At 35.1% G+C, this 251,432-nt stretch overlaps 10 protein-coding genes and 1 long non-coding RNA gene across 18 annotated transcripts; 6 read left to right on the top strand and 5 right to left on the bottom strand.

Moving 5' to 3' along the window:
- Positions 1 to 7,459: 7,459 nt before the first annotated feature.
- Positions 7,460 to 12,305, bottom strand: wus (TM2 and DnaJ domain-containing protein wurst). Of its 3 annotated transcripts, none has more exons than XM_085206075.1 (4): positions 12,285 to 12,305; positions 11,712 to 11,959; positions 9,343 to 9,490; positions 7,460 to 8,731 (listed from the first exon to the last, which is right to left on the bottom strand). In XM_085206075.1, the coding sequence occupies exons 2-4, from the start codon at positions 11,949 to 11,951 to the stop codon at positions 8,013 to 8,015; spliced, it is 1,107 nt and encodes a 368-aa protein (XP_085062201.1). In that variant the 5' UTR covers positions 11,952 to 11,959; positions 12,285 to 12,305; the 3' UTR covers positions 7,460 to 8,012. The 3 variants fall into 3 exon arrangements, with proteins under 3 accessions (XP_085062201.1, XP_085062200.1, XP_085062199.1); XM_085206074.1 differs by lacking the exon at positions 12,285 to 12,305 and adding an exon at positions 12,128 to 12,162; XM_085206073.1 differs by lacking the exon at positions 12,285 to 12,305 and adding an exon at positions 12,139 to 12,160.
- A 919-nt stretch (positions 12,306 to 13,224) lies between these two features.
- Positions 13,225 to 32,533, top strand: syd (JNK-interacting protein syd). 4 transcript variants are annotated; one of them, XM_085206065.1, is made up of 16 exons: positions 13,225 to 13,859; positions 14,524 to 14,679; positions 15,084 to 15,425; positions 16,488 to 16,656; positions 16,802 to 16,837; positions 17,144 to 17,161; positions 17,369 to 17,834; positions 19,702 to 19,936; positions 20,357 to 20,558; positions 20,858 to 20,949; positions 22,622 to 22,849; positions 23,610 to 23,720; positions 24,159 to 24,327; positions 25,247 to 26,308; positions 27,889 to 28,001; positions 28,340 to 32,533. In XM_085206065.1, exons 1-15 carry the CDS (start codon positions 13,530 to 13,532, stop codon positions 27,954 to 27,956), a joined length of 3,684 nt encoding a protein of 1,227 aa, XP_085062191.1. In that variant the 5' UTR covers positions 13,225 to 13,529; the 3' UTR covers positions 27,957 to 28,001; positions 28,340 to 32,533. The 4 variants fall into 4 exon arrangements, with proteins under 4 accessions (XP_085062191.1, XP_085062189.1, XP_085062190.1 ...); XM_085206063.1 differs by lacking the exon at positions 27,889 to 28,001 and having other exon boundaries at positions 13,226 to 13,859; XM_085206066.1 differs by lacking the exons at positions 13,225 to 13,859; positions 27,889 to 28,001 and adding an exon at positions 13,896 to 14,081.
- Positions 32,534 to 37,601: 5,068 nt separating this feature from the next.
- Positions 37,602 to 53,833, top strand: LOC146527383 (uncharacterized). The gene is made up of 9 exons (XM_085206072.1): positions 37,602 to 37,959; positions 38,172 to 38,810; positions 38,996 to 39,065; positions 40,304 to 40,422; positions 41,922 to 42,000; positions 42,813 to 42,942; positions 43,674 to 43,733; positions 45,645 to 45,724; positions 46,133 to 53,833. The coding sequence occupies exons 1-8, from the start codon at positions 37,941 to 37,943 to the stop codon at positions 45,714 to 45,716; spliced, it is 1,188 nt and encodes a 395-aa protein (XP_085062198.1). The 5' UTR covers positions 37,602 to 37,940; the 3' UTR covers positions 45,717 to 45,724; positions 46,133 to 53,833.
- Positions 53,834 to 57,204: 3,371 nt separating this feature from the next.
- On the top strand, positions 57,205 to 60,751 carry LOC146527382 (uncharacterized). The gene has a single exon (XM_085206071.1). The coding sequence runs from the start codon at positions 59,294 to 59,296 to the stop codon at positions 60,749 to 60,751; it is 1,458 nt and encodes a 485-aa protein (XP_085062197.1). The 5' UTR covers positions 57,205 to 59,293.
- A 13,643-nt stretch (positions 60,752 to 74,394) lies between these two features.
- Best2 (bestrophin 2) lies at positions 74,395 to 124,164 on the bottom strand. 2 transcript variants are annotated; one of them, XM_085206068.1, is made up of 12 exons: positions 123,915 to 124,164; positions 111,388 to 111,498; positions 99,812 to 99,983; positions 84,331 to 84,460; positions 83,182 to 83,420; positions 82,699 to 82,827; positions 82,274 to 82,381; positions 79,815 to 80,045; positions 78,765 to 79,023; positions 77,805 to 78,107; positions 76,609 to 76,821; positions 74,395 to 74,699 (listed from the first exon to the last, which is right to left on the bottom strand). In XM_085206068.1, the coding sequence occupies exons 1-11, from the start codon at positions 123,983 to 123,985 to the stop codon at positions 76,622 to 76,624; spliced, it is 1,953 nt and encodes a 650-aa protein (XP_085062194.1). In that variant the 5' UTR covers positions 123,986 to 124,164; the 3' UTR covers positions 74,395 to 74,699; positions 76,609 to 76,621. The 2 variants fall into 2 exon arrangements, with proteins under 2 accessions (XP_085062194.1, XP_085062195.1); XM_085206069.1 differs by lacking the exons at positions 99,812 to 99,983; positions 111,388 to 111,498; positions 123,915 to 124,164 and adding an exon at positions 96,411 to 96,525 and having other exon boundaries at positions 74,395 to 76,821.
- On the bottom strand, positions 74,395 to 151,347 carry LOC146527379 (uncharacterized). The gene is made up of 2 exons (XR_014879279.1): positions 151,314 to 151,347; positions 74,395 to 76,022 (listed from the first exon to the last, which is right to left on the bottom strand). It is a non-coding gene; the product is annotated as an uncharacterized LOC146527379 (long non-coding RNA).
- On the bottom strand, positions 127,230 to 134,033 carry Ubc4 (ubiquitin conjugating enzyme 4). Its single transcript, XM_085206077.1, has 3 exons — positions 133,849 to 134,033; positions 130,240 to 130,392; positions 127,230 to 129,840 (listed from the first exon to the last, which is right to left on the bottom strand). Exons 1-3 carry the CDS (start codon positions 133,909 to 133,911, stop codon positions 129,457 to 129,459), a joined length of 600 nt encoding a protein of 199 aa, XP_085062203.1. The 5' UTR covers positions 133,912 to 134,033; the 3' UTR covers positions 127,230 to 129,456.
- On the top strand, positions 136,509 to 218,824 carry LOC146527378 (discoidin domain-containing receptor 2-like). Its single transcript, XM_085206067.1, has 15 exons — positions 136,509 to 136,788; positions 153,396 to 153,502; positions 181,209 to 181,314; positions 200,441 to 200,672; positions 201,485 to 201,632; positions 204,817 to 205,112; positions 205,924 to 206,131; positions 209,242 to 209,673; positions 209,942 to 210,111; positions 210,487 to 210,609; positions 210,714 to 210,832; positions 211,672 to 211,790; positions 212,709 to 212,847; positions 213,297 to 213,543; positions 213,648 to 218,824. Exons 2-15 carry the CDS (start codon positions 153,436 to 153,438, stop codon positions 213,831 to 213,833), a joined length of 2,592 nt encoding a protein of 863 aa, XP_085062193.1. The 5' UTR covers positions 136,509 to 136,788; positions 153,396 to 153,435; the 3' UTR covers positions 213,834 to 218,824.
- Positions 218,825 to 218,971: 147 nt separating this feature from the next.
- LOC146527377 (uncharacterized) lies at positions 218,972 to 221,696 on the top strand. The gene is made up of 4 exons (XM_085206078.1): positions 218,972 to 219,928; positions 220,213 to 220,344; positions 220,869 to 221,024; positions 221,398 to 221,696. The coding sequence occupies exons 1-4, from the start codon at positions 219,545 to 219,547 to the stop codon at positions 221,680 to 221,682; spliced, it is 957 nt and encodes a 318-aa protein (XP_085062204.1). The 5' UTR covers positions 218,972 to 219,544; the 3' UTR covers positions 221,683 to 221,696.
- Positions 221,697 to 222,004: 308 nt separating this feature from the next.
- Positions 222,005 to 241,135, bottom strand: Rrp6 (exosome component Rrp6). Of its 2 annotated transcripts, XM_085206525.1 has the most exons (15): positions 240,954 to 241,135; positions 239,997 to 240,047; positions 239,076 to 239,254; positions 235,978 to 236,125; positions 234,812 to 234,984; positions 234,205 to 234,422; positions 233,702 to 233,820; positions 233,156 to 233,319; positions 226,963 to 227,137; positions 226,387 to 226,535; positions 225,493 to 225,631; positions 224,745 to 224,860; positions 223,616 to 223,709; positions 222,782 to 222,859; positions 222,005 to 222,517 (listed from the first exon to the last, which is right to left on the bottom strand). In XM_085206525.1, the coding sequence occupies exons 1-15, from the start codon at positions 241,014 to 241,016 to the stop codon at positions 222,104 to 222,106; spliced, it is 2,280 nt and encodes a 759-aa protein (XP_085062651.1). In that variant the 5' UTR covers positions 241,017 to 241,135; the 3' UTR covers positions 222,005 to 222,103. The 2 variants fall into 2 exon arrangements, with proteins under 2 accessions (XP_085062651.1, XP_085062652.1); XM_085206526.1 differs by lacking the exon at positions 239,997 to 240,047 and having other exon boundaries at positions 240,954 to 241,134.
- Positions 241,136 to 242,781: 1,646 nt separating this feature from the next.
- Positions 242,782 to 251,021, top strand: Syx6 (Syntaxin 6). Its single transcript, XM_085206524.1, has 6 exons — positions 242,782 to 243,004; positions 245,271 to 245,440; positions 245,756 to 245,850; positions 246,101 to 246,411; positions 246,568 to 246,662; positions 247,146 to 251,021. Exons 1-6 carry the CDS (start codon positions 242,970 to 242,972, stop codon positions 247,217 to 247,219), a joined length of 780 nt encoding a protein of 259 aa, XP_085062650.1. The 5' UTR covers positions 242,782 to 242,969; the 3' UTR covers positions 247,220 to 251,021.
- The last annotated feature ends 411 nt before the right edge of the window (positions 251,022 to 251,432 follow it).

The raw sequence follows: 251,432 nt of genomic DNA, 5'->3' as shown, positions 1-251,432 counted from the left end.
TTAATGAAATATAGCAAAATAGTGCCGCCTTACAAAAGTGGAGATAGATCTGAACCTGGAAATTACAGACCTGATTTCTGTTTTGCCATCCTTAAGTAAAATATTTGAAAAAATAATGTTCAACCAGCTCACAATTTTCTTAAATATTAACAATTGTTTCCATAGTGAGCAATATGGTTTCACCAAAGGTAGGTCCACTACGGATGCGGGTGCCGCACTCCTAAAGCACATTTATGACGCATGGGAGAGGTCACAAAATGCAATTGGAGTGTTTTGTGACTTATCCAAAGCCTTTGATTGCGTAGACCATGTAACTCTGTTGTTAAAACTAAAACATTATGGTATACAGGATACTGCCCTTGACCTTATTGCCTCATATCTAAACCAAAGAATCCAGACGGTTAGTATAAATAATGTAAAATCATCTGGATCTCCTCTAAAGATGGGCGTTCCACAAGGATCTATACTTGGTCCTCTTTTATTTCTTCTTTATATTAACGATCTGCCTTTTTATGTGATATTGTACTTTTCGCGGATGATACCTCTTTAATATTTAAGGTTGACAGAAATATAATAAACTATGACGAAGTGAATAGTGCATTATCGCATATTCTTCGTTGGTTTGATGTTAATAATCTAATGTTAAATGCTAAAAGAACGAAATGCATCGAGTTTGCCTTACCAAATGTTAAAAAACATAATTTTAATGTAATAATTAAAGGAGAACCTCTTAATGTGTCGGAATCAGCTATTTTCTTAGGTGTTACTATAGATTCCAAACTCCAGTGGAACGCTCATCTGGAAGCACTTGCAGATAAACTCAGCTCTGCCGCGTTCGCAATTAAGAAAGTAAGACAAATGACGGACGTTGACACTGCCCGAATAGTGTACTTTAGCTATTTCCATAGTATTTTAACTTATGGAATGCTGCTATGGGGCAGTGCTTCAGATATCAATTCAATATTTATTCTCCAAAAAAGAGCCGTAAGATATATTTATAATCTAAGAGCTCGAGATTCTCTGCGAGATGTTTTCAAAGATGCAGGTATTATTACAGTTGCTTCCCAATTTCTATACTATAATATTCTCTTTGTCCGACAAAATATACATTGTCATAGAAAAAATAGCGATAGTCATACGATAGAAACGAGAAATAAAGATAAGCTTGTTACACCAAGTTTTCGCCTCCAAAAAGTTAATAAATCCTTTATGGGTCTGAGTATACGTGTATATAATAAAATTCCGCAGTGTATTCTTAATTTGCCATTACCAAAATTTAAAATATCTGTAAAAAAAATTCTAACAAGTAAAGCTTATTACACTGTTCAAGAATATTTAGAGGATAAAAAAGTATGGAATTAATGTCTATTGAATGTCAGGCAGGATAGCTGCCAGCTAATGTAATAGTAAAATATACCATTGACTTTAAAAAGAGCAACTGTTGAGTTTCTTGCCGGCTCTTCTCAGCAGAACTGCCTTCCGAACCGGTGGTAGCTTTTTGTTGACATGTACATTCGACGATTCAAAAGTGCTTATAAAGTTTATTTGAATAAAGAATATTTTGAATTTGAATTTGAATTTGAATTAGATGTAATAATTACAACGGAACCTAATATTAATTATTCTATGTTATGTTTTTATAAAATAGCTGGATATCATATAAATATTTATGCTCGACAAGGACGTATGTCTCGCGTGTTATGTCCTCGGCGGAATGTGTTTCCATTACGCTCAACATTAATTATGAAAAAATTTATTTAATAGCAATGTATAGACCAACAAAATTTGGCAATCAAGATAGGATCAGGGACTTTTTTGTGGAACTACGTAATTTATTGGGTAGCTTACCTGCGCACTCAAAAGTTATTTTTTGTGGCGACATTAATATTGATTTGTTAAAGCACCGTGATAATCGTATTATATTATATGAAAATATAATGGCTGAAAATGGTTTAACCAAATGCATATGTGTTGTAACCCGAAGGGAAGTTGTTATGGGCAATGTGGTGGAATCGTGTTTGGACCATATTTATATTAGGGCACCATCGGCTTTAATTAATTCGGCTGTTTTGAAACATAAAGTATCAGGTCACTATTATGTTTCGGCGGCTATACAATGGAAACGCGCTCCGTCAGACCACTGCGTCGTCCAAGGTAGTAGCGAGGCGCTCCAACGGCCTGTTACTGTTACCCGATACGTTTTAGATAATCGATTAGTGAGAGAAAAATTGCTGTTTGTTAACTTTACTGATTTATTGAATATTCAGTGCCCTATTTAATTATATAAAAAATTCTGTAACATATTTACTAATATATACAACGAGTGTTATAAAATACAAATTGTTAAAAGTAATAGAAATAATAAAAACTGGATAGATGAGGACTTAAAAAAGATGATTTTAGAAAGGGATAGGTTGTTTAATATGTGGTGCAATGAGCCAAAAAATATGATAAAAAGATTAAATTATACTAGGTATAGAAATAAATGTACAAAGGCTGTAATTAAATGTAAGATTAAATATGATAAACAGTGTATTAAGGATTGTAATAAAAATATTAGAAAAATTTGGATTAAAATAAATAATGTGTTCGGTAACGATAAGCAATCGCTAGATAATTTAATACTTGCTAATATGGGAAGCTTAGGCAGTGTGAAAGAGATCTGTGACACATTTGCCGCGAACTTCTCGAGGGAAATTGACCTCATAACACATAAATGCTCGGAAAATTTTTTACACAGAAATAGTTATGTAAATAAATCGGATGTTAGCATGAGGTGAAAGCCAGTAAGTAGTAAAGATGTTAAATGTGTTATTAATTATATGAATAAAAATAAATCGATCTCGTGCGAATGTCGGATTTAAAGCTAGTCGCTGATAAAGTAAGCCCTGTTTTAGCAAACTTAATAAATTTGTCAGTTGGCCAACATAGATATCCTAATAAATTAAAGGAGGCCATTATTCGTCCAATCCATAAAAAGGTGACCGTAAAAGTTTCGCCAATTATAGACCTATCGCGATTTTGTCTGCTATTGATAAAGTTATTGAAAAATGCTTAGTAAACCAACTCGGAAAAAAACAATGTAATTAATAAATGTCAACATGGTTTTCGGAAAGGTAAAAGTACTAATACATTACTAACAAGGTTTACAGACGAAATTAACACCTTTTTAGAAGAGAAAAAGTTTGTCGTGGCTGTATTTTATGACTTCGAAAAAGGCCTTCGATACTTTGGAAACGGAAACCCTGTTAAATGAAATGGACGAATGTGGAGTGGGACGGCCGCTGAACCAGTGGTTCCGCGACTATCTCACAGCACGCTCTTTTCGTGTGAAGGTGGATGACGCGCTCAGTGAGACGACTGAAGTGGGGTGCGGTGTGCCGCAGGGGTCGGGGTGTGGACCAGTATGCTACTTGCTGCGTGTAAATAGCTTATGCTAAACGTAATTAAAAATTGTTCATCCTACATGTTTGCAGATGATTTATGTACTCTGCGCCCGGGCACCAACCTTGCTGAGACGTGTCACTTAGTCCAAAGTGATATGGACGCAGTTGTTAAGTGGTCGCATGACAACGGCATTATTCTAAATTCCGACAAAACTAATTTTCTTATAATTCGTTCACCTTATCTGTGTCCTACGGAGTCGGCACCGAATATGTATACACATTGTTTTGCACGCTTCCATAATAACCTTATTAATTGTCAATGTAAACCTATTGAAAAAGTAGATTGTGTAACATACCTGGGTGTTAAAGTCGACGAGAACCTCTCCTGGGTCTATCATATCGACTATCATTGTAATAAACTAAGATTGCTACTCAGCAAATTTTATAATTTAAGTTTTAAAGTTCCAGCTGATACACTAAAATGTTTGTATTTTGCATTAGTAGATTCAATATTGGCCTACGCTCTCGATTGCTATGGTCTTGCTTTTAAAACTCATATTATTAGGCTTGAAGCGTTACAGCTAAGATTTTTAAAACTTCTAGTAAATAAAAAAAACAAAACAAAATTGTAAAGGTAATTATTCTAAATTATTTAAAATTTGTGACATACTCCCCTTAACCTTAAAACATAAATATCTTTTGGCCATTAATAACCATAGCAATCGGGAGCTGGGCCTTAAATTAGTCCATAATGAGTATGGCACGCGGTCGATGTCCGCAGGCAAATTCGAGGTTCCTAGGGTACACAACTAGTATGGTGACAGAACCCTAAGAAAACGTGTACCCTATGTACTTAATGGTTTGCCTGAGGACATACCTACATGCCGCGTGCCAGACTAAAGGAGGTTTAAAATTAAACTTAGGGAGTATTTTTTGTCAACTGTTAATTGAACAGTTGACAGAAAATACTTCTTAGTTTGATTTTAAACCTCCTATCTAATATTAATGTAATTTTAATTTAAATCATATGTATAGAGACTCGAGATCCTACAGTCAAACTCACAAAGAGTTTTGCAGGACATAGTTTAACTTTTTTATGTATTGTAAAATGGTATTAATGAAATACAAAAAAAAATAAAATAAAAAAAATGAGAAAATTACAATCTATATATATATAAAAGGACTTGACCCCACTGTCTTCCCTCAGACAGTGGGGTCAAGTCCTTTTATACACAGCCGTAATCGCGGTGCGTAGAAACGTGAAATTTGGACAGATGTTTACTTTCGTTATCTGGACATCCACTAAGAAGAGATTTTGTAAATTTTTAACCCTAAAGGGGTGAAATAGGGATTGAAAGTTTGTATGGAAAAAAATTAAATCGGCACCGATTTTTATAAAATTTGAAATGAAGATTTTTGAAAGTATTTAATTGAACACGTGTTTCATCGTTTTCTAGAATTCGCCCCCTAATAGTGCAAATAAGGGGTTGAAAGTTTGTATAGTTTTTTTTAAATCGGCACCAATTTTTATAAAATTTGAAATTCAGACTTTTAAAAGTATTTAATTGAACACATGTTTCATGGTTTTCTAGAATTCTTCCCCTAAGGGTGCAAATAAGGGGTGGAAAGTTTGTATGGAAAAATCTTTAAAACGCTACCGATTATTATAAAATTGTTAATTTAGACTCTTAAAAATATTTAATTGAATATGTGTTTCATGGTTTTCTAGAATTCACCGCCGAAGGGTGCAAATAAGGGGTTGAAAGTTTGTATGGAAAAATCTTTAAATCGCCACCGATTTTTATAAAATTTGAAATATAGACTCTTAAAAATATTTCATTGAACACATGTTTCGTGGTTTATTAGAATTCACTGGGTTAGCACACTGACAGACGATAGCTCACGGCGATTACACAGTTTAACGTTCGTATTCTTCTTCGTTCGTTTGTTCTTCTTATTTTATACACAAATGACACTTAATTAGTTTATTTCACAAAAAATACAGTAAATTATATATTTTAGTACTATTAAATACACATTTTATAATTAGAATTGAGGAGCTATTCATTTGACATGTTGCCTAGGCCAGTGTTGCCCTAGTAAAGGATTGCTTTAACTTATTGTATAACTTGTAAAGGTATACTAAAATAGAATGCTTTAAAAGAGAACTTTGTCTTCAAACCAGGGCGAGAAAGTGAAAATTAATAATTCCATGTGGTAAGCGAACCCACAACCGTCGAGCCCACAGTGGGACGCTGTGCCACTCTGCTACGACGACCTCATCACTATGGTTTGATTTTCAAAGAATAATGATAATTATAAGCTATTCTTAACTTAACTTCGGGCTTTATCGCTAGCGGGGTAGTCAGAGAGAACGGAGCGCCAAACGCTACGGTCTCTGCATACCTCTTTCGCCTCGTCCACTGTCATCAACCTCTTCATACATGCCTTTCGCGAAAAAGCATAAAAAGCATAAGCTACAAGTATTCAATTTATAAATAAAAGCAACTATTGTATTTTGGCAAATTTCGGTTTATAAATAAAAAAAAGTGACTTATACGAATATAAAATATTTTGTGCGGTAAAATCGCTACAAAATAATTGTTTAATTTATTGGCTGACAATTTGGTTTTAAATATATGGATATTGTATCTAAAATTACACCGTTATTAGAACATGAAAGTCATTTAGATTAGTACACAAATAATTTTGTACTTCAAAAGGGGGGAAGCCGCGAGCTGGTCCCTATGTATAATATAGGGACCAGCTCGCGTATATAATATACACTTCGCTTAGCCCTTATGTAAGTATATCAAATGGAACTACTATTACTACTAATAGTGCTAGGTACATAAAAGCACTTAATTACATATAATACGTGCCCAAAGTCACCGACCACACATCGAAGCGATCAGCGTGATTTAATATCTAAGCCTATATCCTTCCAAACAACCTATTCGAAGCAGTAGTTCCTAAGATTAGCTCGGACAGACAACCTGTTTGTAAAGCTTGATGATATTAGTAAACATACTCATAGTATATATTCATAGTATTGACGTCTGGTACGACCATACGACTGTAAACGTGACAGTTGTGCGTTCGATTCCCACTGGGGAAATGAAATATTACTTATTTTTATTTCCTCGCACTTCTAACAGGGCAAAGCGTGGTGTTGACTTCCGCCACTCCACCCGCAGTAGCTGGAGAATCGGTGGAAAGTGAGGAGCCGAAGTGTTGTAATTCGAACGGAGAGTAACTAAGTTTCCAGGTTCCCTCTGCCTACCCTGGTATATGCTGGACACAGCGTAAAATAAAAAAAATATATTTTATAGCTACATATTTTATAGTTGGTTGTCATATAACTAATTATTATTTACCGTCGCATTGGCATTCAATTTTGGATACAAATTCATTCGCATATATCATATCGATAATATGTTAATTTCGCAAAAAATATTTATAGTAGATATAAAACAAAAGTTTGTAGGTTTATACAAAAACCGGTTTCGTACTTTTTCTATCATAGCGAGTAGGTTAGAAAGTAGGAATTTAGTGTTAAGACACTCCGTTTCCCACGCTCCGCCCAATATCCGAGACATTGCGTGTTGAGTGGCGGAACTCAAGTCGCCTTATCTACCAGGGCGGAAAAATTAAAATAATTTAAAACATACCATACCAGTGGAGATCGGACTTACAACCAATACGTTTAAAGTCAGGTGCTGTCCCACAGGGTCACGAGGGCCTCAATATTTTTAAATTTTAAAAAGTCTTCGTTGTTACAAAACTTAAAAAGAAAAACAATTTCTACTCTGAAATGTACTTCAACTTGATAACAAGGAAAAACGACGCGTTAAGTTATGCCAATCAACACGCCATGCGTCTAGAATTAGGACTACATTCCCAGGTTCCCTCTACCTACCCTGTTAACAGCTGGATACAGCTAAACTAAAAAAATCATGAAATATGAAAGTAGATACGGCCTAACGCGACGGCCGCTCTTTGTCATGAAATATATTTCTGGGACAATGATTAACTTAAGCATAGTTTTGAAATATACAATTAAAAAACATCAATAATTTATTTAATATAATTTAATGTCACAATTATACAGAAAATACAAATTTAAAATAGATTATAACTTAAAATACACTACCATAAAAAAACCTCGGACGGAAGGAGGACCGGACGAGTAGGCTCGCGTGACCCAAACTTATGTACTAACATTGTGTTATTTCGAACAAGGACGTTTCGGAGCTCCGTAAGGGTATCTGTAACCGTAATAAGATACGATATAAAAGTTTCGGATTATTTCGGATTTAATGTAAAATTTTGAATTTTATTCATACTCGCTGTTTGCAAGAATGTCTCATGACTTGTTATATCCCGTTTTTGTTATACCATTCTTGCAAACAGTCATATCAGTACCCTGTTGCATCCGTAACATCCCTGATTTCATAGTATTCGTTTCGCTGCTCATATTATAAATAATGATTCATATCAAATTGCAACATACAAATATGAGATTAAATATTTAAAAAATGCATAATTTCTATCTTCGACCACAATCTAACTTACATTTGGCATCATAAATGCATGTGGGTGCTATCTCTCGCCACTCTCAGCGCTCTACACGTGTATAGTGTCAGGAGTGTCTGCAGTGTCGGAATTGTCTCGTTTATTGCGGCGTGCGCGGCGGTGTTTACTGCTAGAGAGTACCTCATATGCGCGCTGAATTTCAACGAAACGGTCGTGCGCCAGACGGCGTTCAACTGCGTCTTTTGCACGCACTTTGTCCGGGTGGTAGTCACGCGATAAACGCCGCCAATGCGCGGTGATATCTGCTTGAGCCGCGCCCGCAGGCAGCCCTAACACACTCAAGGCGTGCCGTTCACCGCGAGGGTCTGACAGATCCACCATCTGCCTCCACACTTCATACCAGCCATGATGCTGCGCGTAACGCCACGTGTCCGCAACACACTGTTGAACATCCAACCACCAAGGACTAGTGAAGAAATGATGCAACGCCTCGTATATCGGCACCTCGTCGCCCTCGCTGTCCGTCACCGTGCCGTGGAAATACAAATAGCCGCACCATAACGCGGCGTAGACCGCTGCACACACAGCCAGTACTGCAACGCGGCGTATAACGCTGCGTCTGCGGGGAGGAGTGCGACGCCATTCCTTAGAGAAGGAGTCAAACGCGAGGGCTGACGCGAGTACGACAGCGGTGAGCCACAGGCTTTCGTCGTACAGGTAGTAGCGAGCGGGGTAGGCCACGTATGCGGCAGCTAGCGCCCAGCGTAACCCGCCACGCTCACGTCCTATGTTGCCCACCGTCCACACACCTGTACACAACACAATCTATTCAATTCTTTTTTTAACTTTTTAGTCAAAAAAGAATAAAGGTTAAAGGTTATTACACAATAGGGACAGAAAAGTTTTAAAAAAATAACGAAGCGGGATTCGAACCCGCGTTTTATGTGATGTGAACATATGGCTCAGTGGTCAGAGCGCTTGAACAGTTTCCAAGAGACATAGCTTTGATTTCTGCAACGTACCAAATCTTTAAAGATTTTCTAAAACATACAGCACACTTAATATTCACCTTATAGCGTTGATTGTCCTACTTTAACAAATATTTTAACACAAAAATCATTTCACAGCATTGGTGGTTTTATAATTGATAGAAATATTGTGATCATGAAATAGTATATTGGGATTTTTTTTAATATACGTTTTATAATCTGTTACTATTTTTTTTTCTTTTTTCTTTCACGCCTTGCAAACTTTGGGAAAAATATAACGTAGTTAAAAATCATAAAAGACCGTCGTGGCCCCGGAGCACAAGGGTGTGACAGTAACACGACGGTTGTTGGCTCGATCCCCCTTCTTTCTCTGTGTGAGGTACAGCGTGAAATTAATAAAAAAATTATGAATTTAACAAATGCATACTTACCAAGGGCGACAGCAAAAGGCACAAGGAGGTCTAAGTATCTAAAATTAATGCCCCAGAAGTCGTCAGGAGGAATGGCCAGCATCATCATCTGCCCCCAGGAGTAGGCAACCACCATCATGCCAGAGAAACGATTGATGGAGAATGGAGGCTGTGGAACAACACTAATATATCTTCGTTGCAATATAATAATAACAACTCTCTTGAAATTATAATAAAAATCAAACATTTTTTTTGATAAATTATTCATTACAATAAATAAGTATGTCATTATGAAATATCAACATGGTTCACTTTACTTGAGCAAGCCTCTGAAACCTCTCAAATGAATGGAACAGACAGTCACAATTCACACAAAGAAGCCATCTTACCACATATTATATCAAAACTAGAAATGTCTTAAGTGAAATTACTCTATTATTACAATAAGAGACAGTTGCCTACTTAGACATTGCATACACTCTGTTGAGCAAAGTAGCCTAATTGAATTACTATTCATTTACATTCATTTTTATATTTCAAATGAGAAGCTGTTTTTTTATATTTTAATAATATTAAGTGAAAATATACTAAAAATTTATGACAGAAAACTATTGAATATCAATTTTTTCTACCATTAACCAACAAAATGAGTGGAAATAAGTTACAATTTTACAAAGACTATCTTGAGAATACTATCAGCAATGATTCCATGTTTATATTTATATATTGGAAGAGCAAGCACCTTGGCCTCGACCAGGCTGATGTGGATCAGATATTAGTAGACAAGTTGCAACAGGTATATACAGTACAGCCCATGAGTCGTAGCATAAATTCAGTGCGGTTTCAACTTGCTGACTGTACTGTGCATTTAATTTGTTCACATATATTTTTTATTTAGTTCACTTTTATCACACATATTAGTGCTCAGTGCTATAAATCAACATAAATAGATAAGTCTGTTAATCAACATAAATAGATAGATAAATAGTAAGTAATGTTTCAAGGGAAATATAAATATGCCTATTCATTAGCAGCTTTGTAATTTGTACTTCTTTAAAACCAGTAGTATGTTAGTTTATAAAATTTTTATGATATTTATATGTTGGTTCCAAAACTGTAAAAATATAATAAATGTAGTGTAAATTTGCAATTTATTATTAGTATAAATTAAAATACAAAAACACACTTTATGTTCCTTTGTTAATAAGTTACATTTATAAATTATAATTTATTTGTCAGTCAGATTGGAACACAATGTTCTTGGGTTTGAGCACCAATTGGGAGAATAATTATATATAAATTATTCATTTGCCCACTCTGATAGACAATGGGTAGCATTGAGACCACTCAACAAGCTATATCGTGAAAGTTGAGAAGGCAAGTGGGGATCAGATGTCTTAACACTAGGTTCGCCCAAATCTTTTTTGTTGCTTACATAATATATATAATAATAATTACTATAAATAAAAAGCCAAACATTTCATTGCACATAAAACATGCTTTTTTTATTTACCTCAACCAACAACTTCCATCACCCCGATGTTGATCCTTCATAGAATAGAACAATAAAGCAATTAATACATAGACTAGTAACCCTTACTTAATAAAATAATTAAATTAATATTAATAAAAGTTTGCTAGAAAATCATAAATAAAAATAAACAAAATGTTGATAAAATAATGTATCTGTGAGTTTCTAGCATGCATATTATACCAGCATTAAAATTAAATCAAATCAAAAAAGTAATATTAATAAAGCTGATATAACAGCAATGCCTTCAGAATTTGGCAGAAAGTGGGGAACAGAGTGTCTTGACACTTGGTTCCCTCTGCCTACCCTGCTGTGTGCGGGGTATCCCATATGGTGTGAAGCTGATTTGATTTGATTTTAATAAAAGTTATAGAAGAATTAAGAAGTATGTTTAAGAAGATAAAATAAAATGTTTATTAAAGTATATCAGTGTTGTATGCTAATAAATAATAGTATATAAAAAAAATTAGAACCAGAAGTGCTTTTATTGGTGGTGGTTCAACCTTTGGAGTAGTAATGTTTGCAATTTGTTAAAGAGCATTTTAAAACATAAGCAATAGACTTAGTATTATCTATAGTGCTCCTCATATATTATGGAAAAGAAAAGATTTAGTATGTATTACAAAATTGTATAGAGATTAATAAAATTGTAGTCACTAGTAGTCACAATAAAAGAAGTTTTTTAAGTAAGCATGAAAATTTAAAAATAAGTTTACTTACTTTAGATTAAGTTAGTTTACTTTAGATTAAGTTAGTCTATCTAAACACCTAAAGAATTAAAAAGGGTCACATATCAAAAAATATATTAAACAAGCAAGTGCAAAATAAGACAAAATGTGCATTAAAATAATGTACCCACCTTCTTATTTTGTAGCATTCTTTTTACCAATTCTTGTATGTATTGAGGATCTTCGTTGGCATCTCTAACGTACCGAGGTATCCGCAACACTTCACCCAGCCACCCGATGCCGAAACCCCCAAGGGTTGTCCACCAGACGAAGGCATGTCTATCACGACGCAAGTAAAAATGATGTACGCCGAATAAACCACCGAATAACCACAGTATATAGGTCACAATTACAGATTTCTCGTTAGGCATGATGACGCCTGTAATATTAACCAAAATATCGTTCTATAATTGTATACTGTTTATACTAATGTAATAGGGATATACATATACATGGATTATATGAAGATTAGTAAGTTGTTGTAGTTATTTCATAATAAATTTATATCTAAAATGAATAGGCACTATAAATTTCTAATTTAGCATACAAATTACAAACTAATAACGATGCGTTGACAACAAGGAACGACTGACATAACGGCACGTCAGTGTGTTTACGTCAGCCAAATTTGTTGTTCGGATACTTATAGGTTGTACATAATCTTAATATCATAGTCTTAATAAAAATAAAATAAATTGCTTTACACTGTATCCTTTATATAACAGAATCGGCAAATAAAACCTTATGTTTGAGATTGATAAATTTACACCTTCACGACCCCCAATTTATGAGAATGTGGAACGGGAATAGTGGAACTCAATATCTTGCTTTGTCTACCAGAGCCGATATTCTCTATGTCATACCTTTAAGTTTAACAATGTAACTAAAATTTCAATTCCGAGATTCAAGGACGTTTTTCATACTTAACATTCTTTTTAAGTGTATAAATGTTCCACGGATTGTTTTAAACCGCGTCATTGTGTTATTTGTGTTTCTATGATTTTTTGATGTTTTTAAATTTCATTTTTAACAGTTAACTAACTGTCCTATCTATAATATTAACAACATATTGATTATGTTTTTTAATTATTTGTTCCTACAGTTAATAATTCCACGAAATAAACATAATTATTTTTAAATGAATGAATAATTAAGAAGCAATAAACGTTATCGTGTCACCACCAATATGAAATACATGATAGTACTTGTAATGTTAGTTTGTTTGATCTAAACTGTGGGTGTTTTCTTTACTCAAGAAGAACTTAAATTACCTGTTTGACTAAATTCATAAGCAGTCATAGTAATAATTGTTTATTTTAAACTTTCAAGCCCAATTTGACCCACTTCTTAGTGTTCGATTCAGTTGAATTTGGATTACGACTTCAGTTCTGATGACAATTAAATTACATATAATCAATATTGTCGTTAGTACAAAATGGTCGTTGCTGAAAAATTGCGGAATACAAATTTTTGCACTACATTTGTAAAATACTTAACAACATTCGTTATGAATTTATAAAAAAAGAATCAAGTTAGCTAAATATTTTGTGGTATTTTTATATAAAAAGTATAATATAATAACCTTGTCATAAACAGAAATAGTAAATCCGGATGGCGGATAGGACGGTTGTCTATGTCCGGAAACGGTTCCAACGTCAATCGTTATCGAACTTTTTTCTGTGCAGTACAGCAAATATACGTCAATCAAACAAATGGTGTGATTACCCTGTATTCTTTTTCTCTCTTACTCTACATATTTATATCTATTTAGGTGATGCTATTTAGACAAACAACGTTATGCACTACACAATAATTTATTAAAATAGCATACGATCACGTCATCGTACAATATTGTACACAATTTTACTAATCATGATTTCGCGTAAAATTTACTAGCTGTCGCGGCCGATGATAGTTGTAGCTCGATAGGTCTTTCCTTCCTTTCGATCATGAATTTCGACGATAGTGCGAGTAGTGGCTACGCCACGGCGGAGACCATCTACGGCACTCACGAAGACAGCCATGTAGTGATGTCGGAGAAGGTTCAGTCCCTCGCAGGTAGTATTTATCAAGAATTTGAAAAGATGATAGCGAGATACGACGAAGACGTAGTAAAGACGTTGATGCCTCTGCTGGTGAACGTACTGGAGTGCCTGGACTCTGCGTACCAGACTAACCAGGAGCACGAGGTAGAACTGGAGCTGCTGCGAGAGGACAACGAACAACTTGTTACACAATACGAGCGCGAGAAGTCCGCCAGGAAACATTCAGAGCAAAAGGTGACTTGTGAATGATGTTTTCACACTAAAACACTGTAGACCTTGGTTCAATTTCCTTTGTTTCGCTTACAAGGCTATTTAAAATGATTTCAGGCAGTCATTCACGAATGTTTGTTTCATATATTTCATTGTTCATTTATTGTGATCATGTTTTAATTATAGTAGACATTGTTAAATAATTGATGTATTATGTGTCACCCACTGTGCTATCTAAATCTCAAGGTAAACAACTACATTCTTTAATATCCTTGCTCAATATATTGCCTAATAATAACATTACACAAATATCTTCTTCATTTTTCTTCCCTTATTAGTATTCAAAATTAGTTTTAAGTTAATTACTTTTGATTAGTACATACTAAACAAAAGAAAAATATTTGCTTGTCATTTGAATAGCAGTTTTAATAAAAAATTGATGTGTTGTAATGGGATAGTGCATGACTATAGACTTGGGGGAAATATTTACATTTCATCAATCTGGGAGACAAGCACTGCATTAAGTTCTGCTGCTCAACACCCAAAGTATTATGGTTTCCTGTGCCTATCCTGCTATATGTGAGATATAATGTGAAGTTAAAAAAGATATAAATAAAATAGTTCAACATTATTGTTTAACAGAAACAATTATTATTAATTGAATAGTAATTAAGTCATTTTTAAACAGTTATTGGAGTCTGAAGATCATTATGAAGGTGAAAGAAAAGATCTGACAGGCCGGCTGGAGGCACTGGACAGTATAGTCCGCATGCTTGAACTAAAATACAAGAACTCCTTAGACCATGCCAGCCGATTGGAGGAGCGCGAAAATGAACTCAAAAAGGTAATTTATATAGTTTTCATAGTTTGTTATTAAAAATTAATTATGTCTTAATTGTTTTTGAATATACAAAATACCCTTTGCTTCCTACATTCAAATCCAAATGTGATAGTTCTATCAAAACAATTAATAAATAGCATGTAGAGTACATCCTTGATAAATGGACTATCCAACACAAAAAAATCTTTCAATTTTAGCCCTACTAGTTCTAATTCTGTCTGAGATCAGCATGCTTCAGTTTGGTTCTTAGTTATTGGTTTTCATAATGTGCCAGTTGACCATTAATCTCTTCGCCTTAGTATAGTATCGATTACTCACATTAGAACATCCTTCTGACCTGGTGGTTGCTTTGTACTTACAAAAGTTTATTTAAATATATCTAAATAAAAAATTGTGTGTATATTTAGGAATATGCAAAGCTGCACGAACGTTACACGGAGCTGTTCAAAACGCACATGGACTATATGGAGCGGACTAAACTACTCCTTAGTACTGCGGGAGAACGGGGTGAGGCGCGGGGGCGTTTAACGCTGGGCGGCGCGAGGTCTTCCGGGCCCGTGTCCTTCGGGTTCGCGTCGTTAGAAGCTGCAGAGCGTGATAGTTTGGGCGGCAGTGCGGGCAGCTTGTCGCCATCGCCACCTTCGCCGCCATCGCCGCCTTCGCGTTCTCCGGCGTTAGGCGCCGAACTTGCAGCCGCTAGGACTGTTGAACGCGCGCATCAGACCGACCCGATCACTCAACACAGTCAGGTTAGGTTACAATATTTAGGGCGATGACCTTTTTTTTTATTTTGCTGTTGTTGTTTTTTTATGTTTGTTGTGTTTAATAAAATGTGTAAGGATTTTAATGCGTTTTTGATGTTTTTTTTTAAATATTTGAAATGAGTCCGTGAAGTGTTATCAGAATGATTTTAATTTTTTAAATTTAAAGTAATCAATAATTCATTTTACTTTAAATGAAATTAAAGTGATCTCTTAATTTCTTAATACTATTACATTATTATAACTTGCACGATTTTATAATGCTTCATATATTTTTATAAGAAAAACTCAATATATGTAATATTGAGGCTATTGGAACGCAATGGGAAAATCTCTGACTATAAATGCGATCGTTTCCGCGCTCTGGTAGACGAGGCGTGGCGTTTAGGTCCGCCATTGGAAATAAGAAATGGAATGTCTTAACACTTAATTCATATAAATGCACAATTGGTCGCGAACCGATAAGAAGTTCCCACGTTGGCGGCGCGGCGACGAACACCCGCTAGGAATTGATGATTGAGGATGATTGCAAAATAAGTGCCACTCAGCTAAATGGTTACGTATACGTAACTTGTCGCCATTCTATCTATACATAAAATAAAAATGTAACTAAAAATATTGTAGGTATTTATCAGTGTAATAGTAAAAATACTAAAATATGATTCGTTTCAATTTTCATTTGTTTGTCTGTGCGTTTGTCCTTACCACCTTACCCCAAAAACAGTTCAATCGGTTCATAAATAAAAAAGATATACCTATCAATTTATCGCCGGGAGCGGGTCACTGGTGTATTAATATGTTAATATTATATATAGTATACTTATTTAGTATTGTTGTCTTATGTCAGATTGCAGAATGGTAATGAGGCGTACCGATACAAATATAACAGAACTGTCTCCAAAGATGCTTGTGGCTGTTAGGACTGACATTACTCACCTTTTTCTATGTGAATTGACAATTTGAAAGTTCCTATTCGATATCGAACGATATTTGATTAACGAGATCACGTTTCAATGTACAATGTTTTTTAAAATTTAATGTATTATGTAGGCGACATCGCCGGTGACACCCACAGCGGCCCCGGCCAGCGCTGGAGCGACAACCGGTCGTTCGCAGACCAAAAGCGAAAAGCGAAGCGGAAACACTCTGTACCAAGAGTTAGCCTTCCATGATACGGACGGGGGCATAGCAGATGGTGACGACGGCACTGATATCACCGGTCAGTCTCGACAGCGACTAGTCTGCTCAGCTTTAAAGCTTTCGCTACATACAATTTTAGTATAAAATGTTATGTCCATTTGTTTTGACAATGACAGACAGAGTTGTGAGTGTGTGATTGACAGACACGTTGTTTCTGGTTACAGGCAGCTGGGTGCACCCCGGCGAATATGCGTCCTCGGGTGAGTTGCTTACATTATATGTATATACAGTGCTGACGACGGGTCGATGACAGTGCACATTTGACTTTAAACATTTACTTTAAGGCGGCCACGACTCGTCGACCATACTGTAGTTACAATATTCATCTTTAATTTATTTGCCGTCATTTTGTTCTTCATCTTTTGTATCCTCATGTTATATGTTATTTTAAATATTAAATGTACTAGATTTCTAATTTACTTTCTTCGCTATATGATCCCGAGCTAACAACTAATGCAGTTTGTTCTATTTCCATGCGTTCTAACAATCGTTGCATCGGCATGCAGTTAACGATAACTATTTCGGTAAGTCGTTTTATTTAAATATATGCTCCCCTTTTTTTAGTCTGTATTGTATTAATTTTGTCATCATATCGTTCACAAGCTTTTGTATATACATTGTATTTATTTTTTCGCTTAATATTTATGTTTGGTACGGTAGATGGCTATGGTGGCTGTAGTATGTGTGTTTATCTGTGCCAGTGTTAATAATTGTTACTTTGTCAATTCCAGGCATGGGCAAAGAAGTTGAAAATCTTATATTAGAAAATAACGAGTTACTAGCGACCAAAAACGCGCTGAACGTAGTCAAAGATGATCTGATAGTTAAAGTTGATGAATTAACTGGTGAACAAGAGATATTGCGTGAAGAAGTGAGCGCACTAAGTGCGGCGCGCGAACGACTGAGGGCCCGAGTGGCCTCGCTTGAAGAGGAAGTGCGTGCTCTACGTGAAGCCGTGCGTGAACCGTCGCGGGATAATGACGACGAAGCCGACGTCCCGATGGCTCAGCGTAGGAAATTCACTCGAGTCGAAATGGCCCGAGTTTTAATGGAACGGAATCAGTATAAGGAGAGATTTATGGAACTTCAGGATGCAGTGCGGTGGACCGAGATGATGCGTGCAACACGCATGCAGGATACGTCGATAGATAAGAAGAGCAAGCAGAGCATTTGGAAGTTCTTTAGTAACCTATTCAGGTAATGTGAGACACTATGTTGCATGATTTGTACAAATTGTATCGGTTTATGGTTTCACGCTGTGTCCCGCAGTAAGCAGCGTAGTTGGAGGGGAAGTTGTAAATCTTCGAGATATTGTCACAGATCTGAATAGTTCGCTTTGGCTTTTTACCAGAATGAGGAAATGAAAATAATTCATTCCCCCAAGTAGGGGTTGAACCCACAAACGCCACGTTTACAATCACCTGCTATGCACACACACCGCATATCACATGTTTCAAGAGAAACTGAACGGAGACTAAAGAGAAAAGAAAATTAAGTAAAGAGGTAATTATAGCGACAAAAAAGCGATGTTCAATATACGGGTATACCTATTTATTGCGAAACGATTGCGAAGTATTTCAAATGCGAATATTGATTAAAAATATATTTTAATGAATTAAAAATATACTTTACTTGAATTTACATTATATTCCTGGTTTGGTTATTATAAATGCAGCAGCCTTACTCTGTACCTTTAAACTTAGTAAAATAGTAGTAGTTTTAAGACACTTCGTTCCCCGCTTTCTGTCGAATTCTGGAGGCGTACCGTGTTGCTTTTTCTTTTTACTAACACGAAAATAATTCACTCCCTCGAATAGACATCAAACCCACACCGCGTTGCTGTGCGACGGTGTCATTGAGGACACATACTCCCATATATACATATTTACATTTATATACATTCTTATATATGTATATCTATAATGTGTCCTTCATTAATTTTCTCAACAGGCGACTTTCGATTTTTATATCAGAAAAGTTCTGTGTTGATATTTTTGTAGACATTAGTAGAATGTACCATTTGTTTTACTTGTGTTAAAGTGTGAGTGTCAATGCGATTGTATTGATGAAAGTTATAGTATTGTAAAGCAATCGAATAAGTGATAATTGTTTTGTAGGTTTGTATTAAGTAGCAATTTGCATGTGTTTATAATATTTTATATGAAAAAATATATTTTGATTTTGATGCTTGGGGGGTCGTCGTAGTTCAGTGGGACGGACAGCATACAACAACTTAGGATACTTTAAGGATAGTTTTATGAGAGTTTGATTAGGTTCTAATTATTGGATCCGGTCGAAGTACTGTAATACTAATATATATAAAACTTTTCCAATAGTGAGTGATTGACAGAAAACTTAGAAGAAATTACTGAACATAAAAAGTTAACATTTTGCTTGTTGGCTAGTGAGTATAGGCAGGGCTGGATTTCAAAATGTGGACAACGATGGTGTGGGGGCCACATTTATTTTCAGCTTTATATTTAAAATATTTATTTTCCACATATAAAAGATATATTTCAAAACAATACTAGGAGGAGACATGTTTATATGAAGTGGATAAGACGAGAGAGGTATGCAGAGACTAGCGTATGCTAAGAATAAAACTTAAGGTTAAAAAACGTGGACATTTGTTAACAATGACAATATTGCCGTAGACCGAAAAAAAAAATGCGAGCTTTTCTGTTTGATATAAAATTTGATCGTTGCTGCGAAGTATCGCTAAATCAAAAAAATAAAAAGAATATATAACCAGACCAGTCGTGGCGCGGGGCCAGTCGACTGGGTATGGGTTCGATCCGCATTCGAGGAAATTAAATATTTTTTAATTTCAAATTTATATTTTAATTTCTTCGCTCTGGCTTCCAGGCAAAGCACGGTGTTGAGTTCCGCCACTCAAGACGCAATGCCTTCAGATTTCGGCGAAAAGTGGGGAACAGAGTGTCTTAACACTAGGTTCCCTATGCCTACCTTATATGTAATACTATATGCTTTTTGCGAATGGCAACACCCACCATAATCAATATACATACAAATATTTAACTATTACAAAATTTTTACATTCCAGTTCAGAGCGTCCACAGCGGCCTGTATCGACGCCACAATTACGAGCAGTAGCAGCTCCGCAGCCCGCGCTAAGACACTCACGCACACAAGCGGACTTCCTAGAGACACAGCTATCTGACCACTCACACACACACTCGCACGCGCACACTCACCGCCGTCACGAACATGTTCCGACACGTACGGACCAGTTCAGACAAGTTCGTGCCCACGTGAGGAAAGAGGACGGTAGAACGCAGGTGATTTAATTTTTTCTAATATTTGTATGTATATTTAAATATTATGTATAGTTATTATTATTTAGGCGTAAACTCATATTTACTTGATTTTTTTTCTTACATATTTATTTATATTATTTTCATTTTATATGGTAACACAGCGGTGATACAATTTAGGTAAAGATTTTGCCTAAATTGGCTATAATAGCAAAATAAAGTGAAACGAGCGAACTGCGAGTGGATTATAGCAATAACCAGTGAGCGAAAGTTATATTTTGAACATATTATATGTGCTTATAACTTCATCCTTCACACATTCGTACATGCCTTGAGTTGCCAGTCATTCATACATGCATTGACTAGTGAAACAGATAAACGCAATCTCAGGCGCACCACGTGATTATACTCTGACTTTATAATAAATATATTTATGTGACACAGGCGTATGGGTGGAGTTTGCCGTGTAAGGGCGGCGGGGTCGCCGGGTTCGGTGGCGTCGGTGGCGGGGTCGCCGCCCACAGGGGCGGGGTCCCCGTACCTGTGCCGGTGTTCTGCCGCCCCATAGCGGAGTCGGAGCCGCAGATGGCATTGTTGTGCGCCGCGCCCGTCGATTGTGGCGTGCGCCGTGATGATGTTTCGTTAGGTAAGTATTTTTTTAGCTCTACGCTATATCCTGTGTATAGAGGGGTAGTCAGAAGGAACCTAATGTTAGGACATCGGCTCCATTTTATATGCAATTTTGGTCATATTGCGTGTTGTGTGATGAAAGTCAACGCTGCGTTTTGCCTTGTTACTACAGCAAGGAAATTAAAATAATTCATTCTCTCAGGTGGAAATCCAACCCACGATCGTTGTTTGCATTTTTAGTCTGACGGTGTGCCGCTCCGCCATCGTTAGGATCCAAACGTCTTAACTCGTTATGTTTATCGATATAATTTTCAGCGTACGAAATGAGTGCGGCGCAAGGACGCGCTGATCGTCTCTCATCGCTAGTATGGATTTGTGCCAGTACCAAGAACAAAGGTGTTGTTATGGTAATCATTTTAAAAACTTTATTCTATATTCCGCCACTCTACATGCAGTTTCTTGAATTCCGGCGAAAAGCGGACACAGTCTGTTAAAATAATAGCAATAATTAAATAATTAAATATTATTTGACTTCTACTATCAAAGACTATACTATAAAACATATTAATTTTTATAAAAGTTTTTTTTGTAAACATGCCATTAAAATCACTGCTTTTTGTCCATTTCTAGTAACCTATGTAGAAAATAATTTTATAATTTCTTAGCAGATAACATGTTTTGAAAACTTAATAATATTATAAAAATCAATATCTCCTATTTTAAAAATTCATCAGTATGGAAAAGAACGTAATTAAAATATATGAAAATCTTAATTTTAATATAGTTCATTTAATTATATTAATTATTTATTTTATCTTTACTATGTTTTAATCTTATAAAAATAATCTACAATTAGAAACTTACTTTCCTTTATTTACGGAGCCGTGAGATAAAAGTAAAACAAAAAAAAGGTTATTTTATATTTATAGGTCACGATCAGAGAGGGTAGATCTGAGTATATACTCAGATCTCTGGCCTATCGGCGGATATGGGGTTAAAATTCAAACCTAACCTCCAAGTGTTCCTGAGATAAAGGGACTTGACAGACACAGACAGACTGACAAACAGAGAGACTGACAGACGGACAGCAGATAGATCTTATAAGGGGTCCTTTTTTCCTTAAAAAGTATGGAACCTTAAAAACGAGGCCAATGTATCGAAACTATAACGTGATCTAATAGTCTCCCATGATCAGCTTCAAGCTGTATCCCGCTCACCGCAGGGTAAGAAGAGGGAACCTAGTGTTAAGACACTACGTTCCCCTATTTTCCGCTAAATTGTTAAGGTATTGCGTGTTGAGTGGCGGAACTCAACGCCGCGCTTTGGCTCGACACTGGAGCGAAGAAGTGAAAATATAAATTTAAATATTTCATTTCCACGAGTGGGGATGAAACCTACAACCAGTCGTTGTTGTAAACTTAAGGAAGGCGTTCTGCATAAGCCAGGCCAAATCTAAAATTCCACACCTATATACATAATAATTATACAAAAGACTATAATAATTATACAAAAGACTCTAATAATTATAATTTTTATTCTAATAATTTCTCTAATAATTATAATATATTTTTAAAATTTAAAAAAAAAAAAAAAAAAAAAAAAAATTGTCGGTAGGGGTCTCATCCAACCCCTCTAGTATAAGCTCTAGATATAAGTACAGTTTAAATTGTCCCAAAATTAAGTACGCCACATTAAAAGAACTTTCTTAAAATAAAAAAAGGCACGGGCAACTATGAGCCCGTGGATGTAGTTTTTTAAAATAAAAAAAAAAAAAAAAAAAAAAAACCAGTCGTTGTTACAGTCCACACTTGTGCCCCTGCGCCACGACTGGCGTTACATTAAAAAGTCAGGGAGAATGTTTATTTGAATTGCTTATAATTATTTGTGGGACAATATGATAATATTGCAATTTGATAAATCTACCAAAATATAAGGTATTCATAAAATAGAAAATCACACACTTCTAAGTAAACTTTTTATTAAATAATTACCATTTTTACTGTTAAAACTATTACCTAAAAATTCGTATTTTTCACATAATATATTTATTCATGGACGTTTACACTTTTTTTAATCCAGATAATAGATGCTAACAACCCAGCAGAGGTAATCGAGTCGTTTCCAGTGACTGACAAGCATATATTATGCGTGGCGTCAGTGCCGGCCGCTACCGACGAGGACTACCGTGAACATGACGCCGCCCAAACCGCCCAAATCGTCCCCGATGCGGCTTCAACGACCGCCCAATCAGCCATCGCCGCTCAAACCGGCCTAGCTGAAACCGAAGATGGAAATAAACGACACTCTGTGAGTGTATAAGTATACAGATATACAGTGCCGTTGAGAAGTCGTGGTCGCTCTGGAGTTAGATTTTCTGAACGGTTGCGCATTGTTCCCTTTGAAAGAAAATAATCAAAAGTAAGAAAATATCCTAAAATCAATTCTGCGCATCTACAGCTAACTTCAGAGTGACCACGACTCGTCGACTGTACTGTAAATGATGCAATCATTTAATAATAGTTTTACATTTTTGGTTTAGGTTCACGCTGTATCCCGTATACAGCAGGGTAGGTAGAGAAAACTTGGGAGTTAAGCCACAAAACCAGAAATCCACCCACAACTGTCGCGTTTACAATCGTACGTATCCCACGGCCTTATATCTTTACATAATATGCAGTAAACATTTTTATTGAAAAAATAATAATAAATAACTATTATATATTCATTATTAAATTTACAAATAATTATTTATTATAAAGGCCGTCGTTGCGCAGAGGCACAGCTTAAGACACAGGAAGCGACGATTGTGGGTTCGATTTCTAATCTGGGACTAATTATTTTCATTTTTTCCTTCTGGTAATGAAACAAACCGCGACGTTAATTGCCAACACTGAACACACAATGTCTCATAAATTGGAGAGATACGTGTACAATTGGGTGTCGTAACATTAAATTACAGATACATCGTGAACAAAAGTAAAAACAAAAAAATACATTATTATAAATGTTAAATTAATATCATTTATATACGTACATTTCATTTTAAAAATATATTTTTATTAAATAGCAATCGTTGTTCTGCGTCGGCAAAAGCGAGTCGACTGAGAGTCAGAGCAACGGGCTGTCTAACAACGCGGTGGAGGAAGATGGCGGCGTCGTAGTCGGCACAACCAAATATGTAGGCAACAAAATATTATATACTTTCGAGATGTCTATAGCCTTAGGTATAGTCTATAGGCTTCGTGGATAAATGGACTATTCACAACATAAATCAATTTGACATTGTAGTTCACACACTGCTATCACTGTGTTAAACTAAAGAAACTTCATTTTTATTATGTTAGTGTAGATTTATTTATCCTAGTAGTTTAATATTTTCATTTGTTACCTCTGGTAACAATGCAAAGCGTGGCGTTGAGTTCCGCAACTCAACACGCAATGCTTCGAGAATGCGACGGAAAGTGGAAAACAGAAGTCTCTTAAAACAAGAGACTTAGACACAATGTGTCTATTAAATCATTTGAATCTTTACGAAAAAAGTATAAGAAGCGTTTCTTTTACCGTAATAGACCCCTATCACATTTTTATCATAAAAGATGTTTTGATTTGATAACAGGTGCAAGCCACTCTGCTAACTCCGCCTAGTACGCCCGTCAAGGAGACACCGCCCGTGCAGAGCGCCGTTCAGCGCGGTGAAGGCGGCGATGGCGCAACTAAAGGCGGCGAAGGCGACGCGGACTCTGCCCTAGCCGACAGCCCACCGCTTTCTTCCACGCCCGTCAACGGTAATTTAATAAAACTTTAAAAAAAATTAAATAATCTTTATTCAGAAGAACTACTAATAATCGCGCCAAGGTAATAAGTGCTTGCGATCGATGATGTGTAGAATTATTTATCAATGTATCCACACAACCTGAATTAGCTACATCGTTTTTATTTGAGTTTTCAATAGGCCGCAAATTATAATATTCATTATTAATTATATTATTGATTGACGTCTATAATATAATTAATATTTAATATTATAATTTACTAGAGAAGCAAATGTCACTTCGCCCACTTAATGTCAGTGTTATAGCTAAATTATATAAAATCTTTAGATAAATTGTAGCCTGTGTTATTCAAATGTATAAACTATATGGCTGTGAAGTTTTATCATAATTCAGTTCAGTAGTTTTTGCGTGAAAGTGGAACAAACATCCATCCTCACAAACTTTCACGTCATACTTATAATAAAATCGGTCATACTTATAATAAGTCGAAAAACTTGGGATTAAGAAAAAATGTTATCCGTGGCGTTTAATAACGGAGCCATGTTTTTTGTCTGTTTGTCTATTTATTTATTAGTTTGTTTGTGCTTTCCCTCACTCAGAATCGGTTTAACCGATTTAATTACAGTGTTCACTATTTTATTTTGACAAGCTTCCCTTAGTTTTATTTCAATCGATTTATAAATAAAAAAATTATACCATTTTAAAGAATGTTTTCGACAATTGCTATATCGAAAGACTGTTTTATCGAATTGGCTGAAACATTACTTTTAATTATAGGCTTAGATATTGTTTTTAAAACGATATTATTAGAAAATGAAAGTCATACAGATTAGTAAATTAATAGTTATGTAGTGCAAGTACGCCAAGTCGCTAGAGTGTCACTAGTATACAGTATTAGTAGGATTATAATTAAATTGTTTTAAATTTACAGTGATTATGGGCAGGAGTTCACCGGAGACGGGCATCGACGCGTTTGCGCAGGAACAGTCGGATGCGGCAACTAGTGGCGGTAGTGCCAGTGGTGGTGGTGCTGTCAAGGGGGACGAAGTTACTTCCAGAGATTCCCCCACAGTCATGACCACCATGTGGCTCGGAACCAAAAGCGGAAACCTATATGTGCACTCCGCTATAAACAACTACAGTCGGTGTTTGGCAAGAGTGAAGCTGAACGACGCTATTTTATCGATAGTGTGGTGCGCTTCGCGTGCCGTCGTCGCGTTGGCTGACGGTACCATAGCGTTGTTCTCCCGTTTGCCGGACGGTAGATGGGACTTCGCTAATTATTGGCTGGTGGTCCTCGGTGAGCCCAAGTGGTCAGTGCGGTGCCTGAGCGCCGTCGGCGGCGTCGTCTGGTGCGGTTATCGTAACCGCGTGGTCGTGGTTGAACCGCGTTCGCGGCGCGTGCTACACTCCTTGGAAGCCCACCCTCGACGCGAAAGCCAGGTGCGACAGCTGGCCGCTCATAGAGATGGTGTGTGGGTGTCCATCAAAATGGACTCCGCGCTAAGATTATATAGCGCGAGGACATATAGTCATTTGAAAGACGTGGATATTGAGCCCTATGTAAGCAAGATGCTCGGTACCGGTAAACTTGGGTTTTCGTTAGTTCGGATCACAGCATTGCTGGTCAGCTCCGGTCGTCTATGGATAGGTACAAGCAATGGTGTTGTAATATCCGTTCCGTTGTCCGACGGTGACGACGGTGCCGCCATTCCGTTGTGCTCTATGGCGCACGCACAGCTCAGCTTCCACGGGCATAGGGAGGCTGTTACGTTTTTCGTCGCTGTGTCTGGTGCTGAGTCGCCAGCTCAAGCGCAGGCAATGACGCCTTCGCCGCCGCCATCGCCTGAGAGGGCTGTGTTAGCTGCGCCGCCCTCTCCTGATCCTGATGCCGCCCCCGCCGCCCTAACCACCGTAGCTGCCCCATTGCCAGCTCCATCGCCGCCCACCCTCGTGATATCCGGTGGTGAAGGATACATCGACTTTAGAATAGGTAATTATTACTTACATATACATAGATAGTAGATTAAAATTATAATTATTTTTAGTAATATGGTGGACACATTATTATTCATTTGTGTATCTGCCCGCGCGCACATACATGCACACATAATATGCGTCTTAGACTGACAATCACGCATATCTCTACTCGCGTACACATATACACACACTAGTATCGTCCACTTGTATGCTCACAGTGTTACGTCATCACGTACATTTATCCCAGCGACGTCGTCATATCGCTTTGCTTGCTTCATTTTGTCATTCGGTACTGAGAATGTGTTGTATGTATAGGTAAGTTGTGGCCTCCCAACAGGTAGATGAATATTATATATATTATTATATTTCATTTTAAGATCTTTTATTGCTTTTTAATTGTTTTCTTCCCGAGTAATCAATGCGCAAAAGTTCAGATCGCCAACGCCAACGTCAACGACTTGTCCACCATACTTTCTGACCATCCATAAGTAAAGTCAGTCAAGTCAGTCGACCAAGTGTGACATTGTCTTACAAGGCTACCTACATTACGTAACATTGCATTTCAAAATATAATATGTAAACATATTTTTGGAACCACTATTTTAATTTGATAATTTCTCGATGTAATAGGAAGCTAATTAGGGGAAGTGCGAAATATGTGACCAGATGTGACACGGACGGATCAAAAAATTATAAAAATCATGTGACTTAATTTATGGATGGTCCCTTATCATAATATTTAATTATTTTATGAACATTTTTGTTAATACATTCTATTGCTGGTTAAATATTTTCAAAGTAGGTAAGCAGAGCTTTTATGAACATCACAAAATTATTAGTAGTTTTATAGCTTACTATAACAGACATCCCGGTGCTCTATCCAGCTTAACTAATTTAATATCCGTCATTCTATACGTATATATATACGTATGTACGTATTTATAAACATTTGCATTTTATACAGGCGGTAGCTTCCACTAAGACTGACATAATTTACTTAATATTATATTCAATCCGGATGGAGCCCCAATAGGACTATTTACTTAGTTATACATAAAATGTTGTAGTTGCCTATTCATTTTTTTGTTTCTACCCAGCAAATTTTTCACTAACATGTAACAAGATGACGGCTTACATATTAGTGGAAATTAGATGCAAGTACAGTACAATCTTACTAATCCCGGCACTTGGATAAATCGATACGTTTAAAAATGTTATATCTGATGAAAATAATCATTATAAATATATTAGACAAGATTTTTAAGCAAAGATTGCATTGAAATATAGCGCATATTTCAATTGAGAATTATTTTTATACTATACTACGTAACTAGTTAATAGATAGATATTACGTAACAGTTATAGAAATATCTCCCGATCATCAATAAAAATATGATTTAAATTTTATGTAATGCTATAAAGCATACTAATAAATAATTCTAAATCTGAAAATGATTGATTACAAAAAACAAGTCGTATCGAGTTCTCATGCGATACGATAGCTTCTAGTGTTATATAGTGCCGGAATTAGTGAGATGTGCTGTCTTTATGTAATGTGTGTTATATATCGGTCGCATTTATATTTCTGCCTAGAGGAGCATGCCGATGACGTCAGAGACACAGCCTCCCACATCATTGTATGGCAGATCGTTGACCCCTGAACGTACCTGATAAAATATAAGCAAATATAACCGTTCTAGTCACCGGTACGTTCTTACTTTGTCATTGATAATCATCAATCATGGGATCACGTCGCTTGGGATTTGGGGCCTCGCACTAACAGACGATACGTAATGCTTTGCTATTTACTGTTGTATATGTATATGTTGTTTATAAACATTACTAATATTCAAAGTTACTAACTTGTGTACTATTTATTATCTGTATTATTGTTACCACTTACACGACTCGGGAGGATTAGTTATTTTCATTTTCCTGTACCGCTCTGGTAAGATAAGCTGCGGTATTAAGTTCCGCCATTCAAAACTATCTTTGCCTTCCGTCCTATATAGTTTAAAGAACAAAGAAATATATTGTGTTACAGCGGACTCGGAGCTAGAAGATAGTGCCACGGCGGAGGACAACACGTCGAGCGGTCACAACACGCTCGAGCGCGCCGCCCGCAGCCACCTCATAGTGTGGCAGGTGGCGCCCGCCTAGCGCCGCGCCCCGCCGCCGCCCGCCACGCGCCGCCCGCGCCCCCGCCCCCCCTCCGACGGGGATTACGTGTACGTGTGCACGAGCGATAAGCCCGCGGAGACTCTTGTGTGTTAACGTGTTGAGCACGCTGTGCTTGCGGGTTGATGCGGTAGCGTGTTGTTAGGGGGGCGTGGTGGATATGTACGAGCGTGGTGGCGTGTTAGCGTATTTGTGAGTTAAAGTGATAGCTTGATAGCGTGGTAGCGTCATCGTGCGACGGCGGTCATGTCACTACGTATGCACGATTGGCAAGCATGAGAACAAGAACTGCCTCGCCCGCCATTATAGACGACTTCGTCACTTATTAGCGTGTTAGTATTTACGTGTTAGCGCCGCCCTAGGACAAAAACCCATTCCCGCCCCCGCCCTTGTAGCGTCTTAGCGTATTTAGCGTGTTGCATCACAAGTTTACTGTTTAAGTATTGAGACTAATGCTTGGTCTCGTTCAACCCAAAATGTTTATGGTGCAAATTATATTATTAATACTTTAATCGTAGTGTACTTAGTGTTTTATTTTTGGTGTGTAATTTTTTTGTAAAATTTATAAATAACGATTAATTTTTATTGTAAGTTTAGCATATTTAGCCCACTAGCACGCTTTATACGCTGTATTGTGATTTTTAGTTTTTATCATTATTTTTGATTACATAAATAAAGCCATAAGATTTTTTTTTGATTTGTGACCTTCCCGGTCACATGTTGCAACTTCACACTAGAAATTGTTAAATTATAACAGCAGTTCTGGAACTACGTTTGTCTTACTAATATTAGAAATGTGATATTTTGTGTAACGGATGGTTGTTTGTTGCACTTTCGCGTAAAAACTACTGAACGAATTTTGATGATACTTTATAGTAAAATAGCTTATAAATCGGAATAACATATGGGCTAAAATTTATGTAAACTTTTTGTGTAATTTGGCTATCATTAATATAACAATAAGATTAAGCTGGCAAAACCACGAGTCGCTAATATATTATATATTTAAAATGTGATATCACAGAATATAGGCACCCTTGTCACACTTTGACCTCTTTGACGTGTGAGGTCATTTATACATATACCACTTTTATTGATTTATATATATTTTAGACGTGTTTGTAAGTAATTTGCTATTTATTACTATTAAGATTTTTTTTAAAATGTTACTCCAGAAGGGTAGAACAATATTTTTGAAAAACATATATAGTTTGAACATGGTGGGGATACTAATTGTAAGGCAAACTACGTCGAAATACAAGAACGTGTGACTTCGTGTTCAAAGCGCTTGGAGAATTTCCAAGAGGTGCGGGTTCGATTCTGCTTCTTTAAATTTTATATATGTTTTCTAAAAATATTTTGCGCTATTTATTTATAGTTAATATATGATATATCGGTGATTCTCTAGTCAGGCGGAATAACTAGAGCCCGAGTGATATCTGCCTTAATATAATATAATAATGTAATGTACTGCGCAACGTTTACAAAATAAGCTTATTTTTCGAATGTTTCACAAATGGAAATTGTTTTTCATTTGTTTTTTTTACTGACTGTACGTTTTTTTGACTTATTTGTTTTATTTCTGACTGTGTTTTTGGAAAGTTAAGAGATAATCAATGAACCCCATGTAAATATGTGTTTGGCAACTTTTTTTGTGTTTTTTTTATCACTTTTTTTTTGTAGTTTGTATAATAAATATGAAAATGGCGATGAACGTCTCTAGAAGTGGTTATTAAACATTACATTGCTAATAATATTCTGTAATATTCTATAATATTCTAGAATATTTGACATTAGGTTTTGTGCAATAATTTCCAATTGTGTATAAGTCAGGGAGTCTAGTTTTTAGTACACTGGTGTATTTTTTTCAGTTTGAGCTATTTACTATAATTTTATAATTCATATTTTTTTATATTTCATATGGAATATGTATTTTATTTTAAATATAACACAACATTTCATATTTCTCGAACATATTATCCGTCATAATAAATTGGAGCTGTAACTTTTATTATTTTATTATAATTTTATAAACAACGACTTGTGTAATAAACACATTATAATCTCATTAAACCCGGTACTATTTTTTTATATATTGAAATAGGTTTCAATCAAGCATCAAGCTTGATTATAATTAGTCATTCACTATGTTTTTCTAGACGTGGGAGTGTTGTCTATAGTATGTCATAGGATATACAGGCAATTAGTTCTATTTTTTCGCTGTGCGGATAAAAATACAGTCTTAATGCGTTTCGTTCCTACGTTAGCAATTTCCACCATGATTGCGACCCTGTATTAGTATACTATTCTTTAATAGTTTAAAGAATAGACTATATTATTGGAACGGTTGCTTCCACTTGTTGGTTTGTTCATAAAAATAAAGATATATTTTTAATGATTCATAGATTTTTTTTATATCTGTAACATATCTCGATTTCAACTGACAACATAGTTTTGAAATATTCCTTAATTGTGATATATTGTTGTGCAAGTTGAAGCGATAGCATGAAGCTCAATAAATATTCTTGTCAGATGGACAGATGGAGATCGAAGTAATTCAATAACGATTTTGATTTTATTTTATTTTGAGATACGAAACCCTAAAACACACACAGAACAGTTACTTTACTTGACAACATAAGATTAAAATTAAATAATATCATGCGGCCACGACTCTTTGCTCTTACTGTAATATACATTACTTGCTCCAAATAAACAAGTGACCGTGTTAATGAGATTGTACTGTTAATATAATAATAAAATAATAATTTATATAAAAAGTAAGGAGTGAGCAATCTCTGGCAAGTACGAAGTGTACACTGACACTTGGTGCCATTTTAAAAGTGAGGTTTGTAACTACCGATCCATCTGTGGTGCGTACGGGGTAACATAGATAGTACTAAATACACCGGTATTTCTAGGTAATTAACTATATTTATTGACAGAACTCGTAGGTTCGGCTATAGTTTTGGTTTCTAAGTAAATACTTTGTTAGGCTTCACTCTGCTGTCGTAATTATTGTTGTGTTCCATGAATTATAAGTATCAGCGAATATTGCGTGGAAACGTTTTCATAATTGAGTGTCTACGTCCCAAAAATACTTTCAATTTGATTTGCTTGTTTATTTCAAAATCAAAATTATTTTTTTATAGGATATGGATAAGAGCGTGGTTAATTCTTGTTTTTTTTTTAATAAAAGTTACTTCAGTTATTAATTTGAGAGCCCATTTATTTGATACGCTACGCGATATAAATTCAATACTTATGTTATTAAGTGTTTTTTTAAGCTAAGCAAAAAGTTTAAAAAAGACGTTTGACAATTAAAAATATTTGAGCGTAGCTAAACTCGAACTGCAACAATGCGTCAATTGCAAACCGTCTAAACGCTTTCAGCAATAAACTAAGAACGTATTCTTATCAAGATTTCTAATTCTACAACATTCAAATTTTAATTATACGATTTCAAAAATAGATGGAACAAGCAAGAATTTTATTAAATTGAGGTCCACTATGTTATATCTTAAAATCGATAGTGGAAATATCACTTATTTGGAATCGAATGAAAAAGGAAAAAACATTTTTAAAATATATAGTCTAAACTTTTCTAGGTAAAATTGAGAGAAATAATATTGTGGAACCATCTCTATCGACTGTTTCAGTTAGTCTTTAATTTTACTGTAGGTATATTAAAAAGATTCGGTTTAGGCTGAAAACCTTGTTTCGGTCGGACATGAATTATAATACAATACTTTTTTGTAAGTTGAGGGTGGAATAACACTTCTCAAATGATAAAAAATATTTATAATACCCGATTCTCAGAGTTACCTGAAAGCACGTTTGTTTGTTTTTTTTAATTTATTTTTATATATCATTACAAAGAAATGCGCTAAGTGCTTTTTTGAAAAAAATATAACTTAATTACATATTATAATATATACAAAATTATTACTATGATAAGAAACGCTTAGTGTAGATAAACAGTTTTGCATAATATAATTGTAACTAGTGTTTAAACTTTGTCGTTTGTATAATGCAATCAATAAAAAATGCTGCATATGTACATTTTATTTTATGTCTCCGGATTAAAACCAAACCCTCCAAGTAAAACGGCGCCGGCCAGCCTTACTATAAAATAACTAGCCCTGTAAAATAACTTTGTATTGACATCCGATGTTATAAGTTTGAACTGTATATGAATATGTATACATGTTCTGTGTTTACAGCAAGTGATTTGTAACATTAAAATAGTAGTAGTTTAGTATAAACCTCTGAAAAATTCTAGTATTCAAGCCCTGGCCTTATTATCCTATCGAAGCTCAGTCCAGTGGCAATATCTACCACACAAGAGAAGGCAGTCGTCGGTCATGCAGCGAGGACATTCGTCTCTGAAAGTAAAGGTATATATCGCTCAGCATAAATCATCAACAATTTTACAATCAACTTTCTAGAAAACGTAAATGAAAATTTGAACTCGTGCCTCTTGATAACCGTCCAAGCGCTCTGACCGCTAAGCCATATGTTCTCATCAAGCTACGTCGAAATTCTTATAAGCTTGTCACACCTTATTTATGTTGTTACCATATCTGTAGGGAGTTTTTTACAAATTGCCGCTACTCAAAGATAATTACTAAGAATTATCGTTGGACAAGAGAATTCTATTTATTAAATATTTTTGATAATTTGCAAGTGTTAACTCACACTTAGAAAAACAGTTCCTTAAGTGTGGAATAACACTTTAAAATAAGTAGTCAAAAATAACATTGTCCATTTGGATGAAGAGGAGAGTAAATTAACAGGTGTAGAGTAGAAACAGTAGTTGAAACAGTTTAGCTTTTAATTGTATATAAACCAAGTGACGATTATGTTGAGTGAAAATCAAATGTGAAGTTTTGACTACAATATGGCTGTATAGTTCTCGGGTTACTATATTTATAAATATTTGAAATTAAAATAAACATATACATTAGTCAGTTGAGACCAGGCCTCTTCTTAAATAGGCCGAAATATATATTAGTACATTGAATTAAGTGTTTAGATAATTCTCACTCCTGAGACAACGACACGCTTTGTACCCAATACCTTCGTCGTCTTTGCCTGATAAGAAGGAACAGTAGCTTATACCATGCTTGTCTGCCGCTTTCCGTAACGAATCCCGCGCTTAGGGATAAGTACCCGATGTTAGAAAATCATCAATGTTGACACCGATGTCAACATGGAAGCTAAAGCATCGATGTTCGATAAAAATCGAAAGAAAAACATCGATGTTAGCCAACGTGTCCCACCGCATCCACAAATCGAGACGCGCGAATCCACAATCCCCCAATATCCCCCGATGTTAAAATCTCGATGTTTTAATTGTTAACATCGATGTTCATCGAAAATCGATCATCATCGGGCATCCCTATCCCAGTTTATACTTCCTCATATGCATTACTATAGCTCGACAAGTCAATTTCTTCCCTGGAAATTTCTTCACTCGAACTCTCTGTATAGACAAAATATAAACATGAACACACACATTTGTGTATCAACCGTACCTGCAACAAATGTTTCAACCGTCCCCAACCCTACTTTTAGTAAAATATACAACGAGAGTAATAATAATACAATAAAAATAGTCATTAAGTATCCCTTATTGTTCAAACATCATAGTAATCACACACACGATACATTAGCTTAAAAAAATAGATAGTATAAGCATTAAGCATTAATGTGAGAGGTACTTAATTAAGTACTTTTAGGTAATAAATAACAAAATGAGGTCCACATTTAATAATCATAGAGAAAATGACTTGCACATTTACATTCGAACCTGTTGTCCGCATATACTTGCACCCCTCATTCTCTGCGTAAAGGTTTACGAGATATTGGTTCTGATTCAACAGTCCTTTATTTTAACCGTATCCAGTCCCAGCCAGTCACCAGCCATAAATAAAGCGTATGGCGAAATTTTGAAGACGTTCTAATTTGTTAAGTAGCTCCTCAGTCGCGTCCAAATAGAAGGAAGGAGAAGTAATGACTCTGGAAATATTGTTAATAAAGACAGAGAAGAGAAGAGGAAAAAGAACGCCGCCTTGGGGTACGCCAGCAGTGAGATCAAGCCATGTTGATGTGATATCGTTAGCTTTAACTTTAGTCGAGGTCCACAGAGCTGAAAGCACTGCTGAAATCTAACAACACCAAAACGGTGAGCTTGGTGTTGTCCATAGCACACCGAATGTCCTCCGTTATATTCAACAGTGCACCAACTGTGCTGTGAAGAGGACGGAAACCGGACTGGACACAGTAGATTATTGGCGGATAGAAAGGAGTAAAATTGGTTATTGGCTAAAGATTCAGGGACTTTAGATAGAATAGGGAGGATGGAAATGGGGCGGTAATCAGCAACATTGGATGGATTGGATATTTTGGGTAATGGAATGACATAGGCACTCTTCCATAGTGAAGGAAAGACATTACTTGACATTCCAACACCGGAAGAATCATCTCAAGGCTGAGGTTGTCAGTTCCAAAGGCTTTGGTGGAAATGGAGTGGACATACTTCTTGACATCGTCCTCCGACACAGCTTTAAAAGTAAAAGGAATGGAGTCTGGTAGGACGAGACGTGACAACAGTGATAATGTTTCCGACTTTATTAAGGGACTTATATTAATTGGTGGGGTTGTAAAAAAGGAATTGAGAGTGTGAAGGTCCACTGAGACTTGACGAGTTTCAGTGGTTTTGCCTACACCAAACGACTCCAAGAATCTCCAAACTTGTGCTTAACTAAGATTCTGAATAGTATCATGGAAATAGCGACGTTTGGCATCCCTACACATTCTGTTGCAGATGTTTCGCTGTTTTTTTGTAGGCGGTGAGATTATTTGGCGATTATTTTTGTTTTTTAACTTGGCTCTATCTCGTTTAGCCATTGTATTCTTGATGGTTAACCAGGGGGCAGGCGCGTGCTTCATACGAACTGGTCTCACAGGAGCATGGGTGTTATAAATGTTAATCAGTTCAGTACAAAGATTGTACCATAGTGTCAATATTATTTGATGACATAATGGAAGACCAGTCGATGTTCCTCACATTCTCCCTTAGGCGTTCAAGGTCCATTTGCCTAAAATTGCGCTGAAAAAGGATTTTGCCTCTAACCTTAGGAGGACGTAATTTATAAGATAGAAAAATAAGATCGTGAAAGGAGAACGGAGCAAGAAGAGAAGGTCTACAATTAGGAAAGTAATGAGTGGGGGAAGACATAGGTAAAAGATGTAAATTATAGGACTCGTTTAACGCCTTTAGTAGATGAGTTCTACGATCATTTAAAAGGCACGTGTTTAAATCACCCATGCAAATTATGTGATCGTACAGAGGTCGAAGGTTCTCGAGAACACCTTCCAGAGTACTAAAATAATCGACCTGATCATTGGGGGAGTACAGAACTCCGACCAGTGTTTTAGTAAGACGCAAGGTCAACTCTAGAAAAAGGTATTCAAGAGATCCATCGGGTTGAGAGGAAGAGCAAAAAACAATACTAGCGGGGATGTGATCGCGGAGATAAATACCGACGCCACCGCCTCCCCGACCAGTCCGGTCATTGCGAAATAGCTGATAGCCTGAAAGAGAATAGCAAGCAGAAGAAAGCGATGGTTTTAACCAGGTTTCAGATATAAGTATACCGTCAACTGCGCCGGAGCTAAAGGATGCGAGAAGGTCAGAATAGTGAGCTGGAATACTCTGCGCGTTGATATGCACCAGGGAGAGGTTTGAAGAACAATTATTGTTCAAAAAAATTGACAGCTTGTCATAGAGTGGTTCTGAATCAAAAGTGTCATCACTATCTGCACTATCGTAAATGCTAGAAGAACAAGAAAAGTATTCATTTTCAATTAACATAATATAAACATAAAAATAAATAAATATATTAAACTATGTATATTTATAATATAATAAAATAAATATATAAAGGCAAATTAAATAAATATATAACTAAACTATATAAAATTTACAAAACCAATTTACCCATACAAGTCAACTTAAATACAAATTTTACACAACACTTAAATTAAAAAAAAAAGAATTAATAGTTATATAAAAAAAAGAGAAGAGAAAAGGCTTAACATGAAACGGCACAGTTAAACTTCAGTTCAGTTAAAGTTAAAAATATGTTTTTAAACTTGCCTAAACGAGAATAATTATCTGAGTCTACCCTACAATGGAATTTATTAATAAAAAAATTATTGAAGTGATACAAACAAAGATCCGTCCGATCCGAAAACATTAGTTGCGGGCCGTGAGTTTCGTTCGTTCGTACGCGACAGAACTTTGTTCTATCAGTTCAGTTTCAGTTCGCGTTGAGTGGAAATCTTGATTTTTGATTTATTTGGCATCAAAACAACAATCATGCCTTCCGATGACCAGCATTTCTTAATACCAAAATGCTTACGGGCTGCAGTAAAGACATCTTGGCGAGGTTTTGTCAGGGACTCCGTCATGGTTATTTTAGTGCCTTTTAGCTTAGTTTTCACACTCCATGTTCTGGAACGAACCTGGCAACTAGTGAATCTGAGAAGTACACGACGAGCGGAGTATTTTTAACACCTAGCCTGTGGCAAGCCTCGACTGCAGTAGAATTAATGTCGGACATCTTCAAGTGGTTGGATAATACAAGAAGCATCTTCTGCAGAACATCTTCATTGCTGTCCTCTTCTAAGCCATGGAAAATAAGAACTTTTCTTCTGGATTGTGTTTCTAGGCGGTCCAGACCACCTGCCACAAGTTCAATCTGAGACTTTAACAAGCCAAGGGTTTTCCACACAAAGGATTTGAATGTGTTAAATTTAGCAGCTAAAGTCTTTACTGTGGGGGTGGAAGCAACAGAACCGGACTGGACTAGGTTTTTCTCGAACTCGCCCATTCTGGATGAGAACATAGAGGAGAGTTCTTCCATACTTTGCATAAGTTGCTCCACAGGTGTAGTCATTGTTGAAATTGTGTAGAAAATAGTGAGTGAGTTTAGTTATTATTGACTTAAACACAGGTATTTACACTTTTACCACATATATGTACTTTTTAAAAAGTTTTTTTAAAAATATATAATATATTTTTATTATATGTCAATATTCCGATTTTACTTACAACGCTGTACTTATTTGATAAAGTATAAATAAATAGAATATACAAACTCGATTATTCGATTCTAAATCAGCTGTCACATTTATGAAGTCATCGCCGCCATCTTGTTATTAGTGTCCCATCCGTGCTGTCGAGTGAATCGCGCATCGCTTCACGCGTGTTATTTAATTGAAAGTTGTTTACTTTATTGTACTCAATCTTGTGACAAATTTACAAGTGTTATTATTTAAAGTGCGGCCAATTCACAAGTTAGCATCCATGCTGACTTCTTAGGCGCCATCTGGCTATGGTTAATAACATAGCTGCGTTATATCGAGAAGGTGTTGGTGCTCGAAAATATCGCGAGTAAATGCAGGTTACTCAGGCAGGTCAGTGTATACGATATCGTTACGAATTCAAATATTTAAAATTATCCCCATCAATCATTTATCATTTACGAAACAAGGTCAATCATAATTACCCATAACAACAACAGTATCATTTATTAAACAAAGCGACGTTACGTACTAGTACTTTCTGTGCTCCTGGCATACCCAGTTTGTAGTAGTGTCCCTGCTAACTATAATATCCCATATTTCAGATGAAAACAGCTGCAAAAGAGTCGGAGTGGAGGAACATTTAATAAAATTTAGATCGTCGCCAAATTTTATAAAAATGAAAAAGTATATACGGTCCAAAATAGGTAACGAGGTAGTGTACGCTGCGACGTCGAAAGCCGCGCCCGATCCACCTCCGCCACCCAATATAGGCGTGCGATCGCCGGCGAGGGTCGGCATCCAGCCGCCACTGCCACTGGAGCCGCCTCCCCACGACGCGTTCTACGATTGTTCAAAAGTACAAATAAAACAAGAAATTAGTGAGAGTAAATCACCTGACTCTGGATCCCAAGATACACCAGAGAGCAGTGAGAGCCAAGATAGCGCAGACCGGCCCAAGGTGCCCATATGTCGCGACTTCGTACGTGGCACGTGCAAGCGAGAGGGCGCCTGTAGGTTCGCGCACAAGTACGATATCTCACAACTGGTGGGAGTGTACACATTCTGCCACAAATACCAGAACTCCGTGTGCACTTATGCCAACTGTAAATATGTGCATGCCTCAGTGTTTGAAGAGAGGAACTTCTACAGGACAGGGATATTGCCGCCACATTCTCTGGCACATCATAAGAAGGTGAACGTGCTGCAGCCTCCACCGCCGCCGCCTCCACCGCCACCTGAGGGTAATCTTTTAAAATTTTAGTTTTACTAACCCTATCCATAACCTATATATAGCAGTAAATAGACAAATATAACCTTGTGTCAAGATACTTTGTGCCAGACTTTCTGCTTAATTTTTTTTTCGTAAATGCAAGTAGAACAATTTTTGAAACAATGTATTAAAAATTATTTTTTTATTTTATTCCAGAGCATTCTAAGGAGTATATTGTACCAACTATCTCATTTTCCAATCCTCCACCACCATTATTACCTAATGAGTAAGTAACATTTGATCAAATATATATATATTTCTTTTCATTAAATTACAACACTATATACTGTGTTCCATCCCTTAATACCCTGAATAACATATTCAGGGTTAATACCCTGGGGAGGAATGGAATTTAGGGTATAAAATATTACTAGTATAAAGGTAGTCACTCTACCTACTTACTAACTCCCTACCTTAGAATTATCACAGCATACAAAGAGTAACATTTAAATAGACAATTTGCACAATGACTAAGCTATGTTGAGTTCAAACATTAATGCCTAAAGGATATGATGCCTTTGTGCACAAAATTAATTAATAATAAATTTGTTTGCCTATTAAATACATGTTTTGATCTTAAACATTTTACATATATAATCAAATGAACATAAGACTACAACAATACTGTACAATATCTATAATGTAAAGTGAATTTTAGTAATTAAAGTTTATATAAATACTAGCGGACCCGGACGCGGCTACGCCTGCTTGAAATATAGGAATATAATTTCTATAGAAATATAATTTCAATCTAGATGAAATGCTAAAAGTGACTATTATATTTATTTTCATAAGGATGAATATCAAAATGACGCGGTAACGAACGCGGTCGCGTAGCAACGACGGTTGTTATTAACATGGCAGAATAAATTGCATGTCAAATTAGAAAGTATTTTAATTTATTAGTATATATGTGTAATGTAATGTTATATAGCCTATAGCACTTCTGAAGAATGCAGCTTTCATACAAAACAAAAACAAAGTAAATCGATCCAGTAGATCCAGAGATCTTAGCGTTCAAACAAACAAAGAAACAAACTCTTCCGCTTTATTATATTAGTATAGATTTGTTGTATAGTGAATATCAGGTCAAATTTTGTATTTTATGATTGAGGCAATTGTAGTAACTGTCTAGGCCTCGACAGCCTGCAGCCTACTATATGTTGCATATACTATGAAGCTTTGAACTCAAACTAACTACTAACTAAAAACACATGCACTCAAAATAAAATATTAATACAATAAGTGTTAAGGACATAATATATAGTATGGTCAATGAGTGGTGACTACCCTGAAGTTGGCTGTGCAGATTTGGTTAAAAGACTTTTTTTTACTTTATATTATTTTTCTCTCAGAGTGAGAGTGAACAATGTCCAAAAATTCAGAAAACCTAACCTTGAGGGTCTTTGTCGACCATACTGTAGCTAGATGAAAAATGGGTTACTATTTTTTATTAATTTCCAGCATAAATAAATCGATACAAAATTGTCTTCCAATGAGTGCCTTGGATCAGAGGAACTTCGAACTGCCCTTACCCAGAAGCTCAATGTCTCTGAAGCGGCCATGGACAGCTATAGAAGACTGTAAGTTTATTTTTCTTTCTGAGCTTTACACTGTATATACCCATAAATGGCAGGATAGGCAGAGATAACCTAGTGCTGACATACATATGCTTCCTTTTGTGCTATTTCTATTCAGTTTGAGGTATTGGCAACTATGAAACTAATGAATACTGTTCTCTTATAGGATTCAACTAAACAAATATTATGAATTGAGTTAATCTCAAAAACAATTACTTTTAATTAAATCAACAAAGTAACTAATTAAAAAAAAATTAATCGGCTTCACGCTGTATCCCGCATACAGCAGGGTAGGCAGAGGGAACATAGTGTTACATACTCCATTCCCCACTTTCCGCCAAATTCTGGAGGCATTGCGTGTTGAGTGGTGGAAAAAAAAATCAGTAAATATTTCGTTTCCTCTAGTGGGGATCGGACCCACAATCATTGCGTTACAGTCACACCCTTGTGCCCCTACGCCACCACGGGATCGATTAAAATAATTAAATGAATTATAAAATATATTCCCTGTAATCTCGGAAACAATTAGAAAACAGAAAGAAACACTGAACAATAATTAGGAGAATTTACGTCTTTAAATTCAAATAGCTGTTTGGACTGGAACAGTTTAAAACTCAAAATTTTACATGTTGGAATTAGTGTGTAATGAGCATTTCATATATTTTTAAAACATGAATATTATATTGTTACACTATATACTATTTTAAAATTTCCTTAAAATTAAATATTAATATTTAAAATTATAAAAATATTTCATAGAATCGATCGCACGCAGCGTATTTGAATTGTTAACCTGTTACTGTTAGCTACGTTTAAAGAGTCGGTTACAATCGCTTACGATGTTTACTTGCTTGTATATCTATTACTTTTGGTATTTTGTTAAATTTCTTTGTTTCCATCGTTAAGTGTAAAATTATTCTCTCTTTGTGTTGAATAAATTTGGACAGTTATTCCGTAAAATTTGCGTAGTTATACGTAATTAAATACATGTAAAATATTATTAAATAACATTAAATAGCCATTAATCTTACAAACACTTATTACACTGTACACTGTATAATATTCTATTTGGAAGATGAACATGTATGGAATTAATGTCTATTGAATGTCAGGCAGGATAGTTGCCAGCTAATGTAATAGTAAAATATACCATTGACTTTGAAAAGAGCCACTGTTGAGTTTCTTGCCGGCTCTTCTCAGCAGAACTGCCTTCCGAACCGGTGGTAGCTTTGGTGACATGTACATTCGACGATTCAAAAGTGCTTGTAATAGTTTATTTGAATAAAGAATATTTTGAATTTGTTCCGCTATAAGTGGAGTGCAACAGAACCTGCATTGCAGCCTGTGTTGCATAGGGTCGTGGGTTCACTTACCACCAAGCGATCTGTGTGCTTGTCTGCCTTGTTCTTTCCATAAAAAAATGCTGTTATTTTCATTGTATTAAATAATATTAAATTGTATTTGATGATATTTTATAATATTGGTTACATCGCCTGTTACAGTGAGACCTTGCGACATCGATGTCGCATACCACCAACACGAGGCTAAGAAGTGTAAGAATTGCGATCTGACGGAGTTCAAGTAATTATATAATTCCTTTTTTTATCTTAATAGATTACATTGTCATTTTTAAGTTAAATAAACTTTCACTCTCATTAATACCGCGAAATTAATAAATCAGCTTCACGCTGTATCTCGCACACTGTAGAGGCAGGCAGGGTAGGCAGAGGAAACCTAGTGTTAAGACACTGCGTTCCCCACACGCAATGCCCCCAATTTTGGAGGCATTGCGTGTTGAGTGGTGGAATTCAACGCTGCGCTTTGCCTCGACGCCAAGAAATGGAATTATAATTTTAAATAAATATTTTTTATATCCTCAAGTAGGGATCGAACCTACAACCATCGCGTTTACAGTCACACTTTGTGCCCCTGCCCCTGTGCCACGTTGTACAGTCATATTTTGTTTTATCTCGATTTTGTTGAATAAATTATCGAGATATTTTTTTTTACATTTTATTTATTTCAAAAATGTACCTACCATATTTAAATTAGAAATCACTGGCAAAGAAGTGCGATATTTTATAAAATATACTATATAAGTATACTTTAAATTTAATTTTGGTAATACTTACTTAAAAATACTACTAATACTAAAGAAAAATATTTTTAAGAAAATGTATATTTATTTAATCTAGCGGGATTTTAACCTTATATTTATTCTCAGCCACGTCCAAGCGCTCTGACCACTATTCAGTTATATATACGACTACGTATAGATTGACAGTGGTCAAGTGTTTGGACGGTTACCAAAAGGCACGGGTTCAGTTTAACACTTAAAAATGTAATAAAAAAAATATACACAATTTCTAAATAAGTACCTGTACGATAAACAGATTGCAGTACAACGAGGACAAAGTCGAAAAAATGCTGCATTCTAGACAAGAGCTAGAGAAGAACAAGATCGTGTTGGAAAAGAAGAGTGAGAAGTTGTATTCCATTATCATGACGTTACTTAAACCAACGGTTAGTACCTATAAAGATATATATTTGTTATACGTCACGTCAACATGTAACATGAATAATATGCGGTAAAATCTGAATACTTCTGAGTCGATAACTCGATAAACTCGATAAAATAAACTTTAACGTTGTTAAAATCCATAAAATCATATTGAAAATAATTGACAAGAAGCAGCCACCCCATGGTTTAGGAGCTCGACCTTTTTCCACGTAACGTATTTTGTACAGCACTGCGATGATTTTGTCTATAAAGATATAATTAGTTTAGTTAGATCTTTTTCAGCTTCACGCTGCCGGCATAAATCAAGAGGCAGCTCGCCGAGGGAAACTAATGCTAATTCATTCCGTTTTTATTTTGGCCCCAATTTGAGGCAAGTTTGAAGGCGAAACTCAACGCCGCGCGTATTTCTTTCGGGATTGAACCAACAACCCTCGTTTACAATTAAAATCTTTTCACTTCTTTTCTATATAACAATATAGGCTATAAAGTAATGTTATGGCACTCCGTAATCCATTTTAGGTCACATTTGCGCACATTATTATTATAAGTAGCTTTTGCCTGCGGCTTGTCCCGCTACTAAGAGTCATGTATGACGTATACCACCTTTTTAGTCATATATTCTATAGGATTTTTTAGCATCCAGCATATTCCTAACACAAAAATAATATCTCTAGCTTTATAATGTTAATGATTAATGTTTCCTCCTTCTAGCCAGTGTTTTTCATTGTTGCAGTATCCCAAGCCTCAAACCCACACCAACGGCCTAGGCAGTATGAACGGGGACAAAGACAAGGTAAAATAACTTTCACATTGAGTTTAAAGACGAGACGAGAGAAAGAAAACTTTATTAGTGGCATACTCTAATGATTTAACTTAATGTCTGTCTTAATGATGCCTCATCGTGTTTAATCTCTATATATACTAAAACAGTAAAAATATTTTGTCTGTACATTTAGTATTTTTGACTGAAATGGATAGAGGGGCACTTAAAAAGAATAATAGAAAGCAAAAATATTTTATTTGAATTTCTTGTCTGTCTGTCTGTATGTTCACGCTAATCTCTGAAAGTACTGAACCGATTTACTTCAAACTTTCACCAATTGTTTGTTTTAACTCAACTTAACATCTAAAGTTTGTTTCATCAAAATCGGTTCATTAAATAAAAAGTTATCGGCATTTCAATGAACTCAAAGCATAATTTGCCTGCAAATATAAAGCAATTCATATCTATACTTATAATATATCTGTATTTGTTTGTGATAAATCTATATTTTTAACCAACTTTCTAAACAAGGAGGAGGTTCTCAATTAAATATTTTCGATTCGATATTCGATTCATTTAATCGATTAATTATTTTGAATTCGATTTCGATATTCGATTATTTGATTCAATTTGGGTATTTTTTCTAATATGCAATAAATTACAGTTATTTTATAATTAATATTATAAATCCGTACCCAAGTCAATAATTTAACACTTAAGGCTGTTTCTGAACGAATAAATTAAATTATTCATTGACATTTGACACATTTAACTGTCAGTCAACTCTGCTTATTAAATGAATAATCGTGAAGTTCAAGCGGGCGAAGCCGCGAGGGGGCGCTAGTTTATATAATAAATTTATAATTGATACTCTAAATTATCTGTACATGGAAGATATACGAGAAAGTCTATTATTGGAATTTATCAACGTAATATAATCCATAATTTTGAATGGTATTGTTCGGCTTCGCCCGCTTATGACACATTCAGCGTGTACAGCTACATAGAATCAATTAATTTGATCTACCTAATATAACTTGTACACTTTTGAATAGTTTCTGAGGTTAGCACACTCAACCAAACAAACTATTCAGATTTATAATATTAATATACTCGTATATCATTATCTCATCGTAAATATATGTTTAGTAATGAAACTTATGGGAACAGCATATAGGGTAAAATATTTCAAACCCATACCTAAAGAAATTATTCAAGATACCTCAAGAGTTTAGACGTAGGATTTTTTTATTTATGAACCCATTGTAATACATCTGTAATAAACCCCAGATGTTTTCTGAAGGTTGCCGAAATCCATGTAAGAACTGCATCTAAATCGGTTAAGACATTTCTGAGTAACGCATAGACAAACATACAAAAATTTATGGATCATTGTTTTGGGACCTATTACGTTTATAAAGGTTCCCAATAACATTTTTTTAAATATCTTCCAAGTGCAGACATCGACCCTCTTACGATTTTATTATAAGTATAGATATTGTTTGGAAAAAAAATCTTTTTCATTTTTGGGATTTAAAAAAAAATTATATTAGGCTTTTATAGAGTTAAACCTGTGGTGTCATTTAAAGTGGCGCTGTATACATAAATATCGTGGTTCATTCTCCATTTCATCATTTTCTTTCCGGGCCAGTCTTAAATTATTTTAGTCACTCGATGAATTATTATTTAATTATGTTCTGCGCATACGTGTTCTGCGCGAGTTTACGTGAGTACCTCCGATTATCAATAAGGATTAGGACGGACTATAAATAATACTTTCTTTTTCTATTTTGCAATGATCGAAATTATTAATTTTCATAAAAAGGTTTTGTACAAATGTATTCGTTATGTAAAGGTATATTTTGTATTAGCTCTTATCGACATTAATGTTATATATACTAAGTTTGTTTATTGTGAAATAATATTATATATAATTTGTAGACACTGCTGGATCAACTAAACACCATATTGAGTGTCAACAACAGACTCTCTGCGCTTGGACAAAACAAATAATATTTAAGGTAACAAGTAATTGTAATATAGGTGAGGTAGGGTAGTATTTAAGATAATAAAATAAGACCATTATCGAGCGGCGGCCATTGTATAACTGTAAACGCGACAGTTGTGGGTTCGGTTTTCACCCGGGGGCATAAATTGGGGTCGTCATATTTAAAATGACAGATGTAATAACAACTCTGTAATTACCTATTATATAGAAGTTGATTTTATTGATATAGTGCTGTGATCTCTTAAACTCAGCTCTTAGATTGCCAAAACTGACAGAATTTTCAAGGAGGCAATGATGTCCAATATTGTATGCAATAGTTTCAATCTCCTTTAACACAAAATTGGTACTATTTAGCCAATAAGTATAACATAGTCACAACTTTCGCCCAATATACTAAAATAATTTTCGTTTCTGTTTCCAGGATACAGAGGCGGGAAAGCGTGGTATTGGAAATAGGATGATAAGGACTTCCCACACACATCATCACCGGCGGCCCCCTAGCCGAGGAGACCTGTCGGTGGCGGTGCTGTGTGACCCAACAGTGCACCGAACCCGCACTGACCCGCGATACGGACGATGACTCGACAGTGTGATATCCAATACTCGCGACACCTTAGTAAATTAGTTTTAAGTAAACCAGTTACTAGCATGCCAGTCGCTGGCGTGCTAGTATACACCAGCATGCTAGACGCTTTAACACTAGAAGTGCCGAAGATTGATACCCTCCTTGAACCGCCGTCGTGACCAATTTGTCCCATTCTACTTATTATGTTGATTGTTGGTATAATACAAAAAAATATTATTAAAATAATTCGTAAAATATGTAGACCATATTTAATAATCAATTCTTATTCTTTAACAAACATAAAAGTACTAAAAAATAAAACACAAAGAAAGAATCAAATATTTCTAATACGTTCTAAGGTCGTGACAACTAACTGAATAACTCTTACAAAATTATAAGTTATTGAAATTAGTTAATATTATTAGTAGGCCAAGTAATGCATTAGTATATTCTTTATCAGTGATACATCACAGATGATTTATAACATTGCGTGGTAATGCCTCCAGAATTGGGCGGAAAATGCCAGCGGAGTGCATAGCACTAGGTTCCCAGGTTCCCTCTACCTACCCTACAATTGCCCACATTTGGTATCAAGTGTTTTTCTGAAATTCAAGCCTAGCTTAGTCATCCTTTCATCTGATACCTCACTTGGACTAGCGGCAAAATTTAGTATTGACACCAATTTTACCCTACTTTTCAGGCTATTATTTTTTAAGATTTATACATAAATGTATAGTTTTCAGATTTTTTCCTGTACTAGTACTACATGTAGATGCTAGCTGCCAAATTTCATAATTCTAAGTTAACTAAAAGTACCTTATTAATTTGATTCCCTTTATAGTGTCGATATACATGTTTTTTACTACGAGGGGCATTCAAAAAGTAAGTTTCCCTATTTTTTAAATGATGTTAAAAACAATTTTTAGGTTAAAAAACACACATTTATTTGTTATTTGAAACATAAACTATTTTTCTACATAGTCGCCTTCGACTTGGATACATTTTTTATGTCTGTGTTGAAGTTTAAGCAAACCTTCCTTAAAAAAGACGTGACCTGTTTTGCACACACTTTGCGGTGACCCAATTTATCTTTGAAGATTGTAAAGATTGAAGTTCGGCAAATCTCATACCGGAAGGAATCAATTCAAGAATATCATCAATAGTCAGTCGTCTTTCATCTCGAATGATTTTTTCAACAGCATCGATAGCTTTGTCCGTAGTGGCTTTTTTTGGCCGCCCTGCTCGCTGTTCTTCGTACGCCATCGTCGCACATTTGCACACTCATACAGTTGTCATCGTAAACTTGCACTAATTTACTGTGAATATCGTTTCCATTTAGTTCTTTAGCAGTAAAAATCTAATAACTGCACGCAATTCAATATTGGACACGTTTTCCAATGATACCTCCATTGTTGTCAAGGATAGACTGCTAAAAAAACTATTTTTGGTCATCAATATCGATGTCGATCCTACCAGCAGACCCAGAACTGACACTATGTTCAGTGTGAGCCCGCTACATGGTGCTCATTAAAAATGCCAGATCAACGAAACTTACTTTTTGAATGCCCCTCGTATATAAATAGTCATATCTTTTTTTAAGGGCGCTTTTTCAGGAAATCAAGGGACTGTAGATCGTCATATAGTTCATATTCATATACTCATATGAATATCAACTCGATTTCTCCAAGCATTCCTGAGATAAAGGCACAGACAGACGGATGGACAAAAAAAGGATCTTATAAGGATTTTTTTTTCCTTAAAAGCTACAGAACCCTAAAAACTTAGGCATTGACTGCTAAACCTACTATTCAATTTTTTTCCGCCCCCGCATTGCCCTTTCCCCTCCACCTCGTCCCCGAGGCATGAAAATATGTCAAATTATACCCTCAAATAATAAAATAATAATGGCGGGACAAAAATGACCCAGCGGCAGTTCTAGGTAAATCTCATTTTTTTTCAAAAAGTATGACTGCTATAAAATTATTTATATTTTTAATTAAATAAAGGTGTAAAATTGGCAATAGTAAAAAAAATTCATCGACATAAATTGACAAATAAAAAAATTATATACAATCAACCTTGCGTTTGGGTCAAAAATGGGACGGCGGCGCTTCTAGTGTTAATATAAATTTAATTTCGTGACTTGCTAATTTGTATACTCGTGCGATGAACTAGCTCGCGAGCTTTTTTCGTGCCAGTAATTGGCCATTACTATACACGGAGTACCTAGCGCGCCAGTTGTTGGCGTTGCCGTGAATGGTGCCGTGACGAACTGATATAATAATTTACGTGTACAATTACTCATGCGAATGACTAGCACGCCAGTAACACGCTAGTTACCGCCATATTAGTGGTGGGGGGGCGGTCCGCGCCGAGCCTCGGGTCCTGGGGGTCTCCAAAATAAGTACAAGGATTAGTGCAGCCTGTACCGGTAGTTTACATTATATTAATCAAAATTACTTTTATCTTTCTAATGTCCATTTAGTTTGCATGTGGTTCCAGTTTCGTAGTTTTTTACTTCAAGTTCCTAGGGCCTCCAGACCGACGTCATTTTATAAAAGTTTGCGTACTTACTAGCCTGAAAGTGAGGCCCTTCCAGAAGTAGCGCAAAATATAGGTACATCTCTGTCTGGGAGGATGATTGAGCCATCAGATCTGTTTGGGTGCTTATAAGGGGTCTTAAAATAGGCCGTAAATAATATATGTAAAATAATATATGTTTTAAAGTAAAGTAATCATATTTGTTTTAAAGTGGTTTTGGAAGTCAAATGGCAGTTGCTTCATTTAAAAACCGTCATCCGCCGTTAATATAGAACGCAACAACATGTCAAGTACGAACACTGCTTAAAACGCTAGTAGTGGAATATTGGCTCTCTAACCGGACGATGCAGAGAACTCGCAGATGTACTTATAAGACTTCGGGTCTATTGTGCTTTCCTACAGGAAGCTTGCTGGAAGGGCAATAAGTCCCGCAATAACGGACAGGGTTACCGGCTTATATACACCGGTAAAAAGGGTGTGGAAGGAGTTCTTTCTGAAAAGCTTCAGAACTGGCTTCTTGAAGCTGATACTGGTTGCTGCAATAGCTTGATGCGTGTAATGGTGCTGATGAAGGCGTAACTACAAACTAAATCAGTGCCTATGCGCCACAGGCCGGTTGTACCGTGTCCGAAAAAGAGTCATTCTAGGAGCAATATGATAAATACGCTCTGTAGTACTAGATAATCTGGTAGAAATTTACAATGAAACTGAGAATGATCAGGTGTTACACCCAGAGCAGATGATCTGCCTCCACTTGTACCTATCTATCAAATGGTAGTAATAGGGAATACCAGTGCTCGTACCATTCTTATTTTGGTTTTGATACAAATTCCTCTTTTGTTCCATACGCTATTTAGACGGATCATAGCTTCTTTTGTTATCCCAATTGGTCTTTTTATCTCGAGCACACGAAGATTTTTTTTGCTAAATTCTACTACATGTACCTAACTACTTTTGATATTTAGTATTTTATTTTTCTATGTTTATGCAAGTCTAACTCAGGAGTAAATACAAGTCATTACAAGATGTAAACTAAATAAGCATACACACAAATTTTTACATGAAAAAAATTATGATATATAAAAATCTTTTTACACTGGGGGACTCATTCAACTACACCGCCCCGGGCCTCTGACAGGGTTAGTACGCCCCTGATTACATTCATTTTATTCTTATTGTACGACATTTTGTATTTACGGTATATCGTATTGTGTTTTTAATTGTAATGATTTATCTGTATTTTTCGTTAGTATGCTGGCATGATTTTTTTTATGTTGACATTATTGATTATTGTTTCCTTTTTTTCTTCTATAATAATAATAATTGTTAGTACAATTTTTACACATGTAATTGTTCACCATTGTGTATTATGATTTTTTATTATTAATTGATGTTTTCGTGTAAAAAAATTTTGTGTGTCTTATAATAGTTGTATTAAGGTGCCCTACGGCAAATTACTATTAGTTTTAAGTGACATTTTATTATTGTCTCATTTTGGTACTATGATTTTATATTATAAGTGACATCGCGAATGTTCTACAATTATTATAATCAATGGCGAAATGTTTAATCAACACACACACACAATAGAAAGTATATTCCCATTAAATAATAAGCATATGCTTATTATTTAATGGGAATATTCTTTGTCAATTGTAACTTAGATTTATATTTTTTCTAATAAATTGGTCGTATTTTCTTGCAATCAAAATATAATACACATTTAATGACATATGAATAGGAATCGCAGCACATTGACAGCGTCTAACTGTAAACGCGACGGTTGTGAGTGCGATTGTCACTCGTGGGAGTAAGTTATTATTATTTGTTCGGTAACAAGACAAACTGCAGCATTGATCTCCGCTCCGCACTAGTGTAATCCGCCACTGCTTGTTAAAGCGGGCTATGCGTGGGGGACGGAATGTCACTCTGTCTATCCTGCTATATGCGTGATAGTAGGTGGGATGTGTAACTAAAAGAAATAAGTACAGGTAGGTACAATGATAATTGTTGTTAATATAATAAAGAAGCGGGGTTCCTTTGATGGCTGTATGCGAATTGAATCATTAAATTAATTATTAATAATTTACAGAATGGTTAATTGTCTAAATGATAGGATATAAAAGAAGGCTATAAGCTATAGCCCATATATAGAGGAACGCCAAAACTAATAATAGGAAAATACTTGTCTTGACTGATCGTCATATCATGGCGGCCATTTTGCTTAAACATGCAGATGAAAAGTTTGAAAACTTATGAATTTTAGTCTATGGACTAGACGGACGGACTCTTGACTTTCTCGTTTTGATGATTTCACTTCGAAAATTGTTTTTAATTTCTAACTGCTTCCAATAATGACTGACTCACACTATGACGATGACTCCGAATTATTTTCTAGTTCTCAGAACGAAAGTATTACGTTACAATGTAATACTAACATTTACCAGTGACTTCGCCTCCGCGGTCAAATGGATATAACTGTACTGACCGATCGAGAGAATCGATTCAAACCAGTAGTTCCTGAGATTATAGTATTCAGTCAAAGTAACTGTTCCACTTTATACATATTATGTATATGTTTATTTTTACTTCTGTTACCCTTACTAGGCTTAGAACTAAGACCATTTCTAAATAAGCATCACCGAAGAGATTTCAGATAATTAAGTTACATTTTTCTAAATATCCTTTTTTTTTGTCGACAGTACTAAAATTTTGTTTATATTCGTCGTGTTCATAGGCGTATTTTGATAACTATTCATTTCGCGGGATCGTTTCTCCGAAATGCATGTTACTCATATGACAGTTAAGACAAGTTTAATTTCAATATTGTTTTTCGTTTTAAGTGTGGGTCTATATTCACATATTTGTCCTATTTTTTTATTACGTTCACGTCTACATATAGCAGGTATCTGGCATATGCAGGGTGGGCAGATGGAAACTAGTATTAAGACCTGTTGAGTGGCGAAACTCACGCAGACTGCGCAAATTAATTTATTTCCCCGATTGAAATTCAAACCCACAAACGTCGCGTTTATAGTCAGACGCTGTTATATTTTGTTGTGTAGATATATGTTTTGATTTTTATATAAACATCAAAGAATATTCTTCCCTTCATTAGAATTAAGCACAAGACCTGGTTGCTATGTTCTGTACTTAGTCGGCCCTTATCCACTAGGGTAGCAAGACCAGTAACATTCTAAGGCAGTTAAGAGAGACCAGCTGCCATTTCAATAATAATAAACTAAAACATATTATATAACTGTCGAGCACAAGCTTAAAAAGATATGTAAAAAAAACTACTGAAGTTGGCGTTATTATTTTTTAGTTATTATTTAAGTTTTATTTATTATTTAAGTAATGTAGTTAGTTCTGAAGTCGTTTTATTATATGATGTAGGATAATATAATTGATTAACTAACTCACTTACTTGATGACTTCTCTTCTGATTGCTTTCTCTCTCTCTCTCTTCACTCTGTTCATTGTTAATCACTAACAAAATTAAAAACTTTATACTAACTTGGCTTACGTAGTAACTTTATACTGAGCGCACTAATCTCGGGAACTATTAGTTCGATTTTCTTTTTGTATTAAATTATACTATACTATCGGCCCGCCCGCGGCTTCCTCCGCGTGAACTACATTATTATTAATTTCTGTCTCTATGAGTACCTACGTCTTATAAGTGACGTCCATGAAAAATTTGAGACTCCTAGCATTTGTAGGAACGAAGTTTCATACAAACTTTCAACCCCAAAAACAACTCCTTAAGAGTCAAATATTACAAATTCCCGTCTTAGCGTGCACCTACGGCCTATAAATAACTTCTATGCAAAATTTGAGATTCCTAGGACATGTAGTTTCTGAGATTTCGTGACGAGTGGGTTCGACCTTTCGATTTTGTATATATAGATAGTTAATGTTAATGTAGGTAAAGGTAACTCATTTCCACCCATATATTAAAAGCGCGCGGTGAATGCTTTAAAAACACACCATTTATCTATCGTATCGTTGTTATCTATCGCTTATTTGATGCAATAATTACGTATTTTCACTTTTTGAAATATTGCAAGGGACGCATTCGAAGTTTGTAAATAGTTTAAGCATGTATTGATATATTTAACTTTTAAAAAAATGCTATTGCGTCATTTTTGCACCAAATTAGCGTTACACTGTTCATAAATAGAATAAATATAGCTTCGATCAATTATACCCTAGATGAATGACGTCAAAAGAAATACAAGCACGAAAAATTATGTGTTCTTATTTATACAAAAATTATGTGTTCTTACTTATATGATTTTAGTATGGCTATGGTCCAACCTCGGGCAACGTGCGGACGTATGCAATCCTTTATCTAGTTGTAGTGTATAATTGATCGAAGATATATAGAATGAAGTATAATGTTATTGCTTACAATAAGCACACGCGACGATCGACGATCGTATGCGAATAAAATCTTATAAGCTATAAATATAAACTATAATACTATAAAAATATTAAATGATAATATATTTACAAAATGCTGAATTGTATTTTAGTGCCGTTCAAAACATGCGAGAGTTACAATACGCTAACTATAGTTATATTTAAGAAAATATTATATTATGATATTTTTAAATGAGCAAATGTAGCGATAAGTCTTTTGTATAATAAATATGTTTCACTAATTCATCGATTCAAATATTTGATTAATAATTACAATAATGATACACCAATTATTAATATAGCAATAAAAGTATCATGTTTAAATATGTAATAATTATTACTATTTACTATATAAATGCTTGAGTCACTACCATCAGTGACATCAGCTAGTGACTTAGTGGTAGTGACTCTATTTTGGACTCTACTAATGTGCCGTCATTTTTATCTGTTTTATTGCGCATGCACTTTACAATGTATGTAGTTTTAGTAATTATAATAAGAAATAGATATGTTATACAATAGAAGCTAGATTATGCGAATAATTATTGTATTACTTAATATAATATTTTTGATTATACGTTTTGGATGTAATTTGTTTTATTTCATTCATTCATTCATTCATTCACTCAATTTTTGTAAAAGTAAATTTAATCCGTGCTGAGCGCTACTTTAAATGTTTGTTTTTTTTATTCTATAGAAATATCTTGTTAATATGTTGTATGATAATAATATTTGTGCGATATATAATTCAAATTAAAAAAAATATTTAACGCAAAGCTTTATTTAATAAATAAAAAATTCACAAAAAAATGAACTTTTTAAATATGGCTGGCTATATCAGCATAATATTATATACTCGTATGTATTTTTTCCTAATTTAATTTGTGATATATATTTATTATTGATAATACTTTTGGAGAAGTAGAAAAATTAATACAGCAGGTTTTTAATCATGTACTTGTTCAATCAAAAACATAAGAGCCCGTCGTTGTGGCAAAGAATGGTCCCTCACTTAACACGTGAATCCTCCAATTAGAGCGGAAAGCGTAGAGCGAAGTGTCTTGACACTAGGTTCTCTTTGCTATCCTGCTGTGCGGCAAAGTGCGTGAAGATGTAAAATATGCATGCATATAAAATTGTTTATATAATTATAATCTATTATATTTTAGAATTATGGTGATTTTTGGCAGTAATTGAATCTACCAATTTGGTACTATATAATTTTTTTATGATATTTATTCATATTATGTTATAAGATTAGTTATAATATTTTCTTATCCTACTAAATATTTGTAAATATGCTTTTGCATTTGGTAACCACCCTGTAGTTTCATAAGTGATTGTTTTGATTATTATATACATATTTTTATGTTCCTCTATAAATAATCTATATATATAAAAGGACATCACTGACTGAGGTAAGACGCACGCACAACCGTAACTTCTGATGGTAGAAACGTGAAATTTGGACAAATGTTTACTTTCGTAATCTGGACATCCACTAAGAAGGGATTTTGAAAAATTTTAACCCTAAAGGGGAGAAAGGGGGGTTGAAAGTTTGTATGGATTTTTTTTAAATCGCCACCGATTTTTATAAAATTTGAAATTTAGATTTTCAAAAGTATTTAATTGAACACATGGTTCATGGTTTTCTAGAATTCTCCCTCTAAGGGTGCAAATAAGGGGTTGAAAGTTTGTATGGGAAAATCTTAAAATCGCCACCGATTTTTATAAAATTTTGAAATTGAGACTTTTAAAAATATATCATTAATCATTTGTTTCGTGGTTTATTATAATTTACCCCCTAAGGGTGAAAATAAGGGGTTGAAAGTTTGTATGGAAAAACTCTAAGTCGTCACCGATTTTTATAAAATTAAAAATTTTGACAAAATTATTTCATTGAACACGTGTTTCATGGTTTATTAGAATTCACCTCTAAGAGTCTAAATAAGCAGGCGTAGCTGCGCGCGCCCACTAGTTATCTATATAATATTAAATTTTGTATGATATAACTGTTACTTTTGATAAATGAATGCAAGTTGATAAATTTATAATAGTTATAAACATTTACTATAAGTGCATATTTGCTGTATTTTTAACAATAATTTCTAATTTTACCACGTAATTTGTATATTTTTGCTTGATTTCCGCAATGCATATGCCATATACCTACCTACTTTAAAACGTAAAAACGTAAACGTAATACCTATATGAATAAATAAATAGTAATAACATGTTATTTAATTATTATTCATATAGGTATTACGTTTTTTAAATAAAGGATTTTCTTGTAGTTATACAGGGTGGAAGAGGCAGCGCTCCTTTTACTGAAACTGCATATAGCGTAAAATATTTCAAATCCAGAAAGAACTAAAGAAATGAAGTCAAAGTCAAAGTCAAAATATCTTTTTTTTTTTTTTTTTTGTTTTAATGGCCTGATTTTGCGATGACAGGCGCAAAATAATCTGCCAGTGTCACGTATAGTAGAAAACACACGAATGATATGGTTCAGTAAATTTTGAGAGGAAATATGAACTGATATATATATATATATATATATATATATATATATATATATATGGTAATGGATGAACTGGAACAATAACCTAAAACAAACAAACATTACATTACACATATGTACAGTCAAAAATAAACACTAAGAAAAAAAATACACACAGAGAACACCTATAACTTAATATCATTATTTACAATAAACTTAACTAACAATCTAATAAATGGACTAAAAACTAAGTGTAATATACATTTTACATTAATAGGACGTTGAACATTAGGAGGAAGGATATCATATAAAGAATACAGAAGCTTTGGACAATTAATTAGAATGTGGTCCGTAGAACCCTCCTCCAAGCCACACTCACAAATAGAACTATCTTTAATCCTTAATTTAGCTAAATGTAGAGGCGTACAGGTATGGCCTAGGCGAAGTCTACAAATAGTAGATGTCACCGATCTACTAGCGCGCCTATAACGATAGAACCACGGAAAGGTTGGAACTTCCGGTTGGATAGAAGCGAAATATTTACCTTTTATTAATATTGATTTACTCCAAAAAGAATTCCATGAAGACTTTAAATCAAATTTTGACAATGACAATAAGTCATGGGAATATATAAAATTATGAGTTACGGGCCCAGAGGACACTGCAGATTTGGCAAGGGAATCGACTATGTCATTATCTGTGATACCAGAGTGGCTCGGGATCCATGCCAGCGATAAGAGTACCCCTTGTAAGTGGCAACGATACAAAGCTTCTCTAATTTTGAATACAAGGTGAAAATTAGATTTGCTACGGAAAGGATTTTGCAACAAAGATTGTAGGGCACTCAAGCAATCTGTAAAAATTATTACTTTTTTTAAATTGTGCGATTCTGCGAATAAGATGCCTTCAAGCAAAGCTATACATTCACCAGAAAAGGTAGAAGTTTCAGGGGGGCATTTAAAACTTAATATAATTTTGTATTTAGGAATCCAACAAGCAGCCCCAACATTGGAACTATGAGGGGACTTAGATGCATCTGTAAATATGCCTATGAAATCTGGCCAGTTTTTAGCAAAACAAATTTGAAATTTTATATTAGCACCTGGATCATTTTTCACAATACCCAGGCTCGTTAATACAGAAGGATTATACGTAAGCGCACTAAACGAAATAGAATATAAAGAGCGAATAGGTGAAGAGAAAATACCAGTTGAAAGGGATGAAAATTTACGGAAGCTTTTTAAGATACAAGGAAAGTGCCGTGGGGACTTAATGACACGAGACATACGATGAAGACACCTAATCAAAGGATGAGATGAAGACTGTAGGACTTTAGAGATAAAACGATCAGAAAGGTATTGGCGACGAAGGTGAAGTGGAGGATCAACACACTCCACTTGCATGGCGTTTGTTGGGGATGACTTCATAGCACCTAAGATGATTCTTAGGGCCTTATAATGAATTTTATCTAATTTGGATAAAGCAGACCTGTAGCATGGATCTAACAAGAAAATAGCATAATCAAAATGGCTACGAATAATGGCGTTATATAACAGTTTTAACGTAAAATTATGGGAACCCCACCAAACCCCGGATACTGCACGTAAAATTTGAAGATTTTTTTCACACTTATTGGACACATATTCCATATGTGGAGAACCAGACAGTTTAGAATCTAAAAGCACACCCAAGAATTTGACGCAGTTAAGAACCGGAATACTTTGATTGTTATAGACAATATTGACCACAGGAATATACCTTTTACGTGTAAAAACAACCACACTACTTTTAGGGACTGATAAAGATAACCCATGCATAGAAAGCGAAACACCTAAATAATACAAAGCACTGTTAATTCTACTTACAATTTGGACAATGTTTTTGGAACTAAAATATAAGACAATATCGTCTGCGTATTGCAAAATATTACAAAAGCTATCAACTGATTTATCAAGGTCTTGGGTATAAAAGCTATATAAAAGAGGGCTCAGCACGGAGCCCTGAGGGAGGCCATTCCAAAGGGTTCTAGGAGGAAGAAGGTTGCCTTGATGCCTGATACGAATAGATCTGCCGGAAAAGAGATTAAAAATGAAATGGGATAATTTAGGAGGGAGACCAAGACTAAGCATTTTAAATTTAAGTTTAGAAAGAATGACGCTATCGTAGGCGGAGCTTATATCAAGAAAAACACCTAAAAGATATTCACCCTTAGCAAAACTTAGGCGAATTTCTGAAGTGAGGACACTAAGGCTATCGATTGTGCCAATACCTTTTCTAAATCCGAATTGAGAGTTAGAGAGTAATCCCCTACTCTCCATTACCCAGTCTAGTCTATTTTTTATTAAACGCTCCATAACTTTGCATACCGTGGAAGACAAGGCAATGGGACGGTACGAAGAAGACTCCTTGGGATCTTTCCCAGGTTTAAGAATTGGGATTATAACTTGAGTTTTCCAGGATGAAGGAACAAAACAGGATTCTAAAAAAAAATTAACAATAGAAAGATATACTTTTTTGGCAGGAATGCTAATATTTGTAAGAAACGAATAGGGAATACCATCAACACCAGGGGAAGAGTCAGCTAAGCCATTTAAAGCACATTGGAGCTCATTAATAGAAAAGGGGATATCCATAACATCAACCTGCGATGGTAGGGGAGAGTTAAAGCAATCAAAGTTAGGAACAAAGGGGGGAGCAAGACTACACATAAAATTTTTTAGCCAAGAAGATTCATTGGACGATATGTTACACAGAAAATCATTAATGGAGGACCGGAAAATTTTGATATATTTCCAAACTCTAGCGGATGGAGTGCGAGGGTGCAGTGACTGGCAAAACCGAAGCCAACCCTTTTTCTTTTTGTTTTTAAATAGTCTTTTTGTTTGGGCTGCTATTTTCTTGTAAACTATAAAATTTGAGGGAGTCATACACTGGATATATTTCCGTTCAGCAGCTTTGCGATTTTTAATAGCAGCAGTGCAATCTTCGTCCCACCAAGGAGGAGATGATAATATTTTACAACCAATCCGTTTACGTGGAATATTAGAATCAGCTGCAGAGTATAAAATGTTAATAAAATGTTCATAGCAAGCCAAAGAGTTATCTGAATTAATATTGGGAAAACTGCAGAGTTGGGAATCCACAAATAACGAAAACTCCAACCAATTAGCTCTATTCAACCGGTAAGGCAACAGAGGGGTTGGGGCGGAAGGAGGAGATGATCTATTACGCAATGAAACAATGATGGGAAAATGATCGCTGCCGAAGGATGATGAGAGAACTTCCCAATTAAGGCAAGGAGCCAAACAAGGAGAACAAAGGGTCAAATCAACTGCACTCTTAGGATTCTGATGCGGGTAAACTCTGCGGGTTGGCGAACCGTCGTTAACAAAACAGACATTTTCATCATCAAAAATGTCCAATAACTGTAATGCAAAACTGTCACAATAATGGCAGCCCCACGCCGTGTGGTGGGAGTTAAAGTCACCGAGGACGATGAGTGGCCGGGAGAGACTTGATAAAATAAGCTGAATATCTGCACCTAGAGAAGAATGAGGATGGGGAATGTAAAACGAAACAAAAGTTATATCAAAAGCTTTAACTGCCACAACATTAAAAAGGAAAAAAGCGAAATAAATAGAGTTGAAAGTCGAATGGTTGAAAAAAGGCAAAGAAGTGACAGTAGTGCAATTAGAAGTGAAGAAGATTTTACCTTAGTGCAAAGAAAGTCCAAGTGTATTCTTAGAAATACATCTAACCAGGACGAAACTTTCGATGTTAGCCTATCGTCTAAGCAGGTATTACCTAAACAAATAGGCATGGCTAAGCTGATGAGGGCGGAGAATATTAACAATATTTTGAGAGTTAAGTATAAGGGACCATATAAGGTTATTATTTCATTTACGAACAAAATTGATGCGGACAAATTGATGAACAATAAAAAGATTACAGAACTGGAATATAAATGTCAACCTACTACTGAAGTTCGAGTCTCTTACGGTGTTGTTAAAGATATAGATTTAGATATCGATGAAGAAGAGATTATTGAGATGTTTAAATGTGATGTGGAAATTATGGCGGTGAGGCGGCTTAAAAGATTGAATGGAAATGGTGAATGGGTACCGTGCTTTACAATACGGGTGGTCTTTAAAAGTTCAACCTTACCCCCGTATATTTTCGGATACGGGTGCAGGTTTAAGGTTGTTCCCTACACCTTTCCAGTGACTCAGTGCTCTGGATGTTGGAAGTTTGGCCATTTGAGTAGGGCGTGTCCATCCAAGAAAATCATATGTCCTAAATGTGGGCAAAACCATCAAAATTGTGAATCTGTACAATTTATTTGTGTGAACTGCAAAGGCCCGCACATGGCCCTAGACAAAACATGTCCTATTTTTATTAAGGAAAAGAAGATTAGATCGATCATGTCTCAAAATAACTTAACATACAAAAGTGCCCTTGATACATATCGGCTACAGAAAGGAATGTGTAGAGAATCTGGACAGAAAAGAGAAACGCTAAATGTTGAAATTTTTCCAGTACTGAATAAAGCTTCTGACCAAGCCACCCATGACCGTGAAAATCTATCTTACAGGGATGTCCTAGCAGCGGAGGGCGAAAGTCACCCTAGGTCGAAACCACTTACGGATGTAGCGCAAGACTTAGAGGAAAGTGACTCTAATTCCATATCGCGAAATATAGAAGGTCAATATATTACTAAGAGAAAGAGTTTCTCGAAGAAGGCATATTCTATAAATAAACCAAATCGAGGCAAGCCACATAAAACTATTATAGAGAATAGCGGCAAGAGTAGCGATGAGACCAATTATAAAAGTATAAGATGTGGGAGACTCATAGAAAAAATTAAAGAAATAATTTTATCTAAAAAAGAAATTAAGGAGAAGTTTTTTGATGTGGTCTGGTTAATTGTAGGAGAAATAAGTGACTGGTTATCAATATATGTTAAAAATAGTGTGATGCTCAATAAAATTTTATCTTTTATCAATGGCTAGCAAAAATTATAATAAATGTGACTTAAATATTATTCAGTGGAACGCTCATAGTCTTAGGCCAAAGTTATCAGATTTCAAATTGCTTTTGAATACAGAAAAAGTTCATATTGCCATTATAAGTGAATCATGGTTACAAGCGGGGTCCGATCTAAATATAAGTCAATATCACGTTTACAGGAAGGATAGAATTGACTCATATGGAGGCGTGGCTATTATTACTCATAAATCACTTAGAACTATGTTGGGACCAATTAATTTAGCGAATTCTGACGTAGAGGTGGTGCATGTTAAAATTCTAAATAATTCAGTTCTGAAAAATGTTATCTCAGTTTATTGTCCTAGTAACATTAATACAAGTCAAGCTCATTGGGATTATCTATTTTCTTTGGTATCAAAAAATACGATAATTGCAGGAGATTTCAACGGGCATCATACATGTTGGTCTGATAAGATAGATACTAGAGGAAGTCAACTATTCGATAGTTCTCTGGAGTATGGCTTTATTTCAATAAATAATGGCAGTCCTACCAGAATTCAATTGGTTAATGGGCTCTTACAAGAGTCTTCACCGGATATCACCTTTTGTTCCTCTGACATAGCTGCCAACGTACATTGGAGGGTTACTAATGAAAGTCTTGGTAGCGACCACTTGATTATTAAAGCTGCCATAAATTATGAGGAGACTATACACTTTACTGAAAAACGTAATTATTGTAAGGCTAACTGGAAAGAATACAAAATCCATTTAACACATAGTTTTGCCAATACTACTTTTGAATCAAATAATTTGCAAGAAAGATATAATTGGTTTGTTGAGCAATTAAATACTGCTGTAGAAAAAAACGTTCCTTTAATTAGATACTGCAATAATATTCTACGAAAATTTGTACCCAAGTCTTATTGGAGTCAAAGTTTGTCGAAGATCGTAGCTGAAAGAAGGTTAGCGCTTAAAAATCTTAGACGTAATCCAATACCTGACAACTTAACTAGTTTAGAGGGAAAAATTTCTGAAGCTAGAAAATTAATTTCGGCAGCTGAGCGTAATAGTTGGCAGTCATATTGGAACTCCGTTGATGAAAATACTAGCGCAGTGGATATGTGGCAAAAAATGCAATGGATTAAGGGTTTGAGAAGGGCTAGACCAGGTACTTCCGATGAGAAAAAGCAAGAATTATTATGTAGCTTGTCGCCAGATTATGTATCGGTAAACAAACCTGCATTTCATTCAAAGAATGATTTCCTACAGCAAGATTTTACTTTGTGTGAATTGGAGAATGTTTTAAAAAAAAAAAATAGTTCACCTGGTCATGATGGAATTTCTTATTTGATGCTATTTAATCTACCTGATAATGCAAAATTTTATTTATTGGATATATTTAACTTAATACTCAAAACAGGTAATATTCCACATCAGTGGAGATTAGTTGAGGTTATTGCCTTTCCAAAGCCAAGCGAAGATAAATTAAGACCAATTTCTTTAATGTCTTGTGTTTGCAAAACTTTTCATAATATGATTAAGGAGAGATTAGAATGGTTTTTGGAAAGGAATCATGTTTTTTCTCCACATACTACGGGCTTTAGAAAGGGTCAGTCATGTTTAGATAATTTGACTCGGTTGATTACTAAAATTCAAAGTGGTTTCACGAACAATGTACAAACGGTTGCTTGTTTTATAGATATAAAAGGGGCTTATAACAATATATTGCCCGAAACTATAGTTACTAGGTTAGATAGCTTAAAAGCTGGCTCATTAATTTGTGAATATATCTGGTCCTTTTTGAATGAAAGACATCTTAAAATTAAAAGTGATATAAATAATTTGTTTTTCGAGAGATGGACAAGCAAAGGTCTTGCCCAAGGAGATCCCCTCTCACCTTTACTATTTAACGTGGTAACTATAGAAATTTGTCAAGTTATTCAAAATATTTGTATTAGTCAATATGCTGATGATTTTGTGCTGTATTCAAGTCAAAACAATATTCAAGAAAGCGTGTTATATATACAGGTGGCTGTTGACATGTTTGTGAATCTACTAAATGACTTAGGCCTTGAAATTTCAACTTCAAAGTCGAAGTTATGTATTTTTAGTACAGGCTTTAGACACCAGAATGTAAATGTTTTAATTAATGGTTCTAGTTTAGAAGTTGTAGACAATATTAAATATTTAGGACTATGGCTTGATAGATCGCTTCGATGGGGCAAACATATTGATGTCACCTGTGCAAAAGTTGTTAATTTGATTAAAATACTTAAGGTGTTAGCGGGTCCAGGTTGGGGAGTGCACCCTCTGCATCTTCGTAGATTATATCTAGCATTAGTAAGAAGTAGAATAGACTATGGGTCTTTTTTATATGATAATAGCGCCAATACACATTTAATTAAATTAGATAGAATACAGAATATAGCTATGAGGGTTATTGGTGGATATATAAGATCTACACCAATACATGTCATGGAAAGTGACCTTTGCATTCCTCCCCTCTTTGTGAGGAGACGTTATTTAGGTATAAAATATAGTTTAAAGTGTGAATCATTGAGTAGGAATGAAACTATAAAATGTATTTCTCAGTTAAATCTACTGTTCAATAAAAGATATTGGACTAGGAAAAAGAAACCGCTATTATCATGCCTATACCAAAATATAAAAGTAGAAAATATTAGCTCCTCATCCCTATTGGATATGTTTAGCTTAGATACTTGGATGTCTAATATAGATAGTAAAAATATAATTAAAACGGATTTAAGTTGTATAAAGACTTCAAAAAAAAAATTGGACCTTAATATGGCAAAATATGAAATTATTCACGAAATTAATCAAGATTATGCAGGTTGGTATTCCATTTTCACTGATGGCTCTAAAGTTAATTCTAATGTGGGATGTTCCTTTTTTGATGCAAATGGTGTAGTTGGCAGGATGTTTAAAATTGAAAATAATATCACTATAATGTCAGTTGAACTTACTGCTATATTTATGGCACTTACTCATGTTTCTAGTTTTAATTGTAATAAGGTTGTTGTCTTCTCTGATAGTAAAAGTGCACTGTTTCATCTAGATAAATGTATTAAAGGCAATAGAGGCGTACCAGTTGCATATAAGTTGTTAAACGAGGTAATCAAGTTACTCCACAAAGGTATTGTTGTAAAACTCCAGTGGGTTCCTTCCCACCTTGGAATAAAGGGAAATGAGGAAGCTGACAAATTAGCACGTAAGGCTTTAGTCGAAGGAGAAAATTTAAATATTTTACCAGATTTTTCTGAAATTTTAATCAAGTACAAAAATAATTTGAGAGAAATTTGGACAGAGTATTTTGATGAAAGGTCGAAAAGTAAAGGAATATGGTATAAAGTTATTCAGAACAAGCTTCCTCATATCCCGTGGTTTGCGGAAAAAAAAATGACGCGCCAACAAATTGTTATGGGTCTTAGGCTTCGTTCTGGTCATATGCCACTAAGAAAATTTGGTTTTCTCATGAAAAAAGTAACGTCTCCAAAATGTGAATTGTGTGGAATAGATGAAGATGTACACCATTTCTTGGTGGAATGTGTTCTCAATGCCGAGGCTCGTAGAAAATTATGTTGTCGTTTCAACATAAATACATTGGATTTGGGTATTTTTCAATGTCTGCTGTCTAAACCAAATTCTGTTGTAGCTAGATGGTTGTATAAGTTTAAGGTTAAATAGTGTATTTAATAAATAAGTTTAAAATTTACTTTAGCAAGTAAGTATTTTGTAAATTAGTTACGTTTTAAGGGAACGATGGGACTGACATTTTTGTATCCTTTCTACTTAAAAAGTCCCTAAATAAAAACAGATTAAAAAAAAAATAAAAAAAAAAAAAAAAACATTAAAATTGGGGCTATGGGAAGGAAGGGACACGCGAGAAAAAGGGAACGAGCGATTAATCAAAAAAGCACTACCTGCATATCCATCACACCTGTCATCCCTCAAACAAGAGAAACCAGGCACACGAAACCGTACACCAGGCCTCAACCAGGTTTCAGAGATGGCAAGAATAACAGGCTTATGTTCTTGAATCAAGTTAATTAGTTCAGGCTTCCTCTGAGAGAGACTTTTACAGTTCCACTGAATTATTTTTATTGAGTCCATGGGCAAGAGTAATGGAGGATGAAGGAGCATTAAGGGTGATAGGAGCTGCGTTGTTCGGTTGGTTATTAATACCATGAATGGGAGACAAATGATTAGTCAAAATGAGTAGAAGAGTATGCAAGAGTTGTTCAGTAGATGGAGAATGGGATGAGGGAGTATTAATGGCACAACCATTACCAAGAGCGGATGAATCTAAAGAGATGATATTACGATGAGCTACTATGTCATAGCCAGGTGGACTTGGAGAATGAGGACGAGCAGATTGAATGACTGTTTTTTTTATATGAGGAAGTGGTATGAGAATGATTGTTGGAGGAAGATGTACTTTCAATAGAGGGCTGAGAATGAGGAGGAGCAGTGTGAGAGGCAAGATGTTTTGCCACCTCAGCATAAGGCTTGCGTGAATGAGGAAACTGAGCAGAGGCCTGGGAAAAGGAAATATTTTCTTGCGACATTGCTTTTTTAATCAAACGCTGTCTCGCATGCTCTGGGCAGATTTGATCTATTGCAGAATGGTTGCCTGAGCACAAAATATCTTTATTTCATAAAAATGCTTGACATTTACTTGGACATGTCATAAAGTAGAAAAAAAATACAAAACAAAATAACCAAAAAAAATTTGCAATTTTGACTTGAAAAAAGCCCGTTCAAATGGTTGAGCTCATGAGAAGATACAGGCAAAGAAACTCATGGCCACTCTTTTTAAATGCCAACATTTGTTACAAATTACAATTAACAATTTTAACTTAGAAATAGAGCAACTCATTTCCAAACATCTTTATCGCGAACATAATCTTTAACAGAGTAATATGCTTTTTGGCAGAGCCTGTGCTTTACCATTTTTTTAAATTTGTTCAGTGATAAATTAACCACGTCGTTTGGAAGTTTATTATAAAAGTGTATACTTTGACCTACGAATGAGTGAGACACTATGGAGCCTAGAGAATGGCACAGCAAGCTTATTTTTATTTCTTAAATTATGTTGATGGAGGTCACTGTTTTTATTAAATTTATTAATATTTTTATGCACATATACTAAGTTGTCGTAAATATATTGGGAGTGTAGTGTGAGGGTGTTAGTCTTTGAATTTATTCCTTAGTGACTCCCGTGGACCCATTTTATAGACTGCTCGGACAGCCCGTTTTTGGAGCACAAAAATGGTATCTATGTCAGCGGCACTACACCAAAGTAATAGGCCGTAAGACATAATGCTATGAAAATAGTTGAAGTATACTAAACGCGCGGTGTCAACATCGGTCAGTTGACGAATCTTACGGACAGCATACGCTGCCGAACTAAGTCTACCAGATAAAGTTTCTATATGCGGACCCCATTGTAACTTAGCATCTAATGTTATACCTAAGAAATTTTCACAGTTTCATTAACTACTTTAAGTTCCTCATTGTTCATCAAAACCCTGGTTTCTGCTTGTTGCACATTCTTAGTAAAGAACCTGATACATTTAGTTTTACTACTATTTAAAAGCAAGTTATTGGCACTAAACCAGTGTTATATCCTAGAAAGAGCATTGTTTACATTGTCAATTTCCAATTGCCGTCTATTAACCTCAAAAACTAAAGATGTATCATCTGCAAACAACACTATTTCACAGATATCTCTCATAAGGTGAGGTAAGTCATTAATGTACAAAAGGAACAAAAACGGACCCAGAGTAGAGCCTTGTTGCACCCCCAATGCTACAGGTGACCCGTGTGATAGTTTCCCGTTGACATTTACCTTTGAATCCTATCACTTAAATAAGAAGTGAGAAGATCCAAAGCAGTGCCTCTTATACCATAGTGGTGTAGCTTCCTGATAAGAGTTTTATGCTGCACACAATCAAATGCTTTGGACAAGTCACATAACACCCCAAAGGCATCACGTGACTCCTCCCAAGCCGCGAATACACTCTCTAATAATTTGACCCCAGCATCAGATGTTGACCTTCCACGAGTGAAACCAAATTGACCTGTGTGCAGTAATTTATTTTTATTAAAATAAGTAAGAAGCTGACTGAGTATCAGCTTTTCAAAAACTTTACTAAACGTAGGTAGTACTGAAATCGGTCTGAAATTTGTAGGGTCTTGCGTACTACCTGATTTAAACAATGGAGTTATTTTACTATATTTCATCAAATCAGGAAACACTCCACAATCAATACATCTATTAAAAATTGTAACTAAATCAGGAATTAAAATATCAATTAAAGAATTTATGATATTAACTGAGACACTCCACAAGTCGGCTGTCTTTTTCATACTAATTGATTTGAAAGCTACACTAATGTCTGAATAATTTACATGACGGAAAACGAAACCATTATAAAATTCGGGAACATTGTCTTTAATTAACGATTCTGCAATAGTGGTAGAAGAACCTAAATCGTTTGTTAGACTGACTGGGAAAGTAGAGAAAAACTTTTCAAATGCAATGGCCACTTCCAAATCGGAATCAACAATGTGACCGTCAATACTAAGTTTAAAATTAGAATCTTTCACCCTAGTTCTCCCAGTCTCGGCATTAACAACCTTCCAAGTGGCTTCAATTTTATTATTACTATTTCTAATTTTTGTTTTAATAATAATAAAGATGTTGCAATTTTGCAAACACTTTTGAAAATTTTAGAGTAAGATTTTAAGTACTCTTTAAACTCTTCACCACTATTAAACTGTTTTTCATAATATAACATATACAGCGTCTCCCTACTCTTATAAATACCTGCTGTGGCCCAGTCACCAAAGATAGGACTATTGGTAATTGTAATCTCTTTGGGAGTAAATATTGAATGAAATTTATTAATAAAAGAGTAAAAAAAAGAATTGTACAAAGAATTGGGAGGTAAAGTTATATCTAAAACTAGTAAATTAGTTAGTAAACTAACTCTCATACGTTCCAAACGACTAGCTGTGACACGTACAAAAGCAATTTTTCTCTTAGCCACCTGTTTTTTCTTACTAGAGAATTCTACTAGCTGACCAGAGTGGTCAGAATCCAATTTATTAATAATACTTTTGTAGCATGGAATAATGTCAGTAAATATGTTATCTATACAAGTACTAGTCGTAGGAGTTATTCTGGTTGGCTCCATAAATAAATTAAGTAAATTGTGACTTAAAAAGACTTAATAAATTTATGGTGGGACTTAAACTTTCCAAAATATTAACATTAAAGTCCCCACACACTAACAAAGGCTTACCCGACTTGGTAAGTTTGCTTAAGGCCTCATCCATTACTTCTAAAAATAATTCTAAATTGGCGGAGGGAGGTCTGTATACACATATAACAATGAATTGCTCTAATTGAACACACGCTAATTCGATAGAACATTCTACAGAAAGGGACACAATATCTTTCCGTTCCTTGAACTTAAGGTTCTTGTTTAATATAATAAGCGACCCCCCGTGTATTGTGTTGATTCTGCAGAATGAGCTTCCTCCCCGGTGGTTTCTGAAATTAAACATGAGCTGGTTCACCTTTAACCAATGTTCAGTATGAATCAAGGTACCTCAACAGTTTGCACGTGGGATTTTTTTCATTTCACGATTTTTATCCATACCTGTATTTCGTGTGACGCACACATAAATGTGCGACGTTGCCGCGCCGACAGGTAAGTGTGTGCGTGCCTATGTTATACTTTACAAATGGCGTTTTATTTTAAAACGATAATTTTATTATTTACTAGTGGGCCCGGACGCGGCTACGCCCGCGAAAATATAAGCCTAAATAATTAAAATAAGTTAAAAAATAATAATAACTGGAGATTTATTATTAGAAAAAATATCTGAGTAACCGAAATGAACAAACCAAAAAAGTAAAAGTAAAGTAAAGTAAAAGTAACTAAAGAAAATTCTTAATATTAGAAAAAGTACCCAAAGTTTGGCGTGCGCGCGTACTACACATTTTTCTATATTAAATAATTAATAATTTGAGCGAACAATATTAAATAAAATCTCAAATGATTAAAATTACGATATTTTAAGTATATAACATCGGTATAGATAACCGAACTGAGATAAATTAATTATAAGCAGCAAATAATTACATAAAAATTTACAGTTCGCGTCGGTCATACTCATACTATACCACTCGTAGGCTAAGTCATTTGGAATCGGTGACATCTCCTTAATTATTTTTTAGAATGTTATACAGTAAACTATAATTTCCATCTACATGAAATGCTAAAAGTGACTATTATATTTATTTTCATAAGGTCATGTATAAAATTATAGAAATCATCTAATTTTTGTTAATGTATACAAATCTATGTCGGCGCGCGCCATGTATGCATTAAGCAAACTCACTTTGGGTGACGTTTTCTTAAAATAACAAACTTTGCAAATCGTTGCTTAGCAACGGCGGTTGTTATAAACATGGCGGAATAAATTGCATGTCAAATTAATAAATATTTTAATATATTGATATATATCGAAAATATTACAAATATGAGAAAAAAAAATATCCTATGTTCATCCCGAGACCCTCAAGTATCTCTATATGAGTATTTTATCACAATTAAATTAGCGGTTTGGCCCTGATTGCGTAAAAGACAGACAGACAGACAGTTACTTTCGAATGTATAATATAGGTATGGATTTTGTTTGAAAAATAACCTTTTTATTTTTGGGATTTTTTTTTTCTGAATTATATTAGGCTTTTATAGAGTAGTTAAAACTGTTCATTTAAAGTGGTGCTGAAAATTCCATCCTGTATACGAAAAGGCAAAAGCGTTCGTCGTGCTCCTTTCTAGCCGTAAGTTTTTTTTAAATTATCTCTACCTCTTTATACAATATAAGGGTATAAAAGTCAATTCTGTACATGAACGATATAAAAAGTAAAAATTGGGGCGGTTATCATATCGATTATAGCAGCTAAAAACTACTCAGCAGAATTCTTGTCTGTGTGGTTGTTTGTTCTCTAATCACGCAAAAACTACCGGACAGAAATGGATGAAGCTGAGGGTCTAGAGGCGTAATCTTTGATGGATTGCATTAAGTTCACAAATCTCTCGTTTGGCAGTATCTCAACGTCGTCATCTGAATTCCCTAGAAGGTGACTTGCGCGTGTACAGTGACAGGCAGACAATGAAATGAGCCTATAAGGGTTTTCTCTTTTGGGGTATGGAACCTTAAACATTCCACTGACTATTTGCTAAAACGCAATATTACTTTATGATGATGCTGTCTATACGAATAAAGTAAAGCGGTACAGTTTGTTTGTTTAAACGCTAACATCTCTGGAGTTATTTATTTATTGTTTTGTATTTGTTTTATTCTTCAGGGTTGCAGTAGGCAGGCAGGCAGGACAGTACGCATGCGCAAAATCTTAATTCATTAAAATATTTCATGACTACTTATATCGGCCTGTAGCGTAAGTGGTAACGCACCGACTGACAAAGCCGGGAGACCCAGGTTCGAGTCCTGGCGGGGCCTGGCCACCGCCATTTTGTTACGATAAACTAAGGTTTTTAGTATTTTATTAATATTTTAGCGTTATTAACTTCGACATATAGTGCAGGTGATTTCAGATTTATTTATTTTTTAAAACTATATGTGAATGACATTTTAAAGACTTTAAAATAATAATATAATTATGTATCTTTCTATAAATATAAAAATGTGGACTTATTTGTTGCACTTTTTCTTTTGCTTTTTCTTTTTGAGCACTTGTTCTGCTAAAGTAAGTGTGTAATTAAATTCTTTTTACTTGTGCCTTTCTAGTTCCTGTGCGAAGGGAATGCTTTTATGCTTGTAGATATTGACGAATGTAGGTTTGGATGTGTGTGTGTGAAATGTAATACGGACGTATAAGTATGTAAGGCTAGTCAACTCAGTTTGTCGAGATACGGTCCCGTTGACCTACAATCAAAATATCGGTAAGGCCTCGGCGAGTTTCGCACGAGCCTCAAACTGTTTTATAGGGCCGGCCGGCTTTTAGAACACAGAGTTTAATACACTATGCGTGTACTCATAGACGTAAACAGTTAAAGTAGCAGCGCATTCTAGTGTCTAGGTCACGTGTGAACTAGATTCCAGATCATTAATAGTTCTAGGGGATTCAGGCAGCGGCGTTGTGATACTTCAGAACATCCCTCATGTTGACTAGATGATGCTCATTGCGAATAAAATAATTTCAAAAGCAGGGTAAGGAGAAAGAAGCTAGTGTTAAGACACTCCGTCCTACGCGTAAGATATTTTAATCTATATAATATACTAGATGAATCTATATAATTGAGTGACTGACAGACAACGCACAAGCGACACTAGTGTACTAAGAATAAAAGGGAAGAATTTTGGATAGGTAGATTAGGATGAAACACAACAACAACAACAAATCAACGCAAGCAAAGTCGAGGGCGACGACTAGTGGTTATATAAGTGTTGCAACGTAAAATCAATTAGTGTAGTTAATACAAAATATGGAAAATCATAGTTCGTTTTAACAAAAAGGTGGCATTGGTGTGGCCAGACCCTGCCAGGACTCGAACCTGGATCCTGAATTAGTCAATCGGTGCGTTACCAATTACGCAACAGGGCCGATGTGAATCATTGCGAAAGATTCGTATACAATCAGATTTTGCGCATGCGTAGTGCAGAATGCACTTTATTGACTACTAGCCACCCACTCGCGGCTTCGCCCGCTTCCTCTACACAATTATTTATTTTCTCCGACAATATCCGTACATTGATAGCCAAAACTTCAGCTAATTCAATAAAATATTGATTTTGTAGTAATATGCAATACTTTATATTGACATATTTTTTTATTTCTGCTCTGCTTGAAATAAACAAACACTAGTTTAGCCATTTCTAAAACTATTACGAACAACCGTTAAACTGGGAAAAAAAAAACTACTAAGGGTAAAAGTTAAACAACTTTGGACTTTAAGGCCAATACCTACGACTTGATTTCGAAATGAAGTGTGTGCGGCGGCGTTCCTGCGGATAGGTTTATGTGTGCGTGCGTCGTAAAGTAAAGTAAAAGTAAAGTAAAGTAAAATATTCTTTATTGCACACCAAATAATTAATTACAAATGTGTTTATAATGATACAAAAAACAGCACAATAGGCGGCCTTATTGCTAAGCCAGCAATCTCTCCCAGGCAACCTTTGGATAGAGGAGAGCATTAATTAAATTAGGAGGGGTGCACTAAATAAATCTAAGTACTAAATAAAATATATAAATGGGCAAATATATACACATATACATACATACATTTATATATACACAAACATACATACATAAATACATACATACAAACACACCTACATACACATATACATATATAATAAGATTTTGTGGGAACAGTAAACGTATTAATTAAATTAAATACGTACTTAACAAATGGCGTTTTATTTTACAATGATAATTTTATTATTTATTTTATTTGTATTAGGCTTTTATAGAGTAGTTAAAACTGTGGTTTTATTTAAAGTGGTGCTGACACTCTAATCGAATACTATATCCATTACTATTAATAACTATTAAAGATTACGACAAGTGGAGAATCATTCATTCTCAACTTTTCGTTGCTTTTAATATTTAAATTTTGTTACTTCGTATACATTTGAAACTTTGAAAGCTCATGCGTAATCAAACGTGATCTAAATAAGAAAAGATATACAAATTGTTCTATCGGACCTGGTGCACAACGGATAACGCGTCTGACTACGGGTCAGAAGATTCCAGGTTCATCCTCCACTCCTGGCAGGGTCGTTTATTCACTTTCTGTATAATGTTTTTATTTCTTTAGGTATTTTCATGTATTTGAAAGTTAACATTTTTAAAAATCAAGTGAAAATGAATGAAATGAAAAATTGAAAAATCAAGTGAAAATTTTATTAAGAATTGAATTCTTAGTATATCTTATCTCTTTCTATTATACTTATTTTTTGCATTCTTTTGCGTTATTTTGCGTAATGTATACGAAGTAGGTAATAACGCGAAAATCGTGGGTTAAATGTCAACTGGAGGGAACGAATTTAATACACACTATCTCGAAAAATAGGGCGGCGCGGTGTCTGGGGTACAGAGTGTCCATCTCCTTATTCTGTACGCATAAAAAAACGATGTCTGTGATCGGACAGGACACACGCCTCGAAACGATGTTGACTACAGACTCGTGTCTATCCGATTATTTGTAGGTAGCTCAATTTCATAGTACGAAAGGAGAAGGACAAAAGATGAACAAATTTTGATTAAATTTCCCTTACTTTTTTCATTCGTGCTTTTAGCTTAATTCCTTGTAGCTTTAAGAATTTTTTAGGCAGAGAGAACCTGGATAACGATATAAGTAAAATCAGCTTCACGCTGTATCCTGTACACACCAGACACTCCGTTCCCCACTCTTGTGGAGCGGCGTTGAGTGGCCGAACTCAACGCCGCGCTTTGCCTCGACACTAACAAAGAATTAGAAATATACATTTAAATAAATATTTATTTTATTTTCTGAATGCAAGTACAACAAACGTTCTGGTATCTGAAACAAATGAACAAAGGACGGAATGCTAGATCAGCATAAATGCTAAGATTATATTAGAACAAATTAATGAAATGGTACGTATATCTGGGAAGTATGGTTTGTTCAGATGGAAGATACGCAATGGATGTAGACCTTTCTACATTACGTATTGCTGCCGGTAACAGAGTTAACAACGATGCCTTAGCTGCGTTAATGAGACAGCGAATCAGCGATCAGCTTTTCTATCATTTGATTATAATAAAAAAAAAGAAAGTCACATCACATGTAGATATAAGCATGCCATGTGCGAGATACAGCGTAACGCTAAGAAATAATATTCTATGCTTTTTCTTTTCAATTTATGATAGCAATGAATGGTGTCAAGATAAAAAAAAGGAGTTTCGTAGCAATTCAGAAATAAACATTGTTTTGTAATAATTAACGAAAATATCAGTTGAGAAAGACGCATCGAGTACAATATTACTGCTATAAAATGTTATGTTGCAGTTTTCTGGAGCTGATGATCGCAGCGAGTGCCCGGCCTTGCAGGATGGCCGAATGTTACAAAGCACTAGCAACACTGTATAGTTATTCTATTTCCTGTTGCATTACTTTTATTTTGGGACCTACGCACGGACGTTGTACGCGGGTCGAGGCTCTACCACGGCTCGGAGCACTACTCGTGCTCCACCGCTGGTTAACCTCGACTTAATTATAGATGTGGTTCGATCTTAATTATAAATGTGGTTAAACTTATTTATAATTATCTACTTGTAGTTGAACTGGAGCTCCGGGCTGGGGCAGTGAAAAGCGAGTGTTGTTATAAGGGAAAGGGATCCCTTAAGCCTACAAATGTGGTCACTAGTCCACGGCACTGCTCCAAGCTTCACATCATTTTTCTTTTTTCAAGTTTTATTATTCCCATATTCAAACAACTACTGAACATATATTTAAACGACAAACAAGAAAACAAACAATGTTTTTTCAACCTTTTTTTATTTAACTTTTTTTTATTTAAATTTATTTGGAAAAATCTTAGAAGCCAACAATTCTAGGTATAATATAAATAACAACACATTCAGTTTCATTAAAATTTTATTAAAAATAAGAATATAATCTTTTTTATATGATTATGGCAACACTCAAACCTGTAAACTGTGTCGAAAAACAATCATAGATAAGGGTAGAAATTAATTTTATATTTTAAAATTTATATTTCACAAGTAACAAAGTAAAAGTAGTAAATAAAAAATAGAACTACACATTAAGAATTCATAATATTTTTATAGCCCTAATAGGGGTAAATTCAAATTTGTTTACGCACAAGTTAACGCAGTGATCGTAGAATAATCTGGAAATATTGGAAAACATCTGGAAAATCCTGGAAATAAATGGATCTTATTTTAATTTAACAAAACACAAATCTTAGAGCCTGATGTTTTTTATAGTTCCAAGTTCTACAATCAGTATACCGATAATAAAAAAGACAAAACTAAAATATTATAACTTAATAAAAAAAATACCTCTTCGTCAGTCATACCGTTATTATAAATCACGCTAGCACCACTTTGGACGGAAATAATTCACAAATGGTGACGCTTAATATCTATTAATATTTATAAATTCGTCTAAAATATACAATATTTACTTATTTTATATAAATTATGGTAAATTCCAGTTGACAGCTGGAGTTATATGGACAGTATTTTTACAATTGTATGAGGTTTTTGTAAAAGTATAAAAAATGTTTGTTTATAATTACAATTTTTTATTTAGCTTCATACCTACAGGGGTAGCCAGAGAGGACAGAGCGCTTTTTTGAATTTTTGACTTCTATATTTATAAAGGGGGAAAAAATTTGCAAATTTGAGATCTAAAATAACAAAAAATCTAGTTTTAGATGTTTTCAGGCCTTTCTATTAAAGATGAATGTCAGAACTTGATAAAATAAGAACTTGCTTCAAGGTCAGAGGTAGTCATTTCGAAGACATAGGTATAATATTCCAAAGACTTGTTGCAATTATTTCTATATATAATAAATCACTGCCTATTTTCCATCATATTTGGCAATATAAAATAAAATAAGTATATAATAATATTAATAAAAATATATCACTCAAGCGATCTTTACAGAAAGGGATAAAATAGAGAAATAAGTTTAACTATTTTTGTTATTTCCGATACAATACAAAGGTAACTTAATGAAATAGTACAAAACATGCAGAGATTCAGTTTGAGTATCGAACCTACACCTGCACTCGCTAGCGAGTGCGTGACGTTTGTGGTTCTATATGAAACAAACAGATATTCACAGTAAAATAATGTTGTCTTTAATTTAATATTTTGATATGAATAAAGAAATTAATATGACTCAAAAATTTTTGTGCGTCTTTATCATTAAAAAGGTAACTTAACGTTACCGAGTAAGTAACGTTACTTGCATTATCTATATATATAAAAGGACTTGTCCTCACTGACTGAGGTAAGACGCGCGCACAGCCGTAACCGCTGTGCGCCATAGAAATATGAAATTTGGACATGTTTATTTTTTTCGTAATCTGAACATCCACTAAGAAGGGTATTGAAAAATTTTAACCCTAAAGGTGAAATAGGGGTTGAAAGATTGTAAGGAAAAAAATTAAACCGGCACCGATTATTACAAAATTTGAAAATTTGTGTTTCATCGTTTTCTAGAATTCTCCCCCTAAGGGTGCAAAGTTGAAAGTTTGTATAGTTTTTTTTTAAATAGGCACCAATTTTTATAAAATTTGAAATTCAGACTCTTAAAAGTAATTAATTGAATACATGTTACATGGTTTTCTAGAATTCACCCCCTAAGGGTGCAAATAAAGGTTTGAAAGTTTGTATGGAAAAATCTTTAAATCGCTACCGATTTTTTATACAATTTGTAATTTAGAATTAAAAATATTTCATTGAACACGTGTTTTATGGTTTATTATAATTCACCTCATAAGGGTACAAATAAGCAGGCAAAGCTGCGCGCGTCCGCTAGTATTTATATAAAAAATTCTTTGGACTGAAAAGAGAAAATGCTTGGTCCGTTCCGTCACCAAAATGACCGCAAAATGTGAAAAAACTGTAGAGAAAGTCACTTGGTCAGTCAACATAAAATATATGTTAGGCAGCCCGATACTCCAAATGAAGTGATTCATTAAACAGCCAGAGACGTCAATCAGTATTAATAACAAGTCCCATATCCCTATGATAAACGTGGTAGTGGTAACTAAGGTCGATACTCGATAAGTATTCAAGTAGGATAGTAGAGTTACCTAGATTTAGCAATTAGACGTACACTTCGCCGCGTTTGGAATTTTTTCTTGTGAATTCTGGTGGTGTCCCTGTTTCAGTATCGGATGGTATTTCAGTGACTGTTGCCTTCCTGTCGACAGGCGTGGTAGGCGTGGTAGGAGCGGAGAGAGTGAGTTGAGACACTATAGGTGACAGCGTCACCGGGGTCACTACCGGCGTTGTGGCTAACATACCTAAGGAAAAATGTTATAGAAAAAGAAAATTGACATATTTTTTTGCAGTTTTACGTTCTTCCTTAAAGCGCTACCTATTTTCCACCTATCCACCTGTCTGCCTTCTTTGTAATTTGTATTAATTTAATGTCAGTTAAATAATAATGGGTCTCCCTGAGTGCAATTGCTAGTAGAGCAAGTCTAGCGTCGTAACAGGCAATTTTCTTATATACTTTACTGTATAATTTCATTGTATTGTTCAAATAGTGTAATATTCTCTTTCATAGATACTACGCTACTTGAAATATTTCGAAAAAACATCTAAATTAAAAGTCAAAAACTAAAAAGAATTAAATGCTTATAAAATATGGCAATATAAAAGGGTGGTAAAATTTGAATGTTTTTATAAAATATTTTTCAAACGACCCTGGAATCTTCTGATCCGTAGTCAGACGCGTTATCCGTTGCGCCACAGGGCCGATGTCAATTTGAGTAAAACATAGTATATAATTAATATATGATACATAATAATATATAACAAACAATAAACTCAAAAACAGGTACAAAAAATATATTCAAGCACAGCACAGCACGGCACAGCGTACGACTGTGAACGCGATGGTGGTAGATTCGACCCCACTTCTCTTCATGTATCATGTATCCGTTTTTTTTTTAATTTCACGCTCTTACCCGCCGAGATAAAAAATGTTAAAACGCTCTGTACCCCACTTTTCACTGTATTTTTGAGTGCGTATTTAAAAGCCCGCGTTCAATAATGGCGGAAATCAACAGTGCCTCGTTACCAGAGCGAGGAAATGATATTTCACTCCCCCGAGTGGGAATCGAACCCATCGAATTTACAGTCGCACGCAGTGGTACCACTGCGCCAAGAAGTTTATACTTATATAAAATTATTTTGACTTCCCGCTCAAAGGTGAAAAAATAAATTGAGATAAAACTTTCAATTCCAGTACTTTTTCTTAAAAAAAACAAAAATTACCAACCTTGCCCTAACCCTGGACTTAAGACAGCTTGAGCCAGCGCCGTAGTACCCGGCTGCCCCGCGTGTAACGTATTATTCACAGAACCACTATCCAACTCTTGGATCGGAGACAGGACCAAGGCACCGAGGACCGGGACTTCGTTCTGGTAGGCCTGGTGCATGATCACACCCATATCCTGGGGTCCCCAAGTCCTCATGGCTATGCGATTCTCCCTATCCATAACCTCTTTAGTGACGTCCGGTGTGGGTATGCGTGGGCGGTTCCGTAACGTTGTTGGTATGGAACCGTTAGTTTTTTGGTTACCTGTTATTTTTAAGTGTTATTAGTTATATTTAAGTATTTTCTTAGACATTAAGAGAAACACAAAATCATTCGTAATACAGGTCTCGTAGTACGGAACAGTGGCATCCACTATCATTGTACGAAATATATAGTTAAGTTTTAAGTTACCATGTGTTTTAGAAAATGTAAATGGTGATAAATAAAGTTATATTAAGTATATTATTATTAGTGGTACAATAAAAAATTAAGTATCGGTTGTTTTTGAGGAAAACATAAAATCTATATTTAAAATTATATAAGTTACACATCTATTAAAAATACAAATTTCTCTCAAATAAAGATCAACCCTTGTAGATACCATTTAATCAAAAATAATTTTATTGCTGACGCGCGCAGCTTCGCCTGCTTATTTGCACCCTTAGGGGTTGAAACACGTGTTCAATGAAATATTTTTAAGAGTCAAATTTGTGCGCATTTTTTTTTCAACACCACTCACTTATAACAGGATAAGCAGAAATAACGTAGTGTTAAGACTCTTCGCTTTCCACACGAAGTCTGGACATTGCATGTAGAGTGGACGAACTTAACGCCGCACAGATCGAACCCACTATATGAATATAGGCTGTGATATATGCAAGATTAAAATAAAACTTAATAACTATATAACTGTACACTAACCATGTTTAGAATTCTGTCTATGTTGTCCTCTCCCCGACTTTCTTCCCACAAGTCTATCATACAAGGACATTTTATACGGTGGCGATGTGACCGGCTGTCCCGCCTCGGGACTTGAGTACACTACCGAGTTGTGACGGTTCCTCCCGAAGAAGCCCCCCGAGGAGTACGCGGTGGAGGCAGATCTGACCGACCCCATACGCGAGATTTGCCTTTGAAACCAATTCTTGCGTCTCTCCACTAGCGGTGTGTCCACACTTTCCTGTAATCGATGTAAGTTACTTTTTTTTTTCTATAAACTATATTAGTATTAACTTTAGATTTAATTGTTACTTAAATACTAGCTTTGGATTAGATCATATGGATTCAGTTCAGGAAAACAGTTTAACAAACAAAATGTTCATAACTTAACGCTGTTTTTACCAAAGTACGACGAAAGAACTATTGTATAAGATGTTGTGAAACTAAAGTTTTTCGAAAATCTAAATAAGTCAGCTTCACTATGTATGTCGCATATAGCAGGGTAGGCCGAGAAAACCTAATGTTAAAACACTCCGTTCCAAACTTTCCGCCAAATTTTTGAGGCATTGCGTATTGAGTGGCGGAACTCAACGCCGCGTTTTGGCTTGTTACCAGAGCGAAGAAATGAAAATATTAATTCCTCCGAGTGGTAATCGAACCTACAAACGTCGCGTATAGCCACTTGCTTGTGACCCTGCCGTAAAATGTAGTTATTACTAATTATTGTTTATTTATACTAATAATACTATAAGGTTTAAGTTTTTGTTTGTTTGTTGGAAAGACTATCATGGTTATATTACAACATGATAAAAGTTTCGACGTAACCCTTTGTAGAGGTTAGAGTTATTTTCCGCACCTGACAATATGTCATAACTCTTAGCTATTTCAATTTGATCACACAGGCGAACAAGGTGAACAGGTAGATAGAAAATCAAATAAGGTTCCGGTTACTTCATCTAGCATCCAAAGTTACCAACACTTACCTACCCTAAAGTACACAAGAGTACTCAAAAACAATGAAAAAAAACTCACGTAATCTGCATAAGTTTCATCATGACTCTTCCTCGGAGTTTGGACATTAGCGTAAACCGCGTCCTCAGCTTTCACTTTGTACTGGTCGGCGGAACACGGCGGCTCGTGCCTCCTATAGTGCTCGGAAGCGACGGTGTATGGAAGGTCCTTTGGTACCACTTCCTCCCAATACTGGTCTTTGAGCAGCTCTGGATGTTCTTCGTGCATCTCGTCAACTATCATGTAAGCTGCCTAAGAATAAAATTGTTTATAGATAATAAAATAAATAAAAAAATAAAAAAATAAAAAAGCCTTTATTGTTTCTTGCATACATAATAAGTACATTAATGTGCAGGTGTTATATTTCTATTCTATGATATTTAATATTTATTTTTAATTATTATGACATAGTGTTAATGGTTCTAGTGTTACATTTAATATTAATTAATATGAGATAAATATCTACACGCATATATGTGTTTATTTGTAAATTAAGATACTATTAATCTGCAAGAACCCCTCTTTGGGTGAAGGCCTCCTCCAAAAGAGACCATGACTGTCTGTCCTGAGCAACTTGAATCCAGTTTGAGCCAGCTATTCCAATTATATCGTCCTGCCATTTCGCGTGAGGTCTCCCTATCCGTCTTTTACCTCTTGGACCTCTCCATGTGGTTATTCTTTTAGTCCATCTATCGTCTTGTACTCGTGCTACATGCCCCGCCCACCTCCACTTTAGTGTTCGTGCGTGGACTAGTGCATCTGTGGACTTTAGGATGTTTTTGATTTTTGTGTGCCGAACTTTTTGACGTCTGCGGATATTTAACATACTGCGCTCAAGACCACGCTGGCAGGTAATGATTTTGTTTTTGATTTTATTGGTATACTTCCAAGTCTGACATGCGTATGTAAGGCACGGTAGAAGACTAGAAGACATCGTTTTCGTTTTTATCATAACTGGCAGCTTGCTTTTAAAAATTTCTTTCATACTCCAGTATTTGTTCCAGGTGCTTTGTGTGCGTCTTTCTATTTCCCACTCCTTGTTCCTTCTGTCAAAACCAATTTGTTTGCCTAGATAAATGTACTTATCTGTGTATTGGAGTTCCTCGTTGTCCACATGTATGGTTACCTCTGTACTATTGGTCATGAGCATTGTTTTGGATAAGTTAATTTCCAGTCCAACTTCTTTACTTGCTGTGTTTAATAATAGTATCATTTGGCGTAGTTGTGTGCCCGATTCCGACAGGAGTACCAAATCATCTGCAAAACGAAGATGGCTTAAGTAATTACCGTTAATGTTTAGTCCTTTTGTTTGCCAATTTAATTTTCTCATTATTGACTCCAAAACAGCAATAAATATTGTCGGTGATAGAGGGTCTCCCTGTCTGACGCCTCTTTTTATAGGGAAAGATGGTCCAGTTGTTCCTAGTTTCACTCTGCCTCTATTGATGTTGTATATATTTTTGATTATTTGAATGTATTGATTTTCTACTCCTTGTTCTTCTAGTGCTTTCCATATGCTTGAATGTGAAACGGTGTCGAATGCTTTCTTGTAATCTATGTAAGCAATGTAAAGAGGTCTTTGTCGTTCGTAATATATATAATATTATAGATAATAGCGACTCAAAACTTAAAGTTATTTTTATATTATAAGAAATCTTTATACAAATTAAACCCTCTGTATTGATATTAATATTGACACAAAACCTAGCAGGTAAAGAGAGACTAGTGATAAGACACTGATTCGCCATCGCGCATTGCCCCATTTTCGAGAAGTTGCGCGTTGCCTTACCTTACCACTCAACAGAGGAAAAGAAAACAAAAGACAATTGTAGATAAAGATGAAATGTGCAGAAGGGGGCCTGCTGGAGGACTCTAATCGGTAAGGCAAGTACGGGGTGTACTTGCCTTACATAAATATGTATGTATATTACACATAGTACATACTCACATAGACACATACTAAGTACCTTATATTATATATATAAATAAATAAATAAATAAATAGAAAGTATAAAACAAAATACCTATTTACCAAATACCAAAATAATATGTAATCTGCCATTTTATTGCATTTATTACTATATACTACTATATTTATTACTATACTATACTATTTATATATTTATTTACGGGCTTAAGACCGCGAAGAATAATTAATTTTAATGTACTTTGTTATAAATAAATAAATAAATAAAATAAATTGGCCTTATTTGACTTCAAAGTTACAGATTGTCCATTACTGAATATTCTGCATATAGCAGGGTACGCAAAGGGATAAGGACCTAATATAAGGACATCCTGTAACCCACGCACCGCCCAATATCCGAGACGCTGCGTGTTGAATGGCGGAGTTCAACACCGCGCTTTGTCTTCCTACCAGACCGTAGAAAACGAATTAAATTTATTCCTTCGGTGGATTGTGCGTTTGCCACAATCGTCACGTCACAAGCTTAAGAATCTAATAGCATATTCAGAATTACCTTTATATGTCTGTCAATAAGCCAATTCAGTTCTATATCATCATCGTCCTCGCCAAAGGGATTGATGAGTACCTCCGCCACTTTCAACCACCCCACGTAGAAGCAAAACTTAAACAACAATTATAACCATGCTTTATAAATACCTATATAGGAGTTACTCGCACTCAGAATGCTTCCTCCAATAAATATACTATATAATATAATTAATTAATTATATTTTTACAAACTCATTAGCTTTTTAATATAAGTTTACATATAATCGTAGGTTAATACAGAGTTATACAAAGTCATTCACTCGAGTGGGAATCGAACCCACAACCGTCGCGTTTACAGTCAGAGGCTGTATCTAATTAATAACATATTCAAACAAAAAACAATTCAATGAACTTAAAAAAATTAAGATAAAGAAACAGAAGTTATCCTACCTGTAAAGCGGTGAACAAAGGGAAGTACACATCTGGTTCGTACTTGGACGTGCTGCCCGGTGCGGGGGGCACCAGCTGCCTGCCCATCAGCGCGGCCACGAAATAGGTGTACAGAGCTAGTGTTACTACCTGGGGAAAGGGAAAGGGGGTTTTATAAAGAATTAAAATTACACTTATGTGGAGTGGTGCCCTTTGCTGGGTAGAGCGGAAGAACCCAGCGTTCTTTACTTTCCGCACAATTTTCGAGAGAGACCAGAGCGAGGAAATAATTAAAATATTTTAAAAATTATATACATTTTCCCTTGAGCGGTCATTGCACAATTCTATCCATCATTCAATTCAATTTTTATAATCCCACGCATTTTAGATATAGAAGCCGTAGTGGCGCAACTCGGTATTAACTTGGCTGACGTGACTTGACACTGGTCTAATATGGCCAATAACAAATATATCCTATAAAAGTAACGCAGAATTGTAACTAACCTGAGTATAAACAAGTGGCACGCACACGGTATCGTACCCTATAAGAGCTCCCAACCTCCGCCTTATATCCGATAGCTCGACCAGCAACGTCTGGACTATATGGTCGCTAGTGATGAGCCCTTCTTTTCGAGCCCTATTTATAATATTCGTAGCCCACACCAGGGGCATCCAGTATTTCGACATTGGACTTTTCCCGTCCATTTTCTCGAACACCTTCCTCTCACTCTCTAACATTAAACCTGGAACATTGTGGTATTATTGTTTTAGCGGGATTTGATTCGGGAAATCTTCCTTTAAAAATGTGACTAATATGGAATTAAAAAAAAAATAATACATTATGGAAAAATATAACATTTTTTATTAGATTTCCATGGAAGTAGAATGGATCTACCATGTGATTATACTGTTATTTTTGTAGAGTTAGAGTAGAGTTCAGTGTCGGGAAAGTCAACTTTACAATATTTTTTATTTAAATAAACTTTTGTTAACGCTTTTGTTCGTAGAATGAACCTGTCGTTACCACCGGCTCTAAAGGTAGTTCAGCAGACAAGAGCCGACAAGAAACTTAAAAGTTGTTCTTTTCAAAATAAAATCAACAAATAATAATATTTTAATTCTACACATTTTTTTCATCTTCACGGAAGGTTCAACTTTTCATACAGAACTCAACTGCCAGATTAGTCTTTATACCAGAGCGAGGAAATGAAAATAATTGTATCCTCCGAGGGTGAATCGATCAGTACCGCTGTACAGCTCCACGAAGCCCACGAAGAACAACACATTTCTAGCTTTAATCCCTGAACCTTTATTAATCAACTTTATTTTTTTTATTAATTAACATTGTTTTGACAATTTTTTTAAAACTTATTGAGGAGTTTTAATATCATCGTAGATATTCATGTAACTACTATTACCTATAAAATATTTATTTATAGGTCACATGTTTCAGGTGAAGTCAATTCAAATTCGACTAGGGGATAAACGCATTTAAAATAGCTGTATTACTTTGTAATGAGACTAAGAATGTATGCCGTACATTCTGTTGCTCCAAAAGTAAGAAATTACAATTTTTTTATTTTTTCTGCATATAGCAGAAGGAGAATAGTGTTAAGTAGTAATAAGAAATTAGTAATAAGTGTTCCTTCTCACCAGAGTCAACAACATGCTGCCATGTTGGGAACCTCCTCTTCACCCGCAATGACACCCTCTGCAACGTGATGACGTAGGCTAATATCGCGTACCTCACTATGTTGCGCCTCATGAGTCTCCCCGTCTCGTCCTGGAACCAAAGAACAGTGGAAGTTGTAATACAAGTTTGTATTCGTATAGTGAATCGCTAGCAAGTTGATGAAATGTCTTAATAGTATAAGAAGAAGAACGCAAGCTGTTTACGCAAGAGAATGTTTTATAAGATACTAGCGACCCGCGCGCGGCTTCGCCTGTGTGAACTACTATATTATTAATTTCTGTCTCCATGAGTACCTACGTCCTATAAATGACGACCATGCAAAATTTGAGACCCCTAGCATTTGTAGTAACGAAGTTTCATACAAACTTTCAACCCCAAAAACAACCCCTTAGAAGTCGAATATTGCAAGTTTCCGTCTTAGCGAGCACCTACGTCCTATAAGTAACTCCTATGCAAAATTTGAGATTCTTAGCACATGTAGTTTCGGAAATTTTGTGATGAGTGAGTGACCTTTCGATTTTATATAAGAAGAAGATAGATAACGGGTTCAGTAAATTAAATTATTACGTATATTGTATAGATATAGAAAAATAAAAGCTGGTAAGAGTAAGAGTATCAATTTCAGGATTGTAGGTCAACGGGAAGTACGACTTATAAAAGTTGACAAGTTAAGTTAAGTTGCGGGCATATATCCTCATTTTCTTTGAAATTAAGTGCCAAATTTCATAACTGTAGGTTCACGGGAAGTCTCCTACAGGTTTTGATCACGCAGCAAATTTCATACGAAATGCAGGAATATCGATGCATATTAATTAACCTCCACGCGATCTCGAGATAAATAGTCTTGACAGATGGACAGGGTGAATGATTCAAAGGTTCCATATTGTCCTTTTCAGGCACGGCACCCTGAAAATGGACAGGTGCAAGTCGATCTCACTCACCAAGGGTTCCGTACCGATTAATAAGCACTAACAACTTTGCACACATACTAGTAAGAGCAGAGAGACATTAGTGAAGTGTTAAGCACTTATTGAAATGTAAATATTTCATCAAAACACTCCCAGCACCGCCTAATTTTCGAGCGCTTTCTTTCTTGATGAGATAATCTACATTTAATTATAGTCACACCGCGTTCGCGCTCCTATGAGCGCTCCGACCCTATCCCATATAAAGTAAATAGGTACTTGACTATGGCATACTCTGTTTACTGCAAAGTAATATCGTAAGCAAAAATGGAGATGTTAATAATGTATAAATATTGTCACATTACGCCATACGAATAGATTATTACTATTTATATTGACGCTACTAAAATTTATTAATTATGTGTATTTGCATGATTTTTAAAATATTTCACAGTTTCAAACGATGTCAGCATTAGTTTATGGTTATTTACCCTGCTCTGGTAGGTAAAGCGTGGCGTTGAGTTACGCCACTCAATACGCCATGTCTCGAGAAAATAACGGTGCGTGGGTTTTGGGCGTATCTAGGAGATCAATGTCTCGAAAGGGCGGAAAGTAGTGAAAGGGATAATGCGTGAAGTTTATTAAATATAAATAAATAAAAATATTTTTTTTGTCATTGTAAAGATATTAGATGCCAGGCCAGGCCAATCGGGGCGCAGGGGCACATACGTGCGACTGTAACACGACAGGTTGTGGATTCGATTCCTACTCGAGAAAATGAAATATTTAATATATTCTTTTCCTCACCCTGGTAACGAGGCAAACCACGGCGTTGAAATCCATCACTCATCCCGGAATTAGGCGGTAAGTGGAAGTGTCTTAATGGAAAGGAAGTGTCCCAAAACTAGGTTCCCAGTTCCCCCCTGCGTACTCTGCTCCGTGCGGGATGCAACGTGACGGTAAAATAAATTTAAAAAAAGATTTCTCTTAACACAATTTCATATATTCTAAATTCTAAATACATATTTATTTTTTAAAACACGATATTCGTTTCAGTATTTAACATTTCATAGTCAAACCCACTTGTGTTTTGGTACTTTAGCCACTGTATTGCTATTACAAATATTTTTTATAGATTGTGAAATTCAACTTTAAAAGATAGAAAAGCCGGTACAGTGTGAGTTGGATTCGCACATTGGGGGTCCTGTACCAATCTTATGTCAACGGGACTTAAGACAAACATAAATTTGCGGGTGAATGTACTCATTTTGTATGAAATAAACTGCAAATATATTTTTGTAATAAGTTGTTTTTAGATTAGTTTGATTTATAAGTAGTTTAAGTATGCGGCGTATTTGTTTGTACTTTTGTTGTGTCGATTTAGAAACATTTATTTGCTTTGCTTTAAGACATTGTATTGAATATTTGATATTAAGTTCGGTGCGCTATGTCCAATGCGTCCTTGAGAAAAAGACAGACAACAAAATAATCTTATAAGAGTTCTGTACCCAAAGGGTAAAACGGGACTGTTGCTAAGACTAATTCGTCCATCTGTCACCAGGCACTATGAACAGACAAACAAACATTAAGAAACGTGTAAAAGTACAGTAAACCAAAAGTGATCTTTTTGCTAGTTTTTAATAGATAACTGTACGGAACAGTCCGCGCGGGAGTCCCACTCGCTCTCCGCCGTTATTTTTAAGGCAAAAGAATAATATATATATACACTAGTATATTCCACTATTCTATAACAATAAAACGAACACTCCCCATCATTGTTGACTGCGTTACTATATTACCGCGCATATGGCGTTTCATCAAATAGATACCTATTGGTACTTGGTGGAGCCAACTTGTTACACAACGAATACACAACGAGGATAAATCACATAAAATTAATGATTTCTCCATTATAATACATATTTATTACTTACCGTATATAAACAATATGTTATATAAATTTGAAGAAATATCATTATATTATACGTATTTATTATTTTTATTGCCTTTGATTGTGAATGCGATGGTTGTCAGTTCGATAGTCTTGGTTTATTTTTAATAACTTTGAAACTAATACCGTCAAATCCATAACCATCGCAATTCCAATCAGACGTCGTCCCGCCGCCCTACAACCTCAATCGTCAGTTACTGACGATGGGATGGGACTTGCAACATATTATTAAATATGTTGAACTAGGTAAGGTAGGTCTAACGTTTAATAGAACCACCTACCTACTTCTACGTAATGATACATAAAAAACGATATTTTCGCGTTTTTAAAAAGATATTTTCTTAAAAACGTAAAGTTTTAAAGAGAAGTTAGTGGTAAGACACTCCGTTCCATATTTTCCGCTGACTTCTGGAAGCATAGCGTGTCAAGTGGCGCAACTCAACGCTGCGCTTTGCCACAACCTGTCGCTTACAGTCACACGCCATGTGCCCACGTGTCTTACTTAACACTAAGTTCCTTCTGCCTGCCGTACTGCGTGAAAGATATACCGTTAATTTAAAAAAAGTAATATGTTTCAAATATTTTTATTAGTCTTTCCCATATTAGGAGGCTATTAAAAAGGTTGAATGCGATAATATTCATAATTTAATCTGCCATTTTATTGCGGCCGCCATATTGGATTTACAAGGACATTGGACTATTAACTAGATAGTAGGGGGCTTTGCATGTTCGGGTTCAAACGCGGTGTTGTGTTTGCCATTCAACACGCAATGCTGCGGAACGGAAGTGTCTTAATCGGAACGTAGTGTCTCAATACTGGGTAACCTACCCTCTGCCTAAAGAGAAGAAGAAATAAATATAGTTGTAATTCAAGAAAGCGTGACGGTAGTCGGTTCAAATGTACGTACAAAATGTTTATATTGTTGTATTTAAATGACGATTTACCGTGTCAGTTATTAGCTTGTAGGTAATCTGTAATATAATAATAGTAGCTTCGCAGCATTAGGTTACGCTAAGTCATTGAAAGTAATATTAGTTTCCACGGCACTCGGCTTCCTATAGCAGTCGTAGCGCAGGGGCACAAATGTATGACTGTAAACCCGGCTCGACCCGTTCTGGGTTCGATTCCCACTCGATAAAATGAAATATTTAATTAATATTTTCATTTCTTCGTTCTGCTGTTGGAGAAAAGCCACGCCAAAGCCATTCACCACGAAATGCCTCCAGAATTGCTCGAAAAGTGGGGAATGGAAAATGGAAGAACCCAATCTGATTAAGATTTTGATAATTGAAAGGTGACATTTGAATCCAAAAATATATGTTGCGCTTTCTCGAGGTGCACGTGGCAGATGGATCGTTTCAGCTCTCGTAAGGGCTGGCAGGGGTCGCCGCGAACAAGCCTTCCATCTTGGACCCCCAAGTGTCACGGTCAGAATGAAGAAGAACGTGCTCAGCTGGTTTGGGCACGTCCAACGAATAAGTGATGAAAGAATGCCAAAAAATAATTTTGATGGAAAAGTGAGCGGTAAGAGTTGTAGGGTGAGACCTCCGTTGACCTTCGAAAATACAGTATTAAAGATACTGGAGGAAGGTCACCTAAGAATCATGAGTAGCAAGAGGTTGATGACAGTGGACGAGGCGAAAGAGGTATGTAGAGACCGTAGCGTTTGGCGACCGTAGCTCCGTTCTCTTTGTTCTCCTCTGTCTGAGTAGCTATGTAGCTATAAGTACCCTTTAGCCGCCTCATGTGTTAATAAGTATATATTTATTTTTAGCTTCACGCTGGATCCCACACATAGCAGATTGGGCAGAGGGAACCTAGTGAATTAATAGTTCAGTAGAGTAGCGGAAGTCAACTCGTTATCAGAGTGAGGAATTAAACCCACAACCGCCGCTTTTACACACACTGTGTTGCTGCGCTACGACGGTCTCTATATCTGACATATTATATAATTATTTTTTATGTGTTATATATAGTGAGGTTCGGAGTGTATTAACACTGGGTTCTCTGTATATTCTCTGGGTACCCTGCTACATGTAGGATACAGCGTAAAACTAAAAAAGAAATAATATGAAGATTAATATAAATACTACCTGCGAGTATGCAACGAAACTCAATTTAACTCAGTGACTAAGTATATGAAAACTAAAATACGTAACGTATATCTGTAATCTTTAAAAGATTTTGTACGTATAATAGATATAGAATCTAAACAGAGAAGGTGTTCACACCGCGTAAATGAAATTTGAACTCACTACCTAACATCACTCAACATGGCGACGTAGTGAGAGAGCGAAACTGTACACTCAGTGGTTGCGAGTTCGATTTCAAATCGAGGCAATGATTATATTTAAATTATTCTTATTTCCCGGTAGTCAAACACGTCGAGTTTTGCCACCCATCAAGCAACGTCTTGAAAATTTTGCTATACAGGAAAACCTTGAAACTAAAAATAACCCAATAAATACATAAAATACTTTAATATTATTTATTATACTATACGTCAGTTATAAATAAGTTAACTATAATGTTTCCTTTTGGCACCAAGAAGGGACCAAGAACAATAATAGGCACTTATATAACATTGGAAACATACTTTGTTATAATGAATAAGAGGAAAACTTTGAAATCAGCCACGCCGTGAGATCACTCGGCGTGGAGAATCACAGTCGAGGTGTTTATAAACCGAAATATTTTTACTAACTATGTAAGTACGAGTAACTTAGTGAGGTATGATTTTTTTAAAGCGCGGCGTTGAGTTTCGCCACGTAATATCTCGAAAATTTTAAGCGATATAGACAGTTGACAGTAGAATGTCATAATACTAGATTTCTTCTGCCTATATCGCTTTATGCGGGATACACCGTGAAGCTTAAGCAGCTATGTACCTTTGAATGCAAACACTTAAAAAACAAATAATTAAGCGTGTATGTAGTAGTTTCTAATTAATATGTATCGATGAGAATAAGTGCTGAATCAATAAAATTTTCCACTTATTGCTTAGCGCTGAAAAATAATTTAAAATTGTCGCCTCGAAATTACAGTTGGGAATCGAACTTACAACAATCGCACACACAGACACTATCTACATACTCGCGTGTACGCGTGTAGGTACGTACGTACAGTTCAAATATTTATGAGATTACGTCTCAGTTACGTACACTTTCGTTTTCAATGAAAAATTTTAAGAAATATGAACCTGGGAGCGTTTAAAAGAGAAAGGAAATAATTACAAGTAACGTCATCAAAATGCTAAAATAGAGCCCACGCCTTTTATTGCATGTTTTTTTCAGAGTTCACCGGTCTCCGCGTCATTTTGAAGACATTGCGTGTTGAGTGAGTGACGGAACTCAACACCGCGATTTATCTTCGATATCTCGATTCTGATTTTGGAAGTATATACGACTTGATTATATCATATTATTTTCAGTTTTATACATCATAAGAAAAAAATGGTATTTACAGACAGATGGACACACAGACAACGAGCCGATCAATCTTTAAAAGTACGGAACCCTAACAATTTCCCCTCAAATAGGAATTGAACTAGCAACCATCACGTCGAAACACGCCACTATAACTTATCGAGTTACAAAGTGTAATTTAAATGGTTGATAGCAGTTCTCCGAACAGATAATAAACGCTTCCCAGGAATGCATTTGAAGTTCACTGAAAATTGCATGGCTAATGAATTTTTTTTGGAAAATGTTATACTAGGATTTCTCTATTATTATTATGTTTCATTATTAAACCTAATAATAGATTTCTAGCTTGGTCTTTTTCGTTTGATTGTAAACGCGACGGTTGAGGCTCGATTTCCTACTCGAGGGTATGAGCAATGCGAATTTGATATTTTCATTTACTCCCTCTACTAACGGGATAAAGTGGGACGTTTAGGTCCGCCGCTCAACACGCAATTCCTCAAGAATTCCGCAGAAAGTGGGGAGCAAGTGCGTTTATGATCAACGGATTATCTTAATACTAGGAACTCAGGTTCCCTCTGCCAACCTTTAAATACCTACTAGAAATGTATTGATTGAAGACTGTTCTAATAAAACCTATTCAAACTCTTTGGAATGCTAAATGTCTACTTTGGCCGGCCTCCCGCCAGAGGCAAGATAGCGTCACAACTCTCCGTTGTCAACTTTCCGCCAATGTTGCGTGTTGATAAGCGGAATTTAAATCCGCGTTTTGTCTTATTATTTCATTCCTCGAGTGGAATTGAAACTACAAACGTATACAGTCTAACGTATATAAATATGTTCTTCTGTATTTTCAATACAAACATTATTATTTCTTATTAAATTATTCATCAAATTTATTTCCATATACGTATGCTATATCTTAATATATATAAAAATATATGATTAAATCGTTTTTATACTGCAATCGAGTTAATTGACTAAATAACAATCCAGTATTGTTCATCATTTTGTAATAGTTTCTGCGATGAAACAAAAACTCGCAACCAACATCTGGTTTAAAAATCACTCAAACTTCTACTTTATAGCCTAAAAAATAAGATTCTTTTCCAGTTAACGTGAGGTAACCGTGTCGAATCCTTTTCACAGTACCTTATCGTATGACGTAGAGCCATTTGGCTTAGTAAAAGTGTGTTTATATCAAATTATTTAGAATTGTGATCCTGTTTCATTTTATTTTTTCATTGTTACTCATGTTATATATTTATATATATAGATTTTTTTGCTTGTTGATTGGCGGAACTCAACGCCGTGATTTGTATTTTTCATATTAGGATAATGGATATAACTTAAATATACCTAATTGTTAATCTTAATTATTAATTGTTGAGTAGGGATCAGCAGGCAAAAGTAACATAGTGCTAAGAAACTCCGTCTCCCGTTTCCACTAAATGTTCGACACATTGCGTGCATATAGTGTACAGGGATATGAAAATGATTGAAGCGGTCGTGGCGTAGGGCAGCTAGCGTATCATTCGAAAGTGAGGAACGGAGAACGGTGTATCCTACACAAGGTTCCCAAGTACCCTCTGCTGTATGCGTGGTAAAGCATGAAGCATGGCCTCGGTATAGATATTCATATGTATGGTAGCGCAGTTATTGTACATATGATTCTAATTAAAATTTTAGACCTTCATTTGATTAATTAAGATTTTTAACTCTAACCTTAATTAATGTGAATTTCCGTAATATAATCTTTGATAGTACTAATTATATACGTAATTATATTATTATGTGCGCACAATACATTTTTGAGGCTGTCGTGGCGCGGGGCACAAGCGTGCAATTGTAAGCACACACAACACAACACACACAGGCATAACGCGGCGTTGACAACCAAAGGAAATGTGTCAAATGGGCTGGGAAGCAGTCGAATGATTACAGTTTGGAATGTGGAGTGAGGCAGGGGGAATTGTCCTCATCCAAGCTTTTTAACTTTTATGTTAACAAGCTGATCGAGGGGCTCAGCAGCACCTACATAGGATGTCATGTAGGAGGGACGTGCATCAACAACATCAGCTATGCAGACGATAGGTGCTGCTGAGCCCGTCGATCGGTGCTTTGACTAAGTTGCTTCACCACATGTGCTTAGATATAATGCATCTAAAAGTGAGGTCATGGTTTTTTAGGTGAAAGACCTAAGGAGTCAATGGACAGTAACTAGTGTTCATCTAGGGGGCTCTCAGTTAAACCTGTCAAATATTCTACACGTGCGGTCTGTGCGGTCTGTGTGGTCTGTGCGGTCTGTGCGGACATACGGTGCAATGCGCGTCCAATATAATAACGCTTTCAGGGTGTTGTTCGATCTGCCGCGCGTCGTTGATGTTTGGAGCATCGAACACCATCCTGAGCACGTTGGCTGACCGATGGGACTCCTCATTGCTTAGTAGCTGGGTAAATCTTAATGCTCCTGCTACTAGCTATAGTCAATGGTGTAGGAGTCTCAACGGAAGTCAGTTGTATGTGTATGTTTTTTTTTTTACAATAAATGTGTATTAACATAGGGTAAGTTTTAACTATTACTAACAAGTGGACTAATGTCTTAATTAAAAAAATATATTATTATTATTTATTGTTCTTTAGTTTAAATCCTCATAGACTAAGCGCTTTATAATCAAAGAAAAATCTGAAGTCAGCAAAGTCTTCATTATCGTGATCATCCTCGTTCATTTTCATATATAAAAGGTAAGTTTTATAGCTAAGTATAATAAATGATATTTTATATATTTTTTTAACTTTACCCTGTATCTCGCATATAGTAGATAGCAGGGTATGCAGAAAAAAATCTAGTGCTAAGACACTCTATTCTAGGTTTTTTTTAATTCCGCAACGTAGTGATTGAACCTACAACCGTCGGACTTGTACTCAGATGCTTGTCAATTTTACTGAAATTTTTAACGAAAAATATGAAAACCATATATGTAATTCTTGGGATTCCTAAACTGTGCAAACTACTTAATTTCAATTTTATATATACCAAATGCTGTTTAACAGGATCGATGGAAGGTGTCAAGGCACTCCTTTCTTCATATCTCGCCCATCTTGTATCGAGTGGGAATCGAATCCACAATGTTAATACTCGGTCGCAATCTTATTGGGTCACGACGTCCATTCACCGATATTATGAGCTGGGTGGTAAGCCCCAATTATGGAATTTGTCAAACTAAATCGGTAAATTACCTACACGAGTACATATGAACCGCCGACGTCTCTATCTATCTATTCTATCTATGAGCCTTCTATCTACAAATATATGTTCAAATAGTATCAATATTATTTGAAAAATTGAAGAAACAAGTCTTTTTTTAACAATAAGCTTTATTATTTAAAAAAAAAATAATTAACTCTAATAAGAAATGTAACACTTAATAAATAACAAAAGCGTGTTACATTTCGATGGTATAATTGAGACCATTCAGCATCTTCTTTTCCTCTGTGTGTCTGTATGACTGTAACGAGACTGGTTGTGGGTTCGATCCCCACTTGAGGAATCGATGCGGTTTTACTATTGGATTATGGAAAGCTTCCGAAAACATATAGGGTTTATTTTATTACAATCGGTTCATAAATAAAAAAGTTATGTCAATTTAAAGTATTTAGTTCGACAATTTTGCTAATTGTCGTAACAGTGATTTTATATATTGACCGAATCTTTAGTTTTCAATTTCTTTATTAATATTTTTATTTCAAGCGGGCGTAGCCCCGCACGGGCCCACTAGTATAAAAATAAATTTGAGCAAACGATGCTGCGTTTGAGTCTCTAGTAATATTATGATACTTATTAAAATAGCAATGTTAATGCGTTTCTGCATTTCGAGATTCTGCATTTACCCTTGAATATATATATAATCAGAAATTAAATCTTAGTTAAGATTGTCTTTATTAAATGCACAGTACACAGTACACTGCACAGTAAGTAGGTACAATGTTCACAAGGAAAAAGGTAATCGTATTGTTGTATAAACTAAATTAGTTTTAAAATAGTTTAAACGCAAAAAATATTTAAAAATATATACGATTAATATAATTCTAAGAATTACATTCTAATATACGATGCTGTGGGTATTAGGCCGTCGTAGTGTAGTGCGACTGAGGCTTATTATAAGCGTCACGGGTTCGATTCTCTTTCGGGGGGAACAATACTAATCACATATACAATTGTAGGTCACACATAAATAAATTCTTTATAATGTTCAGTTTCCACAGGGAGCGAAGCGGGCCCATTAAGGACTATGTTGAACTCGCAAGCGTATATTGCATACCAACTTGTATTTCCACCAAGAATTAGTCGAAGGGGGAGGGGGGGGGGGAGTCCTAATGTCCTAAAAGAGTACTCAGTTTTAGGAAGGGGAGTATGGGAAGTAATAAAAAGAAACAAAACGGTTATGGGAGGGTACAATATTATTATAATAATAAGCGGAATTGTTTTTAGCTTGACTCCCAATCTCGCACACAGCAGGGTAGGCAGAGTATCTGGGAACCTAGTGTAAAGGCACTCGGTCCCATAGGACACTTCCATCGGATTCTCGAAGCATTGCCCATTGAGTGGCGGAGGGCGCACGCCGCGCTCTGCCTCCTTACCAGAGCGAGAATATGAAAATATTAAATATTTAATTCCCCCGAATGGGAACACCATTCACATCATCAAACGCTGTAAATTTGGCATCAAACTTACACCTTGCAGTGCTTACAACGAACACTACGTACTATTAAAATGTTCACAAGTTATTGTTTATTGTCCCACTTTGAGAGTGATGGGAAAATGTGGTTTGCTGACATTTCGCAGTTATTTGAAAATTACTTTTATACGCTTGAGAATCTGTTGCGGTACTCGTGGCGAGGGAAATTAGTGTACAGACACTACATTCTCGACGCACCGCACTATCGTCGAGACATTGCATTGCATGCCTGTTACCAAAGTGTACCAAAGTGAGGTTATGAGTTACCATAGCCATCGCGTTCATAGTTGAAAGTGCGGCAGCGTGTTGTGAATTTGACATGTATATTTGTTTAACGTATTAAATTAGTTAATCAATTTTACATTCTTAAATATAACGTATATAACGTATTATTATTAGAATTTTACATCAATTTAGACTTCCTGAATGTGTATTTTTTGTATACTTGCAATTGCATGCCTTTCTACAAATCTCTTTGGAATTAAAAGTCGTTTCAGGCGTTTTTTAATTCACGCTGTAGGTATACAACATGCCGCACTCTGTTCCAGTATTTAATAATTAATTCCCCCAATTAGGAATCGAACCCGCAGCCGTCACGTTAATACTGTCACGCTGTGCGACTACGCCGCGACGGCGTCGATATTAGTTGATAAGCAAAATGCAATGTAACTTCGTTTTTTGTATTCCGGTCAAGGTTAGGCTGAGAAATTATATAGCGACACGGACCGAAGGCACGTAATAAAACAAAACATTCGTGCCTTAAGTCTCTGCTCAGATTAATTAAATACATTGACATAATTGATTCTTAAAGGCAGAGAGAGTTGTTAGTTTTGATCACTAGAAGTGTTTACAACACGCAAGGCTCGCCAATATTTGCCACGTTCGGCATTCTATACATACAAGTACTGTTAGCATACGAGTATATAATGTAACACGCTATGTGTTAGATCGGCACTCGGTGCTCTGTCAGCTATGGAGCCTATACTTATATTATAATTAAAGCCTATTTATCTATATATTACCTTGTCGATGCTTCCCGGTCACGGTCCGGAGGCGTACAGACAGACACCACCTAAAATCGGCTTCTTCATGAAATTACATAACACTATTTAAAATTCGCTTTGCGTTCTTCCGCTACTTATGCCTATGTGCGAGTTTGTTACACATATAAATACAATACGATACTAAGACTTTCTCTGTTATAACACCTGCCGGCTATCAGCAGCACCTGTACCCTAATTGTGGGCAGGGGGGACACTCCGTGGCGGAACTCAACGCTGCGCTCGTACTTATTAGCAGAGCGAGTGAAAATCGAACCTGCATCCCTTGCGGTTTCAAAGTTACTTGTTATTACATTGTTAAACGATACATTCAACGTAATATAATGAACCTTGATGATATTGGATACTATAAAAACGTATTAGATGTATTATTTACTAAAAGAATTGCTCTTACTTAAAGTTGATTTCGTTAGTCTAAGACTAAATGGACTTATAAAAGTTTTAACCTTCTATTTAGTTTGTTATAGCATTGTAATATATTGTAATGTAACTTGTGAGTTGTGACAGCTTAATCAAATTATACAAAATATATAAAAGTTGTAGCCCGGGATGGATTTAGATAGTGATGTACTCGTATGTTCGTATGTTATACGAGTTTTACGAGTTACTAAGTGGGATCCCAGAACCATTGCGATTACAGTCAGATGCTGTTCTCCACCAATACTACTACCTCAGATATTACCTAACTATACTTAAACGTCAGTTTTTCATAATGTTTGAAGGTCGCGCGTGTACTGCTAAACTTATTAATAAATCATTTTAAAGCGTTACAAAAAGACATGGAAAGAATTCTTCTTACCTACAATTCAATGAACACATATTTATGTACTATACGTATTTGATATAGTACAGTCCCAGTTTTGTCGCCTACACCGTGTCTAAGAAAAAGGTATCCTATATAAACTGTTACAGCACCTAGTTATTGTTTAATTGAATTTCATAATGTTATCAGAACATGAAGTTTATTAAGATTAGTAAATAAGTAATTGTGGATTACTAGCGGGCCGCCGCGCCGGGACGGGTCGCTAGTCTAGTCTAATGTAAACGTTTTTAGTGGCTACCTACTGCCTATCAACGTAAATCTTTGCATATTCGAACACCCGCCTTTTACAGACAATGTGTAGGTTGTTATAATATTCTATTGGCTACGAATTGTTGTACCGGCATCATTTTAAATTTGCATCTAATTTTAAAAAAAAACTATTTCACATTATCATTACCGTTTTCACGTGAGTGATATTAGATACCAAAACGCGCGGACTTAATAAGCCTTGCCGTATCCCTCGTTTCGTGCAATAAAGACAAATTCTGGATTAGGTTCCTTCTGCCTACCCTGCTCGATGACGGGAAAGATCTGAAAACTATACATTTGTGGTTAAATCTTAAAAAACAATAGCCGCTAGTTGCAAGTAAGGTATCAGATGAAAGGGCTTTGGCTAGGCTAAGTTTAAATTTCAGAATAAGCTACAGACCTCCAATTTTTGTACGGAACCACCGGTAGGTGAAGTCGACTCGCGCTTGTCCGGTATATATGTACTAACACTTCCGCAGGTATACGGATATTTAAGTGCAGGTTCGGTTAGGTTACTCTTGACAATGTAGGATTACCAATTATCGATAGATTACAATTTCGCGTTTAGCAAATCCTACGGTAACATATACATGCAATATATACATGCAATATATACATGCAATATATTAGATAGATGCAAAGTTGTGACTTGTAGCGCAGAGGAACAGCATCTACCTGCAAGCGCGACGGTTTTGGGTTCGAATCCCATTCAAACGAATATTGAGTAATGATAGTTAACTATTTCACTCGCTCTAATATTACGAGAAAGAACGATGTTGAGCTCCTCTACTCAACACGCCATGTCCCTAAGTCCTCTTTGACTGGCCATTTGCGGGATACAGCGTGAACACCCTATTCATCGCGTTGCAGCTCAGAGATTCGTCTCATGCCTGGTACTTGGAAATTGGAACTGATGCTACCAAAATCCTCTTTTAAATGCGTTCTAGAAATTATGTGATAGTTCTATAACTATTTTCATAACCTGGCTATGGTATAGTACGGAAAATAGGAACATGAACGTCGCGACAGCATACTGATAAAATTTCGCTTCACCCAATGTAATGTACATATGTATGTATGTATGTATGTATTACCCAACGTAAGCTATAAATATTATAAAATAACAATGAGCAAGATTCGCAAGGCTGGTTAATAGCTGTTTAGTTAATAATATATAGCAATTGAATGGATCTATTTATCATATATATATATATATATATATATATATATACAGAGTGTTTTAAACTAACATTTCTACATAAACATAATTAAAAAGAACGCGTTTTCGATTATTGATGCAGGTATAAAATATATGTATTAAGAAAAAAAGTCGAAGGTCAAAATTTATAATAGCAAGGTCATCACGTCTCGTCGTGGCGTTCGTGGGGTTCTCCACTTGACGCTCAATGGGAATGCGTATTAAGTGGCGGAAATGAACGCCGCATTTATCTTCATAACGTGGTTAAGTTAAGAAAATAATTAATTCCCCCGTGTAAGGGATTGAACCCACCACAATATATCGATAACAAACAAACGCAACGAAACGACGGTATTACCTACTTAAATTTTAATATGATAGGGCTATCATGGCGCAAGAGCACAAAAGTGCGACTATAAACGCGACAGCTGTGGTCTGACAACGAGGCAGAGTGCGGCGTTGAGTTCCGCCACTCAACATGCAGTGTCTCAAGAATCCGCGGAAAATGGGAGATAAAAGTGTCTGAATCTGGAACGGAGTATCTTGACACCAGGTTCCCAAGTTTCGTCTGCCTACCCTGCTATGCAGAATATAGCAGTATTTTATCTAGTAACAATGTATCACGCCACAATCATGGACAGTAGGTGCGAGTACGTCTCGTACTCCTTACGCAATGACTTATTAAAGAAATATTAACATAAAAAGTGAAGTTTACGAGAAACTGTTAAATTATAGCCTGTACCGGTCTTACCTACATATGACTGAATAATTATTTTATGGTTACGAAATGAAAAGTTAAAAGGCAAGGTGAATTATTTTGTTTTATTCTTGAAGCATGTTGACGGATTACTTTGAAAGGAATGAAGATTTACATAATTTATTGGGACACTGCCTCCTGTACGTTTAAACATTCGCAAATTATAACTCTGTCTCGAGTATTGTAAACAGCACGATTGTGGGTGCGAGGAATTATGATGATTTGCGGCGTTGATTTCCGCCAGCTTCACTTTCCACTCGAATATGAGACACTGCGTGTTGATGTTATCAGTTCAATATAATATTTGTATTGCTCTTTTACTATACTTTACTAACCGCTCCTGGTATCCCTGCAGAGATGAACAGAGCCAATGTGTCCGGCCACGGCAGCAACTTGTACTGCTCCCACCACCTCTTCACCACCAGGCTCACGTAGAATCCCAGCACGAACGACATTGGTATAGACTCGCTTTGTGCCCCGAAATATTGGCGTACTCTTTCGAATATTCTGAAAAGAAATATTTAAGATTAGTAAAAAGTACGCATAAATCTCACTAAATATAAATACTAAATATTAACTAATAGGCGGAAGAGTTTGTTTGCTTGTCAGGAAGTGATGGCCCGAATTAAAAAAATGATTCAGATTGTTCATATATCGGAAATGCTATAGGTTACATTAGATCCCTTTTAATATTTTTGTATTCTTATATTACGCAATTCTTGGTTATTTGGCTATTTCAGCAAGGAAGCAAAGCAGCAGTTGAAGTGTATAGGTCATAAAAATTATGTGAATATAGTAAGAAATAAAAGGGGAAATGAAATATTTAGTATTGTCATTTCTTCGCTCTGGTATCAAGGCAAAGCGCGGCGTTGAGCTCTACCATTCAACACTGCCTCTAGAATTCAGCTTAAAGTTGGGAGCGGGGCGTCTTTAAGCTAACTCTCTCCGCGTAGCCGGAACATGCGGGAAGCTGAAATGATACTCTTGAGGATAGAGAAAGCTGTGATAATTTCAAAAGCTCAATAGTTAAGAAACAAAATAACTACAAAAAAAGATTTAAAATCTTTATAACAAAATAAAAATAAACAAACAAAACTGTAGAATAATAAAAAATAATTAACTATAATATAGTTATTAAAAACTAAGTTCGTATTTGATTCCCCATAGAGCCCCATAGAGCTGTCAACCCCCACCTTTACATGTACTTACTTAATTCGCGCGAGTTATGGCTGTATTATATAGTTTTTTTATACGATCACGTATTTTTCACGTTTAGGAAGTAAAATTTTAATGATCAATCCGAACTCTAATAAAATCAATTTATTGTCCTTCTGTCTATCTTTTCCTTAGTTTCTTAAGTAGTTTTTCTTTTAGTTTTTCTCAGGAACAGAACTCAATAATGATTTTTTTTGTATGAAGCGTGGCAATCGTAGCTCTCCTTTATAAAAATCTATTCATAATGCTGAACTCATTAAGAGAAGACGAGACTCAACGCGGGCACTACGTACTCAAAAAATAAACAATGAAAAGATAATAAATATGAATTAAAATTGACTGTGGCAAATCATTTTATTTCTCAAAGACCTATCAATACGGGTACTTGTTTAGCGGAGTATTGGCTTCTTCAATTATGCAATCAATTAACGTAAAAATGTATTAATATTTTGATTTCTTCGGAGTAGTAACAAGACAAAGCGCGGTATTCAGCTCCGCCACTAACGCAATGTCGGAGTGGCTAAGCACTAGCACTACTGGCTCTCTCTGCCTACCCTACTATTTGTATTTCACACTATTCTACATATCGGAAGCTAAAATCACTGAACAACTATAATAGAATTAAAACTAGAGCTGGCCCTTAATAGGCACTGAATCAATATCACTAGTGACTCGTGACGCAGTTGTACGTTTGGTCGAATGATGGTTGTAGGTTCCATTTTCATGAGGAAGGAATATATTTAAAGTTCACCTCACTTCACTACATATTATTATTATACACATGTATTTTCTTGGTGAACTCAGACAAACAACGGTGATGGGTTCCGTCACAATGCTAAGTTGAGAAATATAGCAGATAAGGGTAAGTTGAGGGAACTTGGTTAGTGTTAAGACACTCCGTAAGTCTTTTATCGCCAAATTTTTTTTTTTAATTTTTTTTTTTTCAGACGATGTTTACTGCACCTCAACACTGAATAGCCTCACAATTTCTATATAAAATAACGGAAATATGTGTATAATCTTTATCACGCACGCATCACTCGCGTATCCTTTCTTCACGCTCTGCCGCATACAGCAGGGTAGTCAAGTGAACAAGTGAATCTAGTGTTAAGACACTCAGTTCCCCAAGTTTCGTCCAATCTTACGGAAATTAACGCCGCGCTTTGTCTTGTTACTATATTACGTATCTAAAAGGTACAATAAATTCTAAACTAATATCAGTTTTATGGCAATCAATCCATAATCGTTAGTAACACGTCGCGGGTATAATATAAACAAGAGCGATGCATTTTGCAGCACTAAATAATTATTTTACATGGGTTTTTAAACTCCATGTGGATCGCGATGGTTATAACTTCATTTTGTTATATGTGGGAATGTTTTCAATTCAACAACTGAAGAAAGGAGAAGCAGAACGCTAAGTCTTGATTTACTTTAAAAAAATCGGTCAAGTACGAATCGAATTCCTCACCTTACACCAGATCTGTGTGTGCGTATCAGATTATCTTGTACTACCCGCTGATACGAAAGTTGCCGGACTCGTACGTGGGCGGACGGTATTTTTTTTATTTTAGGTCAACGGGTACCCAATAAGTTTTAATTATACGGCGAATTTCATAAACTAATATATGACAAAAACGAAGGCTAGACGCTTGTATCTTTAGATTTGAAGTATTTGTTTTCTGTGCTCCAAGAGACTATAGACCTGGACATTTAATATTAATTTCAGCTTGATAGGTAAACGATCTTGACAGACGGATCGACAGACAGGTGAACAATTTACTGACAATACGTTCATTAATTGAAATACATAATATTTTATACATTTACGCATTATATTACGAAGATAATTCATTAAATATATATTAACAAAAACACAACAGCATCTCCATTACTATTTTACGTGCATTTTTTTAGCTCTACGCTGTACTCGTATAGCAGTGCAGACTTAGGGAGCCTAGTGTTAAGGCACTCTGTTACCCATTTTTCAACCAATTTTCAAGACACGTGTTGAGTGGCAGAACTTAATGTTTATAGAAAAAGTATCAAAAAGGAAATGAAAATAATTAATTCCCCTACAGAGATTCGAATCACGAACCCTGCCGTAAGACGGTGTGCCGCTACTGCCACTAAGACTCTCCGTTCCTATTATGACTTTTGGGTTCCCCACTTTCCATCGACTTCTGGAGGCATTGCTTGTTGAGTGGCGCAACTCTACGTTGCACTTTGAATCGTTGGAAAATCGAGGTAATGAAAATATTAAATATTTCATTTCCTCGAGTGAGAATCCAACCCTGCGCCAAAACTGGCCTCAGAGATTTTTAATATCTTTTAATTCTACCAAAACACCTAGCGTCGCGTCCTTCCTTCGAAGACCAAAAATAGAAAAGTGTTAAAGAATTAACGCGTTTCTTCGAATCCAAATATAGCTAATAAATATTTTTTATATTTTTAACACGAAATTCAATTTGGTCGTGTGAAGTGTACCTATAAAAAATATGTTTTTATTTTTGTTTGTGAAATTTACTCCTACAAACAGACGGACGCAACGATGCATGTGACGTTATCTATTACCTATTATGAAAAAATACAAAAATTAAGTTAAATCAAATCATAATTTATGAAAAAATATGATTTCTTTTTAGGGATACGGAGCTGGTTGAAAATTGAGAAAAATGGAACCTTTATAGAATTACTTTGTTGTTTATTTTATAATAATAATAATAATAATAATCTTTATTTAAACACTTATTAGATACAATAATTGGTTAAGGTACTGTCCTCTTACATAGGTTACAAGGTAACCCGTAGAAAAGAGTAACAGTGCCGTGTCCCACGGGGGGTACTAAATGAAGTGTTCCTTTATACGAATTACAAGTCTTAAAGTACATATTATATTTTAACCTAATTATCTCTTTAATATTATAAATATTTTGGTGAGTATATAAGATGTGTGTGCGTGTGTGTGTGTATGTGTCTGTGTGTGTTTATGTGTATTTGTGTTATATGTAAGATATGTATATGAATATGTATGTATTATGCATGTAGTATAAGATTTTTATAATATAGTTTATAATAAAGTTTGTAGCAATAATTCTGTTTCTTCATATGTTTTCTCTTGTAAGAATGAACGGACAGTTGCTTTACATTTATGGATAGATAAATTATACATGGAAGTACTTGTATTAATTTTATTGTATAAGAAAGGGCCCAGATAGAAGAAAAATTTTTTAGAAAAAGAGTAACGTATAACAGGGAGAGGACAAACATTATCTTTACGTCGCTTAGTTATTTTAACGTAGGGGGTGATTTTGTGTTGACGTACGATTGTATCCAACACAAATAATTGCCTGACGCTAAGAACATTGCAATCCTTATAAAGTTGCGTAGTCGAATAAAGGATCGGTCGAAAGGTGGCTACTTTCAGGATGGCTCTGTGTGCAACTTCGAGTGGGATCATCACTGTTTTAGAGGCCCCTCCCCAACAAGATATGCAATAAGACACTACAGATCGACCGAGTGCATAATAGACATTGCGTATAATAAATTGATTCGCAACGTATCGAAGTGTCCTAAAAATAAAAATTAATTTTCGTATTCTGCCAGTTAGGGCTTCCACGTGAGCTTTAAAATTTAATGTCTTGTCCAAAATAATACCCAAGTACTTTATATTGTTTACTGAAGCTATTTGTGAGCACTGGCAATTATGTCCAAATTGTGTGATGCATGAGTGGGCTATTAGGGTAATAGGATTTTTGGGTTGGGAGGTTAGTTTGGAAGAAAAAGTGATAAATTTAGTTTTGTCAGTATTCAGGGTAAGTGTGTGAGAGCGTAGCCAATTAAGGACGAGTGTTATACCAGTTTGAGCCACTGTTTGGATTTCCGACCAGGAATCTTCATAAAAAGTTATTGCAGTGTCGTCTGCATACGTAACGATTTTTGAATTTGGTATACTAAGATTGCAAAGGTCATTTATGAAAATTAGAAACAAGGTTGGCCCAAGAATACTCCCTTGGGGCACCCCATATTGTATACGAAGTTCATCACTTACGTGGTTACCTATTTTGACCATTTGCGTCCGATCTGTCAAATAGCTTTGAAAAAATTTAAGTTGTTGGCCTCTGACACCTATACTTTCAAGTATAGGTGTCAGAGGCCAACAAAAATTTTATATATGTCATCTCTAAAGTCTCGGTCCTCACTTCAACAACACACAACACTTTTGTTCAGACTTATAATTTTCTCTTCATACAGTAGGGTTGGAAGATGGACCCCAGAATTAAGGTTCATAACAATCCGTGGCGTAGCGTGGTAAAATGGCGTGCTGCGAGGCGGAACTAAACGCCGCTCCAACTCTAGAAATCAAATTAATTTTTTAACATCAATGTAACAGTGACACGAGATAAGGCGAAGTTGAAGCCACAAAGGCGTCGCGTCACACAACTCGAGCAAGTGGACCGGTTCCGAGAACAAAAGATTACTTGAAAGAGAACATTTCCAAACACTATGCGGAAATTCATTTTATTTATATATATTACCTATATACAGGATATACAGGCTGTTCCGTATGTGATATGATCGCATAAACTTTCCTTTATCTTAGGCAACATAGGAATTTAATTTATTTATATAATTGTAAATATTGTAAATAACTATATTAAATTATAAAAACACTGAAGAAACTGAATTCGACGCTCTTCACCATGAAACTTAGCTTAGAACTAAGCTTGTCTTGTAACCAGATCCCCCCCTAGTAAAAATGAAGCTTACAACCGTCGCGTCCACAGCCAGATGCTGTGAAGCTGCGCCATGATGACGGCACCTGTCCGTCCTTCTCTCTGTCTAACTCTATGTCCGACTGTCACTAGCAGCCTAGTGTATCTCACGTCCGCACAACTAACGTACACTCACCCTGTATACGCGTTTTAAATAAAAGTAAACCTTATTTTTCAATCATTTGCCCTTGATCGTTGAAAATTGTTAAAGTTCAAGTTTAAAATAGAACTCATATTTATCTGTCTTAGTTATATACTTTTTTAAGAATATTTTTCCTGAATTGTGACGCAGTTGCACAGTGTCACTTCAATTGTGGGTTCGGTTATCGTCTGGACAAAAATTGCTTAAAGCATATGACTATTTCGATTAGCAATCCCCACTTGGGATCATTATAATTATTTTCGTTTTGTCGCTTTGATCACTGTACAGTCAGCACACAATGTCTCGAAAGCTCGTCGGAAAGGAGCGGAAGGAGCGTTTTGACACTAAGTTCCCCTTGCTAGTACTAAGTACTGCAGGAAAATTATATTTTTTTGATTTTATGTTCTTGCGGTATAATATAAAACTACGTAAAACTTTAATCGTGACAGTTCGATACAATAAAATAATATCGAAGAAATCGAATTTGATGTACAATTCGTGTCACGCTGTAACCCGCACATTGCAGAGTAGGCAAAAGGATCACAGTGTTAATATACAGAAAATTGTGCAGTGACAACTGCACTGCATTTTCGAGACATTGTGTAATGGGGGGCTCAAATCGCTTTGTTCGAGTCCTCGAGTGGAAATCGAACCCACAACCATCGCGTACACACACACACACGCTACAGTTACATGCTGTGCCGCTGCGCCACGACGTTCTTAATACGTTTGTAATCATTATCACCTTTATGCGAAGACTTTAAAATATTATTAAATAAAACAAGAATCAGCTAATTCAATAAAATATATATAATTTTCATTGTCTCAATATAGCCACAACACCTCGTCCTTGCAATAACTGTGAGAAAAGTTTTTATTATTTATGACATGAAATTTATGATTTTTTTTAGCTTCAAAGTGTATCCCGCAGGGTGGGCAGAGGGAAACTAGAAAGATAGTGTTAAAACACGCTGTTTCCATAAAGACACATCCATTCCCCACTATCTGCTGAATTCTGGAGGCGCATTACCTCGTGACCGGAGCGCGGAAATAGCAATACCTATACTCAATTTCCTCGAGTAGGAATTGAACCCACAACTTGTTGCGTGCCACAACGCGCTACGACTGGCCACATCTATACATACGAGTATACTCGTATATATACATCTACACCGTTACTAACGTGGATCGAGTGTTCAACTTGATCCAGTGGTTTCTGAGATTAGCGCCTTCTACCAAACAAACAATTTATACTCCTAATATTAGATAGATAGATAATATTAGTTATGGATTTGGTTTTTAATACATGAAAGTGTAAATGATTCCATTCTCCATTCTCTTGCGCCCATATGCGATATAATTGGGTGGCATAACTCAACGCCGATGTTAAGAAAATCGAGACATGTTTAAATGGTTTTATCGGCTCTGATAAAACAAAGTGCGGTGCTAGGTTGCGCTACTTAATCCATGTCTTCCAATACAGATTATTGTAAAGTAGCAGTTACATTACAAACATTTTTACGCGCTGTACCTCGCATAATAACAGGGTATGCAGAAGTATATTTTTTTTATATAACTGTATATAAAGCAATTTCACGATTTTTTTCCAGTATAGTCAGATAGTCAAAAGCAAGCTAGTATTAAGATACTCCGTCCCCACTTTCCGCAAAATTTTCTAGATGTAGCCTATTTAGTGGTGGAACTCAACGCCGCAGGTCTTCTACCAGAGAAATGAAATTTATTAAATACTAGCGGCCCGATCGCGGTTTCACCCGCGTCAACTATGTTATTATTAATTTCTGTCTCCATGGCTACGTCCTAGTGACTAACGTCTATGCAAAATTTGAGACTCCTAGCATTTGTAGTAACGAAGTTTCATACAAACTTTCAACCCCAAAAACACCCCCTTAGAAGTCGAATATTGCAAATTCCCATCTTAGCGAGCACCTAGGTCCTATTAGTAACTTCTATGCAAAATTTGGGATTCCTAGCACTTGTAGTTTCTGAGATTTCGTGATGAGTGAGTGACCTTTCGATTTTATATATATAGATAGATAATAAGTTCTCCGATTGGAATCGGACCCACGACCGTCGCGTTATAAAGTCTTTAACTGTATATAAGCATGAAAATTTATTTAGCGTTCAATAATAATCAACGAATTTTACTTAGAGGATCCGTCCGTTACTAAGATGATCCTAAGCTGAATTGAACCCAAAACTATCGTGTACTTACAAATATCTCGAGTATTGGGCAAAATTGGAAGACGGAGTGCTTTAACTAGGTTTCCTTTTGAAGTTTTTTTTTTTTTTTCATTTTGACATAATGGCGTCTGGTAGTGCCTGTGGTGCATTTTTATTATTGTCATTGTCTCGGGTAACTGCAAAGTTAAAACCAATCAATTGGCGTAAGAACCATCAAAATCGGTTAATTACTTTGTTCTCTACATAGGAACGTTGACTGATTACATTAACGTCCTTTACGTCGCGCAATCGGATAAAAAAGCATTAATTAAAACCACCACTCTCGTGTACTTACAATTTCGGCATTATAATATATTTTTTTCAACAAAAAATACACAGAATAGAAAGGACGACCTCCGGCCAGTGAGTGAGTGACCAGTGATCGCATTAATGAATCAATTCAATTACCGTCGAAAGGCCACATTGTGTTAAGCAAAGTTTGTTCCTATAAAACAAGGACGAATTGAAATCTCACGTTTTTATAGCGTCACGCTTTATCCCGCATAGCATGGTATGGCAGGGTAAAAAAGTGTTAAAACACTGCGTGTTCTAGCGTAATTGAGCACAGCCCTTTGCCTCATCGGAGCGGGGAAATGAAAATAGTTCATTCGAACCCACAGTTTATACAAACATACCCTCAAGTGCCACAGCGGCGTTTGTGAGTTCAATTCCATTCCGTTTCAGAGAACGAATTATTTTCAATATCTCGCTAGATTCGGCCACTCTACCTACAATGTCTCGAAAGTTGTACAGCACACTAGGTTCCCATTGCTTACCGTGAAATGTTTTTTATATTTAGAAAATATAAATCAGTACTTAGTTATACGCTACGTTACGAATTTGACAACGAATCGCTAATTACTTGAGTGTCCTAGAAAAAGGATAATGATCTACGCTGTTTGGTGCCTCGATATGTTTGTAGGTGCTAAAGTAAAATGTTGTAAGCAAGGTTTAAAGTGATTGTTGAGGCTTGTGGGTTTGATTCCCATTGGGGGTAACGAAATATTTAACATTTCAAATCCAGGCAGAGATGTACCTTTATTAGGCGCAAGCTCTGAAAGATCACCGCTTTCAAGTTAGTGAGTACGCATACTGTCGAACTACATATTATACTACATATCTTTAAAATTTCAGCCTTGCTAAAATGCCGTAGGTCTGACAGCCCCGGGATCTCCGTGCCCTTATTATAGTCTGTATTTACACATACCCTTATTAGGTCATCTGTCCGTTTGTGTCTCGTATTGTATCTTCTTTATATTAACGATCTGCCTTTTTATGTGAAGCACCTATTGATATTGTACTTTTCGCGGATGATACCTCTTTAATATTTAAGGTTGACCGAGACAAAATAAACTATGATGATGTGAATAGTGCATTATCGCATATTATTCGTTGGTTTGATGTTAAATACTAAAAAAACTAAATGCATTGAGTTTGTTTTACCAAATGTTATAAAACATAATTTTAGTCTAATAATTAAAGGAGAAACCTCTTAATGTGTCAAAATTTTGTTCTTAGGTGTTGCTATAACTCAGCTCTGCCGCGTTCGCAATTAAAAAAGTAAGATTTTCATAGTATTTTATCGTATGGAATGCTGCTATGGGGCAGTAAATTCTATTTTTATTCTCCAAATAAATTAAAAGCAAAAAATCATTTTTAGAAAAAGCTTTTATTTCAACGCTCTAAAAAGGAGAAAATAAAATTTGTCTTTGAAATTTTAACTATCAACTCATAACCTCATTGTACACAATTTATATGATCATAAAAGCTTGTAGCGCGATTTACTTGTGTAACTAAACTAGTACTAATTTAATTATGTAAAATCTGCTAAGTTTAAATTTTTAAAGTGTCAATTTAATTAAATATTGATTAACGCTCAAAATAGACCTCAAAGATTTCACCCAAACACACATACATACATTTCAAGTTAAATAAAAGCTTTTAAGCAAGCGATAAGCTTACGATAGGAACGAGAAATAAAGATAAGCTTGTTACACCAAGTTTTCGCCTCCAAAAAGTTAATAAATCCTTTATGGGTCTGAGTATACGTGTATATAATAATTCCGCAGTGTATTCTTAGTTTGCCACTTCCAAAATTTAAAGTATTTGTAAAAAAAATTCTAACAAGTAAAGCTTATTACTCTGTACAAGAATATTTGGAGGATGAACCTGTATGGAATTAATGTCTATTGAATGTAGTGCAGGATAGCTGCCAGCTAATGTTATAGTAAAATATACCATTGACTTTGAAAAGAGCAACTGTTGAGTTTCTTGCCGGCTCTTCTCAGCAGAACTGCTTTCCGAACCGGTGGTAGTTTTTTGTTCATATGTTCATTCGATGATTCAAAAGTGCTTATAATAATAGTTTATTTGAATAAAGAATATTTTGAATTTGAATTTGTAAATCTGTTACGTAAGTATTTTTCTCGAAATCAAGTTGAGGTATCTATCAAGTGGAACTGAATTTCAAATGTCAACATCTACAGTTCTCTTTACGCTTTTTTATATAAAACCATTGCGATCTATTCACGAACGCGATAGTTACATCTTTCAAATCTAATTTAGAGAAATATTTAATTCGTTTTATATGTATACCATTTTATATTACAATTAAAACATATTTAAAAAAATATGTGATGGTGCATAATACTGGGTACTAAAACACGTAAACGAGTGTTAAACGAGTGTACCATACGTAATGAATAATAATTAAATAGTAATAATATACCCGCACTAATTACGTCGCCGTGTAAGCAGCGAGGCAATCATCCCTGCAGCCTGAACTTCACTGATCAAAGGTGGAATCGAAAGTAGTGTTTCCATTAATAACGTGTATTCGTGTGAGGTTGCGGGTTCGATTCCTCTTCATGTATTTTCATTTTCTCGCGCTGCTGACAAGACAAATCCACTTAACACACTAGTTATACCCTCTGCCAGTCAGTGATAATCAGTAGGAACCGAGGGCCAACCACTATGATCTCTGCATTCCTCTTTTGCCTCTCCCACTGTCTTCAACCTCTTCATGCATACTTTCTAAGGGGCCTTATGCTTTCTACGTGACCTTCCTTCAATATCTTTGATACTATGTTTTCGAAGGTCCACCGAGGTTTCCCTCTACCTCTCTTACCGCTCTCTTTACCATTATAAATCTTTTTTGCCATTATTTTATCACTACATCGTTCGACGGTCCCACTCCACCTGAGCATATTCTTCATAGCTAAGCTGACTCCGCATATCCTATGAAGAGATCGCCCAGTATTCACCTTTCTTTCACTCTTCTTCTGTTCGCTGTTCCCACGTATCGCTGTCGTATAACAGCGTCGGTACCAACGCTGCATTATGTACGACCGAACGTGCAGCTGTGGTGACGCGTCATCGATGCAGCTAAGCCACCGTAAACTTTGTTATCTTCTCAGTCTTTGATATTATATTTCAAAATAAGAAATTATTTTCCTTTCTGTTAGACGATACATCGTTTAGTTCCGCCAACACAAAACTTCTAAATATATGAAAACAAAAAATACGGCACTTTATTTACCTTTGTTGTTGCTCTGTGAGGGCAAATCTGTACAATAAGTTGATTGTGTAATAGAGGGTGAGGTAGGCGAGGAGCTCGCGCCATACCAACTTGTACACACTGCCTCGCCACCTGAAGTAAAATAAGAAAAATTATCATTTTGTTCAATAATAATATAATAGAGACCGTCGTTGCGTAGTTGCCACTACGCAAGGGCGTGACAATACTTGCGGCGGTGGTGGGCTCGAGTCACATTCGCGGTAATCAATTATTATTGATAATATTTACATTTGTTCGCTCTGGTAACAAGGCAAAAAGCACGGCGTTGTGCTCCGCCACTCAACACGCAAAGCTTCGAAATCATTCAGCGGAAAGTAGGGTACGGATTGTCTTAATACTACGTTCCCTTATATGATCAAAAAATAATATATTAAAGCTCTGTTACCGTTCCCTGCTCTGGAATACAAATATTCATAAACAAAGCGCGGCGTTCAGTTACGCCACTCCACAAGCAATACGCTAATAATGGGCGGTGCGTGGAGAATCATGTGCCTTATACTGTGCGAGAAAAATTATCTATGCAGCTAAAGTTATAGTGGCACAGTGGAGTGATTTACATCTTCTCTGCTGCTACAAACATATTATACTTCATTTAGTTAATAGCTAACTAATGTTACTTAATAATTAATCAATGACTCCGAGTGATTCCGTAAATATTTTAATTGCGATTACATAAAAACCTGTTTTATAATTTGGAAATAGCATATTTTGGTCAAGGTGTGATGTGATTTAAATGAATTAGAACTTCTATCTTGTATTGGGTTTGTCTTGTACATATGTTTTTACTGAGCAGTTGGCCTCTAAATTAATATTTGTATACATATTCTACACTAATATAATAGCCTCAGGTATTAGACCATTTTATAGAAACAATTAGAAGAAAGCAAATATTTGTGGGTTCGGTTCCCACTCGAGGAAATAAAATATTTAATATTTATACTTCCACCAATCAACACGCAATGCCTTCAGAACTCTTCTAATAGGTTCTGATGTTCCTATCGCGCTATGCGAGAAGCTTAGAAAATATTAAAATGAATATTTTGAAGTGTTTGATTGCAAGTGTACAGAATGGTTGAAAAATATTTTCGTTTCCACGCTCTGATAACACAAAACACTATTGGATTACTATACTCGTTGCTGTAGGTACTTACTTAATAAAGTATGACAAAGTTTTTTATTTTCAATTCAAGTCCTAAGGAAAGTAGGTATATTATAGTAAATGTATATATGGACTCACAACCCACCCTCCCAGCAGAACAGTGTACTCCAAAAGATACGAGTGTTTATGCACATTTTTGTCGCTTATTGTATGAAATTCATTGCACAAGCAAAACCTATGGGACTTCTTTTAATTCCAGTCGATCTGAAACTCTGAAATTTAAACAAGAAGGAATTTATAGGTGTATCGCGAAAACCTTAAAGTTATCACTTAATACATTCATATTTTTCATTCAAAAATTCAACTTTTATACAAAGTTTTTTAAAAATATAAGCATATATTTGTATAAAGAATTTTATTACAATCGTAAAAGTTTCTTGAATTATTTATTTCAAAGAAGTAACTCGACGCTTGCTTTTTTTTTACATTGAGTGGAGCCGTTTTATATTTAACGAAAGTACAAATTTACAAAATTATAGCAGCTATCCGAAGAGTGATCCAAAAGTAAATGAATGTAAATATAATCGATTATTTTTAATGTACACAAAAATAAAAACAAAATGTCTAGTCTAGACTAGTTCAGGAAAAAAATCACGTTTTTCGGAAGCTACATTAATTTAAGTACAAACTGTAAGGGATTGACATCTAAATGGAAAAAAAACTAAGTCAGAGCTGTCGTCAAATACCTCTGCTTGAAAATGAAAAATGTGTATATAAGACACACACAGCAGCTTCGTGGAGACATTGGGGATTCCCCTACAAGTTCCATAGTCACACATTGGTCCAGAGAGTTTAAGCTGGGAAGAATATTGACAGAAGAAGCACATCGTGGTCTTCTATGGAAGTATTCAAAGAATCCTTGCGAACAAATCGCACATGAGGACTCCGCGACTTCGATGCCGATAATGTTAATCGAAATGAAAAGAAGAAACGTGTCGACATTTCATGACATCTGGATCCACCACTTTGATCCCAAGACTAATCCACAATGGATGTCAAGGAAACTCTGTCTACTTCTTTGAATACTTTAAGAATGATTTTCCAGCGCAAGTGAAGAGGGCCCATTATAGCGTAAGCTGCATACTTGTATTTCCACGAATAAAGAGTCGGGCAAAGATGTCCGAGCAAGCAGTTCTAGGGACCGGAGCGAAGTAATTACACAATAGTTTTTTACAAAACGTAGGTGTGGGTGTGTTACTAGCATTGAATTGTTATTAAAGTCGTTGTTGAAATATATACCTACCAACATAAGCATTTTTATTGTTTTATTTAAGTACCCTATGATAATCATTGGAATAGTCTAACGTAATGTTTTTTTTTAAATATAAACACTACACACACTATAATTAAAAAAAAAATTTTTCAGCTTCACGCTGTGTGCTGCACACAGCATGCGCCTACGCAGAACCTTGAGTTAAAACACTCCGTTCCCCACTTTCTGCTGAATTTTGGAGGCATTGCGTGTTGAGTCGCGGAACTTAACGCCGCGCTTTGCCTCGACACCAGAGCGAAGAAATGAAAATATAAATTTAAATAAATATTAATAAATACTAAAAAATATTTTCCAAACCAAGATCTAAAAGCTCTGAGGACAGCCTGTACAGCGGTAGCGGTCGCTACTTGTTACTCAAGTTGTTAGTTGTGATTGCCGCACAAGAAATGATCAGTTGTTAATTTAACTGTACATTTCAATAAAAAATGTTTAGGTAGATTTATAGCAGAGTAAACATATGGAAACATAGGGATGATGTAGAGCCGATAGTGAGATAAACCTTTCAAACTTACAAATTATACGATGACGTATGTGTACACATATATATATGTATAACTAATATATGACAATTAGCATGACAGTTTGTTGGTCCACAGCAAATAAGACGACTTGGATTCTATACACAGATGACTCGTGTTTGGAAGGACAAGGATGTTTGACATAATTTTTATAAGAGTATAAGACTAGCATTAAACCTGCGGCTTCGTACCCGTTTCGTACGGAGCAAGGTAGGCAGGTGAGGTGAGTAAGCTTGTAACTTCTTATTTTGAATAAAATAATTTGAGTTTGAGTTTGAACCCAGTGTTAAGACACTACGTTCTCCATTTTCCTCAACTTGTCACGTTTACGGTCACACGCTTGTGCACCTGCGCCACGACTGGCCTCAATTTCCCCTCGGTCCCGTTGTCAAATATAAATAACTAATAGTGGTGTATGACACATGACACATTCTTAAAGTCTGGTAACTTTCACTACAAATATAATTATTATGTAATAAAGTCTAGTCTTCCTTGATACATAATTTACAGATTTGAACTACTTATTGGCCTTCACAGTCAGACGCTGCACCACCGCGCCATGACGACTGTACATATGATACCAGGAAAAAATAAATTAATAACAAATATAAAGATTATAACTCTTATAGCAGGAAAAAATATTTTTAAAAGGTCCGATAGTATCCTGCCAACCGATGGTTCCTTACCAATTGAATTTGAATTTGAAACATATCATATTTTTTAGTTTTTTTTTAGTTTACACTTGCTTAGAGCAGGACAGGGAGAACCTGAAAACCTATTGTTAAGACACTTCCGCCCCCCACTGTTCAATTTGCAAGATTCGACTTCTAAGGGGTTGTTTTTGGGGTTGAAAGTTTGTATGAAACTTCGTTACTACAAATGCTAGGAGTCTCAAATTTTGCATGGACGTTACTTATAGGACGTAGGTGCTCATGGAGACAGAAATTAATAATAACGTAATTCACGCATGCGAAGCCGCGGGCGGGCCGCTAGTAAGGTAAAATTAATAAGGAACGGATGATCTAAAATTATGAAATTTGGCATCTACAATCGACAAATGGCAATCTACAGGTAATACTAAATAAAAAATAAAAAAGCCTTTTATTGACCGTTGCCTTAATTCTAATTTATAATAAATATTTACTTAGTTCTAATTTATAATAAATATTTACTTAATTCTAATATATAATAAATATTTACAAGAATTTATTTAATCTAATGTTCTTATCTCTTCTAAATATAGTATTAGGCAAGGTCCCCAGGCTGGGTATAGGCCTCCTCCAAATATGTCCACTTTTCCCTATCCTGTGCTATTTGCTTCCAATTGGAGCCAGCGGTTTTTATTATGTCGTCTTCCCACCGTGTACATGGTCTTCCTCTGCCCCTTTTTCCTGTTGGGCCTCTCCATATGGTCGTTTTGTGAGCCCATCTATCATCTCTAAGCCTGGCTACGTGGCCTGCCCATTTCCATTTTAGCCTTTTAGAGTAGCTTAAAGCGTCAGTAGCCTTTGTTATAGCTCTTATTTTTCTGCACTGAATTTTGTCAAGTTTTTTTAGTTTGAGGTGATTTTTCGTTTCACACTTGCCATGAATTTCCACGTTTGGCATCCGTATGTCAAACACGGTAGTAGGCTGGAGTTCATGACTTTAGTTTTGAGCTTCGTAGGCATATTACTCTTGAAGATTTTCTTCAAACTCCAGAATTTATTCCATGTCTTTTGTATTCTTCTATCAATTTCCATTTCATTGTTTTCTTTTTCGAAGCTGATTGTTTTTCCTAAGTAGATATAATTATTGGCATACTCTAGTGGGTTCCCATCTATGTTTATTTGTTTTTTAAAGCTGTTTGTCATTAACCTTGTCTTAGTGGGATTGATTTCAAGTCCTATATTGGCGCTAGCTACTTGCAAAGTTTCAATCATGTGTTGCAGTTGTGAACTTGTCTCTGATAATATTACTATGTCATCTGCGAATCGTAAATGACTTAAGATCTTTCCTTGTATATTTATGCCAAAATTTGTCCAGTTTAGCTTGTTAAAGATAGCTTCTAATATGGCTATAAATATTGTTGGGGATAAAGGATCGCCCTGTCTTACCCCCCTCATTATGGAGAACCCTGGGCCCAGTCTATCTAGTTTTATCCTACCGATGTAATTACAGTATAAATTTTTGATAACATTTATATATACTTCGCAGGTAATACTAGTTCAGGAAAAATCTATTAATTTGTGGGTAAATCTTAAAAAATTATAGCCTTAAAAGGGAGGCAAATATCAAATTAAATGGCTCAAATGTTGACAAAGCCACAACTATGAATTTCAGAAAAATGTCGAGATATCCAATTTTTGCACGATGCCCTAAGTGGGCGATCCCGACTCGCGGTTGTCCGATTTTTTTGTATTTTATAATTTGACAATTATAGCACCATAGGTTTATTTACGCGGCGTATTCCAAACAAAACGCGGCATAAACGGTGCATAAAGACTCGTACCTATAACGTGTATTTGTAACGCTATAACACAATTGCGTTGACATTTATGTACAAGCTTAATTTTTCTATACTCCAACGAAAGATAGATTTGAATAATTGATATTAATTTTAGCTTGACACCACCATGCGATCTTGAGAAAGACGGACAGACATACAAACAGACGTATAACAAAGTGATCCTATAAAGGTTTTGTTTTTTTTTTTGACACGGAACCCTAAAAAAAGTATCCAAATCTATGCATTATTTGATAAATGTTAAAAAAATGAGTTCACCCGGATATAGAAACTTGTTTCATTTAACAAACGGGTTTTTAAGTTATAGCGCGGATTTGTGATGTTCTTATTAAATTTAAGGTTATTGTAGGTTCGATTTTTACTCGAAAGAATGAATGATTTCCATATTTTGACTCTGATAGACAAAATGTAGCGTTAAGTTTCGCTACTCAACCTACAGTGTCTAATTCGAATTGTACGAGGAGAACGAAGTGTTTTAACATTATGTACGAGTGCCTGCCATGCTACATGAGGATAATGCGAGAATCTGCATAGTACCTACTTAAATATTAATTACGTATGGTATGCGGGTACTAATCCCTTCGAAGGGAATGTTTAAATAACAAAATGATATATAATGTTCTAGTTTATCTCGGGAAGAAGAAATTATATTTAACTAAGTCCGAATTAACTTAGCCATGTGTTGTGAATAAAATGCAAAATAGTAATTGACTCTACCGCTTCACTTGACTTCGTTGGAAAAATTGTAATTTATCTTCACGCTTATAGCAGGAAAGGCGCAGGGAACCTAATGTTAATGAACCTCTCATTTTCAAGATATTGCGTGTTGGGTGGCGGAATTTAACACCCTGCTTTATCTTTTTTGCTAATGAAAGATATGAAAATAATTCATTACCCCGTGTGGTGATCGACCTACAACTGTCACGTTAACAGTCGGACGACGTGCCGCCGTGTCACGGTGGCCTCAATTTATCTAATCTTATTCTTATATTCAAAACAATTAGTATTGTGTCATTGTTAGCAACGCCGCTTGTGAAGTGGGCGTTAATAGCAGCGATACAGTTTTAGACTAATGCGGTCTGACTCTGCCTACCTTCTCCTACAAAATTGCCTTTAAATAAAAACCGATCAAATGTGAATTAGATTCGCCCGCTGAGGGTTCCGTACCAATTTCTTGTTCAACAGGAACCAACAGGAACGGCACTTTTACTCTTTGACAACTTAACTATGAAATATACTAGATTAATATGTTAGTTGTGTTTTTCTTCTATGCGTTCTTATAAATTTTAACTTTTCGGTTATTTTTTATATAAGTTCTCACTTCTTGCTTCTTTTCATAATTCTAGGTCTCCGAGAGGTATCCCATAGGTTTTGATTACGAAAGGAATGTCATACAAAACCGACGCATAAGTACTCCCTTTAATGGCTTTGACTTGGAAGCTTAATTTTTTCTAAGCTGAATAGGACTTGGATATTTGATAAAAATTGTCTTGACAGGCGGACAGGTATACAAAGACATAGACAAACAGACAACTAAACAAGTTATCCTATAAGGATTCCGTCTTTTCTTTTGAGTTGAGGAATCTTAAAGATAAATAAATGTATCTTATGCATGGGCTGTGCCGGGCTATATTAAGGATTTGTACCTATGCTATACTTATTATTAGAATTGTTTGCGCATTAATTTCTAAGAAATAAAGGTCATATAAAAATATTTTTTGTTTTACTTGATAAATTGTCTAAGTTCTATCAAAAGCAGCTCAGTAGTTTTTAATATATGATTATCCACGCATACCTGAACTGAAGGGAACCCATATCTATAATATAATTATGTGAATACTTAAAAACCTAGGTAATTGACAGGTATTGGAAGTAAGTTTAACACTTTAAAATGATTTTTTTTAAGTTACAAATAAGTGGCGCACAGTTCAGTTGTAACCAGTTTGCTTTGTGTAGTTTGTACATCGATGCGTGTCCAAATGCGAAGAGGTTTTTAATTGAAATTTTACATTTGTCGCCCTCAGGCCCAGGTGGATAGTGACTGTATATAATATGACGTCGTTGTTGTGTTCTGGGTTCGATGGACGCACGGAGGAATGGTTCCACGTCTCGTAGACAAAAAAGTGGGAAATGGAATACCTTAACAATAGGGTTTTCCTGTCTACCCTGCAGGTGCTAAAAGTGAGGTGAGTCCCACAAACATATGTAGGTATGTCTCTCGGTGCTTGACAAAGGGACAGAGAATGGAGAACGTTATTATTACGCACCTGACTACGCCTCTCTTTTTCCCACAAGAAAACGCAGAAAACGCTCTAAAACAAGAAAAATCCAAACAAAACAACCTTATTCTAGAGAAACGGCATAAAAGTAGAGTAATTTCCCAATGCCGCATTCTCACCTTAAACTTCACGCGTCGATACGTTTACTATTAAAATATTCCTTATTTAGTCAAACTACGTCCAGTTTCCATACATCCGCCATTGACACGGGGCCCTAATAGTACTATAGTTGCTACTGCAGCAGTACTACTACTAGCATACGGGTACTCGAACTCGAATGTGTACGAGTATATGAGATCTGCATTTGTTTTTAGTGTTGTCTGTGTCGCTCGCTCACGCGATCTCGTACAGATGTCAATCTGAAATTAATTTTATTATATCCATACCAGGTCTACAGTCCCTTGGAGTATAGAAAATATGTTTTTAAAATATGAAATATATGCTTTTTGTGCTGCTGTTCCTTTATTTTCTAGGTGAAAAAAAAACTACGTCAAAACTAACCAAGTTCACAATGATAACATCAATAGAACTGTTATAAATTTTATTACATATTTCTGGAATTTAAGAATTAATATCCAGTTCGTAGCCTATATTAAGTAGAAAATAGAAATGAAAATACCATTATAGTTAAAAATATTGAAATAATTGGATGAAGGTACGCGCCTCGTGTCTGTGCCAGTGTTTGCTTAACAAATATATCCTATCCTATCCTATATCTTATAAAACAAAGTCGCTTTTCGTGTCTGTCTGAACTTTCTAACTCTTCTTCTTCTAAACCACCCAACGGATTTTTATGCGGTTTTTACCATTAGGTCGAGTATTTCTCAGGGAAGGTTTATATATAGTTTATTATTTGTACATTCTTATGTAAATTAACATAAATACGATAAATGTGTCTAAAGTCCTACCCGTTGAGACACTTTCGCGCATGCGCTGCTCTGATAGTAAGTACTACATGTAAATAATGTACTGGAGTATTGTTCCTCTTAATAAGATCTACAAAAAAGTCCGCGAGAGCATATTTTTAACTTTTAAGGATAACGTGTAGTGATCATATTTCTGTCTAAAAATAGTAATTTCTATATATTTTTTATTGTGAGGGATATTTTTCCATAATGGTATTAATCCTTATCCTTTAAAATACTTTATTAAATTTCTACGTTAAACGAAGATAAAATTTGCTTTTTAAACTATTTCGAAATTGCGAATAGTTTTAGAGAAAAACGCATTTAATTATTGACACATCACGCCGTTCACACATCAGCTGTATCGAGTCAAGTTTCACTTATCCCTTACTCTCAGCATATAAATAAGTATATTAGTTACGTTGGCTATTTAATGTAGATCAAAACTGTCTTTTACTGTTTTTCATTTTAATAAGTACTCTAGAAGTTATTACAATATCAAAACGTCTTTGCTGCGAAACGCGCCCCGCGACGTTTTGCTTATACAAGCGCGTCATGAGGAGTCATCGGTGGTTCAGTGGTAGAATGCTCGCCTGCCACGCGAGCGGCCCGGGTTCGATTCCTGGCCGATGCATTCTCTTTAATTTTCCTCACAGGCAGCCACGTAGTGCTTGCTTTTCATCAGGGACAGAATACCCTCTTCAGCATTAACCACAAGCTCGAAAAAAAAACCCGCCCGCTATAGAGGCATAGCAACAAGATTTAGATGCGTTTGCACGTATTGGATAATTGGAGTTGAATGTATTATTTCAGCGCGATATATTTGGTTTCACATTTTTTGTAGTAGTTATTAGTAGGTAGGCTTTTGTTTATAATTTCTTCCGTTTAAAAATAGTCATTTAAATATATTTTAATAAGTACCTGAAAAGATTAGTAGCACAGATTTTAAATTACGGTACCTACTAAAAAATCCTTGCTGTGTAAAACAATTGGAAAATCCTTATTAAAACTACGAAAATGCGGGTTGCATTAGGGTTAAATTAATTTTCACATTATGCTTTGCAAACATACATTATATGAATAATCCAGTAGTAAAAGCGGGCGAAGCCGCAAGGGGGTCGCTAGTTAAGAAATATTACACAGCTAATTAGTTATGTAGTTTCAGGTGGACCTAATAAAAGTGTAAATCAATATAATAATAATTCTTAGAAGACTTATAGGATAATTTTATATTAAGGAAAATAAATATTTGATGACTAAGGCAATACCTTAAGTAACATTAAGCTATTTTTTTCAACTTCACACTGTTAAGAATGTACGCGTACGTACGCACTGCAGAATTATCGACATATTGCGTATTGATTGGCAAAGCACAACGCCGCACTTTTTCTTGTTACCAAAGCAAGGAAATAGAAATAATTAAGGCCCTGAGTGGGAATCGAACCCATACAAGTACATCTCATAATAAATAAATTAAATATATTACAAAGTTGAAAAAATGATAATTATACATTCGTGCTATACGCACAAGTAATGGCATAAAAAGTGTTTACCTAATAAGACTTCAATATAGCACAATGCTAGTTGTTACTTAACACAAGTGTATCCTGCATATAGCGAGGCGGGCAGAGGGCGGGCAGAGGGCGGGCGGGTGTGTAACGGAATTGTACTGCACAATCGAGAATGTTTATTCTTTATTTTCATTTTGGACTTCAAACTTAAATACACACAAAAAAAGAAAGCTTGCGACACTTTTGTGCTTATAATAAAAAAATACTTTCTCTTATCGACGCTGTGATCTACATAAATAGTTGATGCAAAACTTATTTGCAATTATACATTTTTTTTGAAGCCTTAGAATAATTTTGATTTTGTTAAAAATAAATATTGGAGAAAAAATAAAGAACCTCCTTTTTCATTATGGTGATGCACCTTCTATACAATGCGGAGGTTATCCAACTCAAACCATTCGCTCAATTTTCGAGATTGCTCGTTTAGTCTACCCGACGTGGACCGGAAAATAAAAATAACTAATAACAATGTTTTCGTTCCCCTGAGTGGGAATTGAAGCCGCAATCGTCGCGTTTCAAGTCAGACAGTGCCACAGACCCACTGCGCCACGCCGGCGTCAATATATATAATTTTTATGGATTAATTACAAACTGGCCTTAGACAGGTTCTCATTACGTACTCGTATTGATATAGGACTGCTGTTTACCGTTCAGTTCAGTTAGTCATTGAAAATTAGTAAATACCTACTCGCGTGTGGACTAGCGGTATACGAGTATACCTACAGTCTACCTACTCGCATAGTGTCTAAAAACATAACTGTACCTGCAAATTGTTTTTTCAGGACTTTCACATATTTTATTATATTATTATTTTGTTAGCTGCACGCTATAGCCCGAAAACAACAGGGCTAGGATCGACAACCCTGTGTTAAAAAGTTGAATGGTGGAACTTCACGCCGCGTTTTTATGACGAAGTGGATGGCGAGAGTTCCCCAGTGGGATGGAAGTAAAACAAGCGTTATGCAACTTTGTTTATATTCCAGGTTTGGGAGGTTAAAAATTTGTGAACATCGTACAATGGAAACACGCTATTTTATACTCTTTTTAAAATACAATTACTCACTTTTACAATTTATATTTGAACACGTTCCATTTCTTGATATCAATTAATTATACTTAAAAATAACAAAAGTACTATACTTTATATGCTAAAACAATTATTATTAATAATTATATTTTATTAAATAATCATTATGTATATAATAATTATAATTATAAATTAATATTGTTAATTAAATCATATTATATTGAAGTACAAGACAAGACAATATAAGTATTATACTAAATAGCGGGTGGTGTAATGCGAGGTATCATATTATCTGTTGCACTTTGTTTTGTTACCAGAGCAAGGAGATGAAAATATTAAATATTTCATTTCCGCGACTGGGAATCGAACCTACACATTTACAGTCACACGTTGTGCCACTGTGCCACATGATATTAATTAAAAGTGATAAGTGATAAAATAAGGGTTATGTATGACACATGTCATTAGTTCCTGAAATTGGTTGGTATAGATATTAACTATTGATTTTGATGTAAGTATTTAAAATTATATATTTTTGAATGCAAAATATTAAATATTTTGTTTCGTTCAGTTGGAATCGAATCCACTACCGGCCCGTTTACAGTCCCACGCTTTTGCTTCTGTATGACACTGGCCTCTAATTATTAAAATGACATAAAAATATAAAATTGTAACACGCTGCATTCCGCGTATAGCAGGCTAGTCAAGGAAACTTCTCGTTAAAACAATTCGTTCTCCACGAAGCGCACAATTTCCGAGACATTGCACGTCGACACTTCCGAGACATTGAAAGACGAAAATCAACGCCGCCCTCTATCTTATAAACAGTGCGACGAAATTAAAATAATTCATTCCCCAATTGAGAATCGAAATAACGACCATCGCGTTTACAGACTACCTTACCATTTATATATTATAATTAAATGACATTTAATTAAAGTATTTAACGTGAGCGATACGTATCGATACGTAAGCGCCATGAGCCAACTTTCGCCACATTTCGCCGTTGTCGCGGCCAGAGAGAGACATTGAAATAATATTACAAATTGCATTCATCACAACCAAGGCCATCTTACACTAGGACTAGCAGCCCGTTCTTCAACATCGAATATAAACATTCAAGAACAAACACAAGCGTCATAATGCATATATTAAATAAAGATATATTAAATGTATAAAACAGCTGTTTTACAGGCGTGACGCGAGCGGGGTCAGCTACGAGTATAACACTACTACACTACAGTACTCACTTGCACAGTATTCGCCAGAAGCAGCCGAAGCTGCTGCCGTTGGGCACCTCGCCCGCGTACGAGATAGTCATCTTTGATCACACACACACTAATTTATTAATCTTTAGCGCCACTTCTACGAACATTACATGTTTAATAAGTATTTTTTTTGAGCGTTTTTTTTTTCTTTGTTTTGTTAATAAGTAGTATAATGGGTACGGTCGCAGTCGGCGTCGCGGCAGGCACTGGCCCCGCGCCCGCGCACTGTTTACTGATGCCGTGATGCGTGAACAGTAAAGGAGGCTCTATTCTTAATAGTACCAAAGTATGGGGCTAGATGGCGTTGGCCGCTAAAAGCCTTTTAAATAGCTGATTTCACGATTTTTTGAGATTTTTTACCAGCTGGCCCGTGTGGCTACGCCTGCTTGAAATATACAAATGTTTATTTAAGAAAAAACCGACCAAGCTCAAGTCAGACTCGCTCACAGAGGGTTCTGTACCAATTTCAGGATTGTACTTGGAAAATACCTGAGATTTTGATGATGCGACGAATAAAATTAACAAACAAGTTTGAGTACATATACCTACACTTATTCAGTAGAAAATGAACTAATAAATGACTTATACATTTATACTTTTCATAGTTTTTTCTTTATTTGTATTATAAGAACTTCATCATAACTTTCATAACTCATGATCTCATGCTCATATCTTTTGACTGCGTTGTACGAGAAGCTCAAAGGACCTTAAACCTGAATATCTAATGTTAATTTCAGATTACAAGAAAGTGATCCTATAAAAGTTCCTTCTTTTCTTTTCAGATATACAAAACTTTAAGGCTGGATTAATTATTTTAGTTTGGTTATGCATCAAATATAACTTAACATAAATCATAACTTAAGCGTTTTGAAAATTGATTTAATTTTCGTATTTAATAGAGAAATCTTTATTTATATCACATCTATCTAGGTAAATCACTTCCTGTGATGGGGATCGAACCCACAACCAGTCGCGTGTGTCGCGTGTAGTCATACTTAGTGCCCCCTGCGCCACGACTGGCTGGCTGACGAATGTTCATAAATTATAATACATTTCCCCAAGTGGGAACTGAATCCACAACGATCGTATTTGAAGTCACTCGCTGATGCCAGCGTCAGCTAAGCTAAAGTCAGGTGGCCTTGAAAATATCTCTAGGTACGCTAATGCCAATATTCATTCCAATGACCCGTCTGGGATCCTTCACCTGAGGATGGAACATAGAGCGGTCACATATGCATACTTTTTTTATAGCGTAATCATCTGTCTTTCTAAGATTTCTTTAGATCTTCTATTCCTGATCAAATCCGCAATAATTTACTAGTGTCGCTTCCGAACTACGTTCTAGAAATAAATTGATCATATAGGACTACTAGCGACCCCCTTGCGGCTTCGCCCGCTTTTACTACTGGATTATTCATATAATGTATGTTTGCAAAGCATAATGTGAAAATTAATTTAACCCTAATGCAACCCGCATTTTCGTAGTTTTAATAAGGATTTTCCAATTGTTTTACACAGCAAGGATTTTTTAGTAGGTACCGTAATTTAAAATCTGTGCTACTAATCTTTTCAAGTACTTATTAAAATATATTTAAATGACTATTTTTAAACGGAAGAAATTATAAACAAAAGCCTACCTACTAATAACTACTACAAAAAATGTGAAACCAAATATATCGCGCTGAAATAATACATTCAACTCCAATTATCCAATACGTGCAAACGCATCTAAATCTTGTTGCTATGCCTCTATAGCGGGCGGGTTTTTTTTTCGAGCTTGTGGTTAATGCTGAAGAGGGTATTCTGTCCCTGATGAAAAGCAAGCACTACGTGGCTGCCTGTGAGGAAAATTAAAGAGAATGCATCGGCCAGGAATCGAACCCGGGCCGCTCGCGTGGCAGGCGAGCATTCTACCACTGAACCACCGATGACTCCTCATGACGCGCTTGTATAAGCAAAACGTCGCGGGGCGCGTTTCGCAGCAAAGACGTTTTGATATTGTAATAACTTCTAGAGTACTTATTAAAATGAAAAACAGTAAAAGACAGTTTTGATCTACATTAAATAGCCAACGTAACTAATATACTTATTTATATGCTGAGAGTAAGGGATAAGTGAAACTTGACTCGATACAGCTGATGTGTGAACGGCGTGATGTGTCAATAATTAAATGCGTTTTTCTCTAAAACTATTCGCAATTTCGAAATAGTTTAAAAAGCAAATTTTATCTTCGTTTAACGTAGAAATTTAATAAAGTATTTTAAAGGATAAGGATTAATACCATTATGGAAAAATATCCCTCACAATAAAAAATATATAGAAATTACTATTTTTAGACAGAAATATGATCACTACACGTTATCCTTAAGTTAAAAATATGCTCTCGCGGACTTTTTTGTAGATCTTATTAAGAGGAACAATACTCCAGTACATTATTTACATGTAGTACTTACTATCAGAGCAGCGCATGCGCGAAAGTGTCTCAACGGGTAGGACTTTAGACACATTTATCGTATTTATGTTAATTTACATAAGAATGTACAAATAATAAACTATATATAAACCTTCCCTGAGAAATACTCGACCTAATGGTAAAAACCGCATAAAAATCCGTTGGGTGGTTTAGAAGAAGAAGAGTTAGAAAGTTCAGACAGACACGAAAAGCGACTTTGTTTTATAAGATATAGGATGAGTCCTATATAGGAAGATAGGCCCAGATCTTTTAGCACACTGTAGTAGTATAATTTACTATCCTATCCTATTCCTATCCTCCAGCTAGATGGGGTGATGACATTCGTAAAGTGGCGGGCAGCGGCTGGGTGCGAAGAGCTGAAGATCGAGATCAGTGGCGTGCCGTTGGAGAGGCCTATTTCCAGCAGTGTGTGCAGTGCAGACAGGCGGATGATGATGATGAGTTATATGTCTCGCTTCTACTTCTACCGCGTACAAATTTACTCGAAATAAATTAATAGGCATGTGAAATTTACAAATGTAGGTTTATTTTTTTTTAAAGACATAATAGTAGGTACAGTTCGCGAGGTCTAAGCTACCTAATTTAATAAGAAAGGATAGGTAATTAAAGTAGACAATTATATTATGAGTTTTGGAGTACTACAAGGTACTTAAAGGAATAAATAGATCATCATCATCAACTCTACTTTAGTGTTAAACATCTTCGACAACAAAAAAAAGTGTTTACGTGAATATTTTTTTATGAGTATAATGTGATTTCATTCTATTTATTACCTACTCACTATTTTTATTTTTATTATTTTGAAAAATGGGACAAAATAAACATTTGTTCAATAATTATTCATTTAATTCATTACTATTTAAAACACAAATTATTTAAATTTAAATACAATACATTTTTTTCTGCGCACATATAACACAGTAACATTCAATTAAAAGTTCAGGTGGTATGCAGTTTCCAAGTAACGCATTAACAAGCGTTGCCCAAAACTAACATGCTATATAAAACTGATCAACTATATAATCATAACAATTGTTGTGTTAAAATGGAGTTCATTTTAATGTATATTATAATAACATATAACGAATTACAAACAAAATTTAGTTTCACTATTTCAGTGGCGGACTAACCCCGTCGGAGGCTCGGGGCGGTGTCGTTGAATGAGGCCTCTAACATGCAGCGGAGTTTCTGTCTGGGTACTAGCGTTTTAAGCGGTGTTCGTACTTGACACATGATATGAGTTGCTCTATTTCTACGTCAAAATTGTTAATTGTTATTTGTAACAAATACTGGCAACTAAAAAGAGTGGCTATGAGTTTCCTTGCCTGGATGTTCTCATGAGCTCAACTCTTTAAACGGGCTTTTTTCAAGTCAAAATTGCACATGTTTTTTGGTTATTTTGTTTTTAATTTTTTTCCACTTTATGATATGTCCAAGTAAATGTTAAGCATTTTTATGGAATAAAGATATTTTGACTTGACTTTGACACGTTGTTGCGTTCCATATTATCGGCGGATGGCGGTTTTTAAATGGAGCAACTGCCATTGGACTTCCAAAACCACTTTGAAAAATTACGCTATAATTTTACATATATTATTTATGGACTATTTTAAGAGCCCTTATAAGCACCCAAACCGATCTGATGGCTCAATCATCCTCCCAGATAGAGATGTGCCTTTATTTTGCGATACTTCTGGAAGGGCCCCACTTTCAGGTTAGTGAGTAACTTTAATAAAATGACGTCGGTCTGGAGGCCCTAGGAACTTGAAGTAAAAAACTACGAAACTGGAACCACATGCAACCTAAATGGACATTAGAAAGATAAAAGTAATTTTAATTAATATAATGTAAACTACCGGTACTGTACTTATTTGTTTATTGGAGGCCCCCTCCAACCTCAAACTTCCTCTTAAGTAGATACGATGCGTTTTTTCAAGGGCTTATTTAGGATTTGATTAAGGGAATTTGCACCATTTGGAGGCCCCACTGGACCCGAGGCCCGGGGCGGACCGCCCCCGCCGCCCCCCCCTTTGTCCGCCACTGCACTATTTATTTCGCATTTCAAAACACTCCGTTCCCAGGCTTGGTTCGAAATATTACTTGTTGAGTTGCAGAACTCAACGCCGCAATCATCTCGTTTAACCATATAAAAGATTATGTACAACCTCCTAATTTAGTGACGGGTTCAAAATTAAAAATAAAAATTATAAAATTGTATTTTGTCTAAAATAATAATAATATAAATATATAATATACATCCAGACAACGCGTCAAATACTTTATATACATATAACTTAAACCATCCTTAATACCATCTAAGAAAAGCACTTTACCGTTATCGCTATCGATAAAGAATACTTAAATAATTATACAGTTATGTTTACGTAACATTACACGGGACAAACTTCGTCCAAAAAGAGGATTTGCATAGATTATTCTTTAATTAAATATTTAATCTAGTACTAGTTTAAAATCATTTCAGCTGTAAAATATGAACATAATAACAATCATAAGATATATTGCATATACAGTATTAAAATTAATGGGAGTTAAATATAAAGAAATGTATTAGTGATTCAACACATGACAATCGTCCAAAACCTCCACCCCAGGCTGATAGATATACATAAATTTTCCAAATAATTACTCTAGTACTAGCTTAAAACCATTTCCACTGTGAAATATCAATCTTATTTTAACTTTACCAATCACAAGATTCATTGCAAGTACAGATTTAACTGAGCTTGTAAACGTCAAACATAAAAAAATATACAATTGAATCTAAATTAAATAAAAAACATTAAAATATAATTATTATAGGTCCACACAACCAACCAACGAACACACCAGCTAGTGCAGAGTCCCTAAGAATATCCCAAAATTAATAAAAAAACAGGAAATTAGGAAAATGTAACTCTTATTGAAAGTAAAATTGCTGTGTTACGAAAATTGTACTGTACTATTGATAAAATCACAGAGTTTGGGATAAAAAAGAATAAAAAGCTTGAGAAATCTGTAGGACACTACACATTACAGAAGAATGGACAAAGTTTAACTAAACAACTGTTCGGTTGCCATTTCGATCTCCCAGTCATACGTGGATAAAGCTACCCTGGACTCGTGCTCATCGATACCCATGTCGCGTAAACGTTGGACTTTTTCATTAAACTCCCACACGGGAGAAGGCCCGCCTGCGTACACGTTTGTCCAGTGTCGCGCCGTCATGGCGAATAAGGCAGGGTTTCCTCTATATTGTTTCGCAACGACCGCGTCCTGGGGGTCGTTTGGTTCGGCAGCGGAGAGCAAAGCCTGTATGGAAAGGAGAACAGTGCGCAAAGTGAGGGCAGCCGCCCACTGGTCTTTCAAGATATCCAAACATATAGCTCCCGTCACGGACGAAACATTTGGATGCCAGATTTTGGTCATGAAGCGTACCTGTTTGTAAAATATTTTTGTTAGCAGACATTAGTAAATGAGCGATTTCACGCGGTAACCTGCATGTAACAGAGTAAGCAGAGGGAACCTAGTATTAAGACATTGTTCCTCTTCTTCTGAACTGAAATCATCCAATTTAGAAAACATTGCGTGTTGAGAGTTGAATCTCAACGTAATTATCACATTATCAGTCTATTTCCAGTACTAATAAACTAATAATATAATGTTTATAATACCCACCAAGCGGGCGCAGTGACGTCGCAGACAAGTGAATGCTAAGAAATCTCTTCCAACCAACTAATGGAAGTGAATGACTGTCAAACGATGGGAAGAGATATACAATAATATATAAATAAACTACAAATATATTCTATACATATATATCTATATTTTTTATACCTTAGGTGGATTGAATGGGTAAGTCTCGGGGACTTTTATCTCCAAAAGGAAGGTGCCACCCTCGTACGGAGTGTCTGGAGGTCCGGCGATCTCGCCTTTCAGTTCTGTCCAGCACTCGTTCACCAGCTCCAGTTTGATTGCACCGCCCGCCACCTGTAAGTCGTTTACACGTATATGAACATCATGTATGAACATTATTTATTTGTCGATCCACTAACATTTGTTTACATCGAACAAATAAAATATACAGGATACACGTGTACAGGTCATGGCGAAAATAAAATCCTAGGCGTAGGCACTAGGCACAAAATAAGTAAAGAAAACCGGACAAACGCAAGTCGGGCCCGCCCTTCGAGGGTTCTGTACAATAATTAAATATCACGATTTCACGCAAACTTTGGTAATGTGGGGGCATATTTTTATTTTTTTTAAATTTTTCCTCAACTAGTACTGTCTGTAGATGCTAACTGCAAAATTCTCACATCAACCAATCGGCAGGCAACCAGAAGTGTCCTATTAATTTTGATTCCCTTTACAGTGTCGAAATATTTGTTTTTTTCGATACAACCGGCCATATCAACAAAATAAATTCACTTTTAGAATGATTGGGAGTTGGGTGTTCAATATTAATCGAAGCAGCATTAACCTCACATAGTATATAGTATATTATATATTTAAGCAATAATAGGATAACTTCAACAATTTCTCAACGAATTTTAGGTAATTGCAAAAGAATAAAATCAAAAGTCTTTTTTTATACTGAATTATTGGTATATTGGACATGCTGATAGTGACGATGGAGGAGCTCGTTACTGACTATTATATAGTATGCCTTAGAATTTTATCGTTTCCGAGATATTGGCAAAATTATAAAATGTTTGTAAAATTATTATTTACTTTTTAGTTCGTTGTTTGAAGTCGGTTTTTCTTTTTGTTAAAATTTATTTATTTTACCATTTTAAGTGATGGGTAGGATGACAGGACAGAGGGAACCATGGAACCTAGTTTAAGACACACCGTTCCGAAACTCAACGCCGCGTTAAGAAGCAAATGATTTTAATAATTAAACTCAACCAATAATATTTATCATTATCGGCGTTTATACATTGTACCACAAATGCGGAGTAATACCATTTCATTTGATTCAAGTCTCAATTAGGGGTCAACTGTTTCAATATATCTATATATGTATCTGCAAACCTGCAATTTGAATTTCAGTGTAATCAATTATGTATATTATACGCTATCTATCGGTATCTATTAAACCTTGGTAATTGAAATTATTTATCAGAAAATATAAGGGTAGAATATTAAATTATAATCTTTGATGTTATCAAGGTCGGTCACGGTCGGTTGTGACTAAGTTTTAATGTAAGCTGCTAGGAAGGCAGCAGTAGTGAAAAAACACTACATTTTAGACTGTAATTATAGATGCAACTCAAATCAAAATATGCTACGACACTACATCTGGTTTTTCAGATTTGCCGAGAACTGGCCACTTATTCCAGCTCTTAACTTTTTATGAACTCTGCTATGGTAAGAATAGCAAAATGTAATAGTAAAATATACCATTGACTTTAAAAAGAGCAACTGTTGAGTTTCTTGCCGGCTCTTCTCAGCAGAACTGCCTTCCGAACCGGTGGTAGCTTTTTGTTGACATGTACATTCGACGATTCAAAAGTGCTTATAGTTTATTTGAATAAAGAATATTTTGAATTTGAAAAAAGAACCTTGTGTTAAGAGCAGGTAAATTAAGAGGGAATCGAACTCATAACCACCACGGGTAGTAAGATATTGCCTCACTAAGACATGATGGTCTCTACGTACTTTTGGCTACCACATTCTATTATAGTGTATGATTTTGCATAAAATGCTATTGCAAGGCTACACAGGTTGATCTTTGTATCTCTATTACTGTGCAATATAAATTTCTTTCTGATCTTCAAAGACATTAAACTACCTATAAAAGATACTGGAGAGCGTGTAGAAAGCATGAGGGCTCCCAGAGGGCATGTATCAAGAAGTTGATGACAGTGGATTATTGTATATTATTTTTTTATAACAATTTATATTGACCCTTTATGTTATAATAACAAGAATATACAAGATAAATAGTAAATAATAATGAAATATGTATGTATATATGTCTTTAGTTCTGTATTAAAAAGCTACTAAATTTAAGTTACTAAATTAACTTAAATACCATGAAATCTATTGAACTTCGTGTATGTTGTTAGCCTAAACATCATTTCACCGTTTTATCGGCTCAAAGTCATATTTTTGTGTTTATACAAAAACATAAAAGTGTTTTTGTAAATTCATTGTATGGTAACATAATTCTGGAGCAACGCCAGACTTCGGGAGATAGTGACTTGGATTTTTAAATGCATCACAGATTAAAATAACTATGAACAAAGGAATTGAGTGTTTTGCTCTTATTAAGAAGAAAATTTTATTTCTTGATATGTAAGTAATTATTTATATGAAGATGCATATTTATTTACATTATTATATTACTGTATATATGTTTTTTTGCTTTGTGCTGTATCCCACCTATAGCATGGTACGCAGAGGGCAGAAGGACCCTAGTGTAGAGACATTCCATTCCACACATCAGCTAATATTCAAGACATTGCATGTTGAGTGGCAGAACTCAATGCCGCAATTTGTTCTACATATTAATTACAGTACAATTACAATAACATTGTCTAGAACAACTTGGACTTTGATTAAGAATGCATCTTTCTTTTGTGTCATGTTTCTATTAACTGATAGTTGGGTGTTGATTGCTGTGACGGTCAGTTTATCTTCTACTACAAACATTACATACTAGACTATAATTTTCAATATATAATTTTTTCTAGAATTAATATTATGAAAAAATTATTATGTATTCAAAACAGATATTTAAGCAGAATTTTTTATCTACACCAAATTAGATAATAACACCATTTAATTTTATATCATTGGTTATATTAACGAGAATAATTCGTCATAAGAGAAATATTTTATATTATATTTTCTTTTAATATTTTATAAGCAGAACTATCAAATAAAAGTGTAAATTATATATTTAGTCTTACACAAAAAATATTTAGTACACATTAAATACTTTTACAATTGCATTCACTTAGCAAAAATACAACATTCGCCACCAATAAGTAATACGTAAATACATTAAACAGGCTATCACACAAAGTAAAGCATTCTGTTTAATTTAATTAACATGGGAATATATAATTTAATTCATCTGAGCTTACATGAAGAAATCTTATCCTGTCCGAGCGACAATAAAATAAAGGTTACACTATTACGGCTTTATTTACGTTACATATATAATAGTATATTAACAAGAAAGTTATCAAGATTAGTATAGAATACTAAGCACGTTACGTGTTAAAACATGTGTTAACCAATATACACATTCAAACTCATATAAATAATACAATGGGTAAATAAAAATAAACTATTAAATATATTAAAAGTTAATCGCAATTCAGCTAAAACGTAGTCAGTTCAAAACTCTGACATTGGCCATTCAAAAGTGCAAGTAACAACAAGAAGTTGCATGGACGTCAGAAATTGAATCAAAATGATAAACAATCTTACCTCTTCACTTTTCATAACTTCTTTAAATTCACGTTTAATACGTTTAGCTGCGATGTTGGCCATTTTATTTTTGTATATAATATAATAAGTTTCAGGGGTTTTTGAAGAAATGCGGAATAGTGCTTGTCTTGTCCTGCTAAATAGTGCTGCGAACTGAACTACATTTGTGACTTAACTGAATGTCTGAACGGGTCAAACGTGAAACGTCGTATTTGTCCAAGATTATTATTTTTTATATGGCAATCAGTCATTAATTTAGCAGTAATTAAGTTGTAAACTCTAATTTAATTTATTTTACCTGAAGTGTATTGTGAGGTTTTATAATAATGCTTGAATATTATACATTTTATGTTTTTAATTTATTATGGCAACATATATATACATCTATAGATTACAGGCATGTAGGTTTTTATAATGTCTACTTATTTCCTTTTATTTTACGTGAGTTATATTAGAAAAGAAAATTAAAATTAAAGATTTTTTACAAATTTCAGTTAAATGTGACAATCTTTCTTAATAGACTAAATAAACAATGCATTTCTTCTGAGCAAAATTTCTGTTCAGTTTTTGAAGAAAATATTTATAATTATTTAATTATCACGAAACAAATGACGCGGGCGACTGATCAAATGGGCGATCAGATGCCGAAAAGTACGAAAGAGATTTAATTATTTTCAGTTTTATATTAGTAAAGAAGGTAAATAAGCAATAAACATATATAAATAAAATAAATATCTTAACACTTATACCACATATAGCAGGATAGGCATATGCACCTAGTGTTAAGACACTCCGTTCCACACTATCCGCCAAATTTCGGAGACATTGCGTGTTGGTGGAACTCTACGTCATGCTTTGTCTTGTTATCAGACTAAAGAAATAAAAATTTGTGGCACCCTCGAAGCGCCATAAATGAAGAACTGAAGTGAACTGAAATTAAATGAATTCATTCCCCTGAGTAAGAATCGGACCCACAATCGTTGCGTTTACAGTCACACGCTTATACATCTATCCGACAGCCTCGACTATAACTAAACTAAACTGACATGTAAGATGTATAATGGCTTTGAGTTTTTATTTTTTCGAAATTAACTTTGCTTAGCTTTTTTACTATTCTTTTCTCTATACTTTCGGTTATTTAATATTTTGTATAATATACAAATATTTTGGAATAGCGGACGCGCGCAGCTTCGCTTGCGTATTTAGGGGTGAATTCCAAAAAAACACCAAACATTTTTCCATACAAACTTTCCACCCCTTATTTGCACCCTGAGGGGGTGAATTCTAGAAAACCATGATACACATGTTCAAATTAATATTTTTAAGAGTCTAAATTTAAATTTTTATAATAATCGGTGGCATTTTAAAGATTTTTCTATACAAACTTTTAACCTCTTATTTGCACCCTTAGGGGAAGAATTCAAGAAAACATGAAACATGTGTTCAATTAAATACTTTTAAGAGTCTGAATTCCAAATTTTATAAAAATTGGTGCCGATATAAAAAAATTCTATACAAACTTTCAACCCCTTATTTGTACCCTTAGGGGGAGAATTCTAGAAAACGATGAAACACGTGTTCAATTAAATACTTTTAAAAATCTAAATTTCAAGTTTTATAAAAATCGGGACCGATTTAATTTTTTTTCCATACAAACTTCCAAACCCTATTTCACCCCTTTAGGGTTAAAATTTTTCAAAATCCCTTCTTAGTGGATGTCCAGATTACAAAAGTAAACATCTGTCCAAATTTCACGTTTCTACGCACAGCGGTTACGGCTGTGCGTGCGTCTTACCTCAGTCAGTGAGGACAAGGCCTCTTATATATATAGATAATATATAAAAGTACAACTCTATTGTAGAATTATAATATTTTTGCTAAGTGATTTCTTTTGTGAGTTTGAGCCTGAATTCTTAAAGTTTTATGATTAATAGCTAAATATGATGTTAATTTTATTCACAGGGTATGTATGAATAGGTTAATGACAGTGGACGAGGCGAAAGAGGTATGTAGAGACCGTAGCGTTTGGTGCTCCGCTCTCTCTGACTACCCCGCTAGGGATGAAGCGTGAAGCTATGTAAGTCTGTAGTTTTATTCATAATACACAAATATTTACACAATCATCAAATAAATTGATTTAATATTATTGAGATGAGCAAAACGAAGCTCTTACTGGTCAAAAGTGTGTTTAGTTGTAATGCTGCTCCTCCTAGACCGTTAAACCTAAAGCTCTGAAATTTTGCAAGAATGTTGTGGACGACACGGTGATCCCAGCGATCATTGTAATTGTAGTTTTTGAGTAAATGGTCAAAATGTGTCCCATAGAGTTAAATTGTGAAACGTTTTCATATTCAACACACAATTTGAACTTTGACTAACTTAACTCATCACGTGCTGATTTTCGCAAAAATTTCGAAAATTTTTCGCAACATAGCTGGCCGTGCACAGCATGTGGCGGACCCCCTAGTATTGATACACATTTTTACTCTGTTTCCATAGGTAGCATATCGCTGTCCCATTTCAATCGTACAAAATCTTCCATTTTTATTTATTCTGTGCAAAATTTTTGTCATTCACTCGACCATTCGTTCCATTCATTCAATACTGAAGAGCAATAGACAAAGTAAGTTTAGATACAACACTACTTGGCCTTGCGATATGCTTATATAGTTGCTTACTTCAGGCCGCACCGTACGTGCTGGAACTTTGTATTATGCTCGCATAAATTGAGATACAAAATTATATTATTTTGAGGCCATTTAACTTATAATTGTAACTAAACATTAGTTTAAAATGTCGATATTTAGACGGTAGCAAGTGATTCATAACGTTAAGTGTTAACATTTTACAGTTATGGCTGGTGATTTTAGAAGTGTAAGGACATTATGCTAATTTATTTCCCATGTTACCGGGGTTCACCTATCTACCTGGCTTCAATAGGTGAGTTATATTTTTATATTGTATATTTGTAATAGTAATATATTATTTCTTGAGTGATTGTCAATTATATTTAAAATTTTGGGCGCTATGTTTCTTTGTTTCGGCCAAACATAAATAAATTAAAGTAAGGCATCAACGACGGCCCCTTCGTTTCTCCCTTCGATGACGGATATAATGCGTTTATTTACATTCCCGATCCGTTAGTGAAATTAACTAGTTTTAAACGTTTTTTCTTTTTATTTGATTTATAATTATGTAGAGTTCTCGTAAATAGTTTGATTAGAGTATATTTCACTTATATAATTATATATACGTTGAGAAATTCTAATCAAAAAGTTTAGATTTTAATAAATATTATCCACATTTAAAATCTTACATATAATTTGTTGGAATAGTATTTATTTATTTATTTTCTTACATATACATACTTTTTAAAAGATTTACTTTACAACATTTTTTAGTATAACACATGTAAAATAATATTTTAAGGCATTTTATAGTATATTTCAATATATATACAATAATGTGCAAAATTTGGTTTGTTAATGTTTGTAATAAATTATCCTTTCTCTGTAGATAAACTTCTTAGTATTATATTACTATTTTTGTGAGTATAAAAGAGTATTTTTATTCATCAAAAGTATGAAATTTCATAACTGGGACACACACTTTATTTTCAAATGTAAATTAAAAAATAACATTTAGTAAAACAATTGCAAGATTGCCCAGGCTTTTCGTTTCTAGGGCTCCAGGATTCATTTATTGTATCTTGTATATATCAGGTTAGGCAAAGCGAAAAGGCTATATACCACCTATTTTCCAAGACATTGGTTGGTTTGTTTTAAGTGGCAGAAGATAATCTCTATTGTCATTTCACTGTCTCTCAAATATATATAATCAATCCCATGAGTGGAGATAAAACCAGTGACCACCTCATTACAATCGAACATTGTCCCTATGCCCCACAATCATAAACTGATTATTATTATTAATAAAGTATAGTAAAAGTGTATGTAGGTATTTTTTAATATAATTTTTAAGTTATTGTTTAAAAACTTTTGTAAAAACTATATTTACAAAAAAGGTCCAGGATCGATTACAAATTTCTATATAAAAATTATGTGAACAAAATAAAATCAAAAAATAGTTACAATTATTGAAAAACAAACTTTTTTTATATATTTATATAATGTATACAATAATTATACATATTATGAATATGTAACAAAGAGCTTATTTTTGAAGCATATAATTATTAAAAGTACTTATAGTGTGATTTTTTTGATAGTGACATAAAAAATTACACAATATTTAAGATATTTTAAACTGCTTACAAGATATTCCACATGTAATTAATAATTTGATATTTTTTACATTACAATACAAACACTTATTCGTATAAATCATATTATGTTAATTGCTAGCTTTTTCCAGTGACTTCATCCCCATGCTCCAATGAATCTACTTTTATGTGACTATAACTTGTGAATGAAAGTAACCTGTAGTTCCTGAGATTAGCTTGTTCTATCCATGCTATAAAGAAACTGTCTAATTAAAAAAAAAATTGTCTGTAACAATAGATGGCAGAGGCATCCTCCCATTTAAATGGTCTCTTTTTCCATCTCCTCACTTCCATACACAGGGACCATTGAGTTTAATGATATTAATAATGTAAAGCATGAAGAATTTTGGTACAAGATTGTTTCTGTGTCAAGTGTACACAGTACACTACTTAGAAGAAAGAAGAGGGCCTACACTTGCTTGCCTGCGGAGCTCCTCACTTTGCAACACAATTGACAACAAGCAACGCTAACATACGAGTATGTTAGCTGAATAGTGTGTTAGTTGAATGTGTTAATTTAAGGAACATTTTAGCATAGACTTAATAGTGGGATAATTGAATAAAATATATTTTGATTTGATTTAAATTATTTGTTTAAAGTGAAAAACTATTTTTGTGTTGGACAATCCATTTATTGATGAAGGCTACAAGCTATAGGTATTACATCACTTTCACCGCCGCTCTAAGCCTGTGTCATGTGTCATATGCACTAAGTAGTTATTTCTATTTAATCACAGTGGTGAAGCTACAGGTAAAAGCCAATAAACTTTTGTTTTAGCTTTATGCTGAATTTCTCTCTCTCTTGAGATAACCTAGGAGCCTAGTGTTAAGATACCCACATTCCGCCAAATACTGGGGGCATTGCGTTTTAAGTGACGGAACTCGACACGCAACGCCTCCAGTAGTATATATTAGCAGAAAGTGGTCCCTGCTGTGTGCGGGTATACTAATGACGTACAACTGTGATGCAACTTTAGCCCGTTAAATACGTTATCAACTATTAAATTGTGTGAATTGAGGACAGTTTAAATCAATTATATATTGATATGTAATAGGTTAAATGAATTGATCTTAAACTAGTGTTGATTCGATTTATTAACTTAGTAGGTACTCCAATGTGTTGTTACTCAGGTGGCGCAGAGGCACAAGCCGAGCACTGCCTGTGCATATCTGTGCATGTCTGTATATGCGGGTCCGCCGTACCAGAGTATTTATATTATTAGTATACTCGTAAAGTTGTATACTTTTGCCGCGTAATTGACTATTGAACCTGCGCTATTTCCACTTGGTACTAAACAGGTCGCCGCTAAATCTTATAGCGGGTTCGTTGGAAAGAAAATGATAGCACTCGACGAAAGTGGATATAGTTACTGAGATGCCAATTTAGTTAAACTAGGTACCAAATATAACAGAAATAGCTGCATTTTATTTTTTTTGTTGTTTGAGGCTAGCTAGGAACGAAAAGCAGCGTATAATACGTTAATATAATATATATTTTTTCTTTTTCCTGCCTTTTTTGCGGACATACAATGGTACTGGAGGGAACCTGGGGACCTTGTGTTAAGAGACTCATAAATATACTTCCTATCCAGGCATACTGGCATTGCACATTGTTAAGTGGCAGAACTCAAAGCCGAGCTTTGCCTCATTAGTAGAGCGAGGAAATGCAAATATAAAATATTTTATTTCCTCGAGTACGAATCGAACCCACACCGATTGCACTTACAGTCGCACGCTTGTGCCTCTGCGCCACGATTGTCATGCATCATATAATATTTCTGAAAAATTAATACTACCTGTAGATTCGCCACCATCCAATGCGACGAAACGGAAAAACAATGTTTGTGAGTCAGAAGGTCCATATTGTGAGTGTCTTCACCAACACTGAGTTCTTTCAGTCTATCCTGCTAAGCGGGAAACAATGTGAAGCTACGAAGAACATATTATTTGAAGTACATATTATTTAGTGACTTTTTTTTAAAATCGTAATAGCATCCGTTATCCTCACGCTCTCGACGAAGTTTCGATTGTACGATTTAAAACTTTTGCATATACTTACTATTATAAAGAAATAAAATTCCCCAGTTAGGTATTTCGACGACTTCTTAACTGACTCCGACTGCCTCTAACAATTCTTGAGTTGGTCTACTTTTGCTAGTTTACTATTAAGTTGAGAATCAATAGTAGAGATGAGGATTTTGAGTAGGGACATCAAAAGGTCACTGTTGCAGCGTATTTGAGCTATGGGCTTGGTTGGCATATGCAGAGGAAACGGAACGTCACACGATACTATTTATGTATTTTTTTTTATTGTAAAAGGACAAGGCAAACGAGCGTTAGGGTCACCTGATGGTGATCACCGCCGCCCACGACCCCGTGCAGCACCAGAGGAGCTACAGGTGCGTTGCCGGCCTATATGTTATGTTTATAAGATAAAATAATGTATTGAAAAGAATCGCGTACTTTTGACTTATAAAAATAATTTGACTGGCTTTTTAAAGGTGCAGGAAGTGACTAATGAAGTAATTGTATTATTTTGAGTATATTCTATACTTGGTGTAAAATCCTGTTTTTCCTGTTTCCCTACAAATTTTGAAAAACTAGTGCTTCCTTACTCTCCTTAACCCTACCTACATTCCAGTCTATGGCACATCCAGTTTTGTCTATTCTCTCAGTAACGACCGAAGGTATTTGAGGATGCAAGAACATGTTGAATTGTTCTAGATTTAATAAAGTCAGTCGTATTTCATAGTAGGACAATCCATTGTCACCGCCGCGCTGCACTCAAATACCTGTTGACCTGAAATTATAATCTTACTACAAGATTACGCCGGCGACTGCGGTCTTAGCGGAGTCGACCGTTTTACTCTGTATTAGCTCAAGATTTCATTTTAGTTTCGTTATTATTATGATTCTATGCTATTAAATAATTTTTTTCTTCTTCAGCGTCACGCTGTATCCTGCATAGCGGAGTCGACCGTTTTACTCTGTATTAGCTCAAGATTTCATTTTAGTTTCGTTATTATTATGATTCTATGCTATTAAATAATTTTTTTCTTCTTCAGCGTCACGCTGTATCCTGCATAGCGGGATAGACCGAAAAAACATGTTAAGAGAGTTGAGTAGCGGAAAGCAGAGCTAGTATTCTAGTTTGTCAGCTAGAGCGTAAAATTAGATAATAATCTAATACAATCATTCCCACGAGTGAGAATCGAACCCATAACCTTCGCTCTTATTCTTCTAATGCGCCACGAGGATTTGTTATGCTCTTAGGATTAAGTTTCTGTCTTTGTTCCTTTTTTAACCCCAGCGTTATTTTAAATGGCCAATAAAGCAAAAACTTACTATATTAAATACTCGTTTAGTATAAAAATATAAATTTACTCTTCTTGTTAAGTTATTTTTCCTGAAAATATCTTGATTACTTACTAATGAAACCTTTTAGAGCTTTAGAGCTCAAGACATATTATGTCACTTAGCATCGCAAGCCGTAGCATATGTGAAAAATGTTCAAAGCAAGCCTGCCTTGTCTTTCTCGGAGACATGTTAGTCGTTATTATACCTACAGTATGAACTTTTGCCTGCGGTTTGGCCCGCGTACATAGAATTTGAATATAACCTTTCTCGATAAATGGATTATCCAATACAATTCGCCCCGTACTTCCCTAAAATTAGAGCGTTTCAATTAAACAAACACTATTGCTTCGTAATATTAGTATAGATAACTTTTGCCGTTCTTTTTGTTTCAAAGAATTCAAAACAACTTCGATTTCTTTAACATTATAATTATATTGTTGAGTTTTGTGCAGCTTAAAAATCTAAAATAATCACACAATATAATGCACAAAGACAAAATACACAAAGATTACATTTTTTTTTGCTAAACTTTAAGAATAAGAAACATAGCCATAGGCTAAACTAGTTTTGTTTAAAAAAAAACAAAAATAAAAAAAACAAAAGAATACGTTGCATACGTTCACCATTGTGAGCTTCCGAGTAGACCTTGAGAAGACGGGGGTTGTTAAAATTCTATTGTCCCTCTACACTTGTCTTTGTTGCTACAAGACAAACGCTAGTGATGTATCTAAATAGTATGTTTACTTTTGCCTTTTATAATATGTCAAATGTAACTTATAGGTACAGCCTGTATATTATTTACTATATCTTTTGTTGTTGTTTCTGAGATAAGTGTGTTCGACCAAACAAACTCTTCAGCTTAGGATTTCCTTTTCATTTCGCTCTGGTGTCGAGGCAAAAAGCACGGCCCTCAACACGCAATGCCTCCAGAATTAGTCTGGCTAGATTTAGCTAGAGAAGTAGTCCAAGTTGCCTATTCGACTACATTAGTCAGTCACTCAGTAACGGAAAAGTTTTATAAATATAAGTACCTATATATTTATATACATGGATTCACTATGATAAGGGACAGCGGTGTCGACTGCTTTGGGAAAAGTTATTTGTTTAAGTAACTTACGATTTACGAAAGAAATTCAATTTAAGCTTTCGCGTACTAAAGTTATGATAAATATAATTGTGTTCCTCTTTGTCTGTTTATTTTGAGGCTAACTGTAAGCGAGATGGTAGTGGCGTTGTGTTCCGCCAGTAAACACGCAGTGTAGTAGTTGCGTATTCGTTTATGGTTCAGACTAGTGTATTCCTATACTATAGTATAGTATAGCCTCATCGAGTACTTAATGAAAATATGTACAAGTCCCTAAAAAAAGGGAACAAGAGCTGTTCTGTCAACATGTTATGGGTTCGATTCCACTCGAGAAGAACGATTTTATAATTTTTAATATTTCTCCGCGCTGATAGAACAGAGACTCGAAAATTTGATGGCATTCCTTCCGTTACATGCGGGATACAGCGTGAAACTGAAAAAAATATAATATATAAAGATAACGTTAGATTTTATTTGTTTTGTCAAATTTATTACATATGAGTTGGAAATATTTTATGCACTACATTCTGTATAGAAACGTGTGAGCACAAAGTTTCCTCGCTTATGATACAAATGTTAAATATTTGAACAAATTCATAATATGAACGGCAATGGACAATTGTATGAGAGTTTGATACAATTATTGTTATCATTGTGTTTCTATATATTTTAAAGTTAACTTTATTGTAGGGGAAAATCTCGTCGTCCCTCTTTGATAGATGATAATAAAGGAAAATCACGTAAAAAGCATGAGGATCCTCCGAAGGACCGGTATGAAGAGGTTGATTACATATTTTGAAGCGAGATAGGTAAGAGAGTCACGTTTGACGTCGTTTTTTCGTTGTGTAGGTACACAAAACGCAGCATTCAACACGCCACGTCTCGAAACTTGGACAGTGCGTAAGGAACGAAGATTTTGCCTGCAAAAAATAGTCATCCACAAACAATAACTTTTTTGTATCTAAACTGATTATATATAAACAAATATATTTCATATTTCGTCTTTAATAACTAATATACTATTTTTTACTGACATTCTTCAATTAACTAACAAACGAATACATTGAGGCACGTTTTATCGAATATGGTAACCGACATCGAAAGTGATTTACTAATATAATACACTAGCGGCCCGCTCGCGGTTTCACCCGCGTGAACTATGTCATTATTAATTTTTGTCTCCATGATTACGTCCTAGTGACGTCTATGCAAAATTTGAGACTCCTAGCATTTGTAGTAATGAAGTTTCATACAAACTTTCGACCCCAAAACAACCCCTTAAAAGTCGAATATTGCAAATTCCCGTCTCGTAGCGAGCACCTACGTCCTATAAGTAACTCCTATGCAAAATTTGAGATTCCTAGGACATGTAGTTTCTGAGATTTCGTGATGAGTGAGTGGCCTTTCGATTTTATATATATAGATTATCTTATTTAGTTATAGATTATTAAGCTTATCTTTCTCTCGGACAGTGCGTGGCGGAACTCAACGCTGCGCTTTGTCTACCAGAGCAGGGATATTTTTATATAATTTTACCCTCAAGTGTTAGTAATTGACAACGGTTTCCTTTTAGAATTCGGTTGAAAATAAACACAATATATAGAAAATTTCTGTCATAGGTTCTAATAAAAAATAGGCGCATTTCAAGTCGCGTTACTCTTTAAACTTCTGATCGAGGTGTTCTCTCTCGTTTTGAAGATGACAGGCGTAGGTACAGGCGGAAGGTAGATGACGGTGTATAAATCACATGGCCATATCTACCCCACGATCGAGGTTCGCAGATTTAAATTATTGACAAAAATGATATACAAAGTATTGTTGAGGACTATGCCTATTTTTTTTTCTTCACGCTGTATTCCTAGCTGAGTAGATAGGGGAAACCTTGTCTTTAGACACTCCGTTCTAAGTTCCCCACTCACCAATCAATCTTAGGGCGGTTGAGTTTTGAGTGGTGGAACTAAACACCGGGCTCTCTCTTGCTACTAAAGCTAAAAAATAAAAAAAATAAACTATTAATTATATTTAGACTCTTTGCTAGAAGATAAATACTTAAGGTGTCGTTTTTTCCTGATACATAGCTATTAAGAACTTGGAGACAAAAAAAAACGAAAAACCTAAATTTCTTTATAAATCACCGAAGGCCATCGTGGCCTAGTAGCGCCTTGTTATAAATGCGATATACATGGGTTCAACTTCGAATCGAGGAGTTACTTTAATTTGCACGTTTTAGCAAGCCATCGGAGACAACATTGTCTTGATACTAGGCTCTACGCTGCTCATTCTGCTATGGGCGATTAAAGCGAAGCGAGAAGCTACAAAAACGCCTGTATTTTAATTGTTACCGCAAGAATGCTTTAGGAATGGCAGAATCGTTTCTGTCAAAGACAAGCAACTACAGTAACCGAATGTATTTTAATTAACGTGTTTTTATTTTATTTTAATCTATTGTAGAACTTTAGAGACTCCTGGTTCGCAGTAAAGACGGCAACTGTGAGACCAGTAGTGGCGCAGGGGTTAGTTTGTTTCCCCCACAACAATACTGTACTATTAAGTTCCGTTCGTTGACGCAGCGTCACGTCGCTGGGAGATGTGAACTAATGTAGGGGAAAGTAAAGGGAAAAAAAGCTACTTTTAATATTTACTTTAGAACGCATCCGCCTACGTAGGTACTCTGTGTACATGTATGTTTGTGTGAACGGAACTACAAATGTAGGTACGTGTGTAAACATTGTGGGACCTGCATATTACAAGTGCAAAAGCAGATTAGATATTCTTTTTTTTATATATTTCAAACATGTGAGGCTTTAAACTCATCGTACTGAGTAAAAATGTGTTTTTTAAATCATTGTTTTATTTATATACATTTATTTGAATAGGTTAGAAGAGTGAAATACTCGTATATGACTTAATATTATCATTTGAGTATAATGTTCAACTTAGTAAGTTCAAGGTTTTTTAAGATGTTATATTTTAAATGACTAATCTGTTGTGGAGTAGTCAGTAAGAATATAGTGATGGGTCACTCTATTTATAAAAAAACAACTTAACATATCTCTTTTCCCTCTTTTCCCGCGTTCCCCACTCTCCACCTAATTATTGAGACATTGCGTTTAGAGTGGTGAAATTCAACGTCGCCTCGGTCTTTGTCTGCCAGAGCAGTATAATAAAAATTATTGAAACATAATCATGACTCCGAGTGAAGACTGATCTCATGGAAACAAGTTATTTTTATTTCCTCGCCCTGGTAAAGAAGTCAAAGCGCGGGGTTTAGTTCCTCCAGAATTCACGGAGGACTTGGGGAACGGAAGTGCACGTAACCAGGTTGTATACTGCCTATACTACTTTATTCTGAATGGCAAAAAAAGAACAAAAACAATATTATTTTATTGACAAGTTAGCTGAGATACGTTGAATTAGATGAATTTGTATTACATTACATTTTTCTGTTTATCAAGATGCCAGCTCCCGCTGCCTCTCCCTCTCGGGGAGAGCAATGTGATAGTGGAAACCTATTATTGTTCGCCTCCGCCTGAATATCTTATTTTGCGTTTTATCATTGCACTTTTCTTCTACCTGGCTGCCTCTCCAGATAAAGTCGGAAGAAACCATTCAAAGCCCGCTCTGCGGTGTTATTTGTAGGAATCATTTCAATTGAAATGATTCCTAGTTATTATTTGTTCTTTCTTATACGTATATAACTTAGGACTTAAGTTTAAACTTATGCTGTCTGTGATATCGTATATTCTTGGCTTCATGTCTGACGTTTCTGGACTTATTTCTAATTAAAGTAGTTGTTTAAGATTTATTTAAATCTTTATTTCCAGAATGATAATTTCAATAGCAATTGGCAATTAACATTTTCTTATATAATGTCATTTTTGGAGGAGGCCGTCGTGGCGCAGCGGCACAAGGGTGTGACTGTAATGCGACGGTTGTGAGTTCGATTCCCACTCGAGGAACTGAAATATTTATTTACGTTTATATTTCTATTTCTTCGTTCTGGTGTCGAGGCAATGCGCGGCGTTGAGTTCTGCCACTCAACACGAAATGCCTCCAGAATTCGGCAGAAAGTGGGGAACGGAATGTCGTAACACTAGGTTCCCTCTGCCTACCCTGCTGAGGGTGGGATACAGCGTGAAGCTGATTTTATGTAATTTTTGAAATCTATCTATATCTTCTTATATATATATAAAATCGAAAGTTCACTCACTCATCACGAAATCTCAGAAACTACATGTGCAAGGAATCTCAAATTTTGCATAGGAGTTATTTATAGGACGTAGGTGCTCGCTAAGACGGGAATTTGCAATATTCGACTTCTAAGGGGTTGTTTTTGGGGTTGAAAGTTTGTATCAAACTTAGTTACTACAAATGCTAGGAGTTTCGAATTTTGCGTGGACGTCACTTATAAGACGTAGGTACTCATGGAGACAGAAATTAATAATAACATAGATTTCGCAGGCGAACCCGTGGGCGGGCCGCTAGTTATTAATAAATGCAACATCTTGAAAATTGATTGGTAAGTAGGGAATGAACTATCTTAACCTTTGGTTTCCCTTTGCATATTTTCGAGATACAGACCCATACAGATAGATTCTCACTGAGCAATTAGGGAAGGCAGCCAGTATCCACATACATACATATATATCTTAAAGAAGGTACATACATATTTTATTTAGCTTTAGGAAACCTGGGTAGTGATAAAAGATTAAAACATTTTCGTTCCCCACTTTCCGGCGAATTCTAGAACTATTGCGTGTTTAGTGACCGAACTCAAAGTCGCGCTTTGCCTCGATACTTCGATTTTATTTGTTCAAATTGGAATCGAACCCACAACCCGTGTCGCGTATACAGTCGCACGTCGTGCCCCCGGCCCGGGGCGACACACCCGGCCCCAACGTACATATTTCATACAGTATATCCGCTTACCGTCGCACCGCGCAGTTTCGCAAACTTATAATTGGCTTTTGCATTTAACACGACAGTAGCTGACCGTCCGTGTTGCCCGTACTACTACTACTACTACTACTACTAATACCGTATAGGCGATGTACTTGCATATTGAATAATCTATGCCCCTCCAGCCGTTCGGCAGTCGTGGGGGTAATGTGGGACAAATTGGTTAATTTGATATGAGTTTGAAAGTATGTTGTTTAATTATTACTTATTATTTAGGTTCTTTATAAGGGTTAGTACCTACGACGAGATGTGTCAGAAAGTGGGCGGATAGTGTGGAACGGAGTGTCTTGATGCTCATGCTGCGAAGATGTCTTTGCTTTTTGAAAAGGTTGTATGAACAGTAACAGGGGTTCCGTTACCGTTCCTCGTGTTCTATGCTTTTGTTTGATACTGACTGTGGTACCAGAGATGATGGTCGTATTCCCTTATTGGTTGATACAATTTGGTAGTGGAGTGGTTTAGTATTTTTACTACCTTAACTATACTTAACTAAGATTGAATGATAGTAATGTCATGACCTAATGACTTATATAGAAAACATATAAAATATGAACGTCAACCAAGAGGTACGGTACGGTGTCAAAGAGGCGCGGGTTCTTTCCTTAGTGTGGAATAACACTATTTTTTTTTAAATATTATGACCCATTCCTATATATGCAGGATGAAGCATAAAATTAAAAAAATATTTCCTTCATTTCATTCGTTTCATCTACATCAAGCGAAAACAGCACCTGCTCTTACCTCAACACTAACCACAACCTCGTGTGGATTACCACACAAGCAACGGTCCTCACCTACTCATATTTATCAAAGTTATAGTTTTGTAACTCCTAAACGCTGGTTGGCCTCCTCTATCCCGACTGCCCATCTGATAAGGTCGCGAATTCAGATGAATAATCTATGAGAGATTTGGTGTCATTGCTCCATCGTTTCGAGAGTTGGGAGTTGGAGTTACTTTGCCTAAGGTTGGTGATAGATGTTAAATAATATTCTGTGCATAGGTATATATAGTATGTACGATGCGTGCCATAGCACGGAAGGCCATGTGTGTTATATTTGTCTTATTCCTGAATGCTAAAAGAGGCTATGTAGTATTTCTTTAACCATAATCTCCAGAACCTCCAGAGCTTGCGTAATATGGATATCAAATTCAAGTGCTCAATATAGGGATTTCAAAAAGGTATGTCATGATTACGATATATGGTGTAATACTAATAAAAATAAACAATGACAAACTTGAACAATATAGACTGTTAATCCTAATAAACAATTTTCTTTTTAGTTTTATGCAATCGGGCTTTTTGTTTTTTAAAATATTTTTTATTAGTTAATTGTATCTTTCGTGTATTATTATAAAAAATACTCTGCGCTCGTTCTCTTTATAAACTGTAACTGTGCCAAATTTCATAGTCCTCCATCCGCACAATGTTCGTCAGAAGGGGTAGAAACTTTTTTTTTAACGTATTAATACATACCTAGATATTTTATAATTTTTTTTTAATAACGTACGCGAAAACGCGACGGTTGTGGCTTCAATTCCCACTCGGGGTAATAAATCATTAACCTCACATTTTATTCTGCATTTGCAGGATTGACGGAGAAAATCTACTGTCAAACTCTCCGTTATCCACCGCCCGGAATTAAGGCAATGTGAAAAACAGAATAAATCATTCCCCCAAGTGTGGATCGAACCCATAATCATCATCGAAGTGGTCACAGTTTTTTCTTGTCATTGCCGTCGAGAGGAAGAGACACGAAAGAGATTCGCCGGTTAAGACGTTATTAAATTAAGTTATTACTTAATATTTATTTCCTCAGCCGCTGGATTTAGACTTGTGACTGTTGGGATGATTTGATTGTTTTTCCTTTTGCTTTGGGCTTACATTTTTAGACTATGGAATTGCTATGGTTGTGGGTTCGATTTCATTAGTGGAAAATTAATTATTTTCAACTTCCTACTCTGGTATAAGTCGTTGAGCTGGGTGCAGCGTTAAGTTCTGCCACTCAATACACAATGCCTCGATTTTGTGTGAAAAGTGGACGGAGGTTTTTAACACTTACCTAGTCGTTTCTGCGTACTCTGGGATTTGCGATGTACACCGTGAAACTAAAAAAATAATAATTACTATTAATATTTGGCTGGAAAGCTAGCTAAATCTATAATAAATCAACATATTTCGAACTACGTACATTATATTTAATGTAGGTTTTCCTAGGTTATATACTCTCATCACTCTCATCAACTTCTTTATACATGTTCTCCAGGAGCATGAGGTGCTTCCTCGTGCTATTTACGTGATCATCCTCGGTGATCGAGTCTCTCCTTCGTAACCGATTCCAACATTAAATACCTCTAAATGGACCAGAAGTTCAAAATATACACAATACACTGTCAGTATTTTAGCAGTTGTCAGATTACCGCTCCGTATCCATCATACTCAATCAAATATCAAAGGCTGACTTTAAATGCGCCAGATATAAATTCAAATATATCTAACAAGTTCTACTTTAACTTTTTTAAACTTCACGCCGTATCACGTACATAGCAGAAGGTACCTACATGGGGTTAAGTAGTAGTAGTAGTAGTAGTTAGTTAATTCTCAATGATATATTAAGTATTTTGGGAATCGAATCCTCAACCACCGCATTTATACACACGCACACGCTTGTGCACCGCACCTGCCCTGCAATTAATTTGCATAATTATCACAAAAATAATAGTTAAAATAATTGTTTCATACGTATCGAACCGGCAGCCACTTCAATTTAATTAACAATGGAGGAAAAGCTCAATGTTCACTTTATTATATATATTTTTTGTCTTTATTTATGTATGTATGTATATTTTGAGGACATGTACCTGTTGTTGCGCGACTGTAAACCCTAAATTTGTGAATTCGATCTTCCGTCGGAAGGCTTCCCCGCTTCATTAGACAACAGAAAGGCAATGGAGAGTGTGGAACGGAGTGTCTAGACACTAGGTTTGCCCTGGTTACGTTTAGTGCGAGTCGCCCACCGAGCCTTCTTTATAAATGTCAGGTCAACGGGAAATACACTGTAGACCTTATAAACGTTGACAAAAATAAAAATGCAGGTATATGCACTCATTTTGTATGACATAAACTACAAATATAAGTTTGTTGTGATTTTTTTCTATGAAATACCTATAAATTTTCACTTTTCGCAATTTTTTCTTTATCTGTACTTTAAGACGTTGCTTTATACGGGTTTTGATTCCCTCGCGAGATTCAAAAATTTGCGGCATACACAACCGTTTCTTTTGATTCCGGTGACTTAGTTTGACAGTAGATTCTATATCTTAGTATTATATCTGAGTATTTGATATCATTCAGTTTGATACCTCCACGCGTTCCCGAGAAAAAAGGCTTGATAGACGGACAGATGGAAAACTAAGTGATTTTATCCGGGTTCCGTTTTTTTCTTTCGAGAAACGGAACCCTAAATTCAGGTGTGCAACACGATATTAATTATTAATATCTATATATATAAAAGGACTTGTCCTCACTGACTGAGGTAAGACGCACGCACAGCCGTAACCGCTGTGCGTAGAAACGTGAAAATTAGACAGATGCTTACTTTCGTAATCTGGACATCCACTAAGAAGGGATTTTGAAAAATTTTAACTCTAAAGGGGTAAAATAGGGGTTCAAAGTTTGTATGGAAAAATTTTTAAATCGGCACCGATTTTTATAAAATTTGAAATTTAGATTTTTAAAAGTATTTAATTGAATACGTGTTTCATCGTTTTCTAGAATTCTCCGCCTAAGGGTGCAAATAAGGGGTTGAAAGTTTGTATGGAAAACTTCTTAAATCGCCACCGATTTTTATAAAATTTGATATTTAGACTCCTAAAAATATTTCATCGAACACATGTTTCATGGGTTATTAGACTTCACCCCTAAATACGCAAGCGAAGCTGCGAGCGTCCGCTAGTATATATATAAAAGGACTTGTAATCACTGACTGAGGTAAGACGTACGCACAACCGTAACCGCTGTGCGTAGAAACGTGAAATTTGGACAGATGTTTACTTTCGTAATCTGGACATCCACTAAGAAGGGATTTTGAAAAATGCTAATCTAAAGGGGTGAAATAGGGGTTGAAAGTTTGTATGGAAAAAAAATTAAATCGGCACCGATTCTTATAAAATTTGAAATTTAGATTTTTAAAAGTATTTAATTGAACACGTGTTTCATCGTTTTCTAGAATTCTCCCCCTAAGGGTGCAAATAAGAGGTTGAAAGTTTGTATGGAAAAATTCTTAAATCGCCACCGAATTTTATAAAATTTGATATTTAGACTCTTAAAAATATTTCATTAAATATGTGTTTCATGGTTTTCTAGAATGCACCCCCTATGGGTGCAAATAAGGGGTTAATGTTAGTATGGAAAAATCTTTAAATGGCCACCGATTTTTATAAAATTTGAAATTTAGACTCTTAAAAATATTTCATTGAACACATGTTTCATGGGTTATTAGAATTCACTCCTAAATACGCAAGCGAAGCTGCGCGCGTCCGCTAGTTTATATATAAAAGGACATGTTCCCACTGACTGAGGCGCGCACAGCCGTAACTGCTGTGCGTAGAAATGTGAAATTTGGTAAAATGTTTATTTTCCTAATCTGGACATCCACTAAGAAGGGATTTTAAAAAATTTTAACCCTAAAGGGATGAAACAGGGCTTGAATGTTTGTATGAAAAAATCTTTAAATCGGCACCGATTTTTATAAAATTTGCGCGCTTCCGCTAGTAATGTAGTAATTATAATTTATTGATTAAATATAAAGCTATAGTGTGAATCCATTAAGATTGACCTCTGGTTTTAATTAAACTTTACACAATGAATAGTTCAAGCTTTTTGATAGCAGCAATATATATAATATATTTTTTTAGCTTCACGCATGTGTCCCGCACACAGCATGGTAGACAAAGGGAACCGAGTGTTAAGAAACTTCGTTACGTCCTTTTTCCGCCGAATTCTGGAGGCATTGCGTGATGAGACCGGAACTCACACCAGCGCGAAAATACTGAAAATATTAAATATTTCACGTCCTCGAGAGAGAATCGAAACCATGACTTGTTGCTTTCACAGTCACACGCTTGTGATGATACAAATGTGTGCCTCAAGAATTCAGCAGAAAGTTGGGAACTTTTGTGTTTTAATTGAAAACGGAGTGTCCTAATATTAGTTTCCCAGTTTCCCTCTGCTTATCCGGCCATGGACAGGATACAGCTTGAAGCTAAAAACATGAATTTGATCAATATTATTGAAATATCATTTACAGTCACTAGGGCTGATTGTCATAATTAACTATGTAGACGTGACGATGATTTTGCCTTTAGCTGCTGCAGGCTTGCAGGGCAACCCTTACATTAAATAGTTTTTCTTTATTTTCATTTTGTGATACATATTTTCTTCTCACAGGAAAAAATGATTTATAATATATTATTTGTAAAATCCTTCGAAGTGGAATTTAACATTATTTAATAAGCATAGCCTTCCGCACTCTGCGTCAGTACAACGCGGTAGCTTTGCTTGGCAACATCGAGATTGACGGACGTTCTATTTTAACTAACTAATAACGTTTGTTGTGTATGTTTATTATGTGAAATATAAATTATTAATTTTCATTAATATTTAAATTTAATATCATATTTGGATATTTAATCGTTAATTTTTTTTTGTTTTGATAATTTTGTTATGAAATTTATGTTGCTCCTGTTTTGAATTCGGTCGGTTATAAGTGCGGGTTAAGATATTTTGTTATTTTTTAAATTCCTAAATGGTTTTTGTTTTTATATTTATAAATGAGCATTGTTTTAAATTATGGTGTGTTTCGTAGATTCGGTGTTAGAGGAGCGATGGTGAAGTGAGGCGGCGCGATGGTGCCTTGTGTGGTAGCTCTGCTGCTACTTGCCAGAGCGCTGCGGACGAATGCCTTGGATATATGTAAGTATTTTAACTTTTAATAAATATTTTCCGCCCCATCCGCGCCGCCGTTTGCTGTGCTCGTATTATGTGACCAGGCTTCGCCAACGCGCCTTCGTACGCGACACGGATAGGATTAAAAGTATCCTATGCGCTAATCCAGGATGTAGCCTGCCTGTAAACTGAATGTTATTCAAATCCATACCTTTGTTTAGTACTAGGTATACAAATAATTCCCGAGACTCATCTCGGATCCCAAATTTCATCGTCACTCCCAGACTCCAGGCTGTCTTTTTCAATGGCTTTTCTTCGTTACGACCTAGTTTTCCGTCATCTTTTCATAATGGATCGGAAATAACGTATTCATAAAGAGCTTTATGATTTTTTTTTTGGAACAGAAGTAGAAATATTTTTTAAATGTACCAAAGTTCTCGATATTATCTCGGGCTATTGTTGTCACTTGTACCTACTGCTGAGATGTGACGAGTGCCGCGTTCCTCTCCGTTCCGTTTGCTCGTTGACATATCCAATCCGTCCAATATGGGGCTGAAGCTCACATACGTACGTTGCATGCCGAGCTCGAACTTTTGCGTGTTTCCAGCTGTTCTGTTTTTTTTTGTGTGTAAGTAATTTGTTTTTAAAAATTAGTTGAACTATTCAAAAGTCTAATAATATCTTATTAGAACTATTCGAGTTTAATATATAAAAAAAATTACCTATACCTCTGTACTTAGTATTGTAAAACCGAAGAGTTTGTTTGTTTGAACGCTTTAATATCATGGATTACAGGTTCGATTTGGAAAAATGTTTTGAGTTCATAGTTTATTTATTAAGAAAGGCGATATGTGATAGAAGCTGTATTGTATGACATTTATAGTTATGATGTAACCTGTTGTACATGCGGCAAGCGTGTAACTGTAAAAGCGACAGGATCTGGGATCGATTCCCACTCGAGGAAGTAAAATATCTAATATTTCATTTTTTTACTATGGTGTCGAGACAGTTTCTAATAGGAAATAGCATTTTAACTTGGTGAAATTCAATTGAAAATTGATTTCTTTTACGTTTTGTTTTTTTATTGGTAAACGTTTTCTATTTATTAAAACTATCTGCGGGTATCACTATAATATATGAGATTCCCATTGAAACAGGAGCGGAGACTGGTTGATTGATTGTGCATGAAACATGAAAAAACAAAAAAACACACTGTATAAAAACTAAAAATAAACAAACATAAAAGTTTATTATATAAATTGAAAAATGTAACCACATATAAATGGCAGAAAATGGGAAAATAAAAAATGATGAAAGGAAAGGCCTTAAAATCAGTTTTGATTACCTATTCAACGATACTCCACTTGACATAGTTCGTCGGAGTGTCGTTGTGGTGAGTTCTGATTTTTGTCATGTAATTAGTGACAATCGAGAGATTTGGAGCTGGCAACACACCTGTAGCTCCTCTGGTGACCCGTATACTCGTTTGCCTTGTATTTGCTGCGCGACTTTCGAACAATCATACATACATACTAATAAACGCATTACCCTCTTCAGCGTCGCGCAGCCGGATGAAATACAAATTTAAGGCATTGTATCAACAAAATTTGATATATTTCATCGCTCGTCGTATCCTTCGCGTGGCAGTAGACGACGGGGCCTGCCTTTTGTCTACATAATAAGCTATACTATTTAATAACTAAAATGTAAATTCGATTATGATTAGATAAATACCTATTCTTCTATTCTAATTATATGAAATTGAAGTTTGTTTGGTTGAACGCACTAATATAAGGAACTCTTCGTTCGAATTGAAGTATTCTTTTAGTGTTGGATATTAACGTAACGTAATATAGGCTATAGGTATAGGCTGACGATAGTAGTTTCAATTTGTCTCTGTTTCAAACGATTAACGTTTCGACCGGACCCGCGGTCATAGGTAGCTACCTCGGCCGTGTAGAACCTGACCATGTGTCATCCACTATAGGGGCATAGCCGTGGGTTAAAGTTAGTTACTAATAATTAGATAGTTCTTAACAAGAGATTCCTTGTTTGAGGCCAATCAGTGGCGCACGGGCACAAGTTTTCCTCCAGAATTCGGCGGAAGGCACAAAAGTTTCGTAATATAAATGGAGTGTGATATCATTAGGTTCTCAGGTCTCAAACGTGTTCAGTCGCTAAAGTGGTACTGGGATGCGGCTAATATGAAAAATCAAAAAATAAGCAGAAAGGAGAGAACGGGGTGTCTCAACACTATGTTCTCACTGCAGAAAATATTTTAAAATAAAAAGAACTTATCGTTGATTCTACAATAATAAGCATAACGTCAATATACATAAATATTGTATTACGTACTTTCATAAATAATTACTTAAGTAATAAGCTTAATGATATACTTAAACACGAATGTAGGATCACGTGTTCGAAATTCCCACAGACACGAATTAAATCGCTACAGAAAACTTTCCAAATGACATTGTTTTACTTTATATCTATATACTAGTGGACCCGGACGCGGCTACGCCTGCTTGAACAATAAAAATATTTATTAAATATTATATAATATATTTATTTTTATAAGGATGAATATAAAAATATAAGTTCATTTTGGGTGACATTTTCTTATAACAACAAAGAAACTTTGCAAACTGATGCTTAGCAACGACGGTTGTTATTAACATGGCAAAATAAATTGCATGTCAAATAAGAAAGTATTTTAATATATTAGTATATATGTGTTATATAATGTTCTATAGCCTATAGCACTTCTGAAGAATGCAGCTCTCAAATCGGACCAGTAGATCCAGAGATCTTAGCGTTCAAACAAACAAACAAACAAACAAACAAACAAACTCTTCCCCTTTATTATATTAGTATAGATATAAAAGGACATGTTCCCGCTGACTGAGGTAAGACGCACGTAACCGCTGTGCGTAGAAACGTGAAATTTGGACAGATGCTTACTTTCGTAATCTGGTCATCCACTAAGGAGGGGTTTTAAAAAATTTTTACCCTAAAGGGATGAAATAGGGGTTGAAAGTTTCAATGGAAAAAAAAATTGAATCAACCCACTAGTACTTTCTAATATTGTTAACGTCCTAAAATATTATTTAAAATATTCTATATTCTTCAAAATTTGTTTTCAGTTTTAAGTAAAATTTGATGCTTATTAGTATAATATGTTAAATAATAAATTGAGTAAAACTGGAATGTTTTGTATATTTTTTATTAAAAGCTTTTATTTATTAATATTTCACCATCTACCGGGGGACATGTTAAACTCTGAATTTATTTTCTTTTTATGTCATCAGAAATTCAAAAAAATATTAAATTAAAACATAAAATAAATGATTATTTTATGTTAAATTAATTAAATGTTATTTGATGCTTGTCGTGGCGTATTGGTACAAGCATGTCATTGTAAACGCGACAAGTTTTGGGTTCGATTTCCTCTTTACCTTTTAAGTTCCGCCACTCAACACGCAATGCCTCCAGATTTATGAGACAAGTGGGGAACGGAGTGCTTTTGACTAGAGCTGCCTAGGTTGGCTAGTAATACATATATATAATTGACAGGTTTTGTGTATATTGTGGTCGTTCTGTTGAGTTCTACTACACGTAATATGTCCATGATGGAAGTGGACAAATATGCTAACGTTAGGTTTTTCATTGTCTGATGCGTAACTTGGGTGGGGCTACTATCTAGATGTAAATTAAATATAACAAGGTAGGCAGAGAGCTTAGTGTCAAGATACTCCGTTCTACGCCGCCGTGGTAAGGACGCCGTACCACTGCCACAGTAGGGTAAATAATATACGGCCACTTACTGCCACGGTTTCCATATTGGCTACGATGGTTTCTTTCTGTTTTCGCCAGAGGACAACAACAGGCCGGCAACGCACCTGTAGCTCAACAAGGCTGAGTTTACAAAGTGTCGTGAGCGGACCATGAAGTGACACGTACGCTTGTTTGCCTCGTCTATTTTCACGAACGAAGAAAAGGAACCGGTCCAGATCTTTAAAACAGCTTCAGCCCTTCAGAGGGAACCTATAGAGGACGACCTCTACATTCTGCCCTAGTTGCAATACATTACTTGTCGATTGGATGTCAATATTTGAAGAAGAACATTTTTAAAATTAAATAAAGCAAATCGGTTATCATTTGGTTCTTTGTTACGTAAACATCAGAAAACAATAAATTTGACAATGTACTCTGTGAAACCACACGTCACGTCTGAGCCAGCGTTTACAATGCTTAGGTATTCCCGATACCAACGTCCCGACGGGCGACGTAGGTATCTTGTTAACATCTAAGCCCTGTTTACTGTAGACGCTGTAGTTGACTACAGTTTCGTGAGTTTTACTGTTAGTTTAGGGTTTTGGAGTGATGTTTTAGGTATTATTAAAATGTGATATGTTTTGGTTGATTGGATTGGCGTCTGGTTATAAATGTGATGGTTGCGGGTTCGATTCCCGTGAGGGGAAACGATATTATCATTTCCTCCGCTCTTCCGTCCTCATCCGCTGTGGTAAGAAGACGAGAGAAACACTTTGTTCTCTATTTTCCACTTGGACTCGAGACATTACGTATCGAGTGGAAAAATTATATTCCACGCTTTGTCTCGATTAAAAAGAAAGTTATTGATTCCTCCAAGTGGGGGGAATCGAACCCACAATTATCGCGATTACAGTCTTACACTGTGTCAGTATATGCCATTTCTTCTATCATAAGTATTAACAAAATGCTAACAGTTCTAGTAATATGATATTATTTATATAAAATAGAACATGTTGAATGCTATCTCGCTGTTGACACCTATCTTAAATACCAGCTCAACCTTTATGAGGTACTTTACCTTTCTAACGTAGTTTAAACATGTTGGATAAAATATATTTCTATGCTTATTATTGAATTAGAAATATATAAAACGATTCGCTCCTCGATAGTCGCACCTATTATGTTCCCTTACTCTTCTCAAGGAACTTGATGCCAAATTCTTATGCTTTATGCTTTATTATGCTACTCTAAGTAATCAAAAGGAAAAAAATGTTGAGTTCTGATACGCGCCACTGATTATCTCTGTCTATACCTCCTGCTAGACCCGGGGCCGACTCTATATATTATTTATATATGGAAAGCTACTTTCGAAGAAGTTGTTTTATATGTCGTCTTCTGTAGAATACCTGCGAGGTTAATACCTACTACCTCGCGGGTATTTTATTGAAGATAACTCTAAGTATGTATCTACGTCTACTAGAGTTCCTGGAGGCGTTCTGATGCAGCGGCAGTGTCTGCCTGTATACACGACAAGTGTGGGTTAGATCTCCACATGTAGTGATTTTATTTATTGTACATTCATTTATTCGTTCTCATATACAAAGTGCGGCGTTAAGTTCCATGTGTTGTTACTGTTACTTACTTAACTATCTGTTATTTCCATTTGGCCACCATTTCTTAGTTAGTTAGCCATTTGTTAGTCTGTATCGTTATAAGAATTGAAAGTGTGGATTTAGAGAATTTAAAATATTAAAGACATCGATAGGTATGTAGGTATAGGTAGGTAGCTTTTTTCGTAGGAAAAATACTATAAATAATATAAATTTTTTGCTCTAAATATTACTATTTTAAAGTTCAACCTAGAATTGACACAAATATAAAATATAGCCTCACACAGCATTCATAGCTTGTGTTAATCATGATAGCGTGGCAAAGGGTAACTGACAAACTCGTATGTGAAAAAAAAACGTAGAAGGTTTATTTTAAAAGTGACAGTACTTCTATTTATATTTGCATTCAACGCCATTGTGCGCAGTGCTCTGACTGTGGCTCTGTAACATAAGTGTGATGACTGTGGATTCGATCTCTAATCAGGGAATCACTTATATCGACGCGGCGTTGAGTGCCACCACTCAACCCAAAATGTTTCGCATTTGAAATTTTAATACCTAGCAGCTAGTTTACCTCGTTGCCACTTAACTTGAAACCAATGATAACCAAGCGTGCTGTTCTGTAGGAGAGTGTGTCACAACTCCCATGGGGCCGCGAAGTAAATTAATGAGCCCGCTACATTTAAGTCCACACACGATTCCATCATTAGAGAGCACACTTAGTATTCACGAAGTTATTTTAAAAAAAAAGTACTAAAAATGAAACATCACAAAGTACCAGATAAAACTTTTCTTGCCTCATCGTACAGCAATGAACTTTTATTTGCATTTTTTTCTTTTTATCTCGACATCGTGAACCGTGATCACGATCGCCCACCAATGACTTGTCGCCGTTTTCTTTGTTTACTCTGTCATTAGTAGGCTGGTGTGGCGGATTTTAATATTTTATTATTTATACTAATAGAAACGCGGTGTTGAGTCCCGCCACTCAACACACTCTGCCTAATCAGTTTCAGCCATAATGCGGGCTGAAGCTAAAAAAATCTTATATCTATTAATAATATAAAGCTGAAGAGTTTGTTTAGTTGAACGCGCTAATCTCAGGACATATGTCATTCATGACTCTTAGTTACTTCCATGAATCCGTATACCACCTGTAAATATATATACCTTAATACCAGATTTCGCTCGAAAGTAAAATATGTCAAAGTACATTTATATGTCCTCAGAAAAATAAAAATACTAGTTACTTCCTGTAATTATAATTTTATTTTTTGGGTGGCAACTCTAGGTATCGAATAATTTTCATTTTCTCGAAAGGTAACAAGACAAGGAGTGGCGTTGAATTCCACCATTCGACCCGCAATGTTTCAACTCTAGATTCTCTCTACCATGCGAGAAAAAGGGTGAAGTTCATTACTTATAATATCCAGCCACTGTGTTTTACTACATTTAGATCGGCTGTATAAAACACAGGTATGAAAAAAATTATGTTTTTTGTATATTGTAATATCTTGTGTTTAATATATAGCAGCTCCCAGTCGGTACCACTGGGGCATAATTAGGGCTGCATAAGAGACCCAGCCTCTGATGAGCCTGAGCACATCCAAGTAATGATTGATTTGTGATGTACACCTTGATACTTGAGAGTACGTGCTTACTGTGTGTGTAGCATACATGGGCGTCTTTCGGAACGACTATTGTAGCCCGTGTAAATAAAATCGGTATCGGATTATTTCCCCGCTCTGGTTGACTAACCGTGCGAGGTCCGGCACTGATCTGAACTCCAGCGGAAACGAAGTGTCTCAAGGCAAGATGCTTTTTAAATATTTTTTGTATTAACTACGAGAAAGATGAGTTTGTTCGGCTAGCCCTGACGGAATCTCAGGAACTAATTAAAAAAAATGTGCTGTGTAATCCATTTATCAAAGAAGGCTTTAGCTATATTAAGCTATATTATTACATCACGATAATGATTTCAAATTACCTACTCTTATACCGGGCATTTAGTGTTTGTCAAATACATGCACTTTGGTTATTAATAATTAACATATAACTAAAGAAATGATTAGACAATCATTAACTAAAGAAATGATTCACAATATCCATTTATCGAGATTGTTATAAGTTATAATTATCTGATTTAGATTTTAAAAGTTATTTCTATTTTGCGACTTTATCATCGTGTACGTGCCCTGTCATCCTCAATTTCGTTTCTGCGATCCACAGGAAGAATATTAAAGTTGTCTGCGTTGATAATACAAAACTTACTACTGCCCTGAGTAAGAATACGAGATTCGCAAAACAATTGTTTATCTTTTGGACCTATCTGGCTATCGGTACGTGGTTGTAGGTTCACGTTTAATTTTGAATGTACTTTACCACCTACCCCCAGATTTGATTCGAGAAAGTGTAGCGTCGGCCTCTCCTGCTCTTGTCCCTTAAATAATTACGGAGTGGAGTGATATATCAAAGCTTCTTTTCGTTTTCTCTGTATAAACTTATTTAAAAAATGTGTTTTTTAACATTTAAAGTGTTATTTCGAAGTAGAACAGCATCTAAACTCTTAATATTAAATTCTCTCTGCCTCACTAATAACCCACAATCGTGTTCGCGGTTCTTGTTTTTATTTGGCATTATTTAATAATCTTATATACGAGTATGCACCCTTTGTATTCTCTTTTATTTGAGCTACTTTTTTTTCTTCTATTGTCAATAAAAATTGTTATCAAGCAAAGGAATAAATAAATTTCTTCTATTCTTACTTTTAGTATAATTAGTAAATATAAGTGACACGGCTATAAATTTTATCATAGAATCTTATTATGAGCTGACGGTCGATAGTGAGTTCAAATCTAGTTATTTTATATACAGGTTTTCTGAGGGTATTTATTGTCTCTATTCTGTAGTTTCAGCCTACTTTCGAGCCATTGTGTTTTGACTGGCGGAACTAAACGCTGCGTTTTGTCTAATATATTATATATGTACAACCAAGCTAATAAAAATTGTTGGTATTGAATAATAAGATAAGATAGAAGATAAAAATTGTGTATGCTTAAATCACTTGTAGTCTTCCCATTAGTGTTAAACGCTAGTGGGTAGAACATTTTATAATGGCGTTCCTTTTATATGTGCTAGCTGAGACGATATTAGGGGGCCACACTTTGCCAGCATCTCGAGCCGTCTCTAACGATCCTGCTTTTTTATGTTCTAATATCTCTCGTAGTTAAGTTTCGGTAGTGTGATAGGGAGAGAGTAGTGATAAGACACAATTTTTTTATTCTTCGTCTATTTTGGCAACAGTATGTATTGGAGGGAATATATGTACGAGTATATGTTAGTAGTCATCATCCGCAACTTTGTTTGCGTGGACTTTGGGACGCAAATTGGAAAATTCAGTTTTTTCTATTCTTGCAGTATTTTGACTTACCTAGGTATGCTAAACTTCAACTTTTCAAATCCAGTACTTTCGTAGAGTAGAATAAAAACAAACAAGAATAATCATTTCCCCGATTGGGAATTAACCCCACAAACATCGCTTATAGCCCGCTACTGCCACATATAGGCAGACCAGACCTTTAAGCAATACGGTGTTTTCCAAAGATTATCAAATTAAAGTTTAACAAGGCATTTTCAGGGTAAATAGATTTTACTTCCAATTATTTTACCGTTAGTTTTTTTATGCACTGAAGCATTATCGGTTATTGAGGGTATTTAACTTTTCGTTTTGGGTATTATTTTTTTAAATCTAAGAAAAAAAACAGCGTCTCATAAGCGAGTATGCATAAAAAATAAGACAGAGGGAAACGAGTGTTAATAACTACGTTCTGCTCTGGTCTGCCCCCTTTCCGTCCATTTTAGGAGACGTTTTGTGTAGTGTGGCGGAACTCAACGCCGGGCTTTGCCTACGAACGGGGAAATTAAAATAATTAAGTATAATTCCTAAAAAAAATAAAAAAACTCGTAGGGAGAGTCATAGCCAAGGTAGCATCTGTAATGTCTAGCTTGTTTTATTCTGAGTAATGTTTATTTATTTTTTTCGAGTATTCTGTATCTGTATTTGCTTTGGGAGAACGGAGGTTCAATGTTATTGTATTTTTTTCTACATATATCTCGTATGAACTTTAGGTTATTTTAATTGCAATATTGTTATTCCAAAGGAAACTCTTCTACTGCCACTCACACGCAAGTTACACTTTCGAGGGAAAAATGTGTTTTTAAAAATATCAATTTCATTAATGACAGTTTTTAACAAAGGAACGTCGTGCGACAAGGTGAATATTTTGCTTTGTTAAATTACATTCAAAGCAGTTTCACACACGATGTCAATGATATAAATTCTAGAGGCATCGCGGTTGAATGGTGGAACTTAACGACGCGCTTTACCTCGACACCAGAGCGAAGACATGAAAATAGAAATTTAAATAAATATTTATTTTTCTCGAGTTGGGATCGAATCCACGACCAGTCGATTTGCTCCGACAGGCCGGAGTGCGGGAGGGCGGCGACCGGCGGTAACTGCGGTCCTGCAAATTAATGTTATTGGTTGACTATTAGTTATTTATTTATTGTGAATATCTCACGGCTTATCTCGCAAATAGAATGTTTTCGAGACACTGCCGAGCAATGGATGCGAGCGGGACTCGAAGTCCCAATCGGCACGTTTACAGCCCGGCCACATCTATAGGGGAGAGCGGGGCTAAAAGTTACCGAGGTAAGTTGTTCCGATGGAAATAATTTCGCGGGGAAAAGTGATAGGAATATTTAGTAAACATATAGTGAAATGCAATGTGATAGCGCACCCATGGCCAGCATATTGAACAATCCAGTGGCACCCGAAACCAATGGAATAGCACACGGGTGTCGTGGGTGCACGATTGTAAATATTTTCGCATTTGATATTTTTGGTCTGTCTCACAAATTTTAACGATTAGCCTCGAGTATGTTAGTGTTTTTTTTACATATATTATCTACTATTTCGGAACACTATTTGTAAATTACTTATGTTTCCTAATCTTATTAATATTTAATTTTTTTTCAACACGTGTTTTTAGGGCTAGATGTTCCCTTTTTTTGGGGCATGTAGTGACCTCGGAAAAATTTTCGCTAATCCATTTGTACCAATAATGGGATGTAAATATTGTAATTTTTCATACTAAAAAATATTGTAATTTAGTAACATGCAGACTTATGCTCGAAAATCAACTCGAGGTTATGTGTCATATGAGTTGATGCAAAAAGCAGCGGATGTAGTTTTCAAAGATTGCAGGAATAAGATAAAAACTATTACCAAAGAATTACATATACATATTGAGCGCGAAAAGCTAAAGCTATAAAATCTTTGTTTATTATTTTGGTTTAACAAAATCAAAATAAGTTTTATTTTATGTAAAATTATCTTTTACTTTTTAGTTCGTTGTTTTTCGGTTCCGATTTTTTTTTGTTCAAAATTCTTTTTACGATTTTCAGTGATAAGTAGCCTTAAAAGGATACTTCTTAAACGAGTGTTTGTACATATCATAACGACTGTTATGATATGTAAAACTTGACTCAATTAGGTATTATTTTTGTGGAAACTAACATTTTGGTATATTGACAAATAAATACATATAAAATATTCGGGCGAATTGGAAACCTCTCCCTTTTTTAAGACGGTTGAAAATAAAAACATCTTTTTTGAGGTTGGTTGAAAAGAAATGCAACGATGCGGATCTTACTTCTGACAATAAGGTTATCAAAGTTTTCCCTTGTAACTATTGTAGTATAATTAAAATTTGCCAAAATAAAAACAAATTTTCTCAATTTTGACCGGATCTTATAATCGGAACCTAACCAAACTTTCATCAAACTATCCTTGAAGTGTACCCTTTCAAACAAAAAAAGAATCATTGGAATCGGTTGGCGTGATATTGAGTTATTCGTCCATTTGTCGCACACATACCAATACAAATTTAATACTTATGTGATTTTCTCGTAGATACAATTGTCAAAAATGGACCAAAAAAAAATTGGTTCCCACATGGGAAGCACTACCTTTCAAATAAAAAAATCATCAAAATTGGTTCACCTAATCAAAAGTTATGAAGTAACATACATAAAAAAAAACAGTCAAATTGATAATCTCCTTTTCTTACAGAAGTCGGTTAAAAAAGATTTGCTTTTGCGCCTAGTGATTATTATGATACTGTTGATTATTCCTTAAATAAACAGGCTTTGTTCGATTATTTATTGTTCTTTTATTTTGCAAATAATAGCCTTAAAAAATATGGCAACAATTTACCCCGGCCTGTTAACAACTTGCCCCAAATCGGAGTAAGTTGTTACTTTCCGACTTCAGTCATAAAAAAAATCATAATAAAAAAGTCTTACAAAGAATACCCCAAATTACTGTTTTAATTGCAAGTCTAGATATGTAAGTTGAATTTGATCATATTGTATAAATACTGAAACCAAGTATTCATAGCAATATTTGAGGTTAAAAAAAAATCGGAACTTTTGGCCCCGCTCTCCCCTACTAATATAATAAAGCGGAAGAGTTTGTTTGTTTGTTTGTTTGTTTGAACGCTAAGATATCTGGATCTACTGGATCGGTTTACTTTGTTTTTGTTTTGTATGAAAGCTGCATTCTTCAGAAGTGCTATAGGCTATATAATATTACATTACACATATATACTAATATATTAAGATAATTTCTAATTTGATATGCAATTTATTCTGCTATGTTAATAATAATCGTCGTCGCTACGCGACCGCGTTTGTTACCGCTTCATTTTGATATTCATCCTTATGAAAATAAATATAATAGTAACTTTTAGCATTTCATCTAGATTGAAATTATATTTCTATAGAAATTATATTCTTATATTTCAAGCAGGCGTAGGCGCGTCTTGGTCCGCTAGTTCTGTATATACGGCGGACTCTTCGGAGGAATAATGAAAGGTTACTTAGCGTATTCCCTCTTTAAAAGGAAACTTTGAATCTCAAAGCATAAGGATATCATTTAATATTTTATTGTTTTTCTTCTGGTTTCTGTTTGTATTTATCTTCAGCATGGTTTTAGATCGACGTTGAACCGAACTGGCTATCGTCGAGGCACACAATCGTCTGCTGTACAACACGCTTGTTTGCTCGCAGCTCCAACTGAAGAGAACATCTCTCAGGACCAACCCTGAAGGGATGTTACGTTCAACGAATTGTTCTCAGGAGGCCGACGGGTCTTTTGTCTTTGCGAATGAACGAATGTAGTGTACATTGCATGTACCTATGTATGTTTGTGTACAACCGTTGCGATCATGGCCTATAAGCGTCGTCTAGCTAGTGAAGTAGTTATTACCATCATACGTGTTTATAGGTTATGTTAGTATGCTAGACATCTGTATGCTATAGTTGTTGTATAATCATTTAAAGTCAAATTAGTTTTTCTGTGTTTTGTCTGTCAGTCACTCAGTATCGGAAGAGTTTAACATGTATAGATATGATCATTTATTACATTAAACAAAAATAATTCTTTGTTTTATATCGCTTCGCGCTTATAGTCGCACTCTTGTGTACCCGCGCCACTAGCTTGGCTCTCTTAAATAAATGTGAAAATATATAAAAAGTATTAATTCATTAAGTTATTTATAGTAAGCGGCATATAATAATTATTTGAACAAAAAGTAATGATGTGACAATGTTCCAAGACTGGCACTTCGTTACTGATTATTTACCGCGATAGCGCGTCTTACGTCTCATGCATACTGATTATAATAAAATAAAATGGCCATTTACCTTCTATTTTAGTTTTCTCTAAAGAAGTTTGGTTTCGTATCTTTCTTGTGTGCATGTAAGATAATATATATTTAAATATAAATGAGAATTGTTTGATTGGCGCAGTGGCCCAGTGTGTAAACGTAATGGTCGGCCTTTGCAAATTATGAATCGAGTCGACTTAGCTTAATGAGGGAGAAACGGTGGGGCTCTCATTCTTCGATTCAGTTCATAAGTTTCTTTCGTTAAGTTTTTATCTGAAAGAATTCGCTTTGAGTCGATGGATGTTTAGATTTTTATCTTTTCACTCGATTTTAGTTTTATGTCATGTTCAAATTCTATGCAAATGTACCGACAGCAACTGGTCGACACGAACGCCGGCTTTAGACAACGTTAGCCTTTACAAGGGGAACGAAATAAGACCAGGAATAAAAATATAGTATGAATTCAGTTTTCGGTAGTACGAGATAGATAGGCATCCAGAGATGCTTGTTGCAGAGACCATGTGTGCCGCTTTCCTTTCAATTTCCAGAACGAGCTAATGAAAATAATCAATTTCTGCGAGTGGGAATCGAACGCACAACCGTCACGTTTACAATCAAACCCTGTGCCGCCGCGCCACGACCGCCTCTTCGTTAAAATGTTTTAGAAAATCTCAACGGCAAATATAGAAACGGCGTTGAAAACCTGGATTGTTGATGCCGCAGCTACTTTCAATGCAAATTGAGCGAGCGGAACCTGTATTAAATTGTTGCCGTACACGTTTGGGCGATCGGCGCCCGCGGACCAGTAGACGCCAATATATATCCACTCAAAAATATTGGTGGCTGCTTATCAGCACCTTTGAATCTCGTCGTGTTCACGGCGGCTTTTATAAAATTACTTTAACATTTAGCCTTTTCTCCGGACATATGGAAATAACCAAAGATCTCGTATAACATATGATACATTCAAAGTAGCCAAAGTAACTTGACCACAGCTACAGTGGGTGGCATCTATGGTAACAAAAATAAATCCTGTCCCTGAGATAAGCGCGTTCATCCAAACAAACTCTTCAGTTTTGTAACATTAGTATAGTCTCAAAAGGCAACAATACTTTTAATGTATGGCGGCCAGCTCTATAATCATGGTATATTCAATCTGTCACTAACCACTGCCGAACTAGTCTCGTCGGCTCGGACCGACTTTAATGCAAGACACGAAAGTTTCCGCACCATGATTTCCTCAGTCGCATAGTGTGAAATGAATTGCAAATACAAATTAACAGAATAAAAAAGGTCGACACGCTCGGGAGCATCACTGGTAAAGGAAGGAAGTAGCCGCCATTTTGTCTCCATCTTAACGAGATATTACAATTGAATTATTAATGGACAATTTCAATATTGTACGACACTTGGGTTCCCCCAAGTGGTTGTATGGTATAAATGAGTGTCTTATCATCTCTACGTGAAGCTGGTGACTACTGCCAGTAATTCATAAAGAATTTGAATAGCAAGCTTCGAAGCTTTTGGCCATATTGGTTGATTATGTAAATTTAATAGAATTACCGGTTATGATGTTACGTCCTTGCTCCCTACTCTGCGCCTGTACTACAGGTAGGTAGAGCGTGGTGTCGACTGCGCGAAGGGAGAAATGATACGATCTTATAAGGAAATTGAAAAAGTATCAAACCTCAATCGAGACAAGAAAATATTATAAGGAGGAAGATTGTATATTTAATTAGGGGTATACAATACTTAATGTATACTCCAACAAATCCAAAACTTCTATGCTATTTAATAAATCTTGATTTCGCACTGTGTCTCGCGTATAGCGAAGTAGGCAGAGAAAACGTAATGTTAAGACACCGTTTCCCACGCACGTTGAAGTACGTCAGTGCAACTCAACGCCGCAAGCTATATAAGCTATGAACACAAAGAGCAAAATAAAAGCTCTATAAATACGGTGCCCGCCACGTTGAATTGTAAAAGGCACGTGGATATTTGATATTCATTGGTCCATAAATACTTCAATGAGGTTGTTCTTTAGTATTTCCCTTTTCGCTGTAACGAGTGGTAAGTGTGAACTTTTCACAGAAAGGCCAATGTGTATAATTAACAAAATGCATTTTGAGTTCACACCAGTTTGAATCGAGAATATATCCAATAGCCGTCGTGGCGCAGCGTCTGATTGGAAACGAGTCAGTTGCAGGTTCGGTTCCCACCAGGGGGATTGAACCCTTTGGTAACAACACATAATGTATCCGTTTGTCGTGTGATTACATACATATGTATGCATATAACGTCAATGTCGGCTGTGATCGGCTCTCCTGCTAATATTATTGGCTTTTAGTTTTTATGTAACTACTACTTCTGTACACATTTTACTGTTTCACCATTTTACTAGAATTAAATTGATTGATCGCTTAATTTAATGTGTGAATATGAACTCTCTCTTACTCGTCTGTTTAGTGAAAGTGGGTTCCGTCACGGTATACGTAATGTTTCTTAAGTCGGTAGAAAATGAAGAATGGAGTATTAGTATTAGATTATTTTAATACAAAAAACACAAAAATAAAAGAGAAATAGTAGAAAAAAAATGCAAGCAACTCTTACTTTAGTGTACGGTCAGTCCAACTCTGCACGGACGCCCTTAATATTTAATTAGAAACTTGTACGCTCTGGACGTCGTCGTCCCTCACTTTGTTCAAGTGTTCTCACTTGATTTTGTTACATTTCAATGAAAACTGAGAATACATCTCCTGTGAGTTCCCATAGTTGGTGGTTTCCTGGTACTGAAGGTCAGGTACGACGGCTGAGGTTCAGTAGTTCACATCCAGTCCACGTAGCGCGGCGACAATGCAGTGACGCGTCACCGATCATGATTTTAAAGAATGAAAACGGAAGTGACCGCCCCTGAGCTCCCGCCCGGACGATTGCCTCATATAAATAAGCTCAAGGCGAGGCTCGTTGCTAAATTTCGCGAATTCTCAGCTGCACGTATGAGGTATAAGAGCTTCGTGGAAGCCGCTATATTACGCCGCGACGTTTTATTATTCTTCTCGTATCAATTTCGAGAATAAGTAAAAAAGTGTCCTCCGGTCGTTAAAATGTGGGCGATCGGAATCGCCTAAAGCACGATTTTCGGGCGTCCATTACTCGGCCGGCTCCCGTATCGATCTTCGGGGCGTGTAATTATAAGCATATTTACAATTATACCTAGCGGTGTGTGGTACCGAAGCACCTGAGTATTGAATAGTTTCGAAAGTCATTACCGAGACAGCGTAGGGACGGCGCGCTAATCGATAAGAGGCGCCATTTAACTGACTCTGTGACTGTGATCCTGTTCATTTTAAAAGAAATACAAAATGTAAACGACCTCTTCCAGCGTACAATGCAACCAATTAAAATAATAGTCGGGGCGACATCACGCAAAGTGTTTTCAGTCGTAAAACGTTTTTCGTGGACGTGTTCCGTGTGTTCGTGCACAGGAGAGCGCTCTGTGCTGTTTGCGCGTCTCCAGGTGACGGGGGATGCCGGGCGCCCTGGAACCCCCCGGGCACGGCTCCGGGTTGACATCCATCGTTTTATGTTAAAAATATGATTGCCCATTGTGTATCGTAGATGTACACGCCGAGTCGCCGGCGCTGTTTATTATTCATTAGACGGCTACGCGTCACGCAACAGCGTAGGCACGCACCGGCCCGCCGCCTCTCAAACTTTACTCGCTCTATAAATTTATTATTACCTTATTTATACGGTTGAGCCAACTTTTTTAATTACTCGTTCGATTTCACTCTGACACGGGTGCGGGCAGCGCTGATGAGGAGCGCTGTTCCTTTTGTTTTATTTGTTCCGTTCGAACTTTGGGAACGTGTGGAGCTGAATGTTTTGTAAAGTGGGATTATTTATACACGCCTATGAATATTCAAAAGTGACTATATGACGTTTGCAATTCGTCGTCGAGTGCAGGCGGTGAGGAAAGGCGGCGAGAGGCGGAGAGGGCCGACGAGAGGTGACCGCTACTTGGACGATCGACGCCGCTTAAACACCGAGACACACAAAAGTAAACACAATGGGTATCGTTGCGTGGTATCCATGTGGGATACACCTATATATTGACGATTTAGGCATTTATGTTTAGATTTTTTATCATCTATTTTAGATTTTGTATCAAATTATTGATTTGTACAGCTTTATTTATTTACCGTGGAATTTACGTAGTTACGACGTTTTGTTTTTTAGTTCTACGATGTATCCCGCTTATAATGATTAGGTAGAGGGAACCTATTGATAAGACAAATTGTAAATAATTAATTCCCCTGAATGGGAATTGAACCTTTTACAGTTAGGTGCTGTTCCGCTGCACCATGAAGAGGCCAATGAGTACTTTAGTTGTGGATTGTTGTCTAACTACATAGCAACTGTAAACTGCGTGTTTTTAATACAAGACAATTGACGTACATCTAGCAAATGCATGTTTTTAAAATATAACAATAATAAAATTCCAACCACGTCAAAATGAACGCGTCATAAGAATGCCATTCGAAAGCTTATCTCTGCTATTGTTTTCCCCACGTGTGTTTTACATAAGCACCGGCACCACTGATCGATACTAATCTGTCTTCGGCGCCTTATACTGTCCTATATGGGTTCTGGGGTCTACTTGTACGATTGTGATACCGGAAGACAGTGCGAATAGTGACAGGCTGTGTGCGCCTGCGCATGCACAAGCGGCAAGAGTTATGGCCGACTCGTATGGTGCGACAATGGTTGCGTTTTGTTGAATCTAAGTTTGTAGACAATATTCTGGAAAATTGATATATTTTCAAATTCTTTAAAAAGTTAAATTTAGTTTTTATATATATGCCAAAATTCCTCACTCTGGCCCAGGACATATAGGGGAGCAGTAGTAGGAGATTTCTCAAAATTCGTACGGGAAAGGTTACGGGCAACCACTAGTTATCATATTAATTGTAAAATTATATCGAAAGTTAATTAGATTGGCTTAAAGTACTTATAATATGAAACATAAATCTAATAATAAATAATTTAAACAGACTCAATAATAGAGTAGTTGTCGTGGTGGTGCAGGGGTGCAAGCGTGCGAAATGAAATATTTTATATTTTTATTTCCTTGTTATGGAGAGCGAAACCCGCAAACCGCGGGGTTTTGTTCTCCCACTCAACACACCGGAATTAAACGTGGAACAGGGCAGAGGTTCCCAGATCCGTCAGCCGACTCTGCTATGTTTGCGGGATAGCAAGCTAAAAAATTGTAACTAACCACAATTTTTATTCTTTCTATTAACTTGTAGACATTTTTTGTCACTCATTGCACTCTTAAGCATCAATTCGAAGCCGCTGCTGCAATGCATAATACATATAGGTTACTGAAACTAACTTCACTTCGCCCGTTCGCGATGTGTATGTGAGTGACATTTCTTAAATGTCATCCGTTGCTTGAAGTCGCACTTAAGCCTCTTGAATAAAATATCGGCAGTGGTGAGCTGGGTGTTGTTAATGCAAGTTTAGGAGTAACGATTGAGAATATGTCTAAATCAAATTGTTTTTAATAGTTTTTAGTAGTAATGTCTCGAAAAATCTTGGAAAGATGGGGAAAGATATGCCTTAATACTATTTTGCCACCCTGCTACATGAGGGATACAGCGTGAAAGTAAAAAAAAATGTACTAAAAAATTTAAATGTGCAATATTGAGTACTTTGAATTTTTAAAAAACAATAGAGTGAAAATTGAAAAAAAAAACATTTTAAAAATAAATATAGGGAAATCATCATATTATATTTCTTTCACAAAATGCTTGCTACTTTGGATGAAAATGAAAGGCAATTTAACTTTTACATACAAAGTTCAATTCACATGCAGTTCTTAAATAATGACATTGTAAAACAAACTCGGAAGCTCATTGTATTGCGAGCAATTTGACGACACTACACAGTAACAAAAATAATATATATTAATATTTTGTCTCTTTGAAGGCTTTAAAGGGAAAATTTCAAAGCTTTGCTTGGTTGCAACTCGAAAAAAGCGCATGTTCTAAATTATAAAGCCATACTTCAATCAACTCATAATTTCAATTTTGTAATCCTGTAATGTTGAATGTATGTGCAGCAATAGTCGTTTAGCTTTATCTCACGCTTTATTATGGCACACAGAAAGAACTTCACCTCTACAAGTCATTCCATTAATTCATCAAGCGTTAAGTGACGCTCTAATATATTCAACAAGTTGGTTACAATCTAGGTAGGTAAGTGCATGTCGTGAAGACAGTTCAGCTGAACACATCACACAACACAGAGAAGTTTGATAGTTGTTCTTTTCCCTTACATTGTATCGATGGAGGCTGCAGGGCGCATGCATGCTTTATACACAAATGTATAAAAAAATGAGGTGATGTGAAAAAAGTGAGATAGATTTAGGTTGCTTAGGTTCTTCGTAAATATAATAACTCAATCAATAACGCATCTGTCATAGCTTCCTTTGTCTCGGTCCCTTTCAAAAGTATTTTAGCTGCACGAATGCAGCAAGACACTCTGTTCACTATTTTTTGCACAATTTTTCGAGGCATTGCGTGTTAATTGGCGGATCTCAAGGTATTTTCTTGTTATCACGTCTTTTCTTGTTATCAGAGCAGGGAATGAAAATAATTTATTCTCCTGACTGAAATCCAACCCACAACCAGACGCTGCGACGACGCGCCACGACGGCCTTAAAAGTTTAATTTATCGTGATCAAAAGCTTAAAACTGTTCCTAAGCTTTATTTTAGTACGTTCCCATGTTCCTAAACTAAAGCACGTCCAAATAATTTAGCTTTTAGAGTTCTAGGTGAATATGGGGACGGCTTATTTACCTTTAGCTAGGAAGTCCACACAATCGTCGAGGCTGAGGCGAATGTATGGATAAGTTTTAATTACTATTAAATGAGCCGAGAGATAGTTTTGGTCTAAATGTTAAGCTTTGTAAATCCGATGTATTCGTTATTTTGTGTATATGCTTGTGCTTCAAAATAGGTTTTTTTTTTTTCAAATGTATCCTTTTGACCGTGTATAGCGGGGTAACACAGAGTTAGTAGACAAAGAAAGTTCCCAATTCGTTCCCACTATCCGCCCGATTTTTATTTATTATTGCATGTTGAATCGTCAATTAAATTAAAATGTTATTAAACATTATCCATTATAACTATATCTCGACACCTGCACTAAAACTGACGGCCAGTGGAATTCTAAGAAAGATTAGCAAGCTGCCGTCGACCCCTACTTCCCTCCAATCAAAGTATGTATGTACGTATGTATGTACGTACCGCCGTCGTCGGGCTATCAACGTCCGACCAATTATGTTGGTTAATGGTTTTTAATGAAATTTAAGTAGCGCTTTCGGGCCGAGAGTGATATAAGTATAACTATTTTTATTTTCTTTGCTTTTAAATACATTTACTATGTAGTGATGTATCACTCTGTTTAGTTTAGTAGGTATTACTATGTATTCCGCATAATGCAGGATAGGCAGAGGGTATCTAGCGAGACAACACTCTATTTTACCCTTTCTTTTCATTAGGTGTATACAACGTCGCGCATTGTTGTATTACCAGAGCACCCAAATGAAATGAATTCTTTCCCCTGGGTCTGAATCGAACCCAAAACATATGGAGTCAAACGTTGTGACCCCGCGACGGCTTTTTACTAGCTAATACAAAGCTAATACAAAATTTGGTGAACAGCCACTATATACTCGGAACCTTTTCCATAAACATAAAAGTAATATTAAATAACATAATTTCCTCTACTGAAAGCTAAAACCTTTTTGAGCGGTGCGTTTGATAGCAAGTAGTTAGTATCGATGTCGAAACGATACATTTCTACATAGGAAGACGCAGACCGACCCGCCTCTGTTTCATCACACCATCTAAATACAAACAAACTTGCATCGAACGTCTGTATCTGATACATACTGGCTTCTGGTGGTGGTGGTGGTGGTGGTGGTGGTGGTGGTGGTGGTGGTGGTGGTGGTGGATATATGACATGTAGAAAAAAGAAGGAGCCTAGTATCAAGACACTCCGTTTCCCACACATCGCCCCATTTTTTGAGTAGCTCGTTGAGTTGAATATTCTCTAAGAGATGAGTAATAAAAATACCTACCTTATGCTACTTGTTTGTATGCAAGCTCTCGGTGACTGACTAATGGGCATCGATATTGTATAATGTTTCCTATTTCGATACATTGACAAATGACTGACCTCTTTCGAGCAAAATAATTATATTATTCGTTTTTTTTATTATGAGGTACGCGGCCAATGAGAACATCGCATGACGATTTATGAAAATTTCTCAATTTTTTTGTTTCGTTTTTTGTTGAAACGTGATAAGCTTCATACAAATTCATACTGGTTTTGATTTTCGATAAAAACGCTTTTTAAATAGCGTGTTTTTATGTACATAATATTTCTTTACACGGAAATAACGGATATGATAATATAATTTAAACCTGTTTAATACTAGCTTTTATCTGCGGCTTCGCCTGCGTGCCTCCTTCATACAAACAACAATAGGTATAGATTGGGCTACAGCCTTCCTAGATAAATGGACCATGAAACAATCAAGTCAATGGTTTCCGAGATTACCCCGTTCAAACAAACCAACTCTTTAGGTTTATAATATTGGTATAGATGGTATAGAAGTGTCGATATATACTTTTTTTGTGTATATTTGTATATGAAACATACGTGCCATTATAAATCTTAAGCTTATTGAACTTAAGTATCATTATTGTTCTCGTTGTTGGTTCCTTTTATAATTTCGTTTGTTAAACTACATTATATTTTACATCACACTAGACGTGTATTTCATAGTACGTAATGATAATGTCCTAGACAAAGGGAGCCTAGTGTTAAGACATTCTGTTCCCCATTTTGGCCCAAACTCCGAGACATTCGAGATTCCACTTGAGTGACGCAACTGAACGCCGTGGGCGAATGGAAAACAAAGTGTCTTAATACTAAATTGTCTCTGCTTATCCTGGTATGCCAGAAATGTGTGAAAATCTCTGTTTTTTTAAATAATAAAAAAAACAGTAATCACGTTAGTTATGAATTTCCTCAATTTAGTTGAAGACATTTTAGTTAGCATCTCAAGGTAATCGGATTCCTGGCGGTTTGTGCGTTGCGTGCCTCCTCGGTAGGTAGGTACAGACGACTCGTCTAAAATATTTAATTTTAAATGTATAACGTGGCACCGAGCTAAAGGAAAGGAAAACATTGCACGGAAATACGTATTTATTATATTAAACTCATGGCTTTTATGAAATTCTTTTACATTTTTCTCCAGGGGGTGATGTGATGATCGATGCTATATTTGTATTTTATCCACCTCATTTTTGTTGAGGAGTGTTTTGGTTTGACCGGAGAGTGATAAAGGTAGTGTCTCAAAATTAGGTGTATTAATTTTATCATTAATTTGTATATAGAGATCGTGGTGGCGCAGTGCGGTGTTGAGTATCGTCATTTACACAATGTTTTAAATTGAGCAGTGGGAAACAAAATGTTTTAACACTAGGTTTTCCTATTCATAACCTGCTATAGCTGTTTTACTTATTTATTTATACAATTAACATTAGTATATGTGTATTTAAATATTTGTAATAATGCTATGCGAATGTATGTATGTCTGTTACTTTAAAATTAGCTTAATGCGAATGTTTATATTGTTGTTATATTGTATTAAGAGAAGATCCCGAGTTCGATTTCTGTGTAAAGTAATGTAGTAATTATAGTTTACTTTGTAATTCCTAAAACGTGTACCTACCTGGATTCGCAACCCAATAAATAGGATTCTTTATAACAACTACATACATATAATTTCTTGGACTTGCTACACAATATTTGGAGAGCAATCAAAGAAAAATAAAGTAAAGGAGTGTATTGACTTATTATATTGATTTGTAAACTAGCTATTAACTGCAGCATTGCTAGCGTAGGTGACCGCAGTCCTCGATAAACGGAATATCCGGATAATAATATGTGCACAAACATATGTAACCTATCCAATATGACACTTTGAGTGTAGTGAGGCGAGCATTTCTCAGTAACTGCTTAATTGGTCTCGACCGTTTGATTGGCATAAATAGTGAGCATTTCGTACTTACGTATGTACGAGTAGGTGTATCTACATTCTCGCGGTGGGACAGCGATTACTTGCAAACGCAACGGAGGCGCGGGTTCAAATCCCGCTACGTTCCTGTGTGAAACAACACTTCAAAATGTAAACAAATATTTAATTATTTTTGTTTTGTTGCTTTCGCAAGATCTGTCTTAGATATGGGCGGAAAGTTGAGAAGGGTGTGCTTTGACAATTGTTTCTCTTTGCTTATCCTGCAATACCCGCATATTGCAGTGCATAATGTGTGAAGCTCCAAAAGAGTGGAAGGTGAAGACACTATTGAATTTTCACCAGCTTGGAAATATTTTTTAAACATCTAAATATATACATATCTATTCTTAGTTTTTTTTATGCTTAATGCGAATGCTTTTTACACTATATATATGTTTTATACTTTCAAATATAAGTCGTAGCTGAGCGTAATAACAGAATATGAGTCCGGCAGGAAATACGTACTTATAATACTTGATTTTATCTGGCTCCTAATAAAAAAAAATTCGCACGCTTAAAATTTGAAAAAAAAAAAACTTTGCCCCTAAGGGAATTTGAACTCGTGCTTCCTAGTAATTTAGTTTTTGATAAAACTTTTAGCAACTTAATAAGAATTTTTATGTGGCACTATAAGAACCTTGGTGGATGTAGTTCTATTAGTCAGAGCAGTGCCGTCAGTATAAATATAAATATAATACACCTAAGACTCGAATTCGAGACCTTCGATTATTATATGCAGAGCCGAATTTATATGTAATTTGTTACCTATTATTATTATTATTTTATTTGTTCCTTTTTTATCTTGTTAATTAGTTCTTATTTGTGTTTCGTTTGCTCGTTATTTATGTTTCTTTTATTTATATATTTGTTTCTTTTTTTTTATGTGCCCTTGAATGTTTACGCTAAAGGTTACCTTTAAGAGATCACTATTAATGGTAAGGTCGCCTTTGCACATACCTATATGCGTGGAATGTACTTTAAGTTTACTTACTTTTTCATTTATTCCTTGTAAAATTTATTTAGTTTTATCTATGTATCGATTAAGTCTGAAGATATACTTCAATTTCGAAGAGAGCCGCTCTATCTAGAGCGAAGAGGGCGAGCGGAAGGATTTATTTAATTTTTTAAATATTATGTCCTTGCTCTGGCAACTAAGCAAAGCGTGGCGTTGAGTTCCGTCAGTCAACACGTAATGCTTCGAAAATTCGACAGAGAATGGGGATAAGGGGACTGGAGTGTCTTAACACTAGGTTCTCTCCGCCTACCCTATAACATTACATTCCAGATAGAACGTGAAGCTAAAAAGAATAAGAAACATATCTGTCGATGATATCTAAAAATATTCTCCAATTCGCTCGCGAAATTGATTGATCATACAACAGCGCAGTGTGGCAGAGCCTATCACTGTCAATATAGCGAGTACCCACCCTGGTACCCGGTATAGCGGCGGTCTACCCGTGCCCGGCGTGTTCGGAATATAGCGTACAGCGCTGTTTCGGTTGATGGACATAGGCCTCCCCCAATGCTCGCCACTCCGCCCGGTCCTGCGCCCTTTGAATCCAGCGGTATCAATTTTTACTTACTGGATTAATAATAATAATTTGGAAAAATATTTCTAAAATGATTGCGACTCGAACTCACAACTATCGCGTCTCAAATTCAGCTTCACGATTTATCTCGTATAGCTGGCAGCAAGCAGTGGGGAGGGAAGTGGGTGTTGAGACACTCCGTCACCTACTTACAACACAATTTTTGGGATATTGCGCGTTTTTGTTTTTGTGTGAGCGGAAGTGGCGACACATAACGCCGCATTTTGACTTGCTACTGAATCAAAGAAATAAAAATAATTTATTCCTCCGAATGGGAATCGAAACCGCAAACATAGCGTTCTCCGTCCCACTGCGCCGCAACGACGTCGCTCCAAATTCATGAAGCCCATATCGAAATAGACATAATTGTGCCATTGAAATATTAAAAGCAACCGCTCGAAAGTGCAGTAGTCCTTGGAAAGCCATCGCCGACGTTCGACCGAGCCTGATCATGGCAATTTGTGGTTAATCTGTTAATACACAGCTAAAGGGGATACCCCCGATCGATATTTAGAATGGAAACTTACCTCAAAATTTATAGTTTTAATTTTTACTTGCGATATTTTGAAGTTTATATATTTTTTGTGTTTTATATAACATTGTTTGTAATTTTTGGGAGTAGGTTAGGGATAAATCACTTCGACCTAACATCGCCCCTAGTACCTACAATGGGTTACATTGAGATGATTAATGTGATGTAATGTAGCTTTCCTCAATAAATTAACTATCCAACGCAAAGGAAATTGTTAACGCAAACTCACACCGATAGTTCCTGAGATTAGAGCGTCCAACCAAACAAACTTCTAAGTCTTATCGCCTAAGCTGGGTCTCTCGCGGGTAACCGCGAGTCTCACCTGGCTGGGCTGACCGCCTAGGAGGCATATGCTTAGTCGCACATCCACCCACGAAGCGAGCACTTTGGCGAGCGGGTATACCACTCTGGGTAAACTACGCCACAACAGTGATCAACCGAAAGGAGAGTGCAGTAGCAGTCTTCCTTGACGTAGCACGCGTATTGCCGCGTCTGGCACCCGGGTTTACCTCATAAAGTGCTTAGAGCCGGCACCACCTGGCACATCGTGCATGTCTTTGCCTCTCTGCTTTGTAAGTGACAGGACATTTTGCGAGAGAGTTGAGAGTGCGAGGTCTAGCAGTGACCTGATCGCTGCCGTTGTCCCAGTCAGAATTTTGTCACCTGTTCTATACGCACTATACACTGATCATGACATGACATCACAATGCCCTAGTGAGTATTACTCAACGAGAATCTTGCAAGTAGTACAGAACCTCACCTTCTGGCGAGTGAGGCAGGCACCATACTACGTGAACACCAGGCGCCATTCACCGCAATCTAAAAATAGAAACCCTAGAGGCACACTTTGGTCGTTTCGCGTCCAACGCATTCCGTTGCGCCGATGTATCGGGTCACCTGCACCTAAGGAGCAGCACTCCGCTTACCCGGCCGCCCGAGGTCAGACGTCTTCTTCCGAGGGACTTTCTATCCTTCTCCAAATCCGACTCATGAGCAGTCACATGTTACATGTTACGTCGGCATGGTCGTTTAATCTGGGGCTCCCTTTAGGAAACCGGGGGTCCAATTCCAATCCCCTCCCGTATTCCCCTCCATGTGTCTGCTCTAAAGAAGGTTTTCGCCGGAGACCACGGTCAGAGATCCAACTCTCCGAACGACGGAGCTACGTACGACGTAAATTTAGAAGTGATTGCACGTATTTTGGAGTTATCTAATAATTATAATGTATTTCTACGCGGCATAGTTGGTTACATCTTTCTTTTAAGTATATTTGGGTAAGAAAATAGTAGGTAGTCTGTTGTTTATAATTTCAAGGCGCGGGCGGGTCGCTAGTAATATTATAAGTATAGATTAAAAACATTTGTTAAATTTGGATTTAAACCCACAACCGTTAGATGCCATGCCACCTTTAACCCATAAATAATAAAAATTATTTATTGTTCAGTACCAACTTGTATTGGAGTAATACACTTTACGTTCAATTCCCCTGTTTTTAATTAAGTAGTAACTATACGAGTATACTGCGCGGCCTTTTTAATTATTGCTTAGTCCACAATATGATAGTATCGGTTAATTATGCCGGCCACACAAGTCAAATGTCACCGGACTTACTGGACTTGTATTATTTTATGAATACTTAATTGTTTCTATTTTCACATATCGCTGGCATATTATGGCTTGAGCATAAGGAACCTAGTTTAAAGACACTCCGTTCACCGACATTGCGTATTTAGTAGGGGCATTTATCGCCGCATTTGTTCTGTTACCGGTGTGAGAAAATAAATATTATTCAACCCATCTAATGGAAATCAAACCCACAACTGTTGCAACGCCACGATAACCTAAGTAATAATATAATCAGGTTGGACATTTGGGAGGTATTTTATAGGTAATATTTATACATAATATGTGAAATACGTAAAACAAATCCTTGTTTAGGGAAACATTATAACAAGTGCAAATAATATCGATCAGAATGTTATACTTTTATTTCTTTAATATGTTGCTACCACATGCAAGTGAATGATAACATTTGTTTAAAATTATTAATATATGTCATATATTATGTTGGTGGGGGTGAGTGAGTGTTAAGACACTACGTTCTACTCTTTCTATTTATTTTAGTTATTCCATGTTCGAGTCGGACCTGCCCACCTTGACGATATCTTAAGCTTTTAAAAAAATGGTCTTAACAGACGGACAGATTGGTGGACAACAAACTATATATAATTCCGTGACTTATCACTGAAATACAAGATTATATTTTTTTATTTGCCTATTTTATGATGATATATTAAGTGTATAAAAATAATCGTTTTGCCATTTATTCCAGCTCAATGCATAGCGCCGCTGGGCATGGAGAGCGGTTTGATACCCGACAAGGACCTCTCCGCCAGCTCGTCCTTCAACGACGGCAACGTCGGACCTCAGAATGCTCGGTTAGTCATGTAAAATATATACCTAGTTTGTATTTATTTTTTTTGTATGTAGCAAGATAGCCAGAGAGACAGTAGTGTTAGGACACTATATTCCACTTTTTGTGATTAACTGCAGCGATGATTTGATAATAACTTTAAATAGGTACAATAATTATGCCAAATAGGGATCGTATCTGCAATCATAAATCGTGTTCAAAGACAATTATTTTCAGATTTCTTCACCAGCTATGAAGGATAAATTATACTTATAAAGTTAAGTTTAATTTTAATTATCTCATGATTACGTTGTATTTACTAATGATACGTCGGTCATCACTCAATCTGAAGGAATGACTTAAGACTACGTTCCTTCTGCATATTCTGTTACATCTAGAATATGGCGTGAAGCTTGTTTATATTCATCATTCATCGTATGCAACGTCCGTTTCGCCTCAAAAGCCGCGATTAAAATGCATCTTGCCGTTCGTGTGACAATTTTATACTGAGACCAGAGTCTCAGTGCAAGTACAGTGGGTTTTATCAATATGAATAACCTGAGGTATCTATAATATAACTTTTTCAATTCGAACCAGTTGTTTCTCAGATAATCGCGTTTAACCAAACATAATTTAAAGAGTTAAGAGAGCTTAATTGACCACGGACTTCTGTAAAGAGTATATTTCGTTGAAAACTAATATTCTTAAATACTAATATTTATTTGATTATTTAAAATTCTTTATCATTAGCTAGTTAAGCAGTGAGCAGAGAAAACAGGGAGCTAAATGCTATTTCCCTGCAATACCTCTTGCGTCTCGTCCACTGTCATCAACCTATTCACACACACCTTCCAGAGTGACCACGTTCTAGTGTCACCGACATTGTTGTCTAATACAGTAGGCAAATGTTTACGCATACCTCATGCTGCATCACCTTGCTATATACGGAAAGCAGAGGGTCACCACAGTGTTTACGTGTATCATACTTGAAACTTTTTAAGCAACTGAGGTCACTCTGTTCACAGGTACAGCGGACTTGCCAACACATAAAATATGTAATTAATTTAAACCACTCCGTAGTAGTTCCCGCGATAAGCGTGTCAAACCAAACAAACTCCTCCAGCTTTATAATATTATTATAGATTGAAAAGGGATAATGCACGCTATTTACATACGCTACGCTACGTCAGCGCATACCTGTGCTACCTGTGCTACGACTTCGAGGCAAACAAGTTGAATCGAAACCAAACAACGAATGTATTACGTCGGCCGTCACGCGATTTTTCAGCGGCCGTTGAAGGTTTTTTCCCCCTTTTTTACGAGGATTTCTCATATTTTTATAAAGTCAAGCCGGCTTTAATATTTGACGTTTTTACGTTTCGATACCAGAGTCCAGAGGTGGTCGGATCGATCGCAAGATTGGATTTGGATTTAGGTTTATAGGTGTATGTTTTGTTTATTGTATTTGTGCTTATAAGAGTAGAATGGAAATTAATTATCCAGAAAAATGGCACTGCCTGACTGTAATCGCGATGGTTGTCAGTTCGATTCGTAATCGCAGGGATGCCTTATTTTAATTTCTTCGCTTTTGTTGATAAAGCTTGGCGTTAAGTTCTACTAACCTCCACACAATATCTCGAAAATCAAGCGGAAAGTTGGGAACACGGGCACGCCGTCCTAACAGTAGGTTCCATTTCCTACTATTATTTATTTAATAAGTAATTCCTACTATTTTCCTATTGTTTCGTAGACACGTATTCCCTATATAACGTTGTAGTGTCTCGTATTCTTAAGTTCTTTCTCTCTAGAGACTTGTTCGTTGGCGCCACTCAACGCTGTACTATGTCTTGCTACTAAAGTAATACACATTATTTCAACAGCACCACTGATTATCAAAATTTTGCTCGAAGCTTCGACGAAGCTCTGATAGTCCAGTATCGAGATATAAATCATAGTCAGAGCTGAAATTGGAAATATTTAATATAACTGACTTATTAGAGGCGGCTGAGCCCCGTTGTGTATAGCCCAGGCCGATATGAATTTCCGTGACTGATTAACCATTACGTTTTCTAGCATGAATAGACTTCGATATTAATTTGACCTAGTGCAGTTGAAATGAAACTTTTATAAGCTCCTATAGCATATAAAAGCCTTTGTTCGTTCGCATTGAGTGGGAGTTTGTCGCTAAGTTGGCTTTGAATCAATGTGAGAACGGCGTTTGATGATATCCTGCACATGTCAAATTGTGGTAGTTATAGGGGCATTAAGCTTATGAGTCATACCATGAAGCTCTTCGAGCGCATGATCGATCAACCAGGATCGGGCACCATGGACGCCATTTTCGCCCTCAGAACTTTGATGAAGGCATACAGGGGAAAAAGGAGAGCTCTGCATGTGCCCATTTTAGATCTACAGAAGACCTTTGACTGTGTGCCTCGTCAGTGTATCTGGTGGGCATTGCGATCTAAAGGGATCCCTAAGGCCTATATTGAGATTATTAGAGACATGCACAACGATTCCGCTTCTAGGGATTACAGTGGGGGGTTCACCAAGGCTCGGCTCTTACCCCGTTCTTATTCAATATAGTGCTCGATACTGTCTCGGCTCACATCCAGGACGAGCCTCCAAGCCTGATGATGTATGCCGACGACATAGCACTCATTGACAAGAACAGACTGACGCTGGAGCGTAAAGTGAACCTCTAGAAGGGTACGCTTGGGAACGGCAGTCTTAAACTAAATGTGTCGAAGACCAAGTACATGGCCGGCGAGAACCCGAACTCGAGTACTATTCTTATAGGCCCTGAGCCAGCCGTTTAGTCGAAAAGTTCAGGTGCCTTGGATCCGTTATGCACGTGCCTCTGCCCACTATGTCTTAATGATATTTAATATTACAAAAAGTTTAAAGTGTGTTTCTGCACAGTGGTTGGTTGTTTCTAAAACAATCAATAGTAAATTATTTGAAATAAAAAATCATTACCATGTAGAAACAATATGTACTGTTTTTTTTATTTCACACAACTCTCGCATATAGGAGGATAGGCCGAGGACACCTAGTTCTTAAGAATTCGATTCTCTACTTCCTGCCCTCTTGTGGGATGTTGCGTGTTGAGTCCTAGGAAACAACGACGAAAAAGTGAATATATCTCCCTAAGTGGTCATCGAATTCACGACCGTTTTAATTTAGACACTAGCACACTGCGTCAAAATGGTCTCATTTATTCAAGTGAAGTGGCAAGTAGAATAGCGTCCACCACTTCACTCGTTCGTGAGGAGCTTTTGCTAAGATGTGTTTTAGTTCTCAGATGTGCCCTTGATTTGTTGTATTGAAAATTAATACACAGTAATACAGTTAATGAAATGAAAATGAATATAGAATAATACAGTTTCACGCATTTTTTTCGGATAGCAAGGTAAACACACGGACTAGCAACACAAGCTAGTGTTTAGACACTCCGCTCTCCACATACTTCCCAGTTTTAGAGACGCTTTGCCATTGGATCTCGATGACCTTAAACGTTGTCTAAAATAACTTTAAATAAATGAATTACTTTAAATTGCTCCATACATACATACATACAAGCAATTACAAAGTTAAGATTTACAAAACAGTGTAATCTTTGAGCTTATTTCATTTAGAGCCATTAGATATCTGTCTCAGTTGTTTTTCCACATAACCACCAGTCACGACGGGTTGAGGTTCAATATCGTTTGAGCCACACATAATGAGTGTACGGATCACATCTATTACGAAGCCGCTCCTTAACGCATCATTGACGTGTTCTGTGACCATGCTTGCCAGGAATGGCGGGTATTCTTTTTAAGGCCATGCCATGGATTATTTTTATTTTTGTTTGAGTATTTGTGTTTTTCCCGAGTTCCGCCACTCGACAAGTGTGTAAGTCTCGAAAATTACCCGATACGTAGGGACAGAAGTATCTTAACATTAAATTCTATCTGTCTAACCTGCTATATGAGGGGTAGAGCAAGCAATAAAAAAAGTATTGCTTATTTTGATGACAAAAATGTCATTGTACTGTTTTCAAGTATTAACACTAAGTGAGCTTTAAACTGATTTAGTCAGTATCAATACTTTAAAGATGATGTTACACGGGGTATTTATTTTTTTATCTATTAATTGCTAATCAACGTTTCTGAGAGCGACTTTAACGAAATCTAACAAACATACAATTTTAAATTGTACTTAAATCATAATTATTAGTCAGACATATTTAGGCGCTAACTTTCATGAACCGGTAGTAAATTATTTGAAGTTCCAATAAATTAAACACGTATCTCCTTATTTTGAATACCGTTATTTGTCTTGGACCGTCGACTCTCTGAACTCATGCGCACCCTAACGCCGTTCATAAAGTGCAATACGCATCAATAAGCCGTAATGAGTGAAGCGAGTCGGTTTGATTGGCCGGCATCATGACACATGATGAGTGAATGTGCATACTTCGGAATCACTTCGCTCCTGACTCCCTGATAATGGATTACTTAAATACTTGATTGAATTGCTTTAGTCTTTATCAGAATTTTTGGGTAGCTAGGAGGTTGGAAGGAGGGTAGGCAGGGGGTACCTAGTATGTTATTAGTTTTGTGTGTTGAGTGGCGGAACTCAAGTTCGCGATAACATTATTTTGTACTGGTTTGATTCTTGCCAAATAATCCACATATTGTATTAGCATACCTACAAGTGTAAATCGAAATAATTCCTGATCTCACCACAATGCCGACAACTTTTTTTAAATATTTACCTTTCCACCCAATTTATACGCGCATTGAACGTTATAAAGCACGTTGAATTTTATTAATAAATTCTTGATACCCACGTACCAGCAAAGGCAAATATGAAGGATTCTATTTTAATTGAATTTGAAGAATTTATTGGTCTCGTGTCAGATAGGTAGGTAGGTAGAGGCAGGTAGCGGTAGGTAGGGGTAGGTAGGTTTGGGTGCAATGAGTCCGGCGGCCGCAATGGATAGTGGATATTCTTACTCTTACCGCCTGTCAGTTGTCAACTCGGCGTCACGGCAAGTGCAGTCTTAATTAACTCTGTTTTAATGGAGAATATGTGGATTTTATGTTGGAAATTGATTATTTTTTTGTGTTTATATAGAGTAATTGTGTCGTAGTTGTTATATGGTTTGTTTTGGGTGAGTGGATGGAGATATTGGAGGAATTTGTTCATAGTCTTTGTGTGTAGCGAAAGAGAGTGAAGTGTATTCGCGAGTATAAGAACTCCGACGTTTGCAGCTCGATAAGAACGTGCAGCACAGTAGAGGTCGGAGCTGTTGGGGCCGTTTCCTTGTACGTTTTCTCAAATATATTTTTATGTTGTATGTTTTTTCCTCGTATATTTAAGTTTACGGTTACACACTAGCTTATCTCCTTCTTCTCTGTTATGCTGGAAAAACGTAAATATGTTTTTTTATACTTATGTAGTTACTATTTTATTTGACACGATTTGTGAAATAAAATATTTATCGTTCTAGAGACATTAGCGAGCGAATGTACCTACTGTCTAATACTTGTCGGTCTTCGTTTTTGTCAACTCTTTCGTAAATTGTAAACTCCGAACACTGAAAGTAGAAGGCTTTCAAAATAACTTATGCGGCTTCTAAGCTGGTGAATTTTTTTCCCATGTAAAACACATTTTTTTTACACACTTTTTTTTGTTTTTAATTCTGTGTTTTGACTAACGGCTGGTCGGTCTATTATAGATTTTTCTTAGAATTAAGTAGGCATACTTAATTCTAAAAAAATCTTAATAAAATTAAATGTAACGTAAAAATTATTTAATTAATTAATTCATATTTTTCTATTCGTGCATCTCACTCATTTAGCGGCGCAAGGAGAAAATATATTCTTTCTGCCTACTCTGCAGTAGGTTGAAAAGTGCGAAATTTGTTTTAAAATATAACTAGACCATGGTGCAGGGGCACAAACGTGGACTGTAAACACGACGGTTGTTAGTTCGATTCCTACTTGGGGAAATGAAATATTTAATAATTTACATTTCTTCGCTTTGGTAACGAAACAAAGCGCTGCAGTGAGTTCCACTACTCAAAAGACAATGCCTGGAAAATTGAGGAGAAAGTTGAGAATGGAAGTGTCTTAATGGGAGCGGAGCGTACTAGGTTACAGTACTTACAAGTTAGACACCACCTACTTGCCAAGATGGCGTCGATGTGTTCGTACAAGTATTATTAAGTATCGTGGCATAATGAAAATCTTTTCTTTGATACTACAGTGTCTAATTCGGAATAAAAGAAACGCCTGGTACCGTATAAGGTTCTTTGTAAAGGAGATTTTTACTGTATAATTGATATACTGTATGTTTATTAATGACTTAGTATATACTTATGGTTCATAATGATTAACTATTATATTACTACTAGTGGACCCGGACGCGGCTACGCCTGCTTGAACTATAAGAATATTTTCACCTCGGTCATACTCACACTATGCCGCCGAATAATTTGCATGTCAAATTAGAAAGTACTTTAAAATATATTAGTTTATATGTATAATGTAATGTTATATATGCCTATAGCACTTCTGAAGAATGCAGCTTTCATACAAAACAAAAACAATGTAAATCGGATCAGTAGATCCAGAGATCCTAGCGTTCAAACAAACAAACAAACAAACAAACAAACAAACAAACAAACAAACAAACTCTTCCGCTTTATTATATTAGTATTACTATACACAGCGCCGAATTCAGCCCACGCAGTGACTCGAAAATTATATGATGCGTGTTGAAAGGAGGTAGGTCTTACCACAAGATCATCTCCGCCTACCCTGCTATGCGGGAAAAAGCGAGAAGCTTCAAAGGTACAAAATAGTTGTGAACGTAAAAGAACAACAAGAACCAAGAACAATTAGGTTTGAGCTCATAGAAAAGTTTTCAAATCCAACAATTATTTTATATACAGAAGTAAAGTCATCTATCTACAAGTAAGGATTCGTTAGACTATTACCGTTTGATTTAGAAGAAAATATAGAGTTCTCCACAGCCCGCGACATAGCCTCGTTATCATCATTTTCAGATAAGCCCTGTAAGCTCAGCTACCCAGTAAAGCAGATAGTTCCATTGCCTTTTAGACAGTCTTGCCTGTTTGTTTCACACCTACAGATAATAGATATTAAGTATTATTTTTATATTAGGTACTTCTTGTGTATAAGACAAGTTTTTATGGTAAACGTGATGGTTGAGTGTTCGATCCTCAGTCGAGGGAAAAAATAGTTTTCGCTCTGGTAAATCAAAGTGAGGCGGTAACTTTCGGCTAATCGACAAGTATATCAAATTTGGACGGCAAGCGGAGAATGGAGTGTCTATACATAAGGTTTTGTCTACCCTGTAATTTTTTTAGCATCCCGCCTAACCTACGATAGGTTAAGAAAAGAGAATACAGAATTCTAAAACTATCTATAATATAAGTTAGTGACATATTTTATCTACATACATAGACTTAATAATATGAAAATAGTTAAAAATAATTTAAAAGACCTCTATGTGTGTCACCTTTTGAAATGAAAACGAGAAAAACTCAATTAAGTTAGCAAACTTAATTAGGGACCGGAGGAACTATCTTTTTAACATGAAAATCTTGTGTGCCCGTTCCTCTTATTATAAGGGACCAGCGACTCGCGCACGCCTTCGCCCGCTTGAAAGTACGCCAATATTTATTTTATAAACCAAATTGTATTCATGTTTCTATATTTATGTATATATTTGTAGCTTACTTACAGGAATCTTTGGTATGAAAGTTGCTACTCTACTTCTATTGATCATAGCCTAGTGTAATATACCCTATAGCCCAGCCTATAAGATAATATATATAATATTTATTTATTTTATTTTATTGTACATGAAAACGTGTTTCTTAAACAATAAAATAAAATAAATAAATAAAAAATAAAAAAGCCTTTATTGTTTCTTGCATACATAATAAATACACTTATGTACAGGTGTTATATTTCTATTCTATGATATCTAATTTTTATTTTTAAATCTTATGACATAATGTTAATGGTTCTAGTGTTACATTTAATGTTAATTAATATGCGATAAGTATCTACATGCATATATGTGTTTATTTATATATTAGGAGACTATTAATCTGCAAGAACCCCTCTTTGGGTGAAGGCCTCCTCCAAAAGAGACCAAGACTGTCTGTCCTGAGCAACTTGAATCCAGTTTGAGCCAGCTATTCTTATTATATCGTCCTGCTATTTCGCGTGAGGTCTCCCTATCCGTCTTTTACCTCTTGGACCTCTCCATGTGGTTATTCTTTTAGTCCATCTATCGTCTTGTACTCGTGCTACATGCCCAGCGCACCTCCATTTTAGTGTTCGTGCGTAGACTAAAGCATCTGTTGGGGTTAGTTGGGGTAACAGTTGGGGGGTAAGGGGAGAACGGAACCAAGATCTTATCCGACCCAAGCGCCAACCTCACCTGCACGCGCCGGGGATTCTTTCCGGAAACCGGCGGCGACGAACTCAGCATCGTCGTGGTGCCCCCTGCTATATAACGAACGAGGCAATGGCGACCGAATAATAATAGGCGGTATAACCTAAACGCCCAGTGGTATAACCATGTGGAAGAGGCTTCAACGGCCTTGGATGCAAAATACTTCCTAAAACGCTTGGTGCAGAAGGCAACGGGAAACCACTGCACTATTTTCCCTAGTAACCAACTTCACATGAATAAAGTCAATAAAATAATGGCCCCGAGTACCCGGCGTCCCTTTAATGGGACAGGGGTGCAAAGAATCCCCGGGTGGAAACCATTGAGAATAGCCACATGGAATGTGCGAAGTCTAAAGAGTCCAGACAAAATTTACAATATAAAGAACGAGAAGACAAGATTAAACATCGATATTTTAGGAATTAGTGATGTAAGATGGAGGGGTTGCGGGAAACATGACATAGACGAAGATCTTGTATTATATTACTCTGGCTCAGAAGAATCTTCGAATAAACACGGCGTCGGTATCATCTGCAATAGACAATTTAGTACATCTATAAACTTCGTTCCAAAGTCAAATCGTACCATGATGCTCCAAATTCAAGCTAAACCAAGAAACCTGAACATTATTCAAGTTTATGCACCTACTCAGGATGGCACAGACCAGGAAATGGAAATTTTCTATGAAGAAGTGGACCAGCTAATGAGAATCACTAAAAAACATGAAATCAATATGGTATTAGGTGACCTGAATGCCAAAGTGGGAGAGGGAGAAGTTCAGGGAGTTGTGGGAAAATTTGGCCTGGGAAAACGCAATGACAGAGGTGACAGGTTTATTCAGTTTTGCCAAGAAAAGGACCTCGTCATTACAAATACTTTTTTCCAACTTCCACCAAGACGGCAATATACATGGACATCACCAGGACACACGCCTGATCGTATAGTCAGAAATCAGATTGATTTCATTACAATCAATAGCAGATTTAAGAACTGTATTAAAAGTGTAAAAACATATCCTGGGGCTGATATTAGATCGGACCACAATCCTGTTATCGCTGACATGTTATGCATACTCAAGAAAATACGAAAAAGGCAGAAGACCAGACCTAATATTGGAGCTATCAAAGATAAAGATGTAAGATATAGGGTAGAACATGATATTAACAGATGGGCTATGGATGAGGAGAGACAGATACCAAAAACTGTGGATGATATGTGGAAAGAATTAAAATCAAAATGTTGTGAAATCAATGAAAATTATTTTCGGCCTAAGAATTGGGTAAGCAAGCATATTTGGATGACAGACAAAATTTATAATCTTATGGAAGAAAGGAGACAATATAAAAACACTAATCTTGAGAAATATAACATCATAGATAAACAAATACGGAGAGAAGTGCGCTTCGCAAGAAACTCCTGCTACGAGAACAGATGTGAATATATAGAATATCTTAATAAAAAACACGACTCATTCAATTTGCATAAAGAAATTAAAGAAATGGTAGGACAGAAAACCAATAACCATCACCAGCTTTTGGATGATAACAATATACCAATTATTGAAATGGCCAAAAAGAAGGCTCTATGGGAACAATATATTCAAAGCTTATTTGCGGACAGCTCGAGGAAGCTTACAGTACATACATTAGAACATCTATGTAACCCTGACTACCCATTCTTAAAGGATGAAGTCATAAAAATGCTTCGACGAGCTAAAAATGGAAAAGCCGTGGGGCCCGATAACGTTTTCATTGACGTTTTAAAACTTATTGATGAAGAACACCTCACAGTTTTGGTGAAAATCTTTAACCAAATTTACGACACCGTATATCATATACCAGAGGATTGGCTGAAATCAACTTTTGTCGCGTTTCCCAAAAGTAAAACCGCACGAAAGTGTGGAGACTTTAGGCTGATCAGTGTCATGAGCCATGTCTTAAAACTTTTCTTATCACTTATTCATGAAAGAATAAGAATAAAATGTGATCAACAGCTTGGCGATACTCAATTCGGATTCAGAACTGGACTTGGCACGAGGGAAGCCTTATTTGCGTTGCAGGTTTTGGTGCAGAAGTGCAGAGATATGCAACAAGATGTTTTTCTTTGTTTTATAGATTACGAGAAAGCTTTCGATCGAGTAAAACACAGCCGCCTACTAGAAATTTTAAATAATATTGGACTGGACAAAAAAGACATCCGCATTATACAAAATCTGTACTTTAATCAAATCGCAACAGTCAGAGTAGAAGGAGAAGAAACTCATGAAATCAGCATCGAAAGAGGAGTTCGACAGGGATGTATTTTATCGCCTACTCTTTTTAACATCTACTCGGAAAGGATTATGACCGAAGCTCTCGAAGATTTATCATATGGTGTCAAAATCAACGGATACCGTATTAATAACTTGAGATATGCTGATGACACAGTCCTCATAGCTTCATCAGCGGCCGAACTACAAGAAATGGTAAATCGAGTTAACGAAAGCAGCGTCGAGGCGGGTCTGAGGATTAATGTCACTAAAACGAAATTCCTGACTATCTCCACTAAAGGTAACCCTCACTATACCTTATTTGTAGCAGGCCAAAGAGTCGAACAGGTGGATAAATTTAAATATCTAGGAACATGGTTAACGCAGAAGTGGGACAGTGAAGTAGAAATAAAAACTCGTATTGAAATTGCCCAGAGTTCTTTTGAGAAGATGAAAAAGGTACTCTGTAACAAAAACATCAAAATCCCATTACGTGTACGTATGCTTCAAAACTACGTGTGGCCTATAGTTCTATACGGATGCGAGTCTTGGACTATTAGAGAGGATCTTAGAAAACGTATAGAAGCCTTTGAAATGTGGGCATATAGACGGGTTCTCAGGATTTCTTGGATAGATAAAATATCTAATGACGAAGTACTACGCCAAGTTGACCAAAAACGTAAGCTTTTGCAAACCGTTAAACAACGAAAAGTTGCATATCTAGGGCATGTATGTAGACATGATCGATACAAACTTCTGCAAACTATAATAATGGGAAAAGTTTCTGGGAAAAGGAAAACCGGCGGTAGAAGAAAGTCATGGCTAAGGAACATCAAAGAATGGACTGGAATTAAAAACGCTGTAGATTTAATTCATTTGGCTAGGGACAGGACCAAGTATGCGAAGTTGACTGCCAACCTTCACTAGTTGGAGAGGCACTTTAAGAAGAAGAAGAAGTGCACTGTGGACTTTAGGATGTTTTTTATTTTTGTGTGCCGAACTTTTTGACGTTAGCGGATATTTAACATACTGCGCTCAAGACCGCGCTGGCAGGCTGGCATGATTTTGTTTTTGATTTTATTGGTGTACTTCCAAGTCTGACATGCGTATGTAAGGCACGGTAGAAGACTAGAAGACATAGTTTTAGTTTTTATCTTAACTGGCAAGTTGCTTTTAAAAAATTCTTTCATACTCCAGTATTTGTTCGTGCTTTGTGTGCGTCTTTCTATTTCCCACTCCTTGTTCCTTCTGTCAAAACCAATTTGTTTGCCTAGATAAATATACTTATCTGTGTATTGGAGTTTCTCGTTGTCCACATAAATGGTTACCTTTGTACTATTGGTCATGAGCATTGTTTTGGATAAGTTGATTTCCAGTCCAACTTCTTTACTTGCTGTGTTTAGTGATAGTATCATTTGGCGTAGTTGTGTGCCCTATTCCGACAGGAGTACCAAATCATCTGCGAAACGAAGATGGCTCAAGTAATTACCGTTTATGTTTAGTCCTTTTGTTTCCCAATTTAATTTTCTCATTATTGACTCCAAAACAGCAATAAATATTGTCAGTGATACAGGGTCTCCCTGTCTGATGCCTCTTTTTATAGGGAAAGATGGGCCAGTTGTTCCTAGTTTCACTCTGCCTCTATTGATGTTGTATATATTTTTGATTATTTGAATGTATTGATCTTTTACTCCTTGTTCTTCTAGTGCTTTCCATATGCTTGAATGTGAAACGGTGTCGAATGTTTTCTTGTAATCTATCTAAGCAATGTAGAGAGCTCTTTGTCGTTCGTAATATTTCTCGATCAATATTTCTAATGTATGAATGTGGTCTATGGTCGAGAAACCTTTTCTAAATCCTGCTGGTTCTATAGGTTGTTGGGCATTTAGAGTGTGGCTTAGTCTGGTGTTAATCAAAGAAGAGAATATTTTGTATATACTAGGTAATAGGCTAATTGGCCTATAGTTCGTTATATCGTGTGGATCACCTTTTTTATATATATAAGTATTACGTTTGATTCCGACCATTGTATCGGTGTTTCGGTGGTTTCCAAAATAAGGTTAAACAAATGAATCAGGGGCAGTGCTAGTTGCTCCTGAGCTATTTTTATAACCTCGTTGGTTATATTATCACAGTCTGGACTTTTATCTGTTTTCAGCCTTTTTATTGTGTCGAGTATTTCTTTTTCATAGAAAGGTTTAATAGTGTATTCTGGTATTTTCTTAAACAAGTTTCAAGCTAAAGTTTCTTAAACAATACACGCGTGAAATGTTGTAGCCTTCATAAATATGAATAATATATAATATATTGATTGTGTCATTTATAGATAAAGTGCGGAGTGTCTTAACACTATGTTCTATCAATTTTATTTTATTTTATATATATATATATATATATATATATATATATATATATATATACATGTTTATACTTCCGTCGTGTAAGATGACCTAGTAAATCTGATAGCTTCGGTAAAAAGTTGGAGTTCATTCTTTGACACGTATTCGTGTCAGCAACACAGAAGGAACCTAGTGTTAAGTCACTCTGTAACACACTTTCTGCTCAATTTCAACGTATTGTGTATTGAGTGGTTGACTCAACGCCGCGTGCTTTGCATTCTCTCGGTCAGGAGATATAAATCCCGTAATGTTATTGCTGTAATTGCTGTATGCCGCATGTAACCTTGGTAGCTTATACCAACGAGAAAATGATAATAATACATTCCTCAGAGTGAGAATCGAATCCATAACAGTAACATTTACACCACAACGACGTCGGCCTCAAATTTAACATATAATGATAACTAAAGAAAACCTTAAACTAAAAGAATTTCAAAGCCTTTAAAAAAGCGTCTCAAAACTTAAAATTGATACCGAATCCGTAGCAATGGTCCTAGTGCTAAGTAATGTATATTCAATGAACACTACGAGCGATTAGAAAGGGATCACATAAGCTGCATTAACGTGAAAATTATTATCATTTGTCCGCTCTGGCTAGACAAAATGTCTTAATATGTAATGTCTCTGTCTGTCTGATATCCGCGCGCACAAGCGCGTGACCGTAGACGCTACGGTTGTTCTTCACTCCGGTGGTAACAAGGCAAAGCACGGCGTCGAATTTCGCCACTAGTTGCGGAGAGTGGGGAGTGGAGTGTCTTAACACTAGGTTTCCTCTGTTTAGGATAGGCACGCCACCACTCCACGCTATTAACTAACGGGATATGTAAATATAAGATTGACACCCCTCCACCTAACGAGACCGATTAGAAACCGATAACCTAAGCGGTATTAACGCGAGCACAGCCAGCCATTATACATTTTTCAACTTTTAAATAGTTTATTCTTGACCTGGTTACGTTGGTACTGCTATGCCGCTTTGCTAGATAACATGATTGATATTGACTTTTTTTTAATTATGGATGGCGAGTGTGGGTACCTCTCTGTCTGATCGCAGTCTGTACGTGGAAGATGTATGAGTAATAGAACCCTAAACAATTACTTTTAAATGTTTTTATTTGTCTGTGCGTTTGTGAACTCTAGTCTTAGAATCTGCTATTAAACATTTTGAACTATGAATGCTCCTATAAGTAAGAATCGAACCCACAACGTGTTTTATACAATAAGATTTATCTAAGCAGAACACTTATTTTCATATTTATGTTTATTTTACGTCCCGTGGTCGTCACGTGACTGATTGTAGGAGTGATTATGTTTTACGTATTTTCCCATAGCTTAGGTAAAGTCAATTGTTTCACTCCACACATGACTAATGAATGCTCTAAGGGTAATCATTATAAATCTTTTATATACAGGGTGTCCCAGGAGCCAACGATAAAACGAAACCAGGTGATAGACCAAGTCGTGACAGTTATGAGAAAAATATAAAAAAAAATCTTTGTCATGTATTTTTCATATTATATTGATTTTAAAAAATATCGCAAAAACCGACACCCTGTGATGGTTTTTCACGTCCCTGGACTACAAATATTACTCTTTCTTCATTTTTTTTTCTGTAATGTAATCATGAGTAACCCTTCTGTGAATTACAGTTTAAGATTTAAACATACCTGCATCAGTTTTCAATAAAATGTGGTGTTTTTGCCAAACATTAAATTCAAAATATTTACTACACCCAACTTTAACCGACTGTACTATAAAAAAAATGTACTACACTGTTTTTGCAAGTAACTTTAAAAGTTGGCGCATTTAATCTGGATTCCGAAATGGTACGATACTTGCTGGATTACTTCTTTGTTGAAGAGAGAAAAATCGAAATACACGATAATCGGGATGACGTTCAGCTTTTTGGTATCTTTTCCGATACATTCTAGCTGCAGCATTTGCGTTACATAACCATTCTCCATGAATGAAATGCATATTGGCAACGTGTCAAAGACCGAGTATATGGCCTGCGAGAGCCCGGACTCGAGCACTGTTCTTATAAGTCCTGTGCCAGCCCCTAAGTCGGATAAGCGTTGCCTGGGCTAAGTGTTTAGTTTAGGGAGGTGACTGGTGTAGTCTGTGATCGCAGGATACCGTCCAAACTCTTATCCGTCTTATAGAGATCGTGATCGATGCCTTCAGACTCGTGCATGACGGATCCAAGGTACTTGAACTTTTCCAACTTAGGGGATGACCCAGGACTTATAAGGACAGTGCTCGAGTCCGGGGTCTCGCAGGCGATATACTCGGTCTTTGACACATTGCCAATATGCATTTCATTCATGGAGAATGGTTATGTAACGCAAATGCTGCAGCTAGAATGTATCGAAAAAGATACCAAAAAGCTGAACCTCATCCCGATTATCGTGTATTTCGATTTTTCTCTCTTCAACAAAGAAGTAATCCAGCAAGTGTCGTACCATTTCGGAATCCAGATTAAATGCGCCAACTTTTAAAGTTACTTGCAAAAACAGTGTAGTACATTTTTTTTATAGTACAGTCGGTTAAAGTTGGGTGTAGTAAATATTTTGAATTTAATGTTTGGCAAAAACACCACATTTTATTGAAAACTGATGCAGGTATGTTTAAATCTTAAACTGTAATTCACAGAAGGGTTACTCATGATTACATTACAGAAAAAAAAATGAAGAAAGAGTAATATTTGTAGTCCAGGGACGTGAAAAACCATCACAGGGTGTCGGTTTTTGCGATATTTTTTAAAATCAATATAATATGAAAAATACATGACAAAGATTTTTTTTTATATTTTTCTCATAACTGTCACGACTTGGTCTATCACCTGGTTTCGTTTTATCGTTGACTCCTGGGACACCCTGTATATATATATATATATATATATATAAAATTGAAATGTCACTTGAATTGTCACTCACTCATCACGAAATCTTAGAAACTACATGTGCTAGGAACCTGAAATTTTGCATAGGAGTTACTTACAGGACGTAGGTGCTCGCTAAGACGGGAATTTGTAATATTCGACTTCTAAGGGGTAGTTTTTGGGGTTGAAAGTTTGTATGAAAATTCGTTACTACAAGTGCTAGAAGTCTCAAATTTTGCATGGACGTCGTACGTACTCATGGAGACAGAAATTAATAATAACGTAGTTCACGCAGGCGAAGCCGCGGACGGACCGCTAGTCTATCTATATATATAAAATCGAAAGGTCACTCACTCATCCCGAAATCTCAGAAACTACATGTGCTACGAATCTCAAATTTTGCGTAGCAGTTACTTATAGGACGTAGGTGCTCGCTAAGACGGGAACTTGCAATATTCGATTTCTAAGGGGTTGTTTTTGAGGTTGAAAGTTTGTATGAAACTTCGTTACTACAAATGCTAGGAGTCTCAATTTTTGCATGGGCGTCACTTATAGGACGTAGGTAGGTACTCATGGAGACAGAAATGAATAATAAAGTAGTTCACGCAGGCGAAGCCGCGGGCGGGCCGCTAGTTTGTTTTATATATTCAATACTAGCGCTAGATTGATCGAGACTAGGTTTCCTTTGCCGACCTTGCCTGCCTTGTTAGATATATGAGGGATACGGTCGCAGCTAGCTTCGACAATTGATTGCGTGTCATACACACTGTCTCCGTTCTAATAGCCGCGTTACGTTTGACACGATCGTGCGTGCCTAAACCACCGTCACCTTTTAATGATGTCCTTGCCTGATGCCTTAACAACCTGGAAGGTAGGTACCGGGTTCTTAACCCACTAATATGTAGGTACCCTTTTTTGTGAACAAGTGTCGGCGCTTTCTTTGTTTTGAGTGGAAACCTGGTTTTTTTTTACTAAGATTCACGCTATATCCCACATACAGATAAAATTTTGTCATCTTTTTTAGATAGAACGGAGTTCTCTTTATTATGGAGAGAAAATTTTAATTGACTTATAATTAAAGAGTGACTAGTCACTTTAACTAATTTACCCGTTAAATGTTAGGAATAATTGAAATTTAATACAGGTAAAATAGCATATATTCTGTAAACTCTGTCTACATGTAGGTGTGACCACGTTTAAGTGTATAATCGATTTTGATTTTTCTAAAAAGTATACCAAAATATATGCAATTAAACCGGTTAAAACGTCACAAAAATTGCCGAAAACAACAATCTTAATAATTCTTATTGACGTTTGCATTTCTCTCTAGCTTTTAGTCGAGTGACAACATGAATGACGGATCGAGAATGCAGTCCACGAATTTTTAAACACTTTGGAAACTTATTGTATATTGAGGCATGTGTTTTTCTTTATGTATCGGTATTTTGACGGCAGAGAGGGAGACTAGTGTTAGTTTATTTATCCTTTCTCGAGCTACCGCCCTCGTAGACAACACTAATGCACAGACAAACATACAAAAAGTTTAAAAATTATTGTGTTTGGTTCTATTACTTTAATAAAGGTTCCCAATAACATTTTTTTTTTTAATTTCTTCCAGTACGGACACCGACCCACTTACGATTTTATTATAAGTATAGATATAGATTTTCATTACGTCGCTCTGATAATGAGGCAAAAGCTTGGGGCTAAATTTCAAAGTTTATAAAAATCAGTGGCGACTTAAAGAGTTTCCATACAAACTTTCAACCCCTTATTTGCACCCTTAAGGGGTGAATTCTAGAAAACCATGAAACACATGTTCAATAAAATATTTTTAAGAGTCTAAATTTCAAATTTTATTATAATCGGTGACGTTTTAAAGATTTTTCCATACAAACTTTCAACCCCTTATTTGCACCCTTAGGGGAAGAATTCTAGAAAACCATGAAACATGTGTTCAATTAAATACTTTTAAGAGTCTGAATTTCATTTTTTATAAAAATTGGTGCCGATTTAAAAAAAATCTATACAAACTTTTACCTCCTTATTTGCACCCTTAGGGGGAAAATTCTAGAAAATGATGAAACACGTGTTCAATTAAATACTTTTAAAAATCGAAATTTAATAATTTTATTAAAATCAGTGCCGATTATTTTTTTTTTCCATACAGTGGATGTCCAGATTACAAAAGTAAACATCTGACCAAATTTCAAGTTTCTTCCATCAGCGGTCACGGCTGTAGGTACGTGCGTTTTACCTCAGTCAGGGAGGACAAGTCCTTTTATATATATAGATAAACTTAGTACTATGTACTACTTCCCGCAGACTTAAGTTAATTTTATTCGCCGCATCATCAAAACTTATGAGGTATTTCCCAATCACAATCCTGAAATTGGTGCAGACTCCTCTGTTGACGAGTCTGACACGCGCTTGGACGGTTTTTTCTTAAATACACTTAAATAAATATTTGTATGTTTCAAGTGGGCGTACGTATAGCCGCACGGGGGCCGCTAGTATTAAATAGTTCCTTCAGTTCCTCGCGTGGGACTCGAACCTTTGTCACGTTTATATTCGCACTTTTGCCCCTGCGGCATGACTGGCCTTTTTTTTATATTAATTCTATCGTAAGTTAGGAGACGATTCAAATAAAAAATTGTATAATAATAATTCTCCGTATTAAAATCTGTTTTATGTAACTTTCCGTATGTAGGTCAAGTCGGCAATTTATTACGATTACGGAACCAATTGACATCGCTGGAATCCTTTAATATCATTAATATATACTACTGTCTGTCTGTTCTACGTTGAGGAGATATGCTTATTACTTATATAATTGAAATCCAACAATGTTTGCCCTAATTTTAAGTATTGTTCGTATTTTGTGGCAGAGCTATTGGGGGTTCGAATGTAATGATTGTATGTAGGTTAATTTCGATATTCACGCTGAATCCTGGAGACGGTAAAAATGGAGTGGAGAAGAACAGTGTCAAGACACTGTTCTTCTCCGTACCGTTCTTACCCTTTTTCTTTTCCATTTTACGCTGTTTGCCTCAATTGCATGTTAAGTGGCGGAGATTAACATAATTTATTCCCTTGAGTGGGAATGACTGAACATATTCAAAATTACCACATTTGTCCACAGATTGAACCAAGACATAAAAAGCGGCGCGTGGTGTCCCAAATCACAAATAACGACAGAGTCCACCGAGTGGCTGGAGATCGACCTGCACTCGGTGCACGTGATCACCGGCACCGGGACCCAGGGGCGGTTCGGGAACGCCCAGGGCGTGGAGTACGCTGAGGCCTACGTGCTGGAGTACTGGAGGCCTAAGTTGGGGAAGTGGGTTCGATATAGGGCTGCTGATGGACAGGAGGTAAGAAAGTCTTGTATTTTTGTTTTTACGCTGTATTCCGTATACAGCTAGCTCGCTAGCTTACGGGGTCAGGGAACCTAGTTTTAGGACACTCCGTTCCGAACTTAACCCCCAAACATTGTCTATAAGGAGGTCTTACAGTTTCTAATTTAGATTTAATTTATAGACGGTTTTGGCTTAAATGGGAAATTTATTTTTAAATACGATGACTTTTGAATTCACCATCTGACATACAATTTGAAAACGAGAAGGTTGTAAAAAAGGGAGTGATTTAATACAAGGTTCGCACCTTGCTGCACCGTCTTTTAAAATGGCAAAAGTACCTAAAATATATATTATAGATTTTTCCAAAGTATAAACTAGTAAAATGACAAGCCTATTGGTAGTGTTCATCTAATATCAACTGTATTGAGTTTATTGTAAGCATGGAAGGTATTATCGATTTTGATTTCCTAGGAGATACTAAATCTCTTAAGCTCTGCATACGTAAGATCACTACTACTGTCATATAACAAGGTAAATAATTATTTTCATCACTGAAAAATTTAATATTATTTTGTCACGTTCTCTCGCATTTATCTCAATGTACAATGTTTTTATAGTAATAATAATTATGTTCTTTTCGTGTAAACGTGTGTCTTGTCGTAAAATCGTGTTTTTTTCCATTCCTGTAAGATTTGAGAAATTGAAATTTGAGAAATCCTCTGTTGGATGGATCCCTCTACTCAAAAAAAACCTACACATACCATAATTTTGGTGTTAAACACCGCATACCTTTTATTTTTTAAAATTTATCTATTAAACCTTTCCAGATACTTACGGGAAATACAAACACGTATTTAGAGAAGAAGAACCACTTGGAACCTCCTATATGGGCGTCCAAGATACGCTTCATACCCTACAGCTCGCATCGTCGCACCGTATGCATGAGAGTAGAGCTCTACGGCTGCTATTGGAGCGGTGAGTTCTTGAAATTGCCGGAAGACTCTGCTTTTTAGTGTTCCTTTTTTTTTTAGACCAAACTTGTACTTTTTTTAGTTTCACCCTGTATCACGCATATAGCTGAAGCAGAGAGAATTTTTAAGACAATCCGTTCATCTATAGGCTATTCGTTTTCTATCACAACATATTAACATACACAAAAAAATCTTCACAAAACTTTTAAATTGAGAGATATAGAGCATTATTAAAACACTCCGTCCCCAATTTAAACGTCTAACAGAAAATCAAAACATTTTTAACATTTTAAAAGTGTTTTTTCACACTTAGGAAACAAAAATACTAATTTAGGAATAGTAGGATAAAAACTGGAATTTGTAGCAGGATTTGAACCCGCGCCTCTTGAAAACCGCCCAAGGGCATTGACCATTACGACCATACGTTCTCGTCAAAGTACGTCTAAATTTGAAAGACGACGACGTTTCATAAATGAGTTGAAAATTTAAAGTAAAGTAAGAAGTATTTATTTGTAATATAACAATATATATGATTTTAATTTCAAGAATATTTAGAGGATAAACTTGTATGGAATTTGTTTATTGAATGTCAGGCAGGACAGCTGAAAGCTAATGTAATAAATTGTACCATTGACTTTGAAAAGAGCAACTGTTGTTTCTTGCCGGCTCTTCTCAGCAGAACTGCCTTACAGCGAATTGGTGGTAGCTTTTTGTTCATATGCTCATTCGACGATTCAAAAGTGCTTATAATAATAGTCTATTTGAATAAAGAATATTTTGTATTTTTTTTTAATATAGTTATTGCATTAAGATAACGTGAGATAACGGTATTGTGTGTTTGATAAGAGATCAAAGGGCACTGTCAAAGTAGACTAATGGCAGCTGTTCTAATTGGGGACTATGTTATAAATGTTTATATAATTTTAGGAATCAGAAGTGTTTAATCAGGATGGATTACAAGCAGTTTATTACAGAATTGACTTATACAAACAATATTTCTGAGTGAATAAATCTGAATACACAATCAAATATAATTAAACAATGACTAAGACTTGACTAAGCCCTAGCCCTAAGCCCTCCTGCGCACTAGCTTGCTATAAGAATGAATGAGTGCGGTGGTGGTGGGTGCCGATACTCTTCTAACACAGGAAGGGTCCTGCTCGCGCGCAGGATATTCCGTCAGCTAACATTATTAAATTACAAAATATTCTTAATGTAGCAACGTATAATATTAGAATTTGTGAGGGAAAGTATTAAGGGAGAGGTATAGAAAGATGTGCTTCGATATATATGGAATAGTAAAAAAAACACATATTGTGAGAAATCTCCTACATATTAGAGAAACTAGTGATGTACTCGTACATTTTTTATTTTTTACCCACAACTAGGTCTACAACTTATGTCGTCATATCTCATTCTACGAGTAAGTTTCGTTTTGGACAAATGCTGACCGGTTCTGATCGTAGACAATGTGTTTTGTCTTTTTTTACAGTTTGATTAGATAAATGAAGGTGTTATATTTAGTACCTAATGAAGTTTTGAGACGTAGGGTGTCTCAACACAAAATTTTCTCGCTTTCCCTTTTATATATGGGGATAAAACTATAAAAATATTACCTTTACTACAATCGTATCGACGACTATCCACCCAGAACCTAGTTCCACGCAAAATTGTATTAAAATTTAGTTCAGTTACAGCATTTACGCGGTTTTACCCAGAATCAAATTTCACGTCGCATTCATAACACGGCAAATTGCGTTTAATAATACGTCTGGCCATTTTTGTTTTTCTAACCACCTTTTAACTTTCACCTTACTGTACTCGTATTACAGTCACGAACTATTCACTATTGGTGTGGCACAGCCACATTATGGACATTATTTCGAGGTTTTCTTTCTTTAATACTTGATTTTCTTATTTGAATAATCGATTTTTTATCCGACTGCGCGGCTTGGAGGAGGGTAATGTGTTTGACGGTCTATGTATGTTTGTTTGAGAGATGTAGAGACCAAACAGTTTAACCTTTTTTAGTTATTCTTATTTCTTACGTCAATCGTTTTGAAGAGTAGGTCCTTATAGGTAATATTAAAAGCTATTGGGCTTGTGCTTTTCTTACAGTCAAGATTTGTTCTATTATCGATTTTGATATTAAAAAATTTACATACAAATAAATCTCCGGGTAAATTTTCGAAGGCTAAGAAAAGGAGCGGTTGATACTACAAATATAAATACAAACATATCAAAACTATCGCGATCAAACAGAAAAGTCAACTAAACAACAAACAATTGCGTCTAATTCTTTGTAATTCTTCTTTCTAACATATTATAGGAAAAATTAGATTTACATTCCGAACGAATCCAGGTCGATGCGCTAGTGGTAATTAAATGTACATTTAATAGCTGTATGAGTTCGCGTGACACACGACTCGCCATGAAAGGATGGGATTTTCATTTAAATATTTAATTAAAAAAACCGCATTTCAACTGTATGTTAGCTTAAACAAAGAAAAAAAACAGCGCGCAACTTGTCGTCTAAGCCAGAAATATCATGTGCGCGTGTAGCACAATACAATCGGTATTGTGTAAAATGTTAGTAGACATATGCAATTGTATGTGTTTTATGTATGTATGTACATATGTCAGTGTGGAATTCTAGTAGGTTTCTAGGTCACGTCGCGTTTTTTTATTCAATTTGTGGTTATTAATTTTACTGTATTAAGAAAAGAAGTGTATGGTAATTCATTGTATTCCATGAGTAGTATGGTTCACTTTGAAAATGATGATTTTTAATCGGCTTGGTGCCGTTTGTGGTTTGGACAGAGGAAATTGCGGCGTTAGGTTACGCTGTTATCTATTTTTAGCTAGTTTAGAAATATCATAAGCTTTTTTTAAAAAAACAGGTGAAGATCTTTGAAACCATGAATGGAACCCACAATTGAATTAATATATCAAATAATTAAAACATTTCAGCGTCTGCTGTGAGTTTGAATTTCGCCATTTGACAAACTATATTTCGTAAATTAACCAGAACGTGGGAGCGCCCTAACATTAGGTTCACTCTGCCTAACGGGATTACTGCTTTCGAGATACAGCGTGTCTCTTCACTAACTAATCTTTGTAAATTTGTTTTCTTTTTTAATAACTTTTTGATTTATTTACCTAAAGAACATTTCTTCTTTCATAAATAGTGGGCATAGTATCCTATTCGATGCCAAAAGGCGACAAGCGTAGCAATGGTGTCGAACTAACAGACATGATATACGACGGCCAATGGGGTGAAGAGCTACGCGGTGGCCTGGGACAGCTGGTGGACGGTCAGTTCGGCGGTGATGAGATAAGGGAGGCCGCCAAGACCTCAGCCTGGGTTGGATGGAGGAACGACTCCAGGCCCTACAACCCCGTGTTGACCTTCGAATTTGATAAAGTTAGGGAGTTCAGCGCTGTACACTTGTATTGTAATAACAAGTTCATGAGGGATGTTCAGGTGGGTAGTCTTTATAAAGATATTAAAATATGTAGGGTAGTTGTAATTTTGTAAAATTATGTTTAACCCACTTTGTACCCACATTGGTCACAAATAAAGAATAATATATTTACAATCTTATATACCATAATCTAATAGTATAAGGTTATAATCTATTTCTATAATAACCACGTTTGTTGAATGTATATTTTTGCTTTTTTCCACAATTTCTATGACGTATCAAATACTTAATATATCAAATATTATTATCGATCTAAAAATGTTCCGAATAACAAAACAATCACTGTTAGTTAGTAATTTATTCATTTATTCATTTCAAGTTATTTTCTTCTGCTACTTTCATATTTTTATATGAAAACTTTTAAAAAAGCTATAAAACCTTTTTTGAGTGTATCTTAAATATGATTGTAGATACACTCAGTCTAGTTTATGATATTGGATCCTTCTTCTTCCTCCTGGCATTAATCCCGGCTATTGCCAGGGTCTGCCTTCCTACTCCACTTACTCCACTTTGCACGGTCTTTGGCGTCCTCGGTAATTAGACCATTGGCTCTTATGTCCTGCATCACGATATCCAACCAGCGCTTCCTTGGGCGTCCGAGACGTCTCACTCCAGGATCTGATATAGCAAATTTGCATCCGAGGTAGTTCTTGGGCCTTAGATATTGGATATTTACTTAACAGTTATCGGTAAACTGAATAAATACCTAACTTTTTTAATCTTTAGATACTAATTTGGCATTAATCGAACTAACAAAGAATATTATTAATATTAAATTTTGTTTATTTGCTACCAATTGTTATTTTTCAGGTATTCTCGGAGGCAGTAATATCTTTCTCCATCGGTGGTCGTCATTTCCAAGACGAGCCCATACGCTATACGACAGTAGAGGACAATATATTCGAGAGCTCGCGCAATGTCAGCATCAAGCTGCACCATCGTATAGGGAAGTGGGTTCGAATCGAGCTCCATTTTTCCGCTCGATGGATTCTTATTAGCGAAGTTTTGTTTGATTCAGGTGAATTTTATAATATTACTAGCGACCCTCTTGCGGCTTCGCCCGCTTTAACTACTGGATTATTCATATAATGTATGTTTGCAAAGCACTTAAGATAATGTGAAAATTAACTAAACCCTAATGCAACCCGCATTTTCGTAGTTTCAATAAGGATTTTCCAATTGTTTTACACAGCAAGGATTTTTTAGTACGTACCGTAATTTTAAATCTGTGCTACTAATCTTTTCAAGTACTTATTAAAATATATTTAAATGACTATTTTTAGATAGTTAAATGACTATTTTTAAACGGAAGAAATTATAAACAAAAACCTACCTACTAATAACTACTACAAAAAATATGAAACCAAATATATCGCGCTGCAATAATACATTCAACTCCAATTATCCAATACGTGCAAACGCATCTAAATCTTCGTTGCTATAGAGGCAGGTGGGTTTTTTTTTCGAGCTTGTGGTTAATGCTGAAGAAGGTATTCTGTCCCTGATGAAAAGTAAGCACTACATGGCTGCTTGTGAGGAAAATTAAATAGAATGCATCGGCCGGGAATCGAACCCGGGCCGCCCGCGTGGCAGGCGAGCATTCTACCACTGAACCACGCACCGATGCGTGTAAGGCAGGCGGGCGCGGCGGACGCATGGCGAGTGGCGAGCAGTTTCGCAGCAAGGATTTTTTGATATTGTAACAACTTCTAAAGTACTTATTAAAATGAAAAACAGTAAAAGACAGTTTTGATCAGAACTAATATACTTATTTATATGCTGAGAGTAAGGGATAAGTGAAACTTGAGTAACATATAGTTGATGTGTCAACGGCGTGATGTGTCAACAATTAAATGCGATTTTCTGTAAAACTATTCGCAATTTCGAAACAGTGTAAAAAGCAAATTTAAAATTTTAACTTCGTTTAACGTAGAAAATTAATAAAGTATTTTAAAGGATAAGGATTAATACCATTATAGAAAAATATGACTCACAATAAAAAATATATTGAAATTATTATTTTTAGACAGAAAAATGATCACTACACGTTATTCTTAAAAGATACGAATATACCGTCGCGGACTTTTTTGTAGATCTTATTAAGAGGAACAATACTCCAGTACATTTTTGAATGTAGTACTTACCATTAGAGCAGCGCATGCGCGAAAATGTCTCAACGGGTAGGACTTTATACACATTTATCGTATTTATGTTAATTTACATAAGAATGTACAAATAATAAACTATATATAAACCTTCTACGAAAAATACTCGACCTAATGGTGAAAACCGCATCAAAATCCATTGGGTGATTTAGAAGAAGAAGAGTTAGAAACAACAGACAGACACGAAAAGCGACTTTGTTTTATAAGATATAGGATGTATACATTTTTAATTGTTTATAAAAATATAAACGATTTACAGGCTATATTAATTTCTATTTACTTTATGGAGTTTTCCGGCCAGCCAGTTCTGTCATAAAATCATTACTTATCAGTTTTATAATATACAATATTAGGGGCGGCGAAGAGGGGACTTTCGGATTTATTCGAGCGCGGCAGATTAAGATACTGGGGATTCCTCGCACTCAGTTACGTACTTCCACCAAATATGAGCTCCATATGGCCGCGCGTCTAGGATAAAGGATCAGATTAGTAAAAAAAAATCGATCATCTGACATTCTGGAGCGCATCAGATTAACGTAGAGTAAGTTAGTTACATGCTAAATCGTGTATACTCCACTAATCTGACAATTTGAGAGTTTTTAGTTTGCCTATATTCCTCTCTCCGTATTTCTATTCCTCTCTCACTCTTTCTTTATTTATTACTCCCCAACTCATCAATGAAGATGATAATTTAAAAAAATACTTGGAAAAAAATTTTCTTTGTAGTTTTTTTTTCTATTTCAAACATACAATCTTTTATTTACATTCTATTCCTTGAGCTTTTCAATTGATTACGTTCAATGAATAAAAAAACTGAGGCCAGTGACTGTAAAACCGACTGGTTGTGGGTTCAATCTCAATTCCAGGAGATGAAATATTTATTTAAATGTATATTTTTATTTCTTCGCTCTGATGTCGAGGCAAAACCGCGACGTTAAGTGCTGCTACTCAACACTCAATGCCTTCAAAATTTGGCAGAAAGTAGGGAACAGAGTGTCTTAACCTTTAGGTTCCCTCTGCCTCCCCTGCTGTGTGCGGGATACAACGTAAAGCTGACTTGTTTATTTTATTGGTTTAAAAAAATATTAATAATTGTCCGATTAAGGAAGTCCCTTCAGACAGTCGTCTGATTTTGGGATATTACGTCTAGAGCATGAAGATGAACCATATATATCTTAATCTGACGCGCTCGAATATTTCAAAATGACGAATTTTTTTGCATATTCCAACATTGATTGGGAGCTTGCGTCACATCCAAATCGTCAGATTATTATATAAGAGCATTTTTTCAGATTCACTTAACACCCCCATAGAAAATCTGACGCGCTCGATATTTTTTTTTGTCATTTTTAACTCTTACGTACGACCACCTCCATCATGGAAATTAACATTTATCATGTTTAAGAAGACTTAGGAAATTGATGATATCAATATCTAACGCGCTCGAGTATGTTCCATGTTCAAAACTGTTCCATGAACAGTTTTTTTTACATTTTTGAAAATCTATAGCCGCTCACCCCACCGGTCAAAAGATATGTATTATATGACATTTTTGTCTTGTTACCATCTAAGCTTCGCAACCCAATAGGTCTCAATGACGCTCGAGTAAATGCCGAGTTTGCCTCTTCGCCTAGCTTCTAGCTAATAGCTGTGTCGTTCTTATAAAAAAAACTAGGCAGGGAAAATAAACATTTTTAGTAATTGCATTGCATAGTGTATTAAAATTAGTACTTCTTGTTTATCAGATAAAGGTAAAGCGTGAAGAAAAAATGAAATTGTTATGTTATTATTATGTAAAAAATTCGACGTCGTGACAAAGTGCGGGGTAGAGTTCCGCCATTATCTCGAAAATTCGGTGGAAATTGTGAGTGGGGGACGTTGTGTGTTAACACTAGGTTCCCTCTACCTGCGGAATGCAGCATGAAGCTATAACTTAAAATTCATATTTCACAAACTTTCACAGACGTAGCCCAAGGCAATTACACACCGGAAAGCCTGAAACCTCCGCCAGGAAAAGACAAGACTAAACAACCAGTCAAAGACCTACCAATCTCCACGGCACACCAAGACGACCCACTGTACCTGGCCATAGTGGTCGGGGTTCTTACAGCCCTGATCATCCTACTAGCTGTGGCAATCTTCCTTATAGTACACAGGCACAGGCACAGAAAATGTTTCGCGAGTCCTCTAACTAAGACGTCGATACAAAAACGTACGGAGAATTATAATCCTTGTTCTTCAATGGATAATAAAATGGTGATCGATTGTCCCGATGTTAAGTCTGACGAGTACCAGGAACCGTATCAGGCTTTGAAGTGCGCTCCGTACTTCAGTTATAGTACTGTGTTGTTGGAAATGAAGGATTTTGTGAAGGATTCCAATGCGGCTTTGTCAGGTTTGTTAGAATTTACGCTAGTCAGCCTATTAAAGTATGATTATTTTTATTTACATTTATTGTTATAAATCGTAGCATATGTCTTATTTTGTTGTATAAGTTGTATTAATTTAGAGTTTCATCTAAATCGGCTTAGTAGTTTTTAAGTCTAAAAAAAATTAGTTTTAAAAACGCTACATTGAAAATATGTAGATGTTTTATTATATGTTATGAACTTTACAATATATTTCTATTAGCATATTTCCTAATATAATTTTAAAACCAACAGACAGCTCGAACTACGACTACGCAGTGCCAGAGTTGAGCTCCGCGCCGCTATTAACAAAGACGCGTATACCGGATAATTTGTCCGACAGAACTGAACCAGTGACCACCGATCTGGACACGATGGAAATTGACACGCGCACAAGACGATCGATACGATCCGATAGGACTAGGGTAACAAATATATTTGTTTATATATCTTTATGAATGTATGTGGTTTATTTGTATTACGGGTAGAACTTAACGCCGCGTGGTGTTGTATATTGTGTAATTGTAAATTCGACGGTTGTTAGTTCCATTACTACCGTGAGTAATTAATTAAATCTATTTCTTCGCTCTGGTAAGAAAACAAAGCGCGGCGTTAAGTTTCACCACGGAACATGTAATATATAGAAAATTGTGCTGTTTGTGTGGAACAGAGTGCATTACCACTGGGTTCCCCCCTGCCATCTTGCTATATGCGGGATAAAAACTACATTTAAGTTTTATTATTGATTACACAAAAAATACTATTGATTAGATTTAACGGCCTCTCTCATTATTTTACAGTCGCCAAATCAACAAGAGGTGCTAATAGATCGCACTCGTCGCTTAGAAACAACAAACGTCATAGAGTTTCCCCGACATCGTCTTAGAATGATCTCGAAACTTGCCGAGGGGGCTTTTGGACCGGTAAGTGTGCTCTGTGTAAATAATGTAACGCCCTAACGATATATGTAGATAGCTCAATACACCGGCCTGAATACAGTGGTTAGCTAAATATATTTTGTTTTTAGGTGTACGTAGCGGAGGCGGACGGTGTGCCGGAGTACAATGGTACTATTACTTCGGAGAAACGCTTAGTGGCCGTTAAGTTTCTATGTCACGACGCGTCCGACAAGGAGAAGTATATAATGTATGCAATAATAAAATCTGTTTTATCTATATTATATTAATTAACATGTGAAACAAATAATTTGTACCCGGCACAGTTTTACGCAATCAGGGCCACATTGCTAATTTAATTGTGATAAAAATTTTCTAATAATAAATCTCCACTTATTATTCTTTTTTAGCTTATTTTAATTATTTATGCTTATATTTTCTTACTAATTCTATTGAAAAATGAAAATAATTTCATAAATATATTTAATAAATATTCGTATAGTTCAAGCGGGCGCAGCCGCGTCCGGGTCCGCTAGTTTATAATAAAGTAAACACATGGAAATTTTATTTTTTTTAAATAACATCACTGAGATGTATACCATCCAGGTCGCGACTTGGCTTACAGTTTCTTCCGTTCTTATGGACCTTGGACGCCCCGCAGGTTTTTGACTCAGTGTCGAACCCGTAGACTCAAACTTTTCGACCCACGTTCTGATAACACTTTCACTAGGACATGTGAACTGTACTAGGAATGTAAACTAAACTCAGAGCATAATAGATGCCGCGCAATAGTGCACGAATCGCCATTTCTGTAATAAGCCTTTACACAGAACGCACGCTGCTCACCACCGGTAAACCACTCCCGCGCCCCGCTACCCCGCGTCCCTCTCACGATCAATAAAAAATGTGATTGTTATTATGTTAACTTTGGTTTGAATAATAGATTATTTATATGATAAAGAAAGGTAAACAATAGAAAATAATAGATAATAATAATTAACAGAACTCACAGTATCGAGTTTCAAATCAAATGCTGCTTCACTGCACCATACGGCAGTATTCATTTTATTAAATTTTATCATTCCTCAGGGAGGATTTCGAACGTGAAGTGCGTAACTTAGCCTCGCTGTCGTCACCGCATTTAGCCAGAGTGCTCGGAGCGTGCAGATCACCACCGTTAGCCGTGGTCCTGGAATATTCCGAATTGGGTAAGTTTTATTATTAAGTCGAACAATATTTATGATGATGAATATTTATTAATTTTCAATTTCAAAGTTATCAGTTTTCGAAAAACTAATGTTATCTATATATATATATATACTAGCGGCCCGCTCGCGGTTTCACCCGCGTGAACTATGTTATTATTAATTTCTGTCTCCATGACTACGTTCTAGTGACGTCTATGCAGAATTTGAGACTCCTAGCATTTGTAGTAACGAAGTTTCATACAAACTTTCGACCCCAAAAACAACCCCTTAGAAGTCGAATATTGCAAGTTCCCGTCTTAGCGAGCACCTATAAGCACCTACGTCCTATAAGTAACTCCTATGCAAAATTGGAGATTCCTAGCACATGTAGTTTCTGAGATTTCGTGATGAGTGAGTGACCTTTCGATTTTATATATATATAGAAGATAAAAGGAAATGTTCTCACTGACTGAGGGAAGAGGCACGCACAGCCGTAACGCTTGATGATGGAAATGTAAAATTTGGACAGATGTTTACTTTCGTATTCTGGACATCCACTAAGAAAGGATTTTGAAAAATTTTAACCTTAAAGGGATGAAATATACCCCTATTATATGGACTTTTTTTAAATCAGCACCGATTTTAATATAATTTGAAATTCAGACTCTTAAAAATATTTAATTGAACATGTGTTTCATGGTTTTCTAGAATTCACCCCCTAAGGGTGCAAATAAGGATTTTAAAGTTTATATGGAAAATCGCCATCACTTTTTATAAATTTTGAAATTTAGACTTAAAAATATTTCATTAAAAATGTGTTTTATGGTTTATTATAAGGGTACAGATAAGCAGGCGAAACTGCGCGCGTCCGCTAGTAACCAAATAATTTTAGATCTCGAGTGAACAACAATAATAGTGTAATAAAATAATTACTTCCAGGTGATCTCTGCGCGTTTCTTCGTTCTTCTCCGCCTGCCAGTGTCAGTGTCTCAAGTCTTCTTCATATATCAACTCAAATAGCCGCTGGAATGCATTATTTGGAGACACTCAATTTTGTACATCGAGATTTGGCTACTAGGTAAGAAAATACAGTTTAGTTTTCCCATTAAGTACTACTAATGAAAGGAAAATATTTTATTTAGAAGTTTCAACGTACCGGGCGGGCTCATGGAATATTTTTGGTATTAGTATACGCACTTGACGTTTATTTTGGCAGTTTTTATTTATAACAGGATAGGCAGAGGGAACCTAGTGTTAAGACATTCCGTCCTCCACTTTCTGCCGAATTCTGAAGATATTGCGTGTTGAGTGGCAGAACTCAACGCCGTGTTTATATATCAATTTTATTATATTTTATGTACAATTTTATTTCTTTAAAAGTGAGTATGGAATTGAGTGATAGTGAATTGATTCACATTTGTATTGCCAGACCAACACCGCACCTTGTTCAAACAAATCTGACAATGACTTAAGTAATTATTACAAAAATTATAAAAACGTTCACTTAAGACATTTTATTTTTTACAGAAACTGCCTTATAGGCAAAGGGTATCAGATAAAAGTATGCGATTTCGCCACCGACAACGAGATATACGCTTGCGATTATTACAAAATAGACGATAGGAGCCCACTACCCATACGCTGGGCGTCGTGGGAGGCCATACTGAGGAGGAAATACACGAGTAAAAGTGATGTATGGTCGTACGGGGTCACTCTCTATGAAATATTCACACTGTGCAGACGACGGCCGTACGAGCATCTGAATGACAACGAGGTGGGCTTAGGTTCAATTTTTAGTTAATTTAAAGTCTTTTTTTATTTTATGGTAAAATTATTAAAGTACCAAATCTATCTCATCATTTCCTTGTTATATTCCAGGTCTTAGAGAATCTAACCAACCTACAGTCCGACAACGGTCTATTCGAATACATACACCGTTCACCCGGCTTGCCCCATGACGTATACGACCTGATGATGGAGTGTTGGAGACGTGACGACATAGACAGACCGACGTTCTATGAAATACACGGGTTCCTCCAGAGGAAAGGTATAGGGTACTCGTGACAAGGTAGGCGAACTAGGCAGTGTGTGTGCGAGAGGTTGTGGGAGTGAGTTCGTGTAATGAATTGTGGGGTCGTTCGATCGTGTATTGATTTTTGTGAGGATATTTTTCTTATTTCTTTTGGGGAACAATTTGAATTTGGCAGGTTTTGTTAAATGGCTATCGAAAGTAGTATGTTTTGTGTTTTTTTTTATTTTTAATTAAAAAAATGATTTCATTTTTTATTATTTTTTTAACAGAATATCAAAGCATAAACTATACGCATAATTATATCATTGCTACTTTATTTAAGTTTGTTTGTTTTTTTAAGCTTTTAAGGAAAAGCTAGTTTTCAATCTTTGTTTTATTATTACTATTTTAGCAGGATATTAAAGCATTTTAATAAGCATAATTATATAATTACTTGATTATACATATTATATTTATTTTACAAACTTTCTTTTTTCAATACACGAAGTCGATGTCTCCTACAAAATCTCTTTCTACACTCAACTTTTGACTGATAGAGTGAGTTTATTTGAAAATCTTTACATACTAAGCCTTATTTCATTAATTTTGTCTGTATTACTCGTAATATCGATTTCTGTTCGATATATTTTATATATTATTATTGTAATTGTATTTAAAACCCTTATGAGTTCAAACTCAAAATTCTTAGAAACTTAATTATAAATATAAAGATTTTGATTGCGCTTTAGAGTTTTGAGTTTCAACTCAAATATGTTTGACTAAGTTTATAAGCTCAAAATTGTATATATGAGCTCTAAATAAAGTTCTAATTCTTTTTGGGTTCGGTGCGGCCGTTATATTTATAATTATACAATTTTAAATATTATACTATATACATTTTTATATGTTATTTAAAGTATATTATATTATGTACAATACATAAAGAGATATACAGATTGATAAGGAACTGCAAATTAAAAATGTAATTTACAATAAAATTACTAAAATCGATTCATATCTTTATATTATGTTTACTCAAATTATCTATTTAAATATTTTAAACAGTATAAATCTAAAATATGTAGTAACATTATTTTTTCTGCCGGAATTCTAGACAATTGTTGATCGGCACCCCGACCACTCATCGCCACGTACTGTGTTTTATAATGAAAACAATTTATTCCACGCAGTGAAAATCAAACCCAACCATCGCGTTTACAATATATTCATTTAGTTTATTTTAATTTTTTTTATATTAATATGAGTCGATTTTTGTAATAAATTTCACAAATATATACTTATGAAATAAAAACTTGATAGCTTTAATATGTTTTTGTAAACAACGAAAATATTTAACAATAATTATTTTTTTAAGGGAAAATTATATTTTATTCATATTTTGTGCCATATTGAAGAAGAAAAAGTAATTATAATTATTATGAAACTTTCTATTTATATGAAAAAAATCAGGTTTTTTAGACTAAGTGAGCTCAAAAACGACCGCACCCCGCCTTTAAACTTTTGTTTGTATGGACCAACCTGGAATTGAACTTGGGAATATCAGCTTGGCAATCCTCAGAGTTTTTACCATTTTTCATACTTCTGTGATTTTGTGATTGTTTTTGGCAATTCCTGACTGACTGGTTTAAGTGTTAATTCTTTTTTTTTGTGTCTGTATTGATTCAAAGTGTTTTTTTTTTTTTCTTATAACGGACGGCCTAATTAAATCGATTTTCTTTCTAAGTAAAATTATATTATGCTAATTATATGTTTTTTTACAATAGTTTTCTAGACTTAGTAGTTTGATAGACTTCTTTTTCAAAAGATCGTATTTTTTTATTTTAAATTATTAGATGCAACAGTGATCGCGTCGCGCGTACTAAATTAATAGTAATAATAACTAAATTATTTTAAATGTTTTTTTTTTATATTATTGTGTTATAATATATTAAAGTATTCATCTTATATTTAGAGGTTTAAAACATATATTTACAGAAGTTCAGGATCATTTTTTAACTGAACAGGATTTGTAGCGGACCCAAGTGGCTTAAAGTTATTGAGGTTTACGTTGAAATTTTCTTATTCTTTCTTCTATGTATTTGGGTACAGGTGCAAATCCAGTCACATATTGAGTGAAACTTTAATTAAATGCATCACGTTGTAGAGTAATGCTATATATACAGGGTGACAGACAAACTGACACAGGTTATAGAGGAGATTCAAAATTTTGAGGACAAAAGTTATAACATTTTGAGAAAACATCAATTAAAAATTACACAATAAGCAAAAAAATTACAACCGCTTCTTAAAACTAAAGATTTTGAAGAATATTATAGTGCAAATATACAGAAATAAAAATTAAGCCGATTTCTCAAGAACGGTAAAACTTCCCATCATGCTGTATGGGGTTGAAATAGTTGGAAATGATTTATCATCACCTTCTCTACCATCTCACCTGTGTCAGGGTCTCCATGGATTTAGCTGCCCTTTATCAGCCTGTTTATAATAGTGCAATTATATATAAAAAAACCTTTTTTTTTTAATGTTTAGTGTGAAAGCACGGTTTTATGTAAAATAATGAGCTTAATGGCTAATGTTACGGAGTGTCGCCAATTTATGTGAGAATAGAGTTTAGACACTAAGTAACGTGGACTCCGACCAGACAAACATACTCATATATATACGTATTATGTAATGTCTTTAGTATTTGCTTTTTCTTTTCCGTAGAAAAATAAGTGTTAAGTCACTCTCTTTTTTCATTTTTCTACCAATTTTTCGTAAAAGTTGGATTTTAACCAAAATTAACTTTTGTAAGAAATAAATTAGGCAAAATAAATGAAGTTTACTTCATTTTCATTTAATATTAGATGAAACTTACCACATTTTTAGTAGTGTTAAGACACTCGGCTCTCCGCTTTTTTTTTGTTTAGCATCACGCTTTATCCCTTATATGGCAGGGTACAGAGGGAACTTAATGCTAAGTTGCGGAACTCAACGCCCATAGTTCTAAATAATATATGTACTAAATCTTTTTATATAGACTCGTATATGTATAGACGTGTTAGATAATTAAAAATAGTGGTTACGAATGAAAACAATATTTCTTAAGCTTTAAAATCAAAATATATTAAAGTAGGTAGATTAATGTTTGACTATTGTTTTTTATAGCTTCACTCTGTATCACGCATATAGCAGGTTAGGCAGAGGTTGTAGACACTCGGTTCTCGTAAACTTTATTTAGATAACTTTTAACTGAATATAATGCAATTTTCCAAGTAACTGTAAACTAAACTGTAAATCTGTACAAATAACAGTTACTCTCTTTTCCTCTCTTCTATCGGTTTTGGTTTGTTTTTTTCCTATTTTCCACATTTAGCAGGCCGGGCAGAGAATATGGACACACTGTTCTACAGTTTAGTCTTTTTTAGGTACAGTTTGTTTGATGGCATGACCTAAGAATAATAAATATTCCCACGAATGCGAGATGCGACTAGAGAAGTTACAACTGTCGAGTACATGCAGATACTGTCCCGCTGCGCCCTTGTGTTTTTAACTATATTTTCTTTAATAAAACTATCGATTTTACCCCTATTCAAGACAATACATATCTCCTAAATAATAATTCAATAAGAAATAATAAATCTATTCTACATACAGTACAGTACAGTCGACGGCTCGTGGCCGGCCCGAGGTTAGGTATAGTGTAAGAGTCCACGTTACATTCCGTCACTGCAGAGCGACTATCACGAGTGAGCTACTAGTGACTACGTTTAATAGATAGATAGATTGTTGTATGTGAACCCGCGACATGCGTACTCAAAGTTAAATCCTCCCATTATTTTTGGTACTTCCAACCTCTACATATAAACTAGTCTAGACGCGTTCAAAGGAATTATTTAAAAAAAACTTCTAATATAATATTATATTATTGTATAACTAAAAAAAAACTTTTTATAGTCTATTTTCCGTAGTTGGCTGGTTAAGTTAGTGATGGCAGTTTACGACAATATATCGATTTTTAGATTAAAATTAATTGGATTATATTATATCGATATCGATGTAACTCGGGTGGTGATCGATTTCTTTTATCGATATATGCACCCGAGTGTCTTAGTGTTAGATACTTCCGTGGACCGAACGGCTTGTGAGCCTAATAGCACTAATTGTAATTTGTAAGTAAGATATACTTAAGTTTTGCTGTAGTCTTGAACCAATTTATTAGGTTAGCGATCTCTAAAACATATTTTATATAGCTAATGTACGGTGGGCGTAAATCACCCTTTTACACTTCAAATTCGCCGTAATAACCTGAAAAACCTGAGAGAACCTGGGAGCCTAATTCTGGAAGCATTGCGTGTCGAGTAATGCATTTGATACGTAAACACTCATATTGTGTGACTTCTGACGTCACTTGTTGTTATCACTTCGCGAGGAGTGATAGACTGATTAGACAACGCTACCACCGTCATACAAACAGGCGCTATAATATATATAATAAGTATAGTAAGATTAATTTAAATCTGGCCTTACTTTCTTACTAGCTTTATAGACTTAGAGCGGTTACCCGTTAGGTTAGACGATATAGGTACGGCGGGTAGCGCCCGCGACCCCCACCATGTATATATGCCGGTGTTTAACTACGGAACTTCTAATTCCTAACAATGGTCCAACTATATTCGCTTTTTTATTTGTATTGTATAAATGATGGTTAAATTCCGTATAAAATTTCGTATTGAAAGGCTTTTTACAAAATATAACAGCTGTTATGTATAAGAATTTTGTCATAAGAACGAATCTATATTATGCGTTTTGGTTTTTACCGAAGGGTAGAGAGTTCAAATTTTATACGGTATTTAAGTATTAAGTGTTTAGATAAATGAAATTAATATAGTTATATAAAGCTTTCGTTTCCTCTCCTAGTGTCCTGTACTCTGTACTAAAATGCTTTGTTTCATAAAACTTATATGAGAGTCGATACCAAATGCAGTATTTTTATTTTATACTTTACATCTTTGTACCCAAAATAAAGCAATATTCTAACTTATTATGGGTTTTTTATTGTTTATACCAATAATTAGTATATGTTTGCCTGCGGCTTCGCCAGAGTGGTGGTAAAAGTTGATTAATATATATAATAAGTAAGTAGTACAAGTGGTAATCCACTCGGAGGTCGAACCCACAACCAATGCATTACAATAAAATGCACCCTGCATATGACGATGGATTCAATCGGTTATTGTTCATTAGTTTTGTTTTAGAAAATTTACTAATTTATACTGAACGAATGAATGAACGAAGCCGTCGTGGCGCATCCGAACAAGAGTGTGACTGCAACGCGACTGATGTGCACTCGATCCCCACTCGAGGAAGTGAAATATTTATTTACGTTTATATTTCCATTTTCTCCGCTCTCGGTGAATTCGGCGAATTCCACTGAGCCACTCAACACGCAATGTCTCCAGAATTCGGCAGAATGGGGCGAACGGAGTGTCTTGGCACTAGGTTCCCTCTGCCTACCCTGCTGCGTACGGGATACAGCGTGACGCCGATATTTAATAAATCTATTAATAATATATTGTATTATAGAATCAACATAAAAAGTAAATAAATCAAAACCAACATTCACACAATCGATAGGAAAAAATCTCCACAAAAAGAACGAAAACAAAACAATGCAGAAACAAATGTTAGTAAACACACGATTTATCGTTCCGCGAAACGAAAACACTTCCTTATTAGAGAAGCATTTCTAAAACTCATTACAATGTCGAATCTCAAGAATATAGTATTTCTATACTTTTTATACTTCAATTCATTATACGCCGTAAAAGTTAAAGTTATAATGCATTCAGAGGAAGACTCGAGGCTTGACGAAGAAGAACATACAGAAGTAGTGGAGAAAGAGAGGATAATACTCCCTTTTCTAAAGAATCGTGTGTATGAACCTGATCAAACGGAGAAACCTAAGCCTATGCATCCCAATGAGCTCATCTTCCCGTTGATATATCGCCAGAATCATATCAGCAGCATGTTTAAGTTTGGTGAGAATTGGTACACTTGGTCATCCGAGAAGCGAACAGACGGATCAAAGGCCACTAATTATTACATATGCTACGACGAACCGAAACATTGCGATGAAATAGGATGGGTGAGAGGGGTTACTGATATTCGCTAATTAAATTAAGACTAAAGTCTGTTGTTTCACTGTGCTAGTTACAATGATATTAATATTAGGTACTTTTTCACAAGATTATTCTACATATATATTCTATATATATATATATATATATATATACATATATATATATAAAGTAATAAAGCTGAACTACCATTACTTAAACAACTATCAGACTAATTAACCTATTCACGCTGGTATGAAAACAATCCTTTCAATTTAATAATAAACTAAATGTAACCCTCTCCTAAATAAAGGAGCGCTCGGACACTATACCAAAATGCGCGTTCCAAGTCGACGCGTTGACGGCGGAGGACCGCGCGTGCGTGACCGCGTTCGGTGTGGAGATGCGCGCCGGGGCCGCGTGCGACGGCGGGGACCAGATGAAGGTATAGCAGGTTTTAGACAGGGGGAAGTTCCAATTCTTAAGATCAACACGCGTGACGCGTTTCTGCCCTCGTTTTGCCCGTTTTGTCTAGCAGAATGGGAAATAGAAAGTATTTAATATAAAATATACTCGATTTCTCGAACGTAATGGTAACTGAGTAACAGAGTTTGAGAAGTCGCAGGACCAATTCCAATATTCTTTTTAGACTGGTTTTGTTTATTTATATTTGTACTTAAAATATATATATATATATAAATATATATTACCTTATATAAATATATATATATATATTTACATAATTTCCAATTTTTACAACATACATTTCACATACTGTGTAAATACACAGACTAAGTTCTCTATCTATCCATTTAATACGTCAAATGAAATAGAAATAAGTTTGATGAAAATCTTTTATTTAAATATAATTTGTTTTTTGTAGCTTCCAAAACGATTTTTCTAAAATATTGACCTAAATTTCTATTTATAACTCTATTCAGATAATAATCTATCTATCTTTATCCCAAGGTGGCCGACATGGTAAAGTCCTGCGGTCCTCGTATAAGGTCGCTGTGGCGCTTCGTGAGGTCCGGCCGGCGCCCCGCGGGCGCCCTGAAGCCGGCGGACGTGAACTCCCTCTTGTGCGAGGACGAGGACGAGTGCTACGTGTCCGTTGAATATAGAGTAAGGAATAGTTTAAAGATATATAGCCATTTAGTACTGGTTAACTTAACTACAATTTGCCTTACCTTATATAAATCCTTATATAAATATATATATATATATATATATATATACAAAAAAGCTTGACGGTTCATCCTGTGTATAGGAGGGTAGGACCTAGTGTTAAGACATTTCGTTCCGCGCGCACCAATTTGTGTGTGAGCCCCTTGTCTAACAGACAGTTCCGCCACTACTCCGCATCAGAGAAATAAAAATAATTTAATAAAACCCCTAGTGGGAATTGAACCCATAACCATCTCGTTTACAAACGACTGCCCCATAACGCTACGATGGCCTCCTAAACTTATAACCTAATTGTAAATAATTGTATCAGATACATCACGACAGAATAACATTTTCTCTTCACGAACCGACGAGGGGTCAAACATTCAAAAGTGCTTTGAAACGCGAAAATCAAGACCAAATGTCCATAACGGAGAATCCCCCACAATTTACCCACAAAAAGAAGGAAATAGTACAGAAAGTTAAAAAGAATTTGAGGAATAGAAAGGTGGAAGGCAAGGGCGTTGTGAAGGAGAGAAACGAGTCCGGATATATGAAGCGAGTAAAGAATAAGATCCGGATAAAGGAGGATGTGTCTGATGATGTGTCAGAATAAATGTATCATTTGAACTGTTGTTTTAGTTTGTCTTTTCTATTTTTTAAAATAAGCATATGATAAAAATTCTAAAAACTACTTATCGAAAACAAATATGAAAAAAAAAACATAAATATTTGTTATTCTTGGCTTAAAACAAAATGTTTTTTCTGTTTTCCCTTCATTACGTCCCACTTACTATTAGTTGTGAGAATTTTTCTATCAAATATTTTTTTATATTATAATTTCAATATATATCTGAAACTTAAAAATTAATTATAAAATATAATCTACACACAAAAAAATATGATAAAAAATCTAATAAGGAAAAAAACACAACAAAGCAATTATACACGTTTATTTCACTTACACGTACAGACTTAAAAAATTAATTGTTTTTTTTTGCTTAACAAACTAAAAGATTTAAAAAAAAAGACACAAATTATTTGCGTTTATTAAACATCATCTTGGGCTGTTTGTACACTTTGTCTTCGTCCCTAAACTTCTTATAATTCAAATTCTTATAATTATACGACTTGGGGTGTACTTGTTCATATTTGTTCTGCATTTTATTCTTATTTTCCGCTTTTTTAATCTTATCGTTAGAAATTTTCCGTTTCAATTGACTTTGAGTGGTTTCCGGTGACGAAGATCTTACTGTTGGTTCCGTTAGTTTCTTCTGATCTTTCTTTATCTTTGTTATATTCTCATTCATTTCCTTGTGCTGTTCGTCTTTCTCTTTTAAAGCTGTCGTTTCCTGTAATTTCAAGAGTACTTCAGTTTTGATCAGTTCGTTTCCTTTCGATAAGGCGGCTATTTTCGCTTCTTTTTTCTTGTATTCTTTTACTTCTTCCACCTGAAAGTAAAAATATAATTGTGCATACAATAAAGATTTATGGACGCGGTTGCGGGTTTGATTATCGCTCTGTAGATGATTTATTTACTATTCCCCGCTGTAGTAACAAGAGAAATCGCGGCGTTGAGTTCGGCTACTTAGCTCGAAATATCACGAAAATTGAGTAATGGTGTGTCAGTCACATAACACACTCTTGAAATTTATTAATGTTTCTCTAAAATATTATTTTTTTGATTTAAATATTTCGTTTCAATTGAAATATACCTGAGCTAAGCTCCTATACTTCCTGTATCTGTAGTACGGTGGTATAAACTCTTTGGTGTCCACATTGAAATCTGACACCTGCCAACAAACATAAGAAAAAGTTAATTAAATAACTAAGAAATTAAAAATAAGAATAGAAATCATATTAAAAAGTGTACCTCACATTATATAAAGACAAAATTAAAGGTCCACAAGACAATACATTTTCCAATAAAAAACGCTATAAACAGCGATTTTTTACATCAGTTTCAATTTGTGCGATTTGATCGTCTTACAAGGGCTATATATAAATAAGAAAAATGTTTCAAACATAGAGTGAAATATAAATAAAAATGCATTGAAAATTAATTATAAAAAAGCCATATATTATATTTTCTACATTCAATATTATATTCTAAAAATTAACAAGGGTATGAGACATAAGACATTTTAAGCAATGAATCATTTAAATTAGAATTTAGATATAAAGAAATAGTTGACTTGGGAATATAACGAAGGAAATGAATAGAAATAGATGACAGACTATCATACAGAGGATATCTGTATATCTGGTACACTTGTTCTTATCCCCAAAACTTATAAGATGTCTTCTTAGGAGACAAGGTGTTGGTTACACCATAAAAAAAACAACTTTTCAGATCAATAAAAGCAGGTCGTCGAGGTGCAGCGGCTGTACTACCACTATATATAGTGGTAGTATATTTGTATAGTAATATTATAAAGTCGATCATTTTCTTTGGTAGAGCGCGCTAACGTCAGGAATTATTTGGTTTGAAATGTGTAAGATACAAAACTAATACAATCTAAGCATATATAAATACAAGCGTGTCTCACAATTGTCCCGTCGTGCATCTTGAACACCGGCACGTCGGGCGTGACTACGCTCTCCGTTTTGAGGAGAGCCGGCTTCGGTGTCTCGTTGTCATCACTGAAAAAGATTGCGTTTCTATCATTTTCTGTATAGCTTTTTACCAAATTAATAAAAGAATATATATTTTTTTAGCATCACGCTCTATCCTATATATAAAAGGGTAAACAGAGAGAACTTAGTCTTAAAACACTCTGTGAGAGTTGAATGGCGGAACTCAACGGCCCGCTCTTTCTTGTTACTAAATATATACTTAAATTAGTAAATGTCTTTCCAATGGCACATGGTACACAAATAAAAATACAGAGTGAAATTATTCAATTTAAAATACGTTTAAATTTTACAAAATAACTAGTTTTTAAATAAATTTTAATTAACCTAACCGCATCCAAACTAAAAAGTCATTCAATAAATTAATTTTTAACAAAAGACAAACCGACTTCAAACAGAGTAAAATAACTTTACTTACCAATAAGCAATAGTACTTTGAATATGTAAAAAAAAATAATTACAAAAAAATCTCTTATCTCTTAAAAAAATTACTTAATTGTTTTAAAATATTTTTTTACTCGAATAAATGAAATATATCTAATAGAAAATATCTAAAACAACCTTTCTGTTTATAAAACAAATTTCGACGGCAGAACTCATGCGATACGCTATACCGCTGTCACAATATAAAAGAGGATGCGTGAAGATAGAACGAACATGCCTTACACTTTAAATATACATAATACTTTATATAATTATTAAATGTCTAAACGCGATAATAACAGGTTCAATTCTCATTTGAAACGATATTTTATATTACAAAAAAAAATTAAGACAAAGAATTTCCACCATAAAATATCTAATTAAACTAAAGTAATAATTATTAATACAAGCACAAAAAAAACACAATTTTTTTTTATGTTTGTAAAGAAAAGAAAAAGTAATTATTTATAAAACATTTTTCAGTTCTATTCTATAATTATTTTCGAAAAAAAATAGTATACTTATTCTAAAAATTTAAATTTTTAAAGTTTAAGCAGTTAAAATTTTACAAAAAAAATCATTTTTTTATTCAATAATTTCAAAAACACACAAATAACTTACCTATTTTCAGGGAAATGCGTCATATCGTGAATGTTGTAAGAGAGCACGCGTTGGTGGATCTTAACTGCGGTGGGGGGCATTGGGTATAGCTGTGGCTCTAGGGGAAGTTCACGACACTAAATAGAAAGAAAAATAGTTTTTAAAATATTTGTTTTTCTTAGCTGTTTCTTTATATTAGTGGTGATGATGTATCTAGGTTGTGTGCAATATTTGATAAACTCCAGGTGTTATATTTTTTCACTGTACTAAATTGCGATTTGTCATTCACAAGTTTAAATTATCTTAAAAATATTGTTATATATAGTCATAAATATGTGGAATTAAATACAATTTAGATTTATTGTAAAATAAAAATTTTCTTTTGATTTTGAACTTAAAAAAAATATTCCCAAATCCTTACTATTGATTCATTTTTTCAAATTACTAAAAACACTCAACAACAACCAACGAACATATTTGAAATTTAGCTTAAGAAACGAAAAAAACCTCCCGTATACACTCAACAACATCTGATAATATAAAAATTAAGCGTAATCAACGAAACAGAACATCCTATATACAAATCTAAAAAAATTTAATCCATACAACACAAAGTAGTCTGGTACACACATCAAATTCTGTCTGAGGAACGAAACAATCTATAGATAAAAACACACAAAACAAACACTCAACACCATCCTAATTAAACACTTTAAATTCTCCAAAAAAACCTACAAACATACAAAAAACACACAAAAAGCACACATACACACAAGAGCATCCGGTGCACGGTGATGAGGTTCCGCTTGAGGAAGGGCGACGCGGGGCTGCAGCACGCCGCGACGCCCTGCACGTCGCGCGGCATCTCCTCCGCCAGCGAGAGTATCATATGGTTCGGTAGTAAATACCTAGGGAAAGGGGAAATTTAGGGGTTAATAGGTAAGGTTTATGGGTGGGTAAAATTAAGTATTTTATTTCCTCGAGTGGCATTCGATTTACTCTTACCAGAATTTGTCTTGAAGAAAAGCGGGATTTTTTATCTCCGGGATTGTTAGCTTTGATTTTTTATTTTTTATCTCTGGAATTGTTTAACTTAAAAAATAATTCTCAAGGTGCGTCTAATAATTCACGAAAAGCGATACTATCTATGCCTGTCCCGACGACGACCCTATAGAGACGTCTGGTCGCGGAAGGTAACTCGTAGGTTACAAGTAGTCGCCTGATAAATTAACAATTATACATTATTTTCTTGTACACTAGCTTTACTCTTAAATATTCACTCTTGAATGTTTTTGAAGACGTCATGGCGCAGGGCTACCGTACCAGTGTGACCGTTATGGGTTCGATTCTCACTCAGGCCAAAGGATATATTTTAATATTTTCATTTCCTCGCTCTGGTAACAAGAATAACGCGGTGTGCTGCCCACACGTCAAGTTGTTGAGTGATTTTATACTCAATTGGCATGTTCGAAATATCATAATTAAAGAAATGTAATTTACTAAAGTTAATTGAAATTACAGTTCTCAATTAACTTTACCTACTTTTCCTATTCTGCTAAATATGCTTTCTGAACTTTAACTCACTAGGGCGGTTATAGTGCTAACATTAGGGCGGCAATGAATCGTCGGCCATACTAAAACCAATTAAATATTATATACTCACGTGGTACTTTCATCCAGTTCCCTTGCTTGTAAATCCCTCCATTTGTATAGAAGGCGTAGGGCAGCCATTTGTCGTGAGTTAAATTTTTTTTTAGATTTCATATACAATGATAAGTGACTCCTGTCGGTCACTAATTCCTTCTTGTAGGTCTGTAAAAGAAGCACTTTACATTTATAATATTTAATGTTTATGTATAAAGAAAGAGGAGGCTATTGTGGCACCAGTATGTGATTATAAGGCCACTGTTTTGAGTTTCCACACATTTCTACTCGGAGGTATTATATTTTTATTTATTATTATTTTCACCTCTTCGCTCTGGTATTAAGCCAAAAGTGGGCGTTGAGTTCTGCTTTCCACCACACTTAATGCCTCCAGAATTCGGTAGAAATGATTGAAGGGAAGTGTCACATTGACGATGACGGAGTATCTTAACAGTAGGTTCCCAGGTCCCCTCTGCCTACCCTACTATCCGTGGTATACAGCGTGAAACTTAAAAAAGTATTTACGTCTTGTACACCATTACTTTTCAACGTCTACACGAAAAAAAAGAACAATTATTTAAAAACAAACACCCACCGTCCCACAAATATAGCGGCTCTGATCAAAAACTGACATTAATATATGTTCACCCATATTCAACAATTCGCCTTTCATACGACGCCATATATATAGTAAATAATGGGTGTCCATACGCGCGTACTGTATCAGCTCGTCTGGTAGCGGCCTTATACGCCAGTCGGCTAGCTGATATCTGAAATTTAAGGAAAATTATATGGTTATTTATACCCATTTATTGATTTTTATCGGTCGGGCAGTAACGTATATATACTGTGACTGGTTTTTTTATACGGCAGCGAATGTTGGCCAGCAGTACCTCGGTACAGGAGCTTCATCTCACGGAAATCAAGATGCTTAGGTGGATGTGCGGTCTGACCGCATACGTAACACATTCATTTGAGGTAGTCTTGGAGTCCGTAGCGTATAAGCTCCAAGAGCGTCGCCTGAGTTGGTTGTTTGGTTGGTCATGTAACGCGCCGGCCTAAAATTATGTCGGATGCGAGTGCCTTGTTATATCAGTTTCTGAAGTGAGACCTCTCGGACGTCCAAGGAAGCGCTGGTTGGATGTGGTGATGCAGGACATGAGAGCCAATGGTCTAACCGAGGACGCTAAAGACCTTGCAACGTGGAGCTGGTTGAGCAGGAAGGCAAACCCTGGCAAAAGCCAGACACGGTGCATTCGAATTATTTACGTTCCTCTACTCTAATATATAAAGCGCGGTATTGAGCTCCGCCACGTAACGACTGGCAACACTGGTCTAGGCAACATGTCAAATTAATAGCTCCTCAATTATAATTATAAAATGTGTATTTAATAGTATTAAAATATATAATTTACTGTATATTTTGTGAAATAAACTAATTAAGTGTCATTTGTGTATAAAATAAGAAGAAGCACAAACGAACGAAGAAGAATACAAACGTTAAACTGTGTAACCGCCGTGAGCTATCGTCTGTCAGTGTGCTAACGGAATGACTTTTAAAATTTCTAAAACCCAGAGAGTATTAGTTTCTTAATTTTTTATATTCCCATACATATCTTACTACACAAGACTCATTTTTATAGTGAGCTACGTCCCTTCTCACATTTTGGCACCGTTATTGTCTCACTTTGTTTGACAAGTTGGAAGCTTAGCTGCAGACATACATATTTGCCTCAGACAAATACACCAATACAAAAACTATACAGTATTCAATTATATATACACATTACTATAAGTTTATATCAATTTTAAATAATATTAAATTATAATTAACATGTAAATTGGCATCAAAATTTTACTTTATTAATTTATTATTTGCCTACCTACCAGTAATATAATAATTTCTAAAGTTGGCCAATAATTGCTCCCATTGTTAATATTTACTATTTTTATTTTTTCTAACTATTTTTTTTTAAAAAGTATTTTATTTATATCAATTTATTTATTTTCTTTTTACTTCTTATATATATAATAATAAATTTCCTCTTCTTTATTTCCTCATAGCCTATTGCTTTCCATTTTTCAGCATATTAATAATGGATAAGCAAATCATGACCCGCAAAGCCTCTGCAAAGGACCTAGAAGGCAAACTGAAGCAAGCCTTACAAGAACTTAAATCTTCCCAAGACCTCTGTAAGCAGCTTCTTCAGGAACGTGAGGACAGTGAGGAGGAAATTGCCATTATTATAAAAAGAAATAAAGACTTAAAAAATGAACTTGCTGAATTGCATGCAAAAAATTTAGAAGTAGTGGCACAGCGGGATCAACTACAAAGTATCTTGGGTACATTTGACCAGTGCAGTAGTGAACATGAGAGGGCTCTGGACAGAATTACAGAGTTGGAAATTCAATTAGGGGAGGCCAATGACTCAATTCTGAAATTTAATAGTCATGAGGCAAAAAAAGATTTTGAAAATATCTCATGTTTATATGATGAGCTGGTGGGATGTAACCCACAAATGAGTTCCTGCTTAAAACCAGTCTTGATTGATTTAACAAAGGATGATTCACATGTTGAGCAAAATATTAAGTTTTCATCAAAAAATAAATTCAAGAAATATATTAAATTAAATAAATTTATTAAAAAAACTAGTAAACTTCTTAAGTTAAAATTTCCGGCTAGGCAAATAAACGTATTAAATAATAGTAAATTAAAATTAATAAATAAACTTAAATCTTATAATAATAGATTAATTCAAAGCAGGTTTATGTATGACCGAGACACATTCCAGCTGCAAGATGAAATAAACAACCTAAACAGCTCCCTCAGAGCACTAAGTGAGAAATATGAATCCTCACAAAATCAAATTAAAGAACATATTTCAGTTGCAGGCGATTTGGTTGACCTTTGCAATTACAACATGGAAAGATTTGAATCACTAACAAATAAACATAGTTGTGGTTGTTCAGTTGTAGGTTCCACTGAATCAATTCCCTCGCAAGAGGCTGTGGGTGACTCGGCCATGCATAATTTACTCAATAAAAATAAGAAAAATTTACATATTGTCAATTCCTCCCGCTCCTCATCAAGAAATATTTTTGTTATATCTGATAAATTAGGTCAAGGCTTTGGGTCCCTACTTAGTCACCATTTCTCAAATTCAGTATTTAATGCATGTTCGCCTGGAGCCAGTCACCAGTTTAACATTAAGAAAATGATATCCATGAATTTAAATGAGCATAGTACTGTTGTACTATTACATGGTCATAGTTTGTCAGTGAGGAAACAAGATATTATAAAGAGTATAGAAAACGTGCTTGACTTACATAGTAAAACTAAATGTAAATTTATTATATGCTCTTTTCCATATTCTTTTTCCCTCACAGAAAAACAAAATAAATACATATACAACCTGAACTTGACATTATATAATACGACAGAACGTCATAGCGACGCATTATTTTATTTAGATTTAAATAAATTTATTTTTAATAGCTGTAAGTTGACAGAAGATACATTGTATCTACCTCTATATTTTAAGAAACAAATTGCTACTTTAGTAGCATATAATATACAAAACCCCGTTGTACATGGTATAACGAAGGAAATTAAATGTACTAATAATACTTCTATAAAGTATAATGATGTAAGTTCCAATTTAAACTAGACAATAAGACAACGCCTAGGTCATTTAAATTTAACATTGTACATCAGAATATGCAAGGCCTAGGAGGCAAAGAACTGGAACTAGAATTATTTCTAAAAAAATTTAATATACATATAATGTGTATAACTGAGCACTGGATCTCGAGATGTAACAATACAGTAAATATAGAAAACTATACATTGTCAAGTTCGTTCGTTAGAGAGAAGGCCATCCGCGGCGGTTCGCTTATATTAGTGAGAAATGATATACGTTGTAAATCGCGACCGGATATAGTAGCTCTCTCCGACGAACGCTCCATTGAATTGTCCTGCGTTGAATTCAATAGACATATTATATTATGCGTGTATCGACCCCCCTCAGGTAGTTTTGAAGTATTTGAAGAAAAAATGGAGGATGTTTTGAATAATTTGAGTTCAAATAGTAAATCTTTAATCGTATGCGGAGACTTTAATATAGATATACTACAGGTGACATCATTAAGCCTTCGTCTTTTAAACTTATTTAAATCTTTTAATTTGTTTAATATTTTCTCTGAACCAACTCGTATAACGAATACGTCCGCTACTTGTATTGATAATGTTTTTTGTCATTGTGAGACTGTAGAAAAACAAATTATTACTAATCTTAGATCGGATCATTGTGGTCAAATGTTTTCGGTAATAGATAAAACAGTCGCAGAACGTAAACAAATATCAATTAGACCAATTACTGAAAATAAAATTAATCTTTTTAATAATAAAGTGAGTGAAAAAATTGCAAACTTAGAAATAACCGGATTAAATCCGAATCAGCTATATTGTAAAGTTTTTAATTTACTCACTACAGAGTTTGATAAAATTTTTAAAGTTAAACAGATATATAAAAACTCGAAGTTAACTTTTAGCGACTGGGCAACTGTTGGTATATACCGAAGCAGAAATAAACTATATGAATTATATAATATGAGGCAATGGAAACAAGATCCGGCGTTCTTGTTAAAAGTTAGAAATTATTCAAAAATATTTAAAAAGGTATGTGTCCAGGCTAAGTCTATGCATATAAGAGCAAAAATTTTGAACTCTAATAATAAAATTAAAGCTACATGGGATGCTATCACTACTGTAACTGGGAGATTTAGAGCTGTCAGTGAACCTATTAAATTAAAAGTTAATAATATAATCTTAAATTCAGATTTAGAAGTGGCAAATACTTTTCAAAATTTTTTTTCTGATATATCTACTGAAGTAACACGTTCACTGCCATCATCTCCTTCGGAAGCAGAATTAATACTAAAAACCCATGTAAATAGTTGAAGACAAAATTTGATGAAATTGTCAAAACTTTTAAAAGCCTTAATTTAAAGAAAACTGGTGACTTATGGGGCATGTCTGTTAAAGTTTTTAATTCAATTATACCTAATATTGCTCCTTACCTTGCTTTAATTTTTAACAATTGTGTAGAATCCGGTACTTTTCCTGATTTAATGAAATATAGCAAAATAGTGCCGCTTTACAAAAGTGGAGATAGATCTGAGCCTGGAAATTACAGACCGATTTCTGTTTTGCCATCCTTAAGTAAAATATTTGAAAAAATAATGTTCAACCAGCTCACAATTTTCTTAAATATTAACAATTATTTCCATAGTGAGCAATATGGTTTCACCAAAGGCAAGTCCACTACGGAAGCGGGTGCCGCACTCCTAAAGCACATTTATCACGCATGGGAGAGGTCACAAAATGCAATTGGAGTATTTTGTGACTTATCCAAAGCCTTTGATTGCGTAGACCATGTAACTCTGTTGTTAAAACTAAAACATTATGGTATACAGGATACTGCCCTTGACCTTATTGCCTCATATCTAAACCAAAGAATCCAGACGGTTAGTATAAATAATGTAAAATCATCTGGATCTCCTCTAAAGATGGGCGTTCCACAACGATCTATACTTGGTCCTCTTTTATTTCTTCTTTATATTAACGATCTGCCTTTTTATGTGAAGAACCTATGTGATATTGTACTTTTCGCGGATGATACCTCTTTAATATTTAAGGTTGACAGAAATATAATAAACTATGACGAAGTGAATAGTGCATTATCGCATATTCTTCGTTGGTTTGATGTTAATAATCTAATGTTAAATGCTAAAAAAACGAAATGCATCGAGTTTGCCTTACCAAATGTTAAAAAACATAATTTTAATGTAATAATTAAAGGATAACCTCTTAATGTGTCGGAATCAGCTATTTTCTTAGGTGTTACTATAGATTCCAAACTCCAGTGGAACGCTCATCTGGAAGCACTTGCAGATAAACTCAGCTCTGCCGCGTTCGCAATTAAGAAAGTAAGACAAATGACGGACGTTGAAACTGCCCGATTAGTCTACTTTAGCTATTTCCATAGTATTTTATCTTATGGAATGCTGTTATGGGGCAGTGCTTCAGATATCAATTCAATATTTATTCTCCAAAAAAGAGCCGTAAGATATATTTATAATCTAAGAGCTCGAGATTCTCTGCGAGATGTTTTCAAAGATGCAGGTATTATTACAGTTGCTTCCCAATTTCTATACTATAATATTCTCTTTGTCCGACAAAATATACATTGTCATAGAAAAAATAGCGACAGTCATACGATAGAAACGAGAAATAAAGATAAGCTTGTTACACCAAGTTTTCGCCTCCAAAAAGTTAATAAATCCTTTATGGGTCTGAGTATACGTGTATATAATAAAATTCCGCAGTGTATTCTTAATTTGCCACTTCCAAAATTTAAAATATCTGTAAAAAAAATTCTAACAAGTAAAGCTTATTACACTGTTCAAGAATATTTAGAGGATAAGCATGTATGGAATTAATGTCTATTGAATGTCAGGCAGGACAGCTGCCAGCTAATGTAATAGTAAAATATACCATTGACTTTAAAAAGCAACTGTTGAGTTTCTTGCCGGCTCTTCTCAGCAGAACTGCCTTCCGAACCGGTGGTAGCTTTTTGTTGACATGTACATTCGACGATTCAAAAGTGCTTATAAAGTTTATTTGAATAAAGAATATTTTGAATTTGAATTTGAATTTTAACAAGTCAACACACAATATATCGAATGTGGACAAAAAGTGGTAAGCAACAGAAAAAAAAGAACCTCACCTCTTATCAGTGTTAACACTACAGTATCTCAGTAGCAGGCTCTTCAACGACAGCCCTGATAGGTTCAATGCTCGCGCTGCTTGGTGGGTGTCGAACATTGCCACTACGTAAACGCCGAAGTCGCGTTGCAACCATAGCACGTCCATTTTCGCACCGTGGAATATCTGGAAATATAGAGAAATGAATAGAAATGAGTAAGTGGAAATAGGGATATATGTGGGTAAATTGGGAGTAAGTTCATGCGTTTGCCTACAATATAGCAAAGTAGATAGATAGAACTTAGTGTTATATTAAAGAAACTTCCATCCCACACGCAACGAGACATTCTATGCAGAACTCAACGCCGCGCTTTGTTTTGTTACCAGATCAGGATAATGAAATCATTACTCTGAGTGGGGATCGAACCCACAATCTTCGTGCATTTACAGTCAGTCATTCATACGATATCAATTTTATAATTAACTGTTGACAATAATTATATTTATGTAACAGTATTTCAATGGAATGAAATATATAATTTAAAATTCTCTCTCTTTCTCAACTCACTTTCAATTTTTTAGGATCGGTGAAGTACATGTTCAGCTTGTGTATATGCTCCCTAACGGCGAGCGCGTCGATTATGAAATCGCCTTCGATCGTCGATATTTGTATTAGACAGATTATACCTGGGGGTAAACACAAATATATAAAAACAATCAGCTTCACGATGTATACCGTATAAAGCATAGCCTCGGTGTTCTGTATATAAGGAATAAATAGATAAACTCATTATTTAATAGTACAATGTTCAGAACTATTTAAAAGAGCAATTAAAAATTTAATCACGGGTAGTTTTAAAACGTAAATAATAATATTCAGCAGTCAGTTTTCAGGTCTGGTTACCCTTTGATACCGAGTTCCCAATTATCTTCATGTCATCTTCAAGTCTACCATAGAAAAACAAACATTTCCCATAAATGGGAATCGAACCCACAACCATCGCGTTCATTCGCAGTCATTTTTTCTGGTTTCGACATTGGTGAATCGCAAAAAATACAAAAATCGCATACCCTGATAACTCCTATATGAGTGGTGTTCAACATCTACAGCAAATTCCTCAACCGTCTCCAAGTGGAGGACTAACTCGTCCATCTGTTCCTCTGTCTCTATAAAGGTTAGCTTGGTCTGCTCCAGGGGTGGGGGGAAGGTCGGCGGGTGGGGATCAGGCTCTATGAAATGCTGGAGAGGTTCGTAGAGTTTGAGCTCCACTTTGTATGGGTGCTCGTAACTGTGTGCGGAAAAATACTAATATATATATATATTTAGTTTCATTTTGTATCCCGCATATGGCAGGGTGAGCAGAGGGAATCTAAGTGTTAGGACACCCCGTTCCCCACGTGCCACCGAATTGCGAGGCATTGCGTGTTTAGTGGCGGAACTGGACGCCACGCTTTGCTTTGTCACCAGACCGAGAAAATAAAAATATTAAATACTTCTTTGCCCGAATGAGAATCGAACCCACAACGCACAACAACAATTACAATTACAATCCGACCACGTGACCACACTAGTATATGATACATTCTTACGACGCTATCTCGTAATTGTTATAATTGAGCACTTTAATTAACTATATTTCCATACGTTTTCTAAATAAGTAAACAAGATACCACTCACCCAACAGCCTCCCCTTCATCATTGTAAATAATATTCAAAGCGAGCGGCTTTATATTGTTAGGTTTATCCGATATCCTGGGAACCCACAGGTTCTCCGTGTTGTCAATCGTATCCTTGAACTTCAGCTGCGGCCGGGGTATATTCTTGGCGCCGATAAACATGGTAGATCTAACCTGGAATCGAATCAGAGACCTTTAGTCTAAATGTTAAATATCTGTATAATTTTATATTTAGTTATATTAAACTTATTTTCGAGTTAAACGTCGAGTTCTTGGACCATTTCATTATTAAAGTTCAGAAAAAGCTTTTAAATGTAAAAAAGTAAAGTCTATAAGAATTAAAATTCGTAAAATTACAATTATCTAAAATTATCTAAAATGGTTTTAAATATAATATGTATACAAATTCATATTCACCAACAGAATATGAGGTCGTTGTAACTCCGCGGTATAGCTTCCAATTGTAAACTTGATGATTATGTATTTGTGTTGAGTTCCACCACCGAACACGCAATACTCCGAAAATTCAGCGGAAATTGAGGAACGGAAATGTCTTAAAGGGAACAGATTGTCTTAACACTAGGTTCCCTCTGCCTACCCCGCTATGCGCGGAAAGCAGCGTGATGCTGATAAAAAAAAGGGGTATATTTATGATAATTTCTCTAGCCAAGTCACGTTGCACCCACAACACTATAAATAGGTTAGCTCCAGTCCAGTTCAGTACTCGACAAAGGCATATACGTTTATAAATTGGCGGCCATTGTAAAGAAATTATATAATTTGCTTGCGATCTATTATATATAACTACTTACTTATATACATGCATAGGCTAGGGTCAACAGCTCAACACGCATTGTAGGATTAACAGCCGGGCCTTATAAGTATATCTTTAATCAATATAATCATACCAGATACCCTGCAAAATTTAAAGAGGTCCCGACGGTTAATCCTAATAAACTATTGGGCTTGTTTATCTTCTTTTAAGTTTTATACAGTCGGGGTTTTTGTTTATTTAAATATTTTTTTATTTCCGCAGATAGCAGACCAGAGGGAACAAGTGTTAGGACACTCTGTTGTGGAGTTGCGGAACTGTGGCACTGCGCTACTATACCCCCCTATTCGCGAGATACAGCATGAAGCTAAAAACAAAGTTAAAAAAAAACTAACCTTAGTCTTAGTAATAACGGGCTGATTGCTCGACACCGTCTGTTCCGAAGAATCCGGTTTGATAACACTATTAATATGAACATTAACCCGGTCCAGCCAGTCTTGGTTGACATCCATTATTTTGTCCATGTTGTATCCGTCGTATAATCTGGTGGTAGAAAAGTATTATATTAGTGTTGAAGAAAAATATAATACTTTTCTAATAGAAAATAATAGCAGGATTTGAACCCGCTGCTTTTGTTGAGTATTTAATTATAAGCGCTTTCGCCATTCGAGCTACCTCGAAATTAGCATTTTACAAATTATTTTCACATAATTGTTTCATTTATTTTATAAATTATTAATTAACTAATAACGATTGAACTACATTGCTAGTGTTAAGACATTCCGTTCCCCAGTTTCCGTTAAATTTTTGAGACAGCGGCTCGAAAGGCGGTCTCAGCGCTTTGTCTTGTTTCCAAAGCGAGGGAAAACAATTAATTCTCCCGTGTGAGAACCGAACCTACAACCGTTCCGTTTGACAACAAACGACTCCCACAAAATCTTAAAAATATAATAAACACTTTTCGCACACTAATTGGTAAAAGTCGCTTTGTTCTGCATATTAGATATCGCTTCAGCAATTATTTAATAAAAAAAACATAATATATTAAGCATTTACTTATTTTCTATACGGAGCACAGAGTTTGCATTTTAATTTAAAAAAATACATTTTGTTTTGGCTATAAGATGTCAATACATATTAACAATATGTAAATTTGGTCGAAATTTTAAACAAGTACAAATAAAGAAAGAGACCAGTCGTGGCCCAGGGCCGCAAAGTGTGACTGTTACGTGACGCGACTGGTTCTAGGTTCGATCCCCACTCGAGGAACCGAAATATTAATATTTTCATTATTCGCTCTGGTGTCGAGGCAAAGCGCTGCTTGGAGTTCCGCATCTCAACATGCAATTCCTCTAGAATTTCGTGAAAAGTGGGGAACGGAGTGTCGTAACACTAAGGTTAATACTATCCCACTTCTGAGCTATGACTGAGGTGGACAGCGAGAGTTCTTCAGTGGGATGGAAGTAAAACATGCGTTATGCAACTATGTTGATATTCTAGGCATTTACAAAATTGTGAATGTCGTACAATCCATACCCACTATTTTATACTCTTTTTAAAATACAATTCCCCAGTTACAATTTATATTTTAAACACGTTCCATTTCTCGATAGCAAATAATTATACTTCAAAATAATAAAAGTACCATAACTTTATATGCTGATGCAAAATTATTATTAGTGAAATGTTATTAAATAATCATTATGTATATTATAATTATCATCATAAATTATTATTGTTAATTATTGAAATACAAGACAGAATATATATTAAATAGCACTACACTAAGTTTCATCTGCCTGACCACTTGATGAGAAAACGGAAGTCAATTTACCGAGCACAATTCAATTTCAAAGTAATAGTCAATAATAAGATTTCTATAGATGTTAATCCTAATAAACTATTGGGCTAGTCTTTTTTCTTTTTAATTTTATGCAGTCGGGGTTTTATTTTTTTATTTATAATACATCTTTCCGTTATATCATCAAGAACAGTGTTGACTCCATGATTTGTTGTTAATTTTTTAACGCATGATCCAATACATTTTTCCATTATTGTACAGTAAAAGTGCCAACTGTATCTTTTATTTTTAATATATTAAACATAAAAATAGAATACTAAGAATTAAATATGGGAAATTGTTATCAGTACATGAGGTGCAGGCCAAATGTAAAAAAGGAGTATAGAGTCTATGCTATAGACTAATTTAAACCATAAATATATAATAACACTCGCACAAATGCACACTCGCACCTCAGCTTAGACTTGGCTGACAATACATACATATTAAATGCTAGGTCACAACTCATCCCTCCTTTATGTCTTGATGACCAAACGAAGGAAAGAAATGAAAATGATTAAATAACCCAAATGAGAATGAAACACAAGAACATAAAGTTTAAAGTCACACTTTAACACACAATAATAGAAAATAATAATAATCTCAAACACACATAATCTCTATCTATATATATAAAAGGACATGTCCTCACTGACTGAGGTAAGACGCGCGCACTGCTGATGGTAGAAACGTGGAATTTGGACAAAAGTTTGCTTTCGTAATCTGGACATCCACTAGAAAGGGATTTTGAAAAATTTTAACCCTAAAGGGGTGAAATAGGGGTTCAAAGTTTGTATGAAAAAAAAATTAAAATGGGCACCGATTTTTATAAAATTTGAAATTTAGATTTTTAAAAGTATTTAATTGAACAAGTGTTTCATTGTTTTCTAGAATTCACCCCCTAAGGGTGCAAATAAGGGGAGGAAAGCTTGTATGGAAAAATCTTTAAATCGCCACCGATTTTTATAAAATTTGAAATTTAGACTCTTAAAAATATTTCATTGAACACATGTTTCATGGGTTATTAGAATTCACCCTTAAATATACAAGCGAAGCTGCGCGCGTCCGCTAGTATACAATAAAATAGTAAAAATATTTTGTCTGTACATTTAATATTTTTAACTGAAATTGATAGAGGGACACTTAAAAAGAATAATAGAAAGCAAAATTTTTTTTTTTTCATTTCTTGTCTGTCTATCTTTATGTCTGTATGTATGGTAATGCTAATCTTCGAAAGTACTGAACCGATTTACTTCAAACTTACACCAATTGCTTTGTTTTAACTCAACTTAACATCTAAAGTTTGTTTCATTAAAATTGGTTTATTAAAAAAAAAAGTTATGGGCATTTCAATGAACTCAAGGCATGAGTTTGCCTGCAAATATAAAGCAATCCATATCATCTTTTGATTTGGGTATTTTTTGTGATATGATGTAATGATTGCTCATTACAGTTATTTTGCAAAGAATTTTATAAATCCTTATCCAAATCAATAATTTAACATTTAAGGATGTTTCTGAATGAGTAAATTAAATTAGTCATTGACATCAAAACATATGATTGTCAGTCAATTCTGTTTATTAAATGAATAATGATGATGACGGCGAAACCGCTGGCAGGCCGCTAGTATAAAATATGTAAAATTATACTCACAGTTTCAATTTCATGGAAGGCGGCGTTGTTATAATATCGTTTGTTTGTATAAGAACATTTTTGCTTAACTTGTATGTTGCTACGTTGAAATCGGTAAAAGTCTTGAACATAGTAAAAGATGTGCCGAAAGGAAATTGATTCGAACATTTAATTGTTTTTTTAACAGTAGTGTAGCCATCCTGAAACACATGATGATTTTGTTTCAAAGAGAAAATTTTACATGCTATATTATAAAAAAATATTATATGACATATAAATAACATTATATGACAATATTTGAATGAGATGATTTTTCAGGGATGCTATGGATATAATATTTCATATCTATATAAGTATAATATTATAACTTTTAGGTTATCTGTTATATGGATAATTTTGGTACCAAATACCAATTACATTTTTGAGATATTTCATTAAAGAATCCTAGTTTTTCTTGATATATAATCTTGTCATAGTATCGGCTTCATTGTTAATGATATTTTTGTTTATTTATATCTTTATGAAGCACCAGTCCAGGCAGAATCGAGACATAAATAGATAGAATAGATTCTCAAAAGTTTAAGTTATGTTTATGGAGCTCCATATCATCCCTGTTATATAGTGATTTTTGTTTTAGTAATTTTTGTGATAAACAGTACTGAAATGGCCTTGAGTGAGATCACTAAGTTTCATATTAACACTGTATACTGTTTAGTTTAATAGTATGACCGATCCAGATAGAACAACATTTACATAATAATTTATGATCATTTAAATTAATAGAGGTATAATATAATGTTTATTATTAATTAGTTCTATAATAATGTGTAGAGAGAACCTAGTGTTAAAATCACTCCTATTTTTACTTTTTTAATGTATAAATAGTAATAATAGTGTGTGATATAAATAATGTGTCAGTATCTCAGATTTGTATATACTTACTTGTGAATTTGTTTGACAACCTCTTTGTAGATTCTTATTGTACAACTTTTCCTTTAAAATATAAATGAAGTGCAATTTTTTCATACAGTATTTGAAATATAATGAACATCAAAACGGTATGTCAATCGTCCCATATCTCCTTTTCATTAAATTATGTCATATTGATGGTGAAGTACCAATACTTCCTAACTGATAATGCCAAAATTTCACACAATCCAAAAAAAAAAACATTTATTTCTTGATGAATTTAAAATATTATTATTTTTATTATTTCAAATATCAATTATATAATGTTTTATGAATTATATTATTGTCATATATAAAGTAATGAATTGTTGAAGGTTGTTATGCAGATTTAAATTTAGAAGGTACCTATTTGCTTTGTTAAATAATAAAGTGAATTCAAGTGGGTAACCTGGAATTATGTATAACAAGTTAAGTTCATGTTACACTACCTACCTAATACAATACTTATTGTGAACTCACGTATTTTATTTACGTCACATATATAATAGTTATGTTCATATATATTTTAATAGCGTAGTAGGTGTACAAATTTAAAATGAAAAAAATAATAAAAGATTATTTTAAAATGTCAATTAGGAGGTATTGGTACGTACGCCGCCGATATACAATTAAAATTGTCAAGGAAATATAACACAACTTTAAGGTTCTTTGCCTCAATAATATTTATCCGCGTCTGGGTGACGTATAGTCTACCTTGCATTAAAATGTTTTCTTTGTCCATGAAACAAAATTGCGTTAATATGTGTTGATATCTAACATTACATATACAAATATCTAACGCGTTATAATTTATAATTGAATGGTTCAATTGTATTTGCCCTATCTATACACAATGAAGTTTTTATTGAGGCAGAGAAACAACTATTAATATGAAAACACATGCTAAATGTTGTCAATGAGGATATTGAACCCTGACACTCAAAAACATACCTGTGTCATTGACGTTAGATGCGGATAAAACTCAGGTGCTTCGGGATTTAAAACGGAATTCATGATGAATAAAAAATATACTAAAACAAATAAAATTAAAATGAAACAGCACTCCTACTCCATTCAAGAGACGGGTTGTGAAATGTGAGGAATGAATTGAAGATTAGAAATGAACGGAAGATGATACACAGATTATAAAGTGTTGCACACAGACTATACTATAATACTATGCAATTTAGTATTTATACGATTTGTTAACGACGTGTGTCACCGCGTTTCCTTACGTTAATTAAGTGATTATAATTTCATTTATGGCTTTATTTTGAATTTTATTTATTGATGTGTATTTTTTAATTAAATAAGCCATAAAAAATGTTATTGCATGTTACTGGTCTATTTAATCTAATACTATACTAAATATGAGTATGTTTTTTATTAATTCAGCCATCAGACTCAGCGTTTCGGTTTCGGTACTTGAGACTGAGGCGTCTTTTTTTTTTTAATTTTTATACATTTTCTAAATAAGTTTTTTTTTCGTAAGTGTAGATTAACACTTTAAAAATGCTAATAATAATCTTATTATTTTTTAAAATTTAAATATTAAACTAACGTTGCTTTAAAAATTTAGTTCATTTAAAATACTTATATAAACATTAGAAATATAATTTGTTATTTTATAATTTATTGTTATTTATGTAGTATTCTATACCTGTTTAGCCTAAGCGTATATCTGATGTACGTTTAGTACAAAAATATTTTTATTTTCTATTTTATAACTTCCCTTATATATTTTATTGCTTAAAACTAGATTTATATGTCTATATAATTTTATTAGTTTATTAATTTATTGTAATTTAATACATATGATAAATGTTTTAAAGTAAAATATTTACATACTTTTGGAAAACTTTGAAACTGAGTTACTAGAACTCAGTTTCAGCGTCCACTAACCATCCCAGACGGTTTTCAATATATATGAATATTCGAGTATGTTTAACAACTAATCGATGACAGAATGAAAATATAATGATAGCTAACTGAAGAGCAGACAATTTTCAATGTAACTACATAATATATTATACATATGTAACTTTTGCTCTTACACACTTAATTATTTAATAAAACGTCAATGCGTTTTTTTCAATATCACAATAATTAAGATATTTTATTATTTATAAATACAATGATTCGTTCAAACATGGGTAAAAAATGTTTTGTTTTGTTTCATTTTATTTTAATTATTTTCTAGTAATTGAATACTTTAATGGCTGTATCAATTATACTATCGTGGTGAATGGGGTAAATAAGCAATCGTTATTGTTTTTAGATATTTTAAATATTAGTATGCATGTTTATTATATATACAAATATTTATTAAATTCGATCTGATTATACCGATATAAATCCAATTGAATTCTTACTGACATCTTTTTTGTTTGATAAAAAAATTTATTGTTTTTAATATATAATGAATTATTCTTTAAAATTATTTATAAGGCAATTATAAAGTACAATAATGTATTTTTTATCACTTAATTAATATTTTACATCTGAACGTACAAGAACTAAGATGTCAAAAAATTTAAATGTCAGCAAACATGACATTTCCCCGTAGTGGTTTGGTATGAGGTTGAGGTGATGTTTACGTACATATTCGGGATGGAAAAGAGGATTTATTTTAAATAATATCATAGCATTTAATATGATCGTCAGAGGGTGTGAATTCGCTGCGCGCCCTATCTACGCCTCGTAGACGAGGACCGTCTCGGCGATTGCGCATTGAAAACACAACCATTACGCAGCTGCAGCTCACCTCCCTCGTATAGGAGGGTAAAGGACGGCGAATAGATACATCGAACGAAGTAACCGCGGTACGTATTAGGCTGTCGATATTTTGTGGGATAGGCAGCCAGTTTCTGTATGTTCCGTGCTAATAAATGTAATCATTGCTTAATTATAATTGTTCCTTAATCACCATCACATGAATCGGCTTGCGCTAATAAATTGTTGTTTGACATGACGTTAGAAGATCCATTTTACGTCGTCAAAGAGTAAGTGGCTTATGTCTTGTATTGTTGAGCTTTGGCGAAGTATTTTTATTTTTAAAGTAAGCAAAGCACTTGTCACATATTGTATAATTGCTGTTTGTAACCACCCATATTAGTATTTGCGTTGTGTTTATATGGAACCATATTTTGGGTTTAGTTTTAATAGGTGTGGTTAGATTGCTTGCATTTAAATTCAATGACACCATATATGAGTAAATTAAAGTAAAGTATATAAGGATTTTTTGTTTGTTTACTAAATCTTACTATTAGATTATTAAACATTTAATTAACAATTAATGCTAAATATTGTATAGTTATTTAATAGAAGGTACTTGAAGAAATCTTTACTGTATTATATGAAAGATCAATACACATATCTATATACAAATAATCAACATTTAACATTTAGAAATTAAATGCCTTTTTTATAACTTTTATAACCTCACTCTGTATTATGCATATAGTACTATAGGAACAGGGAAACCTAGTGAGACACTTTGATCCCTACACATTGCCTGATTTCTGAAATATTGTGTATTGAGTGGCAAAACAAAATACTGTGCTTATTGACTTGTTCCCAGAGAGAGGAGATGGAAATACTTTATTTTATTGACGAGAATCAAGTCCAGAAACTTAAATTTCCCATCCAATTTAATGTCCTTTGCTATGCTATATTTACAGATTTAAATGCCACAGTTTTTATAACATTTATACATATTTTGAGTATTTACAGTTGGTAGTCTTTTATAATCTTTTTTATATTCTTTAGACTAGACTTAACTAGATTTATTTTTTATCTGTACATATTACTCATAAAATATATTGAAGTATGTGTCTGTCTGTCTTTCAAAATAACAGTGTTATTTCAAATGCATATTGTTATTTACACAATACTAAAACACAAATAACCTATTTTAATATTTTTCTCTGTTTTAATATCTTTTTTTATATATTTATCTGGGCTAATCTCCAGAACAGCTCAACCATTTTTGGGGTTATCACTGGAAATTGTCTGGCAATATAGCGACATGATTGTGGTTTACTTTTAATGCATGCAACCAAATATTTTTCTTTTTTAATGATACTTTTGATAGTGTCAATAATGAAATCAAATAAAATTCCAATAAGTTTAAATTATAATTTATTTAGTATATAACAGTGTAGAAAATCATGTTAAAAATTCTCCTCAATATAGGTAGTTAAATTATATTAAGTAAATAAATAATTGTGTAGTTCAGGCTCGCAAAGCTGCTAGTTTATCTATATAAGAGGTAATATAAAAACATTGGTTGCTATTTAAAGCATTGCGAATACTTATGTAACATTAATTTACTTTAGACTGTAATTTGTAAGTAGTTATCATACTTTACTTAAAATTTGTAAATAAAAAATATTTTCTAGGTATAAAATTTTTTATTTGATAATTTAATATATCGAAGGTAATATGTTGAAAAATAAATTTAAAAAAATAATAATTTATGGTTATGAATTCAAAGCAATATTTTAGAAATATAAAGTGATGTGTACACTTGACTTAAAGAATTTTTCTTATTTTGATCATCTTCCTCGCGTCCACAAAGTGTTCAGAAAATATAACCACACCATGGCCACTCTGGCAATAACTTGTCAATCATAGCGAGTTCAGTAGATTATAATATTTTTTAGCTTAGTTTCTATGAAAGTCTATTTTTGAAATGAAATGTATCTAGTCAATACCAATAGTATAGAAAGCCTATATTCAAATTCCAGCTTTGGAAATGCATAAATAAAAAAAAAATCAATCCATTTCCTCCAATAAAAAGAGTCTTCTATTCACGCCTAAGTCAACAATAGGCAGCGGCAATGCTTTCAACTCATATAAACAAATCTATGCAAAACTTTGTACATATACATATGTATGTCGTTTTTAAATTGAAATTTACATAATACTTTTAAACGCGATTTTGGTCTAATGGCGTATTGTATTCTAATATGTGCTTTTAATATCTGCATATATTTTAAAATTAATAAAAATACATACATGTAGGCCCGTATTTATAAACCGCTCTTAAGTCTGCAATCGAGCTTGAGATGCCGTTTTCCTTTATAGATGTGTAATTTATGAACGGAAATAGCATCTCAAGATCGGTGTCAGACTTGAGTACTGTTTGTATAGTATGTTAACAGTTAAGTAACACTAAGTTCTTACTGCTTGCATGAAAAAATAACTTTAGTATACTAAAACTAAATAATAATACATTACATTATTAACAATATTTTTTTTATACAGTGAGGTGTTTCGAGCCCTAAACAAGACAAGGGGCCTATACTTGCGTTGGCAAGAGATTTCTAAAACGCCGATTGTACCAAATAGTCCTGAAGTTGAATGGACATCTACTGAACTGAGGAATGCATTGCGCAGTATTGAATGGGACTTGGAAGACTTGGAAGATACTATAAATATCCTTTTTAAATATTATTTGGTTTTTGTTTTTTTAAATAACCAAATATAGCCTGTGCTATGTTTACATTTTTAGACATTCACTTTAATTATAGTTTCGGGGGTTAGGGAAATGATCATAGCGCTTCGTACTGTCATTAGTTACATGCGAGATCGATATGTGGGGTACATCTTTATGAAGTAGATTTTAGTAGAAACTTTCATTGGTATACTTTGTAGTTAAAACTCGGTACAACTCCCAAATAGGAATCGAAACCAGTCATATCAAGTAAATTGCCTTTTTTTACGATATTTCCTTAACCAATACAAATTACGCATTGTTGAGAAGAATTCATCAAAGTTCAAGATCGACAATCGTGAAATTAGTGACCGACGGACATTTATTGAAGCTACAAAACAAGAAGTGAAGGTGAGATATAATACACCGTAGAGGGAAGATAATAAACAAACAATAGCCAGTGGATATGATACCGGCTCTGTCCTCACCGGTGGTAGGACTGACGGGGAATTCAACCCAATTCGGATAGTGGGGAATGGAGTGTCTTAACACTAGGTTACCTCTGCCTACCCTCCTGAGTGCGTAATACAGTGAGAAACTGTTTGTTTAAAGATAATTTTGTTCTTTTATATTAATATTTTGTCCGCAAAAACAATTACAGGTAATGAAAAGCAAGATGAGTCTAAACAGGAATCGCGACAACGACGGTACAGCCCGAGAGCCCCTCCTCGGCGAGGAGAGTCCAATGCATTTCGGCAACACGTGGACGGCAACACCGAAATACTCCAAGTACTCCAAACTGGCGAACCAGACTGACAGTCCTAGCAGGTTCGAATACGACAGCGACATAATGTCCATACAAGACAAAATGTTGATGAATCAGGATGAACAGCTGCATGTGATTAGCAATTCCGTTGGTTCTCTGAAAACAGTGTCTAAGCAGATCGGAATTGAGTTGGACGAGCAGGCTGTGTAAGTTGTTTTTTTTTGTGTGCGTAAAATGAACACAATTTTCATAAATTTGTGTGTCACGAACCGAACCCGCAACCATCACGTTTTACAGTCATACCCTTGTGTCACTGGGCCACGACGTACATATAATTAATATATTGTTTTTTTATTATTTAGTATGCTCGACGATTTGAACACTGACTTAGAGAATGCCGACTCTAAACTGGACTCCACCATGAAGAAGGTTGCCAGAGTTTTACATATTAATAACGGTAAGATTTTTTTTACTTTAATTAATTGTGATGGTTGTAGGTTAAACATTCAGTTTAAATGGATTCGAAACTACCAGGTTAAGCAGAGGGAACCTGGAAACGTAGCGTTAAGACATTCTGCTCCCATTGCGACATTGACGAATCCAATGGTGAAAACCGCATCTGAATCGGTTAAGCCGATTCTGAGATTAGCGATAACAAATGCACAGACAAAATTTTGAAAATCGTTGTTTTTGGTTCTATTAGGTTAATAAAGGTTCCCAATAACATTTTTTTTTAATTCTTCCAAGTACAGACACCGACCCTCTTACGATTTTAATATAAGTATAGATAAAGATATAAGGATAATGATTCAATTCAATTCATAAAGGTTGGTAGATTTTTCATCAATGGTCTCTTACGACGTTAAATTTTTGTCTGTAAACCGGCTTTACAGATAACTAGTTTTTTTTTTATTAAAAATATATTTGATTTTTTTTTCAGATCGACGACAATGGGTCGTCATTGGTATCCTTCTGGGCCTTCTCATTATCATTTTGATTCTGCTGATTATTTAATAAACAAAATATGTACAAATAAAAAAAGATAATTCCCTTAGAACATTTTATTTTGAATCTGTGTATTTTGTATTTTATGTGATTTAGTAAAATATATTATCGCTTTGTATTATGATTGTGATGCTTTATATATTTTTTTCTATTATAATAATTGATTTTTTAAAATATTTTGCTTTTATAGTTATTAATTCAATTTTTCATGTATTACTTGTTTTTATTAGGCTTCTTTCGTACTAGCAGGTTATTACCATTATTTTAATTTATTCTATGTAGATATAAATGTAGCGAAAAAATATTTTATTATATATAGTATAGGGAATACCTTTTAGTATAGAATATTAATTTTTGTTTTAGTTCGTGTTATTTAGAGTAACGTTGTATGTATTAAATAATGTTTTTAATGACATCTTGTTTTCTTGTTTTCGATATTCAATGTTGACAGTTAAAATAAAATTAAAAAACCATTCTTTTTAATTTTAAATAATTCGAACAATTTAGCGTAGTTTTATAACGATTTTTTTTTTAAATTTCTTATATTAAAATGATTTATAATATCGAAGTCCCTTTTACGGAATATAATAAAAATAACTTGACAATTTGTAATTGAGCATCAAAAATGTAACTACCAAGTATAAGAATATAAAATAATGTGTGGCTTGTGTGGTTACAAAAATATCTACTCTGAGTACTAGACTCCGACACTTAAAATCTGACATCAGAGAGTACTTTGGCACTCACTGACTGACAAAAGCAAGTCTATTTGAAAGTTATTAATGATTGTAATAAATACTTTTAGGGATAGAATAAATAAACTACGCAATTAATACTTCTAGATCAATATGTTTTCTGATGTCTCCTAATTGAGTATTTTTACAAAATGTATTGTTTGTACACTTTTGCAATTAAAAAAATGTTTTCTTGAGAAAGGGGATATAATGTAAAAAAACCCAATTATATTGTAAATATTACTAGAAACTTATTTTTAAAAAAAGGGACTTTAATTTAACCTTCGTTTAGCTTTAATTTTAAAATATTTGGTGTTATATTTGTATGGTTTGTATTTTATAGTGTATAAATATTTAAGTTGTCAATTATTTTTAACGATTTCTTTGAATATATTATCACATTTCGACGGCGAAGTACCAATAACAACTACCTAACAAAGTCAGAATTTTACACAACCAAAAAAAAAACGTTTTACTTTTTGATAAATTAAAATAATTTATTTGAAATATATTTTAATAGTGTAGTAGGCGTGCATTTAAAATGAAAAAAATAAATAAAAAAATATATAATTACTTAAAAATGTGGTATTGGCCCTTCGCCGTCGATATGGAGTATCGATTTTATCGACGATTTTTTATCGATTGAAAAATTAAAATAGTGAATACTGAATAAACCACCAAAATATTAATGAAATAGTTAAATCGACAATTCTTATGTCAATAATCGATAATAAATCAATATATAAATCGATTTAATAGTTTTGTATCTAAAAAAAATATTGAAGTGTCAAATTTGAAACCGTAAATAGTTTTGTAATTTAAATTTAAAACTAAATTTAAATATATTTCTTTCATACTTTTCAGCCTCCTTAGTAGCGTTCCTAAACACTACTTCAGATACTGTCTTTAAAACGGCATTTGTAAAATAAAGTACATATCGTCGGTTAAATAGAAAATTGGCATAATTATTTATTTTTTAAATTAAGTTAGTTTAAGTTGGTTATGGTTGCACAAACGAGTGTACTACTAACATTATTTTTTTACCTTCTGTATCCCGCATATAGCAGAGTAGACAGAAGGAACCGAATGCTAAGAACAATCCATTTTCCACGCACGGGTAGTGGCGGAACTTAACGCCGGGCTTTATCAATATCAATATGGTTTTATATAGATTAAATACACTACAATTACTCTAGACGATGCAAGTGTCGGTTCGCAATTTAGTAGTTATATTGTTATTTGCATTACGTCGACGTTACAGAGGATATGCTCATTTTTAGACGTATGACTACATAGAAAAAAATAACAATTCTCTTTTTAAATGCCTTTAACTTGAATAAAAAGTCAGAAAATCACTAAAGAAATATCATTTCTGTAATAATATAAGTAATCGTCGTCCGCAACTTTGTTAACGTAGACTTTAAGATCCAAAATGGATATAAAATTGTTAAAATGGGATATATAGGCAGGAACTTCGATCAATAGTTTTTTTTTTTTAAAAAAAGAATGTTGTAAAATTAATGTTTTGAATTATGCCAATTTTATTTATAACCGACGCGACGATATATAAATATATATTTAATTATAAGTTAAATATAAATGTTATATAAGATATAAATATATTGTTAACATTATTAATAGTGTCACTAAAATATTAATGAATATTGCATTACGTTGGGATAAAAAAAATAAACACGAAAAAACTGTAAAAAAAATTGTACGTAACGGAATTTGTATAAGTAGTACCTCTTAGGTTTAAATCCAAGCGCTTTAACCAATTAGACTACGTTTTTTTATTATATAGTAATAGAGTCTAAGAGGTACAGAATCTATTCCGGATTCGTTAAAATTTTTATACAGAATTTTTTAGTTCCATGCTTTATCCCGCGTACTACCTACTTACCAAATTAGGAAACCTAGTGCTAAGGCACTACCCCACTGTCCGCCTAATTTGAATCGGATGTTGAGTGGCGGCACTCAACGCTACGTTTTACCTCGTTTCTAACGAAGTTTCGTAACGAAGGTATAAAAATATTCAATATTTCGATCCCTCGAGTGGGATTCGAACCTAGCACAGTCGCGGCTCAAGGCATTTTTAAAATTTGAAATTAGTCACTTCATATTCTATTATAGAGCTACAACAATACTTTATAAATAGTATCATTGGTTAACAGTATAATTGTATCGTTATAATTTTAGATATTAGATATTATAATTTTAGATATTATATATATTACAGCGATCCATCCAGCAATTATATGTAATATCGATCTAATTTAGACGCTTTAATAACTTACGTGGAAATGATTACATTGACTAGCTTCTTTATAAATATATTTGAATACTAGACGGCTCGTGCGGGGCTACGCCCGCTTGAAATAGAAATATTAATAAAGAAATTGAAAACTAAAGATTTAGTGAATTCAGTAAAACAGTTGTATAAAATAACTGTTCCGGCAATTAGCAAATTTGTCGAACTTAATACTTTAAATTGACATAACTTTTTTATTTATGAACCTATTGTAATAAAATAAACCCTATATGTTTTCGGAAGCTTGCCAGAATCCGATAGTGAAAACCACATCTAAACCTGTTAAGCCGTTTCTGAGATTAGCTAACAAACGCACAGACAAATAGACAAAAATTTTAAAAATCTTTGTTTTGGGTTTTATTACATTAATAAAGGTTCCCAATAACATTTTTTTTTAAATATCTTCCAAGTACAGACACCGACCCTCTTAGGATTCTATTATAAGTATAGATTTGAATATGTCAATTAATCGAAACTGTGTTTTATCTACAATAGTCCACCTATTATAAACTAACCTAACCCGTTAAACTATTTTAAAGAAAAATAAACAAAAAGTAAAGGAGTCATTTTGAATTATTAGAGAATTTTGTGCTATTTAACAGTCTTATGTAGATTGGATATTATGTATATATGCTGGGTAGTACACATAATATTCCACATTAATTATTATGTATAACTGTATACCAATAGATCGATGTAATTACTGTTTATTTGTGCATTTAAAATATAAATGGAAATTAAATAAATGGGAAAATGGTGAATAAAAGATTTTGTGTTTTATTTTTAGCTTGGTCTTTAAACATTTTAAGATCTTAAAGTAAATTTTAAAAATATAAATTATTTTAAATGACACAGCAGCACAGCGTTTGTAAACGTGACGTATAAGTATTTGATGAAAGGTAAATAGGTACATATTATGATGTTCTCTAGTATATGTGTATTATCTATGAGTTTAAGATAATTAGACATAGATATCAATTTTGATGAAACAAACTTTAGATGTTAAGTTGAGTTAAAACAAAGCAATTGGTGAAAGTTTCAAGTAAATCGGTTCAGTACTTACGAAGGTAGCGTGACCATACATACAGACATACAGATAGACAGACAAGAAATTTAAAAAAATATATTTTTGCTTTCTATTATTCTTTTTAAGTTTCCTCTATCCATTTTAGTCAAA

The sequence above is a fragment of the Heliconius melpomene genome, chromosome 21, assembly GCF_056956725.1.
Source record: "Heliconius melpomene rosina isolate 202511_hmr_F chromosome 21, ASM5695672v1, whole genome shotgun sequence".
NCBI classification, from domain to species: Eukaryota; Metazoa; Arthropoda; class Insecta; order Lepidoptera; family Nymphalidae; genus Heliconius; species Heliconius melpomene.
Note: the sequence above shows the minus strand (reverse complement) of the source record. Positions and strands in the feature narration are given on the sequence as shown.

What these genes read in the sequence shown, in the direction of transcription:
- LOC146527382 (XM_085206071.1), top strand. Translation starts at nt 59,294, where the DNA reads ATGAGGATGGGGAATGTAAAACGAAACAAAAGTTATATCAAAAGCTTT.
- syd (XM_085206063.1), top strand. Translation starts at nt 13,530, where the DNA reads ATGAATTTCGACGATAGTGCGAGTAGTGGCTACGCCACGGCGGAGACC. An exon ending in CGACGGCACTGATATCACCG is followed by an intron (nt 16,657 to 16,801) that starts GTCAGTCTCGAC and finishes TTCTGGTTACAG; the next exon opens with GCAGCTGGGTGCACCCCGGC. An exon ending in ATGGAAATAAACGACACTCT is followed by an intron (nt 22,850 to 23,609) that starts GTGAGTGTATAA and finishes TTTATTAAATAG; the next exon opens with CAATCGTTGTTCTGCGTCGG.
- wus (XM_085206075.1), bottom strand. Translation starts at nt 11,951, where the DNA reads ATGCCTAACGAGAAATCTGTAATTGTGACCTATATACTGTGGTTATTC. An exon ending in GAATGCTACAAAATAAGAAG is followed by an intron (nt 9,491 to 11,711) that starts GTGGGTACATTA and finishes GTTGTTCCACAG; the next exon opens with CCTCCATTCTCCATCAATCG. An exon ending in GCCTTTTGCTGTCGCCCTTG is followed by an intron (nt 8,732 to 9,342) that starts GTAAGTATGCAT and finishes TGTTGTGTACAG; the next exon opens with GTGTGTGGACGGTGGGCAAC.
- Ubc4 (XM_085206077.1), bottom strand. Translation starts at nt 133,911, where the DNA reads ATGGCCAACATCGCAGCTAAACGTATTAAACGTGAATTTAAAGAAGTT. An exon ending in AAGTTATGAAAAGTGAAGAG is followed by an intron (nt 130,393 to 133,848) that starts GTAAGATTGTTT and finishes AACGACTTACAG; the next exon opens with GTGGCGGGCGGTGCAATCAA. An exon ending in ACCCATTCAATCCACCTAAG is followed by an intron (nt 129,841 to 130,239) that starts GTATAAAAAATA and finishes TTTTACAAACAG; the next exon opens with GTACGCTTCATGACCAAAAT.
- Rrp6 (XM_085206525.1), bottom strand. Translation starts at nt 241,016, where the DNA reads ATGAATTCCGTTTTAAATCCCGAAGCACCTGAGTTTTATCCGCATCTA. An exon ending in ATCTAACGTCAATGACACAG is followed by an intron (nt 240,048 to 240,953) that starts GTATGTTTTTGA and finishes TATATTTTAAAG; the next exon opens with GAAAAGTTGTACAATAAGAA. An exon ending in CTCATATAGGAGTTATCAGG is followed by an intron (nt 233,821 to 234,204) that starts GTATGCGATTTT and finishes GTTTACCCCCAG; the next exon opens with GTATAATCTGTCTAATACAA.
- Best2 (XM_085206068.1), bottom strand. Translation starts at nt 123,985, where the DNA reads ATGACTATCTCGTACGCGGGCGAGGTGCCCAACGGCAGCAGCTTCGGC. An exon ending in TTCTGGCGAATACTGTGCAA is followed by an intron (nt 111,499 to 123,914) that starts GTGAGTACTGTA and finishes ATTTTACTTCAG; the next exon opens with GTGGCGAGGCAGTGTGTACA. An exon ending in ATGAAACTTATGCAGATTAC is followed by an intron (nt 79,024 to 79,814) that starts GTGAGTTTTTTT and finishes CATCGATTACAG; the next exon opens with GAAAGTGTGGACACACCGCT.
- LOC146527377 (XM_085206078.1), top strand. Translation starts at nt 219,545, where the DNA reads ATGTCGAATCTCAAGAATATAGTATTTCTATACTTTTTATACTTCAAT. An exon ending in ACGGCGGGGACCAGATGAAG is followed by an intron (nt 220,345 to 220,868) that starts GTATAGCAGGTT and finishes CTTTATCCCAAG; the next exon opens with GTGGCCGACATGGTAAAGTC. An exon ending in ACGTGTCCGTTGAATATAGA is followed by an intron (nt 221,025 to 221,397) that starts GTAAGGAATAGT and finishes TAATTGTATCAG; the next exon opens with ATACATCACGACAGAATAAC.
- LOC146527383 (XM_085206072.1), top strand. An exon ending in GCCTCCACCGCCACCTGAGG is followed by an intron (nt 38,811 to 38,995) that starts GTAATCTTTTAA and finishes ATTTTATTCCAG; the next exon opens with AGCATTCTAAGGAGTATATT. An exon ending in CCACCATTATTACCTAATGA is followed by an intron (nt 39,066 to 40,303) that starts GTAAGTAACATT and finishes ATTAATTTCCAG; the next exon opens with CATAAATAAATCGATACAAA.
- Syx6 (XM_085206524.1), top strand. Translation starts at nt 242,970, where the DNA reads ATGACGTTAGAAGATCCATTTTACGTCGTCAAAGA. An exon ending in GAGTTGGACGAGCAGGCTGT is followed by an intron (nt 246,412 to 246,567) that starts GTAAGTTGTTTT and finishes TTTATTATTTAG; the next exon opens with TATGCTCGACGATTTGAACA. An exon ending in AGTTTTACATATTAATAACG is followed by an intron (nt 246,663 to 247,145) that starts GTAAGATTTTTT and finishes TTTTTTTTTCAG; the next exon opens with ATCGACGACAATGGGTCGTC.
- LOC146527378 (XM_085206067.1), top strand. Translation starts at nt 153,436, where the DNA reads ATGGTGCCTTGTGTGGTAGCTCTGCTGCTACTTGCCAGAGCGCTGCGG. An exon ending in CTACGGCTGCTATTGGAGCG is followed by an intron (nt 201,633 to 204,816) that starts GTGAGTTCTTGA and finishes TTTCATAAATAG; the next exon opens with TGGGCATAGTATCCTATTCG. An exon ending in CCGAGGGGGCTTTTGGACCG is followed by an intron (nt 210,610 to 210,713) that starts GTAAGTGTGCTC and finishes TTTTGTTTTTAG; the next exon opens with GTGTACGTAGCGGAGGCGGA.